We start from the raw sequence: 283,294 nt of genomic DNA, 5'->3' as shown, positions 1-283,294 counted from the left end.
GATGATAATCTTGAGGAAAGGATGTTGGTGGAGGCTTGAGTCGATGGCATTAAAGAATCCTCCCTGCCGGGGAAATTGGAAAACAAGGTTTTGCAAGGGTCAATGGTGAAAAATTATCCTTGCATATGTTTTTAAAATAAAAAGCACTAAGAAAAAAAATAACCTTCCCTGCCAACTTCTTTGGAATAAGCCTAAAACCCTGGGGGAAAGCTGTAGTCTTGTTCTGGTACCCAAGAATCATAAGGGAAAGTGGGAGTTTGGCTAAGTATCCTCAAACCTTATATGGGACTGTCCCAGCTCAGTTTTTGCCTCCTGAATTTTTCTACCATGAGAAGGCCAGTGTCTTAACCTCGAACTTCTATCCATGCTAGAACCTCCTCATTCTGGAATATTTTGTCCCTATAACCTTTAAATGTTAGAACATTCTTCTGCTATACCAGTTCTATCTCCCACTAATTAATTCTCCCCAAGACCTCAGTTTTGGATGACCCAGCCTGTTCCACCTTCATTCCTCCCCAGCTCTGTGTCTTACTTTCTTTTCTTTTTCTTTTTCTTTTGCTTTTCCTTTTTTTTTTTTCCAAGGCAATTGGGGTTAAGTGACTTGCCTGGGGTAACTCAGGTAGGTGTTGTGTCTGAGATCAGATCTGAACTCAGCTCTCCCTGTGTGTCTTACTTTCCAGACTTAACATCACCCTCCTTCTGGGTACCCCCAAAGTCCCTGGCTATTTACTTGTATTCGTAGCTTCATCACTTAAATCAGTGTTTGGAAAATAATAGGAATATTTATGTTCCTCTGGGCATAAGAACATATAAATATAAAATGAAGACAAAGTAATTTTGGGAGGGAGAGCACAAAGAGTTGGGGGTCAGGAAGAGTTTCATGTAAAAGGTAACATTTGAGCAGAGTTTTGAAGGAAACTAAGGATTCTGAGAGGCAGAGGAGAGGAGGAAATGCATTTCAGGCTTGAGAAACAGCCTGAGCAAAATCACAGAAGTGGAAGATGGAGCTTCTTGTGGAAAGATAGCAAGTCATCCAGCAAGGCTACATTGGAGAGTCCATGGAGGTGAATAACAGCTAATACTGTGCCAGAATCTATCTCCGTTTTTGAAAATTGAAGTGGACAGAGTTTGTGAACTAGAGGCAAGTGAGTCTGATTTGGTTCCTGGGAGCATTCTAAAATGGATCATTACAAAAATGGTACTGGGCATGTAATATGTCTTCGATGCGTGTTTGTTCATTGGTTTATGCATATCAAACAAAGGGGACAGTGTTCAGTCGATAAACATTTATTAAGCACCTACTATATGCCAACCACTGTGCTAGATACAAACACACTGGAAGTTTTTTAATAAAGAACAGATGATGTTTCTGTTGTAGAGAGGAATTGGAGCAAGCATTGTTGGCCTCCCATAGTCCTCGAACTCCTGGGATTCTTTAACCCGTTTAGTTTCCCATCCATGAGTGGTTTAGAGAATGGAGAAACATTTTCATGCTATGATAGTTTTTCAATGTGAATGGCTATTTTATAGAGACCAAGGCAAGAAAACTCCCTCCACGCCTTGTCTCTTCTGATCTACTTTCTCCTAAGCTGGAACTGAAGTCTGAGTTGATCTGCATTTCTCCTGATGAGCTTTGTCATGTGAGCTTAGTGATGGGGGGAATGGAGATGATCTCAAAAAAATAATAATAATTTCTTTGGGACTGAGGGATTTGTAAGCAAATCACCATTGTGTTGCAGTGGTAAAATCACTTAGTGTAGGACCCCAGGACATTTGCCCTGGAAGTACACCCAGAGACCATGAGTCCAACTCTTTCACTTTACAGATGAGCAAATTTAGGCAAGAGAGTCTACAACTAGCTCACATCCACTGACTCCATTAACATCAGGAGCAGATGATACTTATTTGAGACCTAGAGCAAGGACATCTGTTCTTTCTCTCAGCTTCAGTTTCTTTATATATAAAATGAGAATGATAATAGTATTTAGTCAACAAACATTTATTAAACACCTACTATGTACCAGACATTGTGCTAGATGATGGAAATACGAAGAGAGGCAAAAGACAGACCTTGGCCCCTCTGCCAACCCCAGGAGTTTACAATCTAATGAGGGAAAACAGTATACAAATGTAAGCTGAAAATCAGGAGCGGGATGGGGAAAAGGTCCAATGCAGGGACATGGCAGTGTCCAGTCCAAGAAATGCAAGCTCCTAAAAAAAGAAGGGATGACTAGTCTGAGAATCCTCCAAATGGAGGCTTACCCCTCAATCTGCCAATTAGAGGGCTCAAAGGGTACTTAAGCTAGCATAATCTTCCCAGTATGAGGAGTTTTCCGGGGAAATGGTGCAGTATGGTCCAAGTAATGCAAACTGGTGGGGAATTAAAGCTCATCCAGAAGCCTTCTTTAAATACCTGCTCTGCTGATCTCATGGGACCCTTTTGTAGAATGGCAAGAGTAATGGTAGCAGCAGGAAGAAGGTGGGGAGGGGGAGGATGATTAGGGTTAGGAGAAAGAGAAGTTGCAAATCCTGTAGTTGTCTTCATCCATGTAACACTCCATAACTGTGAAGCTCCCCCCTAAGACTCAGACTTGGCTCCTCTTCTAATTTCTCTCTAGACTCTTTCGCTTGGTGGCCTCAACAGCTTCCATGCATTCAATTATCCTCTCTAATGCTCCTAGATTTAAGGATCCAGGTTCAATCTCTCTCCTGAGTTCTAGTCCCCCATCCCCAATTACCATTCAGGCATTTCCAGCTGAATGGCCTGCAGATTTCTCAACTGCACATGTTATCTAGTTTTCTTTTCCACCAATCTTCCATACACATCAGTGAATAAATCTCATTATGTCTGCTTCTACAATATCTCTCATATACCTTTCCTACTCTTCACCTACACTCCCTAGTTAAATTTACTATAATAGCCCCCTACTGTCTCTCCCTTCTTGGAGTCTTTCTCTTCTTCAGTCTACCTTCTGGTACATCATACATGGTACCTCTGAACATGTTAACACTGGTCGATTTTTTAAAACCTCTTCTTGGAGTCCAGTCAGCTGATCACTTGAGAATCCATTTAAGTGCATCATTTTCTATTCTACATCTCTCCATCTTTTCCACAAGGATAGTGGAAGATACTTTATCCAAACCTTTGCTACAGTCTAAATAACAGTATCCACACCAGCTCCCTCATCTGTTCATTTAATGATTCTGTCACAAAAGGAAATGACAGTCTGGCAGGATCTGTTCTTGAACTCATTGTCTTGAAGTCTTTCTTCTTGGGCTCTCCCCTGACCAATGGATCAAACAGCACACATTTATTTAACTTTGGACTATGGGACAAATGATTTGTTCCAGAATTATACCAGCCGATAATTGGCAGACTCTGGTCTCTTTCCTTTTTTGAAAATCAGGACATTTTCCATTCTAAGATTTTATGGTGTCTTCCCTAATTTCCATAATCTTTCAAATATCATTCACAGAGACTTAGTTATCAAATCTGCTACTACTTTCTCTTTTTTAATTTTATTTATAGCTTTTTATTTACAAGACATAGGCATGGGTAATTTTTAAGCATTGACACTGTTCCAACTTTTCCCCTCTTTCCCTCCACCCCCTCCCCTAGATATGTGCCACTACTTTCAAGTCAGAATGTAGTTCATCTGATGGGGGATCTATATTCATCCAGATTAAATTAGATAAGACATTTATTAAGCATTTACTAAATGCCAAGCACTGTGTTAAGCACTGGGATTATAAAGGGTTTATATATCTAATGGGGGAGTTGGATTCATGCTGCTTAGATTATCGAAAGCACTTATCAAGTGCCAGGAAACTGTGTTAAGCACTGGGATTATAAAGACTTTATATTCTAAAGGGGGAAAGTAAAATCTAAGAGTTGAAAGTGAGGAAGTACAAAATAACCCAGTGAGTAAGGAGGGAGTCAGTAGGTAAGAGATAAATATGATTTCTGAGGTTACCTCTTCAAATGGAGATTCTAACGAGGAACTCACCAAATGGAAGGTGTGATAGCAGTAGAGATGTTTCCACTAGGATGGAGATAAAAATGTAGTCTGGAGAATCAGGAGCTAAGCTAGATCAAAGAATTAAGAAAACTAGATGCTCTCTTAATATCAGCTTAACTATATTGGGGAGCAGCTCCCTGTTAAGTGTTTTTTGTTGTGTAATTCTCAGTGCAAAGGTCCTCCTCCTTGGCACAGAAACAGAAGCGATAGAAACCAAGCAGCCTTTCCGTCTTACTGAAGTCAGTTATCCTTATCTTATCCACCACAAGCAAAGATTATATCCCTTCTTTTACTGTTTTTGACCCAATATAACGCTCACCAAAGGGAAAAAATCCCACTATCTCTGCTCTCCTAAGTATCAGGCTCTGAGCTTTACAATTTCTGGGGTTTTGTGGGTTTGTTTACCACTTTCCAATTCAATTCCAAGCTTTTCAGTCCATCCTGTTAACCTGGATTTCCTATCATTTTCTAAGTATTTCTTTTGTAGTCACGAGTTTCTTGTGCATCCTTGTAAGTCATCTTCAGGCAAATTGCATTTTTTTCTCCTCATACTTCACTCCACAGAAAATGCAAAAGATGGAAAAAATTCACAGAAGCCTATGAACAGATGATAAAAAAAAAGTGAGTACTTAAATTCTCTCATCAGCTTCCCCAGAAGGGAATGAAAAGAATTAAGAGCAAGTTTTTTTTTTGACATTCCATTCAGTCAATCAACAAACATCATTGCTCACTACGTACCAGGGACTATGCTAAGTGCTAGAGATACATAGAAAACTAAAAGTGTCCATTGCTCTCAAAGGGCTCACATGCAAAAGGAAGAGACAACATGCTAAAGACTGTGCACAAACAAGATATATACAGTGTAATGGAGGGTAATCTCAGAGGAAGTTTCAATAATGTTAAGAGGAGGGGTGGGGTAGAGGGAGGGGTAGAGAATACAGGAAAGTTGTTCTGTGGATGGTGGGATTTGAGTTGTCTTGAAGAAAGATAAAGAAAGCAGCAAGCAGAGATGGAAAAGAGCAGAGCTGGAGATAGATAATAAATATAGCAAATAAATAAAAATAAATAAAATTTTAAAAAATAAATAAATAAATAGTAAATAAATCTGTATTATTTTTCCAAGAACTCTTGAGATCAGAGTCCTGTCTCCATTAGAGTCTGAAGGGAGATGGTGGTTTGAACTTGCCTATACATTTCTATCTCTGTCTCTCTGTCTCTTTCTCTTTCTCTCTCTCTCTGTTTCTCTCTCTCTCTGTCTGTCTCTGTCTGTTGCTCTCTTTCTCTCTCTCTCTCTCTCTCTCTCTCTCTCTCTCTCTCTCTCTCTCTGTCTCTCTCTCTCTCTCTCTGTCTCTCTCTCTCTCTGTCTCTCTCTGTTTCTCTCTCTCTCTCTGTTTCTCTGTCTCTCTGTCTCTGTCTCTCTCTCTGTCTCTCTCTCTCTCTCTCTCTCTCTCTCTCTCTCTCTCTCTCTCTTTCTCTCTCTCTTTATTTATCTCTTTTTTTCTCTCTCCCCCACCCTCAGAGTGCTCTGCTGCTGCTTTAGCTAGGCTGGCTTGATTTCTCTACATGTTGGCAGTTGGTAGGGATAGCAGGCTCCTTCTCCCCCCTCCCCTGAATGACAGCTGCAAGGATTAGGCTGAAAGTAGGACAAGTGGTCCAAAGGGGGCGGTGCCAGTCTCAGGGCCCCCTGTGTTTATCTGTCTTCTGGTGACATTCAGTATTTGTTGCTGGTTGTGGGGGGTAAGATAAGAGGGGGCTTCTACCCAATGATTTCTTTCCTCAGTGATGACTGTGAGATCTGGACTGGAAACACTTCTAACCTCTCAAGAGCATTTCTGACCCTTCCCAGAGAATTCATCTATCAGACCATCTTATTTAGGTGGAATTCTTAGCTCCTCATTGGTCATTGGTCAATGACTGGGCAGAGGTGAATTCCTTTTGAACAGATTGCTACAGGAATGGTCTGTCTTGAGGTGACTCTCTTTGTCCAAAAGTAACATAATCAGAATCATATACTCAGTCCCTAATTAGAATAGATCCACCTCTCTTTTTAACATTCATTTCGTCATAAATGTTAAGCAATCAGAGTTGATATCTGCCTATTGGGAATACCCACTCTCCAAGGATCCTTAAACATTCAGCAGTCTCCAAGGGGCATCTTTGGTTTATAACAGAAAGCCATCAACCTCAATCTAGTAATTATTTGCTAACCATAATTAATAATTTGATTATTAATTATCCATAAGTTATGTCTTAGACTTTTCATTCATCATACAATTAAGCCTGGGTTAGTGCTTTCCCCATCTTCCTCACCTGATAGTGGTCTATCATAGACATCACACTATTGTTTTTTATTTTGTTATCTAAATGGTTCCAGTAAATGGACTTTGAACCAAAAAGAGGCAATGAGTAACTGGAGATAGATATCGATGTAATATTAAACAGAAAGCCCAACCATGAATAAATAAATACCAGGGATCTTTCCTAAATGGAGGTTCAGAGTTAGAACTTTTCACTTCAAATAAAGTCCCTATTATTGAAGAAGAAAAAGAAATTAAGTGGGTCTTGGGGCCAATATAAAGGGAAATAGAAATTGAAAATACCAATATAAGAGAAATAGAAAGGGAATCTAGAAGAGAGTCGGTGTGCCAATAGGCAATGAAGAAGAGTGATCCCTCCAAATCCGATCCATCCCCTTCAGAGTCCCGAACAACAGCTCTCTCAGCAAGGCATCAGGGGAATCAGGAAGGCAATCAGAGGAACTCATCAAATTGATCAGGGACTTCCTCAATGAACCCTTTGGACTCTTTGATTGAGTAATTAAAACCTTCTACCATCAAATCTCCTTTTCGGACATTTCTTATCACTCTCCTTCACCCTCCATGATCTAGCCAAGCTAATTGGATTCAACGTGCCATTTCTTATTTCTGGGCATTTCCTCAGGCCTGATGCCAGAAACAAGTTTCCTCCTCTTAACTTAAAGTCCAGGGATCTTTGAAATGCCTTAAAAAACTCCTGTGCAATTGCAGACATTTGACTCCATTCCATCAGTCCTTTTCTTCCTTTTGTGTTGGAAAGAGACTGGTCAAATAAGATGATGTTGTTAAAAAAAAAAAAAAACTCACATTAAAAAACTCCTTACTTAAAGAAGGTAAAGATGAAGACTTGATCAAGAGAGAAGGCCATGGTTAAGTTCCTTCTGCTCTAATGTACTCCTGAGACCCAAGAAGAGCTTCACTCAAAGCTTTCTCAACAGGTTAGACCTTGGCTTGGCTACATTATCAGGAAGCTGCCATTCTCATCACATCCAGTCTGTGCAAATTTGTCCAGAGGATAAGTTAGCAAAGACGGGTCACTGGGACCATAGAAAGAGCCCAACACACATAATATACAAATTCAGCAGATTCTCATCGCTCAGCCAGAAGCAAGAGCTGCTCTCTCTGGGAAGGGGCCAAGTAGCCATCTGCCAGGGTTTTGCAGATAAGACCATATGGAAAAGCAGATGTCTGAGTTTACATGTAACAAGCCTTTGTCCAGACATGCTTATGACACATTGTTCAACAAGGCTCCCTGGAACTGAAGAATGGCTAGAGAAAAAAAATTTAATGTATTTCTCCATCTATTGCTCATGCGTCTATATCTCATAGCTGTGGATATAGTTTTTCATTGACATCAGAGCATGAAAGATCACTGGTTTTTCTTGCCTAGTGAATCCTCCCATTAGAATATGAGCTCATTGATCTGAAAGGAGGGGAAAATGTTTGTGGCAGCCCTTTTTGTAGTGGCAGGGAGGTGGAAACTAAGTGGCTGCCCATCAGTTGGAGAATGGCTGAACAAGTTATGGTATATGAACGTTATGGAATATTATTGTTCTATAAGAAATGATCAGCAGGATTATTTCAGAGAGGCCTGGAGAGACTGACATGAACTGGTGCTGAGGGAAATGAGCAGAACCAGGGGATCATTGTACACAGCAACAGCATGACTATACAAAGATCAATTCTGAGGGCCGTGGCTCTTCTCAACAATGAGATGATTCAAACAAGTTCCACTTGTTCAGTGATGAAGAATCATCTACACCCAGAGAGAAAACCATGGGACCTGAATGTGGATCACAACATAGCATTTTCTCTCTTTTTGTTGTTGCTTGCTTGCATTTTGTTTTTCTTCTTTTTTTACTGGTTTGATTGGATTCTTATTGCACAGCAAAATAATTGCATAAATATATATGCATACATTAGATTTAACATATTTCTACCATGTTTCACATATATTGGACTACTTGCCATCTAGGGAAAAGCATGGGGGAAGGGAGGGGAAATTGGAACACAAGGTTTTACAAGGGCTGATGTTAAAGAATTGTCCACACGTATATTTTGAAAAATAAAAACCTTTAATTAAAAAAAAAGAATATGAGCTCATTCAGAGCAAGAACTGTGTTTTTTGCCTTTTTTCAGTATCTTCAGAATTTAGCACAGTGCCTAGCATGTGGTAAATGCTTCAGAAGTGTTTGTTAACATTCCCGGTGTTGAAATTCCCTCCACCAATGTAGATCCCAATTTCTCTACAAATAAGCAAAAAAGACCTGGGAACTTGAGACATGGAGACAGTCATACAGCTAGCATCAGCCCCGGTGTTCTGGATCCCGGTTCTACTCAGAAAAAGGAAGTCAATAAACAATTTCTATAGCACCTACTTTATTCTAGGCACTGTGTAAGTACTTTTTACAAATATTATCTTCTTTACTCTGCTCACTGTGGTATCTTTCTTCCCATCGGGGTTAATAAAAGTCAATTAAACAAAAATGATAAGATCTGGCAGAGGCAGGGAAGATCAGCTTAAGATTCTAGACCAAAAAATCTGTAGTGGATCCAATCAGCAGAGTTTTCTGACTTGTCTCCAGCTTCATTCAGAGGCACAAGAGTAGCAGTAGATGGAGCAGGACTGAGACTTTGCAGGGAAAAATCAGTGACCAGATTAAAGAGCAAGGGACTTTAAAGAATAGTATGGAGTAGAAATGATTCACCAAAGGGTAAAGACAGGAAAAGGAGAACAATGTATCCGGTTCAAAGGGAAGAAAAATGAAAAATGAGGGATGAAAGGATTTGGGTCATGAAGTGAATGAAGAATAAGATTAGGGAAATAAGAAATAAGTAAAGATTATTATCAGATAAAGAAATGTGTAATTTTCTGAATATCCAAATAGTCTTTGTGGGTGCTGGCAAGACAAATGATATGACCAATTCTGTGTGTGTGATTGAGATAAAATGGAGAAGTGGGTCATGAGAAATGAGTCAATTGAGATACATGAAAGGTAGGGGAGTTTAAGAAAGTATGAATTTGTTGAAGTCTCCCAGGTTGAGAGAAAAAGATGAAGAAGAGAGGAGGTGAGCCAGGTACTAACTCATTACATTCTGGGATTCAGTAAATACAAGTTCTCAGATAAATAAGTGATAAATAGGAATTGAAAAGAGGAAGGTTCGTGAGTATTGTTGGTCAGAGGAGAGCCTGGAAATGGAGATGGACAATAAGGAGTGCTCTGACCCTCACATTAGCCAAGGAGTCAGAGGGATGAATGAAAGAGCAACCAGGGCTGGGAAGCTGTGGCCATCCATCAGGAGGGCCCGGATCTCAGGGAGTACAAGAAACGGCTGCACAAAGGCCAGAAGTCACAAAGTCAACGCTTCCTAAGCTTGTGGCCTGGATTCATTTACTTCCTGCCATACAGCTCAATAATATACTCGTCTGCCCATCTGCTGATCTCATGAGTTATTGTTACAATCAAATAAGAGAACGATGTGAAGGGACAAAGTCAGCGATTATTGCCCGAATGGGTCCTATTCACACCAATTTCATGACATCACAGAGTTTCAGAGCTGGAGGACACCCTGGACATCTGGGCTGGGCTGTTGGAGTCGGGTTCAAATCCTGCTTGAGTCACTTACCAACTGTGTGGTTCAAGGCACCCTTCTGTGTTTCAGTTTCCTCATCTGTAAAAATATGAATCTGATGTGACCACCTTTAGGTCGCTCCCGGCTCATACTCTGTGATCCTCCATACCTCCCAAGAGGGCACCATCCTTTGCTTGAAGGTCTCTATGAGGAGGAAACTACTGTCTCTGGAACCAACTCATTCCGCTTTGGGACCACATTCTTCAGCAAATCTTCCATATGTCAGGCTTAAGTTTGAGCATCCATCTAGTCCTCCTGTTTCTGCCCATTTGCTCAGAATAAACAGGTCTACTCTTTCCTCTCCATGGAAGTCCTTCAGATACTTGAAGATCTCGATTGTTCCCTTGCAGTCTCCTCTTGTCGGAGACAAATAGACCTCATTCCCCCTTTTGTCCTGCAGATCGTCTTCCCCCATTACTCAGTAAGTTCCTTGAAAATAGGGATTGGGGGCAGCTAAGTGGCTCATGGATAGAGCACCAACCCTGAAATCAGGAGGACCTGAGTTCAAATCTGGCCTCAGACACTTAACACTTTCTAGCTGTGGGACCCTGGGCAAGTAATTAATCCTCAGCAAAAATAATAATAATAATAATAATAAAGCTTAGGGAAAAAAGAAAGAAAATAGGGATTGAATGTTTTGCCCTTTTCTTGTATCTCCAATGCTTAGCACGGCACCTCCCTTCCCCCAGTCGGTGATTAATGAATGCTTATTGAAATGCCGTAGACTCAAAGCCCTTCACTACTCTGGCTCCCCTCCTCTGTTCCAGCTTAAACACTCCAGATGATAAATGCCCTCCTTAAATGCTGGGGCCCAGAACTGAACCTACTGAGCCAGCTGAGGTCTGATGAGAGCAGAGGACGGTGGGACTCTCCCCTCGTGCTTCCTAACAGCTCTGCCGGTCACGAGGCAATCCAAGGTCACAGAACTGGGAGTGTCACAGCTCACTGTTGACTCCTGTGACCTTTACACTCCACTAAATCTCAGACTCTTCTCACCCAAACTGTTCTGGATTCCTGCTCCCTGCTCCTGGACCTGTGAGGGTGTTTGGGGTTAATCCCAAAGTCAGATTTTCTCTATGTTCAGCTTACACTGTTTGACCTATTTTCCACCTTGTGCAAGTCCTTTTTTTCCCCTCAATCTTGACTGCTAGGGCTAGACCCCCCATTCCTGCGTTGTGTCACTTGAACTTTAATAAGTCAATCGCATCAACTATGGAAATCTGTGTCAAAGAATTGCCCGTGTTTAATCTATTGGATTATTTGCCATCTAGGAGAGGGGGAGGGAGAAGGGAGGGAGAAAACATTTTGGAACGCAAGGTTTTGCGAGGGTGAATGTTGAAAATTATTTATGTGTATTTTTTGCAAATAAGTTTTTAAAAAGTAAGTCTGGGATATCGCATATATCAACAAGAACACTGAGTTCCCCATTTACATAGTGTGCCAGTGGACAGATTGCTCTGCATAGATGAACTCGTTTCAGCCCTTCCCACCACCCTGTGAGAAGGTGATCGTGTTCTCACAATTTTACAGATGAGGAAACTGAGGCAAGAGCAGTTCGGAGCCCAGCCCTTGATTTGCTGCACCAGCCAGATCCCCAGTGTCTGGGGTGCCGGGGTAGCGCGGACTGTCCATATTCCAGATGTTAGCCCTTGTTTTTGTTTTTCCAGGCAGACACACTCAGGGCAATCAACGCCTCTTAGGGCACTTGCCAACCTCCAACTGTTTATACCAACCCTGGTGACCATGAAAGAGATATTTTTAATAGAGAAAAGAGATAAGGTGGCCCGCGAGGGTACGGCCCCCACGTGCCACGAGCAATTGGAGAAGGGGAGGTTGGGGCTGAGGGCTGTTAGGGAAGACTTCAGGAAGGGGCTGGTCTCCAGTTGTACACCGCAGTCTGGGGAGCGGAGAGAAGGGCGGTCGTCTGTCTGCGGCTGTGATTGAATCCTGACGCCGAGAACGCTGGGGCTGGCAGGGAGTCCCTTCTCAGCCCCCTCATCTCCCGTAACATGAATCACGGCACGAAGCTCCATCAGTGGGGTTGCTCTCCCCCCCTCCTGCCCGACGCTGAGTCTGCAGTTTCTGGAACGGAGCACTTTTTTGGAATTTTCTTGAATGGCGATTTTCTTGAGGGCACAAGATCTGCTCCCAAAATGCACGACTTGAGCCACCGTGTCTCCAGACCAGTCAGTCCGACCCCTCACGTTAGAGGCAAGGAAACGGGAGTCAGGCAGGTAATGGGACTTGTCCACAGCCAACAGCGGCTTAATGAGCATAGACATCGGTGGGGTCCCCCCGCTGTACTGTGCAAAATCGGCACTTTCCTCTTTATCCTTATTTTCCCCTGGAGTGTCAGCTCCACAGGGAGCGACAGGGACGGCATCTTCCTTGTGAGCCAGTGAACAGAACCCTGGACCTATCGTCAGAAAAGCCTGAAATCAAATCCTGCCTTGGACACGGTGTCAGCTTGGGCAAGTCACATAACCACTGCCTGCATCTGTTTCCTCCTCTGTAAAAGAGGGATAATAATAGCACCTCCCTCCAGGGTTATTCTGAAGATCAATGAGATAATATTTGTAAAGCACTTTGTCCACTGCCTGGCATACAGTCGGTGCCATATAAATGCTTCTTCCCTTCTGCTCCTCTCTCTCCAAGGTGTCTTCCCCAGTGCTGAGCTTTCCATATTCATTCCAGCACCCGGCCCCACCCCCCTACCACTCCCTAAACAAAACCCAGTTGTGTTTACAGATGTCACAAGGTCCCTGCTCTCCCGGTTCCAGAAGAAGGCGGGCTTTCTCCTTGGCAAGAGCTGAGGAAAAGTCTAAAAAGGCTGGCACAGACTACCACTCCCCGCACCATTACTCATCCTTTTGCTCGTTTCAAGACCAGACCGTGAAAGGGGAACAGGTGAGATCTTGAGAGAGGCAAAGGCTATTTTTATCAATAATATCCACAAGATGTCAGTGGTTTTCATCCAGCCCCATATTCAGTGCTGAGCTGGGTCTTTTTAAATGTATTAAAAAATCCTTGAGAAAATTCCCCCATCCTCATTTTTTCTTGTGCAAGTCACTTCTGCTATCTGGTGAACAATAATGGTATCAATGTTAAACACAGAACAATGCACCTGTTAGGGATCCAAAAGACGCGCAGAGAACGTCAGTGTTGAGTGGGAATAAGGAATAAAACACATCAGGGCTGGAAGAAGTCAGGACATAAATGGCAGAATGGGAAGGCCCCACCCCTCCTCATTTGTTAGGGGAAGAAACTGAGGGCCTGAGAAGGGAACTGGGGTGAAGGATCCTGACTGGCTCCTTCATGAGGGAGATTGTTTCTGATCACCACATGTCCAAGAATTTTCCCCTCCTTGAAATCATTTCAGCTTCATTTTGCATTCAGCAAACTAAGTTGTACCCATCTAGTTAAATGAAAACTAGCTGATATCGGGGGCCATTTCATTTTTTGTATCACCAGTGCCTAGCACAGGACCTGGCACAGAATTGGCGCCCGCTAAAAGCCAGCAGATTGGCTCAAGGTCAGACCGCCAGTCAGACCAGATTTCCCTGTCTCTCAACCCAGGGTTACCCCTCCACACCTCTCTGCGGCCATGATCCAATGACCCGTCAACTCCAAGACTTCCTAGAGGATTAGGTCTGTCGTTAAAAACACGGCCTTTGCTCGGTTGAAATGTGATTTTCCATCCTCCCCACCATTGAAGCAAACAGAAATCCTGCCAACTCAGCTCATCCCACCATGGGGCTCATTGTCCTTGCTCACTATCACACCGGCTTCTCCCTCGCCGACTGAACGGTCCCAAATGGCTCCATTCGAACATCCCCGGTTCTGCTGCCTTTGGGCCGTGATCTCAAAACTCCCGCACTCAGAGCACGTAAAACAGCCTCTACCAACATGTGAGGTGGATTCTTGGCACTGGTACTGTGACATTTATGTGCTCAGCCAGATTTTTTCAGGCGAACAGATGTGGAACGACAGTCATTTGCTTCAAGGCGGGGATGGCAATCTGAAGAGCGATGGAGAAGCGTACTCCCAAATCCCTCCATCGAAAAGCGACAAGGCGTCTCGGAAAGAGGCCTCCAATCGAAAAGTAATTAAAATAGAAAATCAGAGCCTTGCCTCATGAAGTTCCCGGCCTCAGAGAGTCCCAACCTGCCCGTGTACAACCTTTCGCAGCAGGGAGTGGAGGGGGCTGGCTCCCACGGAGTACATTTTGAACCTGACATTTTCCATGACACGCCAGGTGCCCGGCAAAGCCATGGGCAGCCCAAGCTTTCGGTGACAGTACTCAGAAGGTATTCAAAAAGTGCTTGTGCTGCTGCCACAAACGGCTGCAGATTTAGGAAACGAGGCTTGTTGGAAGCATCAGCCTAAACCCAGGGAGTTACCTCACATCGAGGCTGGGCAACATGCTGTGGGGGAGAAGAACGAAGGAGAGATGTTCCTAACAAATGAGTATACCAAAAAGAAGCAGAGAATATCAGCTTTGTGAGGAACCCTAAGACATAGAATGTCATACCTGGGAGGAATTTGAGATCACAGGATATTGAGTGACAGGGCAGGAAAAGACCCTGAATAGAGAAAGTCAGACCCCAACAGAAAGCATAGAATATAAGAGATCTAACTCTATATTCTAAGTCCCAAGATTTCATAAAGCTCCTCTCTTAGAACAAGGAAAATGGCTGAGGAGGAAGGGAACTAACTTAGAGATCATTTAACCTATTCTCCTTGTTTTTAAAAAGAAGAAACCAATCCAAAAAGACCTGACAAATCCATGAGTTAATAGAAGAACTTGGCAGACCACATAACATTGCTCTCCCGGCCCAAATGGGTTATTTTTCTGTTTTCCCAAACAACAGCCCTCACATACATCTCATTACAAGGTCCATATATTATGATAAATTACCAGATCCTCTGGTGTTTATGTACAACTGTAAAGTTCTCTATTACTTGAAGATTTAGACCCACATTAGTTCATTTGATCTTCCCCCAAATCTTCTTACTTTACAAGAAAATCAAGAACATAGTGTACTTTCCTTGTCCTACGATTTTCATTTCAGAACTTCTTGGTGTCATCCTTGACTCCAACATCCTTTCTCCTGCTCTGACAAAAATATGGCCCTTCAGCCCTTCTTTCACCTAAGGAGTTGACCCTAGTCTTCCTATCATCTGCAGAAGACTTTAAGCACAATCATTTCCCTCTACCCAATCTTTAACATCTGTCTAGTTACTAGTCCTTTTTGGACTATCTTTAAGCACTTCCCCATCTTAAAAAAATCTTTCACTGAACCCTATCATCTACTGTCTCAGTAGATCTTTTTTCCTTTCAAGCCACACTCTTGTGCTGCTTATACCTCATGCCTCAACTTCCTTTCCTCTCAGTCTTTTTTAATTCTCTGGAGTCAGGCTTCCAATCTCCCACATGATTGAAACAGCCTTTTCCACAATTACCATGAATCAAGTTGTCACATGTGAGAGTCTTTGCTCAGCCCCCATCCTTCTTGAACCCTGAGCTGCGTTGATCACTATCCTCCTCTCAATAGCCTTCGTTCTGCCACATCCTGGTTGTCCTCTTATTTTATCCCTCATCCTTATTACTAACTTATCATCCACATCATATAGCTCACCATGGACAGCTCCCAAGGTTCTCTCCTGAGCCCACTTCTCCCTCTATAGCTTTGTCAGGGACTTCCTTAACTCTATTGGAATTATCATCTTTATGATGATGATTCATGGATAAATACTCAAACCTATAAATGCATATGTGCATGTATTTGTGTTTAAATGGTCCATAAGATTCCTTCCTCCTTTGATATGTCTCTTCCTTTTTCTAAGACAGGAATTTTAAGAGGTCTTAGAATTTAACATATAATGCACACATGCACGCACATAGCCAGGCCCACTCTGCTCTCTGAGTTAGTGCTCCATCACCAAAGACCTATTGGCCATTCCAAACTGGAGGTGCCAGGAACATCTCCATCTAACTCAACAAGTCTAAGATTTCACTCATTATTTTCCCACCAACCCCACCTTCTTCCCTATTTCCCTGCTTCAGTTGGAGTTGCCATCACCCTTCCTATCTTCCACATTCATCATGATACCTCCCAAACCCCTGACCTCCCCTCTCCTCTAGAATATTTCTGAAAATAGTCAAATCCACTCCAGCAGCTGTCAGTTTTCTGAGGTGCAGATGGCAGAGCCAGAGTGCAGCATGGACATTTTCATACACATACCGTGGACTTTATGACCATGACCCAATTAATTGTGTATCACTTCTTAAAAGAAGAAGATTAGTGTTGAGTCATTTCAAACTCTCCATGATTCCATTTGCCATTTCTTGGCAAAAATACTGGAGTGGTTTGCCACTTCCTTCTCTGGCTCATTTTACAGATGAGGAAACTGAGGCAAACAGGATGAATTTTCTTATCCAGGATCACAGAGCTAGTAAACAACTAAGGGTGGATTTGAACTTTGGTGGTCCTGATTCCAAAGCTGGCAATCTATTTACTATACCATCTAGCTGCCCCTGAAAGGAGAATGCATGTTCTGATTTATTGGGATGGGCAACATAACAGATTTGGATGATTCAGGATGTCAATTCATAAATTAGTTCCCAAAGAAATGAACCTATTGGCTCAGCTCTTCACCCCATCCCACCCCACATTTCATTTTGCAAACATGTTCTATGTCTTTGTTTCCTATCTGGCTTTTCATCAGTGCCCTGGAGGTTCCTAGAAACTCTAGGTAAACTTCAACCTGCTTTATATCTCCAGAGTTCCTATCTCAAAACAACTGGCCAAAGTCACAGATGAGGAAGCTCGGCAGAGTTCAAGATCACTGTCCACTCTGGATCTGGGCCCCTCTTCAGGGTGGCCAACACACTACTCTTAGTGCAAATAGATAGAGTTAAAAGGGTCATTATAGACAAAGCCCAATTCCCTGTTCTGAGAGAAAGAGAGACAGAAAAAGACAAAAAGAGAGACAAAGAAAGAGAGAAACAGAGTATGTAAAAGGGAAGGAAAAGGTAGAGAGACAGAGGCAGAGAGAGAAATAGAGAGAAGGAAAGAGGAAGGGAGAGAATAAATGTTGTGGAGAGACAGGGAGGAAAATAAACAGTAAGAGTGGGAGAGATAGGGAGGGAGGATGGGAAGGAGGAAGAGTATTTGAGAGAAAAAGAGAGAGACAGAACCAAAGAAAGAGACAGGACAGAAGGAACAGAATAAAATGTGTCTAAGAGAGACACAGTCAGAAAGACAGAGAGACAAAAACAAAGAGACTGAGACTAACAGAGACAAAGGAGAGAGAGAAGGGAAGATATGGAGGGGGAGAAGGGGGAGGATAAGTATATGAGGGAGATATAGAAATAGAAAAATAGAAACAGATCAAGAGACAGAGACAGAGAGAAAGAGACAGATTCAGAGAGACAAAGGGAGACAGAGACAGAGACATAATGCGCACCATTCAAAGAATCAAGGAATACAATGGTAGAATATGAAGGGCATTTAGAGGACATCCAACCCAGCTGTTCCCCCCCACTACAAACTGAGATCACTGACAGTCCCACTGGCTTGTTCCTGCTCTGTTCACACCAAAGTCCATCTTGCATTTCTGTCTCATGCTCACCCCAGACTGCACAGCTCCATCTCCTCACCTCTAGCTTCCTCCAGATTCTCTCAGGAACATAGCCTTGCCTGATCTTCCTGCTTTTGAGCTCCCTTGGTATGTATTTTGTATTTCCTTGCTTACATGCTGTTCCACCCCCTCCCCTTGCAGTGCAAGCTCCTTGGGAGCAGGAATTGCTTTGTGTTTGTCTGTGTAGCCTGAGCAGAGTATGTGGCATGTAGCAGGTGCATCATAAACATGGTTGGATTGAATTTAGGTAAAATACAGAAACGTTCCCAAGATCACAAGTCAGGAATCCAATGAAGGCATCTTGGCTCTAGTTCTACCACCCAACATTGCCTTAGGAAGATAGATTCTCCAATCATGGCATCGAAAATGGTGACATTTGGGTAATTTGAATTGAATTGGCTTGGGGACTTCTCTGGGTGATGTGGAGATGTGATAGACTTGAGCCATAGGGATGTCTTTTCTAATTTTTACCTTATTGAATATCTATAGAATGGATGCCAAAATGCATTATGGGATATTAAACTATCCAGGACTGGATAATGCCATTGCAGGAGATCCTTCAGAGCTTCCTGAAAGTGGGAGAAAGGGGAAGGGTTGAGATATGACCAAAAAATACTTTCGCAATACTGGAAGATGTGCAGTCATCAAACAAGCATTTATTAAGCCTTTACTGTGTTTCAGACACTGTGCTAAGTGATCACTATGGAATAGGGGATAGAACATGTGCACATATGAGGACAGGCAAAGCACTTAGAAAATGAATATTTAGTGGTTGGGGGGGGGAGGTATGACAAGGTAGCCACAGTCACTAGGAAAAGCTTCATGAATGGAATGCTTAAGCCTAATCTTGAAAAAGACCATGAATCCTGAAAAGTGGAGATGAACAGAGAGTATATACCAATCATGGAATTCAACCAATACACAGGCATGGAGCTTCATGTTTGAGGAACCCTAAGCAAATCAGGATGGCTGGACCACAGAGTACACGGAGCTGTGTAATATGAAAACAGACAAGGAAGAAGGAGCTAGATCATTTAAATGTTCAACAGAGATATTCAATGTTCAAGATAACAAGTAGGGAAGTGATATAATCTGACAGGTATTACAGAAAGAATCACTTTGGTAGCTGTGTTAAGGGTGATTTAGAGCAGGAAGAAAGTTGGGAAAGTAACACCAGTTGGAAGGCCATTGCATTAGCTGTACCAGATAACAAACTGTATTATAAATTGGTAATCATGAAATCAATCTGATGTTGGATAAGAAATAGAGTGGTGAATATTGTATTTAATTTATAATTTAACATATTTAACACCTATTGGTCAACCTGCCATCTGGGGGAGAGGGTGAGGGAAAGGAGGGGAAAAATTGGAACAAAAGGTTTGGCAATTGTCAATGCTGTAAAATTACCCATGCATATAACTTGTAAATAAAAAGCAATAATAATAATAATAATAATAAAGGAAATAGAGTGGTGTATCAGTGGAATAAATTAGGTACATAAATGCATTGTAGTAAGTTACCACAGTCATTTAGTATTTGTTAAACCCAAAGAACCAAGCTTTTGGAACAAAAATTCATTATTTGACAAAAACTACTAGGAAAACTGGAAAAAGCATGAGATAGAAACTAAATCTAGATCAATGTCTTACACCACATACCAAGATAAGATCAAAATGGATATATAATTTAGGCATAAAAGCTGACACTGTAAACAAATTAGGAGAGCATAAAATAGTTTACCTGTGGATAAGAAAAGAATTTGTAACTAAACAAGAGGTAGTGAGCATTATAAAATATAAAATGAAGAATTTTGATTCTACAAAAAATTTTTAAGTTTTTGCACAAACAAAAGCAATGCAACCAAAATTAAAAGGAAAGCAAAAACTGGAGAAAATATTTACAGCAATGAAAAAGGCTTCATTTCTCAAATATAGAGAGAATTGAGTCCAATTGGTAAGAGTGTAAGTCATTCTCCAATTGATAAATGGTCAAAGAATATAAACAGGTTGTTCTCAAACAAAGAAATTAAAGTTATCTGTAGTCATATGAAAAAATTATCAATGGTCAAAGGATATGAACAGACAATTTTCAGAGGATGAAATTGAAACTATTACCACTCATATGAAAGAGTGTTCCAAATCATTATTGATCAGAGAAATGCAAATTAAGACAACTCTGAGATATCACTGCATACCTGTCAGATTGGCTAAGATGACAGGAAAAATAATGATGAATGTTGGAGGGGATGCGGGAAAACTGGGACACTGATGCATTGTTGGTGGAGTTGTGAATGAACCCAACCATTCTGGAGAACAATCTGGAATTATGCCCAAAAACTTATCAAAATGTGCATACCCTTTGATCCAGAAGTGTTTCTATTGGGCTCATACCCCAAAGAGATACTAAAAAAGGGAAAGGGACCTGTATGTGCCAAAATGTTTGTAGCAGCCCTGTTTGTAATGGCTAGAAACTGGAAAATGAATGGATGCCCATCAATTGGAGAATGGCTGGGTAAATTGTGGTATATGAATATTATGGAATATTATTGCTCTGTAAGGAATGACCAGCAGGATGAATACAGAGAGGCTTGGAGAGACCTACATGGACTGATGCTAAGTGAGATGAGCAAAACCAGGAGATCATTATACACTTCGACAACGATATTGTATGAGGATGTATTCTGATGGAAGTGGATTTCTATGACAAAGAGACCTGAGTTTCAATGGATAAATGATGGACAGAAACAGCTACACCCAAAGAAGGAACACTGGGAAATGAATGTGAACTATTTGCATTTTTTATTTTCTTCCTGAGTTATTTTTACCTTCTAAATCCAATTCTCCCTGTGCAACAGGAAAACTGTTCGGTTCTGCAAATATGTATTGTATCTAGGATATACTGCAACATATCTAACATATATAGGACTGCTTGCCATCTTGGGGAGGGGGTGGAGGGAGGGAGGGGAAAAATCGAAACATAAGCGAGTGCAAGGGATAATGTTGTAAAAAATTACCCTGGCATGGACTCTGTCAATATAAAGTTATTATTAAATAAAATAAAATTTAAATTAAAAAAAAAAGAAAAAATTATCTAAGTTGTTATTGATTAAAGAAATGCAAATTAAAACAACCCTGAGCTATCACCTCACATCTATCAGGGTGGTTAATATGATAAGAAAGAGAAATTATAAATATTGGAGGGGATGTTAGAAAACTAAGATATTTATATACTGTTAGTAGAGTTGTGAACTGATCCAACCCATTTTGGAGAGCAATTTAGAATTATTCCCAAAGGGTTATCAAACTGTGCAAGCCCATGTCCAGAAATACCATTGTTGGGCCTGCTTCCCAAAGAAATCACAAACAATAGGGGCAAGAAGGAAAACCTATTTGTACAAGAAATATTTCTAGCAGCTCTTCTTTCAGTGATTAAGAATTAGAAATTGAAGGGATGCCTTCTCTTGAGAAATGGCTGAACAAGTTGAAGTGTATGACTGTAATGGAATATTACTGTACCATAACAAATGACAAGCAGAATAATTTCAGAAAAACTTGGAAATACTTACATTAATTGATACAGAGTGAAGTGCAAGAACCAGAACATCATAACCAGTAACACCAATGTTGTACAATGAGCAACTTTGAATAGCTTAGCTATTCTCAGCAATACAGTAATCTAAAACAATCTTTAAAAACTCATGATGATGGCAATCCTCGTTGTAGTGGCCAGAAACTGGAAACTGAGTGGATGCCCATCAATTGGAGAATGACTGAATAAATTGTGGTATATGAATATTATGGAATATTATTGTTCAGTAAGAAATGACCAACAGGATGATTTCAGAAAGAGAGACTTAGAGGAACTTATGCTGAGTGAAATGAGCAGGACGAGGAGATCATTATACATTTCAACAACAATACTATATGATGATCAATTCTGATGGACGTGGCTCTCTTCAGCAATGAGATGAACCAAATCAGTTCCAATGGAGCAGTAATGAATTGAACAGCTACACCCAGCGAAAGAACTCTGGGAGATGACTATGAACCACTACATAGAATTCCCAATTCCTCTATTTTTGTCTGCCTGCATTTTTTATTTCCTTCACAGTCTAATTGTACACTATTTCAAAGTCTGATTCTTTCTGTACAGCAAAATAACTGTTTGGACATGTATACTTATATTGTATTTAATTTATACTTTAACATATTTAACATGTATTAGTCAACCTGCCATCTGAGAGGGAGGATGGGGGGAAGGAGGGGGAAAAATGGAACAAAAGGTTTGGCAATTGTCAATGTTGTAAAATTACCCATGCATATAACTTGTAAATAAAAAAGCTATAATTTAAAAAAAAGAACTCATGATGAAAAATGCTACCTTCATCTAAAGAAAGAGCTCATGGCATATGAATACAGATCAAAGTATACTTTTTTTTTTACTTTCTTCCTTTTTTGTTTTATTTGAGTTTCCTCACCACAAAATAATTAATATGGAAATAACGTACATGATTGTAACTGCATAACCTATATCAGATTGATTGCCAGCTTAGAAAAGGGGAAGAGAAAGAAAAGAGGGATAAAATGTGAAATTCAAAACTTTACAATGAATAAAATTGGATAAAAAGATTCTTTTTTAAAAAGAATTTCAGGCAATAAGAAGGAATGAAAAAAGAAATCTGTTATTTCAGTAGTCCAGAAACCTTAGAACATAGAATTTCAGAAAGGGGAAGGTGATTAGAATATAGAATCTTAAAACTGAGAGGCCCTGAACTAAGGGTACCAAATAGAATAAAGTTAATCTCCCTTCCTAGGCAACTAGGTATCACAGTAATAGCTGAGTTCAAATCATCCTTCTGACACTACCAGTTATGTGACCCTGGGCAAGTCACTTCACCCTTTTTGCCTGTTTTCTCATCTGTATAATGAACTGGTGGAGGAGAGGGCAAACCATTCTGGTATCTCTGCCATGAAAACCCCAAATGAGGTCAGGAAGAATCAGAGTCAGACATGACTGAACAACTAAAGAACAATCCATCTTACACATAACCTTCCAAATACTTAAATGATGCATCTGAGACTCAAGTCCTGTCTTCTCCATGTTGATCATATACAATCCCTTCGGCAAATCTTCATATGATCATATGAAGAAAATGTAGAATTCCCAAGCTTTTACCTAGGGGTAAGCCAATGACAACCATTTCATGCTGGTGCATGTAAATGAGGACTGAGGCAGAATAATAAAAACCTTTCTGAAGACTCCTTTAGTGGTTCACACTGAGGAATCCATACTGCTTTATAAATATAACTTCTAAATAAATATTATAAATATATTATATACATACATAATATATATTATATAAATAATATAAATAAATATAGCTATAGCAATGGTGCTTCTAAAATTGACTATTTGACTGGACCTGTCTTTAGGGCCAGTTCAACCACTGATGGTAACAAAAGTGACCATTTGGGGAGTGCTTTCCTCCCCCATATCTTTATTATTGAAGAGTGTTTTCTTTGCCATCTGGCCCATAATGAGAAAGCGTAATCTTCTTTATTACACTATCATAAAAGACAGTCACAAACAACCCCCACCCCCAAAAAATATGATTCTCCTCGTCACAATGCTGTTCATTATGGAAGTTGTAAAGACCTTCCCAGAGAGAGCAATCCACTTTAATTAAGCCTTGTCGAAGGAATGCATTTCCAAACCATCAAAAACAGATCTTGAAGAAGAGTGAACTTGCCGTCCCAGAAAAAAATCCACTGCAGGGATTAAGTCTGGGGCCAAATCAATTTTCCTATTAAGAGCCTCCACAGCTCAGGGAATTCGTAATGGAATTGAGAGGTGCTCACTTTAAATTTTGGCCCAAGCTCTCCTTGCCAAAGAGCTGTTGATGCCTAATAAATAGTGACTGATAGGTCAGCATGGGTTCAGCTTGCCCCTCAATTCCCCCCCAGCTGGTAGAAGCAAATTTGTTCTGGGATTCCTGAAAGCTCAAGTAAGTTCCCACAAAGCTCATTTCCAGGGTGAACCTGGGCCAGAAGAGAGGAGAGAGGGTCACCTATTCCCTTCCCTCCCAAAATAGTTGGCACTGGCAAATTCCTTGGTATCAGAAACAGATATAATTGGTGGGCATGCCAGTAGAAAAGATGCATCATTAAGTGACATGGGCAGAACTAGAACCAGTTGTACATGGCAACAACAAGATTATACAATAATCAATTCTTATGGACGTGGTTCTCTCCAACATTGAGATAATTTATGCCAGTTCCAATGATCTTATGATAGAGAGAGCCACCTATACCCAAGGGGAGGGCTATGGGGACTGAGTGTGGATCACAACACAACATTGTCACTCTTTTTGTTGTTGTTCACTTGCATTGTATTTTCTTTCTCATTTTTTTTCCTTTTTGATCTTATTTTCTTGTGTGACATGATAATTGTATAAATAAGTATGCACATATTGCATTTAACATATATTTTAACGTGTTTAACATATATTGGATTACTTGTCATCCAGGGGAGGGAGTGGGAAGAAGGGAGGAAATTGGAACACAAGGTTTTGAAAGAGTCAATGCTGTAAAATTATCTGTGCATATGTTTTGAAAATAAAAAGCTTTAATTAAAAAAAAAGAAAGACAAGATTCATCACCATGTACTTTGCTGCTGCACCACACACAGTGAGATTCCTCTGTCTACCCTCAATTGGAGCTTCTAACATGTGACTTTTCCTCCTGGAAAAATGGGAGCTCCTTGAGAACAGGGGCACTCGTGCTTGTCTATTTGTGTCCTCAGTTTATCTCCAGAATTTGTTGTGTTTTTCACACAAGAAGAGCCTAATAAGTGCTTTTGTATTTATTCTCTTTTCCAAACCCTACAGTCTTGGCCTTGAAAGTCCCTTCCTAGACCCAACAACTGGGAAACAGTGACAAAGGCAAATGAAGTTGGTTGGCAGAGGGAGCTGCCTTTTGGACTGATGTACTACCAGGACTTCCATGGCTTCCCTGTTGGCTCTCTCATTGCCAACCCCCAGGGACCCTTCTCTCTGTTCCCCTGTCACACTGGGCCAAGAGAAGGGAGAGCCATGTGTGTTGCTCCTGAAAGGATCTCCTTCTGTCCCCATCTTTCAGAACCCCTTCCTCTTTTGAGGACTTTCAGACATCTAAAATCTGGGACTATTATCTACCAATCTCGCATCCCTCTCTCTCCTTTCTCCTGGAGTCTAGCATCAAGTTCTCAGTCTTCTTCTCCAGCCTAACCCCTTTCCTCATATACAAAAACTTCAGTTAGAAGACACTGTGGCCTCCAAGCTCATTGATCTCCCCACCCAAGATGGCCTCTACCTCAGCCACATACAGGTCTTCAGCCTCCCTTCTCCAAAACCCTAAAAAGCCTCTCTTGAACCATAATTTAAAATGCTTCTCTTTATCCCTCTATCTCACTCCTCCTAAACTTAGAATTCATCTTCTTCCCAACCTGATCTCGCATCAACCTCCTCCTCCCTTTCCAGACTCTTTCCTCCACTTAAAAGCCATTCTAGTGACTTAGTTCAGCTCCCTCCTGCTTTCTCTCCTTGTAGTTCTTGCTCCTTGATCCTCTCAGCAGCCGTCCCTTGCCTAATCCAACCCTGGGTACCTCTGCCATCTGCTTTCTCTCCTACTCCCGTTCAGCTAATAATCATTGGAGAAAGTAATGAGGTCTCACTAATTGAATCTACTACATATGGGTGCTATGTACTCTCATCTGCTGCAGAGCAGCCCCTTTCTCTGTCTATCACATCCCCCCACAAGATCCATTAAGAGAGAAGTATTTTTGAAACACCTCCCATTTGCCAAGCATGTGCTAAGCACTTTACAAATATATCTCATCTGTTCACTACAATAATGTGAAGAGGTAGGTACCATTATCCCCATTTTACAGTTGAAAAAACTGAAGCAAAGAGAGGTTTGCCCAATAGTTTGCCCAGGATCACACAGCCACAAAATGGAAGTCTGGATTTGAACTCGGGTCTTCTGGATGGCAGGACCCACTGCTCACTGCCTCAGGAGACAAATGCCTTGATTTAGACAAACTTTCTTCCCCTCTCTCTAACTGTCCTGTCTATGGAAGTCCTGATATTCCACCTTAACAAGAAAGTGAATAAATGAATGCATGAAGCATTTATTAAGCACTCACTGTGTGTGAAGTTCTGGAGGTACAAATGGAAAGATAAAAAAGTCCCTGTTTTCAAAATTCTCACATTCTAGTAGGGGAGACAACATAATACAGGAGCCATCTTTTATGAGTTCCATTTCTTCCTAATTCAATCCTTCAAATGCCCTTAATAGCATCCCCTGATTCTCTGCTCCTCTGTTTCGCCCTCTGAAGAAGAGTTGTCCTCAGGTGAAATCAAATCCTCTCCATGTTCCCTTGATCTCATCCCTCCCATCTCCAACTGAGGAGCTCATTTCAGGGATCTTTCAGTTCAATTCAATGCATCTTACATATGTCAGGTTATCTACCATTTTCTAAGCACTGTCCTAGGTGCTGGAGAAAGACAAATCTGAAGTAGTCCCTGCCTTCGGGGGATTTACATTTTATGGAGAAAAATAACAAGTACATGGATTCAAAAATAAACATGAAAATTCTAAATTAATATTTGGGGAAAAGTCTGTTATCCACCAGAAAGGAACAAAAAAATCTTCACAAAGAAGGTAGCCCTAAAAACAAGCCTGGATGGGACCTAGGGGATGATTTATTTTTGTAATTCTAGCACCAGGTGTGGAGATGTTTCATAAATGCTTCCTGGATTGAACCGCAGAAGAGACAAGTGAGGTCTGAGTCCATCCTCCTTCATCTGCACATTTTTCTCTCTGTGACTGGAAAATATTTTTCTTTCTCCTTCAGTCCTTCTTCTCTGCCCCTTTTATGTTTGCCTGGCTCCAGTAGAGCAGTAAAAAATATTTGAAAATCAGAAGATAAAAGCAGTCAGATTGTATTTATGCTCACTAGCCATGATGGGAACACTGACTCTCCTTCCAGGTAACATCCTCATTGGCAACAGTCCCAATGGGAGAAATCTCTGGCCTGATGGTCCACAGAATGGACCTTCTCTTCTTAAATAAATTAGGGATAATTCCTCTGCTCTAAGGACTTCATTGAGCTACAGAATGAGAACCTTTTAGGAAACTGCAGAGCCCTTATGAATGAGGGGTGAGGGTTCCATTTGTCGGAGCCTCTGGAAGCCATCACTATCAAGAACTGTATAACCAAAAGGTTCGAGGAAACATGGCTGACACTGATGGTGGCTGGTCAAAGCTCCAACGGTTGTCATCCTAACAAAAACCACTATGGATGAGAAGTTCAGCACTCTGTATTTCAGGCATAAATCATCCAGAAATGAATTAATTAATGAACATATTCCAAACCTAAGTTTTTCTGCTCAGAGTGAAAATCCAAAGGTACAGAAATATACTTTCATTGTCTTTGAAACTTTCCCTATGCAATTTGTAAGGTTCTAAAACTAAATATTAATTTAATAAAAAATATAATATATTTATAATATATAATAAATAACTATTAAATATAAATACCATAATCAAAAACTGAACAGGGGAGGGGAGGGAATCTAAGCAGCAGCTTTGATTCATCAATAAAACAACAGTCATTTATATAGTCTTTTTATATACCTTGGAACTTCATTGCTCTCAAACCACCCAATTCTTCTTCATGCACTCAATAAACAAACATTCATTAGACACTTGTATGGTAAGCACTGTCCTAAGTGCTGGAGATACAAAGAAAAACAAAAACATGGTCTCCATCCCCAAGGAGCTCACCTTCTAATGAAGGAGATAAACCTGCAAACTAAAAATCCTCCTTTCCTCTTCAAAGGTCAAAGATGAATTTGAGATACTTTTTTGATCGAATAAATTAAAGACTTCTTCCTCTGAGTCTGATTCTTACTGGATGCTTTTTAGCTTATCATCAGTGTTCTTCCTAAAATTGACTGGGGAACTCCAGATGAAGTCTAAGCAGGGCATAGAAGAGGGGCAGTAATTCCTTGTTCCTGGAAGTAGCCTCTCTCTCTTAGTCTCCTTAGCCTTGTCAGATGCCAGTGTCAGTGTCTCCCTGGCATAGGAATGCCCAGCATGGCATCTCATTGGAGAAGGTGCCATGCTCTGAGAGTGAAGCAGAATTGAATTAGCCCAAAAGAAACGCGAGATATGCAATGTTAGAGAGCCCAGTTCAAACATTCACGCGGATTATCTGCGTCTGACATGTGGCAGAGCATCCTGTTAGAATTCTATAAGGTTCTAAGTCAGTGGAATTGATAGAGACAATGGTTGTTCAGCAGGGTGCTTAACAGTTCTCTAGATGCACTTAGTACTTATTAGAGTGCACACCTTTAAGAGAGCATACATAAACTAGGAGCCTCAACCAGAATGGACTCTGGGAGATTGAAAGACAGGATTCAATTGGGCAAAATGAAGGAAGACAGAGAAGTGGTGGCAGAACACTGTCCTGTGGAGAACACTGAAAGCAAGATCCGGAAGGCCTCCAAAAAACTAATCAAGCCCCAAGGAAGGACAAGACTTGGAAGGGGACAATAAAGGATTTGGACTTTAATCCCTGGCTGCATTTGAGGTGATTATTATTCTGAACGGAAACTAAGGCTACCTTCAGAAGCCCCCAAGAAACCTGCTCCCAGAGAACATTATATTTCAGAGAAGAGAATATTACATCATCCCAAGCTCATATCAGTCTGATCGTCCCAATCGGCCACAACAGAACTCGACACTAACATAGTGAGGTCATTTTGCTCCTCTTCGACAACAGCTTTATGGGATACCATAATTTCCACCATTGGCTCTTCTGGATCGATCTTGTAGTTGTCAGCTTGGGGAAACAAAGATATTCAGAGGAACACAGACTGTCGGGTTCTAGATGATCCTTAGGATGTAGAACATATGATATCAGAGCCAGACAGAAGCTTGAGAAAGAACATAAAATTCACAGCTGGGTGGTGCTTTAGGTCAAGGAATCTACATGGATCATCGGAAAGCCAGAGCATCCCATACTACAGAAATGTCACCCTCAGGAAACAGGAAAGTGCTGCTCTTTGCTACACCATCGCTGGAGCTCCCCACCCAGAGAAATCCTGCCCAGATCTCTCCTGTGCCCCAATTCTGCCACGCTACTCCCACCACACTATTTTTTCAGTTCCTCCTTCTCTGGCTGTAATCTGATAAGAAGCTTCTAGGTACTTTTCAAAAGTAAATCAGTTGATAAGTGAAATATTAAAATCACTAGAGATTTAGACTCAAGCCCAAAGCCACACACTTCAGACTGCAGATCAATAGCCAGGCCCTGAGTTAGCAGAAACTCTACAAGCCCTGCAGAGATGGCCTAGCTCTGGGCCCCGCAAGAGAATCCCACACAAGCTGAGAAGAGGAGAAGGCCAGAGGGCTCCCCGATCTCGCTGACAAGTAAACATCCCTTGGATGTTCCAGCTGCCTTATTGTAAAAACAGAGCTCGGGCAAGACTTTAAAATCAGATTCCATGGCCTTTTGTGATAGGGATTCTTTGGGCAGTTAGTGAAAAGCATGGACCCCTTTTCAGGATATTTTATAGAATTAAGAAAATGGTCATTTTCAGGTAACGGTTATTAGAAATAAAGATGTCATTTTTTTTTTTGCAGATCACCAATGCCCGTCAAATTTCCACAGATGGGGTCCCCAGGGCCAGGTTAAAAACTTCTGCCTTAAAACCTCAAAAATCAGACTTTGAAAGATCCTTTGAATAAGGAGAAGATGTCAGCAATGGGAGAAATCTTAGAATACAGAGCACTGAATGCCAGGATAGGAAGAACCTTAAAAATTACCTCACTCCTAATCTTGTACCCTAATTTTACAGATCAAAAAAGAGGGGACCACCTAGAAACAAAACAGAAGACTGGAAAAGCACCAGATTTGGAGTACAAGGACTTGACCTTGAGTACGTCTAAACTTCTATGCACTAAATTCAATTGATAAGCATTTATTTTATGCCTACTGTGTGCCAGGCACTGCATTATGCACTGAAAATACAAAGAAAGGGATTGACTTTGAAGAGAGTTCACAGTCTAATAAAGGAGACAACATGCAATCAAATATGTCTGTACAAGTCCCGTGCAGAAGAAATAAGAAACAATCACCAGAGCAAAGGCACTGGAATGGAGAGGGCTGGGGAAAGGCTTCCTTAGAAGGTGGAGTTGGGCTGAAACTTAGGAAATTGAGGCAGGGGTTGGGATGGAGAAGATTCCAGGATTGGAGGCAGCCAAAACAAATGCTGGGAATCCAGAGAGTGAGGGTCTTGTCCAAGAGCAACAAGGAGATTTGTGTCACTAAATCTCAGTTTATTTGGGGAGTGGGAGGGAGAAAGTTAAGGCCCTGAACACCAAAAAGAGAACTTAACATTTGATCCTAAAGCTGTCATGGAGCCCCTGGTGGGTACTGAGTAGAGGGCTGATGCTTTAGGAAGAGCAATCTGAAGGCTGAGGACAGAAGGGACTAGAATGGAGAGAAGCAGACAACAGCAAGCTGTTGCATCAGGGCAGATGGCATCAGAGGAGAGGAGAGGGCACACGGGAGGGGCGTTCGGAAGCAGAATCAGCAGAACTTGGCACCAGGTTGGCTATAGAGATGGGGGGAAACAGTGAAGAGTCCAAAGTTCCTCTAGGCTCTGACCCATCTGTTCAGGGTTCTAAGCCTTCCTCCAGCTCTGCTAGCTCATATTCTAAAGCAGTTTTGGCTTCTTCTCTCCAGATGTTCTAAGATCTCCCCTACCTACACTATCCCCCATTCTAAGGTATCTCTGACCCCTCTATCTGGGTGTTCTAAGCCCTCCCCTACCTCTGCTAAACCCCATTTTAAGGTAGCTCTGGGCTCCTCTGGTTGTTCTAAGGGCCCTCCTGCTCCTTTGTTCTCTGTCCTTGGTCCTGAAAGACGGACCTCATTCTCTGAGCTCTGTTACTGCCTCAGGGAGATTCATCTACATCTTTTGACCCAAAGCACTTTCTGGTGGGAGGTGGGAAACTTGTGAGGAGGCCCCCCCCCAGAGCATCCTCGGCCACAGACTTCCCCCCCCCCAGAGGGCATTCTCGGCCACAGACTCCCCACACACACACCCAGAGGGGCATCCTCTTCCACAGAAGCCCTCCCTGGGCCTGGAGTCCCAAGGCAGCTGGGCAGCAAGGAGTTGGGCCAGCCCGGCTGGCATCCCACCAAGCGGCCCACAAGCCAGCAGTTTCCCATGTGCCCGCGGCATTGTGCACCGCCAGCCCTGTTTACCCAGCGCAGGTAGAGCTCATTTTCAACCGCATTGAGTTCATAGTTCCCCGATCAATAATTGATTACCCACCGTCTGTCGGCTGTGAATGCAGCCAGTGCATAATATGAGGGAGACACAGCACATGCGCGCTCAGCCAGCAGCAGAGGAAATGTCTGGGAGCTCTTGGACCCGGTCCAGGCACATGCTCCCCGGCCCTGAATCAGCTCAAACCCCAACAAATGGCCCTGCAAGCAGGATGGAGTGCTTCTGCCTGGTGGGGAAAATGGGGATGGGGATGATGGGGATGGGAGGGATGGGGAAGAGGCAAAAACAGACCCTCTGGGGTTCAGGAGGGAAACCTGAGTAGATTCTGCAGGGAGAAGCTGGACCAAGTGAAGAGTCTGTCATTGCCAGAGAACCCCCAGGTATCTGGGAACATTAAAAATTCATTGTCAGCTTGTGCCTCCATTTCTTTCCTCTATGAGATACATGTGCTCCTATGAATTTGGGTTCTGCTAGGGGACAAGTGCTCCACCAGGGAGAACACACCCCACTCTATCCCACCCCCAAATTCTACTGAATTATCGGGTATAACTCCAAAGGCAACCATTGCCATAGAAATGACCTAGAACCAAAAGGTTCTCATCTTGGGCCACTTTCCATGTATCTCACTCATGTATTAACTGGCTGTGTGGCTCTGTGCCTCAGTTTACCCTTTAGCTGTGTAAGAGCCATATGCCAAGTGACCTCCAGGCTAGCTACTGTCTGTCTTGTTCTATGTTCTAAGGCTCCTTCATTCATTCTTTCTTTCAATAAGCATTTATTTAGAGCTTACTATGGCCCAAACCATTGGGGATCACATTAAACTCAGGGGTCAGCAAGAAGAATCAGGGTACCTTGCCCTAAAGGGAGTTATATTCTATGGGAGTGGGAGCAGGGATCACACATGCAATAGGAAATACAAAGTCATTGCAAAGGAACCTCACGGGAGATGCTCTAGGCAGGGAGGGTCAAGACAGGCTTCCTGTGGGAAGTGGTATTTGAGGGAAGTGGGCAACCTCTGGAGGGAGATAAGAGAAAGTGAATCCCAGGCAGGAGGATGGTCTGCTTGGGGTTAGACAGTCTAGGGGATGAGGTACTGTAAGGTACCACCCATGAGGGATCTGTGAGGGAGGCAGGGAAGCCAGCCGGGGAAGGGGTCCTCTGAAGCTCTGCTCCTGCTCCCCCCCAGTTTGGGGTCTGACAGAGAGGGGCCCGCTTGCCTCTCCTGCTTCTAAGGAACACAAAAGGATGAGAGAGCACCAAAGCATGAAAGGTCCCATGGCACAGGGTCCCCAAGTCAGCTGGCAGGGCATGAGGGTTGACATAACTGAGGGGGGACACGAGATCAGGGCTCCATCTCTTGACTGAGGGAGAACATGTTTTATTGATGAGAGAAAAGAAACAATTTGTTTGCCCTAGTAAGTCATTGGGTCCTCTTTTTATCTATCTATCTCCCTCTCTCTTCCTCCTTCTCCCTTATTCCCTTTCTCTCTCTCCCTGTCTCCTTCTCTCTCCCTCTCTCCTTTTTTCCTTCCTCTGATTCTCAATCTTTCTCTACTTTTCTCCCTCCCTCTTTCTCCTTTTCTCCCTCCATCTCCCTCTCCATCCTTTTTTCCCCTCATTCTTGCTCTTCCTCCCTTTTTCTCTTCCTCCTTCTTTCCCTCCATCTCTCCCTTTGTCCTTCCTCTCCTCCTTCTCTCCTACTCTCTCTCTCTCCTTTCCTCCCTCCCTGTTCCTTTTTTCCTCCTTTTCCTTCTTCCTCTCTCTTCCTTTCCCCCCTCTTCCTCTCCCTTTCTCTCTCCCTTTTTTCCTCCTCACTCTCATTCTCTCTCCCTTTTTTCTTCCTTTCTCTCTCTTCTCTCCCCTCCCTCTTTCTCTCCCTCCTTCTCCCTCCCTATCACTCTCCTTTTTTCTCCCTCTTCATCTCCCTCTCCCATTCCCTTTCCTTCTCCCTCTCTTTCCCTTTTCCCCCTCCTTCCCTCTCTCTTCATGCCAATTTCAACTGTCAGCAAACAGCAGAATTAAGCTTTACTGAGGGAAGCTTATGAGGGATTAGACGCTATTGATCGCCTCGCCTTCCCCTTCTCTGTCCAGAGGCTGTCACTGATCAGGTGGTTGATGATCAGCTGCCATTCATGAAAGTTTGCTGAGATAATTCATGGGGAAAGTCCTGTTAAAGCTTCTTCTTCAAGATCAGGAGGTAATGGGGCAAGCAGGGCCACCTGAGCACCTTTTTTCTACGTAGGAAGAAAGAAGGAAATCAAGCTGCTCCCAAAATCACAGAACTTCTGCCCAGGAAGGTGATAGGGAACTCCTGGAATTACCTTCTTGGGTGACTTCCCCATCCAGGACATGTTTTGCTCAGTCCCTCTAGATCTACCCTCATCGCGCCTAACACCTCCAACATGTCCTTTAGATAACTGAAGACACTGTCATGTCTTCTGAAGCCTTCTTCAATATCAAACTTATTAATGGATCCTCATATAGCTTGAATCCAAGACTCCTCATTTTGTTGCTGGCCTCCCCTGAACACTCTACAAATGATTCACGGCTTCACTAAGACATGACCCACTGAACGCATTAGATATTATCTAGTGAGGGCAGACTACAGAAACTTTAGGTGACTGAGGAGGCGTGTCTCATATATGACTTTTCCCAAGTCATTGATAACAGAGCCAAACACAAGGCCAAATATAGATCCTTGAGGTCTTCCTTAAAGCTTTCCTTCCATATTGACATACCATCCCCTGCCTAGCAAAAGAAAAAGAGCTTGGTCTCCCATAAACTATTGCTGAAGTTTTTTGTGGTCACTACTTCCTTGTCTAGATGTTCATTATCTATCCCTTTAATAATAGATTTTTAAAATTGGACAAATCAAACTCACTGATCAACAGTTTTCAAATTCTGATCTCTCTTTTTCAAAAATCAAAACAAATTTTGCCTTTCCCCAAAGTCATAACTATTACAGGGTAATGGGGCCAGAGTGCTAAAATGACTCCATGACCCCATTTCCAGGATCCCACTGTTGTATCCTCCTCCCTTAGATTCCCTTTCTCCCCTAATCTCCACATGGAATAAGGAATAGACTCTCCATCTATGTATAAGGCACTATCCTATACAATTAGTATATAGAGACAAAAGTGAGATAGCAACTGCCCTGGTGAGCTTGTGCTCTGATAAGGAAGATAGAATGGGGATCTATAGGTAGATAGAAGAATTTCTAGTTCTAGATCTGCCCTTCTACTATCCTATGGCCCTCGCACATCTTCTTCAGCATTCAGAGATATTGACGGTGTCATAGCCATCACATCTGCCCTCCCTCCCACTTCTTCCTCTTAGAATTCCCAGTTTCCTGCACGGCTCAGCTTAAGCATTGCTACTCACATGCTGCCTTCCTACATGTCCCTAATTCTTTGTGTTTGCTTTGGAATTTTTTTATTTTTATATTTATTTTTTTATTCCTACATTTGCATCAGAGGACTCACAATGTGGAAGAAAGTTCCCCTTGGAACCTAGAAAACCTAGAATATACTGGCCATATAATCAAGTCATCAATCAAGTCACTTCTTGTGACAGGGTCCACATATGGCTCCACATATGGCTTCTAAGGTACAAAGAAGGTTCTAACTCGCATTGTAGAAAGAATGGTCTTGTCCAGGAGTTACCTCCTGGATATTAGTAAAATCAGAAGTCCAGTGGCTATGCCCTTTAATGGGCTCCTGTTTCCTCCTGCAAGCTGCTGAAGGGCAGAGACTATCATTTTTCTTGTTTTATCCCTAGCACCATGGACAGCGTCTATGGCATAGTGGTCAGCATTGTTGAATGAAATTGAATAAATGTAAAGTGCTGCACTTGGCCTCCAAAAAATCAGTTACTCTTGTCCTGGATGAGGAAGATTGACTTCACAGCAATTTATGTGAGAAAGTGAGAAAGTACTGTAGGTTCAATCTCCTAGAAAGTCAAGAGTATGATATATTAGCCAAAAAAAGCAAGCCTCATGCTGGATTTCACACATAGAAGTCCAGTATGCAGAGTAAGAAGACCCAGAGCTGCTCCTCCCCTTGGTTAGACCACGTCTGAAGTATTTTGTCCAGGCTTGGGTATTCCATTTTATGAGAGACAATGGCAAGCCACAGGCTTAGCCAGTGATACATCAGACCTGGCAGTTCCTACAACTCCTGCAAGGCTCTGGTTGTAACCTTGGTGATGAGCCATTTGTCAGTTGTAATAAGCTCATTGCAGCAGCTCCTCACCAGAAGCTTACCCTCATGCGAGTCCTCATGAATTCTGAGGACTATTAATAGTAACTAATAGCATTTTATAGACCTTTAAAGTTTGGAAAGATCTTTTATTTCACTTTATTCCTGCAATAAAACTATGAAACAAGTTCTATTACTATTCCCATTTTTAAAGTGAGGAAACTGAGGCAGGTAGCAGTTAAGTACCTTGCTCAGGATCGCATAGTAAGTGCCTGAGATGAGATTTGGACTCGGGTTTTCCTGAGCATCCAGCACTCTATTGCTGAGCTACTTAAATGTCTATACCATAAAAGACATCAAGATCTGCATCAGGCTCAGGAAACACATACTGACAATGTCAAAAATCCCTAGAAATGCTTAACATTAGGAAGAGAGAGAGAGAGAGAGAGAGAGAGAGAGAGAGAGAGAGAGAGAGAGAGGGAGGGAGGGAGGGAGGGAGGGAGAGAGAGAGAGAGAGAGAGAGAGAGAGAGAGAGAACACACGAACTTTAGGGCTAAGAGGAAGCTCCAAATAGAGAGAGAGAAGCTCCACACCAGTACAGATGAAGCAAGGAACAGCTCTGTGCTCCTGGATAAGTCATGCTATAGCTAGGCTTGAAGTTAGGGAGATCTGGAGTCGAATCTTGGCACTTACTAGCCATGTAACCATGGACAAATCATATGACTTCTATCATCAGCTTCCTGATGATATATATAGAGATAGATAGACACACACACATAGACATATATATAATATAATAATATTATATTATATTATATATAGAATATATATAATATATAATATATATGTGCATATAATATATATATGAATAATTATATAATATAATAATCTCCCCTGCTTCATAAGCTTGTTGGGAGGATTTTTATAAAAAAAAAAAAAAAAAAAAAAGAATCTGAAGGCAAATCAAGAAGCATTTATTAAGTACTTCCTGATTGCCAAGCCCTGTGTTAAGTGATAAGGACTTTTTTTAAGTTAATCTGGCCTTTATCCTCAAGGAGTTTCCATTTTAATGGATCAGAGGTTGTAAACACCAGAGCAGGGATAGAAGCCCCCGGCTTCCCGGGCCACAGTCCCACACCATCATTTCAAACAGGAAAGGGCCTTCCTCCAGACAGGGGGCGCCTATTGACAGCTGACTTTGTGCTGATGCATCAAACTCTGAACACCAGCCGACTTCCTTAAAGAGACTGACCCAACACCTCACAGAGGAAAGAAATCAATGGCTAGGGAGAAGTGAGCAGGCCAGAGCGCATTAGCTAAATGCTTAGTGATTTCAAAGACCCCAGGATGCCCCCCAACAAAAAAATCCATCTTTGTGAAGGTGAGGGTCTCCCGGAGGCGAGCTTTGGTGTCAAACCCCGGACAGCCGTAGCCTGTGAAGGCCAGAGACCTGAAGGCAACATGGGGATCCGGGCTGAGGACAAAAGGACTCCAGCAATGATGGACACAGAGTGACCACAAAGACCAGGAGACTGATCAGAAAAAGAGGCAGGTAGCCCGGTAGGAAGAGTAAGAAATAACATATGGACAGCTTGACGGTGCCCTGGATACTTCATCCAGCAAGCACCTCAGGCAGATGCTCTTTGCTGGCTTGAAAGGATGGAAGGGCTGAGACAGGAATGAAGTGCAATCTGCACTGGTGAACGAATGTCAGCATGACGACATCATGAAACCGCTGCTGCATTAAGATATGACCTAACACTCATGGTAGCCGATCTTTTCAGAGAGCTTTGAGATTTGCAATCTGCTTTCCATATATTCTCTCATTTTGTTCCATTGGAGCATTTTCTCTTACTGTCCCCCAAGTCTAGAATGCTCAGCCTCCTCATCCCTACTTCCAGGCTTCCCTAAAGTATCAGCTACTATCTCCAGACTGTTGTTAATTGTGTCTGACTCTTCGTGACCCCATTGGGGATTTTCTCAATAAAGATAAGGGAATGGTTTGCCATTTCCATCTTCAGCTCATTTTATAGAGAGGGAAACTGAGGCAATAGAGTTAACTGACTTGTCCACGGTCACACAGCGGGTAAGTGTCTGAGGCCACATTTGAACTCAGGTTTTCCTGACTTCAGGTTTGATCCACTGCACCAAAACAGCTCTGAAGGACAAAGGGAGACCGGCAACTTTTTACTTGTCTGTCTCAGCATCACCTCCCTGATTTCTCTTCAGGAACAAAAGACAATAGCTTAAACCCCACCTTCTATGGGGAGCCTGTCCCGATCCCTCTTCATTCTAGGGCCTTCCCTCTGCCGATTATTCCCAATGATCCTGTCTGGAGCTCGTTCCTACTCGGTCATTTGCACTTTGTCTCCTCATTAGAATGGGAACTTCTGGAGGGCAGGAAATGGCTTCTGCCTTTCTTTGTACCCCCAGTGCTAAGGATGGTGGTCAGCACACACAGGGCACTTAATAGATGTTACTTCATCTTTAAATGACCCTGGGAGAGGATGCGCTCTTCTTATGCCCACTTTAAAGCAGAATTCAGAAAGGGCAAACAGTCCATAAAGATGAAAAGCAAGAAACCCCCATCTGGTCCCTCAAAGTCAGATGGAAACTTCTGCTTTACAAAGTCCACCCCCTAGGTCCCTGCTGCCACTGACCCATTTTATACATGGGAACACTGTGGCTGAAGTCAAACCTACTCCCTCAGACTCCAAATCCCAGATCTCACTACTAATTCAAGTTTTCTCTGGCTTTTATACAGGAGATGTCTAAACAACCCCAATTTTCCATCCACTACTACATGCGTAATTATCCCCACTTTGCAGATGATAATCTTGAGAATCTTGTTAGTTAAGCATTGCATAAAACAGTAAGATATCCCCAATTGTGCTTGGGATCAGAGGGAAGAGAAAAGCAGGGGAGGAAGGTTTGGTGGAAAGACAAGGCAGATAAGACTCTCAGCCAGCCTCTTGTCCCTCCCACAAGTACCTTGTTGCCTTTTCCCAGATGTCAGGTGTCTGGGTGACGGAACGTTCTCTCTCCCGGTGACCATTTTATCCCCATGATGCTTTTGCTCTCTTCAATGGCCAATTCGCCGCTTCCTTTCTCCTCTCCTATTCTTCAGTTTTGTGGTCATCTATTTTTTGTCCGGTCAATAACTTTGTTCAATATCCAATTTATCTTTGGGCTTGATATTCTGCCAAATGGGAGGGGGAAACAATTACTTGCCAATTTGAAGCCGGTCCATCCGTCTTCCCGAGTGAGAGTCAGGTTTTCCTTGCTGGCAAGCTTTATAAAAATAAAGTGGAATTAAATTCCAGCCTGGTTTGACATCTTAAAAAATAAGCACAATAAACCCATTCATCCCAGGGCGCTGTTTAGACAAAATACAGAACAACACCTCTGACACTGCAAGTCCAGGTTATAATGTCTCGGATAGCGCGGCAGGCGGCTTTAGTGGTTCTACCTGGCGATCTGGATCCAAGATGGCCAGAAATCCAGAGGTGGAAGGAACAAGCCCCAGATAATAACTTACAAAGTAGGAAGGAGGGAAGGGTCTGAAATAAAAGTGACTGTGCCAAAATCACAAAGCTAACAGGCCGCAGACTGAGGATTCAAATGCAGGTCTTCCCGATATCAAGTCCAACACTCTGCAATCTAGCAAATAACACATAACCTAGCACATAATTATTAACCTCATTTTACAAGTTAGAAAATTGAGCTTCACAGAAATTAAGGAACTTGCCTAGTGTTAGTGGTGGGATTTGAATCCAGAACCTCCTGGCTTAAACCTCAGCATGTAATTGCTAGAGGAGATAGTCTCAACTTTTTTTTTAGTAAAATATGAGGCAAAATTAGGTACACAACACACAGTAATAAATAACCACATAATCTAATATTTGATAAATTCAAAGATCTCAGCTATTGGGGCAAGAACTCCCTATTCCTTGTTTTTTTTCCTTTTAATATAGTATTTTCTTTTTTATTTATTGCATATATAGACAATATTTTACATTGTTAAAATAAAAAAATTGAGTTTCATATTATCTCTCCCCTTCCTCCATCCCCACACCTTCTCTAAGAAAGTAAGCAATTTGATATAGGCTGTGGATGTGCAATCGTGTGGAACATATTTCCATTTTAGTCATGAAGAACTCAAAAGTTGTTGGGAAAGCTGACAAGTTGCCTGAGTTCTTGTGATGTGGTTCTCTCCCAGTCTTCTTCGTACCTTCTAATCTCTCTTTCTTAATCTACTTTGCTGGCCTTCATCCAGATAGCTCCTGCTGCCCATGGTATCCCTGGGGACTCCATCCTCGGCCACCTTGTCTTTCCCCACTATATGAGCTTGTTTGCTGATCTCATCAGCTTCCACAGATTCAATTATCATCTCTCTGTAAGGAGAGTCTAGCCCCAACTTCTCCCTTGTCTTATGTGTCCAGCTACCCAGTGGACATCATAAACTCAACATTTCCCAAATTGAATTCATTATTTCCCCCAAACCCTTCCTTTTTCCAAACTCACTTATTTCTATGGATAATTCCACCATCCTCCCAATCAACCTGCCTGGAAACCTAGGTGTCCTCAACTCCTCACTCCCACTTCCCAACTCCAATCACTTGCCAAGTCGTCTAGATTATACCTTTGCTAAATCTCCTACATCATTCCTTCTGCCCCTGACATTGCTGCCATATTTGTATAGGTCCTCATTCCTCAATCTTAAACTATTGGACTATTCATTTACCTCCCTTTTAAAGGCTCTCCCTGCCTCTGAGCATCCTTTGTTGTGTTACAGGAGCCACTTGCCAGTGGCTGCTGGAGGTCTAACTTACTCCTGTAGAATGGAGCTCTTCCCGTGAGAGGATAACGATGATACAAGGCGACCGAGAGGCAGTTGCTGTTCTCTGACCTCCCTCCTCTTCCCTCTGCCTCTAATTTATTTCATTCCCAGTCCACAAGCAACACCTGCGTCAGTAAAGGCTGCCCCGAAACTCCCTCAAGTGTCACGATCCACAGCTGTGGAGGCTCTCTGAGAACTGACCTGCCCTTTCACCCAGGCACGGTCCTTAACAATCCTTCACTCAGCTAACAAACTGATCTTGCAAAGCTCCCACCATCCCGCTATTCAATAAACTCCAGTGACTCCCTAATGCTCCCAGTAATAAATACTCAGTTTTTGGTTTGCCCATTGAGGTCCTCAATAACCTAGTACATTCTTCCCCTTCATTTTCCTCCCCCAAATCTGCCATCCAGTCATACTGGCCTCCGTACTAGCTCTTACATGTGGCACTTCTTACATCCTCACTTACCGTCCCCTTGTCTGACATTTCCACATTTTCTCATCCACATTTCCTGGCTTCTGTAACTTCCTTCAGGTTAGGAAGTATTCCTGCTAGAAGTATTCCCTGGTCCCCTTTAATGTTAGTACCTTTCCGCTGAGCAGTTTAGAAGATATTAAGCATGGACCAATATCTCACACTTTATACCAAGATAAGGTCGAATGGATAAATGATTTAGACATAAAGGGTGATATCCTAAAAAACTAAGGGAGAACGGAAAAATTACCTGTCCGATCTTTGGATAAGAGGAGAATTTATGGCTAAACAAGAGATAGTGAGGACCATGGGAAGTAAAATGAATTAATTTTGATTACATTAAATTATTTTAAAATGTGAATAAACAAAACAATTGCAGCCAAAATTAAAAGGATAATATGAAATTGGGGATGAAGGTTATTTACAGCAATTTTCTCTGATAAAGGCCTCATTTCTCAAATACATAAGATACTGAGCCAAATTTATTTTAAAATGCCAGTTCCTAATTGATAAATGGTCAAAGGGTGTGAACAGGTAATTTTCTGAAGAAGAAATCAAAACTATTAATAGTCTCATGAGAAAATCCTCTAAATCACTATTAGAGAAACGCAAATTTAAAAAAAGTTCTGAGATAACACCTCATATCTGTCAAGTTGGCTAATGTAACAGAAAACAAAATGACAAATGGAGAAAAATTGGGACACTAATGCATTGTTGGTGGAGTTGTGAACTAGTCCAATTATTCTGTAGAACCATTTGGAACTAGATCCAAAGGGCTATGAAATTGTGTATAGATCTTGACCCAGCAAGACCGCTACTAGGTCTCTATCCAAAAGAGATCAAAGAAAAGGAAAAAGGACCTATTTGTACAAAATTATTTATAGCATCTCTTTTGCTGGTGGCAAGCAACTGGAAACTGAAGATGTACCCATCAATTGTGTAATGGCCAAACAAGTAGTGGCACAATCGTAATATATTGTAATATTCTAATATATATATATATATACATATATATATGTATATATATATACATATACATATAATATACACACACACACATATATATATACATATATACACATAATTTTTTCTTTCACTAAGGTAATTGGGATTAAATGACTTGCCTAGAGTCACACAGCTAGGAGGTATCAAGTGTCTGAGACCAGATTTGAACTCAGGTCCTCCTGACTTCAGGGCTGGTGCTTTATCCACTGTGCCACCTAGCTGCCCCTATCTTTTGTCTATTTGAGTTTGACATGATAGACCTGGTAGATAATAGCTCCCAGAATCTTGACTGGGTGACAAATAGAGATTGTGGAAAGCTCAAGAGAGGAAAGGCTACTGAGTGATAGAGGGGAAGAATTTGGAAATGGCCACAGTAAGTAGGCTGTCCCAGCTCCCCCACCAAGAGCAAGTCAAGGATATGAGGGAAAGCACATCGAGGGCTGGAAAAGGTAACCAGAGAGGCTGCCCTCTATGGGACAAGCCAGATTGTGGTGAAAATGGAGAGAGTGACAAAGGAAAGGATGAAAGCCAAGATTTTACTCTGGAGCAGCATTGCTGAGAGTGGGAGGACTGGGTCAAGTTGGAGGGGGGGCCTGGGGGACAAGGACCAATGACAGCCAAGCATGAAGAATTTCTGGGATGGAGACAATACGGCTGAGGAAGCATATCTTGTAAAGCTCAACACAAATATGGGGCTGACCTGCCATTTTCCCCTCTCAGGGTCTCAGAATGAGATGGAAGGGACAGACTTGATCATCTCTAAGGCCCCTAGAAAATCATAGAAGAGTCTTGGACCATTTGGGTTGGTAGCAACCTGTCCCCCACCCCAGACTCCCAAAGCATTTATCTTCAACCCAATCCATGCCAAAAAGCACTTATTAAGCACCTCCCCTATGCAAAACACTGTGCTGGGCAGTGGGGCTATGGAGAAGAAACAAAAGCTGTCCCTTTTCTCAAGGGGACTGCAGATGGGGAAGGGAGGAGGTGTTACACTGATTAATAATAGCTATTGTTCACTTTACATATATGATTCCATTTGATCCTCACAACATCCCCGGGGAGAGAAGTTATTATTACTCTCATTTTAAAAGTCTGAGAACTGAGGCAATCAGAGGCTAAGTGACTCTCCAGGGTCACACGGCTGGGACTGAGTTTGAACTCAAGTCTTTGGGACTCTACTAAGGCCAGCAGTCTAGCCACCAGTTGCCCGGAATATCCATGTGACCAATTAAAAAGTGAAAGCAATGATGACTAGCAATCAAACACCTGGGTCATGTAATGTGTGCAAGCCCTTCCGCGTCTGTGTCTCCCTCCCCCCACGCCGAGAGCTCCATGAGAAAGGTGCCAGGTGTGGACCCAAACCTTGGATCTTCCCCAGTGCAGGGCTCGCCCATCAGGCACTTTTGTTTGTGGACTAAAAGAAGCAACGAATGAATGAATGTTCTTGAATGAACAAACGAATGCTCGGTGGCCGCCACCTGAAAGCCCTGGCTAAACGTGCTGGGGACCGTGATTATTTCTCACTGCCTAGGATTGTTGGGAGGATCCAAGGAGATAATAAGCCTGAACCTGCAGGCGCTGTCCAAACAGGAGCTATTTAGGGGACATCAATTATTGAATGAAGTTGACATAAAGCTCTGTGCTCGGGGACGCTAAAATCCGATGGAGACTCATCCCCTTTGTCCCATTGTTAAAAGCATATATTTGGTGCTTCCTTCAGAACCTCCCCAGCTTCCCTCCCGATTGCTTTCCTAATATCTCTCCTCCCCAACTTAGCTGGGGAAGAAGCAGGTGCTAATGGCTTCACTGTGGCCTGCCAAATGATCTCTCCCCAGCCCCGCCTGCCACTTTCATCTCGTCTTTTCTCCCCGGTGTCACAGCTTCACAGTTAATGGCCAACAATAAATCCGAAGACCAGAAAGCGGCGAGCTGGGCCCAGGCAGCCGACCTCCTTTGTGTCTGCGGGGTAAGAGCTCCGGCGCTCCAGACTCACAAATACTCCCCGATATTAAGGTTCCTCTTCCTAGAGGACACTAATGGCCACCTACTCCATCGTCCATCGCCAAGGGATGTCTATTTTCCCTCTAATCACCAGCATGAATCCTTTCATCTCGCTACAGTTTGGCTCCAATGAGAGGGAGTCCATGGCTAGCCCAAGACAACTCCAACTGGTGGGAAGTCTTTTCTTCTCCGGGATAAACAAACAGGGCTCCTTTCCTTCAACTGATCTTCCTAGGACTCCAAGCCCTTCCCCGTCACAATTGTCTCTTCTAGACACTCTCCAGCCTCTATATTTCTATATATGTAAACAAGTCACTTTCTGGCTTCAAATTTTTGACCTTACGATTGTTGAGCCCACATTTTTGTATCTTTTCTCCAAGTAATGGCATGAGACACTGGACAAAGCACACTGGATTCAAGGCAAGTTGTGGATCCGTGAGAGGAAAAGCTCCCTGACCATGGCAGCCGGGCCAAAGGTGGCAGCAGGTAGGAGAGGGGACAAGCATCCCCTCCACTGGAAGTCTTGGGGGAAAACCGAATGTCCACTGATCGGAAATGTCTCCTTCTAGTAGAGAGTGGGCTGGATGTCTCTGAAGCCCATCTGGAGTTCTCATGGTCTTTGACTTCCTGACTTTGTGAGGCTGATCTTTCTACCTTCCCCTTCTTGTCTTCTCCAGACATGGGGCCTGGGGAGCTGAAACAGGAACTTTCAAATCTTTTTTAACTTGTGTTTCTCTTTCCACCTCTCTGGGGAGGCTTAATTAGTGAAACTTCAATTAATCTCTGTGTGGGGCTTGCTTGGAGAGTCTGGCTAATGATTTTCTTGGGATGGCCAGGTTACAGATAGACTGGCTGGGTTTATTGATCACCCAGCTTCCCCGTTGCTCCCCGGGGGTGCTGCCAGCTGGGACAGCTCAGGCAGCATCTTCTAAAAGAGATCTAGTGGGGTCTTGTGCCCACTGACTTGGCTTGGAATTGTGCAGTTCCTCACAGCCCGCCAGGTTACAGATGAAGGAGAGAAGCTAGAATCCGGGGCTTGCTTCTTATGACAGGAAAACTGCAGAGGGGAGGGAGAAACCATGAGGAAGGAGGGAGGGGAGGCATTTCAATGGGCAGAAGTTTAAGATAGCAATCATCTGATGCAATCCCACCATCCTCCCAATCACCCAGGCCCCAAAATTCAGCCATTCTGAATAATAGTGACTAGTACTTATTACCACCTGCTACGTGTCAGACACTATGCTAAATGCTCTAAAAGCATTACCTTATTTGATCCTTAAAAACACCCTGGGATGTAGATGGCATTATATCATCCTTATCTTGCAAATAGGGAAACTGAGGCAGAGGTGAAGGTGACCCTCCAAGATCACACAAAAAGTGCCTGAGACCAGATTTGAACTGAGATCTCCCCAGGGTTCTATCCACTGCACCATCTAGTTAATTGACTTAATTTCTCTCTTGTCTCTTGTTGTTGAGTCTGCTGCTCTTCAAATCTCTGAAGCCAGGATCTCCTAAACATGACATCCAGATAGGAAAAAGCACCTGTTGATTTTAATATTATTGGTTTCCTTTGTAATATTAAGCACTTTCTTTTGTACATTTAAAATCATTCATCTGAGGAAGGCTCCCTAGCCTTCACCAGTCTGCTGAACAGGACAGCTGTACAAAAATGATTAAGACATCTCAGTCTAAACACTGGCCACTAGAGTGCTGGAAAGCTGAACTTTATAAAATAAAGATTGTATTCCTTAGAAGAAAGATATCTAATGAAGAAAATAATTCCCAGAGACTGTAGGAAAAAATTGTGACAACATTGATGAATATTGAAGCCCAGGATTTGTTGAGAGAGCCAGCATAGGGTCTACTAGGAGAAATTTCTGAGTCAGTTCAGACAGAGAGACATCTAATTAGAATGATTCTTGTGTAATGAAAATGAAATGCTTAGCAATGATGCTAAAAGCCGAACCATTACTTAAGAAAGGAGGATGGCAATGGAGGATGGTTCGGTTGCTGTCCTAGGTCCTGATTTGCTGCCTTGGCAAAAAGCCACCTTTTTGTCAGGGGACCTTTTTGAACAGGTGATCTTCTCTTCACAGAGAGGGGAAATGTGAGAAATCCTAAGATAGGGAACACAGATCAGAGGGTGTAAGAATCATAGCTTTTGAATTAGAAGGTGCTTCAAGAGCCATCAAGTCACCCATGGGAGAAAAAGGACTTCTGGTCACTTCTCTGCTTGCTAGAATAAGAGGCTTATAATCTTCCTCCCCAAGTTAAGGGAGACGGGAGAAAGGTCAAAAAGGGCTCTGCACTCTTAACCAACATAAAACAAAGGAGAACAAAGGAAACAACAAGACTCCAGAGCACCACCTATTACTTCTGTCTGTCTGCTCACAGACTCTTGATCCGAGTTTTCCGATCAGGATGGATCAGCATGGAATTCATAGGGAGGGAAGGTCTTCTCTCTGATGTACTGAGCTCTGAAGCTCAATGGAGGTCCTGGCCCTTCTCCGAGGCTTGAAGGGATTTTGAATCCAGGAGGCTGTGGGGCATTTGTGAACAAAGGGCTTCCTGTTTGAGACCAGAACTGTAAGTCAGGGAGGGAGGGGATTACCTGCTAACAAAGAGAAGTCCCCTCAATCTGTGACCCCTCAGAAGTCACTCCATCCTGAGAACAACTGCACTGACTAGAACACGGTTCAATGTCAGTCATTACCCAGGATGGTACTGCAGTACTGGTTGAGAGAGAGACAAGCTATGAAATTCACCCCACCCCCTTCCCTCCTCCCTCGAATCAGTGATCAAATCCTGTTAATTCTGTATAAAAAGTCTCTTTCTCTCCCCTCTCCCAGCCACCATTCCAGTTCATCCATCTTGGTCCACTCACACAATTTCCTCCTTCCAGGATTGCCCCTTCCTCATCTAAGCTTCTTCAGTTTCTCCCCAGCCCAACACAACCTCATATTATCCTTATTTGTGCTGCTCTTTTTTTAATGGATTTTTATTTTTTATATCTGATACCTTCGGTTTTTATGTTATCATCACTTTTAATTATCTCCTGCCAGTTCTTCCCAAGCTGTCCCTCTCCCCCTTCTCATGGAAGCTTCCTTTGCTGGGAGGAAGCAGAGGGAGAAACAATTGAAGTTCATGAACACATCAGCTACATCTGACAGAATATTATATTTTATGTTGTACCCACAGTCTTCCATCTTAACAAGGAAAAGGGGAAGTGCTACCAGGAGATTCTTGTAAATGTTTAACAATCAGCTCTCCAAGGGGGGGCTACATGAGATGTAAACTATCTCCCTGATCTTTGTAGGGAAGGGTTGGAAAGGCCCTGAATCGATTCAATCCTTCCCCACCAAAGATCAGGAGGACAGTTTACATCATATATATAATATGACACACTTAAAGTTTCATCTTCATTATTAATATTTTATTCATCACTTTCTTTGGTTTACACAAAAAATTAATTCAGACTGGTTTTGTAGCTCCCTGAAAATTTACTGAAAATTTAACAGTTGGTTCTTCTAGGGTTCAAATAGGCTCCAGGACACTCATGGTTCAAGTGCATTTCATCATCTCTCTCCCAGGACTAAGACTAGTTATCTAATTCACTTATCAATAATCATTAAGTGCTCTAATGATGTGTATTACTAATATCTCTCTCCATGACGACTTATCCAAACTTTTTTGCTTCTCCTGTAATCCAGCATAGAGTCTGAACACAACTGGGCTTTGATGTTGGTTGAATTGAACTCCCCTCAGTAAATCTCTCAGGGCGGAACCCAGGGCTCCTTTTCCTGTCCCTCTTCCCATCATACTCTGATCTACTCTGAACCTCAGTCTCGGTAAAATGGCAACAGCCGCATTTGGACTGGTGACAACCTAAGACTGTTTGAGAATTAGCTTACATTACAGGACGAGGCACACTCCCAATCTGCACAATTATCGCGGCAGGTCCTTATTCTGTATCCAAGCACCCCCAGCTCTGGGGTCCCAAGCCACCTTGGCACCTGGAGTCTTTGAGAACCAGAGATGGCTGCGAATCCATTTCGGGGGCCCTCGTTCCATCATTTCTATCACATCCTTCTCTGAGCTGCTTTTGTCTGTTTCTGAAAATGGGCCCAAATAATAGACTTAAGAAAGCATGAAAAGTGATAATGAGGGTAATTAAGACACATTTGGGAGCTCCCTGGGGAACAAAGGGAGCCAGTAAAAAATTCACCTTCTCTTACAAAAGAAGAAAGAAAGAAAAGGTAAAAAACTCTTTGTTTGTCTGGCTTTTCTTCCTGTGTCAAACTCATTTGTCACATCAGAATTTTTCTGCTGAGATTTTTTTGTTTGGTTGGTTTTATTCTTTAGGGCGAAATAGCATTCCTGTTTAATCTCTCCATCATGGAGCTGAGAACAGTTCAGGATGAAGTGGGAGACAAAGAGAGCCCCGATGGGGAGGTGGCTCTCATCCAAGCCCTCCCAGAGGAGGATCTAAGAACAACGGGATGGTGTGTGTTTACCCGGCATCTCACAGGCATAAGCTCACTTGATTCTTATAATGACCCTTCAAAGTAGAGGCAGGAATTAGCCTACTCTGCAGATGAGGAAACTGAGGCTGAGAGAGTTGAGGTGACTTTTTCAGCATCATACAGTTACTGAGCAAAGGAAGGAAGGAAGGAAGGAAGGAAGGAAGGAAGGAAGGAAGGAAGGAAGGAAGGAAGGAAGGAAGGAAGGAAGGAAGGAAGGAAGGAGGAAAGAGTGAAAAAATAGGGTGAGAGGGAAATAACAAGAATTTATGAAACACCTACTATGTGCCAGGTACTGTGGTAATCTCTTTCCTAATACTATCTCACTTGATCCTTACAAGAACCCTGTGATGTAGGCACTTTGGATATCATCCCTATTAAAGACATAATATTGCAAGGCTGAGCAAGGTTAATGGAGTTGTTCTGACAGTAACATAAGTCTTCACCATCATTAAAACCCACAAGGAAAAAGAACCCAAGGTGCCCGAGCTCACTGATTTAGATACAGAAGAGCTCCCAGGGTCATTTAATCAACCTTTGCATTTCTCAGATGAGGAGACTGAGGTGCAAAGGGTGAGCAGACTTTCCTGAAGGTGGGTTTGAAGCCTGGGGCCGCAACTCCAATTACAGGACTTCCCCCCCACCCCGCCCTGTCTGTGCTGCCTCCAAAACTGGACAGTGTTAGTCGTGTTCTGTTTTCTGCCCCGACCCCCACTTTGCTGGGTCCCCTCCTCTTTTCTACCTCCCTTTTTGCCACCAGTTTCACCAGCATCACATGCCTTCAGACAGAGATATAGTAAAAACAAACAGGATTTGCAGTGGGAGGGGGAAGGCTTGTGGTCACCATCCCTGAAGCTCTTGGCTAGTCAGTTGTCCCCTCTGGCCTGGATTTCTTCTTCTACCCAATGGGAAGTCATACTCATTGTGCCACAACATCTAAGTATGCTTCAGAAGGGAAACTGAGGCCATCGGAAGATTTCAGAGTGAGAAGGACTTATCTTCTGTTGCCTTCTCCAATCTCCCATCCATCCCAAACAGAAATATGCTCATGAGTATTATTGACAAGGGATCATCCACTCTAACCATACTTTAGTACTTCCATTAATGGGAATATGCTACTTAATACTACTAATACAACATCACACAGTTACTGAGGAAAGGAGTGAGGGAGGAAGCAAGGAGGAAGGAAGGAAAGAAGGAAGGAAGGAAAGAAGGAAGGAAGGAAGGAAGGAAGGAAGGAAGGAAGGAAGGAAGGAAGGAAGGAAGAAGGAAGGAAGGAAGGAAGGAAGGAAGAAGAAGGAAGGAAGGAAGGAAGGAATAGAGGGAGGGAGGAAGAGAGGGAGGGAGGAAGGAAGGGGGGAGGAAGGAAGGGGGGAGGAAGGGAGAGAGGGAGGGAGAGAGGGAAAGAGGAAGGAAGGGAAGGAGGGAAGGAAGGAGGGAAGGAAAAAGGGAGGGAAGGAAATCACACTCATCATTTGTTAAGTGTTTGAACCTAACCTCATATAACTAGAGATTTTTTGAACCGAGAACGTTGTCCTGAGTTCAGTAACTCTCCAGCAATATTAGAGATGACTACAAGGAATTTTAGACTCTCCCAGATCTCCCGGGATCTGCCCCAAATATTCTTATTTGGGGTCTCCACATTCAGGCCTTCTTCGGGGTCCTTTCAAGCTTGTGTTGGGAGTCGCCCTTGTGTTTTAATCTTAAAATTTTATTGAATGTTTCCACTTGCTGGCCTCCATCTCAATCTATTCGGCTTTCACGTCACCCTGCTGACAAAATTGCTTCAGCGTGTGTGTGGCTGGTGTGCAAGTGCCCTCGTCTAGGTCACATATGAGGCTTCCAAAGCCTGGAGAAGAGCAGCCACACGTTTCCCGTTTGTTCTCTTCTCCCAAGTGACCGAATGCATTTCTTTCACATTTTGGGGGGTTTGTTCTCGCCGAGACCAGTCCCTGCCAAGGCAGCCCATTCATAGCTTGTGTTTACCAAATGAGCCACTGAATTCAGAGTAGACATTAGAAACTAAAGATGCTTTCAGTGGGAATATTCCCCAGACTAAACTTAACTAGGAAAGCCTAAAATCCACCAGGAAGTGGCAAATTAATAATAGCACAAATGAGAAGTTTATATCTTAAAATTAAAGCATTTAGTTTAATCTAAACATAATTAGTAAAGGATGATTGAGTTAGGGTTAAGGAAGGGGGCAAGAAAAACCTGGGAAACAATCCCAGGAAGACTCATGCTATGCTTTAAGGAAAGAAATTCTTGAATGGGGCCAGACTTAGATGAGCCTCATAAAAACTCAGCCTCTCGGCTTGCCTGGACCGGACGGATGGGGTGTTTCTAGGCTGCCTCAGGAGAATGCTGGGGATTTCCGGGGATCCCTCTAGACACGGCTCCCCTTCTTCCTGCATCTTTCTGCAACAAGCAGAGCCAAGTCTCATGAGACGGTTGTTCTATGTCGCCAAGACACATTCTCCTGGGAAATGAAGTCATGGAAAAGTGTCCCAAAGAGCGAGTGCTCACGGACCCAGGCTTCAGGGGAAATGTAGCAGGACAAACAGCGCCCAGCTCCACAGGGACAGCTCTAATCATTAGGAAATACTGCCTCTTATTGAACCAAAATCTAATCTCCAAAACGTCTACTCATTGATTCTGGTTTTACCTGATAAATTATCTCGAGATTGTGCTGCCCCTGAGTTCATAAAAAACTTGATAGAATCATAGACTCTCACCAGCGAAAGGTTAAAGCTTTCATCTAAAAGATTGTCCTGTTTAAAACAATCCCAGCAAGTGATCGTCCTACCCTCATTCGATAACCTCGAGTGATGGGGAGCTCACTTTCGACCAAAATTGTCCATTTTATCTTGGGATTGTTTCTGATTACTGGGAAGCTCCACATTTGCCATTCTGCTTGTCTGGAGCTGAGGACCGGGTTTTTAAATGGCTGCTGAGCCAGGACTGAGGTCATTCAGACAAACTCAGGCTCTTTCTTTGCTGGTGGAAATGGGGAAGAAAAGCCGCCGTAAGCCTTGGGTGGGAGAGAAGTAGCTGCTTCGGCACTCCCTCCCCCCCCCCAGACTGTCGTGTACCTGTGACACGGGGCCTCCCGTTTCCTCGGGCTCCACTGTATTTAGTCTTCCCTGATGGTGCAGGAAAGAGCATCAGGGCAGAACAGATTTAAGGTTTTAAGAAACTACCCCAGAAAACACAGGAAGTCCATGACACAGTCCATCCAGCTACCATAGCTGAGGAGAGACCTAGGGGACCCCGCTCAGGAGGGGATCAACCTGGAAACCAGATCACCACGTTCTGCAAGCAAGGGAGTGATTCAGTCACCCTCTATGCTGCCTTTGGAAGTGAACTTGGTCAATGTTGGAAAATTATCCATTTGCTTCCCTTCTAGGGGAGGGGACAAGGGAAGGAGGGGAACATCTGAAACACAAAGCCATAGTTAAGGGTCAAGGTTGCAAAATTATCTGTGCATATGTTTTGAAAATAAAAAGCTTTAATAAAAAAAGGTAGATGAGAGCTATGAAATACATTTTTGCCAAGTTCATATTTACGTTAAAGAACCAAGGGACAGATTTACAATTCATTGTTGGAAGAAAAAGTAAAACTTAAAAAAAAAAAAAAAAAAAGGAAGTGGGGGCAGTTCAGTGGGTGCAGTGGATAGAGCGCCAGCCCTGAAGTCAGGAGGACCTGAGTTCAAATTTGACCTCAGACACTTAACACTTCCTAGCTGTGTGATCCTGGGCAAGTCACTTAACCCCAATTACCTCAGCAAAAAAAAAAAAAAAAAAAGGAAGTGAACTTTGTGAACGAATGTTTAGTATAACAATCACTTGAAGCCTAAGCATTCATCTCTAGGTACAAGGTCAGAGAGAGGAGAACATATCCCAGTTCAAGGGGAATGTGTTTGTACTTCTGTCCTTACTCTATCTTCTCATCAATATCCCCCTCCATAAAAATTAATTGATATTACTTATTCATTAACAATTAAAGGATATTGGAGAGATGCTGAGTGACCCTGGCCAATACATTGGGGCACTAATGACTGACAATGACAGTGAAGGAAACACACTGGATGGGGTCCAGAGTTATAGTACTAGAAGAAGAAGCATTCACTATTTCAAAGTCTGATTCTTTTTGTACACCAAAATAACTGTTAGGACATGTATGCTTAGATTGTATTTAATTTATACTTTAACATTTAACATGTATTGGTCAACTTGCCATCGAAAATTGGAACAAAAGGTCTGGCAATTGTCAATGCTGTAAAATTACCCATGCATATAACTTGTAAATGAAAAGCTAAAATAGAAGAAGAAGAACAAGAAGAAGAAGAAGAAGAAGAAGAAGAAGAAGAAGAAGAAGAAGAAGAAGAAGAGAAGAAGAAGAAGAAGAAGAAGAAGAAGAAAAGAAGAAGAAGAAGAAGAAGAAGAAGAAGAAGAAGAAGAAGAAGAAGAAGAAGAAGAAGAGAAGAAGAAGAAGAAAAAGAAGAAGAAGAAGAGGAAGAAGAGGAAGAAGTAGTAGTATTGGAAGAAACCCTTAGTGTTAGATAGGAAGGTGTAGACAATCTGGGAGCCTGATCCTCTAGTACCTAATGAAGGTAGAAGGCAGGAGGGATGAGAGAATAATTTCAGAATCTATAGAGGTTACATTGAAATGCAGTAAAGAGATTATAAAAAAGGGAAAGGGACCCACCTGTGCAAAAATGTTTGTGGCAGCCCTTTCTGTGGAGGCAAGGAGCTGGAAACGGAGTGGCTGCCCATCAGTGGGAGAATGGCTGAATTAGTTATGGTATATGAATCTCATGGAATATTATTGTTCTGTAAGAAACGACCAGTAGGATGATTTCAGAGAGGCCTGGAGAGACTGACAGGAACTGATGCTGAGGGAAGGGAGCAGGACCAGGAGATCATTGCACGGCAACAAAATTATATGATGATCAGTTCTGATGGACGGAACTCTTGTCGACTGTGAGTTGATTCAGGTTTGTGATGGAGAGAGCATCTGCACCCAGAGAGAGACCTGCGGGGACTGGAGGTGAATCACCACATAGTATTTTCACTTTGTTGTTGTTGTTCGCTTGCTTTTTGTTTTCTTTCTCATTTTTTTGATCTGATTTTTCTGGTGCAACATGACAATTATAGAAAGATGTAAAAGAATTGCACATGTTTAACATATATTGGATGACTTGTTGCCTAGGGGAGGGGGAAGGGGAAAGGAGGGAGAAAAAAATTGGAACACAAGGTTTTGCAAGGGTGAATGTTGAAAACTACATATGCATTTTGAAAATAAAAGCTTAAAGAAACATCAAGATGCAGAGCTCAGTGCTAGGCACTCTTTGTCATCCATATTTTTCAGGAGAGAACGAAGGGTGGGAGAAATAAATTGATTTTCTGTGTTCACCTTTAGCTAACAGTCCTTCCAAGTCAAGAATACCCCCATCATCTCACAATATCCAGTCTCCCTGAAAGAAAGCAGCTTTGGGGGAGTTAAACCTCCTTCCTCCAGGAACTTTTCCACTGAAAGAGAATCTGAACTCAGCACTCCATGGAGCGGGTCACTGGGCTTGGGACTGGTCCTGTTCTCCCCTCTAGCACCTCCCTGGAGCCAGCTGTGACAGGACCACGTCGCCTTTCCTTAGCTAACCAGAGTGGCGTGTTGCTCTGGTATATAGTAAGAGCTTAATAATTGTCTGTTGATTGACCGACTGACTACCCTTGAGTGTTTGAAGCTCTTGGTGATTTCTCAGTTCCAGATGGCCCCATTTGAGCCTCTCTGGGAGGATTGACCTGTCACTTCTCTGACCTTCAGCTACCTCATAGGAAAAATGGTGTGGGCGGGGAGGAAGGAGTCCTTTAGCTCTCCCCCAGCTCCGCTCCTCTCTCTGCTGAGGAAAGACTTTGCAACGTGATTTTTTTTTAAGAGCTGGGCTCGTTTTAATCCAGAAAGAACGCGCGTCATATGCACAGGTAAGCACTGAGCAGCTACAAGGTAAGCAGATTTGTCCAAGAGGAAACCGTTCTCTTTGTCAGGAACAGAAGCGAAAATAGAACCCGAGACCGGAGCTCATTGTTAACGGGCGGTTGGCTGGGCGGGCGACGAGCTGAACTGGCATTTAAAGTGATTTATGACGAAGGCTAAGTAAGCCCTGTTTGCTTTATTAAGTCCGGGTCCGGGGCTGTTTCGGTTGTTGTTCGGCCTGAAATTCTGCGTTTCCCATCAACTCTGAAGTCCCAGGTATATTTACAAACAGTGTGGGCCGGTGACATTTACAATCACTAAATTCATGTCCGAGATAAATCCCGGCTCACCTCCCATTGCGGAGACAGAGCGCCGCTCCATCACGGCCCACGTGCCGCGGACCACATGCCTCAGAATGAGCCCGCTCCGAAGCTGCGGAGACGGACGTGGCCGAGACGAGGGCCATGGGCGTGCCGGCCCCTCAGGGCTCCTCCGTGGCACTCGCGGAGCCCAGCTCGTCCGCTCAGCCACACCCCGGGGGCAGGCTTGGCGGGAGGTTCTGCGGGGCCCTCCGAGCCAGGGCTCAGCGGAGGCGGGTGGGCCCGGGGGCGGCCGGGGGAGGTGGCGACTTGCTACGGCCCCCGAAGGAGCCTGCTGGTCACCAGTGACAATAGTTTAAGATCTGGACACCATCATCCGGCCCAGGCCGCGGCTGCGGATTCCATTCATCGCCTCATCGGCCGCCTCCCGCAGCGTAGAGGCGTCCGCCAACACTACCACCCCGGCTGGCCCGTGTCTCCGCCACGCTGCCCGCTCTGGGCGCCGGCTGCTGGACGGTCCTTCGCCTCATCACACAGAGAGAGGCCTGGGCTCGGGGTCCTGGCGGCGAACGCTTCCTGACTCCCCTCTCTCCCTCTTCAGGGGGCCGAGCAATAAACGGGGACAGATTATCCAGGAGGGATAAACACATAAATCCCCGTCCTGTCTTTGCCGCTTGTCCACGGTGTGTTCCAGGTTCCTGTCAGACTGGGGAGTTCCTGCTTTCTCAGAAAGGCAGCGCAGGCCAGTGGGAAGAGCTCTGACTTGGGGGGAGGCCTGGGTTAGAATCTGCGCTGCAGCCGTAGGATCCTTGGCTTTCTCCTCTGTCCCAGTGAGGATCCGGCCCTGCGCTCTCTGCTTAGCTCTGGTTGTGAGGAACGTGTTTGGTAAAGTCCCGAGGAAGAAGGAAGGACTTCAAAGGCTGAGTCACCATGGCCAGAAATCTTTGGGACATGGTGGGTTCTAAGGCTTCCAACAGCTCGTAATAGCCTAGTGCATATGGCCGGCCCTGCAATGGACTCAGACACGCAAGGAAAGTCTCTTGGGTCACTGGCCCACCCTCACCTACCACAAAGAAGACTCCCCCATTCTTTGCTCTCCCTCCAGCAGCCCCGAAGGACATAGTCCCCTCCCCAAAGCTGGGCTGACTCGGTTTCCTTAAGCAGTTTCCCATCCATCCTTTTATTCACTCCTCATAACATTTCCATGACGGAAACAACTTATATGCAGAAAAACAAAAACTACTAAATAAATGTGTGTATATACACTCATATCTACATCAGGTCTAGACAGTGTGAGTTTCAGGGGTGGGGTGGGGAGCCACTGACTGGGAAAGTCAAGGTGGACTTCCTGGAAGAAGGAGCATTTGGGCTGGACTTAGAAGGAAGCTAGAGGGCCCATGAGGCAGAAGGGAGGAGAGAGCATATTCCAAGATGGGGAACAGAGTGGGGGAGTGGGAACAATCTGTGGCCAGTCAGGATGGGAAACAGACTGTCATGAATAAGGAAGAGAATGGATAGATTTTGCTAGACCGCAGGATGAAGAAAGGATCGTAATGTGAAGTGGGCTCAGGATTGATTGTAAATGGTTTTAAAATTCAAGTGGGAGGGTGGGTTTTATCCTGGGGCCGCAAGAAGTCACTGAAAGGGGGAGGGGGAGAAATAGGATAGGGAGGGGTGAGTTGTGAGCAGTGAGGGGAAGAGAAGAAAATGGAGGAGGAGGGAGAGGAAAGGGGAGAGAGGGAGAAAACCAGTATCTATTGAGCACTTACTAGAAACTTGACATTGTGCTAAACTATGGGAATACAAACCCCTAAAGCAAGACCAAGCCTGCCCTTCAATAGGATATAATGCTGCGGGAACCCCCCCCCCATAGGAGGTTTGAAGGAGAAGCTGCAGAACCACCGGGGCCATTTTGGAGCATCCTCCAGCTCAGCCATTCTCTACGAGACAGTGGACGAGTCACTTCCTTCTCCGCCTTCTCCCACTCCGGGGATGGAGGATGCGTCGGTGCCTGCGATCCCTTCTTGCTCAAAGCCTGTGCTCCCACTCCCCAGGTAGCAGCAGCTGGCGCCTCCCGGTGACACTCAAGGACCTCAGAGGTTCTGGGCCCGGCCGGGCGCCTCCTGCCATTGCAGAAGTCAAGAACAGAAACGGCTGCTCGCGGAGCATTCCTGCAGGGCTCGCGTCCGGGGCAGATGGTCTCTGCAAACGCCATCCCCCTCCCGCTTCTCTTTGCCAAGTCAGACAGAGGGCTTTGTCTCAATGTGAAAGGTAAGCGTCTGGTCTGGCGGCCCGGGGGGCGATCGGAACCTTCTTTCTTCCCGGTCCGTCTCACAAGAGGTGGGCTGGACTCAGAGAATCTCACTCCACACGTGGCAGGCTGGAAGGAAGGGGCATTTCTGGGCAGAAGATGCTGCTTTTGTGTGAATAATGACCAAGCTCCTGAGGACCACAGACCCCCCCCACTGGGACTAAAACCCAAGGAAGGGGGATACGAGGATGTAAACAAAGGGGGCAGCCCTTTGTTTCTATGGTTTGCTGCCCACAGACCAGGCTCGGTCATCACTGTGTGGCTGTTCTTCCCAGCTCGGTGCCCCCTGCACACTGATTGCGACCCCTGGGCCTTTATTCAAATTCCTAATAAAAAGGTGAAGCATCACAAAACCAAACACAGTTCCATGGGCTTTGTCACTTCCCTTCCACGTCAGAGGGAACCATTAAAAGGGGAGGCAGGTGGCTCGGCCCATAGTGTCAGATTGGGAGCCTGGCGTCCCCGAGCTGAAACCTTGCCTCAGAGACTAATCATTAGTGTGATCCTGGGCAAGGCATTTCCTCCCAGTTTACTCATCTATAAAATGGGGATAAATAAAAGCACCTGCTCCATGTGAGCTCTTATTATCGCTCCTTCAAGTGGAGAGGACACAGTGTGAGAAGATAAGATGGAATCATCAATCCTGGCGAGTGATTGGATATTTAGGGTGAATCAGAGGGAAGAGTTGGGGGCGATCCTTGGATTGTGAACTGCAGTGATGAAAAGGGTCGGGGTGTCCCAAGTCAGAAACAGGGAAATTGGGAAAGGGGAAGGAAAAAGTAAGCAAGGGTTCAGACCTTGGCGGCAATGAACTTGTTTTTTAAAAGCACTTTGGTAAGTGTATTTCCATGTAATTCATTCTCTCTGTGATCCTAAGCATTTTCCTTTACACATGTTGAAGCACTACTGGAGGGCGTCATGGGCTCCATCAGGCGGGGAGCAATCCCCATACTCCTGAGGAGGAATGGCTGCCTTAGGGGTAAAGTTACCCCTAAATTTTGGGGGGGAAGCCCTAACCCAGCCCGGCCTGAGGAAGGGCCACGTTTCAGCTCTGACCTTGCTCTCTTCCCCAGCCTTTGGGGTGTCTGAGCAGCTCCCCCTGAGCCCTCACTCCAGCAGCACAGTCATTCTGCTCCCAGCCTCCCCTCGACTGCCAAGCTCAGGGTTGCCTTTCCCTTGGGGCTGAGCTGGGAGAGCTTGGAGAAGCAAGGGGGAAAGGGTCTGAGGGGGCAGCTCCCGAACCAGGGGAGAGGACAAGTTCTGGACTCCAGCCACTGGGGCTCCGTGCCCACAGGAAGCTGGGCTGCCTCTCTGAAAACCTTCCCCAAGCATCAGAGCAGAACTGGAGAGAGCCCTGGGACTCAGCCACTTACTGGAACCCTGGGCAGGTCACTCAAGGTCCATTCAGCCTCCATTTCCCCTTCCGTGTATTGTACATAATAATGGCACCACCCCCTAAGTTCCTTGGGAGGGTCATCACCTGCTAAACTTAAACTGGAAGTGAAGGAGGGGAGGCACTGGAGGAAAAGCAGAAAAACCCAGGCCCTGCGGTGCTGCTGCCTCAGTACCTGGCCTTGGGTTCTAATCCCACCTTTGATGTGGACCACCTGGGAGTCTCTAGACTCCTAGTCTCTCATCCATGAGCCGGGGCTCAGACTAAGTCTTCTGCCTGAGAGACTGAGGTCTGCTGCCTCCCTCTGGGAAGGGCATTTTGGGGTGTCTGGATGTGAGAGTCTCCCCCTAAGCTGCACAGCCCGAGCCAAGGCCTTGGCTTAAATAACCGAGCTGCCCGGTAGTCCCCGGCGCTCAGACTCCCTCCCAGGTAGCCTGGCAAGTTACCTGCCGCCCAGAGCGGAGCACACCTCCGCCAACAGACAGTGAGCCGCTAATGAGGCTGGGAAACAGAACAGATGGGGGCTGCAGGATCCAGTTTCTATGGAAACCACTGCAGGTGTGCTGTCCAAGGAATAGCACCACCAAGATTTCCACGCCGGCCTTCCTGATGAGGATGAAAAGAAAAAGGGAGCCCAGAGAAGGGAAAACTGGGCACACGAGACTTTTCCAAATGGGGATCAGGCAGCCTCCCAAAAGTCTGACTCCAGTCCGAACGAAGGGACACAGTGCCAGACCCATTTCTGAGCGTAAGGAGCCCCAGACAGAGGAACGGTCCGAGGCTGGCTCCGGGGAGCACCAGGGCCTCACTCACCGAGGCGCGGAAACCACCAGCACAGGGATGGGAAGGCGGCAAGGACAGAGAAAAAAGCCCCAGCCGGAGGGAAAAGCTCAGAAACCAAAGTTAAAACAGCTCTGAGACTCCACCTCCTCCCGGTCTGATCTGCAAAGATGGCGCAAGGAGAAAGTAGCAGGTGTTGGAAGGGCCGCCAGAAAACGGGCGCCCCGATGCATTGTTGGGGGAATGTGAACGGTCCAGAAAAGGAATCTGGAGCTGAACCCCCAAACACTAACCTGTAGATATACTTTAACTTCCATTCCAAAGAGAAAGGCCCCACACAAACCAAAATGCTTATTGATCGTCGTAGCAAAGACCTGAAAACAAAATGGATACCATCGATTAACAAGCATTTATTAAGCACCTGCTAAGTGTCAGATATTGCTGGGTGCCGGGGACACAAGTAAAGTGAATAAAATGGTTCTTATTTATAGGAAGAGTGGCTGAATAAGTTGTGGTACACAAAGGTAATGGAATATTTGGGTGCCATAGTAAAGGACAAATATGATGCGTTCGGAGAAATCTGGGAAGATTTGTGTGGATTGATATGGGATGAAATAAGCAAAATGGAAAGAACAATTAAAATTTAAATATATTTGCATATATGTATATATAAAGCTTATATATGTGTGTGTATATATATATATAAAGTTAATTTTTTTCCTTCTGAAATGGTTGCTGTATCATTTTTCAGTTCTGTCCAATTCTCCATGACCCCATTTGGGATTTTCTTAGTAAAGATCCTGGAATGATTTGTCATTTTCTTCTCTACCTTATTCTACAACTGAGAAAACTGAGACAAATAGGGTTAAGTGACTTGCCCAATATCATACAGACAGTAAGTGTCTGAAATCAGATTTGAATGCCAGTCCTCCTACCTCCAGGGCTGGTGCTCTATCCACTGCACCACCTTACTGCCCCATTTTTATGGATTTTTAAATGTGCCCAAATCACTTTCTTCTTCATTATTTTCCACTTATTTTGGCCATACTATTGACATTCCCTCTCCTTCAATGGAAATTTTAAAAGGAGGGGTCACCCTTGTAGGGAACATAAGCCAGCAAAAGAAATCCCTAAGTTGATGTCTCCTTCTGCCCTTTGAGTCCATTCCTTCTCTCTCTTGAGGTGGGCAGCATGGTTTCTCCTAGGATCTCTCAAGATGTGATTGGTCATTGCACTAACAGATTTCTCAAGTTTTTTAATTATTTGTCTTTACAATGTTATTATATAAATTATAATTATTTATGCATATATATATATAAATCCTCTGGTTCTGATCACTTTATTCTGCATCAGTTCACACAAATCATTCCTGGTGTTTATAAAACTTTCTTTTGTCTTTTTTTAACCGCACAAAAGTCTTCCATTATATTTACATCAGAATCTGTTGACTCTCTCTAAATGAACATAAGCTCCAATGCTGTCCAGCTGAAGGAGACTCCCCTGGTCTCTAATGCTTAGCTATAATAAAAAGAATTGCTATAAATATTTTGATACATGTGGATTCTTTCTCTCTATCTTTGATCTCTTTAAGGTATAGACGAATACAGATCTCTTGGTTAAAGATTATGCACAATTTACAGAACTGTTGAGTATAATTCCAAATTACTTTCCAAAAAGATTGAACCAATTGACAGCTCAACCAATGATAAATCCCTCCACCCTTCTAACATTTGTTATTTTCATTTCTATTCTCTTTGTGAATCTGATGTAAGGTGTAATCACAGAATGTTTTAAGCTGCATTTCTTGAATTATTAGTTATTTGGAGTATTATTGTTTGTTGATCATTTAAATTTCTTCCTTTGAAAATTCCCTGTTTATATCACCTAATTATCTACTGGGGGCAATGATTCTTTTTTTATGTATTTGAATCAATTTCTATGTATTTTGGATATCAGTCTTTACTAGAGAAACTTATTGTACATTTTGCCCCCAATTTCTTCATTCTAATATTAACTGCATTGATTTTACTTGCACAAAATCCTCAATCTTATATAATCAAAATTGTCCATTTTAATTTTTGTGACGTCTATCTCCTTTTTAGGTCTTGAGTTCTTTTTTAACCCATAGTTTAAAAAATGTATATTTACTTCCCTATTCATCTTAATTTGTTTATGATGTGACCTTTTGTAATTGTCGTATTTCCATTTAGAGCTTACCTTATTTTAGGATATGACATGATAGTTTTTGCCAAACTGTTTTTCAGTTTTCCCAGTAGTTTTTGTGGAATAGTAAGCTGTTCCACTGCAGCTCAGTCTTGGGGTTTATTAAGCACCATACTATGATCCTCGTTTTCTTCTGTATGTTGTGCACAAATTTGTTACACTGATCCACCGATCACTGATCCATCGATCTATGTTTTTAAATAATTACCATATGGCTTTGATGATGAGTGCTCTGTAGGATAGTCTGAGATCTGGAACTAGTCGTTGTTGTTGCTGCTAATGCTATTGTCATTATCATTATTCTTATTCACCATTAAATTCTTGACTTCTTATTTCTCCGGATAAATTTTGTTTCCTCCAGCTCTATAATCTTTTAGTAGTTTGTTATGACACTATATAAGTAAATTAATTTTGGTAGTACTGTTGTTTTCATTCCATCGGCACAGCCTAACGATAAGGAACAAATATTTCTCCAGTCATTCAGGATTGTCTTTATTTCTGTAAAGTGTCATGCAGGAAGGGCAGCTAGATGGCGCAGTGGATCCACACCAATGACCATGGAGTCAGAGAACCCAAGTTCAAATGTAGCCCCAGACATTCAATACTAGCTGTGTGAGCCTGGACAAGTCACTTAACCCCAGTTGTCTCACCAAAAACAAACAAAAAACAATTGTCTTAATGCAGTTGTATTCACATAGTTCCTGTATGTGTCAGTAAACGTCCCAATTTGTTTGTTTGCCTTTTTTTTACATTCTATAGTGCTTCTGAATGGATTTTCTCTATCGCATGTTGCTAGGAGGGTGGGGCAGTTGTTGGGGTTTTTTTTTTTTTAATGCAGAAAAACTGACGATTTTTGTAAATTTATTTCACATCCTGCTATTTTGATGAAGTTACATTGATTTTTAGTTGAATCTTTGGGATTCTTGAAATAGATTGTGATATCTATAAAAAGTGATAGTTTTGTTTTATTTTTACCTATGCTTAATCTTTCAGTTTCCTTCTTTCTTCCTTTCTCTCTTTTCAATTTCTTTCTTTTTTTAATCTTATGTGTTCTTATTGGAAAGCATCTAGCCTTTCTCTATTTCATATAATATTCACCCTTGGTTTTAGGTAGATACCATTTACCATATTAAAGAAAGTTCCCTTATGCCTATGGTTTTTTTAGGATTTTAAACAGAAATGGATGCTGAATGTCATCAAAAGCCTTTTCAGTATCTAGTACCATGATGCAACTTTAAAATGTCTTCTTTATTGCTATTACTATTATCTATTTTGTTTATATCTCTCCTTATATTGAACCAATCCTGAATTCCTAGCATAAGATGATCATAGTATATAATATTTGTAATATATTGTGATAATCTCTCCATTAATATTGTATTTAACATGTTTTGTATCAATGTTCAGGAGGAACACTGGTTCACGGTTTATTTTATTTCTCCAAAATTTGAATATCAAGAACATATTTCTCTCATAGTAGAAGGAATTAGACGTCATATTTTGGCAGATAAAGTATGTAACATTGGATTCAGTTTCTCTTCAAATATTTGATGGAGTTCAGTTGTAAAAATCCTAGGCTTTTTTCCTTTGAGAATTCATTCGTAGTTCACTTGGTTTCTTTTTCTGAAATTAGATTATTTAAATTCGGTTTCTTTTTCTATTATTCTGGGAAATTTAATTTTTGTAAGCATCCATCCATTTCACCTAAGCTATTCATTTCTTGGATAATTAAGTAGGAACAATAATTTCTGATAATTTCCTTTCATCTTCATTTGTTATGAATTCTCTTTCATGTTTAATACTGGCAATTTCCTTTTTCTCTCTATGTAAGAAATCTGATTAGCTAATTGTACTATTAGTTTTTAAAAAGAGGATCTAGTTTTTATCAATTCAATGCTATATTGATTTTTTTCATTTTTGTTTTATTGTTTAGTCAGGGTTTTTTAAGGTTATCTTTTTAGTTTATTTGTGTGTTTTTTTCAGTTGAACATCCCTATCTTTCATCTTTTGTTTAGGAAGATGCTGAGCAACATAAATTTCCCCCTAAAGATTGCTTTGTCCACATCCCAAAGTTTTGGGTGTGTTTTCATTGTCGTTTTCTTTGAAGAAATTTTATATTGTTTCTAACATTCCTTCTTTTTACCCACCAACTCTTTAGGACTAAATTATTTAGTCTCAAATTAATTTTTCATACATTCTTCAAAGGTCTTTTGTTGAATCGAATTTTTATTGTGCTGTAGGCAGTAAAGAATTCATTAAACATGTCTGGCTTTCTTCGTTCGTTTGTGAAATTTTTATGCTCTAATACATTGCCATTTGGTGGAAAGGTACTGGCATAGCTGAGGAATATGTATAGTCCTTTCCCTTCCAATTCAGTAATTACTAGAAATCTATCATGTTTTATTATTTGTCCTCATAAATGGATTTCCTTTAAGTCTTTAATTCTGCCATTCAATGATGTGTATGTGCATGTGTGTGGAGGTTGGGGGGGGGGGGGAAGAGTGGAGGGAGTGTATGTGTGTGCATGAAGTACTGAAATTAATGCATGTCTTTACACATAATATAGTTTCTTCATGTAGGGCTGCATGGGGTGTTACAGAAAAACTAACACCTCTAGAGTGAGGGCTGCTGAACTCTTTTCTGGGATGCTCATCCACCTCTGGTATCCAATCAGTCACCCAGCACTCACCTATGACTCCAAGAAGCTGTAGCATGCAAAGTGGTGACCCCCTGGTAAAACCATCTCAACAGACAGGCTAAATCAAATTGAGGGTAACCAATGGGCTACAAACCTGTGGATGGGACACTAAGATCATCTTCTGCATCTCAAGTCATTGCCAGTTATCATGAATTTTGTCTTCAGTTGGATTTGGATGACTCTGAAAAAGAGCGGAAAGCTGATGAATTTGGGCAACTCTGCCTCACTTAAATCCAATTTATACACAAATCAAGACAATTCCTGGTGATGTCACAGGTTCTCTTTGAAAAAGATTGAACAAGTTTCTCCATTTATTTCTTTAATCCATGTCTATTTTTGCCATCACTAGGATAAGATCATGATTCCAATCCCTGCTTTTTGGAGTTCATCTTAAGTCTAATAAGTTATATTCTGGTGCATTATTTAATTCCCTGATAACTATTTTTCAAACAATATACTTTTATATTCTATTTTTAACCCATTCTGATATCTTATTCTGTTTCATAGGTGAGTATATACCATTTATGTTCATGGTTATGTGTCTGTCCATTGTGTATTTCATTTCATCCTGTGTTTTTATGCTTTTTCCTATCTTTACCCATCACATCCCTCTTTACAAAGAACACTGCCTTTCTCTTCTGTTAACCTAGACCTCAATTACAGATTTTTACTCCTCACTCTCTTTGTGATCCATTTTCCAAAGATGGGGTTTCTTTTGCTAGTAAATATTGAACAACCAGCTGTCCAGGGGGAAAAAAGTATGGATGTAGAATAAACTTTTAAATTTAATTTGAATCATTAACATTTTCGCCATCACATTCTTGTCTAATTACCCAAATGAATCAAGCCTGATTTGTAACACAGCATCTGGTGATTACTGAGGTATAAATGTTAATACCAAAAATATAACCATCAAATTGTGCAGCATTTTGAATCATTGGCTCCAGCACATCCCTGCTTGTAACTAACCCCAATAATTCTATTGCCTTCCCTTCTCCATTTCTGCATCTTTTTCCCTGTTGAGTTCAATATTTTTCAATACCAAACTCTTAGTGCATATTTTAGCCTGTGATCAGCCCTTCTTTATCCTATGCAACTGAAAATATGGTTCATATGGTGCCGGCTTCCTGTCTTTCCTCCATGGTTATTTCTCATGCACCTTGATTATATGAAATAACAAGCTCCACTCCTCCCTCCCTCTTTTATTCCTAATATTTTTCCCACTCCCTTTTATTTCTTTGCTTAAGTTCATCAAACCTCTGAAGCCCACTGTTTGCTTACTTATTTCAATAATCCTTGAAGATGTTAGTATTCTGAAGGGACCCTTTTTTTTCCTCTGGGAATGTAAACATTTTTCCCTCCAATGTATTTATCTTTCCAGGTTTCTGTTGACTCGTGTTTTCATGTCAAAGATTCTATTCAGCTCTAGTCTTTTCATTAGAAATGACTGGAAATGTTGTATTTCATTACTGGAGAGTAAAGGCTTTCTTTTGCTTCTTTTTGCATCCCTAGCACTCAGCAGAGTCAGTACCTGACACAAAGGAAGTGCTTAATAAATGCTTATCAATTTATAGGACACTTTCCCCCCTCATATTTAGGGTCAGCTTTGTGAGGCAATTCTTCTTGTAAATCTTGATCTTTTGCCCTCAGGAACATCCTGTTACGGTTTTACCCCAAGTCTGGTGTGATCCTGACTGTGGTTCCTTGGTGATTGAATTCTTCCTCTTACTGGATTTAACCTTGTGCCCAATTAACTTGTGCCAACTTAGAATTGAGACTTAAACATTCTCTCCTATAAGATCTCTCCAAACTCCGGCATTCTCGGTTCTAAGGTCCTTGAACTTGAACATTCTCTGTCTCGGGGGATTCCACTGGCCTGAACTCTAGAATTGCATCTAACTCAAGGGGAAAGGGTGAGTTTATGGACCGCCTCACATTCTAGCCCACAGATCCAAGTAATTCAGCTCCGCGTCTCTTCCCATAGCGGGGATGATTCAAGCATCCTGTTCTGCCCAACTAGTTCTATTTCCCCATTTTATCGCCTTCATTCACTATCTTTCATGCAACATTAAATTTGTAGTTGGTGGAAAGGAGACCAGTGCACATGTCCTAAGATGCAGACATGGAATCATTAGTCTTTCTCCTCCTTTGGACACACACACACACACACAACACACACACACACACACACACAACACACACACACACCCCTGCCTTTTCACTTATCAGCACAGCAACAACTGTGGCAGACTCCTGCCAGCAAAGAACAGAGGCTTCCCGTAGCTTCTCAAGCAATGGTCTTTAACAAGAAGGGATCATTATGGAGCTACCTTACCATGGAAGGACAAAGAACGCTGATGGGAGGCCACGTGAAAACATGAGGGCTTTTGGTTTTCTTCAAGGAATCTTTTTCAAAGCATTGAGCTGTTACAAGTGCCCGGAAAGCATGCGAGGAGCACCTGGGAATCACAGCTGACTAGGGAACGTTTCTTAAGACCAGTTTCTGGCTGAAAGCTCAGAATTTTCATCATCAAGTCATGGATCCAGTTTTTACATTTACAAGTCATAGATCCATGTTTTACAAACAATATTCTGCTATGGACAAGGTCTTCTATAATCCCAGGCTATTCTTAGAAAGGCAGAGAGTTCATAAGGTCAAAGGCTAAACGTCTTCTGTCCCCATCAAGCCATATCTGGGGTTCTGTTCATCAACTTGGTGCCACGTTTCGAGAAGGACATTGACAAATTGGGGCACGGAAGGTGCCTCCATCAAGAGGAAGATGAGCAAGATGGTGGATTCCCAACCAAAGGTGGGTCCACTGAGAGGTTTGGGGATGAAAAGCCTGGAGGGGAGAAAACTGAGTAGAGGGAAGGGAGAGAAGGGACATGGCAGCCATCTCCAAGCATTTAAAGGGCCATCAGCTAGAGGAGAGATTCCAGGCAGTTTAGGAGCCCCTGATTTGGGAAATTATCTATAAAGTTTTCTACTAAGGGTTTCAAGTGTAGCCTAAGCCCCATTTTTTAAAACTATGGTTCACAACCCCATAGGGGGTCTTCTAACTGGATGAAATTATGATTTATTATCTGTATATGTTCATGTATGTTTATTTCTCTATTCCTCCAGAACTTAGCACAGTGTTTGGCAAAAATTAGGCACTTAATAAATGTTGATTGACTCGCCTTGACTGTGGGACTGGAGAGAGGGGGAATGGGGCAGGACATTCAGTGAAAGTAGAGTGACATATATTTCTACCATGTTTAACACATATTGGACTACTTGCCATCTAGGGGAGAGCGTGGGGGAAGGAGGAAAAATTGGAACACAAGGTTTTGCAAAGGTGAATATTGAAGAATTGTCCACGTATATGTTTTGAAAAATAAAAAGCTTAAATAAAAAAAGAAAGTAGAGTTGACAAGACAACAATTAATTGGGCATAGAGAATGAGGAAGAGGGAAGAAAAATCAGGCAAGACTGAGGTTACCATCATGGGGAACTGAAATGATGGCGGTCACCTCAATAGAGAGAGAGCTTTAGTAATGGCTGAGGTTTGGGAGCGATAGAGATTTTTTGGATGTCTTGAGTTTGGAATACCTATGGGACAGACATCCAGAGGAAGAAGTTCAGCAGGCAGATGGCAAATGAGGACCGGCGTTCAGCAGTGAGCTAAAGGCTGGAAACAGAGATGGGTGGTCATCTTCACAGAAATAATCAGACCCACAGGAGCTGATTATTAGACTTTTCCGGTCGGCCTCAGAGGGGAGAATTGGGGGCAATAGAAAAAGCTGCAGATACAAAAACATTTTTTTTCAATAAGAGAAAACATATTAGCAACGAGAACTGTCCCCACCTGGCATTGGCTAGCTTTGATTGGGAGCAGATTGTCTGGAATGGCCCCAAACCAGACCGTTCATATCCCATCCCATCCCAACAAGATCACTCTTGCCATCGACTCTGCTGCTGTCCCTGCCCTTCACACCGATTACAGACTCCTTGGACCAAACCATGAGAGCTGCCCCTGATCCTTGAGCAAGTTAATCAGCTCCACTTTGTAACGAGATTAGTGAGTGAGGGCAGAGTAACCCAGCCCACTCTAGCTAGCTGGCCCCAGACCAAACCATGCTTCCAATACCTTTATTTTTCCTTTGCCCTCCCTTGTCTTCTTCCCTCATCCTTTGCTTCCCCATCCTCCCATCCCTTCTGCCTTATTTCTCTATAAGTTTTGGAGGGTGCTCTGCCCTTCATGGTACACATGCAGTGTTGCCTATTTAACCTATTCCCGATGTAAGTTTTCAGAATTATGAGTCCTCCATGCCCCTGTGTGTCTATTCTTCCTCTGCACTTCATTACAGTATGATGACTATTTTTACCTTAACTCTGCCCTAATCTTTCTTTTGTACTGCCCTTTTGTGATGTTGATCTTAAATATATGGAATCCATTCCCCAGGTAGAAATTTCTTCTTTCTTACAAAATTTTCTCTTTGATCTGGGGGTTTCCCAATTTGGCAATAATATTTCTAGGTGTTTTCCACAAAGGATCTCTTCGGGGTGATGATCGGTGGATTATTTCCTATTTCTACTTTTCCCTCATAGTCTATCAATCCAGGACAATTTTCTGGAGAGGGGAAAGTCTCTGTGGTTGCTGCTGAGGCTTCAGCCAACTTCAGGCAGCCTCAGGACTCCCCACTTGCTGTTTCTTCAGAGCTAGCCCGGAGCTGTTTGCACTTCACACAGGTTAATCCCCTGCCCAAGGTCTTTCTTCAGATCTTCTTGGGTTCAACCAATAAAACCCCTGTTCTGCCCCAAGTCTTCTTGATTTTTCAACAGTCTAAGTTCACCCTGAAGTTCAAATTTGTTCTATTTGTGGGCAAATGTAGAGAGCTTGAAATTTACCGACCTACTCTGCTATCTTCCCAGAATCCTCTCCAAAACCCTTCCTGCCAAGAAATGGGAACCCCTATCACCTGTTTCTCCCCCAACTCCACAAGCTCCCCCTCCCAGGACACGGGTGTTCCTTGACTGGTCCACACTGCTGGGTATTCACCATTCCTCACCTCCTGCTCTCTGGCTAAGTCCATAAACTGGCTGCTCTGAGGGCAGATTTGAATGCAGTTCTCCAGGCCCAGGACTCTCCACTGCCCAGCCTGAAATTGAGGGCTTCAGCCTATCAGGGTACCAGTGGTACTGTAGATAGCGCCAACCAGATGACACCATTTCTCTGGGTTCATGGCTTCCACATTGGCTGTCCTTGGAGCCTAGAACCAACCTAGCTTGCCTCTACCCATGGGAACATTTCTTCTTTTTTGTCAAGGCTCGGGCCCCCTTCCATATCCCAAGGCTTCTTCCCACTCTGAATTCATGATTCTGCCATGATCCTGCCCTGAATCCATGATCCTGCCCTGAATCCATGATCCTGCCCTGAATCCATGATCCTGCCCTGAATCCATGATTCTGCCCTGAATCCATGATCCTGCTCTGAATCCATGATCCTGCCCTGAATCCATGATCCTGCCCTGAATCCATGATTCTGCCCTGAATCCATGATCCTGCCCTGAATCCATGATCCTGCCCTGAATCCATGATTCTGCCCTGAATCCATGATCCTGCCCTGAATACATGATCCTGCCCTGAATCCATGACCCTGCCCTGAATCCATGATCCTGCTCTGAATCCATGATCCCTCGGTAATCTATGATCCCACCATGCTCTGGCAGACAGTGACCACTCCCTCCCTCCCTCCCTCCCCACCCCACCCCATCCCGTTCCGCTTGGCTCCCCGGGTAGATTAGAAGGGCTCTAGAGAGGAGGCGCTCAGCCTCAGGGGGCAGAATGAGTCACTCTACATCTTAAGACACTTAATCGTCTTAATTAATTAAGATGCTTCATCAGCGTGGTTGGTTGGTCGGTTTTAATGCTCTTGAGCCGAGAGGAGGAGCCGCGCGCTCGCGTCCTCTCAGTCCCGAGTCGTCCAGAGCAGAGTTCCCGGGAGTCGCCGCGCGTGGGACCGACGCCCGCTGGGCCTTGCCGAGAGCCCTTCCCCGTTCGGCGCCCCGGGCGGCCCCGCAACAAAAGCTTGCGAGTGGGCAGCTTCCGCGCCCCCAAAGCCCTCGAGTGGGCAGCTTCCGCCCCCAAAGCCCTCGAGTTGGCAGCTTCCGCCCCCAAAGCCCTCGAGTTGGCAGCTTCCGCGCCCCCAAAGCCCTCGAGTGGGCAGCTTCCGCCCCCAAAGCCCTCGAGTGGGCAGCTTCCGCCCCCAAAGCCCTCGAGTTGGCAGCTTCCGCGCCCCCAAAGCCCTCGAGTTGGCAGCTTCCGCCCCCAAAGCCCTCGAGTTGGCAGCTTCCGCCCCCAAAGCCCTCGAGTGGGCAGCTTCCGCGCCCCCAAAGCCCTCGAGTGGGCAGCTTCCGCCCCCAAAGCCCGAGGCTCATTAGACGCTCACACTCGGGGGCTTTGGGGCAGGAAAGAAATTGCTCGAAAAAGAAGCTCCCCCCGCCCCTCCCTCCAGCTCCCGAGCTCCCCCTTTGTCCGTCTTCTTGTTCGGAGCCCGGCTCAGCGAGGGATGGGCCCGGAGTCATTACCCTGCGCTGTCGGGAGGGAGGGAGGGAGGAGGCCGGCGCTCCCCGAGAACGGCTCTTCTTCCCTTCTCCTCAGAGCCTGTCTTCCTTTTCCAAAAGATAAGACGCGCCTTTTGTTTGCCGCTTCTCCACCTTTTGTTTCCTGCTCTTCTCTTCCCCGAGGTAGCTTTAGCTCCCCACAGCCGCCGACCCCCGGAGCTGCTCCAAGGCGCCGTTCGGGGCCCTGGGCCGACGCCGAATTCAGCTCCCGACAATAAGGAAGAAAGGCCTTTCTTCTTCCCTCTAAGTCGGCTGCTCTGGCTTGGTTCAGCCGGTGCGGACTGCCCACAATGGGGGGTTGGGGAAGGGGGGGGCAGGAAAACCCACGGGCCGCGACTGGACGGGAGGTCTGCCAGGCTAGGGCTCATCTCCTGGGGTCCCCCGGGCCGGCCTCGGGGCGGGAGGCGGGAAAGGGGAGGGATGGGCTCAGAAGGGGCCGGAGGAGGCATTGGGCAGGACACTGTGCTCAGAGCTGGGGACAGAACCCAGGAAGGACGGCCCTGGCCCCCAGGGGCTCGCATGGCAACGGGCAGACAGCCTGTCAATCAGAGAGAACCATCACAGAGGAATGGGCCCGAAGCTGGGGACTCTGCCCGAACATCCCCCTCCATTCCCCTCCCCTCCGGCTGTCACACGCTGGCTGTCGGGTCTGTTTCCCCACCACATTTTAGCCTGCCCATGACGTATATATCGTCTGTAACTATAATACTTAATGTACAACTATGTGTTCCCAGATTCCGGGGGGGGGGGGGGAGATGGAAGGGGGGCTCAGCCAGGGAGAACGGGTGGGATGGGAGCGGAGCTTCAGGCGGCCAGAGCGGGAGAGCAGGCCCAGGGCAGGCAGGGCAAGGATGCAAGGGGGAGTCACCTGTGAGAGACTCCCAGCAGGCCAGTGATTGGGAGCAGGGGAACAAAGAGTGAAAAGCATGGGAAAGCAGGAAGAGAGCAGGCTGGGAGAGGCAGGAGAGACCATGGGGGATCATGGCCGGGCCCCTCAGGATGCCCATGGAAGCTCAGAGGAAAGGGAGATGGCCGGGGAGGCCTGTCTGGGGCTGCTCCCTGCTGGGGTTCCCCTAACCTTCTCTGGGGTCTTGTCAGCCCAGAGCCCTGCAGGCCCCCATCCCCTGCCTCCAGACTCTGCTCCGGGTTTGGTGCTCCCCCAGGATGGGACCCTGGCTCCTGGGACCCCGACTGCTTCTCCAATGACGCCTGCCCTGCAATGTAAGGAGAGCCTCAGGATCTAGTCCATCACTGGACATTTATGGCACAGCCCCTACTATGTGCCCACCTCTGTGCTGGGCACTGTGAAGTGCATGGTGCTGGCTCTGCCCCCAAGGAGGCTCCATTCAGCCAGGGGAGAAATCTTTTTAAATCTGGCCCAGAATTCAAACAGGAGGAGCTGGGCTGGTCTAGGGTTAACCAGCTGTGAGCTACAGCCCATCAGTCGGAACCCAACTTCCTCCCCACAATGCTCCGGGGTTGTAGTCCTTGGGACACTGGCAGAGCCAAGGAACTAATCACAGAGAACCCAAGGGTTCTAGTCCTGGCCCGATGGTGTCAGGAACAAGGTCAAGGAAATCTTTAGCTGGAAAGGGTCACAGGAGCCAGGAGGAATCTCAAGGCTCACCCATTCCTCTCTAACCATCTCACAGAGGAAGAAAAATGAGACCCGTCCACAGTTAGGTGGCCTGTCCAGGCTTTGGACAGTCTGGAACTCTCCCATGGCCTCCTGGGATCAGTCAAATATCCTAAATGAGGGGTTAGACAGAGACAGCCCAGAAGCAAAGGCACCTCCTGGGCATTGGTAAGTACCATGGACAGATCTCCCACAGAGAGGTACAAAGGGGCCTGGGGTGGGTGTCCTAGAAGGAAGAAAGAGGGAGGAACTCATGGATGAGCCAAAGGCAGGGGTCCTCAAACTTTTTAAATAGGGGCCAGTTCACTGTCCCTCAGACTGTTGGAGGGCCGGACTAGAGTAAAAACAAAAACTTTGTTTCTTTAAATAAACTTCATAGCCCTGGGTGAGGGGGATAATCATCCTCAGCTGCCGCAATTGGCCCGCGGGCCGTTGTTTGAGGACCCCTGGTCTAAGGGTTGTCCATACAAAGACATCCCCCACAGCTGCATCATCCACGAAATCACTGGCTGACGGCAGAAACCCGGAGAGGGAAAGACGGCAGGGACTCCACCTGGGCGCCTCTTCCCTAGAACAGAAGCTCCTCAAGGGCAGAACTGGTTCAGTTTGGGCTTTCTAACTTAAGCACCAAGCAGAGGACTGGGCACAGAGCAGGTGCACAATAAGTGCTTGCTGCCCAATGCCTCTCAAATGTCCCAGACTCACCAGGGCTTCCCCTCGCCTCACTGGTCACCCCAGAAGCAAGATCCCCCAGTCCCAGAGCATCTATGCCCCAATTCCCTGTGCTGACGGCCTCGGAGGTGCTGGAGACCTGAGACAAAGCCCTGAGGCAGAAAAGCCAGCCCAGCACCATGGACAGCGCCCTGCCTCCGAGGAGCCTGGGCCACCTGGGGACTTTGGGCTGATCCGGATCTTGTTCCTACCTCTAAAACGCGGCTGCTGCCATCTGGCCGACAGCATCAGGGAGTGGGGAGAGTTCTGTCTGACCAGTCCTGCTGAACCGAGTTCAAATCCCACCCCAGACACTGGACAGTGGTGTGACCATGGCTAAGCCCTTCACTTTTCTCACCTTCAGCTTGTTCATCTGTGAAAAATAACAACTGCAATGAGAGAAGATGTAACTCAAAATAACTACAACCTGCACGAACTCTCTGGGCCCCAATCTATAGAGAGTCCCAGACAGTGGGGGAAAGTATAAGACCCTTCAGCCCAGAGGGAACCTGCTGACATTGTCTGGTTCGGCTCTCATCTCCCTTTGGGGCATCTCAGCCTACCTGAGAAGTCAGGGGGCACAACCACCTGTGTTCTACTCGAAGCAGAGATACATACAGTAAAAGAGGAAATTACATAATAACAGCAGGGTGCTAGTTGGCACATGCCCAGTGTGCTGTGGAGATGTAATCATACTCGAGGTAACACATGCTCAGTGTGCTGTGGAGATATAATGGCACTAAGGTATTTAAGGCTGAGGGAATTGGAAATAAATGGACTCTATCTTTGACCATTCTCTGAGTCTCCTGACTCCTTCACTCCTAAGACCAAGGTCTCAGGCTAGTCCCGAGGTCCCCCAGAGAGCTAATCCAGACGGTATATTTTGGCACTCCAGCATGGGGACTCTAGAAAGTATAGACCATCAACTTTTCTCTCCCTCATTAAGAATATATATGTGTATGTGTGTGTGTGTATACATAAATATTTATATATATACAAATATACACACATACATACATATACACATATTATTCACATACATAAATAATCACAAAATTATAACATGCCCTTTAGAGGAGTAAAGACCACGTAAATGCCTAGAGGGGAAAATATAGTACTCATGGACGGGCCTTACCAAAATAATGAGTGACAGAATTTAATTTACAGATACAGTACTACATCACTCAAACTATCAAGAGAATATTTTGTGTAAAGGGGTAGATAAAACAATAGCAAACCTTATTTGGAGAAACAAAACCTTCTAAACTGTCAAGACGAACAATGGCGGGGAAGAAATGGCGATGGAAAAGCTTCTGCAAATGGCAAAGTATTCCATAAGACAGCCAACACCGGGACTGTCCGGGGCGGGTGAAAAAGTAGAGCAGATCAATTCAAGGCACTGGACAAGAACCAGAAGTAACTGAACTCAATGAATCCCAAAATGTAAATTACTTGGGAAGATGCAGAGGGCCGGAACTCTGGAGAAGTTTACTTGAAACAAGGTGTTAACTCAGTGGAAATGATGAGATGATGCTTCTTCAGTTCCCATATATACTTAGCACTGAGCAGGGTGATGTCATGGTTCTCTAGTTCACACATACTCAGTGTGCTTTAATGATGCGATTACAAGAAGGTATATAAGGGCTAAGAAGGAGTGGAAGAGAGGCATTCTATCTTTGACCATCCTGGTGGCTCTCCTGCCTCCTGCACTAAGACCAAGGACTCAGGCTGGTCCCGAGATCCTCGGACATTACAGGGAGACCTAACAATTTGAGAAGAATTGCTGGCAAAGCACCAATATTGGAGTTAGGGCAGCATCTCATACCATCCTCCACAATATATCCAAATAGAAATACAAAATATTAAAAGTTAGACACTGGAAAAGAGGGAGTCGTATAAGGTACTTTCCAGAGATAGGGCTGGAGGAATCTTCACCAAAGAGCAAGAGAAGCAATTGCAAATAACTAGCTAAATAAATTAATAAATACACTTAGCATTTTGACTCCACAAAATTGAAAAGCTTTTGTGGGGAGTTAGAATAGGAGGAAATCTTCGCATATAATCGGTCTGATGTGCTATTAATATATACAGGCAATAAAAAGAACAATAAAAGCAAACATGGAACTAAGAGTCCCACTGGCCGGCAGATGAATGAGCCCAGCACGGTCAGTGCTGTGGGCTGTGGAGAGGCAGGAACAGTAAGTCATGCAGGAGAAGGTCCGGCCCTCCTGCACAGGACGAGGAAGGACGCGCTACGTTCCAGGAGAGAAAGAAATGGGCACTGGTGACCATCCCAGCTCACTGGGGACATCCAGCTTTATTTGCAGGGCTTGGGGAGGGCAGGGACGGGGCAAGGAAAAGGACTGCACAGTTTCTGGCCGCAGGGTTTGTCTCGCAGAGAATTGCTCCATTGGCCACGGGCGGGCAGAGGCCCGAGGGAAAGCTTCATACCCAGTCCTGGGCAGCGCCGAGGGCGGCGCTGAAGGTGCGAAGGGCGCTGTAGACCCCCCGCGAGGCCAGCAGCAGCGAGCCAGCCTCCACGCTGTGGCCCGCCTCCCGCAGCTGACGCGCCGTCTCGTCCACGGACCAGGAACCGTCTCTCTGGTGGGCCAAGAGGTGGTCGACGAGGGGCCGAAAAAAGGGAGTGGAAATGCATCTCACCGCCAACTTGGCGTCCAGGAGCAGGGAGAGGAGCTCGGGGTCACAGCTGGAGTCATCCACCTTCAAGAAAAGAGAGACAGGTAAGGGTGGCTCTGAGGCAGCTGGAGACTCAGGACATTCCCTTCCAAACGACTTTAAAGTAAGCTCAAGTCAAGCTCCGGAGCAGCGGGGTGAGGCACTTTTCCAAGCCTAAGCAAGCTCAGCCCAAGGCTGAAGTCTGAAGGCCGGAGCTCGTGGCCACAAAAGCAGAGACAGTGAGGGGCCAGACAGTCACAGGGGGCCCGTGGCTGACACCGGATGCCCTGACTGGCAGCTCTGGGGGTAGTCCCAGGGTCACAAGAAGTAGGGGCCTGGGGTGCAGTTCCTAAGCAAAGTCCAGACAGAGGTTCTCCCCGAAAAACAAAGCACAGACCAAGAGGACCTCCCCTCTCTGGATCACCCCCTTAAAAGCCCCCAAACCCCACCCTAACTTAGAGAACAGCAGCCTGAAAAGTGCATCCCTGCTCTCAGATGAGCAGAACCTAACTTTAATATAAAACGCAAAGCCAAGAAACAGGTTGGGGAAATGAGGAAACAGCAAAAACAAAACAGACAAATAACAACAAAACACCTGACAGCAAAAAAACTACTATGGTAACTTTGAGAAGAAAGGCCAAAACATAAACTCCTAAGAATATAACAATGTGAAAATAGTAATAAGCAAAGCCTCAAAAAAAAATGCTAAGTAGACCTAAGTCCCAAGAATCCCAAGAAGAGTTAAAAAAGAAATAAAAGTAGCAGAGGAAAAAAAAGGAATGAAATTGATACAATACAATTATGAAAAGAGAATTAACAACTTGGTAAAAGAGGCATAGAAAATAACAGCTTAAAAATGAAATTGGCCAAATGGAAAAGAGGTATGCAAATTTACTGATGAAAATAATTCTTTAAAAAGCAGACTTGACCATGTGGAAAAAGAAATAAGAAAGCTCACTGAAGAAAATGATCCCTTAAAAATTAGATCTGGGCAAGTGGAAGCTAATGTCTCCATGAGACATCAAGAAACAACAAAACAAAATCAAAAAGGACTCAATAGAGTTTAATTTTTACATTTCTATAAACACGTAACTCCTAGGAAATTTATCATTATTAGAGGAGCTGAATAGAGTTTACATGGACAGAGGACATGTACCAAAAGAAGGGGAAAGGGAGAAGTACAAAGGGGGAAATGTTCTCATATAATAGAGGCACATAAGGAAGAGCTTTTACGGCAGAGGGGGCAATGTTCATCATTTATTCAGAATTGGGAAGAATAGCTGATTCAGAAAGGGAAGAATACACACACACACACACACACACACACACACACACACACGGAGCTGTATCTTAAAAAGAGGAGAGGTTGAACTGAGGGAAGGTAGTGGTTAGAAACAAAATAGTTTTTAGAGAAAAACAAAAGAAAATAGGATAGAGGGAAATGCAAATGTAAAGGGATTAATTTCCCCTTAAAAACAAAAGTAGATTAGAAACCAGAATCCAACAATATGGTGTTTACAAGAGACATACGAAACACAATGACACACAGAATTAAAATAAAGGGCTGGAGCAGAAACTAATATGCTTCAAAGTGAAAAAGGCAGGAGTAGCAATCAGGATGTCAGACAAAGCAGAGGCAAAAACCAGACCTAACTGAAAGAGAGAATCAGGGAACTGCATTATGTTAAAAGGTACCATGAACAACAAAGTAATAGCAAAAAATTTTACAGCACATTTCTCCAATAATGGACCCATTTTTCAAATATATAACAAGTGAAATTTATAAAAATAAGAACTATTCCCCAATTTATAAATGATCAAAGAACACAAACAGGCAGTTTTTAGAAGATATCAAAGCTATCTAGAGTCATAAAAAAAAATGTTCTAACTCACCAGTAATTGAAGAAATTCAAATTAAAAAGAGTACTATCTCACACCGATCAGAAATGACAAATGCTAGAAGAGATGAAGGGAATGGATACACTAATAAACTGTTGGTAGAATTGTGAACTACTCTATACTGGAGAATAATTTGGAACTTTTCCCACGGCCTATCAAACTGGGTTACCGCCAGTATCCCAAAAGGAAAAGGAGCTCTACCTAAAAATGTTTGTAGGAGCTCATTTTGTGGGGGCAAAGAATTGGAAATTGAGGGGACATCCATTAACTGGGAAATGACTGAACAAGACGGGCTATATGACTGTGATGAGTATTATTGTGTACAAGAAAAGACGAGGGTGCTTTCAGAAAAACACGACACGGCCCACAGGAACGGCCGAGAAGAGAGGGGAGGAGAGTCGGGAGGCGTTGGGCGCAGTGACGGCGGCGCCGTGACGATGATCGGATGTGAAAGGAATGCGCCCCACACCAGGAGACTCCGTCACTCCCCACTTCTTAGTGTCCCCGAGTCCTACGGGACCCCCGGCAGCTCGTGCTTTCCCTCTGGGCAGCTCTGGACTCTTTAGTAGTCGGCCCTCAGTCCCATGAGAACTGCAGCTCCCTGAGGGCGAGGACTTCTTGTTGTGTATCTTCAGTGTTAATAAGCTTGGCATACACTAAGTGCTCAATAAATGCTTGATTGACCATAATAAGAAATGCAGTGGACAGAGTGTTAAACTTGAAGTGAGAGAGACTTGAGTTCAAATCCAGCCTCAGACACTTGGCAAGTCACTTTTGCCTCCGTTTTCTCATCTCCACCATGAGGATCATAAGCGCACCTGCCTCCCAAGGCTGTTGTGAGGGCTGGATGATACCAGCTGTTCAAAGGCACTTGGCACAGCGCCTGGCATGCAGTAGGCACAACATTAATGCTCATTCCCTTTCCTTCTCTTTCTTTCCCTTTATTATTCAGAGGCAGAAGGAACACCCTGAAGAGCTTCATCCAAAGCTGAGGAAAAATGGGCCACATACCCCACGAGGCCTCTGGCTCCGGGATGGCCCAAGCTCCTTCCATGGAGCCCCTGGGGTCTCCCGTCCTAGAGGCTGGGATGGGCCATCTCGTTTTCTGGAGGGCGGAAGGATGGGGGGGTCACCTTCCCTACGGAGGCAGGGCCCAGGCCCAAGGTGCACCCGGCAGCCTCCTCTTTTGCCTCCCTCTACCCACCAGGTCCGGAAAGTCTGTGACCTGGCGCCAAGGAAGGCCCGAGAGGAGCGTCTCTTGCCATCCTCCTTCAGGATGGGGAAATACAGGCCCAGGAGTCATTCCTGACAGACTGATGGGGTCTGACCGAGCCGGGAACCTCCCCCAGGTCCATGTGTTTGCTGGTCTCCATTCATCAGCCCTTTCCCAACAGAACAGCGGACATTTACTTCAAGGCTTCAGCTACAGCCGACAAAAGTCCCCAGAGACAGAGGCCGGCCTGGTGAGCAGAGCCTGGTGGGCAGAACCTGGTGGGCAGAGCCTGGTGAGCAGAGCCTGGTGAGCAGAGCCTGGTGGGCAGAGCCTGGTGGGCAGAACCTGGTGAGCAGAGCCTGGTGAGCAGAACCTGGTGGGCAGAGCCTGGTGGGCAGAACCTGGTGAGCAGAGCCTGGTGGGCAGAACCTGGTGAGCAGAGCCTGGTGGGCAGAGCCTGGTGAGCAGAGCCTGGTGGGCAGAACCTGGTGGGCAGAACCTGGTAGGCAGAGCCTGGTGGGCAGAGCCTGGTGAGCAGAGCCTGGTGGGCAGAACCTGGTGGGCAGAGCCTGGTGGGCAGAACCTGGTGGGCAGAACCTGGTGAGCAGAGCCTGGTGGGCAGAGCCTGGTGAGCAGAGCCTGGTGGGCAGAACCTGGTGGGCAGAACCTGGTAGGCAGAGCCTGGTGGGCAGAGCCTGGTGAGCAGAGCCTGGTGGGCAGAACCTGGTGGGCAGAGCCTGGTGGGCAGAACCTGGTGGGCAGAGCCTGGTGGGCAGAGCCTGGTGAGCAGAGCCTGGTGGGCAGAACCTGGTGGGCAGAACCTGGTGAGCAGAGCCTGGTAGGCAGAACCTGGTGGGCAGAACCTGGTGGGCAGAGCCTGGTGGGCAGAGCCTGGTGGGCAGAGCCTGGTGAGCAGAGCCTGGTGGGCAGAACCTGGTGGGCAGAGCCTGGTGAGCAGAGCCTGGTGGGCAAAGCCTGGTGAGCAGAGCCTGGTGGGCAGAGCCTGGTGGCAGAGCCTGGTGAGCAGACTCACTGCCCTTTCTCCTTCCAAAGCCATTTCTCCACCTTCAATTACTAGGAAAACGAGACGGAGCAGAGCAGATGACACAGTGGCCATGGCTCCAATCACGTAAGCTGCCATGCTCCTAAGCCTGGCTTCTCTGTCCCTCTCTATTGTCCCCAAATTTCTCTATGGCTCCAGAAAGGCACCAGGGTGCCACAGGTAACAAGAGAGTGCCAGGGTGCCGTGGGCTCTGGGAGGGTGCCAGGGTGCCACTGGTTCCAGAAGAGGGCCGGCGTGCCATGGGCTCCAGAAGGGCATCGTGGGCTCCAGAAGGGTGCCAGGGTGCCACAGGTTCCGAGAGGGCACTGGGGTGCCGTGGGCTCCGGGGCACCGTGAGCTCCGGGAGGGTGCTGGAACACAGCAGGCTCCGGGAGGGCGCCGGGGCTGACAAGCCGAGGCACAGGAGCCAGATGTTCTAATTACCTGAGGCTGGGAGGTTCAGAAATCTCTCCAGGGAAGCTCTGTGACGGCCAAAGGGTCACCAGGAGAGACGGGGGCCCCCAGTACCTACCTGGGCCACGGCTGCGATCTGCTCCAGGGCCAGGGCTTGCAGGTCTGCGTCCCGGCTTTCCAGCAGCAGCTTCAGGGCTGGGAGCAGGAGGCTCTGGTTGAGCAGCAGCAAAGCCAGCTCCTTCACACACTGAAACCAGAAGCAGAAAGCCTGCCGTGAGACTCGGGGGCATCGGAGGAAACAGGCGCCAGGTCAGACCCCAATCTAAGGCCACGACCCTCCCCATAGTATCCACTGTAAGATGGCGAGGGAGAGTGGAGGCGACTCCTTCCCCCGCATTGAGGCGAGCATTAACCAGCTAACACACTTCACCTGGAACCAAAGGCAAACGGTCCCCACGGTATCTGCAGAAATCACTGCGTTTGCCTGAAACAGACTCTGAACACCTGGGCACAGGCCCCGCGCTCCCACCGTGGCTCCCAGCGCCCGCGCCAAGCCAACGGCGGCCCAAGGTGAGACACCCAGTGACCCCTCAATGTCGGGCAAATCTCAGGTCCCCCGGCACCTTATGCCCAGGGCGCACTCCCCACTACCAGATCCGCTCTGGGGTTAGCGGGCAAACCGCAGGGTTTGGACAATTTGGTGGTGACGAGCTGCCCGGCAAAGCAGGCCGGGGGAGGCTGGGCGTGGAATGACCTCAGCCAGGCGATTCCCACTCAGGCCCACTCCCCGGGGAGAGGGGGCAGGATCCGGCTCCGCACGGGCCTGTACAAGTCGCCTTCCCTGACTGAGCCTCAGTGTCCTGCTCTGGAAATACGGGATTTACACGATCGGGCTCACAAGACAAGTGGGAGAAAAACCCATAATGACGGGCATCTTGGCGTCGACCGTACCGAGCAAAGCACCTAGCACATAGTCAGTCAACAAGCATTTATTAAGCACTTATTAAGCCTTCGCTGCCCTCAGAAAGCTCACGTCCCACGGGGGAGACGCTCTGACAACAACTTGGTACAAGAGGGAAGCAGGAGACACCAGATCTCCACAGAAGGGGAGACGAAGCCGGAGAGGCTCCGGAGGACAGGCTGAGATCGCCCTGAGATAGTCCCTCCGGGAGGGTACGGCCCTAACTGGAGTCCGAAGTCAGGAAGCAGCTGCAACGATGCGCAAATCAGAGAATCCCACCAAGCCAGCGGAACATTACTGTGGCAACAGCAACCCTTGAGTCACAAAACGTCCACACACAAAGCCTCAATAACATAGCCTGGCGGAAGTTCCACTAGAATTCCTGATGAGAAGAAGCTGGAGAATTAAATTTTTAACAAAGCTAAAAATTTATTTAAAAAAATCAAATAAGAGAAGCAGCTCAGTGGCGCAGCGGATAGAGCACTAGCCCTGAAGTCAGGAGGACCTGAGTTCCAATCTGAACTCAAGACACTTAATGCTTCCTGGCTGTGTGACCCTGGGCAAGTCACTTAACTCCAATTGCCTCAGCATAAAATAATAACAATAATAAATAAATAAAAACCAAAAAGCCAAATAAGCACTGAAAGGAAAAAAAAAATGAGTGAGATTACAGCTATACAAAAAAAATGTAAAGACAATTAACAGAGTTTCATGAGTGGTACAAAATTTTACCCAAGAAAGTAACTCCCCAAAAATCAGAGTGGATCAAAGAGACGCTGGGGATCCCACCAGTCAAGAAATGTTTTTAAAAAGTCAAAAGACTGAAACCTGTGAGTAAAACGTAAGGTTATCTCATATCAAAAACCGCTGGCAGAGAATAGACCGACAAAGGTGAGTTAAGAATCACCGGGAAAGTGAAAGCCACGATGAAATAAAGGGCTAAGACTTCAAGAAGTCAGAAGCTTCCCAGTGATCAAAGCAGGTGCCGGCTTCTTCCCGAAAGAAAACCCCGCGAGAAAACCAAAGTCGATGCAAGTTCAAGTCAGAATCCAAAGCTTCCAAGTCAAAGAAAAGACCCTGCAGCCGGCCAGAAAGGAAGCCCCCGTCGGAATCACTCAGGATTTGGCAGCCAGTGCCAGAAAGGAGCGGGGAGCTTGGAAGAGGGCGTTTCAGAGCTGCCCGGCAGAGCCCAAACTGACAGGGAAATGGGCATTTAAGGAAGTAAAGGCCTTCGGGGCCGCCCCTGAACAATCAGAGGACTGCCAGAAAACCCAGAAGGCGAGAGATCAGAACAATTTATTCAACAGCAGCACCGCAGACAAGCAACTCGTGCAGCTCGGGAACTCTGATGGGCGTAAGGCCGGCTCCGAGGGCTCCAGAGGAAGCCCTGCCCCCTGAGAGAGAGGGGAGGCTCAGACGGCTGAGGCGGTTTTATAACATGACCCGTGTGGGGATTTGTTTTGCACCAGCGTAGAGCTTTTTAACTGGAGGAGATTTTGTTTGTTTCTCAAGTAGGGATCAAAAGGCGTAAGGCAGAATTTTGCTGACAAAAAACCAAAATTTTATTTTAAAAAATCCCCATCCATGGCAGAAGCCCCCTTTCCTCTCTACTTCCCGCCCCTCGGGCGCCAGGGGCTTTGTCCAGTGCTAAGATTGACCCCCCGCTGTCAGACCCGCTTGCTGCCATCTTCCTGAAGCTCCTTTCTAGCACTGATGACCACCCTGACGGACGCAAACGCTCTGGATACAAAGAACAGAGCCGACCCTTCAAACACGGACACTGGTTGTTAAGGAGAGATGGAATTCAAGAGCACAAACATCTGAACTTCCTTCCGCTCTCTTCTGAGTATTCTACGGTTTCCTTCTTTCTTTTAATTGCTTTCATTTCCTTCCTTCCTTCCTGCTTTTTCTCCTCCCTCCTTCCCTCCCTCTAAAAGAAGCAGGGAGTGATGGGATAGCTTGGACTCAGGGCACACAGCAGGGGCTTCCTCTCAGGCAAAGATGGAGCGGCTCCAGCCCCCGTTGGCAGCCTGAATCATGTCAGAGTAATTGCTATAAATCCCGTTCCTGGGGATTTGGGGGTGCTCGGTGAGCAGCCCATGGAGCCTCCTGCCATAAGCCTGGTTCTGAGGCCCCCGATCTCGCCGGTGCTGAGCGGCCGCAGAGGGTCAGGGATCCGAGGAGCCCCCGACGGCCATCAGCTGCTCTGCCGAAACGTGTGCCACGTGCCCGGGCACCTCGTGGCAGGGCCGGGCCGCCCGCTCCGTCCCCCCGAGAGGAGCTTTCCTCCGACGGCCGGCACCAAACGCTGCGAGGCCGACTGCTTCGCGCTAGGGTCTGAGGCCGGGGCCGGGCGGCCTCCTCCGGCCCCTTTTTTGAGGCCGGACCTTCTCTGCTCCTCCAGTCGTGCTGCCATCATCACGATATTTCACAAAGCGGTGATTTGTTGCTTAGGGGCATGAAACCTGCCAGTGAATTAAGGGCACTCCTCTTCTGGGGGAACACGGCCACCAGGGTGATGGAGACCCCCCCCCCGTCTGCCCCGGCTTCCACAAAGGCTTCCGGTGGTCTCGGTCCCGATTCCCACGTCTCGGCGCAGGAGCCGTTTCTCGTTCAGCCCAAGTTTGCGATGACCCGAGCTCGGTCTTCTCGGCTCTGAGCCTTGCGGGGCCTCCTCGAGGCCTAACGAGCCCGATGGACGGCATTACGCTGGGGGCACGAGGGAGGCCCCGCCCTCCTCCATTCCCTCTTCCAAAGCCGGGGACGGTCCTGGGCTCCTTCCTCTCTCCGTGCTGCCCCCGGTGGGGGCTCCCCCTGAGTCTGTCTATGACCGGTCCCCGGCCACAAGTACCCCTCGCCCTCGAAGGCCAGACGGACCCCCCCCCCCGAGAAGTCCCAGGGCCTCGTGCCCGGCGCAGGGAAGGCCGGCGCTCGCCCGCTGGCTCCTCTGCCTTCGGCTCCTGCCCCTTTCAGGCCTCCGTGCCCGGGAGCCGCGCCTCATGCTCGTTTGTATCTCTGCCTCCCGACCAGTCACAGGAGCCCCAGAAGCTGCCGCGCCCCAACCCCCCCTTCAGGGCCCCTGAGCGGGGGCTCCTGGGCTTCCCAAGGGGCTGCAGGCCTTTGCTGGGGTCTCAGAGACCTCTCTTGGGGGGGGGGGGCGAGGGCCTCCTTTCCCTGCTCTGAGGCACCGGGGAGCTGACGTCCCGGGCCTTGGACAGCCCCTACCCCAGCTTCCCTGCCCCATCCTCAGTCCCACCAGCCCCTCGTGCCCACGGCCCCATGAGCACCCTTGCACGGTAACGAGGAGGGCGCAGAAAGGGCAGTGAAGGGCGGGCCCCGGCGTTCTCTGAGCCGTGTCCCAGGGCTGTGGGTTCTGGAGTTCAGGCTCCTCCAAGAGCAGGTGCTGGTGGGGGGGGGGGGGGGGGGCGATCGTGGGCGACGCTGAGCCGGGCCCAGGGGGTCTCCGGGGGGCTCATGGGCACTCACCTCCGGCGGGAGCATCTGCGGGGTACGGTATAGAGAGCGGCAGAGCGCCAGCACGTCCTGGCCCAGCGCCTCCTTGTTCTCCGCCGTGCACCGGGACAGCATCACGGCCGCCAGCTCCACCCATGGGCCGCGGTCCTGGCCGCTCCTGGGCAGGGGGAAAGGCGGGCAGGGCGTGGGCAGGGGGTGGGGCCTGGGGGTGGGTGCCTCCCCCCTCATAGCAGGCACCCCGGGCCCCGCCCCCACTTCCTGCGGAGGGGCCCCCGTCATGGGGCCTCCAGCTCTCCAAGCATCGCCCAGGACCCGCCTCCCACCTGGCAAGGGCGAGCCTGCCCAAACAGCTCCGAGGGAGGGCGGGAGGGCAGCAGGGCAGGCTGTAAGGGGCCAGGTCCCAGAGCCTCAGCCCTGGGCGGGATCTCCGAGAGCACGCGGCCCCCGCGCCCATCCTGGAAGCCCCTGGGTCCCCCACGAGCCACCAGCCTCTGCTGGACAAGCAGCTCTCGCCAGGGGGAGCCCCATCCTGTGATCCCGGCCCCCCGAGAAGGAGCCCCTCTCCTGGGCCAGGGGTTCCAGAGCCCAGCCCCTGCCTACTCCCCTTCAGAGGGGGCTTCAGGGCCCTCCTTCTGCACCCCCGCCGCACAGTCAGCTCTTTATCCTGGGCAGAGGGAGGAGGGCACAAGACCTGGGGGCCCCTTCCTGAGCCTCAGTTTCCCTCACAGTTAAAGGAGTGGCCCCCATACTCACGGGCTCAGGCTCTTCATGGGAGGCCAGGCCTGCAGGAGCAGCGCCAGGTGCTGAAACTCCACGCGCTCGTGACTGGCCTCCAGGAGGCCCAAGAAGAGGGCGGAACGTCCCTGCTCGCTCTCAATGTCGGCGACGGAGACCTGCGAGGGAGAGGGCCGTGAGTGCGGGGGGTGGGGGGCCTGTGGCGGGGAGGGGGTCTGGTTGGGGGTGGCTGGCACAGGGAGCCAACCCCTCCAGGCTCAGCTGTGGGCCCTCCCTCCGCACCCGCCCCCAGTCCCCATGTTCATGCCCCCCACTGACAAGCTCCCTGCGGGCCGAGGGTACTGCCCTGCCCAGAGCCCCCTGAACCCTTGCAAAGCCGCCGCTTTGTGCCCGCGTTCCTCTGGGAAAAGCCCCTCACGTCGCCCACATGTGGCGACCCCGGCCGGGACGCCAGAACTGGAGAAGGGGGCGAGAAGGGCCCCTCCCCCTCCCTGCTTCTCCCGGGGGCCCCCAGGACTTCGCCATCTTGTTGGGCGTTTGTGAGACCCGAGCGTCTGCTCTGGCTCAGGGAGCTCCTCCCCAAGCCCGGCGGGCGCCGCGGGCCGTGTCCATGCGACTGAGGGTCAGCGAGAAGGGCCCCGGATCTGGGAGTGTCAGACGCAGGAGAGACCTCGGGACACAGGGGGAGGGGGCCGGACAGTGCCCAGTCTGCGCCCCTCCCGCCGCGACCCAGAGACAGAGTGGCTGACGCTCGGCCGAGCCCCCGGGGGCTTCTGCGAGGAGCCGAGGGCGTCGGCCACGGCCCGGATGCAGATAAAATCGGGCCACGAGGGGAGAGGGCGAAGCCCCGGCGTCCTCCGCGCGGCCACGCAGAAGGAAAGCGCTCGCCGCGTCCGAGCCCAGCAATTTTTGAGAGGAAACAGCCGGATTCTGACCCCATTCTTCACGCACCAGTTAAGCAGAAAATTACAAAACCTGAGCCCCTGAGATAAGCCCCCGCAGGGATTAGCGCCGCCCGAACCCCCCCCGGCCCCCGAGGCCCGGCTCACATTTTAACGAGGGAGCCCCTGCAGGAGCCGCTGTCACGCTGGCTGCCGGGGAGGTGGGCAGTGCCCGCCTGGGCCCAGGAGGACCCACTGCCCACGGCCCTGTCCCCACACGGGCTCTCCTTGCAGCCCCCCGAGAGTGTCATTAAAGAGGAAGTACCTCTGATATATGCAAAGTCGGGCTGAGAGGATTTCCTGGCCCACCGGGGCGGTGACCCCCGTTCTCGGGTCCCTGGGCTTAGCCACGTCATCCCCCCCGCTTTATCTGGGCTCGTTATGAAGCCGCCTTCAGCCTCCGCATTGCCCAGACCAGGAAGGCAGAGAAGGGGGGACGGCTCAGAGAAGGAGGGGGCAGTGCCCCGGCCCGGGGGGCGCTCTCCTGGAATACAGGGCCGGGCCGGGGAGCCGCCCTGGAGGGCCGGCCTCCAACCCAGCCCAGACCTGCCCCGGGAGCCCCCCATGGGGGGGGTAAAACACGCGTCCTGCCCAATGATGCTTCGGCCCCATCGGAGTCACCTCCCACCTGCCCCGCCTCACGGTGCTCACGCCCTGGAGCTTCAGACCTACCTACCACCCCCTCAACAATGCTACACTCAACAAGTGCTTATTACACACCTGCTACACCCCTCAATAAGCACTTATTAAACACCTGCTACACCCCTCAATGAGCATTTATTACACACCTGCTATGCCCCTCAATGAGCATTTATTAAACACCTGCTATACCCCTCAATGAGCATTTATTACGCACCTGCCACCTGCAAGAACAGGACTAAGAGAATCAAGAACAAAGGAAAACAGTCCCTGCCTTTAAGGAGCTTGCACCCACTGGAAGAAATCCCACATGTCCGTCTGTATACGCACAACGTGTGTGGAAGGAACATCACTGGGTTTGGGGAGGTATGAATGGCAGAGGGAGGGAGGGAGGCTCAGAGGGCTTCAGGTAAGAGGTGGTCCCTGAGCGGAGCTTTGGACAAAGTTGGGGGGAGGGGAGAGAGACAGTGCAATGGGGGGGAGGGGGGATGCAGAAGGAGACGGGAAGGGGGAGGGGAGGAAAGCTGCTCACCTGTGTCTGGGGCCAGGTGGCCTTGAGAATGGCCTCTGTGCGGAAGAAGACCAGGAGCTTTCTGTCCTCGTCAGAGAGACGGAAGGAGCGCTCCATGCTCTGCAAGACCTGGACCCGCGGCTTGACGGGCAAGGTGTCGTCGGCGCAGAAGGGCCGGAACCACTCCAGCAGGTCATCGGACGAGAGGAGGTTTTCCCTGCATGGCAAGAGCAACAACCGTTCACTCACGGCCTTTAACACCCACGGAGCTACAGGGAGCCATGGCTGACCCTCGTGCCCCTTCCTGGGACCCCTGCCCCATCCCACAGGGCAGCCCAAGCGCTCCTGGACCTGCCTGTGAAAGCCCCGGGCCGAAGACCCACTGGAAGGGAGCCGCGGGGCCGGCCAGGGAGGTGACCGCAAGGGGAGGATTTGGCCCCGGCCAAAGGGCAAGCCCAGTGCCCAGGGTGGAGTCACGGTCCAGTCAGGAAGCTGCTGTTACTCCGTCATACATGACTTTCCATGTTCCCGGTTGGGGTTTCCTGGCTAGAGATACTGGAGGACTGACCGTGTCCCCCATTCTACAGATGAGGAAACTGAGGCAAGCAGAGGAAGTGGTTACCCAGGGTCACTCGGCTGCCCATCATTTGGCAGGGCACTAAACTTCTAGATTCTATTAATGCAATCCAGAAATACACCCCATGCTGTGCGAGCGATCCTTTACTTCTATTAAGTTTCACAAGTGCTGCCTGCCTTGGCTCGTTCTCCGAACTGGCGGGAGCTTACTTCGTGTTCGGCTGTTTTACCGAAGTTATTGGCTTCCATTATTTTAGTTGAAACCCTAAAAGTCTCTAAGAAAACAATCATGTCGTCTGCAAAAGGCACATTTAGTTTCTTCTTCGCCTCTTATTTCCTCAGTCACTTTTTCCTCAACTCCTGCTTTAGCTAAATTCCCAGAACCGCTACAGACGACGGCGGCGGCACAACGGGCATCCTTGCTTTATCCTTCACCTTACTAAAAAGGCTTCTTGCATTTTTAATCCACTTTCATCCATTTAATCCACTTTAATCCTGCTAACTCTTGCTTTCAGACTGATTACCATATTAAGGACAGGCTCATTTATTATTTTCCATTTAGAATTTTTAACAGAAAAGGGTTACATTTTGTCCAAAGCCCTTCTTAGGTTCCTATTGACATAATCACACGATTTTTATTATTTTTGTTTTCAATATCAAGTATTAGAATGTTTATTGCTGTCTTCGTATTAAACCGATCCCACCGTGTTTTTAATCCAACGCGATCATTAATGTTTAGTTTTTTAAATCTATTATTATCATCATTTCGCTCCTCACAGATTCTCCAAGTAGATCGTTTTTCTAGGTTCTCTTGGCGGCCGTGTCTACGTTTCGAGGTTTCTATTCGGCCCCGGCCTTTCCTCCGAGAATATTTGACTGTCCTGATGCGTTAAAGGCTGACGCCTCGCCCTTCAACCTCCTGCATGATCAGGTGCAATTATTCTGGGCTCCAAGCTTTGGATCATACCAAGATTTTCTCTGCTTTGTGGCCGTTGCCTCATAGTCTTGCAAAGTGCACGATCCTTTCCTACTTTGAGGAGTCCGTTATTATGTAAGGATTTCCCACTTCCTGTTCCGAACGACTCAGTCCGTGTCCAGTCTTTTCCTTGAGAACTCGGATTTCCCGTAGAAGCCGACTCTGTCTCCTGCTTCCCTTCTGGTCGCAAGTCCCCGTAGCCGGCCCTTCTTCTCCGTATTTGCCCCAGTTCCTCTCTCCTGGGTCTCTCGCAGGCTTCCCTTCCCCTTTGGATCGCCTTCGCTTGTTGCCTCCAGCCCCAAGTCTCTCGTTCATCACGAGTGGGGGCTCCGTGCTAGGACGACACAGGGGGCCACAGGCTCCCAACCACAGGCTCCTGGCCCGAGGGTTTCTGGCCACAGGCTCCCGGCCCGAGGGCTCCCGGCTGTCTGTCTGTGGGGATTTTTTCACTCCTCTTTCTTCTGGAGCATTTCTAGAGCTTGGCTAGAGTATTTGTGGGAGCTCTGGTCTCCTCGAGGACCTTCCACATAAGTGATCCTAGTTTCACCTCCAGGGGTGAGGGCACAAGCAGACACACCCCATATAATGCCATACTGTCGATGGGCCGGTACCTCGGTGGGCAGCGGATGGCCTTACAAGTGCTAGGCTGTGGGACGCTTGCCCAGGACCTCACCACAGCTTGTCCTGATTCCCAGACTGCCCCCCCCACTAAAACTCCCTGCCTCCCAAGGGGAGAAATTACTGGAGTGGCCCTGAGCTGCTGGGGGGGGAGGGGGCTTCCAAGCTGGAGGAGGGGCTTCGAGGCTGGAGGCTCTCCATATTGCTGAAATCACAGGTACACACACACTCACACACTCACTCATACAGACTGATAACAATTTGGGAAAAGCCCAAATGGGAGGGCAAAGGTGATCCAGCTAGTCCTGATTTTTTTGCAAAGTGAAAATTTAAGAAGTGACTTGAGAAAAATGAGCCCCACAGAAATCTGCATAAAGCGGGAGCCTTGCGGGGAAGCTGGCTGGCTGCAGCTCCCCTCATTCCTCATTCTCAGTCCCTAACGGGCTGCCCAGCGCCAGCCGGGGCATAGCGTGCCCGGCGTGGTCGTCCCAGTTTGGATTCCCAGGCCGGAGGCCTCCCGGGCACTCTCCCGGGTCCTGAGCCCACGAGCTTTGGGGCGGCCCCCGCTGGGCGGGCATCCCACTTACCCCTTCTCCACACTTGCGTGCACCGAAGAAATGATGCTCTCCAGGACCTGCAGCGGGTCGCCGGGCACTGGCGGGTCACTGGGCACTGGCGGGTCAGGGCTTCCGCCACTGTCCGAGAAAGAAAAGGAGAAAGGAGCTCACTGCGGTGGCTGTGAGCGGCTGTGATCAGAGTGATAAAGACTCGTCGCTCCCGGCTCCGCGGCAGGAAGGCTCCGGCCTCTCACCAAAGCTTCTCAGGAGCGGCAGAGAATCACAGAGCGCTCCGGAGGAGGAGAAGCTGGCGCTGTGAACCTCCTGGCCCCGTTATGGCAGCAAAGGAGGCCCTCGAGCTCGCACCCCGCTTCTCCTCAGATGGTTGCACCAACACCTCAAAGAGCAGCCTCCCTTTGGACGGCGAGCAGATGACGGCCCGTCCTCCCATGGAGGCCCACGGCTCCCTCCCCCAGACCCGAGCTCACCCACACCGGGCTTCTTCCTGAGTCTGGCCCCGGCCGGCCTACTCGGGACCCCCCACAGCACCAAAGAACGTCCCTCGGGCACTGCCCTCGCCCCCGTGGCTTCCATACATAAATCCCAGGGGACGGAGCCCACGGAAGCGGAGGAAAGGGGAGGCTGCTTCATGCCCCAGCTCCGCCTGGCGGACCATCCCACATGGACTGGGGTTACCCAAGCTCCAGCCCCTCAGGCCCTCCCCTCTCTGGCCTCCCCACACGTGGTGCTCAGGAGCCCTCTGGGAAAGCAGCCAGTCTGACTCACCCCCCACGGTGCTCCCCGGGAAGCTTCCTTCCTCCCAGGCCAGGGCCCTCTCTGAGCAGCCTCCAAGTGGCCTTGCAGAGGGACTGCCCAGCCCAAGGCCGGGCTCCTCTCCCACCGGACCCACCCAGCCCGAGGCCGGGCTCCTCTCCCACCGGACCCACCCAGCCCGAGGCCGGGCTCCTCTCCCACCGCACCCACCCAGCCCGAGGCCAGGTCTCCATTCCAACCAAAATGAGCTGGTCCAAGGCCGGGCCTCCTCTCCTATCAGGATCCACTGTCACGGGGCACTGGAGCAGCCCCCCCCCATTAGTCTGAGTGTTCCCGGAGCTGTCCGTGGTCAGGGACCCCACAGGGAGGGGCTGGGAACCCGGCTCTGAGGGCTCCGCAGTGGGATAGTGGAGGGGCCTGACCTATCCCGGGCTCCCCAGCAGGTGGGCCCGCCTCTGCACCCGGCAGGACCTTCCGAAAGGCCGCAGAGGACTCCCGCTGAGCCTCCTTCCTGCCGGTTTGGGGCGCGTCACCCACACACGAGGCGGCCCCGGGACGACCGTCGTGAAGCCCGAGGCCGCAGCCGGGGGCTGTCGTTCCCAGAGGCCGGGACACCCCAGGAACCGAGGCAGCCTCCAGTCCCACAGACACGGAGCGAGTCCTGCTCCAACACGGGACCAGGCCCTGCCCCCAAGGTCTCGCAGCAGCGCAGGGACAGCTCAGGGTCCCAGACCACGGCCCCACGTGGGCCCCGGCCCTCGCCCGCCATGTCTCCGGCTCCGCCCCCGACTCACCTCAGCAGGGACAGCACGCGCCCGACTGCGCCGCGGACGACCATCTTGGCGGTGAGGTCCAAGGGGCCGACGGCCACCTCCAGCAGCTGCTGCACCATGGCTAGCGGCTGCCCGTCCAGACACATGGCGACGGCCTGCTCCTCGACCTTGGCCCTCTCGGACCGGGAGAGGTCGTAGCGGTCGGCGTAGCGCTGCAGCGCGTCCTGCGGGGACAGACAGAGGGGACGTGAGCAGCCCCCACCCGGGGACAGCGCTCGGGCTCCAGGGGAGGAGCGAAGGCCGCAGGGCAGGCCGGGCCCCTGATGAGCGCGGTGGGCACTGACTGGCACCCGGGGGGCCACAGAGCCGGGGGGCATCAGTCCCCTGATGCTCACACAGAGTGAGGGCCAGCCCCACTTAGAGGCTCCCTCCGTCCATCTGTCCGTGTTCACACGCACTCACCGGCCCCCACTTACACACATTCCCTCAGACCCCGCAGACTGGACACTGCCCGTGTGAGAGGGGCCTCCCTGCCTCCCCCCGCACTCCCACATAAAGAGCGACATTTATATGGGGGGGAGGGCAGAACAGCGCCCCCGTGCTCAGGACGGAAGCTGGGCAGCGCCCTCCGAGTCCTGGGCCTGGGCGCTCCTGCCTCAGTGTCCCCATCTGTAAGATGGGCTAACACAACCGGGTCCCAGGAGGTCCCAGTAAGGGCACGGGGACATCCCCACAGATCACAGGCCTTGAGCCCGTCAGGAGGTAAGCACGGGGACCCAGCCCTGAGCTCCTCCATCTCCCCGACCCCTCGAGAGCCCAAGGGCCCGGCCGCCTGTCTCGGGCCGAGCCCCCTTAGCCGATTCCCAGTCTGACGTCTCTGAGGTCCCCACTCCCCCGTTCCAGGCCGGCCCCTTTACAGCCTCCATCCCGACCCATCCCCGGGGGCTAACGGCCAAGGCAGCGGGAATCCTCTGTCCTCGGGACTCGGGAGCAGGCGCCCCGGCTGGGGGGGTCACTCTCGGGGGAGGAGGGGGCAGTCATTGGGGCTCAGCCTGGGGGCACCCGAGCAGGCGGAGAGTTCGGGCCAAGGGCAGCGGCCTCCTCATGCCGGGGGCCCGGACCCGAGCCGGGGCGTCCTGGGGGCGGGGGCCGGGCCGAGGGCTCTCACCTGCTCGCTGCTCCTCAGGGAGGCGACGAAGCTGTGGTGCAGCGTCTGCAGGTGAGCCAGGGACTGCTCCAGGTGTCTCAGGGCGTCCTCGTAGGGGCCGGCGCAGGCCGTGGGGTCCTCGGAATCGCGCTCCGGGTGCTTCTTCCTGCGCTTCTCGATGAAATGCTTGACCGTGCCGATGGCCCTCCTGGTCATCTCCGTGCGGGAATCCACGGTCAGCTGGGGGGACAAAAGGGGGGAGTCAGGGGCCCCCGGGGGGGCCTGCTCTCATCTGTTCCTCGGCGCCTCCCCCCCACCAGAAGGAGCCCCCCGTCCTTGCCCTCCTTAACATCAGGACTGAAGCCCATGTTTCCCCCACCCCCACTGCCCCTGGTCCCTCAGGCCTCGCGTCTCTGCTTCCGTACCGTGAGCCCCTCGCCTGGGCCCTGGGGGCTTCACCCCCGGACAACTGCCGGGGTCTCCCTGCCCAGCTGACAGAGGGATCTCCCCAGAGCCAGAGCCACTCACGTCAGCGTGTACTTGCTCCCGCCTTCAGGATCGAGGAGAAAACCCTCCCCTCGGTCTTCAAAGCCCTCCCTGGTCCGGCCCCTTTCCTTCTTCAGTCTTGTTCCACCTTCCACCCCCCGGGCGTCCTGGCTGCTGCCCCCTTCCCCTCCCCCTCCGGGTGAAGCCCCCCCGCCCTAACACCAGCACAAGGCCGCCGGAGCCCCCCGGGGCCGGCCCGGGCCTGACTGTTACCTCGGTCAGCGCCTTCGGAGAAAACGTCATGGCGTCCAGCACGGCGAGGAGGTCGCCCGGGTGGAGGCGGTCGAAGTACTTGGCGCAGGCGTCGTAGGCGTGGAGCCAGTCGGCCGCGGACCTGGGGGCTTCCCTGCAGAGCTGAGGGTCTCCCTTCCAGAAGAGCTTCTGCAACCAGACGGTGTAGAGGGAGCTGGGGGAGAGCGCGGAGCCGTCGGGCTCGGGGATCCGCGGAGCCAGCTTGGAGATGGAGAGGACGTTGTGGCTGGTGAGCACGGGCTCCAGCGCCTCCAGGGGCGGGGCCGTCCCGTCCGTCAGCTTCTTGTAATTCAGACCTGGGAGGAGGGAGCGGCGGCGAGTGACTCCGACTGACCAGGACCGGCTCCGACTGACCTGGCCCGGCGCCAACTGACCGGGCCCGGCTCTGTCCAGAGCACGCACCCCTGGGCCCAGACAGGCGGCCACGGGCGGCCTCCCTGCACAGGGCGGGGCCCCCGGGAGCTGCCGCTCAGCCGCAGGAGGTCCCTCCTGAGGGGAAAGGGGAGGGAAGCCGGCCGGGCAATCAGGGAGGGGCCGCCGTGGGACAGGAGGGTGGGAGCACAGAGCCCCCCCCCAGGCCCAGAATAAGGCACGGAGGGGGTAACTGGCTCCCGGGTTCTTTCTGTTTTTGAATTGTTCCTTCTAAGGGTTTCCCGGAGGAGGGGAAATGCGGAGGCCACAGGACCGACCCGTGACTGACCCGCGCCTCCGGCCCCAGCCCCCCCCCCCCCGCCCAGCGGCCCCAGCCCCCCCCGCGCCTCCGGCCCGGCCCCCCCCCCCCCGCCCAGCGGCCCCAGCCCCCCCGGCCCTCACCTGCCGCCACCACCTTCAGCTTCTTCAGCAGCCGCACGTGGGTGTCGGGCGGGATGGGCGGCCTCCCGAAGGCCGGGCAGCCGCAGGCGGCCAGCAGGCTGAAGAAGTAGAGCAGCCGCTCGTGGTCGGTGCCCCCGATGCCCGGGTACACGTACTTGGCCATGCGCTCGTGGAAGAGCTCGGGCTCGGCCTTCAGGGTCTCGAAGAGGCCGAGGTCCTGGGCCCGGCCCTCGATCTCTGCCGTGGACAAGCTGCGACACAAAGACAGAGACAGAGGCCGGGCTGGGGGAGGCCGGGCCCGGGATGTGCCTCCGAGCCCTGGGCAGGGAAAGCCGGCCACGACGGAGGGGGCCCTGCCTATACAAGCCACGACACAAAGGGGGCGCTGCTCCTGAGGCCCACCCGGGAAGCAACGCTGGGGGCCCGAGGTCGCCGGGTGGGGACGGGGGAGGGAGCGAGGACAGCCCCGCCCGGGGTCAGAGACACGACACGACGTCACCTGACGGACCCCGTATGGGCAGACGGCGAGCCTCTGGGGCCCCTCCGAGGCGATGGAGGACGCCCGTCTGCGCCCCGAGTGAGCCTGGGGACACGAGGACAAACCCTCGGCCGCCCCAAAGTCCGGTCCCTGCCCCCCTGACCCGCGGACACCCCCAGGAGCCGGCCCCGCGCTGCCCAGGACGCAAGCTTAGGGGACAAGTCCCAGTCAGGAAGCCAGCCCTGTCCCGCTGGGGCCACGCGGTCCCCAGGACGGAGCCCGGACCCAACCACAGCAGAACCGTGAGAGCCGGGGCCTGGGGAAGAGCGGCCGGAGCCACTGGGGAAGCCGGGGACTCTGGCGGAGATTCCCAGGCGGGACGGGCCCAGGGGCCTCCCTCAGACTCACGCCCGGCGGTAGCAAAGCTCCGTGGCAGGACATGGAACCTGCTCAAAACTGACCATGTTCTAGGGCAGAAAACCCGCAAAATCCCCCAGAGAGCAGCAGAAAGAGGAGATGCGTCCTGTTCAGATCACGGTGCACCGAAAATGACACGTGATAAAAGGCCGGGAAAAACAGACAAAAAATAATTGGAAACTAAGTAATCTGATCCTACAGAATGAGGGGGTGAAACAACCAACCGTATAAACCCTCGGTCATCTCATCCAAGAGAATGACAATCATGAGACGTCCCAGCAAAATGTGTGGGATGCAGCCAAAGCGGAAAGAAGGGGAAATGTTATCTCTTAGAGGCTCACTTGCATAAAACAGAGAAAGAAAAGATCAATCAATCAGGCTTGCAACTAAAAAAGCTAGAAAATGAAAAATTAAAACCCCCAATCAAATACTAAACTTGAAATTCTAAAAATTAAGTTAAAAGTAAGGAAACTATTGAATAAATAAACAAAACTAAGAGCTGGTTTTATGAAAATAAAAACAAAACTAGATAACACTTCGGTGAATTTGATTAGAAAAAGGAAAGGGGAAAATCAAATTGTTAGCCTTAAAAATGAAAAGGGAGAATTTTCCACCAATGAAATTAGAACAATAATTAGGAGTTAATTTTGCCCAATATAATAAAAATGACAATTCTACTTAAAATAATACAAATCAAACTGCCAAAAATTGACTTTACAGAGCTAGAAAAAATAATAACAAAATTCACCTGGAAGAACAAAAGGTCAAGAATATCAAAAGAAATAATGAAAAAAAAAAAAAAAAAAAAAAACAAATGAAGGCAGCCTAGCTGTACCAGATCTAAAAGCATATTATAAAGCAGCGGTCATCAAAACCACGTGGTATTGCCTAAGAAATAGATTAGCTGACCAATGGAATAGGTTAAAATCACAGGACAAAATAGTCAATGACTATAACCATCTAGTATTTGACAAACCCCAAGATCCCAGCTTCTGGGATAAGAATTTGACAAAAACTACTGGGAAAATTGGAAACTAGTATGGCAGAAACTAGGCACTGACCCACACTTATACCAAAGTAAGGTCAAAATGGGTTCATGACATGAAGAACAAAAAAGCAGATTAGAAGAACAAAGGAGACTCTATCGATCTCTCAGATATGTGAAGAAGGAAGAAATTTATGGCCAAAGAAGAACTAGAGAACATTATGAGATTCTGCAAAATAGATCATTTTGATTATACTAAATTCAAAAGGTTTTGTACAAATAAAACCAATGCAGCCAAGATTAGAAAGGAAACAGAAAACTGGGGGGAAAATGTTTACATCCAAGGGCTCTAATAAAGGACTCATTTAGAAAAATATATAAAGAATTGACTCAAATTCGGAAGGACACGACCATTCTCTAACTGATAAATGGCCAATTTTCAGACAAAGAAATTAAAGCCATTTCTAGTCATATGAAAAAATGCTCTAAATCACTATTGATTAGAGTCTTTCTTACAGAACAATCATATTCCATAATATTCATCTACCACAATTTATTCAGCCATTCTCCAATTGATGTTCTATAAGAAATGACCAGCAGCAGAGAGACTGACAGGAACTGATGCTGAGTGAAACGAGCAGGACCAGGGGATCATTGTACACGGCAACAAGAAGACTACATGATGATCAATTCTGACGGACGGGGCTCTCTTCATCAGTGATGTGATTCGGACCAGTTCCGATGATCTTGTGACGGAGAGTCATCGGCACGGAGAGAAAGGACTGCGGGGACTGAGTGTGGAGCACAACAGAGCGTTCTCATTTCTTTGTTGTTGTTGTTGCGTTTTGTTTTCTTTTTCACTTTTTTCCTTTTTGATCTGATTTTTTTAATGCCGCAAGAGAAGTGTGGAAATGTGTTTAAAAGAATGGTTCAGGTTTAACCTGCATTGTTGAATTACTTGTTTTCTAGGGGAAGGAGTGGGAAGAAGGCAGGGATAAAAGGTGGAACACAAGGTTTTGCAAGGGTGAATGCTGAAAATGATCTTTGCATATATTTTGAAAATAAAAAGCTATTATTTTAAAAATTAAACTTATATCCTTCTCAAAAAGAAAAAAAGCATTGTGGGAAGAGAGTGTGAATGGACAAGTTCTCAGCTGACTGAGCAGCTGGCTCAAAGGGACAGGAGGTCTGCAGTGGAGTGCACAGTGATCTGTGCTGGGTTACAGCTGGACAAGCCGAAGATTCGGACCAAGGCAGACATGGCTGGCTCATCAGAGCTTAGCGCACACCTTCTCCCAGGCGATTCTAAAGTGTTGGAGGAGCCGGAACGCCTCTAGGAAGGTCTCTCTGCAGAGACCCCATAGAGTGTACGTGGGGGAAGGGAAGATACAACAAATCCACAAAAAACGCAATCTAAGCAAGAGTGGCACGGGGAGGAAGAGGGCCCGAGTTAGGATTCTTTAAGGAAGTCTGTGGCAGGACAGGATGTTTTCAGGGAACCGGAAAGGCTTGTGGAGGAGCCGGGAAGCATCATCATAAAAACTCACTTCGTTCCCAACCAACCCCATCGGCAGATTTGGTGGGATTCGTACCAAAAGCAGATCAACCGACATCCTCGGAACACTTCAGATGGGTCAGAGGCTGGGGAGACCCGTTCTGGACAAGGAGACGTCACTCAGGGAGATCAGAAGCGGGCGCAAGGGGCCGGATCTGCTGGGTGCGACCCAAGATGGCGCCGATGGGAGGCTGGGATCCAGGAGTGGACCCCGGAGGCCTCCGAGCCCCGAGTCATGGGGCCCCACTCACGGAACGAAGAGGTCCCCGGAGGTGCTCAGAACCACGTCCTGAAGACAGGAAGTCATCCTTTCCCAGCCCGGGCTCAGGGAGCAAAGCCAAGAGCCAGGAAACAGTGGAAACCATATAACAAATCCCACTGCGCCGGCAGCCAGAATCACCATCTAAAGCTTCCGCCTCCTGACAGGGGACAAAGGTCCAAACATCCTTAGGAACATCACAAACCAAAGGGCGGGCACTGGAAGGCAGAACCCACAGTCACAAGACGGAGCAATGACTGATAAAACCTTGGGGATGTTTTCATCAGGGTCACCAAATTCTCGCCATGTCCAGACTCGTCCGAGCTGCCGGGGCCTCGAGGGCAAACCAGAGAGCGGGTGCAGGCGGGCACTGTGCCCATCCCTGCCCCCGATGGCGTGGCCCCAGCCCACGTCACCACAGTGGGAGATGGCTCAGTCGGTCACCCTGTGCCATGAGACAGAGAACGGGAGGCTGGCTCCCTGTCACAGGCCTCAGAGATGAGGAGCAGGGACTAACCAGGACTCTCTCATGAACCCAAGGACCGCGCAGCTGCGGCCTGTCTCTGCAAAAGCCCCCCTGACAGGGCGGGGTGCCAGGCCTGCAGCGCTGGCCCGTCTGACTGATGGGAAACGGAGATGAAGCGGCTTGGCCACGGTCATGTGGATGCCTGGCGGCTGCCCGGCCGCTCTGAGCCAAGGGCAGGAGTCCTGGCTTCCGTGTAGGAAACCCCGAGAATGCCCCACGAGCCTCCTCCTGCAGCCCACTGCCCCCGGGGCCCGCTGGGCACATGACCCCCATCAGTCGGAGCATCTGAGAGCCATGGTCGCAGTCCAAATGGTCGTGGAGCAAGATTCACCACCATCTTCTTCTCCTTAAGACATCCGGTGAGGGGAGCCACAGTCCCCTCAGGCAGCCATAGTCCCCTCGGGCAGCTCCCGCTTCTTGTGGCCCCCTCGGGCAGTTGTGGCTCCCTAAGGCAGCTCCCCTTCTTGTGGACCCTCCATCCGGTCACAGCCATAACGTGACTCTTGCATGTCCATTGCCCCCGGCCCCCAAGCCCCACCTCTCCTGGATGACATCCTCAGGTCTTTGGCAAATGCAGATGGAAAGACTGCCCACAAGGGCTACAAAGGCAAAGCCGAACGTCCAGACTGGCATCGGGAATTAACCCGAAATAGTTCTGTTCCCAAAGTCACTAGAAAACACTTCAAATTAAGTCTAAAACGGCCCGGGTGGAGGAGATGTCAGACCTGCCCCTGCCCCAAAGGGAACTGGGCCCATCCTTAACCCTGACGCTCCGTGAGCTACAGCACGAGTGGGTCTGCTACACAACCCAACTCCTCCAGCTGGAGAGTGATCTCAACCTCAGAAAAAAGTGCAAAACTGCCCCCCGTGACCCTTCCCTAGGTTTTAATGAACCCACAATTTAGTCTGTGTCATTAGCGATCTCGGGCCCCTGTTCCAGGGTGGAACCTTTCCTGACCCACCATGAATCCAGACCCCTCCTTCGCCGGCGGCTCTCACGGACACCCAGGATCAATGGCCACCCAACGGCCTCCCTGAGCAGAAGCTGCTCCCCCCCCTCTGGAGCACGGGCCACAGTCTTAGAAAAGCGTCCCACGGATCCACGCATGGGGCGCGGCGGGTGCCGGGCGGTCACGGCCGGCTTTCCGTCAGCCAGAGAAATGATGGCCCCCGCAAGAGCTGAGGGCCTCGCTCCCCGCCAAGCTCCGCCATAAAGCGGCTTACACAAACAGGGAATATTTGACTATCAAAGATTAACTATCGGCATAAACTGGCTTTTAGCAGCACACAATGCACAGGGCATGAATTATTAATCCTGAGCCCGTGATTAAGGGCCCGGTAATGGCTTCCAGCTGTCAATCACGCCAGGAAGGAGCCGGATTCACGAGAAGCGTGGGGGGAAGGGCGCACTGCAATTACAGGACAAATAATTTATTTAAATGTATTTAGTCTTGCTGCAATCTGCAGTGAATACTAACTCGGCAGCGTGGGGAAGGAGCGACGGGCAGGGAGCGCCAGGCAGGGGGCGCCGGGCAGGGAGCGCCGGGCAGGGAGCGCCGGGCAGGGAGCGCCGGGCAGGGAGCGCCCGCTGCCCTCGCTTCCCCAGCATCAGCAATCCCGGCCATCAGTGACTTGTCAGCGGCCTCTCGTAGGGCCCGGAACCCCAAGGCAGAGGAAGGCCAGATGGACGGCTTGCAATGTCTGGCAGTGACGCCCGCTGGGCTGCGCGGGACTAAGCTGCTCCGAGGCCCGGAGAGCACGGCGCCGACCCCCATGAAGCCCCCCAAAGGGGTCCTGAGGGCGGCCCATGGCCATTGGCCAAAACCGGCCCCCAGGAGCTCCGAGAGCGCCCAGCAGAAGCTGCCCCGTGGGCCACGGCTTCTCCAACCCCGGGGTTCTGAGCTGGGGCCAGCCCACCTTGTCCAGGGAGGGGGGTGGGAAAGCAGGGGAGGATGAGGCTGCATAGACTTTGGGGGGGAGAGAGAGGGAGACAGACAGACAGAGACACAGAGACAGAGACCAGAGACAGAGAGAGTTAGCGAGCCTCAATTAGAGTGAGCAAAGGTTTGGGCTCCACACTCATGATAAGCCAAATCATTCCCTGTATCCAGCCTCAGTTTCCCCGTCTGCAGCCCAAGGGCTGTCGGGAGGACCTCAAGAAGCTCCATCAGTAAAAGTCTGCTCTTGTCCCCATCCCGGAGGGCGCTGACTCGGCCTGCTGTCGGCACAGGCAGTGAGCGGGGCCTCCAGGTAAGGAGCGAAGCCTGGAGTGGACAGAGGGCCGAAGGTCTCTTTCTTGGCAGACCCCGGTTAAAACAGAGGCTCGTGAAGAAGCCTTTCAGCGGACCATGGACACAGCAATTTGAGAGCGCCCTCCACGGACGCCTGTCTGTCCATCCGTACCACATCCTCCCCACAGGAGGGGCTAGAGACCCCCTCGCCTCCCAAGCCAGGGCTGGTCTCACCTGTGCACTCAGCGGCCATTTCTGCTTCCTCTCTAAGCCCCTGGGGGTGGGGTGTAGGACCCAGGACATGTCCGTGTATCGAGGAGGGGCCCCTGTTCTACAGCTGAAGAAGCCGTGGGTCAGGCCCATTTCTGCATTTCCCATTTGTAGTCAGGGCCAAATGGGGTTTCTCCTTGCAAGCCTTCGGGCTAGTTTTTGCACAAACAAAACTAATGCAGCCACAACCAGACGGGGAGCAGAAGGCTGGGAGAGTGTTTCTGACAAAGGCCTCATTTCTAAAATACAGAGAGAACTATCTCACATTCCCCAACTGATAAATGATCAAAGGAATCAGACAATTTTCAGATGAAGAAATTAAAGCGACTTCTAATCATATTAAAAAATGCTCGAAATCACTATTGATTCAAGATTAAGAACATTCTGAGGTACCACTACACACCACTCAGACTGGCCAAGATGACAGGGAAAAGACAATGACGAATGTTGGAGGGGATGTGGGAAAATTAGGACACTGATACATTATTGGTGGGATTGTGAACACATCCAGCCATTCTGGAGAGCAATCTGGAACTAGGCTCAAAGTTATCACACTGTGCAAACCCTTTGACCCAGCAGTGTTTCTACTGGGCTTATACCCCAAAGAGACACTAAAGAAGGGAAAGGGAACCACACATGCAAGATTGTTTGTGGCAGTCCTTTTGATAGTGGCCAGAAACTGGAAACTGAGAGGACACCCATCAGTTGGGGAAGGACTGAATAAGTTACGGAATATTATTGTTCTGTAAGAAATGACCGGCAGGAGGATTTCAGAGAGGCCTGGAGAGACTGACAAGAGCTGATGCTGAGGGAAAGGAGCAGAACCAGGAGATCATTGTACATGACAACAAGACTATACAACGATCAATTCTGATGGACGGGGCTCTTTTCAGCAGTACTGAAGTGACGATTCCAATAGATTTCGGATGGAAATGCCGTCCACAGCCAGAGAAAGAACTAGGGAGACTGAATGTGGATCAAGGCATAGGATTTTCACTTTTTTCTTTCTTTTGTAGTTTTTTTTTTTTTAAATCTTTTTGGTCTGATTTTTCTAGCATGACACGACAAATATGGAAATGTGGCTAAAAGCCTGCACTTAATTTAGCCTTTGGCAGATCGCTTGCTGTCTTGGAGAGGGGGAGGGAAGGGAGAAACATTTTAGAACACCAAGTTTTACAAAAATGAATGCTGAAAACTGTCTCTGCACGTGTTGGGAAAAATAAAATACTATTTTAAAAACAGAAAGAAAGCAAGGCAGCGCTCGGCTGTCCCGGAACAGGCTGGTCCTCCCCAGCCTCCCTCGGCTTTCCCAGAGGCACGTCGTCCCCTGGGCACCCTCACAGACACTTCTCTTCCGGGCCGGCGCTGGCCTTGGCGGCTGCAGCTCACGTCCAGTGTTTGCTGACAGAGGCCTTCTGGGTTCCTTTGAGCTCCGTGTTTTGGTGATTAATTCCCACCAGTTTAACTTCTAAATGAAACCACGGAGACGCTCAGGCAACCCTTGGTACTTTAAAAAAGAAGCTTTACAACCATCAACATAAGGAAATTTCCGAGAACATTTTTAGGGACCAAAGGAAAGTCAGAGAGCCCAGAGTTGGAAAGCATGGCAGGGGCATCGAGCCCTCACCGGTGGTTAGCAAGGCTAAGAGGAGCACCTCTGGGCCCACAGCAGGACTCTGCCTCAGGACGGCTGCAAACTGACTGCGGGGGCCCTGCCCGGCTCCACGTCACGGGCCCAGAGCAGCCGGAGGGAGGAGTGCTCCTGCTCACCGATGCTCCCAGGCAGGGGCACCAGGGGCAGAGCAGCCCCTCAGTCCCAGCCTCCAGCCCCGGCTTTGGGAGGCAGGCCGGGAATCTCAAGCCAAAGGGGAGGCTGCACTTGTACTCCACGGACCCCCACAGCTTTTGAAGTGCCCCCAGGGCCTGGGTCAGCGCCCTGGCAGGCAGTCCCAGATCAGGCCCCTCTGGGAAAAATGGAAGCTCGAGGTCCCCAACCTGTCCCCGAGATGCAGAGCAACTCGCAAGCTCAAGAGATAAGCAACAGGACCGGCCTCCACGAGGGCCAGGGCACCCATACGTAATGTCAGCCCACGGGCCGGAGGAATGAGGAGACAGAAGAGCCCGTCATCCTGAACTACTCCGGCCACAGGAGACTCAAGACCCAAACTCAGAGAAAGTCTCAGAGGAAAACTCGGCTGGGACACGGTCAGCCCTGATTCCAGAAGCCAGCAAGGAAATGTGGGGGCTTGAGGGAAAAGTCAAAAAGAAATGAGAGCTGTGTAAGAAAAACTGCAGGGAGAATGGATAGTTTAGACTCCAGGGCACCAAACATGGCCAAGCCAAGAAATCCCTGAAACTCAAGACGGCTCAAACGGAAGGTGGGATTCCCTAAGAGGTCACAGGACATGAGAAAATGATGCCAAAGACTGAAAAAAGAGAGGAAAATGACATCAAAGACTGAAAAAAGAGAGGAAAGTTACGTCACTGACTGAAAAGAGAGGAAAGTGACGCCAACGACTGAAAAAAGAGGGGAAAGTGACGTCAACGACTGAAAAGAGAGGGAAAGTGACGTCAAAGACTGAAAAAAGAGAGGAAAGTGACGTCAACGACTGAAAAGAGAGGAAAGTGATGCCAACGACTGAAAAAAGAGGGGAAAGGAATGTCAACGACTGAAAAAAGAGGGGAAAGGGACGTCAAAGCCTGAAAAAAGAGGCAAGTGACGTCAAGACTGAAAAAAGAGAGGAAAGTGACATCAATGACTGAAAAAAGAGAGGAAAGTGACGTCAATGACTGAAAAAAGAGAGGAAAGTGACGTCAAAGCCTGAAAAAAGAGAGGAAAGTGGTGTCAATGATGGAAAAAAGAGAGGGAAGTGACACCAAAGACTGAAAAAAGAGAGAAAAGTGACATCAATGACTGAAAAATGAGAGGAAAGTGACGTCAATGACTGAAAAAAGAGAGGAAAGTTGTTGGAATCCTTACTAACTGCTAACTAATTAGAGTTGATCTAATCTTACAAGAAGATGTTTTGGGCAGAACCTGAAATGAGGTACTAAGTAGAACTAATTAATACAAGGTTTGTGTTCACACCTTTACTCATTGGAGTTCAGTGAGTTCACACCTCCCTTGAAGCTCGTTGGGCCAGAGAGCACTATGGGAGAAAACCCATAATCCCATTCTCTCAGAAGAGTCAGATAAAAGGCCAGCGATGAGGGATCTATGGCAGAATACATTATTTCCTCTTGGCTGGCTGGTCGCAGAAGAAAGTTCAGCTGGACTAGAGAGGAGCGACTCTGGTGGCAGACGAAGAGTTTTCAGAGGATAAAGCTACGAGTGGAGAGTTCAGTGGACAACCAGATTCATCTTCATCTCACACCACTGTAGTTGGTGGCTGGGCTCCCCAGAAGGAGTCAAGAGAGACATTCCATCTCTGTGTTGGTTGGAGGCAGAAGAAAGCAGAGGCAGAGGCTGAAGGACAGAACCTTTGGATTTGGAGACATCCGAAGGGCTCTAAGCCTCTAAATCGGCTGTGCTTTGAGAAGAACAAGAACTCCAACATTTGAACTCTAACAGAAAGTGACACCAAAGACTGAAAAAAAGAGAGAAAAGTGACACCAAAGACTGAAAAAAGAGGGGAAAGTGATGTCAAAGACTGAAAAAAGAAAGGAAAATGCTGTCAAAGACTGAAAAAAGAGAGGAAAGTGACGCCAATGACTTAAAAAAGAGAGGAAAGCGATGTCAATGACTGAAAAAAGAGAGGAAAGTGACGTCAACGACTGAAAAAAGAGGGGAAAGTGACGTCAAAGACTGAAAAAAGAGAGGAAAATGCCGTCAAAGACTGAAAAAAGAGAGGAAAGTGATGTCAAAGACTGAAAAAAGAGGAAAATGATGTTAAAGGCTGAAAAAAGAGGGGAAAGTTACGTCAATGACTGAAAAGAGAGGAAAGTGACGTCAAAGACTGAAAAAAGAGGGGAAAGTGACGCCAACAACTGAAAAAAGAGAGGAAAGTGACACCAAAGACTGAAAAAAGAGAGGAAAGTGACACCAAAGACTGAAAAAAGAGAGGAAAGTGACGCCAACAACTGAAAAAAGAGAGGAAAGTGACACCAAAGACTGAAAAAAGAGAGGAAAGTGGCGTCAATGACTGAAAAAAGAGAGGAAAGTGACATCAAAGACTGAAAAAAGAGGGGAAAATGGCGTCAATGACTGAAAAAAGAGAGGAAAGTGACACCAAAGACTGAAAAAAGAGAGGAAAGTGGCGTCAATGATTGAAAAAAGAGAGGAAAGTGACGTCAATGACTGAAAAAAGAGAGGAAAGTGGCGTCAAAGACTGAAAAAAGAGAGGAAAAGTCTCTCAGGGCAAAAGCCGCTGCCCTAGAAACCCGATCAGGGAGAGAAAACGCCAGGATTGCCAGACTGCCTAGACAGCAGCACAAAAAGGCAGTTCCCACGTTCTGTTTTGAGAAATCTTAAAATAAACCTGCCGCGATCTCTTGGAGAAGTGGAAGAAGAAAGAGTCCCCCAGTTACCTCCTGAAAGAAACCCCAAAATGAAAGCTCTAAAAGGCGAAGTTCAGAGCTTCCAGAACACAGAGAAAGGCCCGCGAGCAGACACAAGAACGGCCTCGGGATCGGGGAGCTCGCCGCGGTCAAGCTCACACAAGACTTATCGGCTGCCACCAGGAAGGGGCAAAAAGCCCGATATACAACGGCCGAGAACAGCTGACAGACCGAGCGAACCGTCCCGGGGGGAAGGGCTCCCGGCGCTCCCGAGCACGGGCGCAGAAGAACCCTCCGGTCCAAGCCCAGGAGCGAGGGGAAGCAAAGGGGGAGGCGGGAGGAGAGAGTAGGATCGTGCTCCAACATGGAGACACGACCCTTGGGTCTGCTCCGGCTCTGCTTATGAGACAAGGCCCGGAGTCGCCACGGCCTGAGGACCTTGAGAGAAGGACGGACACACTGAAAACCAAGCTCAGGGGCCGGAGCCGCCAAAGTCCTGGGGACGGGACCGGTGCTGAACGCTCAGGCCGCAGAGCCAAGGTCGCCCTGCTGTTGGGCAGGGGCAGCGCAGTCTGGGGTAGAGGGGCCCACCCCTCCCCCTCCCCACAGTCTGTGCTTGCTGCTCCTGCATGGGAAGCCCTGACTAAGGGAAATGTAAACCTCGACCCGGGGCAGCAGCCAACGGGGAGGGCAGAGCGTGTGTCTGGCTGGCGCTGCCCCTCCTTCCAGGTACCCTGGTTTCAGCCCCTGGGACACTCGCTCCTCCGGCTCTCCTGCTCGCCCCTGACACCCGCAGCCCGTCTGCTCTCACTCCTGTGATCAGAGACCCCTGCCCCCCAATGGTCAGCCAGGGGAGCCCCCGGTGCTTCCAGGCTGCTTTGGGGCTCGATGCAGTCACCGAGTGCAGCGGACAGATCTGCCCGCCCTAGAGTCAGAGGATACTTGTGACTTGGTGACCCCCCCCCATCTTTCTCACCTTCCTCCTCTGGAAAATGGGTTTCATGACACCAGCTGCCTCCTGGGGAGGCTACCCCTGTACAGAAGGTGCCGGGCGCACAGTAGGTGCTCCACCATCCCAATTATGACCCTCCTAAGAGCCCGTGATAGGATCCTCCCTGGATCCCTCGGGCCTGGACTCCAGCCCCCCAGGGGTCAGATAAGCACTGTTTTAGGATGGCAGCTGGGTGGCTCAGTGGAGAGAGCCCTGGCATCAGGAAGCCCTGGGTTCAAATCCAGCCTCAGACACTCCCTGGCAAGGGGGCTCTGGGCCAGTCTGCCTCGGTTTCTTCATCTGTAAAATGGCCGACCTCTGAGGTATCCCGGCCAAGAAGACCCAGTGAATAAATGGCATCCTGGGGTCCACAGACCTCTGACCAGCAAGACCGAAGGGAAGGAGGAGACAGCAAACAGGTTTGAAAGATGGGGGACGCCGAAGGCGGCTGTTGCTGTGACCTGGGCGATGGCAATCAGGGTGTGATGGGGGAGGTAGCGCGCGGTCGAACGAGCCGAGGGAAGGGACCAGACCCATGTGGGGGTGGGGCCGCGGGTTCCCGATGGCTTTGGAAGCACCGCCCTCTTCATTTCCCCACGTCCCCGCCTCCATGGACCAGAACCTGCTGCGGGTTACCCACTGACCCCGGCAGGGAGGCCCACGAGGGGGGACCCGGCTGCCCCCATGCCGCTCCCCTCAAATGCTGAGCCAGGATGGGGGGTCTCGTGGGGAGAGGCCAGATCACGGGCCGCGGCCCAGGCTGAGCCCAGGGGGAGGGGAGCAGGAGCCCCTCCATGAGTCCTGAGCCCCCCGAGCCCCTGTACGACTCCCAGAAGTCTAACCACAGACCGGCAACGACCCAGTCCCGGAGGAGCCGGAAGCCGCTTACCTGCTGTCGGTGAAGAGGAACTCCAGGTGGGTCATGTAAAGCTCCCAGCGCGGCACGTTGTAGCGCTGGGCCAGCGAGAGGGCCACGTTGTAGACGTTGCTCTCCAGGGTCCTGGGCGGGGCCCGAGGGAGGAAGGACAAACCCGTGAGTGCCAGTGAGACCCCCGCCCTCGCCCGATGTCGCTCCCTCTTGGGAGAGCCCAGAGCTGGCGCCACAGACAGAGCCGGCAGGTCCTGCTCGGGGGCCTCGGCCTCCTTCGGGGTCTCACAAAAGTGCTCAGCCCAGCTCCCAGATCCTGGAGACATCGGGGGCTACTGCCGGCCCCCTTCCCCGTTCTCCCCTCCGTCCTCCACGACCCCGCAGAGCCCGACACCTGCCCACCCTCCCCATGGTCCCCACTGGCCGCCCCCCCCCCGAGCCCCCAAAAGGCCGCGAGCCCGGGGGAGGGGACGCACTTACTCGGCCAGGCCCAGGATGGTCTCCCTCTTGTACTGGTCGTCGGCGGCGAAGCGGGCCACGTCCACGCCCTTGCGCAGGCCCTGGAGCAGCTGGGCCTGGGTGAGGTCCAGCAGCCGCCCGTGGTAGAAGGCCAGCTGCCGCACCAGCCCCGCCAGCTCCTCGGGCCAGGCCCGGCCGTCCAGGCCGGACACGTACTCGGTGACCGTGCGGATGAGCTCGCTGGGGTCGGCCTGCGGCGCCGGAGACAAGGGGGCGGTCAGTGGGGGCCGCGGGCTCGGGGACCCCCGCCCTGCCTGGGGGCCACACGGATGGTCAGGCCCGCTCTGGAGGCCGGGAAGGGAGAGCGGGCTTGGGCGGGGCAGCAACGGCGGCCTGAGTGTCCGGGGCCCTCCCTCACCGCGGCCTGAGCGGACACAGGGCCCTCCCTCTGGGCCTCAGGTCCTCATCCGCCAAGAGAAGGCGCTGGAGCCCATGGCATCGGGAGGTCCCTCCGGGCTCAAGGGGCAAGAGCGGGAGGAGCCCGAGGTCTCACCTCCCCATCCCAGGGCCCGGAGCCTTCGCTCCCCCCTGTCCCTCAGGAGCTTTACCCGGCCGGGCGCTCTCCTTACTCAGGCCTGGTGGGGGCCCCTGGGCACCGGGGGGGGGGGAAGGCAGGAATCCTATCCCAGACTCCCTTCCAAACCCCGCCCAGACCCTCCCCCCCAGCAGCTGCAGAGGGCGCTCCCACCTGGGCAATGGGGACAGTCACAGCCTTTGGGGAGGGAGGGAGAGAAGGGGGGGGGAAGGGAGGGAGGGACCGGACGGCCGTAAGCGCTGGGCAGCCGTCACTGGCTCGGTCCTGATCCGGATTTCCGCTGCGGGTCCCTCAGTCCCTAGGACGGGCAGAGCCAGGACGGCCCAGGACGGACTTGGGCGGGGGACTAAGGAGCCAAGCTCCTTCTCGGACGCTCGTCAATTATTTTCTTTTCAGTCCCGGACTCGTGAAAGACGGGAACTAAAGAAGAGCTAGAGGGAGGTGGGGGCCCGACGGCTGCTCTGTGCATGCAGGGAAGCGTCCCCTGCGGAAGGGCCCGGCGAGAGGAGGACCCGCCCCCGGGGAGCGCTGTGCCCGGCTTCCCTTGCCGCCGAGGAGAGCGGGCCCCACCTCGCCTCGGCCCGGGCGCCCTGGGGCACCAGCAGGGGGCGCGGCCCCACCTCGCCTCGGCCCAGCCGCCCTGGGGCACCAGCAGGGGGCGCAGCCCCACCTCGCCTTGGCCCGGGCGCCCTGGGGCACCAGCAGGGGGCGCAGCCCCACCTCGCCTCGGCCCGGGCGCCCTGGGGCACCAGCAGGGGGCGCGGGCCCGGGACTCACCCTGTAGAGCGGGTGGCAGCTGCCCCGGAAGCAGGGGAGCAGCAGGGAGTAGACGTGCAGGCTGTAGTAGAGGGCGGCCAGCTGCAGGCACAGGGCCGAGGGCGCCTGCTTCTCGAAGCACTTGTTGGCGTCCGCCTCCTGTGGGGGAGAGGCAGCCACTGACGGCCGGAGTCCGAGCCCGCGGCGCCCGGGGGCCGCCCGCTGTCAGAACCGCCCCGCGGGGGCCCGGGAGAGACGTCGGCCCGGTCAGAGGCACCTCGGGGGCTCTCCTGGAGGCTGCGGGCTCTCCCTGCCCCCCCCTTCCTGCTCAGGCCGGCCCCCAGTCAGAGCCCCGGGGGGGGAGGGGAGGGAGCACTCACCTGCGGCAGCGCGAGCAGATAGGCCAGGGCCAGGGTCATGTCGTGGGGGAAAGCGTCGCTGGCCAGCCGGAGGAGGACTGGGGAGAGAAGCGGCGCGGGGTGACCAACGGCCCGGCAGCGCGGGACCCGTACTCAGGAGCCTTGGTCGGGGCCACCCCGGGAGGGCGGGGCTTGGGGACGCCCAGCGAGGGCCCGGTGTGGGGGAGACCGCGTGGGGGCTGTGTCCTACAGCGGCCTGGGGGCCACGGCCGGGGGGCCCCTCACAGGGGACCGGCCCCCCCGTATTACACTCGGAGCCCCCCTGGCCCCCCCTGGTCCAGAGTCATCTCCAGACACTCTCACTGACTTCTGGGCGGGCGCCCCTCCCACCTCTGGGGGGGAGAACCTCAGTGCCCAGGGGGAGGGGCAGGGGGGGCCTCAGTGCGGGGGGGGCGGGGGGGCCTCAGTGCGGGGGGCTGGGGGGGAGGGGGCCTCGGTGCCCGGCAGGGGGGGCCTCAGTGCCTGGGGGGGAGGTCTCCATGCCCGGGGCAGGCACTGCCCAGGCCCCAGGGCTCAGACGCCCGCATGGCGGGTCTCACAGGAACCGGGGGAGCCGGGAGCAGGCCTTCCCTCCGACCCTCTCACCTTCGGTGGTCGGGAAGCCGCCGTCGCCCTCGCTCCTGGTCTCCGCGAGCTTGCCCGTCCGCAGCAGGACCTCGGCGAAGCTCTCGGCGCCCGCGTGCTGGTACGCGGTGTAGGTGACTTCGGCCTGGGGGGACGAGGAGCCCGGGTTAGGGGTTTTCCTGGGGGCACTGACTTCACTTCGGGGGCCGCGCTCTCTGCATTTCGGGGCCGTTTGGCCGACAGCCTCGTTTCCAAAAACAGATTATTTGGGGGACACGTGACACCCCCCGGAGCGACCCCCAAACCTGGCAGTGGGGGGCGAGACCCTCCCTCAGCGGGGCCACCTTCAGGAAGCCCTGGCGCCCCCAGGAGGGCAGAACAAGCGCTCGGGGCCCTCACTCACCTCGGAGACAAAGGGGTTGGCCAGCAGGGACTCGTAGAAGGGATGGCAGCCCTGCTTCTCCAGGTCCGCGTTGGCGCCCGCGCCCCGGCCATAAACGTCGCAGAAGTCTTGGCTCTGAGTGGGTCAAAGCAGAAGAGGAAGCGTCGGAGGCTCCGTCCAGGGGATCGGGGGGACCCAGACACAGGAGGCGTCCCCGGCCATGACCCAAGAGAGAGAACGGGGGGACACGGGGATGGGCCTGACCGAGGGCAGCTCGGGCCCAGGGGCATCAAGCAGCTGGTGTGTATGCAGGAGCCAGGGCACCCACACAGAGGGCACATGGGCACTCATGCAGCAGGCACAAGCCCAGGAGCAGGGGCACCCACACAGAGGGCACATACCCAGGAGCCAGGGCGCCCACGCAGCAGACACATGCCCAGGAGCCAGGGCACCCACGCAGCAGGCACGAGCCCAGGAGCAGGGGCACCCACACAGCAGGCACATGAGCACTCATGCAGCAGGCACATGCCCAGAAGCGGGGGCACCCACACAGCGGGCACATGGCCGGGAGCCAGGGCACCCACACATTGGGCACGTGCCCAGGAGCGGGAGCACCTACACAGCAGGCACATGTCCGGGGCATCCCATGGGTGTAGCTGGGCTGGGCAGTCGGGGGCACGGCAGCCAGGGAGAGCTCGGGCCCCTGCCGCACCTCAGGCGCTCACGAAGCTGCTGGAAAGCTCATGTCCCAGGCTCCAAGGTCACCCACGGGAGCACGGCCCCGACAGCCCACCCAGGGGAAGAGAAATGGCTCCGGAAGATGAGCCCACGGCAGGAGCCCGGGCCAGGGCAGAGGGCGGCTGGGCTGGGGGAGAACTCGGGGCCCGGGACCCCCAGGGACGGGGGAGGGAGGGGGAGCCTCCGCGGGCAGCCCCTTACATGCAAGGGCCGCAGGTACGCCAGGGACTTCTTCCACCACTGCCCGTCGCTGACGGCGTGCAGCACGGCCCTGGTGGTCGTGCCCGTGTTGGAGAGGACCTTCCTGGTGGTGGCCGTGGTCCAGTGCAGCAGGTCCCCCGAGTGGCTGCTGGGGGGCCCGGCCTCCTCCTGCCCAGGGGAGAGGGAAGCTTGAGACCGCAGAGCCCGGGCCGGGGTCAGCGCCGGACGCCAAGCCTCGGTGGGGGAAGGGCTCCGGGCGGCCCCTCCTCGTGGGACTGACAGCAGCCCCCCCAGGGCAGTCGCCAAGCCCAGCCTCTTACTCAAGTCCAGAAGGATCAAGAGGGAAGCGCTTTACATGACTGCGCGTGGAGACCCTGCTGTCTCAGGGCAGGGGATGGGCGAGGGGGGGTGGGGGGTGTAGAATCTGGAGCTCACGACATTTTTAATTATTTAAAAACTTTGAACATGTAACTGAGGGGAAAATTAGATTCATACCGATTTCTAAAAAGACTGAGATGGAAAACGAAACAAGACAAAATACAGAAATAATTAGTTAATTTGATTTTTTTTAAGGAAAAAATGAATAAAGTACTAGTATCAAAAAAGCAAAAAGGACTCGTCTGCAATGAATGGAACAGGAAAAAAAGGTACTAAAAACTATTATACACAATCACGCGCCAACAAAACAAATTATTTTAAATTGAGGGTTCACAAAAACATAAAATGAAGAGAAACAAAAAGAAAACAAGTCCTAGAAAGAAAAATTAAACAAGACCCAAATGAACTACTGAAAAGTACACTGAGATAAGATGAATTTATGTGGTAATTAAACATTTAAACGATAATTCCTGTGCTACAGAGAGAGAGAGAGACAGAGACAAAAAGAATCAGAGAGAGAGAGAAGAGAGAAGAGAGAGAGAAAGAAGGAAGGGAGAGGGAGAAAGGAAGAGAAGAGGGAGAGAGAAAGAGACAGAGAGACAGAGAAAGAGAGAGACAAAGACAGAGACAGAGAGAATGAGAGGCAGAAGAAAGGGAAAGACAGAGAGACAGACAGAGAGACAAAGGGAGAAAGAGAAGAGAGAGAGAGACAGAGGAAAGGGGGGGGAGAGAAAGGAGGGGAAGGGAGCTCATGAAACTAGAAAAAGAAGGCACCTTGCCAAACTCAGGTCCAGCCAGTTCTAAATCTATGATTCTATTTCTCTATCAGAATCCTGATTCCCTAAGCAAGGGAAGGATACCAAGAAAATTTTGACTAATATCACTGATATAAAATTAATATGTCTATATATAGAAATAAAGTAATATGTTCAAAAAAGTATTTTTCTATGAAATTCGCAGGGTTTACAGTAGGCCCAAATGGGTGGTTCAATATTAGGAAACCTATAACGGCAATAAGACAATCCTAAATTATATAACAATAGTCACAAAAAGTCTTCAATAAAATGAAGAATTCGTTCATTTTACTTCTTAAAATGGCAAAAAGAATAAAAAGATCTTTCTCGAAAATGATCAAAAGCAGCGATCTAAAACCAAAAGCGAGCATTATCTATAACATAAAAAGACTAGAAGCCGTCTCCGTAGACTAAAGCGTAAAATAAGGTTAGCCATTACTTTATCATTTATCTAAAAAGAATAGCAAACGTGAGGCAAAATGATCTGTGTATTCAGAGGATATTTTGGCTCATTGAAAAAATTCAAAATGCAATAAAAACTTTCAAGGAAGTGATAGTCTCGACAAAGTCGAGGGACAGAAAACAAATCCAAAGGAACTATATTTTGCTAGCAAAAGCCAAAAGAGAAAGAATTAAGATTAGTGCAAAGTACCCAAAATATTTGGGTTTTAATGTACCAAAGCACATATAAAACTTATTTAAAAAATTTTAAAGAAATGAAGAAAGGTTTAAACCACTGAAAAGACACTCTTATTTGTAACTGAAATGACAATGACAATATTAGCTAAATAATACACAAACTCAGCGCTCTACAAATCAAACCATCAGGGGATGGCCATGTAGAACTGGGCAAAATACTAACAAAATTCATTCGAAGGAGCAAAGGCCCAGGAGAGTCAGGAATCAAACAGCAGGGAGTCAGAAGGCAGGATGGGAGCAGAAACGCCTCTTAATTAGGCCCCGCCTCCGAGCCTCTCTTCTCCCATCTGGCCCCAAAGCCTAAGACTGAAGCTGCTTCTACCCTGCTCAGGAGCATCCGCTGGCTCCCAGCTACTTCTCCTAATTCATTTCCGGCCTTCCGCCTCTGGGCTCCCAGTGACTTCCCCAAGCTCCTGGTCCACCACTTGGCTCTGTGCCGTATCTCTGGGAGGGACCTCAGCAGCCACCATTTTGTCCAACCCGTCCGTGAGCGCACGTGACCAGTGTCAAGTCGGCACGCGGCTGAGCCAAACCAACCTCCTGGCCCCCGGCCCCCGACCCCCGGCCTCTGAGCCGACCGCTCTGGCTCACCCTCAGCACCCACAGGGTCTTTCCAAGCTCAGCTCCAAGGTCTGGCCACGGCGACTCTCAAAGCCATACAAGGTCTTGCCCACGTGCACGTACGTCCTTGTGCACAAGCGGCTGTTCCCCCTTCAGAGACTGGCATGGAAGAAGCACTGAAAGTGCTTGTGGCTGACGGCCCAGACCCAGAAAGGGGGTGACCCCCAGACCGAAAAGAAAGCAGCGTGGTTAGGGGGTCAGCAGCCCAAGCCAAGGAAAGAGGGCCTGTGCTAGGAGGGGCCAGGGAACCGCGGCTTCCTAAGCAGGGGAGCAGCACGGCCCCACTACGCCTGGAAATAGACCGAGACAAGAGGGGGCCAGCTGGGGGGCCAGGACTGAGAGGAGGCCCCCCATAAACCCAGACATTCCTAGAGCACCCCAAAGAACGGCTGTGAACAAATGTGCAGAAGCAGCCCGCCATGACCTGAGGCAGAGAAGGAAGCAGGACCAAGGACAGCTCCCAGAGTCCCATCTGAGTCAGCAGACCCCTTCCCTCTTCTCTCCCTTTCCTTCTCTACCTTTCTTTATCCTTTCTCTTTCCCTCTCTTCTCCCTTTCTTTCTCCTCTCTCTCTTCTCTCCCTTTCCTTCTCCTCTCCTCTCCCTTTCCTTCTTCACTCCCTTTCTTCTCCTTTCTCTCCCCTCTCCCTTTCCTTCTCCTCTCCCTTTCTCCTCTCCTCTCCCTTTCTTTCTCTTCTCTCAAGATCCCCTCTCCCTTTCCTTCTTCTCTCTTTCTCCCTTTCCTTCTCCTGTCCCTTCCTTTCTTCTCCTCCATCCATCCCCTTCCTCTCTCTCTCTCACCCCTTAACTTCACTTCCCAATATCACAGGGTGACACTTAACACAGTGTGAAGAGGGCAGCGGGCCTGGTTTAAGGGACAGACTAACAGTTGGACATCCATGTTTTCTGGAATGGCCCATGCTAGCAGCTGCATCGCCCGGGGCCCCGAGGAGGCAGCTACAAGACAGCCATGAAATCCTAGTAAAAACAAGCCGAGGAAGCCGCTTGGCACCAGAGCCAAGAGACTTGCTTCTGAGCCGCGCAGACGCGTTTACTGCACGAATCCCCCAGCTGGGGCCGGGACTTCCTACACCTCGCATCAAGGGAACGTCCCAGGGCAGAAGCAGAGGGGCCACATGCTGCTCCTGGGGGGGATCCAAGGATCGGGGAAGAACAGAGTGCGGAGGACCCAGATCGGCCCAGAGAAGGGGACCCGGGCAGCCGTAGGGCCGGGATGGACACATTCTGGACACTTGGACAGTGGATCCGGCCACAGTTCAGTCCGAGAGAGCCTAAGAGGGGGAGGATCCCGTCTAGTTCTTCTGGGAGAGGAAGATGCATAGAGGAGCTGCAGCAGGAGGACTCCCTCACCTACAGATGAGGCTGCACAGGGAGGAACCCAGACATTTAGGAGGATTGGGAGAGAAGCCATAGCAGGAGAAAGAGATAGACTGAAGGAAAAAGGTCTGGGGAGCAAAAGGCCCTGAGGAAGGAGGAAGAGGAGAGGGGGAGGGAGGAAGAGAGGAGGAGGAGAGGAGGAAGAGAAGGAAGAAGAAAGGGGAAAGGAGGAAGAGGGAGCAGGGGAGGAAGTAGAGAAGAAGGGAAGGAAAGGAGTAGGGAAGGAGACAGGAGGAAGAAAAGAGGGAAAGGGGAGAGGAAAAAGAAAGAAGAGGGGGAAGAGGAAATGGAGAAGGGAAAGGAGGAGTCTTTATTTCACTCATCTGAGATCTGGGAAATGCAGGGATTTTCCATTTTATGTCTGTTTTTCTCAAAGCAACTGTTAAACACACGTGCTGCCATCTCGCCTAGACCCAAGCCCACCCTGGTCACTGGGTCAATCCTCCCAGACCTCAGGGGGACAGAGGGAGACAGAGGAGAGGAACCAGCGTTCTGGAGGAAGGTTGCACCGCTATGCCAGGGAGAGGGTCCGATGCTCGGACCCTTGGAGAAGCTGCCACAACCTTTATCATATAGAAGCTTCCTGTGGGTGCCCACCTCCCCCATAACTGAATCTCCTTCTCCAGGCTAGAGTTGTCTCCATGTGGTCAACTCACTGAGACCCAACCAGCCAAGGTGGGGATGAGTTTCCATGGAAGAACTGAAGGAGACATTTACATTTACATTTACAAGCATTTTGTCCAGTGCTTGGCACACAGTAAGCACTTAATAAGGCAGTTAGGTGGTGCAATGGGTAGAGTACTGCATTTAGAATCAGGAACTCATCTTCCTGAATTCAAATCCAGCCTCAGACACTTCCTAGCTGCGTGATCCTGGACAAGTCACTTAACCCTATTTGCCTCAGTCTCCTCACTATCAAACGAGCTAGAGAAGGAAATGCTGAGAAAACCCCGAATGGTGTCACAGAACTCCATAATAAGTAAAACGATCGAACAACAAAAGTGCTTAAAAAATGCTCGTTCCCTCCCTTTCCCTTACCCCTTTCAGCCTGGGGTTCACCACTTACCTCCAGAGGCCCCTTGTTAAGACACTGTGCCGGCAATATGGGATTTTCTCCTCCTTCCGATGGACACATCTGGAAATTCACCCTCTGATAAAGAATCTGAAAGGAGACCAGATGACGGGCTGTGTTGGCATGAAAGGAAGCTCGAGAAATCCAGCCTCTCCTCTCAGTTTACAGTCACCACATTTTGATTTTAATAAGCAGAACGAATCTCAGCTCTGGGGGAAAACAGCAGCTCTCTCGTGAGAGCTGTCCTCAGCTTCCTCCCATGTTTCCTTCCCCGTGTTTTCTAGACATGTGGAGTTCTCTTTATGGACTAACAGGAACACAGCTTATGAAAGACAATGAGAACTGAACCAAGAGGTCTTTAGTCACTGGGTCAAGTTACTGAATTTCCTAACAATTTTCCCATAGAAGATATAAAATGAGCAAGGGACCATTTTGTCCTTCTCTTTGAACCCACATAGGCCAACACATGTCCCACAGGAAGTGCTGGACGAAAGCCGATTAATTGGTGGGCCTTTCTTGATCTTCTATATTTCTAGACATCTACCAGAAAACAGTTCAGACTATCAAAAGTCTGTGCGCATACCCCTCTTCCTCTCCTGGATCTCTTGTTCCCTATTTTTTAATAAGGGACACTATCTCATCAACAAACAGAAATGATGCCTCTTCTCCTGCACACTCTCAGGACACACCCATCCCAACCTCTCATGGTTCTCCTCCTCCTTTTCTGACTGCTCCTTCTCGGTCTCAAACTTTTTTTTTCCTTTTTTCTTTTTCGAGGTGAGTAGCATGAGGTAATTGGATTAAATGATTTGCCCAGGCTCACACAAGTATTAGAGGTCAGATTTGAACTCAAGTTCTCCTGACTTGAGGGCTTGTGCTCTATTCACTTCACCATCTAGCTGACCTCTTTCTTAATCTCTTCTGATGAATCCTCTTCCTGATCATGCCCTCTAACCATGCTGTTCCTCAGGCTTTGTCCTGAACCCTCTTCTCTGCCTCTAGACTACTTCATTGAGTAATCTCATCAGCTCCCGTGGATTTAATTCCCATCTGAATGCTGATGATTCTCAGATCTACCAATTCCTCAGCTGACTTCCAGGCTCAAATCTCTAACTGCCTACTGGATGTCTCAAACAGGATGTCCAATAGACACCTGGAACTCAAAATGTCCAAAATTGAACTCATCATCTTTTCCTCCAAATCCTCCTCTCTTCCTATCTTCCCTACTACTGTCAAGGGAAACACCTTCTTCCTATACCCTCAGACACCCAACTTAAGAACCATGGACTCCTCCCTTTCTCTCATCCCTCACATTCAATATGGTGGCAAGGTCTGTCAATTTCATCTCTGCAGCATCTCTGATCCATTTCAGCTCTGTAGCATCTCTGGTCCATTTCACCTCTGAAGCATCTCTGGTCTATTTCACCTCTGTAGCATCTCTGATCTGTTTCACCTCTGTAGCATCTCTGGTGCATTTCACCTCTTCACCATCTCTAATCCATTTCATCTCTGCAGCATCTCTGGTCTATTTCACCTCTTCACCATCTCTGGTCCATGTCACCTCTGCAACATTTCTAGTCTATTTCATCTCTGTAGCATCTCTGGTCTATTTCACCTCTTCACCATCTCTGGTCCGTTTTACTTTTCTGTAGCATCTCTGGTCTGTTTCACCTCTGCAACATCTCTGGTCCGTTTCACCTCTGTAGCATCTCTGGTCCATTTCACCTCTGAAGCATCTCTGGTCCATTTCACTTCTGTAGCATCTCTGGTCCGTTTCACCTCTGCAGCATCTCTGGTCTGTTTCACCTCTGTACCATCTCTGGTCCATTTCACTTCTGCAGCATCTCTGGTCCATTTCACCTCTGCAGCATCTCTGGTCCGTTTCACCTCTGCAGCATCTCTGGTCGGTTTCACCTCTGCAGCATCTCTGGTCTATTTCACCTCTGTAGCATTTCTGGTCCCTAAACCCTACCTTCAACAGAAAGCCTTTAATTCAAGCACCTTCTCTCTGAGATTATTCCCAATTATTATTTATAGTTTTATTTATAGTCATATTTAATCATAATTTGTACATATTTGCTTGTTGTCTCCCTACTAGATTGAAAGCTCCTTCAGGGTAGGGACTGTCTTTTGCCTCTTTTTGTGTCCCCAATGCTGAACACAGTGCCAAGGTGCTTAATACATGTTTACTAACTGACAAGAGATGACCATATATGTTGAGTACCTAATATTTAGTGACTGTGGGATTTAATCCCACTAAGAGCATCTAACAAATGTCTGATAAAATGAATTTATGACACAATTAAACCTAACCTTTTCTGAGACTTACTTCTGTCTGGAGAGAATTGCTTGCTGCCAGAAGACATTCGATAGAACTGGGAGGACAATGTGTCAGGGCAAAAGCCATGAGCTCCTGGCGAGCGGCCAAGTCCTGGAAGCTTTCACACTGTCCCAGCTGACTACAGACGTCCCAGCTTGGAGAGTAGCCTGCAAAGGGAAGGAGCACAAGAAAAGATTCTGGGACCTCTCCGGCCCAACCAGAGGAGAGGAGCAACTCACTCCCAGGGCAAACCTGAGTAACTTTATGAAGCAGAAAGGCCTGTCTGACCAAGCTACCACATCTCTAATGAAAGTGACCAATCATCGACTCAGCTCAAAGCTGACCCAATAAGAAGCGGAACAAGACAAAAAAGATTAGCTGGTTCCCAGATGATGATGATGATGATGATCACCATTATCATCATCATCAATGCTGGTATAATAATTGTTGTGATCATCATTATTATTGTCATTGTTACAGTTATAGTTGTGATTGTCATTATTATTGCTCTTATAATTATTGTTGTGACTGTCATTATTATTATCAATTTACTACTATTATTATCATTATTACTTATAAACATTACTGTTACTATTATCATTATTAATTATAAGACATTGAGGATGCCCTCTTCCAGCTCCAAGTCTAGGGGCAGCACCTGCATCCCCCTGCCCTATTTCCATCAAAAAGTCCAATCAATACAAGAGAGAGTTGGGGAAATCTAAAGAATAATAGGATAATTTGGACACCTAAAACCAAAGCTTCTGCCAGAATAATTTTCCCCAAAACTATATAAATAAATAAACCACTCAAACAGGAAAGATAATTTCTATCCAGTGGAAAATAAAGCATTATGGCCCAAAACCAACAGCCCTTTCCCCCAGAAAGCAAGAATTGTCTGGGACTCAGTGTCCCAGAATCTGGGAGGAAATGGTCCACGGGGTGGCTGATTAAAAGGGGCCTTCCAACGGGATGCCTCTCAAATAGGAGACAGGACACAGCCCAGGAAGCCTGGCCAGCAATTTTGCAGCAAGCCCAGATTCTTTAGAGGTGCTTAGCCTCCAAGCAAGGGGCCAGCTCCCCTTCTGGAAGCTAAATTACAATGTTGCTTGATCAATCTAGGTAATGGCCATTCATCTACCCCAGGGCAGAAGCCATGGCCCCAGAAAGATGCTTTGCCTGTCTCCACAGAGACTGCATTTTCTGGTTCAATTTGGAAATGTCAAATATTTGGAAAGTATATACTCTGAATTGACTTTCTGATAGAAAAAAATTAATGAAAAGGACAGGAAAGTTCAGTAGATGTTTACATGATGGGGGATTTAATCATTTTATAACAAAGCCATCAAAGAAGGATAAACAATTCACTATAAAATGACTCTTGAAACAATTTTAACATGGCACAGAAAAAACCAACTCGACCCCCACCTAGTGAAGCCCAGCATGAACCAGAGACCACCTTGGCTGACCAAGCGGCCCTGGCCGGGGAGGAGGGTAACATATAAGGTGTCTCCTAAGCTCCAAACACAGTAGGGGACTGACTGCGGGAGGCCAGACTTTTCCCATCACTCCCAGTGGGGCTGGCCCAGGGTGTGTCTACATTACCTGCCGCCATCAGCTCCTGACAGTGCATGCTCGCAGCTTTGTAATCCTGGAAATGAAGAGCTTGTTGGACCAAAAGCACCAAAACCTGTCCCTTCCTTTCTTCATGGTCCTCCCCTGGAAGCAGGAGAAGTCGTGGTGATTAGCATGAAGTCAATTCAGTCACATCATCTTTCAGAGTAACTGGAAATCAATCATGTGCTGGGGAGGGTATCAGCTGAGGAGAGCAGTGGGCCCGAGGCCTGCGGCTGGACTCACGGAGCTCCGGCCCCAAGGAAAGACATTCAGGACCATGGTCCAGTCTCAGCTCAGGTCACGGGGAACAAGGAGGGCTTAAGTTAAGTCGGGCACTGAAGGCGTATATGTGGGCGGATAACCCAGTTAATGGAATGGAGTCGGCCCAGGGGGTCGGTGATCTCTCCTGGCCAGAGGGGCTGGACTGAGTCGGTGACTCTCGAAAGAGATTTTTAAGCAGCTATAAAATATATTTCATACAGTAATTCTTTGAAGCATAATCATAAGAACATTGCAGAATACAACATAATGCAATTATCAAAATAAATCTTTAATGGTTTCTTGCAGGAGGCTAATTACAGGGGAAAGGGCTCGGCAATATACAACGGATGATACGTCTTTTATAATAAATATGTTCTTGCAAATTAGCAGTCATTAATCGTGGGCAGCACAAATAGAGACCTTCTGTATTTGGGGAGTTTCCATTTTTTCTCCCATCGCGGATTAACAAAACTATTTCTATAGCGATACGATCAACAACGTAGAAGGCAAAGTCATTACGGCTTCACATGTAAAGGCAAATGCAATTAACGTGTCTTTACTGGCTTTTACCCAGGAAAAAAAAATGCAAATCGTTCTTAAGTCACGTTTTCTGGCTCCCGGGACTAAGACGATTTCATTTTTGTGCTTATTATATCAACGTGAAGAGATTTTTCACAGGGTCCCCAGCTCTCTGACGTGGGGGTCCTGCAGAGAAAGTCTCAGACAGACAGGAGATTGGACCCCTCCTGCCCTCCGCTCCGGAAGTTTCTGACCATCCAGCCTTTGCTCACAGATTCCCAGCGAGAGACACGGCTAAAGCTTCCCAAGCTTCTGCTTCTGGACGGCTCCTCATTATAAGGAAGGTCTCTGGATGGTCCAGGATGGTGAGAGTCCCGATGGGTAATGGGCCTTTTCCACAGGAATACCCCTGCGGCCTCCCAACAACTTCTGCATGAGCTCCTGCCTTTGTCTATCCTGTGTCCCAACTACTGGGCTCCATTATTCTGGGACGGGAGCAAATTCTTTTTTGCTCTCTCCTGGGCGAGAAGTCAAGTCAGCAAGCATTTATCGAGCTCTTACTGTGTACACAGCAAGGCTGGCAAACAGGACAGAGGTTAACTCCCAGTGACCTCTTGGGCCATCACCAAATCTACCTAGTCCTGAGCAATGGAAATCCCAAAGTGCTCGGAGAGTCAGGCATCAGGCCCCGTTCTCACGGCCAGGCCGCTCTGGTGCCCCCAGACGAGGACCCCCACCTGCTTTTCCTCTGGCCATTAATCTGAGTGTCCTAAAGCTCAGCTTGGACCCCGCAATATTCCTGTTCACATGCAACCCCAAAGGTCCCTGCTCCACACACACACACACACACACACACACACACACACAGAGACAAGCTAAAGGCCCTTGCAGGTGCCTAAAATCAGCCCCTTCTTAAAGGAAAACCTTCAACATGTCCACACTAAAAGGCCTTGGAGGGGTGTCTACACCAGCCCCGAGCTTCAGCCATCCCTGTTCTGAAAAACCTCCCCCCGAAAAGCAATACCGAATCACTGGCTCCTCCAGAAATTTCTATTATTAGATCAATTTACACTCCCTTTTTTTTGGTCACAACAAGTATCTGGCACAAATGGAGCCAGCTTTTCTCAACAATTTGATCCCCCCGAGAGAAAACCCATTTCCAAGGGAATGGCTGTGGAAGGCCTGCCCCGGCCGGCTTTCCATCCACCTGGAGCAGGGGCGTCAGGACCAAGGCTTCGGCACCTAAGAAGGAGAGGCCGGCTTCGACTGCCCTGGTTTCACTAGATTTCAAAACTCATAATAAAAAACACATAAACGCCAAATTCGTGTGACTTTTCTGAGAAGGCAAAATTCTAGAGAGATCCCAGGAGCAATATTGTGGAAAACACGGGGAAACTGCACTTTCACCAGGACGAGGAAATGAAGGAGCAGTCCCGAAAATTCCTTACAGACGCGACCTGAGCAATCGAATTCCTTCTTGGAGGGACGGGAGGACGGCCCAGCTCTCGGGGCTAGAAGTGTGTGAACGGGGAAGCAAAAGGAGCTTCTGTCTAGTTATTAGTTTGCTCACCAGAGCCTCAGAGTAGAGGTCACAGCAAAGGCCACGCAACTGGGGGAGTGCAGGGAGCCTCCACTCAGCCCCAGGGTCACTCATGGCTGGCTCTGTGCTCCTGCTCACCCTGAGGTCACACGTGGCCGGCTCTGGGAGGTCACTCGTGGCCGGCTCTGAGCTCCTGCTCACACTAGGGTCACTCGTGGCCAGCTCTGGGAGGTCACTTGGGGCCGGCTCTGTGGAGGTCATCCATGACCAGCTCTGAGCCCCTGCTGACACCAGGGTCACTCGTGGCCGGCTCTGGGCCTCCGTCACTCCCAAAGTCGTCCACGGCTGCTTTTTTCCTCACACTTGGAAATAGCAGTTGTTCAGGACAGTGGAAACTGAATTTCTTCCATCTGGGCTGTCTCAGGAAGAGCCTGAAGACCTCCCGGCAGGACAAGGGACCCCCTGAGGTCTTTTCCCAAATTAAGCACCAAGCTTCCCAGTTCTCCTGCGGAGAGCGCACTGGACCGGCCACATTGTTCAACTGTCCAATGGACGCTTGCCAAAAACGACTATTTTATGGAGAATTCACACAGGGCGAGCACTCATGGTGCCAGAAAAAGCCACACAAGGACACTCTCGAGGTCCCTTAAGAGCTTTAGAATGGATTGTGAGAGACCCTGGCCCCCGGCCCCTGTCCCCACCCCCGACCCCCATGAGGCGCCAGGGCCCGGCCCAAAGACTCACCTGCCACCTGGAGCAGGGCGGCCAGTCCCAGGAGCTTGGCGGACTGCCGGTAGCAGGTCGGGGCCTGGGCGATGCACTCCCTGATGAGGCCGAGGCGGTCTGGGCACAGGCGCACTGCGAGACAAGCAGGGGAGAGCAGGGTCACATCGGGACAGCAGGGGGCACCGGGGGCTGGGGGGGGAGCTCTCCTGGGGGCCTCCTTCCACCAGAGCGCTCGAGGGCGTCCAGCCTGGACAAGAGGGGGCGGGCCTGGTGGGCACCGGGGGCCGCGGAGGCCGCTGCCAGGGCAGGGCAACGTCATGGGTCAGGGAGCAAGAGCCGGACCACGTCTGGTGGAAAAAGCCATCTCCCAGTGAGGGCCTATGGCAGTCATCCTCCTGCTTCCCTTCTCCCTTCTCCCGAGACAGGAGAACACAGGACCAGGCGACACTGGCATCGGGACCCTGGTCTCTGGGCTGCTCCCCCTCGGCCGCCATGTGCCGCCCGGCCAGTGCCCTGCCAGGAGGGAGCGTCCGCTTCCCGCCCCCTTTCCTCGCGGGGCTTCATGCCCGGGCAGGGGGCCTTCCCCTGGGGGGCACAGAGGCAGGGATACGGTTCTAGGCAGAGCACCCATGGCTCCCTGGGAGCCCAACAGTGCACGCTGACGGGCTGGTCAGTGATAAGCCAGGACCCGCCCACCTGTCTGCCCCACCAGCTGCCCACCCACGGCCCCACTGACCTCCCAGCGGGCACAGGACTGGGACAGGGCCTGGCCGGCGATGTGCCCGGTATGGGGCAAATGACACTGCCCAGGCCCAGGCGGCCAGAGGGCACCGGCCCTCCCCATCACCAAGGCCATGCTGCCTCGGACACAGAAACCTGTATCAGCTTTTGGAGCATCGCACACGACGCAGTCACCAAAGCTCCCGGAGACTCTCCATTTGTCTCTTTTAGAGGCCCTCCGTGAGGGGTGCTGGGGGCACGGCCAGGCCCGAGGGCAAATCCGGCCTCAGACCCTCCCGAGCTGGGCGACCCCGGCACATCACTTCCCCTGTGTGCCTCAGTTTCCTCATCTGTAAACAAACCTCAGCAGGACACGGGAAATGCGCGCCCAGGATCTTTGCCAAGAAAGCCCCAAACCGGGCTTGGGGCCCATCAGAACACGCTCCCAGGAGGCCCCAAGAGGCGTCTCACCTTGCAAGGGAAGGCTCTTCACCCCAAACTCTTCGAGGTACCCAAGGGCGCGAATGAGATCCAGCTCCTCCTGAACGGCCGGCGGACAATCGGTGATCAGCTGCAAGCAGGCCCTGGGAAAGGAGGCATGTGCACACTCAAGAAACAGAGCCAGAGCCTGTGGTTGGCACTCGGAGCTCATCGGCCCCTTCTGGAGGCCTTTTCTCCCCCTGGGTCCTTTGGAACGCTCTCGGATCACTGGGTCGGTCAGGGCGGCCGGGTCCTAAGCCACTGCATGGCGAGTGTCCACTTACTCTCACTTTACTTAGCGTCTGTTTACAAAGGTCTTGCTGTAGTCGTCTGAAACAAGGCATTTCTCATGGCCCAGTAGCGCACCATCACAATCACATAACTGCTTGTTAAGACATCCCTCGATTGCCAAATATCCCTAGTTTCCAATTCTGTAAAAAAACTGCTGCTAAACGGCTCTTTCTGGGGTGGCAAAGATCAGAAATCGAGGGGATGCCCGGCAGTTGGGGGATACAACTGTAACGTTATTGTGCTTTAAGACATGATGAGCAGGATCATTTCAGAAAAACCTGGAAAGACTTAAATGAGCTGAGGCAGAGTGAAGTAAACAGAAGCAGGAGCTCGCTGTCTACGGTAACAGCGGCATCGTCCCAAGAAAAACTCTCAACGACGCAGCTATTCTCCGCGATACAACGATCCGAGACCATCCCGAAGGACTCGTGTGGCCTTCAGAGAAAGCACTGACATTGTCTCAATACAGGCTGACCCATGCTATTTTCCACTTTCATGTTTTTTCTCAAGTTTTCTTGTATAAAATGACTAATAGGGAAATGTTTTACATAATTGCACATGTATAACCGATATCGGATTCTTTACCATGGCAGGGGGGGTGGCACGAGGAAGTGATATCATTTGGGAACTCAAAATTATAATAAAAATATTAAAGCAAAAAAAAAAGAGGTGCTATAATTTTTTTTTTATAAATAGATACTTTTCCTTTGATATTTTTGAGATACAGACCTAGCTGTGCTTTGGCTGGGTCAAAGGGGCCTCTCCATTTGACAACCCTTTGGGCAGAGTTCCTAACTGTTCTCCAGAACGATTGGACCAGTTCGCTACTCAACCCACAATTCATTAAGTGCCCCTATTTTCCCTCATTTCCTTCAGCATTGGTTATTTCTGATAGATGTGAGGTGGTTCCTTAGATTTCTTTTCATTAGCAATTGTCTAATCAATAGTGAAGTAGAGCATTTCTTCACATGAATAAAGATGTCTTGGATTTCTCAGTCTGAAAACCGCCTTTTTATATTATCTATTAATCAATTGAGGGACAGTTCTTATTTTTATAAATTTAACTCAATTATACACGTATAAAAATTTGGGCCTTTTTCAAAGAAACTGGTAATAAGTTTTGGATGAGAATTTGGGCCTTTGTCAGAGAAACTTGTAAAAAGTTTTATATGAGAATTTGGGTCCTTATCAGGTATATAAAGTTTTATATTCATTGTCACTTTTAGGAAACAGTGTCACTGATTAGCTCTTTTAATTAGGGGTTTTGTTTTTTGGTTTTTGTTTTTTTGCTTTTGCTCTGACGTCAAGCTTGCTATCCCTGCCCTTTTTTTACTTCATCTGAAGCATAAGAGATTCTGCGTCAGGCCTTTATTTAACTCTGTGTCTCTTTTTTTCAAGTGTGTCACTCATGAACATTGTTGAACTTTGACCCATTCTCCCACTTCTGTTCATGGGTGAGTTCCTTCAATTCATATTCACAGCTATGACTATGGTATTTCCCTGCATCCCATTTTCCTATTTATGCTTTTCTCTCTTTCCTTTTACCGTGACCCAGAACTGCATGTGAGCCCCAGAACCACCAACCTGGGTCAGCGGGTCCCAGTGCTAGCAGTGCCCTGTAATCTCACCCTGACCATCCGAGCGGTCACTTCTCTGGCTGGGTGCCCCCCAAACTGCTGCCGCTCCTACAGCTGCTCTTACCCCCGGCATGTGTATTCCAGCCTGTTCTCTAACTCAGTGGTTATTCTCTCAGGCCTGACCTTGTGTGGGCTCTCCCACTCCAAAATGTGAGGGGAGGCGTTCTGCAGCTCCGGCTGCGTTATCGCCTCTAACCCTCCCTCTGCCTTTACTTTGCATCCACTTGGTGTGTGGTGGCTGGCTGACTGGCAGCCTGCTGAGGAGGAGCCTGCCCGTGCTTGAGAGCACAGGCTTTCTCCTTCTTTGCCCCACTCCCTCTAAGCCGGGGCCTCACAGGTAAGGGCCCACCTGGGGTAGCAGGGGCTCTTGGACTTCGGATGGGCCAAGACCCTGCCTCGGAGACCAGGGACGCTCAGGGGGCTGACCCCAGGCTCCTCGCCCTGACCCTGCCACTCGTGCATCTCCTGTCTGTGCAATGAGACCAAGCTGCCACACAAGGAAGGGCAGACCCAGCTTTGGAACAAGGGGGCTGCCCCCCTGCCACAGCCACCTCATAGGGGAGAAGACAGCCTCAAGCAAATGATCTGACCAGCCAAGGAGATCCAGGGGCAAAGGGCAGGGCCCAGAGCCAAGCCCGGGGCTCCATCCCTCTCGGCTGGCACACTCCAGGGGATTCTGGGACTTTCTGACAAGCCTGCAGGCGTCTGCATGCCCCGGTTTCCACAAATGGGAAGCAGAGGAAAGGGCCGGGTGGCCAGCAGGGCAGCACACAGAAAAACCAGATGGACAGTGCACAAGCAGCTGGGAACGGTACTGCCAGAAGGAAAACCCAGAGGGAACTGGGATCTTCCAGCTCAGGGCGCTTCCTGCCGGTGGGGGCCGAGCTCCTGGGAAGCCCTCCCTACCCTGCTGCTGGGGCCCGGGGCTGTCCACGGGTGGCCTTCTCCCCGGGTGACGGAACACAGAGCTGCTGCTTCTAAAGAAGCTCTGCCTCTGGCGCAGGCTGGGGGCTGGGAGCAGCCCAGACCGAGGCGGAGGCGGGGGCCGGGAGGAGACTCGAGAGCCTCCTGCCAAAAATCATTAGAGCAAACCAAAACCTGGCTCTCAAAGGTGATCGCAGTGGAGGCTTTCTTCATATGGAGGAAAAAATACGATCCCTTAAGGGAGGAAGGAAAATACATTAAGTACTTTAAACAATTTTGTCAAGTTTAATAACACAGTTGGAGGAAAGATGATTATCTCCCAGAGAAGGTATCAATCCGAGAAAATAAAGTTTCTCTAAAACCTTCCTCGGAAAAAGCAAAAGGCATCGTCTCCTGCCGTCTCGGGCCCAGGAAGAGCCGCCGGCCCCAGAAATGAACCGAGCTTTGCAACAGAGTAAATCGGCCGCGGTGACCCAAGCCCTGGCCACACAACACACGTAGTCCCTACTTAGGGGAAATGGCAATGCGCTATGATGTGCGACGGGTTCTTTCCAAAAGGGCAAGGATGTCAAAGTGGGGGAGGGAGACCCTTAAGGGATTGCCTCCCATCCCCTTCATCTTATAGATGATCCCTTCTTGGCCTATGCAAAGTAATATGACTTCCAAAATCTTCAGAGAAATGAAGGGTTGGGAAGCCTCCACAGGAGTGCTCCGGGGATCCAGCCAATCTCATCTTTCCATTTAAGAAAAGGACTGTTTAATTACGTCATTCCCACTCTACAAATGGGAAAACCGAGGCCCAGAGAGAAGCAATAAAACAGCTGCCTTATGGAAATCGTACTGAGAGGGGAACCCCAAATCCAGGGAGGGAGGGAGCCACCCTCGGTCGGGTCCCTGATCCTGCAGCTCTAGGATCGATGCCCGTCCCAGCCTCTTCCTCTCACTGAGCGGTCACTAAGCACTGCCCAAGCACCTCCTCTGAGGCCGGCAGCACCAGGGCTGGCGCTCCAGGGGCCACTCACAGAAGGAGGAGCTTCGCCTGGCACCCCACTGAGCAGCAGGCGCTGACCGGGCCTGAAAGGGCCACGGAGACCTTTAGTTTTATCTGGAGACCCTGAGGGAGCTGACAATCACCTGAAAGGAAAACTCTCTGTGTGGCTGTGGGCTATTGGTTTAAACTTGGGGCGGTTTCCAAATTGTAATTCTAGTTCTAGATGATGAGAAAATCTTCTGGAGAAAAACAGATCAACACCAGACCACTATTGAAGCAAGTACAGCAATCTGGGGGGAGACCTGTGGCCAGGCCCTCTCTGGGACTGCAGAGCGAGTCCTCCCTACAGAGTGCATCCTCCCTACAGAGCGAGTCTTCCTCGCAGAGCGAGTCCTCCCTGCAGAGCGAGTCCTCCCTACAGAATGCATTCTCCCTACAGAGCGAGTCCTCTCTGCAGAGCGAGTCCTCCCTGCAGAGCAAGTCCTCCCTACAGAGCGAGTCCTCCCTACAGAACGAGTCCTCCCTGCAGAGCGAGTCCTCCCTACAGAGCGCATCCTCCCTACAGAGCGAGTCTTCCCCGTAGAGCGAGTCCTCCCCACAGAGCAAGTCCTCCCTATAGAGTATGTCCTCCCTGCAGAACAAGTCCTCCCTGCAGAGTGACTCCTCCCTGCAGAGCGAGTCCTCCCTACAGAGTGCGTCCTCCCCACAGAGTGAGTCCTCTCTACAGAGCGAGTCCTCCCTACAGAGTGCATCCTCCCTGCAGAGCGAGTCCTCCCCACAGAGTGCGTCCTCCCCACAGAGTGCGTCCTCCCCACAGAGTGTGTCCTCCCCACAGAGCGAGTCCTCTCTACAGAGTGAGTCCTCCCTACAGAGCGAGCTCCAGGGATGGGCTTCAGCTGCTGACCACAGCGAGACTCTGGTCCGGTCACCAGACAAGACCGGGACAATGAGAGTGGCCGAGCGTGCAGAAAGCGGCTCCTCCTGCGCCTCAGCGGCTCAGTGTCAGCCAAGTGGCCCCCACGCTTATAAGACCAAGAAAACCAGTGACGGAGCTTAAATGCTTGACTGACTGACTGCAGCCCAGGTGCGCCCCGTGGCTTGGACATGGGGAGGTCCCAGCCTCTTGAGGAGCTCCCCCATCTCTAGGCCTGGGGAGCCTGACCGCTCCTCCCCGAGGGCTGAGCTAATATTAGCCTCCTTGTTTGCACAAAGGGTAAACGAGGAGCCGTCCAAGGGTGTCCGGTGTAAACAGGGGGCCCCGATCTGCCCCCGCCCTCTCTGGGGCTCGGGGCTCCTCCCCGACACTGGGAAATGTCCAGGAAAGGGGATCCCACAGCCTCCCTCCATGAGCTGTCCCCGGGGCGGCCCGTGATAAGACTTGGGGGCCGTGGGGTTTCTGGGGAGCGGGTGGGGTGGGGGGTCCCGGGGCCCCCTGGAGGCCCCCCATCCGAGGCACCCACTTTCTCCCACGCCATCACAAACCCCACCCAGAGCCCGGGCCCCGCCCCTACCTGGCCAAGTCCATGCAGCTGTCGGCGAGGTTGGTGGAGGAGTTGAAGTACTCCCGGCTGGCGGCCAGCACCAGGGCCACGCTCTTCTCGTAGCCGACCCTGAAGGGCGCCTTCGCCTTGGGGGGGCCGCTGCCCGGGCCCCCGCCGGCGCTGCACTGCATCAGCTGGCCCGCCAAGTGCAACGTGTCCAGGCGACTGGAGCACAGGAGGCTCTCTGTGAAGATCTGAGCAGAAGGGAGCCGAATCAGGCGGAGGAACGGCAAAGGAAACCTCCAAACCCGGACGGCGGCTCCCTGACTGCCGGCTTGGAGGGAGGGGGGGACCCGGCCCCCATCCCAGCACCCGACCCCCGGCTCTGAGTGCGGAGGGTCCCGAGCGGCGGGAAGCCGCCGGCTCTCCGGATTATCTCCCGCTGGGGGACGAGCCCGGCCTGCCCGCCCGAGGCCCCCTCATCCAGCGCCCAGGCCGAGGTCTGCCCGCTTGAGCGGCTGCCAAAAAGCGTCTGGAGAAAACACAGGTCCCTGAAGGAAGGGGGATTTCACGTGAGAATGACCGTGTTCTCTCAACGCCAATTAACGGGAAATTAATACGCAGCAACCAGCCCGCCAGGCTGCCGCCTTCCCCGAACCGAGAGGGGGCCCTGCTGTGGGCCTGCGGCACGTGCCGGAGCCAGAGGGGCCCGAGGAGCGCTCGTGGTTACCGTGAGCCCCCTTCTCCCCACGCAGCCCCCGGATCGTCCGGCCTCTGGGGGGATTAAATGGCAGCCTGCCCTGGGACGAGAGGCGGCAGCCCTGCCCTTCTGGTCCCTCAGCTGGGGCACCTCTCGGTCCCTGTCCCCGCCCGGGCCCTCGTGCGTCCCGATCTCCCCACGGCGGCAGGACGGGAATCCCCAGCCCGGAGCTGCCGCCCACTCTGGCTCCTTTACGTCACAGCCAAGGAGCCTGAGACCCAGGGGGTTAACGACGCACCTCCAGGTAAGTTTTAGAGCAGGATCTGAACCCAGAACCCAAGGCTTTCTCCGGTGCCGCCCACCACCCACCCTCCCCCGTATCCTGAGCTCTGAGGGGCCCCCGCCACACGCACAACCGCCTCCGTCTGCGTCCCCGCCTCCCTCAGGAAAATGAAGGCGGGGACCCGAAGGAAGGAAGCCGCGGCAGAACGTGGCTCACTTTTCCCAGAATCCCGCTCTGGGCGAGGGGGGGCCACCGGCGCTTCAAGCCCTAACTGCATCTCCCGGGGGCCACTTTAACAGCTTTTCCAAAATTCTTTTAATACGCTTTCAAATGCCTTCCCAGGAGAAGGAGATTGACAGCCTTGAGCAATTAAGCCCGGAAGCCGCAATAAAGAGTTTAAGATGATATTAAACTTTTAAAGAGCAGAGGTTCTGAGGTGGGGGTGGGGAAGGAACTTCCTCCGGGCCCACACCCCGGGCAGATCGGCAGAGAGAGGCCGGCGGCTGCTCCCGCTCACAGCGTCTCAGAATCACTGACTGCTCTGTGCTAGGCCCGGGGCGCGGCCCCTGCTCCCAGACGGGGTTTCTAGTCTCCCTGTCAGCACAAACAGAGCATCCGGGGCCTGCGAGTGCTGGAAACGGGGTCAGTCAGGCTGGGGAAGCGTCGGCTTTCAGCGGGAGGCGGCCGTCAGCCGCGTGGGTGCGGGCCGGAGCAACGTCCCCTGGACTGAGGGACAGCCGATGGCCTCAGAGCGAGCGGGGTCACCGGGGCAAGGGCCCCCAACCCGGCTCTGGCTGGCATCCGCCCACTGGGAGCGATTGCACACAAGACTTTGTGGCTGGATCCTCTGCCACAGAAACAGCTTCTGACCCAATGCCAGGAGGCCCGTTCCCCAGCGGGGGCCTGAGGGCTTGGGGGGAGGGGGGCGATTCCCTCTGAGGACTAAGAGAGGCCCCGGTTTGACGGCCAGCGAGCCCCCACCTCCCAGAGAACCTTCCTGGCCACAGACGAACGGGATGGGGGGGGCCGGGGAGGCTCAATTAAGGGAGAAGAACATAATGACCTCATAGCAAGTCTCTGGCTCCAAGCACGTGTAGACCGTCCGCTGCATGGCCAGCATGTCCTGCAGCAACATCTTCCAATGGGACTCACTGACCGGGGGCTGCCTGCAAGGGAAGACACGGGGCGTTTCTCACTGGCGGCCGATGGGCGCCGGGCCCCCCCTCCCCGGGCGGAGAAGAGGACCCGGAACAAAGGGACACTAAAAGAGGATTCGCTTTTCCAGAGGGAACCGGATTTTCAGGTGAGAAAAAACCAATCAGGGAAGGTCTGAAAGCCGGCCAGCGCCCCCCCTCATCTCCCCCCCTCCGCTCCCGGTACGGCCGCCCCCGCCCTCGGGTCTCCTTTCAGGCCTTCAGAGCCGAGCACAGAGAAGCAGCAGCCGCCAAAGGCACCCCCGGGGATGCCCCAGCACGTGTTTCCCATGGGGCCAGAGGGGGAGCCCTGACAGCGGCTGCAGAAGGCGAGGCCTTCAGAAGAGAAGGGGATTCTGGGAGACCGAGCTCCTCTGAGCCAACAAATGCCCTTTGTTTAAGCCGGTTCCACCCCTGGGAGGGAGAAGGGCCAACCTGGGACCCCCAAAGGCCTCGGCCAAGAACGGGGCCGTGGAGGCCCGTGGAGGCCCGAGGGAGGGGCCCGGGGAGACCCGAGGGCGGGACCAGGGGAGGCCCGAGGGCGGGGCCCTGGGAGACCTGAGGGTGGGACCAGGGGAGGCCCGAGGGCGAGGCCCGAGGGCGGGGCCCGGGGAGGCCCGAGGAGGCCCGAGGAGGCCCGAGGGCGGGACCAGGGGAGGCCCGAGGAGGCCCGAGGGCGGGGCCCGGGGAGGCCCGAGGAGGCCCGAGGGCGGGGCCCGGGGAGGCCCGAGGAGGCCCGAGGGCGGGGCCCGGGGAGGCCCGAGGGCGGGGCCCGGGGAGGCCCGAGGGCGGGGCCCGGGGAGGCCCGAGGGCGGGGCCCGGGGAGGTCGGGCTCACTCACTTGCGCCCCGTGTGCCTGGTCAGCCGGACCATCAGGTTGCGCGCCTCCTCCGCGTGCGCCTGGGTGTTTTTCACAAAGGACACGGGCTTCTGCAGGCCGTGCTTCTCCAGGAGCTCGGACACGCTGCGGACGACACGACGACAGAAGGGTCAGGGGGGCTGGGGCCGGGGCGCCCGCATCCAGGCAGCTGCCAGAGACAAGGCCCCGCAGGCCGCCATCATCCTGACAGAGCCACGTCGCTCTGGGCTCCGCCACAGAACAGAAAGCTTTAGGTTTGGGTCCGGGGGACCCAGGACCTTCCCTGCCCCCCAGCCCCTGAGGGGGCAGCCCGTCTCCCGCTCCGGGAGCCAGAGCCCTGCTCCGGACGAGGCACGGACCCAAGGGAAGCACACCCCCCTCCCCCACTAAGCCACCCCCCACCCAGGGGAGCTTTAAGGGGCCTCCTGCATCAAACTGGCCCACGGGCCGCGCTCCCGAGTTACACCGTGGAGAGAACAGGGACCCCAAACCCACCCCCCAGTGTGGAAAAGACGTGAACAGAACTAACACTCAGCCCTCCCTAGGCAGGACGTGGCAAAAAGGAAGGGCAGGGGGTGGGGGCAGAGGTCACGGGGAGGGAGGGAAGGAGGGAGGGGTGACTCTGGCTGAGCAAAGGGTCTGGAGGGAGAGCCTCAAGGGCAGGCCCTGCCAGCGCTCGGGAACAGCCTGGCTCAGGAGTCCGGCTGCCTCTTCTACGTGAACAGATTATATAAAAATATGAGGAAGAGACCCCCAAGGCCGTCTGCCAAGGCCCGGCGACCACGTCAGCCACAGGTTCCCCTGAGACCCGCTGCCTCCGGGGGCCAGGCCAGAGGGATGGAGGCGGAGGCAAACAAGTGGTAAAAGGGAGACATTAAGGGCGGCAGCGGCCGGCTCGCTCCTGCCACAAAAGCGCTGACGTTCGCGGCGGGGACAGGGTTTACGGAGGGCGAGGGATGGACGCCCGGGCACTCTGGCCCTCAGAGCTCAAAGGCGGAAGCTTCCCTTACCTGAGGATCCGCTCCAGCTGGTCCACCTTGTCATGCAGAGCGGCCGTCACCGGGCTTTTAGGTCTGCAAGAGGCCGGGGAGGGATGAGAAGGAAGTCCCTCCGCCTTTGCCAGGACTCAGGAGAGGCTTTCCGCTGTCCTTGGTGCTGATCCCCGGGCTGGCGGAGACCGCTCCCCTTTGTGCCCGGCTGCCCCCAGTCCCCTAAACTTCGTCTGGCTCTGCCTGAGCCCCCCCCTCCATGAGCACTTCCTGATTTCTCCCAGCTGCAAGCCCCCCTCCCACTGCCCCGTAGTCATTCTGTATACAGTCTCTGTGTATCTGTACATACACAGGCCCACACGTGGCTCTAAGCTCCATCTTGTACACACACGTGTTACACACTCTTACACACATGCACACACACACACGTACACGCACACATGCACACGCACATGCACACGCCAGAGCCTGGAAAATGGAAGCTCCCTGAAGCTAGAAATGGCTCCACTTTTCCCTGGTTTCCCCAGCCCTTTGCATGGCTCCTACAGCAGTAGAACACTCAAGAAATCCTTGTCAATTTGGGGAAAATCTCGAGGGAAGCAGACACGCGCCCAGAGGCCCCTTAAGAAGATCCCACCCCGGGCCTCCATAATCGTCCATGAATGACAGAAGATCTCGAATGCGTTCCTGCGGCCCAAGGACTCTGGGATCCTGTGGATCTCAAGGAGGTTTCAAGGTCAGTTCCCTGAATGACTTTTCTTGGCCAAAACGTCCCCATTCATTGAGCCTCCCCCGGATGTGGGGGCTGACTCCAGGATGCCAAGGAGAAGGGGGCAAGAGGCTGGCACTGCGTGGGAGCCGCCACCTGGGGCTCATCCTGGCGGATCCAATAAAATGGCAGAGGGGAGGGCGAGAGGGAGCTCGGAGACGGCAGAGTTGGAACAGATCTCACAAGTTGTGTGAGGGGGAAACCGAGACCTGCTGGGCTTACTCCAGGCCCTCGGAGGCGCATTCCGGGCCCTCTCCGCTCTGCCTCTAGCCAAGCAGCCCGTGGGGGCCTCCTTACCAAAATCACCCGCGTGACTCAGGAGGCCGACGCCGGCCCGAGCCCGGGGGTTCCAGCTTTCATCACGACAATCCAGCCGGGGAGCACTCGCGTCCGGCCTTAGTGCCCGGCTGACCCCACCCACACGCCCCTGCCCGACAAGCCACGAGCGGAAGGGCCGGCGCCCCCCGCGGACCCTCACCCGTATCCTCTCTGAGGAAGGCATTCCAAAATGTCATAGCAACAAGAGAGCTGGTCGTCGCGCTCGCAATGATAGATGCAGTCCAGGGCGATCTCCATCAGCTGGTCCTGGTCCGGGATGATTTTCTGCTGAAGCTGGAAAACAAGGCGCGCCGGACTCAACCCCAGAGCATCCGTCGATAGATTTACCGTCGGCTCGCCACCGGGGAAGAGCCCCGTCCGGAGACTCCGAACGAGTGCCATTCGTCAGCCGTAAAAACCAATCTGTTGATTTTTTTTTTTTTTTTTTGCTTATAGACTTTTGAGGTCTTTAATAATTCTAAATGAAATCTTGTTTTAATTACCGAACCAGTCAGAGAAGCTAATTTCTAACCTCTAAGCTTTGCATCTGCAGAAAACAGACTCTCCAATTTATGACCCACTGAGGATGAATTGGCTCAGGATAAGCAAAAGGCATTAAAATGGCAATTCATTAAAAGCAACGCTTCCAACCCTAAAGCCATCTTTTATGTGATTAAATTAGAAATGTATATATATAGCCTATAATTTCTGAAATTGCAGCAGCATATATTATAAACCTGTTGTTTTTTCAATTATTATTTATAAATCATTCATTTAAATACACAGCCCGGGATGGAAGAATTCAATCTGAAAAGGACTCTGGAACACGGCTCAAAATGGAACTAAAAGGGGCCCTGCCCAGAGCCGTGTAGGCACCGAGACCACCCCAGAGGCCGAGAAAAACGGCCGCTTTAGGCCGCTCTCTGTGAAGATGCAAAAGCATCACGGCGGAATCGTGAATCTCGAAGACGTTTCTGACAACGGTTAAATTAAAAAAGCCATAAATAAAGCAGCTCTCGGGGTAGATTTACTGTCCGGAGCACCGCAGGGGAGCTCCAGAACCGTTTTTCTAAAACCTTTGGCCTAAAGGAGGGGCCGGGAAGCATAGCGGCCCCTCCCAATTCTCCTGGTGCTCTCTGGTCCTAGTTCTCAGGAAAAGAAACAACCACAAAAAGGGCGGAGAGGACAAAAGAGATGGCCCTGGTTAAAAACAGAACGCAATGGAGAAGAGAAGGGCAAGTTGCCGGGGAAGCCCAACATGGTTCTGTCAGGGCCTGCCAGGAGAGAGCGCCACGGCGAGGGACGCCCACGGGGAGGAGATCCGGGGCCCAGGAAAGCAGATCGGGAGCATCACCCGTAAGCCCCTCGCAGCACGTGGGGTCGGAGGAAAGAGGCCCCAGAAAACCCCGACTCTCCCTCCCCGGCTCGGGCAATGACTGAGCTGAGGCCCCAGGAGGTCACATGGCCCGGCCCCAGGCCCCCACTGGGAAGAGGCAGCAGCAGGTCTCAACCCTCAGCCTCTGGCCCAGCTCTGAGGGTGGTGGGGGAAGAGAACTGGAGGAGGGGAGGAGGAGGGCTGAGAGGAGGGACGGAGGACTGGGAGAAGGGGGAGGAGGGGGATTGGGAGGAGGAGAAGGGAGAAGCAGGAGAACGGGGAGAAGCGAGATCAGGAGGAGCGGGGGAAGAGGAACAAGAGGAGGGGAAGGAGGAATAAGACGAGGCAGAGGAGGAAGACTGGGCTAGTCGGGGAGGGGGAGGCAGGAAGGTCAGGGAGCTCTCTGCCCCCCCGGAGGAACTGCCTCCCCAAGAGCCCGGCCCGGCTGCCCCCTAGGACACTCTGTCCCACTAGGACACAGGTGGCCTGCACGTGCCCGCACTGCCAGTGCTTAGCACACAGTAAGGGCTTAATAATCGCGCCTTCCTTCTGCCGGCACAGACTGTACGGAGCTCGGATGGGATCAGGGAGGCTGCAAAGCTGCGGAGGCTGCCAGCGCCTGCTCCGGGGCCCTGAGGGCTCTGGCCTGGCTCGGGAGGGGACAGGAGAATTACCAGGAAGCCGCTGCCGGCCAGGGGAGAGACGCGCAGCCCGTGAGGGCCCAGCTGTGGGGCAAGGCCCACGTTCCGGACGAAGAGCTGGGGACGCGCCACCCCTGCCCGTGGCCCGGGGACACCTGGGAGGGGTTTCCCTGGAAAAAAGGGCTCTGACGCCCCGGGAGGGCCCCTCCCCAGGAGCCGGCTACTCACGTCCGGTTTGGAATGCTGGAATATCTTCAGGGCCGGCCGGAGGTCCCCCTGGGCCACGGCCACCAAATAGTCCTTGAGCAGCTGGCCCGCCGCGCCCGGGGACCGCTTCTCGAACCGATGCAGGAGGGGGACCATCCACTGGTAGGCGTTGGTCACGTACTTCTCCTCCGAAGACTGCGAGCACAAGGGGATGCTGATGAGGGCGGCCGCCCATCGGACTGCCAGCCGGCCCCTCCCCTGGGACCCCCCCAGTGCGCAGCCACGGCTCCGGCCTCCCACGACCCAGGGGGCTGCCACGGAAACCGAGGAGGGGACTGCCCCAGCCCGGCGGGAGCTGCAGAGGGAGGGAGAGGGGGCTCGGGGACACGGGGGAGGGGGACCTACGCTGTCCATCAAGAGCCGCAGCTGGTCAATGGCCTTCATCTGCTGGAGGTCCCTCAAGGTCAAGGTGAGGTCGCAGCCCGCCTCGTACACCAGGGTCTCCAGGGTCACCAGGTCGTCGCAGAGCCGCAGGAGACCAGGAACGTTCCTCTCCATCCCGAGGCGGATGAGGGACAGGGCGCAGTCCACCTGAGAACGGAGAGGGAGGAGTCAGCGCGGGGGCCGGGCCCTCCCCACCAAGCCCGTCTGCTCCCCGCCTGCCGACAGGTTACCAAAGGGGCCGATCAGGGCAAACCCACCGGGGAGCCCCCCCAGGCCCGAGCAAACTTGGGGCACCCAAGGGAGTGACCCGATTGGGCACCCCCCCCCCCTGGCTCCACCCGGGCTAACCCTGCGCTTCCTGGCCCGAGACACTGAGGGAAGAGACGTCCCTGGGGAGGGAAGCGAGCTTCGGCCCAGCTACAGCCTCCAGGGGCGGGGAGAAAACCCCATCCTGGAGCAAGAGCCCCCGAGGCCGGGGAGGACTCCCGGACGCCCGCCAGACCCGAGTGCGCTTGGGGGCCCCCACAGACGGGCTCCCGGCCTGCCCCACAGATCATGCAGCACGCTCGGACCGAGCCAGCGCCTCCCCCCGGCCAAGGCCGCCCCCTCCGGGCTGAGCCCTGAAGGCGGAGCAGGTGCTTCCGGGCAGCGTTTTACTCGAGCCCCCCAGCCCCCGTAGGAGCGTCTGTTACAGGAGGCCCCGGAGGCGCTTGGGAAGCCCCCGAGGCAGGAGGGGCCGACAAGGAGCCCAGCCACACTCGGCCACAGGGAAGCCGCCTGGGGGCACTCACCTGGCGGGCATAGAGCTCGATCTCCTGGCCCCGGGCGCAGTACCAGTCGGTGACCAGCTCTATGGAGGGGCGGGCGGTGCGGTACCTCAGCAGCTCGGGCTGCGCCTCGTACAGGAAGCCCCCCTCGTCGGGGGGGCTCGGCTCCACCACCATCCTGGAAAGCAAGAGGGTGTGTGGGAGGCAGAGGCCAGCCGCAAAGCGACGTGGTGGCCTCCATGGGCCTCGGCCTCCCCGTCTCTACAATGGGCCCGTGCTGCCTCCGTGGGCCTCGGCCTCCCCGTCTCTACAATGGGCCCGTGCTGCCTCTGTGGGCCTTGCAGAGCTGGACAGAGAAAGGCGGGAGAAGCCCGAGGGGGGGGTCCCTGCAGCCTGCGGAGGGCCGGGCCCAGGTCGGGGCCACAATCGAGGTCAGGGCGAGCGCCGAAGCGATGCTCACTTTAACCCCGACAGCTTCCTGACATGGAGCGGCTCCAGGCCCTGCCCCCACCGCACAGCTGGGCACGGAGGCTCGGAGCCAGAGCCTTGCCCAGGGGTGCAGGAGCACTTGGGGGGGCTTGGACTGAGTTCGGCTCTGGTCAGCTCCCCTCCTCCCCACTCCCTCTCCCCCAGCCACGGACCTACCTGCACTGCGGCTCCTCGCACCAATCCTTCTCCCGGTGTTTCTGCTCATGCCACGGGACGATGGCCAAGGAACCGGCAACGACGCTTCAGGATAAACGTCGAGAGAGAAGAAATTAGGGTCTGAGAAGCGTTTCAGCGCCTGGTTTTGGGGGCCACGGGAGGAGACTAACGGTCGTAATGACATAAAATCCCCGACAACCCCAAGATCTGCAGGGCCCCGACACGCATCCACCCACTCTATTCTCCCAAGAGCCCGGGGGGGTGAGGGCGAGCCTGACGGGGGAGGAAACACGGCGCAGGGTGGCCCAGCCGGCCCAGGATTCCGGCCCAGTCTGCCGGACTCGGAGCCCCGGGGTTAGCAGAGAGAGAGTGAGAGGAGACGGTCCTGGGGGAGCCCAAAGCGGGAGCACAGCGGGCTCCAAGGGGGATGAGTCACCTTGAAGAAGGCCTGGGAGACTGAGTGGGTCTGGGGGCAGCCAAAGGGCACAGAACACAGGCCAGGGGGCTACAAACACCGGACAAGCAGGAAGGCACCGGTGGGAGTGGGCTTCCCGCCCCTAACGCCCGTCTGAAGGTGCCCTGGGGTGCTAGGGAGCCAATGGGGGCAGAGGAGGGATGCTGAAAGGCCGGGGAAGGACGAAGGCCTCAGCAGACAGGAGCGCCTTGGGAAGATCCGCAGCCGAGACCCCCGACAGCCCTCCCACCCCCATCAGGCACCCGAGTCCCGCCCGAGGGCCAACAGCCCGGTCCCTCTCCTCAGCCCCTGCCTGTCACTCCATCGCCCTCTTCCCCAGGGCCTCCCTTCTCCCGAGTCTCTCGGGCTGCTTCTCTTCCTGGCGACCACGTCTCCCCTTCCCTGGGGCTCTCCAAGGCCACGCGTCCAGTCCCTTCCCTGCGGCCGTGGGGGCCCGGCAGGCCCGTGATCCGGGCCCCACCTTCCCCAGGCGCCGTCCCGGCCAGCGGCCCCCCCCTCTCCTGCGCAGCATCTCTGGGGCACTTCTCTCCCGCCTCAGTTCCGCCCCGGGCTCGGCTCCGGACCCTCCCCACCCCCTCTCCAGCCGTCCCCGCCCTCTCAGCAGAGGCTCCGTCCCCCACGGCCAGACTCTGCTTGGCACCCGATGCCCTTCGGGGCCGGCTCCCGCCCCTTGCCAGGCTTCTCATGGTCTCTCCCAGACTCCTTCCCTGTCAACTGAAGGCGTCGGAGAAAAGTCTCAGGGTCACTCCCCAAGCTCTGGGATCCCAAGATTCCTTCCAAAGGGAAATGTGGAAGATCAGACGCGATGGCCGCGAGAAAAGCTGCTCCCAAAGGGCGCCATCGCTCCAGCACCAGCCTCTTTCCCTCGTCTGCGTAGCCCCCGCTCGGACGCCCGGTCTGGGCTCAGACAAGCCCCACCGATGTTAGAGAAGCCGCGAGGGCTTCAGAGGCGTCACGTGACCCGCCAGGAGCCATCCCGCCATTCACGGCCTCCGCCCAAGGAAGCTGTTACCGCCGATGAGGGGAGAGCGACGGCCGGGCTTCTGGTCGGCGCGGGCTGGGCCTCAGGGAGGGAAGTGGGCCTTGGAGGAGCGGGCGCCCCACAGCGCGGCTGCCGGCCCCTCCGTGACCCCTCTGTGACCCCTCCATGACCGCACCGGCCGCTCAGGGTCCAGTCGGAGGTCAGCGACAGCGACTCACAGAGCCCCGTGAGCGCAGGGAGAGGCTCCAGGCGGCGTCAGTGGCCACAGATTGAGGCATGACCCGGAAGGCGCCCGCAGGATGGCGACGGTCACGGGCGCTGCCCGGCAGCTTCTCCGGGGCCGCGAGGGCTCCGGGAGACCCAGTCAGGGCCAGGGGGCCATCACAGCCCGACTCCGCAGGATGCTGGGCTGCTCCATCTGAGTGTTTGGTCAACCCAGTTATTGAGAGGAGCATTAAGGTCAAAGTGGGCGATCCTGTGGCCAGGAGGAGTGCCCAGTGGGCTGGAGGAGCGCCCAGCGGGCAGGAGGAGCGCCCAGCGGGCAGGAGGAGCGCCCAGTGGGCATGAGGAACGCCCAGCGGGCATGAGGAATGCCCAGTGGGCAGGAGCGCCCAGTGGGCAGAAGGAACGCCCAGCAGCCAGGAGGAACGCCCAGCGGGCAGAAGGAACGTTCAGCGGGCAGGAGAAGCGCCCAGCGGGCAGGAGGAACGCCCAGCGGGCAGGAGGAGCGCCCAGCGGCCAGGAGGAGCGCCCAGCGGCCAGGAGGAGCTCCGAGAGCAAAGCGCGTCCTCCCCCCGGGGTGCTCCGTCTGCGGCAGACGCCCCCCTGAGGTTCCAGGCTGTAATCACAGAGTGATACGAACATGGGGTGCTTTGTTTTCTTTCTTCTTTTTCCCCGTTACCCCAAAAAGGGTCATTGAATTCATGCCGTATTTAATGTCAGCATAAAAAACTACGTGGGAAAACGGATCCTTGGTAACTAACGAGAGTTTCTCCTGCTTAATGGGAGCCTCCTTCCCGCCAGGGCCGCCTCAGGACGTTTCCTCCCTCACATCTCCCGACGTCAGGAACAGGGACAGGAGGCAGAAAAGCCAGCTGGGCCCGGGCGGCACCTCTGGAGCCCCCGAAAACAAAGAGGAGACGCACAGGGCCGGCCGGAAGCCCCGGAACTCGGCCAGGGTGCCCCCGGTCAGAGAAGTAAATCGCGGGTTCTACGACCCCCGGCAGTGAAACGCTCCAAGAAAGGCCCAGGCTCCCCAAGCTCGGGACACAGTCTCCTCTCACCCAGAGACACAAAGATAACGTGCTCAGGCAGCCCGAGAGCTCACCGGCAACCTGACAGGAAATGAAGTCGGCCAGCGTGGGGAAAGGAAGCCGGGGGTCTCAGGGCTCCCATCAAACAAAACAACAGCCGAGATTGGGGGGGGGGGGCCGCAGAAGGCCAGAAGGCGACCGCGCAGCCTCAGCCTGAGGAGAAGGGTCGGGAGCCATGGTGGCCCCAAGCCTGGGGAAGCGAGGAGGCCCCTCTTCTGTCCAGAGGTTGGGGAAAGGCCCAGAACTCTCCTCGGGAGGCCAGTGGAGGACGGTCAGAATGGGCTCATCCACACCCACTGACACTAAGACTTGGCCCCCCCTCTGCAGAATGAGTTTCAACAAGAAAGGCCGGCAGCCCGCGGCGAGCCCTTTTCTGGGACGGCGCTGAGGGAGGCGCTGAGCGAGACCCGCCGATGGGACCCCAAGCCCAGCCAGGGAGCGCACATGTGAATCCCGGGGGTTTCCCGCCCCGCGCTGCCGCTGAGGAGCGGCTCTCGGCCCCTCCCCGGAGCGGACGGTGACGAGGCCCTTGTCTGACATTATTCTGTGGCTGCCGGACCTTGACAAATCCCCCTTAGCCCACCAATTAAACACGGCAAGCCCCTCCCGGCCCACGTGGGGGCAGGATCCTTGACGTGTGGATCCAGCAGCAAGCAGGGCACAAACTCCCGGCAGCCGCTTTGGCTAAAGCAGACACAGCTAACCACGGAACAGACAATCCTATTAACGGACAGGACGCTGACCCGAGTCGGGAGTTCAAGCCCTGCCCACGACACTCACTCTCCCTGGAAACCTCAGCTGCCACGTGTCTAACATGGGAAAAATAACCTCTGCGACACGTTCCCAAGGGCTGCTGGGAGGCCTAAGAGAGCAGATCCAGGGCCCAGGAAGCGCTTTAAAATTCATGACGTCAGAATAAGGCATTGAAGGAGGGAGGCTCAGGCAGCCGGACCCGGAGGGCAGAAGGGACCCCGGGGGCATCTGCGCCCACCAGTGGTTCCTTCCCCTGGCCTGAAGAGGCCGAAGTGGCCCCTCCCAGAGCCCGGCCCCTCACAGAGCCCCGCCCCTCACAGAGCCCGGCCCCTCCCAGAGCCCCGCCCCTTCACATAGCCCCGCCCCTCCCAGAGTGGCCCCTCCCAGAGCCGGCTCCCCAAAGTGACGCAGCCGCCACCACCAGAGACCAAACACACCAGGGTCCTGCAGCAAACTGAGCCCAGGGTGGGGAGCAGCGCCTCCCCCCTTTTCCCCCTGGATCGTCTCCTGCCTCAGGGCAGCCCTCTCGGGAGGCCGCTCTCAGAAGGGCCGCAGCTGGGAGACCCGGCCCAGAACCAAGCCTGAGGCTGCCAAAAGCACACAGCGGGCGCCCCCGCGAGCCTCGGGCCCCAAAGCCCGTTCTCCTGCTCCCTGGCCCAGCCCCAGCCGGAGCTACCCCGAGGCTGCGCCTGCAGGACAGGGAGGGGCTTTCGCCCTAACACGGGCTTCGTTACAGCAACAGCGTGGAAAGCCGTCTGTCTGTATCCACGAGGGGGGAGGGGGGGGGGGGTGGCGCGGCCCGAGCCGCTCCGGATGTTAATTGAATACAGTGAGCCAGGGATTCCCGGTATTGCCGAGGAGCATTTCCAAAGTCATGAAGCCTTGGCTGCAAAGAGAGAGCCAAGAAATCCCGGGGAAAATGTCCCAGAGGCCGCTCAGCCCCGGAGGGCCCTTGCAGCCGGCTCAGAGCGAATGCTCCCAACGTGCTGCCCCCAACCTCACATCGGAACCGACGGGCTGGGCCCGCTGGGGGGCGCACGAGGGGGGCAGGGGGGCCCGGGGCCGAGAACACAGCAGAAAGCTCGGCGTGGAGCCTGGCCGGCAGCTCCCTCAGTGACTGTCCCAATGCTGGGCCCAGTCAGACCAAGTCAGAGGGAGCGACTCTGGCCCGGGGCTTCTGGGAGCTCACAGGGTCTCTCCTGGCCGGGCTGGCTCTGCCCGCAGGCTCTCACGCGCCCCTCGGGCCCAGAATCCCCCATCATCCCAGTCCTGACCTGTGCCCGGCTCCCATCCTACGCCGGACGGACGGCTCAGCCACCGCAGGGGTCGCCAACCCGACGCCACTCTGACCTACGACCTCACCATGGAGGGGCTCCCTGTGGGACAGGGCTCTGCGTCTGTGCAGATCGGCATCCACCCCACACACCCCAGGCCGGCAGCGAGCAGGAGAGCGGCCTCCAACCCCGGCCCGCCCCTCTGACTCTCCTGGCTCCGCCGCGTCCCTGATTCATGCGGTCACTGCGCAGGGGTATGCGGCGAGCGCCCCCCACCGACCCAGGGCAGGCTCTCAGGATGGCGCACCACTAAAAAGCCCCCCCAAAGCCCCGCCCCACGCCGCTCCCAAGCCCCGCCCCATGCCCCCAAGCCGCGCCCCACGCCGCCCCCAAGCCCCGCCCCATGCCCCCAAAGCCCCGCCCCACGCCTCCCCCAAGCCCCGCCCCATGCCCCCAAAGCCCCGCCCCACGCCTCCCAAAAGCCCCGCCCCACGCCTCCCAAAAGCCCCGCCCCACGCCTCCCAAAAGCCCCGCCCCATGCCCCCAAAGCCCCGCCCCACGCCTCCCCAAGCCCCGCCCCATGCCCCCAAGCCCCGCCCCACGCCTCCCCAAAAGCCCCGCCCCATGCCCCCCAAAGCCCCGCCCCACACTTCCCCGCAAAAGCCCTAGAGCCAAGGTCCTCACCGGGCTTCGGGGAGCAGGGCCGCGTACTCGTGCGGAGAGGTGGTCTCTGGGAAGTTGGAGAGCACGGCCAGGCGGTGCGCCAGCAGCTCGGCCCCGTGGTAGGTGAAGAGGATGCCCAGCGCCGGGACGTTGCTCTCCTGTGGCGAGAGTCAGGGTCAAGCACCAGCGGGGTGGAGGGAGGGAGGGAAGATAAGGAGGGAGGAGGGAGGGAGCGGGCGGGCCGAGGGGAGAGAAGGTACCATGGCAGGCCCTCATTAGGAGCCCCTCCTTGAGCTGCCCCCCCCCCTCCCCGAGTCCTCGAGCCACGTGTCTCAGGGAGGACCATGCTGGGGGAGGGGCGCCCCCTCCCTCATCTGGAGCCGGGAGCACGGAGGCCCGGCCCGTTCTCCTGCCCCGGACAGCCGGGCCCATGCAGTGATCCCCCCCAGGGGTCCGGAGCATGAGCGTCTGTCCCCCTCCCCCCGGCCCCCCAGGCGCCACGTCCCCATAAGCCCCCCACGAGCCCCAGAACACGGTACCCGGGCGTAGGTTCTCGCGGAGAGGACGATGTTCTGGTTTCTGAACCTCTTGAAGAACTCGGGGTCGTAGCTGGGCTCGGCCACCTGGGGCACGGCCAGGATTTCCTGGGGAACGGTGGCTCATGAGACGAGAAGGGCAATGGCCGTGACCCAGGTCAGCGGCCGCCGGGGGGCGGGGCCCCAGTGACCGGGGGGCAGGAGCCGCCCGACGCCCCGCCCTCCTCGTCACGGCGGCGAGGCCGGCAGGGACTCAGGGGCTCCCGAGTCCCAGAGTAACGGGCGGCTGCTCTCCAGGCCCGGAGACTGGACCCCTGAGGGCTGCCAGGAGACCGGCCGGACCGGAGGTCGGGGGGAACAAGCTGCCCCGGACTGGCAGAGCCCAGAGCCCGCAGACCCCCAGGCAGCCCCCGGTGACAGCCCCATCAGCTCCTCCTGAGGCCGGGGCCGGGCCAACCCAGAACCGTGACGCCAGGAGGCGGCCGCAGAGGCCACCAGCTCCCCCCCTCCCGTTCTACAGATGAGGAAACTGAGTCCCCCAGAATCACCGGGCAGGTCTGCGGGCGGCCGGGGTGACCAAGAAGGGACCGACCGCACGAGGGCGGGACCGGAGCAGGAGAGCGGGCTCCCAGAGCCCCCCGCGGCCCTGCCGGGCCCCTCACCGCGGCTCTCACCTCGTACGTGGCCAACCGGTCCAGGTAGGTCAGCAGCTTCAGGCGGCAGCGGCAGAGCTCCTTCTGCTCCAGCGTCAGCCTGCGCCGAGGGACCCGCGTCAGGCTGGGGGAGGGGTGGGGGAGGGGCCCAGGCGCGGGTCTTCCCTTAACAGGGGCAGAGCCCGGCAGGAACAAGCCTCGGGAGGGAACCATCTCCTTCCCCGGGGGTGACAAGGAATCGCTGGGGGGGGGGGGGGGGGGGGAGGGTGACACATGCCTCCGGACTCCGGCCCCCCACTGAGCCCCGGTGTCCCCCCGCCATGGAACAGCCCCCCCCCACTTTGGAGAAGCTTCCGGCCGCCCTCAGCGGGCTCCTGGACTCGGCTCAGCAGGGCCCGAGGGACCGGCCGGCCCGACCCCGGCTCAGAACGGAGGGAAAGGGGACTCCAGGTCCCCCCACAGGTTTCCACGGTCACCCAATGACTGGACAACGCCAGACCCTCAGTCTGGGCCACGTGGGGGGGGAGGGGCACCGGGAACCGACCCCCACAGTGAGAGACAAGTGGGACGGAGCCCCAGGGGCCGAGGTGGGAGGGGCCCAGGGCCCGGCATGAGCGCATGTGACTTACTGCCCGAAGTTCACCAGCCGGAGGAGATCCGGGCGCCCGGGCGCGCTGCCCTCCGCGCTTTCAGCCTCTCCCGCGGGCGACAGCAGGTCCGCATAAGGCACCTCGGCCACGTCGGCCTCCCCAGGCAGGATAAACCTAGAGGGAGGAGGGACCTCACAGCGGGGCTGACCCCCGAGATCCCCCCCTCCGGACCCACTGACTCCGCCTCCCGGACCAGCCCTGCTCTGGCAGTGCCCTGGGGTCCCACGGGGTCTCCCCCCTCTCCCTGATGGCCCTGACCCTCTTGTATGTAAAGTGGGGAAAGGGGACCTTGAAGGCCCGTCCCCGGGGCCACAGGCACAGCCACACAGACGGGGAAAGGCGGGCGCCACATCGTCAGCTGCTGCAGACCCCGGGGAGCCCGGCTGCGGGGGAAGCCCCCACCAAGGTGCCCGAGGAGCCCGGGGAGCCCGGCCGCGGGAGAAGCCCCCACCAAGATGCCCAAGGACCTCAAGGTGCCCAAAGACCCCGGGGAACCCGGCTGCGGGGGAAGCCCCCACCAAGGTGCCCGAGGAGCCCGGGGAGCCCGGCTGAGGGGGAAGCCCCGGCCCCCACCTGCCGTCGTCCTCGCCCCTGCCAATGGCCAGAAGAGCCTCGAGGTCGGTGCCCTTCAGGCCGTACTGCAGCAGCTCCTTGGCGGCCTCCACGTTCTCGGGGACTCTCTCCAGGCACTCGTGGAGAACCCAGGCGCGCTTCTTGATCTTGCTCTGGGAGCCAAGCGGAGACGCGGGTGACAAGAGGCCCCCGGGAGCGGCCCCTCCCTCTGCCGGCCGGGGGCCTCGGACACGCGTCCTCCTGGACAGGTCAGTGATGGGCCCAAAGCCGGGCCTGAGCCCAAAGGGGCAAGCGCCGGGACGGAGTGCGCTGCTTCCTCCCCCGCTGGTGGGGGCAGAAGAGGGCGGCTCCTCGGCCTGCAGGCACGTGAGCAAACACACCCACGGGCACATGCCCGCGGGCACACGCCCTCCCTGCCCCCAGTAACCGCCCCCAACCCCGCCCCCTCACCAGGTAGTTCTGAATCGAGGCCACGTTGACGCTGGACTTCCGCCATTGCCGCTGGTAGACCAGGTCCGTGTCCAGCCCGTAGGCCTGCGCCAGAGACAAGGCCTCCGCGTACTCCTCGTTCTCGATCTTAGACGAGAAGCGCCCGCGTCAGTAACCCGCGCCCGCGCCCCCGCGCCCCCTGCAGCGTGGCATTCGGCGCCCCCCGGCCGCAGCGGGAGGCGGGCAGATGCAGCCGGACAAAGACCCCCCCGGCCATGTGCCCCCCCCCGCCGTGCCCGAGCACCCCCCCTGGCCTTGGAGGGCACCTAGAGCTCCCTCTGTGCCCACCTTGCGCTGGTAGAGCTCCTCGGGCGTGGTGGACCGCAGGCTGACCAGACGGTAGCTCTTGGTGAGGGCGCGCGGGCGCTTCCGCGGGGGGGCGAAGCGCTCCATCTCCGTCACGAAGTAGAGGCCCTGCTGCAGGTAGCTGAAGTAGCGGGCCCTGGCGGACGTCTCGTCCTCCGAGTCCGAGTCCCCGTCGGCCTCCTCGCCCTCCCCCGGCCGGGCCTCCATGCGGGGCCTCTTGGCGGCCAGCCGGACCTCACACTGCGGGAAGGAGCGGGCGCGGGCCGTGGGAACCCGAGCTCCCCAGGGAGGGGCAGAGCCCGCGAGGAGACGGGCACCTCCCAGCAGGCGTGAGGGAGCCTCAGCCTCCGGGCCGGTGCCAGGAGGCACCCCTGACGCCTCCCCCAAAGCCCCGGGACTTCAGCTCCGGGCGTGGCTGCCCCCAAAGGCTCTGTGGCTCGGACCCGTCACAGTTCCCGGGCCCCCTGCGGAGGGGTCCGAGCCTCCAGGACAGCACGAGGCTGCTGGGCATTCACGGGCCTTCCTGAGCCACCCCGTGCCCGTCCCCCCCCCCAAGCCTCCTCCTGGCTGCCCTGGGCACTTCTCTGCTTGCGCCCTAAACCTCCCTTCTCCCCTCTGAGCTGCCCCCGGCCTCCTTCCTGACTCGCCTCCCTGAGCTCGGGGCCTCCCTCTGAGGATGCTGCCCCTTCTCCCCGGATGCCCGGCTCACACAGTGCTCACCCTTCCCTCCTGACCAGCTGGCAGCACCTCGTGAGCAAGGGCCAGATTTAGCCGTTCCTTACATTCCCAGAGGCTGGCACAGAGCCTGGCATAGAGCCTGGCCCACAGTGTGGGCTAATTAAGTGCCGCCTGACAGACTCCTCAAGGGGCAAGTGACCAGACCCCCCGCCTGCCTCCAGCTGCTCTCCTGGGAGGCGCAGAATTACCTCCAGGCTCAAGAAGCCACCGTCGTGGGCCGCGGTCACCTGGGGGGAGGGCTCGAACCACTCGCACGATTTCCCCAGCAAGTTCTTCAGGGTCTTCACCGAGGACACGGTCAGGGCGCCCGAGCAGCGCGCCAGGGTCACGGCGTTGCCCGCCCACCAGCTGACGTCGATCAGCGGGTAATAGGACTCCTTATCTACGACAGGGGAGACCAACCGAGGCGAAATCACGCTGCTCGATCCTATTCTATTCCAAGCACACGCTACGACTCACTCTCTCACCCCCCAACTGAGGAGCATCCCTTCGATTTCCATTATTTTTTTGCCACCACAAAAAGTTACTATAAACACTTTGGTACAAAGTGGTCTTTTTCCTTTTTCTTTCATCTCTTTTGGCTACAGAGCTAATGGGGGTATTGCTGGGTCAAAGGGAACACACACGGCCGTCTGTCCTCTGGGCAGAGTTCCAAATTATTCTCCAGAACGGCTGGCCCAGCTTACGACTCCACCAACAGCTCATTAATGAACCCATCTTCCTACAGCTCCGCCAGCATTCGTCATTTCTGACAGGAGGTGATACCTCAGGGGTTAAAGTTTTAATCTGCATTTCTCTAATCAAAAGTAGTTTAGAACATTTTTCTCATGATTACAGATAATTTTGCTATTTAAAAAAAAAAACGTTTGTTCCTATTTCTTGATGATTTATCAATTGGGGAATGGCTCTCATTTTTATAAATTTGAGTTCCTTATGTATTTGAGGGGGAAAAAAGGACTTTTTCAGAGAAATTTGCCATAAAAAAAATAATTTTACTTCATTATCTATAGAACTTTTAGCAAAAAGTAGTTTTTTTGATGATCAATTCATGATTGTCTGCCTGTCTTTTTACTTCAGCTAACGCATAATAGACTCTGCTACAGCCCTTTATTTTAACTCTGTGTGTGTCCCCATTTCAAGCTGTATCTTGTAAATGTGACTCTGGATTTTCGTTTCCAATCCATTCTGTTAACTGCTTGTTTCATGGGTGAATTTGACCCATTCACATTCACAGTGAGGATCACTAACTTTATTTTCCTCCATCTCATTTTCTTCTGCTTATCATTTTCTTTTTATTCTGTCCCTTCTCAAAGTTCTATTTTGCTTCTGACTGCTCCCTCCCTTAATCTGTCCTCCTTTCTGTCAGCCATGCAGACTATTCCCGATCACTTGTTTTTCCAATGAAATATTCCAATTTGTTTCTAATTTTTTAGTCTTTTTACTTCGTTTTATGGTTTCTTGCTATCCCATGGAGCTGCCCAATTCTAATTTTTAATGAATTGTTTTCTTCAGTGAATTTTGGAAGCACTTTTTCCACTTGACCTGTTCTGCTTTTTAAGGATTTCTTCTTTTCAGTGGATTTCTGTATCTTTTTTTTTTTATCATTTGATCAATTCTGTTTATTAAGTTGTTATTTTTTTAAATTTTTTTGCCTCTTATCTCAAGCTGTTAATTCTCTTTTCATACTTTTCTTGCAAAACTTTCAGGACAAGTAGAGAAGCGTGATTGTAAAACAAAGCCAGGTGAAAGCTGGGGAGGAGAGGTCCAGTAAAGAGGCTGTGAGAGGTAGGAGGCGGGGCAGAGCCAGAATGACAAAGTACAGGCCAGGATCCACCGATTCCTCCCAACATTTTTCTCCAGACAATTTTAAAGTAACTTCCTGCTTCATCAGACTGTGAGCCATTCATGGGCGCGCTAGGGCTCCAGCTCTCTGTGAGTCTGGGCCATACAGGAGGTAAAGGCCTGTTAAAATGTCTGAACAATTCCACATGAGTCTTGATGAATCTCAGACCAAGGACAAAGGCGACAAGTCTACGTCTCCGAGAGGCTGAGAAGTCCCCGGAGGCCAGCAGCCCGAGCTGGGCCCTTGGACATCTTGGGCGTGATCCACCTCGGACAGTGGCTTCGGGGTCGGGACTGTGGGGCCGGAGGGAGCACGGAGGCCCTGAGGCGCTGGTACCATTCCCCTTCTCTCCCCTGCTGTCAGCCCTGCAAACTCACCTTTAATTTTCTTCCTTTTCTCAGTGGAGAATCTCCAGTTGGGGTTGATTGCATCATAGCCCGGCTGAAAAGAAAAATCACAGTCAGCGCAGGCTGCAGCTGGACGAGCTCCCTACAGGCCATCAACACCTCGGGCCTGGGGGAAGGGGGTCCGGCTGCCTCCCCACTCCAGAGCATCCCCCGCTCCGCTTTCCAGTCAAGCTGATTGTATCTCTCACACACTCACACAAACTCACACCCCCAATACTCTATTTTCCACCTGTCCCCCATGTCTAGAACACCCGTTTTCCTGCCCATGGGGGTCCCAATCCCCTCCTCCCCACCCCCACCCCCCCACAGGACAGCCTTCCTTTCCAGATGTGGAGGCCGAGGGCAGGCCCTTCTCTGACTCCCTAAACCTCCCTCCGATATCCTCAGAGCCCAAACCAGGCCCGACACCCTTGGACAGGACAGGCCCGGGTTCACCATCTCAGCTGAGAACCCAGAATCCCTCGGTGCTGGGCATGAATGGCAGAGTCCCGCAGGACCCCACACGGACCCTCCCTCCCGCTGGGCCCGGGAGCCGAACCAGGAGCGTTACCTGCTCTTCCTGGCGCCATTCCCTGAGCTGTCGGAGAGATGGGATGGCCCAGAAGCTCAGCTTTCCGGAGAAGTGGATGGCGGCCAGAATCGTCCCGTCGGGAGAGAGGCTCATCTTGTAGATCCCGTCCTGGCCAGGAGCAGGAGGGACAAGGGCTGGGTCAAGGAGAGTCCTGGGCAAGCCACCATACTATTTTCTAGCCATCCCTATCTACTTAACGGGGGCCCGAGGGGCTTCTCAGGCCGGCCTGGGGAACACGGAAGACTGCGGGTTTGTGTCCTCCAGACGGCATAACCGAGGTCAGCAAAAGTGAGAAAAACCAGGCCCGAGGTCCCAGAGCCACGGAAATCGCTTGTTCATTCTAGGGCGGTGCCATGATGGGACGTCTGGATTCGTCTCCATTCACTGAGCGAGCCCCCGACGCTGGGCCTGTACACTCCCCCCGTGGAGCCGCTCTCTGCCCTCCCCAGGTACAGCTCATGTCTCTCGGGGCCTGAAGGCTCCCCAAGTGGCCCCTCGGCCCCACGAGTGGGTCAGAGTAATACTAGCAAGTCCTCCACCCAGGAAGCTACAGAGAAAACCCCATTTCCAGTTCTCTCTTCAAAGTCAGGGGCAGTAACTAAGAAGTCATGGAGCTCCGGCTCCGGAGGCCCCAGCCCTGAATAAGGGACCCTGGCCCGCCGTCCCAGGCCCTGGATTCCCCCTTGGCCATCATCTCATTTATTAATCAAACTTGAGGCTGTCGCGTCCCGAGACCTGAACCTTGTTGGGTCTTTTTGGAGATGTCTCTAGAGAGCACAACTCTGTGATGGCGCATGTTAAGAACCTGCTCGGCAAGAACCGGCAGCCGGGGGAGCAGCCGGCTCCATCCCCTTCCTAATAACCAGCACAGTGCTCTGAGCTTCAGTTCTGCCCCTCAGCACCCACCAGCCTGGCACGAGGGACAAGAGTGGAGCATCCCAGGGGAACATGGCACCCCACTCTGGGCAGTGCCCTGAGCCTAGGGGAACATGGCACCTCACTCTGGGCAATGCCCCCAGAACAGGGGAACATGGCACCCCACTCTGGGCAGCGCCCCAAGCCCAGGGGAACATGGCACCTCATTCTGGGCAGCGCCCCCGAGCCCAGGGGAACATGGCACCCCGCTCTGGGCAGCGCCCCCAGAACAGGGGAACATGGCACCCCACTCTGGGCAGCTCCCGGGGGCACTGGGCAGCGCCTCCAGCCCAGAGGCCGAGCAGAGCCGGGGCCTGGCAGAGCCCCCTGGGGCCTGATGTGATCCCTCACGTGCCGGGGCCTCACCTGCTCTTGTCCCTGTCGGCTGTAAAGCTTCACATTGAAGATCCTCAGCAGCCCCAGTCTCTTCGGTACCTTGAAAACAGAAGAAGAAATCAGAGAAGGCAGGGACGGCCGAGAGGCTGATGGCCGGGAGAGCCCGCGGAGCCCCACGGTCACCTCCCAGGACACGCCACGGGCCTGGCACAGGCTTCCCAGAAGGCCCCGGGGGAGGCTGCCCCAGCATGGGGTTCATAGGGAGCATCTGCCCAGTGACATGAACCAACTCCCAAGGCGAGATTCCCCATTTGTCCGGCTCGATGTGCCCAAGGCATTGGTCGAATGAGAGCGAGCGCCTCTGTTGTCTCAGACCCTGCCCAGTCCCCCCGGCACAGAGCTGGCACACAGACAGCGCCTAATACACGCAGATTAACTAAAGGACAGAAACTCAGTGTGGCCGTGGAGCACTTCCTCTTCTGGGGGCTCCCCTGCCTCCCCAGTGCCCACAAGCCTGCAGCCCAGGCGGTGGGATCCAGGGGCCCCTGGCACACGGCCCTCGCCCTCCGTTCCACTAGCTCAGCTTCTCTCACTAAAGCTGGGGGGGGGGGGGGGGGTTCATCCCAAGCCCCCGGGACCAAGCTGCCGACAGTCACCCATAATAGGGAGCGAGTGATCAGCCCCCCAAGCCCTTGGGACCTTTGCTTCTCCTCCTTTCTGCAGCCAAACACCGGAGCCTTGGATCGGCCCAACACGTGACAAAACCAGGGGGTTTGCTGAGCCTCCCACGCTCCCCCCTTGGCTCCCCCTGCAGGGCTCTCGGGGGGTCGGCAGAGCCCCCCAGGACAGCGAGCCCGGCCGTCATTACTCACCACGGCAAGGCCGTCCCCGCTGCAGCTCACCGGCTTGTAATAGGGCGAACCGGACAAGACTCTCCAAGCGGAGAGGCCGCAGCCACGGGCTTCCGAGGGGCCCGCCTCCTCGGTCTCACAGCCGCCCACCAGCAGCAGCCTGCATGGAGAGGAGAAAGTCTCTTCTACGATTCATTCTACACCTCGGCTCCAAGGCAGGCGTGGAGGCTCAGGGGGTCCGTCTGCTCCGGCCCACGAGCCCAGCAGGCGTCAAAGCAGCCCAACGGAGGGGCAGCGCAGGCCAGACGGCCCCTGCAAGATGGCAAAACACTGGCCAATATTCCCACAGTCACACGGGGCTCCCCCTTCAGCAGAACGGGGCTCCCTCAACATCAGACCGCCAGACCGAGGAGGAAGGACAGGACCTCCTGGAATGGTCACTCGTCCCTGACCTGAAGCCACACGGAGATGGACCTGTCCGGACTGGAACGCAGAACACGGCCCCCAAAGCTCCTGACATCGGTGGGATCCTGGGTCTGCCCTCCCTGAGCCATCAGAGTAACTACATCCCAGCTACGCTGCCAGAATGCTCCCTTTTTGTTCACGTAAATTAAAATGATGAAAAATGGGAGCACCCGATGAGGATCTGGGGCGCCCGGGGACGGGCCGACATGTCCACGGACCGCGGGCTTCGATCTCACTGCTATCCCGCCCCAGCGGCCACGAGGAGGCTTCCCAGATTCCCAGGAACACGCCGGCGGCTCCTAGAAACGGAGAACCTGAAGAAGAGGCGATGAAAGCTCCCAACCAGAAAACAGGCAATCGAGGAGCAGGAGGACTCTGGGAAAAACCCAGTTCTCCAAGGGCAGCTCTTCATGGACTTTCAAACTGAACATTCCTGCAAACAGGAAGAAAAGTGCACAGGGATCGCGTGAGAAAGGATGGGCTGGAGAGCTCCGGGGAAGAGGGGGACGGAGAGACAGAGGACCATGTCGCAAGCAGATGGGGTGCAAGATGGAGGAAGGCACAGAAGCCTGGGAGGGGGAGGGAGAAACACGAGACGGACCTTGGGCGATCTGACGGGTCAGAGCATGGGACACGGCGTGGGAACTGTCAGCAATCCTGGCTAAAAAGCAGAATGCTGATCGATGGAAAGAAATTGAGGGAGGGGGAGAGGCAGAGACACAGAGACACAGAGACACAGAGAGACAGAGAGAAACACACTAGAGACAGAGACAGACAAAGAGACACAGAGAGAAACAGAGACAGAGACACAGAGAAACACACCAGAGACAGAGACAGACAAAGAGACACAGAGAGAAACAAAGGCAGAGACAGAGAGAAACACACCAGAAAAAGAACAGAGACATAGAGATAGAAAGACAGAGATAGAGAGGGAGAACATAGAGACAGGGAAAGAGACAGAGATAGACAGCAAGACAGAGAGACACGGAGAGAAGGACAGGGACAGAGACAGACAGCAAAACAGAGACAAAGACAAAGAGACACAGAGGGAGAGAAATAAGAAGAGAGAGACAGAAACGAAGACAGGCATAGAGACACAGACACACAGAGAGACCAACAGAGAGAGAGAGAGAGATGAAAAAACAAGTGAAAAAAGCATCAGTCACTGAGGGGATTGCTCCCAATGGAACATAAGCTGCTGAAGAAACCTGTTAAGGATCGGTGGAAACGAGGTCCTTCCCCGGCATCCTGGGCCATCTATGAGAAGCAGCTCCACTGAACGGAAAGACAACCCAGAGGCAAAAGTTGCCATCATTAAAAAAAATCAGAGGAGAAAGAAGAGACCTTTCACAATTGTGACCAGGAGGAGGCGTCTTCCTCCTCCAAGGGATGGAGGTGATCATGGAGCCCACGGACTGCATAAATCCTACAGTTTTTACACTAAAATAAGTGCTAAATAAGTGCAGGCGGCCACAGAGGAGGGGCAGAGTGCTCCGACCTAAGAGGGCCCCAGAATCCATCGGGCTCTCACCAAACTGTCCCCTTTTGTTGGCAGAAGGCGCCACCTGGTGGGGCTGGGGAAGCGGGGTCCCCACCAGCCAAAGGGGTGAATGAATATTGAGTCGCCCACCATGGCCCCTGCAGAGGGAGGCAGAGATGGGGGGCCCTGCAGCAGGAAGCCCCTCAGGACTGCTGGGACGGCGCTCGATTAGGCACTAAATGGGGGAGCAGAGGTTCTCCTTCCTGCAGAAGCCAAAGAAGGATAAAAACAGTGAGAGTACGATCCGGAACCTTTCAGTCCTTGGGTTCGTATCCCTGAGGAACAAAATGAGCAGGGACGGATCCGTTCTGGGCATGAGGACCCAGGCAGGAAAGCCGGAGCCTATCCCAGAACTGTCGGCCAGCCCAGGGCCGGGCACTGGGCGGGAGCAGGGGGGCCAGAGGCAGGCCTCCGCCCGACGGCACAGACGCGTTAGCCCGGCTCTGACTCCTCCCGGGGCTCCGAGGCCCCAAAGGCCTTGCCAAGAGCAGAGCATCACAAAAGTCGGGATTATTGCCCCTCTCAGAGGTGGCTCCCTCTCTGGAAGACTCAGAGAAAGCCACGGGGGCTCAGAAAGCACTAAGGGCTCAGCCCTGCCTCAGGAGGGGCCCCCACAGCCACCGCCAGCCTGGGGTCCCTGAGCTAACAGGCTTCTCGTCCCGGCTCTGCCCAAAACAAGCGCTCCATTCTCCTTCTCGGAGCCTCCGTTTTTTATCCATCCATCAGATAAAGCGTTTGCAAGGTCGGTCTATGGAACATCCTGACTGGGATCCCAAGGGGCGGCCTTCCCCCCAAAGTCCCAAAGAAACCGAGAAGACAATTGTCGGTGCTATTGGATCTGCTGGGGGGCGGCGAGGGGAGCTGTTTGGAGGGGAGATGGGGGAAGGGAGGGAGAAAAAGTCTGGAGCGCTGGGTTTTGCAAGGGTGGATGTTGAGAGCTATTGATGCACTTTTTTAATTTTAAAATTAAAAAAAAAAGGGGTGACATTCTAAAGAGCCTCAAATGCTCCCCCTGTTTCACACTGTGTCTCCTGAGCCCCAAACGGCAGCCGGCTGCCCTCCACATGCTGCACTCCCCACTTCAACAGAGGGCTTTTTAAACTCGTGGTTCCATTCTTTCAGCTTAATCAAGAGAGAATGAACCCCGATCTGGGTCGGTTTAAAACCTCCATCCTCACGTGTTCCAACAGACCTCAGCTACGGGGGAGAAAGTCTTCTTTTACACATTAAGAGAAAGGATTTTTATCAACACTCGAGGGGTTTTGTTTCCCAACCTTTCCTGAATCGCACGGTTTTTGTCTTTTCCATTTATCAAAAACTCGAAAAGTCCTTTTTGGGAATTAAACCATACACCCCGACACGGTGGGAAAAAGGCAACGGGTTCGGGGACCGTCTGACGCTGTCAGCAGGTTCCTCTGTGACCCCAGAGGACTCTTTTTCCTCACTAGACTTCAGCTTTCTCATCTACAACATGGGAAAATGATCTCTAAGGTCGCTGCTAGCCAGGATCCAATGACAGAACTCAACGAGCTACACTCCAACAGAGAGGACTCGGCCCCGGAGAAGCAAAAATACAAAAAGCCAATTGCAGGAGGCTTCGCCACAAAAGCAGCAACAGCAGAAACCCAGCCTGGCCCAAACAACCTCTGAAAAATTGCATCACGATAAATCTTTTCTCAACACATCCAAAGGAAGTCCATTTATAATTGAAAAGATTTTTTTTTTTTAGGACAAATGATACTGAGTGACAGATGAAATGAAGCTACTGCCTCAAGTTAAACAACAATAAAAAAGAAATCTTTTCTCAGAGAGGGAAAAATAAATCACAAATAAAACATAATTGGAAATGCCAAAAGATCTTCAGTAAGTCAGCCCAAGGCAGCTGCAACACATCCTAGTTGAGGGAGCCAATCACTACTCCAAAAGGCTATTGGGATGAAGGACCACTTCTAAGCGATGTTCTAGCAAATCGTAGCACACAATGTTCGATGAAGTCAAAAGAAAGGGGAAGGAATCATACTTTTCTCACACTTGACAGGAAGCTGGAAGCTGCTACTAAGATCTCATGAGCCAGGTATATTTAGATATCTACAGAAGGCTCAAACTCAAGACCTTCCAGTCAAGTGTCAGCCTAGCTCACAGAATGCACGAGCTAATTCTTACCTTCCACTTGGAACCAACAGGAGTGGATCTAAAAGCAATTTTCTCTAAAATACAGAATCGTGTGGCTCTGAAGACCCCAGGGCCCTTTATAATCACATCCAAAGAACATCAGACAAAAGGCTGCTCTCCCTTGAGAACAATGTTGGCTCTGAGCTCTAAGGAGGAACGATGCCATCAGATGTCAAAAACTGAAAAACTGAAAAGCAAAAAGAAATCTCCACTCCGCTCGGGGTCAACTCTATTACTGGCACGCCAGCTCTCCAAGCATGCTGTCGCACGCTAAGCTCTCCGCTGCCGATAATTCCTCCATTACCAATGACAGCCATCACCCTCCATGATGGGAGTAAATGGCAATGCCGTGATTCTTACCTTCAAGCCCAGCTAAAAGCATTAAGAGTCTTCCCAGAACAGCTCACCATGAAACAATAAACTTGGTCTAGTTGAGTATCTGTGAAAAATTTACTAACACAGTTTTCTATCTAGCTGTTCTTTTAGTGACTAATACAAGGAACTCTAAAAACATCCATTTCCCCCGCTGCAAGAAGAAGGTAAGTGATGGCTAGAAATTGCCTATGGGCTACCAAATCATCCTGGAACCATTTAAAAAGCCCAAAAGTCATTCCCTAGTTTTCATAATCCAATAATAATAGCCCTTTAAGTTTGCCGAGCACTTTATATGTCAGTGAGTCAAGAAGCATTTATTAAACACCTACTTAATGTTCCAGGCACTGTATTAAATTCTGGGTTTACAAAAAGAGGCAAAAAATGGTCCCCACCTTGGAGGAGATCACAATCTAATGTGGAAGAAAACAAGCAAACAATATACAAATAAGCAGAAAATAATTCAAAGAGAAAAGACACTGGAATGAAGAGAGCTTGGGGAGGACTTCCTGTAGAAGGCAGGATTTTAGTTAGGAATGAAAGGAAGCCAAGGAGATTGACAGGAAGAAATAAAGGAGAGTATTCCAGGAATGGGAAACAGTCAATGAAAGTGCCTGGAGTCCATAGCCAAGAGTCAGGAGATGGAGCATCTTGTTTAAGGAACAGAAAAGGCCGACATCACTGGATTACAGAGGACACAGCCAACAGGAAGCAGTAAGAAAAGTGGAAAGGGAAAGGGGGAGGAGGCTAGGTCTGGAATACCAAACAGAGCGTTTTATTTTGGCTACTGCAAGTGTGGGGAGCATTAGGAGTCTGTTGAGCAAGGAGTGTGATCTGGTCAGATCTGCACATTAGGAAGATCCCTTTTGGTGGATGGATAGAGAAAGGATGGGAGCGAGGAGACAGACCTGGGGCAGGCAAACCCCCAGCAGCCCCTGCCATAGTCCATGCATGAGAGGACAAGGGTCTGTACCAGGCTTGGGACAGCTAACAGCAAAGAAGGGAGATCCTGCAGGCAGAGGTGAAACCAACAAGAGATATTGAACCTGACCAGAGATGCTATAGGCAGAGGGGAAACCAAGAGATATTGAACCTGACCAGAGATGCTACAACCAACAAGAGATGTTGAACCTGACCGGAGATGCTACAACCAAGAAGAGATGTTGAACCTGACCAGAGATGCTACAGGCAGACGTGAAACCAACAAGAGATATTAAACCTGACCAGAGATGCTACAGGCAGAGGTGAAACCAACAAGAAATATTAAACCTGACCAGAGATGCTACAGGCAGAGGTGAAACCAACAAGAAATATTAAACCTGACCAGAGATGCTACAGGCAGTGGTGAAACCAAGAGATATTGAACCTAACCAGAGATGCTACAGGCAGAGGTGAAACCAACAAGAGATATTAAACCTGACCAGAGATGCTACAGGCAGAGATGAAACCAACAAGAGATGTTGAACCTGACCAGAGATGCTACAGGCAGAGGTGAAACCAACAAGAGATATTAAACCTGACCAGAGATGCTACAGGCAGAGATGAAACCAACAAGAGATGTTGAATCTGACCAGAGATGCTACAGGCAGAGGTGAAACCAACAAGAGATATTAAACCTGACCAGAGATGCTACAGGCAGGGGTGAAACAACAAGAGATATTAAACCTGACCAGAGATGCTACAGGCAGAGATGAAACCAACAAGAGATGTTGAACCTGACCAGAGATGCTACAGGCAGAGGTGAAACCAACAAGAGATATTAAACCTGACCAGAGATGCTACAGGCAGGGGTGAAACCAACAAGAAATATTAAACCTGACCAGAGATGCTACAGGCAGAGGTGAAACCAACAAGAAATATTAAACCTGACCAGAGATGCTACAGGCAGTGGTGAAACCAAGAGATATTGAACCTAACCAGAGATGCTACAGGCAGAGGTGAAACCAACAAGAGATATTAAACCTGACCAGAGATGCTACAGGCAGGGGTGAAACCAACAAGAGATGTTGAACCTGACCAGAGATGCTACAGGCAGAGGTGAAACCAACAAGAGATATTAAACCTGACCAGAGATGCTACAGGCAGGGGTGAAACCAACAAGAGATGTTGAACCTGACCAGAGATGCTACAGGCAGAGGTGAAACCAACAAGAGATATTAAACCTGACCAGAGATGCTACAGGCAGAGATGAAACCAACAAGAGATGTTGAACCTGACCAGAGATGCTACAGGCAGAGGTGAAACCAACAAGAGATATTAAACCTGACCAGAGATGCTACAGGCAGAGGTGAAACCAACAAGAGATATTAAACCTGACCAGAGATGCTACAGGCAGAGATGAAACCAACAAGAGATGTTGAACCTGACCAGAGATGCTACAGGCAGAGGTGAAACCAACAAGAGATATTAAACCTGACCAGAGATGCTACAGGCAGGGGTGAAACCAACAAGAGATATTAAACCTGACCAGAGATGCTACAAGCAGAGGTGAAACCAACAAGAGATATTAAACCTGACCAGAGATGCTACAGGCAGAGATGAAACCAACAAGAGATGTTGAACCTGACCAGAGATGCTACAGGCAGAGGTGAAACCAACAAGAGATATTAAACCTGACCAGAGATGCTACAGGCAGTGGTGAAACCAACAAAAGATGTTGAACCTGACAGAGATGCTACAGGCAGAGATGAAACCAACAAGAGATGTTGAACCTGACCAGAGATGCTACAGGCAGAGGTGAAACCAACAAGAGATATTAAACCTGACCAGAGATGCTACAGGCAGAGATGAAACCAACAAGAGATGTTGAACCTGACCAGAGATGCTACAGGCAGAGGTGAAACCAACAAGAGATATTAAACCTGACCAGAGATGCTACAGGCAGGGGTGAAACCAACAAGAGATATTAAACCTGACCAGAGATGCTACAGGCAGGGGTGAAACAACAAGAGATGTTGAACCTGACCAGAGATGCTACAGGCAGAGGTGAAACCAACAAGAGATGTTGAACCTGACAGAGATGCTACAGGCAGTGGTGAAACCAACAAAAGATGTTGAACCTGACCAGAGATGCTACAACCAACAAGAGATATTGAACCTGACCAGAGATGCTACAACCAACAAGAGATGTTGAACCTGACCAGAGATGCTACAACCAAGAAGAGATGTTGAACCTGACCAGAGATGCTACAGGCAGAGGGGAAACCAAGAGATATTGAACCTGACCAGAGATGCTACAGGCAGAGGTGAAACCAACAAGAGATGTTGAACCTGATCAGAGATGCAACAGGCAGAGGTGAAACCAACAAGAGATGTTGAACCTGATCAGAGATGCAACAGGCAGAGGTGAAACCAACAAGAGATGTTGAACCTGATCAGAGATGCAACAGGCAGAGGTGAAACCAACAAGAGATATTGAACCTGACCAGAGATGCTACAGGCAGAGGTGAAACCAACAAGAGATGTTGAACCTGACCAGAGATGCTACAGGCAATGGTGAAACCAACAAAAGATGTTGAACCTGACCAGAGATGCTACAACCAACAAGAGATATTGAACCTGACCAGAGATGCTACAACCAACAAGAGATGTTGAACTTGACCAGAGATACTACAGGCAGAGGTGAAACCAACAAGAGATATTGAACCTAACCAGAGATACTGTAGAGGTGAAATCCACAGGCCTAGTGGATATAGGGAGGAAATGGGGTGGGGGGGTAGGGTATTGCTCTTGATGGTCACAGGGTAGGTAGGAGAAGGCCATGTTTAGGGACATGTGTTTCAGATGCTCCTGAAGGTCCAGTTGTAGATGTCTGCAAGGCAGTTGGAGACAGGAGATCAGAGGTCAGCAGAGTGATTGATGGGTAGCACAGAAATGATCATTAAGTCCATAGAAGCTTATGAGGTCACTAAGGGAAGCAGTCTAGAGGGAGAAGAAAAGAGGGTCCAGGAGAGAGCCATGAGGGCCTCTGTGGTTTCTGAGGGCACGAACTAGAGGAGGATCCAGCAAAGGAGACAGAAAAGGAGCAGTCAGAGAGGGAGGAAGAATATCCCAAAAACCTAGAGAGAGGAGGATATGAAGCAGAAGAGTGACCAGAGAATGAGGGCTGGGGGGCCACTGGATTTTGTAAGAGCTCACCGGTCACTTTGGAGAGTACAGTTGTAGAATGAGGAGGTCAGAAGACAAACTGTAAGGAGTGACTGAGAGTGGGAGGAGCATGGAGGCACCCACTGGAGAATCTTTTGAGTTTAGCGACAAAACAAAGTTTAGCTCTCAAAGAGAGGGGAGATCCTAATTTGCAAGGATGGAAGGACCAGGGAGGGTTTTTGAGGATGAGGTAAATTTGGGGATGTCGACAGCCAGGAGGGAAGGAGCCAGCAGAGAGGGAGAAACTGAAAACAAATTGGGGAGGGGAAGGTGGTAATGATGGGGGGAAGGGGAAAAAGACTGCTGGAGCAAATGGGCTGGAAGGGGATCATCTTAGCAGTGAGAGGGATCGGCTTTGGTCAGGAGCGAGACCACTTCATCATGTGAAACAGGGAGATGGAGGACAGAGAGGCAGGGGGTGCCTGAGGAAGAGGGAGAAGACGGTGCTCAAGGCCAGTTGAGCCTCAGTTTCTTCTGTAAAATATGAGTCAGGATGTGAGGTGAGACAGGAGGAGCCATAGGAGGCCTGAAGATGGCTGAGAAGAGGCCAAAGAGCTGCTGTGGAGGCTGGGAGGGTGAGGTGATGAGTGGGATTGCTGGGAGGCAGTGAGGGTCCAGGGGGAGCTTGTATAATATCAACCTGTAATGGGCCTGGTCAAAGCAGCTGTGTGGTGGTCTCCACAGCAGCAGGTGTAGGAGTGAAGGCAACAAATGAGAAGTAAGATGCTTACATCCCCTGGTCCTCACCCCCCCCTTCTCTGAAGGGCCAGCCTCCACCGCCTCTGAGATGCCCTCCACCTCAAGATCTGTGATCCAGACACAGAAGCTGCAGCCCTGGACAAGGCCAGATTCTCTAGGGTGCAAGGGGCAAGGCCGGTACTTGTGAGGGGGGCCTCCTGTCATCGGGACGGAGGCTGCCCAAGGCTCCACAGCTCCACGGAGGAGCCAGGATTCAGGGGCCCTGGTGAGTGAGACAAACCCGTCTCACTAAGAGAACCCACGACCACCGTCACCTAACGCCACGCCCAGTGGAAGGGTCACAACGGACACAAGCTGAACAAGCGCCGAGAATGAAAGAGCTCGGGAGACGGGCTCCTAAGGAACTAACGGCAAACCCAAGGAGGCCCAGCCGAGCGGCATCGGCCACCCCGGGCCGGCTCTGCCCGGGCCCTTGGTCCCCGTCATCCCGGACAGCCGAGCTTGCAGAGCAAAGCGAGACAAGGCTGGCTCCGGCCCAAAAATTCAAATGCGAGAATTAAAGGGAAGTCATGCATGAAAAATCCAAGGTGTGCAATGTTAAGACTGACGTTCCAGGGCCGCCCTCTTTGTCAGAAGCCGGCCGTGCTCTGAAAAGGAGCCCCGTGGGGCTTTCCCGTCCGAAGAAAATGGGGTGATTCTATTATCAAAAGAAATCATTTTGGTTCAAGGAAAAGCCTGTGAATCACTTTCTAGCACACACAATAACAGGATTCAAATTTATGAAAAGACTTCCATCTTAGCAAAGGCCTCTTGTTCTCGCCCCCAAATAAAGCCCGACGCCCCCCAACTTATGCCGACTCTTTCTCTGTCACATGACCCTGGCGGGTAACTTCTCCCTCCCGCCTCCTGCCAAAGCCACCGTGAGCTCCCGAGGAAAACGAGGGACGCTTGGAGAACAAAATCCCCCGTGACCTGGGGCTGGACGGTGGCGCCCGCTCCCCCCACACACACACACACACACACCACCAGGCCACCGTGCTCTCAAAGCTGGCAGACAGCAGGATCACAGGCCCTCCCAAGGTTTCAGGACCGGCTTCGCTCACCACAACACCCCAGGGTCTGCACGCAGCGCCCCCCTCACCTGTGGCCTGGGTGGTAAATGGCGGTGTTGACTCCGTGGGGGTAGTGGCCACTGAAGCTGAAACTGTGGCTCTCCTGGTAGCTCTGGTTGGTGCCCACGCTGCGTTGGAGAGAAGAGGAGCCGGGTTAGAGCAGGGCCCGTCCAGGGGGGGCGCGGCCGGGCCCCAGAGTCCGCCCTCACCTCACGAGGTAACTTCTCAGCTCTCCCCGGTAGTTGATGACCAGGAGCTCCGCGGACCACTGGGCACTTGCCTTGTACTCTAAAAAGATCAGCCCAGCAACGGCGTAGCTGAGATCTCTCGGAGAACCGGGCGCCTGCAGAAGGGAAGAGAGCTGCTCCTGAAGGGGATGACCGGTCGCCCCTGACGACAGCCCCAGAGGAACCAGGGACGACCAGACCCTATCTGGCACCTCCAGGCAGACCCGTTCCCTCGGGTTAATGGGGGCGCCCTGGGGCTAAAGCAGCAAGGCCCCCTGGGAAAGAAAGGGCCAGGCTGACCGCCGCCTTCTGGACCACGCCCTCCCCTCAGACCCCGATGGGCAGCACGCGGTCACCCCGTGCCCTCCGACTCCGTCAGGATCAAGCACAACAGCGGCCCAGGGGTCGCCAGGCCCGCGAGGTGCCCACGACACACAGAGGAGCGCCAGCCGCACGACCTGCAGACTCTGGGACCCAAAGGCTGACATCACTCCGCGCTGCCAAAGGGCAAGGGCCCAGCCGCCTCCTGGCAGTGCCCCCTCTGTGCCCGGGCTGCCCCCTTCAGGCAGTCCCCTGTGCTTCCTCCCTGCCCAGAGCCACATCCATCACCACGGACCCTCCCCCACGTAGCTGAGGGGGAAGAGAGGCGCCCAGCGCCAGCCCAAGCCCGCTCCAGGGAGACTCCCCGAGCCCTCCTCACACCCGCCACCCAGGCTGGGCCGGGCCCCCGCAGAGGTTCAGGCCATACCGGAGGGATGAAGAAGAGCTCGCTGCCCATGAGGTCAAACACCCTCACGGTGCCCGTGCTCTCGGCGTACGCCAGCAGGGTGCAGTCGTAGCTCCAGGCCACGCGCCTCCACTGGGGGCTGGGGTCCTTGGGAACTGCCGAGAAAGAAGAGGACCCTCAGCTCCGGTACCAAAGCCGAGCTGGGCCCAGCCTCTCCCTTCCCCCGGCTTCCCAGCGGTCCAACCGGTCAGCAGCAGCAGGGGCCGCCCCCCCCACACCCACCCACCTGCCACGTCCGAGCCCCTGCGCGGTGCCCTGAGCCTCTGGTGCAAACAGGCCTCATGCTCCCATAAGAGGCACATGAGGCGCAGCCTGGGGACCCCGAGAACATCTCCCACACCCAGGCCCGGACTCCCAGGAGAAGGCCAGGCCCTGCCACGGGCACCGAGAAGGGAGCGGGAGAAGGACCCTCCCCACATGAAGAGCCCGGGGGCGGCACGTCGGCCCAGGAGGTGAGGAGCCCGCCCAGTGCCCTGGGCCCAAAGCACGTGGCTGGGAGCCCCGGGCCGCACGCAGCCAGGCCAGAAAGGGCAGGAGCCGGCCCTCGCCCGCTAGTCATGGAGGCGCAGGAGGCCCCGCTCAGAGCGCAGCCCACCCAGAATTCCCTGGGGAAGGAAGAAGGGGCGCCCTGAGCCTGAGCTCCAGGGGGAGGGACATCAGTGCCCAGAGGGGTCCCCAGGGAGTGGGGGGAGGGGATTGGAAATGGAAGAGAGAAGAGATGCTCTGTCCTGCTAAGCCACAGACGGGCCCGAGGGACCCCCTCCCACGTGTGGGCCCGACTCCTCACCAAGAGCACTCAGGGAGGGGGGGCCTCGAGCTGCACTTCCATGGAAGGAACATTTGTATCAAAAGATGCACAATGAGAGAAGGGGGGGCAAGGACGAGCAGGAGCCCCTGGGGGGGCAGATGGGAGCGCGCACCCCAGGGGAGCCACACACAGAGAGAAGGGGGGCGGCCATCAGCCAGGAGGGATGGGGGGGGGGCCATCAGCTAGGAGGGATGGGGGGGGCCATCAGCTAGGAGAGATGGGGGAGGGGCCATCAGCCAGGAGGGATGGGGAGCCCTAGACTAGCACAGAAGCTCTCATTGATCACCAGAAATCTCCACACCTTTGGGCACAAGAAGAGACAGCCATAGTTTCCCTCAGGACATGGGAGTCAGGGAAACTCTAGCTTCAGACCAAGAGTGCCTCCTCCCCACCCCCAGCTGAAGTGACAAGGGGATTCCCCCCCCTAAAACCTGGCCGGCCATTGCCATGAGCCAACAGAGAACTGCAGGCGTTGGGAGAGGGGCGGCGGCCCCCTCGGGGGCACAAACCCTAAGCCAATGCCAGGGAGAAAAATTTATACAGATTTTTTTCTGTATGAAACCATGTCCATCAGTCAGGTCAAGGTGACAGGGAAGCCATCATGGGGGGGGGGACCCCAGATTGGGATTTCAAGGCCCGGCTTCCTCTGCAAACCTGTGAGGGGCTGGGGCCTTGTCAGGGAGCCCCTCCTGGCTCAGCTGGGAACGACAGAACAGCCAGAAAGGTCCTTGATACAATAATACAAGAAAGAATTCAGGAAAATCGCCCTGAAGTGTTAGAACAAGAGGGGGAAGTAGAAATGGGAAAAACCCCACCCACCACCACCTGAAAGGGATCCTGGGGGGAAATCCCACGGGAACTCTCCTGCTAAGTTCTGAACCCCAGATCAAGGAGAAAATATCACAAGCAGGAAAATGCCCAATCCAAATACGGCAGAGATACAATTGGAACCATCCAAGACCAGGCGGTGGCTACAGGAGAAGACCAAAGGTCTCCGAACACGACACGTAAGAAGAAAAGAATTAGGTTTATGGCCAAAAAAATCATACCCAGCAAAGCAAAATCCTGAACCAAAAAAAAAAAAAAAAAAAAGGGGGGGGGGGGGAGGGGGAATGTTCAATGACTCTTCATACTTTCAGATTTCACTGCGGAAAAACCTGAACTTAATAGAAAATCTGACATAAAAGAGAAATATCAGGGAACCATCAAAGATTAATTTCAAGCAGCCCAATAAAGACAAATTGTTTATGTTTTATACATGGAAATAGAAACCATATGTCTAAGTAAGTGGGTAGCTTGAGAGAAAGATTGAGATCGAAGTGAGTATAGGATCCGATAACGGATGTGAGTCTAAAAAGCAAAGCCACAGAGGGAAGGATTTTTGAGCCATAATTAGATTATAGCAATGCTGGGTAAGAATGAGAACTGACACGGGGGAATTAGATGGGGAGGGGGGGCTGGTAGTTCGGGAATCCTTCGCATATCAAGAATGGGTTGAAGAGGGAACGATACAGATATATGTGGGATGGCAAAGCCTTCGAAACTACTTGGGCTGGAAAACGCCAGCCTCATCCAGAAAGAAAACAGAAGAGAGTGAGAAGGAATCGGAGCAGAGTATTTTCACCTTCTTTTTTCTTTTTCTTTTTTATGATTTTTTTTTCCCTTTTGGTCTGATTTTTCTTTATATACTTACATATATACATAGATATATGTGTGTTTATGTGTGGTTTTATATATACATGTGTGTATGTATATATATATATATATAGGTGTGTACATATATATATTTATAAATATACGTGTGCATGTTTATATATATATACTATATATACACATATATATACACACACACAGACACACACACACACGTGTGTTTATTTCCCCCCCCAGTTACATGGAGAAAATGGTTTACGTTTGTTTTTAAAACTTTGAGTTGTAGATTCTCTCCCTTCCTTCTTCCATTAAGACCAAGTGAAGTCACGCAAAACATTTCCATAAGAGTCATATGGTAAAAGAAAACAGATCTCAGCCCCTCCCACCAAAAAAAAAATTGTAGAAAAAAATAAAGTTTAAAAAAAGTATGTTTCCATACATTCAGCCCCAATGGGAGTATGGCAGCCTTTTTCCTAAGTCCTTCTGAACAGCCACGGATCATCGTATTGCTGAGAATAGCAAAGTCATCCTCAGCGGATCATCCCGCAACATTGTCATTACTTTGTACACGGTACATTTCCCTTGGCTCGAGTTCCGGGAGACAGACCGTAATTTATTCGGCCATTTCCCCAAGGGATGGGCATCCCGTCGATTTCCAACTGTTTACACTGAAAAGAGCTGCTAGAAATCTTTTCGTATACAGAGATCCTTTTCCTTTTCCTTTTCCTTTTTCTTTTTTTTTTTTTTTAAATCTCTTTTGAGATTCAAGTCTAGCAGGGGTATTGTTAGGTCAAAGGGTACGCGTGATTTTATAGCCTTATGGGCATGTCATATTTTTTGATCATTTATCGATTGTGGAATGGCTCTTAATTTGGTCCGATTTTTCATGGCAAATGTGGAAATACGTTCAATCGGATTGTACGGGTATAACCTAGACTGCTTGATGTCCCGAGGGCGAGAACAAAATTGGAACACGAGATCTTACAACGTCTGTTAAAGCATGTTTTTGTCTTTTATATTTCTGCTAATTTTTTATGTATCTTAGATCTCAAATCCGTATTAAAGATAGGATACAGTCAAAAAAAATAATGTATGGTGAAAAGATCTTTACATGTATTTGGAAAATTAAAATACTATCAAGAAAAACAAAACCAAAGTCTTCGAAATTTATTGAGAAATATGAGAGAGGGAATAGGAAGGGGGAGTAGAGAAGGAAGAGGAAACTAATGGGAATGGGACAAAGAGGAAGGGAAAAGGAGGAGGGAGAGAATAAGGGAGGGGTCCTTGGACTGGGGGAGGGGGGATAGGTTAAATAATAACAAGGCAAAGTAATAAATACAAGTGGAATCGAGGATCAGCAAGGGGAGAAATCAAGAGATACACACAAACATAAGAACGAGCAGGAGGAGAATTTATTAGGAAAAAAGCAGGGGTCGTAATCATAAATGTCAAAGTTCAAGATAAAATAGAATCAACCAAACACCAGGGAAACTAGACTCAACATCAGTGAACCGATGTTATTTTAGATTATTTAAAGCAACGAAGAGTGTGAGGAATGTTTCTGTGGCACGTGGATGAGCTCGTAGAGTCAGAAAACTCCGGAAAGACTTGGAGCGCAAAAGAAAAAGGTCGTTCACGCTCGGGGAAACAGAGGCAGCGCCCCCAGGTGTCTGGGAACGGGGTCAGTACCCATGGACCGTATGTGTGTGTGCAGGTGTGCATGTGTGTGCTGAGGAAGGGGGGAGGGGGTGCCCTTTACCAGGCCAGCCGAGGCTGAAGGACCTTCTTTTTTAAAAGAAAACAGTTCCCGCTTAAAACTCAGTTTCACACCAGAGAGCTCCTACCTTGGCACTTCCCAATGATGGAGGTAAAGTCGTCCTTGGCAGACCTGCAACACAACCCACAGAGACCCCCTTAGTGCCGCCCCCACCCCCCTCGGCCTCCAGAGCAGCTGTGGGGCCCGACTTTATTCCCAGAAGCGACTGCTGAGACCCCAGAGCCTTAGCCTGGAGTCCGTGGCCCCCAAAAGTCCCAAGGAAAGACCCCTCGAAGACGAGGTCTCTTCCTTCCCTGACCCATCATGGCCTTTCCTCCTGCTCCTCCCAGTTCCGAGAGGCCAGAGGCTCCCCCAGGCTGCCCGGGGACTCCCAGCCTCCCCGAGAGCTCGGGGCCTTTGCTTTCATCACAAACCTGCCCCACTTCAGGCACTTCCACCACTCAGGGCTGGCCCTGCCCCAGAGGCAACAGGGAGGACTCTTTCTTCCCCAGAGCCGCCTCTTCCCGCCCCCTTCCCTGCCGCCAGCAAGGACGTCCCTCCTCCTTTGTGGTCCTCCTCCCTCCTGCCCCATCTCCCCCCCTCCTCTCCCGGCTGCCCTATCCCCCCCCCCCCGCGGGCTCTCCTGCTCCCTCTCCGACTGACCCTTCTCCGTCTCCCTGCCGGACCCTCATCTCAGTCCTGTCCAGCCCATGAGTCCCCAGGGATCTGGCCCAGCCCCTTCTCTCCCCCAGCTCACTGGACAGACGCCTTCCGATTTACCCCCTCACCCCCTCACAGCCCAGGCCGGCAGCCCCAGCGAGCCCCCCAGACACCCCAAAGCCAGCTCTGACCTTCCCTCTCTGACAGAGCTCCACCCCGCCCCAAGGCATCACGGCCCCAGGAGAGGAGGTCCGGCCTCAAGAGCTCCTCGAGACCCTGCAGGTCCCCAGAGAGCCTGTGGTTCCCGAGGGACCAGGAAAGGGGGGGGGGGAGGGTGTCACCAGATCCTCTAAGACCCCCCACGTCTCCCAATCTGGCACAGGCACGTGGGGCAATGCCCTCCCCACCCCCAACCCCCGCAGATGCCCCAGGGCCGCCGCCAGGATTACCTGATCTCCACACACTGGTCCTGAACAGCGGCCAGCAGCTTGCCATTGCTGTGGTAGGAGAACGCATGTGAGGGGCTGCCCCAGCCCCCGCCTCCAAGGAGAAGCGCTCGCGGCCAGACCCCCACCCCTCGCCCCCCGCTCTCAGCCACTGCTGCCCGTCGGGACACGGCCATGAACGCGGGCACCGCGGGCAGGGAGGCCCCGAACCTTGAGCTGCAGCCTCCTGGGCCCCCCTCGAGCCCCCCAGGGCTGGCATAGAGCCATAGAGCGTGAACGGGAGGAGCAGAGGCCCCTCCGCCGAGTCTTAGATGGGCATAAATGCAGATTTATCCCTGGGCACGGGCGGCAGGCTCAGACAGTGGGGGAAGGGAGGACAGCAGCGTGGCCCAGAGGGGGCCCTGTGGGAGGCCCCGATTTCCCCAGGGGGTGAATCCGCCCTAATGAGGGACGCGAGACAACCGCAGACACAGTCAGTGAGGAGTGAAGCCAGAGGGAGCGACCGACGCCAGGGGCAGCCCGAACCAGGCCCGGCGCCCACGGGACGGAGCCACGGCGAGAGCCCACGGCGGGGGGCGAGAACAGAAGAGGGGCCGGGGTCGCCGCCCCTGCAGAAACCGCCGAGACCCGCAGCTCCTCTTCCCACAGATCCGTGTCTGGGGCCCGGGGCCCGTCGCCCTCCCCGCCGCCACGTCCTGCCTTTGCCCACACGCTCCCCCGGCTCCAGACTGCGCCAGGAGGCGCCCACCCAGAGGGCCCGCGGGCATCCCAGAGCTCACCTGGCGAGCACCAGGTGCCAGCTTATCTGCTTGTTGACCAAGCGCACCAGTCCGTCGGGGAGCAGAAACGTGGTAGGGCTGAAACAGCAGAGTCAGAGAGTCAGGGGGCAAAGGGCACAAGGGCCGCCGGCCGCCCCCGAGCCCCCTCCACAACCCCCCCCCCCCCCCCACATACACACACACCCCTCTGCAGGGGGCGCCACTGGCCGCCCGGTTTGCTGACATGCTTTTGCTTGCCCCTCCCCCCATTTTAGATCATGGCTACAAAGCAGAACCTCCCCTCCCCCCCAGACCCCCCTGCCCCCAGGGCCGTGATGATGTGAAGGCCAAGGCCGAGGTCAGGAGCTCCCAGCACCCAGTGTGGGGGAGGGGAGGGCCCCCCATTAAAGGGCCCTGCTGAGCACAGGGTCTGGGAAGCTTCTGCCGCCGCGGGCCCGGCCAGGGCTGCGCTGGGTCAGAGTTCAGCAGGCGCGCCCTCTCCCCCCCAGCACCGGGCCGTGGGTAACCCTGGGGAATGGCGGGCTCACCTGCACCAGATGTACTGCCGCAGGAAGTGCAGGGGCCCTGTGGGGAAAGAGGGTCCGGTGGGCCTCCGGCCGAGGCCGCAGAGCCCACCCCCATAGCACCCCCTTCACACCCAGAGGCCGCGCTGCCCACGAGGGGGCCCGGGGCTAAGGCAGGCCGGCCTCCTGCCCCCAAACCCCGTCCACTCGGTGCCAGAGGGGCCCAGAAAGCTCCCCCGGAGCCACCGGGAGCGGGCTAGCCCAGAGGGCCGCGGGGTTACCTGTGATGGCTCTGGTGATGATAAAGGATGCTCCGTGTCTCCTGGGGCCTCTGGGCTGGAATGACAAGGACACAAAACGTACTCGGAGGCCTCTGGAATGAGCCCGCTCCAGTGTGAGGGAGCCCGACTGTCCCTGCCCGGACGGGCCCCAGAACCTGGGGCTGGGAGGGCCCCTAGAACCTAGAACCTGGGTGCTAAGCTGGGAGGCCCTTAGAACTTAGAACCTGGGTACAGGGCTGGGAGGCCCTTAGAACTTAGAACCTGGGTACCGGGCTCGGAGGGCCCCTAGAACCTAGAACCTGGGTGCTAAGCTGGCAGGGCCCTTAGAACCTAGAACCTGGGTACCAGGCTGGGAGGCCCTTAGAACCTAGAACCTGGGTGCTAAGCTGGGAGGCCCTTAGAACTTAGAACCTGGGTACCGGGCTGGGAGGCCCTTAGAACCTAGAACCTGGGTGCTAAGCTGGGAGGCCCTTAGAACTTAGAACCTGGATACTGGGCTGGGAGGCCCTTAGAACCTAGAACCTGGGTACCGGGCTGGGAGGGCCCCTAGAACCTAGAACCTGGGTGCTGAGCTGGGAGGCCCTTAGAACTTAGAACCTGGATACTGGGCTGGGAGGCCCTTAGAACTTAGAACCTGGATACCGGGCTGGGAGGCCCTTAGAACCTAGAACCTGGATGTTAGGAGGGGAGGAGCAGAGGGGGTTGCACCTCAGAACCTGACTGTCCTTAGAACTTAGGCTATCCTTTGGAAGGCGGTTCCTTGAAACCTACAACATAGAAGAGACCCCTGGATCCAAACCCTAAGAGAGTGGTAAACTGAGGCCCGGGCACGTGGCAGGGCCGTGGGGGAGGGGGGCACGCAGGAGCAATGTGTGGTCGCCATGGCAATACCAGACGCTTCCCGGGTGGGGGGAAGGAACAAGAATGGTTGCCATGAGACGCCGGCCCCGCCCCCGCCCCCCGCCAGCAGCTTCTCCCGCGGGACGGATGACGTGGCTCCGCGGTGCCGACAGCCCGTGACCCCTGCCCCCTGCCCCCTGCCCCCCGGCCCCGCCCCGCCCGCCTCACCTGCACCTCCGTCTCCGGCGGCCACTCGGTGTTGACCAGCAGGTCATAGAGGATGTTCTCGTCTTCGTTCTCAGAAGCCGACCCCAAGGGCGGCCTCGGCTCGGCGGCTTCCATGTTTGCCGGCTGGGGCAGAAACTGGCTACGGCAGCCCGGGAGGGACACCGCTCCGGAGGCGGGGCCTGGTGACGTCACCGGTCAGGCCCGCCCCCTGTCGGCCGGAGCTCTGGGGGCGCCTCTCCCGGCTGCCCGCCTCCCTCTCAGAGCGCTCCTGCCCCGGCTCCTCTGCGGGATCCTGACCCCGGGCGGGGGCCGGCCCCTCTGCCCCTCCCCGCTCTGGGGGATTTAATGCTCCCCCGCCCGCCGCTGGCCGCCGGGGCTGGGAGTCCCCTAGACGTGGTCAGCTCGCCAGGTCCACAACGGGACAAAGGGCCTCTTGAAAACAGACGCCCCCGTTACTGTCGAGTCCCTCGGGCTCCCAACCCAGGGGTCCCTGCCAGGCCCCGCCCATCTGACCGGCCCCCAGTTCTCCCCTCCGCCCCTTCTCTGGCAGCCAGTGCGGCAGCCCGCGGGGATGGGGGGGGGGGAAGTGGGGGCGGGGTCCGCCAGCCCCCGGGGGTCCGCCCCCGCAGCCTTCCCTAAAGGGGAGCCTCTGCCGCCCCCACTGCACAAAGCCCGCGGCTCTGGGCGCCCGCAGAAGGCCCTCTGGGCCCCGCACCCGGCACTGGCCACCCGGCAGAGCGGCTCTCCGACGCGGGCATCCGGGACTGCTCCCGGCGGGTTTTCTTCACAGCTTCTGCCTCTCTGCGGAGGGAGCGAGGCAGGTCTCCCCAGGCCGCCCTGGGACTTGGTTTCTCCTGACTCCGGACCCGGCGCTCCTCCTCTCCCTGAAGGGGAGCTGGCCCTTAGTCAGCGCTGACTGGGCGCCTGCGCAGAGGCCGCTCTCCCGGTGCCCGAGGATGTGCCCTGTGACCCCCCCCCAAATGCCGGAGCCGAGCGGGCCGTGACCTCGTTCATGGGACAGTGAGCGATGGTCGGAAAATGAACAAGCATTTACTGAGTGATTGCTGTGAACGCCTGAAACGGGAATAACCAGAACGGAGCACGTGCCCGAGGTCACCAAGTGGGAGTCCGAGGCAGCCTCCGCACTGGGGTCTTCCCCAGCAAGCAGCCCCGCCCCTCCCACTCCCCTGCGGGCTTCCATTCTCTGCCGCAGACTCCAGAGGGCTCCAGGAGTCATCCCCCACTCTGGGAGGTGGCCTGTGAGCCCATCGACTCCCTTGTGGCCACTCCCATTAATAAGACCGGAGACCCCGAGGGCAGGGGCAGGCCTGGTACAGGAGACGTGCATGGCCCCGCCCAAATGAGCCCCGCCCCCGGCATGTTTCCCCATGTCCTCGGATTCACCCAACTTTTAATTCCTCAGAGACTCCGCCAGCCATGTGGCGTCTGCCGGGAAAGACCCTCAGAAAGGGGGGGGGGGGGGGAGGTTCCCTGGCCTGGGCCCGGCGGGGAGGGGGCCACACCCACCTTGCTTATGGCCGGAGGAAGGGCATAGCTGGGAAGCCTGGCTCCATCACCCCCCTCACAATAAGTGGGGAGCCAGGAAGGCCCCAGACCCCTCAGGACAGAAAGTCATCCCGGGGCCTGGGGCCCTTGGGGAGGGCGAGGCTCAGAGGAGCCGCTCCCGGTGTGAATGAGGCCAGTCCCTTAATGGCTTTCATCACATCAGCCTGGGAGCTGCACCACATGTTCCCCCGGGAACAGCTAGTGGAGGAGGAAGCAAGGAACGGGAGAGTCCGGGAGCCCAGACGCCATCGTTCCACCAGCTCAAATCTTACCGCCAACCCTCGGAGCAGCCCTGGGCCTCAATCTCCCCATCCATAAAATGGGGACCAGAATGCGGAGAAGATGCTCCGCTAACCAGGTGCTGATAATGGCCAAGCTCAGGTTCCGACTTCAAGTCCCAACCCTGCTCTTCACTGCCAGTTAAGACCAAATTGTCTGATTTCAAAGGCAGGGGGAGCAGCGGTGTTCTGAGGGGTGTGGGGGTGGGAGTCATGTAGCCTCCTAAAGGAGGGGGACCGGAGCGTGGCCTGGAAGGACTGAGAAGCAAAGGTGGGGAAGGACCGCCTCCTGAGACATAATGACCCCAAAGAGAATTGAAGATGGGAAAATGTGTTCATATTGACAGCAGCCGCCTTTATAGTGGTCAAAACTGTAAAACTGCCCGTTGGGGATGGCTTAACACATCATCCGGGACTGTAATCATCAATTATGCCAGTAGAAATAACGAATGGAGAGGTTCAGAAGATGGATCCTACAAGCGTTTCCAAGCGGCCCGGCAGGGCCTTGGTTAGTGTCTGCCTGGGGGATGCTGTGGCCCACTTGGCCAGGTGTAGGAAGTTTGGGTCCTGCCGAGTGGGGCCGGGTCGGGGCTCCAGCAGAAGTGTATTAGTTCCACCCAATGATTGGAGGTGACCTCCCTGGGGAGGAGACAACCCTTGTCCTATAAATATCAGGCAAGCCCCTCGGACCAAAGGCTCTCTGATGCTACCCGGTTGTTTTTATAATAAAGCCCAATTTTTAGAGAAGTGAGTCTGGGCCTCTTGGCAATCTTTACCTATTAAAAATGCTTTCCTACTGCAATATCAATATACAGGAAAAACAATCTTGAAAGATTTTAGAATCAATGCTGGATTCATGCAGCGATAACCAGGGGGGCAGAAGACAAAAAATGACTCCTGACACTCACCTCCTGCCTGAGAGACGATGGACTTTTAAAACCCAGAATGAGACGGGCTCGCGTGTTTGGATGTGGCCGATGTGGTTTTTGGTTGGCGACTGTCTTTTTATCATAAAGGTTTGTTTTTGGTTTTGATTCTCTTTATCGGGGCGGGGGCAACGGGAGGGAGAGAGAGAATAAACTTGTTAAAATAGTAATAGATAGTAAAATAAATAGAAATAAAAACAGAATGAGAAGTTTGGCTTTTTTTGTTTTGTTTTAAAGAATGTTCTCTAGGCAACGAATTCAATGTGCAAAGGATCAGAGGCAGGAGATATCACATCATGTGTTGGCAAAAGTCCGTTGGCGGTTTGGTTGAACAAAGTGCGCCAAGAGGAACTTCTAGGGCTCTAGGGGTGCTTTCAGCTTGCGCTCTGGGGGTCTGCCCCAAATCTGTGGGACTCTGAGCCACCTACTTATTCTCCCTGAAACTCAAGACAAATGAGATGAGTAGATCTTCTCTAAGGTTTCCCCCCTCTAACTCCTCTAATCTTAGGCCCAGAATATTTGTCCCAGGAGTCTTGGAGAGTGCTTAATAACTGGCAAACTCCTTTTCTAGCAGACCCGCTAGATCCAACTTCCTTAAGAAATCCTGGGCTAATGGCAAGAGCTATAGGAACTGATGCGAAGTGAAATGAAGAACCAGGGGATGATTACCGTGCTAAGAGCAATGTTATAATGATGATCACCTGTGAAAAATTTGACTGTTCTGATTATTACAATAATCAGACAATTCCAAAGGACTCATGGAAAAATACTGTCCACCTTCAGAGCGAGAACTCTGAATGAAATCTGAACTATAATTTTCTCACTTAATTTTTCTTGCTTTTTTTTTGCAATATGGCTAATATGGAAGTGCTTTGCATGATTTCACATGTATAATTGATATATTGCTTATGTTCTCAGTGAGTGGAGGAAGGGTGGGAGGGAGAGAAAGAATTTAGAACTCAACATTTTACAAGAACATGTTTAAATAATTAAGAAGGAAAAAAGAATCCCTGTGCTCGTGATCGCAAGAAAACCTGGAGTGAATTTGACCAATAGTCACACAAGTATTTCTTAAGGCTGGATCTGTGCTAAGTACTAGAGATCCAAACACAAGATGCTCTGGAGACACTCTGGAGTTTCTATTCCGGACCTAAAAAGGAACTGAGGCAAGGAGGGGAAGGAGTGTGAGGGGAAAGGGCCAGGCTCCTGCCTCTAGAGAAAGTCCCATACAGGTGAGTCAGCAGAGCATCCCTGAGAAGGGTGAAGGCAGAAATGGATTTACAATGAAGCAGATGGGAGCAAGAAAGATCATCTCAGGCTCTCCCATTAGGGCAGAGGGAGAATCGGGAGCTCACCCCGTGCTGGATGTTGGCAAGACGCTCCTTTGGTTTCCAAGGGCCAGAAGTGACTCCTCGGGCCCTGAGGGCTTGGCCTAAGAGCAGGATTTTAGCAGGAGTCCTGTGTTCTGCCTGCCCCTTTCTTCAGCTTCACTCAGGGAGGTCAGGAGCGCTGGAGATGTTGGGCTTAATAACCCAGAGAGACATGGATGCTTCGGGCCAGTCAGTTACTCAGCCAGAAACTGCCTTTGGCCCAGCTTGCTTCTAATTAGAGCGACAGAGCCGGGCGCTTTCCTCCTGACGCTCCAGAAGTTCATCCCAGCAGCCCTTTGTCTCGCTGGATTTTTCAGGGACGCAGGATTGTCTATTGGCCGAGCCTCCTGTGATCCCTGCCCCCTGCAGCAGCAGGTGAATCCTGGGGCAGCAGTCCCACGAGGCAGCAGACCGATGGGGCAGCAGACCGACGGGGCAGCAGAGCGACGGGGCAGCAGAGCGACGGGGCAGCAGTCCGATGGGGCAGCAGTGTGATGGGGCTGGCCTGGTGGTTAGCAGATGACCTGTGGGATTCTCAGACAGCCGTCCACTCCCAGAGGAACGTCTGAACCTTTGAGGAGAGAAGAGGGAAAAGGTTTAAGAGGCGCACGCCCCCACAGCAGGAGAATCGGGGATGGGAGAGTGGCCCATCCGACATGACAAATTCTATCTGAGGAGAACACCGCCATCTCTAAAGCATGTGAATATCTGCATAAGAACCCTATGAGGAAGGGAGGACCAGCCATTGCCTCCATTCTACAGAGAGGGAAACAGGCTCAGTGGGTGGGTGTCAGAGCCCGCGGGAGGAGTCAGGCGGGAGTGAGCCAGTGCCCTCCTGCCTGGAATTTTCACTGTGAGCATTGAACCTGCGGAAACTGCAAACTCCACGGTAGGGCTTGAGCTATTGTTTTGTTGATAATCTGGATTTGAGAAAGCACCAGGATTCTTATAGGGTTCTTATGCAGATATTCACATGCTTAGAGTATACACTTCAACAATACTATATGAGGATCAATTCTGATGGACATGGCCCTTTTCAAAAATGAGATGAACCAAATCAGCTCCAATAGAGCAGTAAGGAACTGAACCAGCTACACCCAGGGAAAGAACTCTGGGAGATGACTATGAACCATTACATAGAATTCCCAATCCCTCTACCCTTGTCCGCCTGCATTTTTGAGTTCCTTCACAAACTAATTGTACACTATTTCAAGGTCCGATTCTTTTTGTACAGCAAAATAACTGTATGGACATGTATACATATATTTTATTTAATTTATACTTTAACATGTTTTGGTCAACCTGCCATCTGGGGGAGGGGGTGGGGGGAAGGAGGGGAAAAGTTGGAACAAAAGGTCTTGCAATTATCAATGCTGAAAAAATACCTAAGCATATATCTTGTAAATAAAAAGCTTAATTTAAAAAAGGAAAAAAAAGATTTCTTTGGGATATAATCCCTTTAGAAAGACTGCTGGATCAAAGAGTATGCACAGTTTGATAGCCCTATGGATATAGTTCTAGATTGCTCTCCAGAATGGTTGGATAAGTTCAAAACTCCACCAACAATGTTATCAGTGTCACCATTTTCCCACATCCCCTCCAACACTCATCAGTATCTTTTCCTGTCACCTTAGCCAATCTGAAAAGTATGTAGTGGTATCTCAAAGTTATCTTATTTTGCATTTTTTTTGATTAATAGTAATTTAGAGCACCTTTTCATGACTAGAAATGGTCTTGATTTCTTCATCTGAAAATTGTCTCTTCATAGCCTTTGGCCATTTATTAATTGGAGATTGGCTTGATTTCTTATAGAGTCAATTCTCTATATATTTTAGAAATGAGGCCTTTATCAGAACCCTTGAATGTAAAAAGGTTTTCCCAGTTTATTGCTCTTCTAATCTTGTCTGCATTGGTTTTGCAAAGGTGAATTTTTTTCAACAACCCAAAACATGGCTTAACATATAGACACCACCAGGTGGTCAATAGTGAAATCAAATTATATACTTTGCAGTCAATGGTGGAGAAGATCTATCTAGTCAGTTAAAACAAGCCCTGGAACTGTCTAGTGACTGAGATCATGAGCTTCTTACTGCAAAATTCAGACTTAAATTTTAAGAAAGCAGGAAAAACCATCAGCTCATATAGGTATGACCTACATAATATCCCTTATAAATATAAAATGAAGTTTATAGATTTAAGGATTAGATCTGGTAGACAGATGCTTGATGAACTATGGGCAGAGGCAGCAACAAAAAACATTCCAAAGAAGAGCAAGAAAGTAAAATGATGAGGCTCTTTTAATAGCTGAGGAAAGAAGGGAAAAGGGAAAGGAGAAAGGGAAAGATATACCCAATTGAAGGCAGAATGAGCAAAGCAAGGAAACAGAGAAAATTAGAAATATCTAGGGAAAGTATAATGCAAAAATAGGCATGATAAGAGACAAAAATAGTAGGGATTTAACAGAAACAAAAGGGATTAAGAAGAGGTGGCAAGAATATATAAAAGAACTAACTATAAGTTAAGGATTTATTTATTTAAGGATTATTGACATCTGCTATGGTGTGGTTACTGCTCTAGAGCCAGACATCCTGGAGAATGAAGTTGACTTCATTCACTTCTCCAGTAAAGTGGGCCTGAGAAACATTGCTAATAAGGCTAATAGAGGTAAGAAATTCTAGCTGAGCTATTTAAAATAGTAAAAGATGATGCTGTTACACTGCTGTACACAACACATCAGCAAATTTGGAAGACCCAAGAGTAGTCACTGGATTGGAAAAGATCAATTTACATCTCAATTCAATGCTTATGGCAGTTCTTTTAATAGTGGCAAGGAATTAGAAACTGAGTGGGCGTCCCTCAGTTGGAGAATGACTGAATAAGTTATGGCACATAAATATAAGAAAATATTATTGTTCTATAAGAAATGATGAGCAGGCTGACCTCAAAAAAAGGAAAGACTGACATGAACTGATGCTGAGTGAAGTGAGCAGAACCAGTTCATTGTACAAAATCAAGGCAAGAGTATGTGATGATCGACTGTGATGGACTTGGCTCTTCTCAGCAAAGTGATGATTCAGGACAATTCCAATAGACTTGGGAGAGAAGATGCCCTCTACATCCAGAGAAAAAACTATGGAGAGTGAATGTGGATTGAAGCAGATTTTTTGTTTGCTTTTTTTTCTTGTGGTTTTTTACATTTTGTGGTATTTTTACCTTGTTTTAACTGACTGGATAGATCTTGCACAACATGACAAATATGGAAATGCTTAAAAGGATTGCACATATTTCACCTATTATTAGATTGCTTGCTATCTTGGGGAGGAGGGAGATAAGGGAGGGAAAGAGAGAAAAAAATTTGGAACACATGTTGAAAACTATCTTTCCATGTGTTTGAAAAATAAAATACTTTTAAGAAAAAAGATTTAAAATGTACATCTCAGTTCTAAAAAGAGGGGTATGCCAAGGAATGTTCAAATTATGAACGACGATGCTCATTTCCCATTCCAGGAAGGTTATGCTTAAGATTCTCTAAGCTAGGTTACCACAATATGTGAAGTAACACTTTCCAGAAAAGCAGGCTGGTTTTTAAAGAGGCAAAGGAAGTAGAGACTAAACTGCCAACATTTGCTGGATGTGGAGAAAGTAAGGGAGCTCCAGAAAAACATCTACTTTTGCTTCATTGATTTCGCTAAAGCCTTTGACTGTGTGGATCACAACAAAATATGGCATGTCCTCAAAGAGATGGGTTTTCTTGTCACCTGAGAAACCATAGAACAGAGAAGGGATTGGTTTGAGATTGGGAAATGAACAAGGCAAGGCTGTACGTTGTCACCTCATTTAACTTATATGCAGAATACATCGTGTGAAATGCCAGGCTAGATGAATCAAAAGCAGGAATTAAAATTGCCCGAAACAAAATGAACAATCTCAGATAAGGACAACCAAAGTACTCTGATAGCAGAAAGTGAACAAGAATTAAGAAGCCTCTTGAGAATATAAAAGTTGGCCTCACGCTAAACATCAAACAAAAAATATAGCAACTGATCTCATCCTTTCCTAGCAAACAGAAGGAAAAGAAACGGAAACTACTGATGATTTTGTAAGCTTGGGCTCAAAAATCACTGTAGAGTAACAACAGCCATAAAATTAAAAGATACTTGCTTTTTGAAAGGAAAGCTGTGGCAAATCTGGACAGCATACTAAAAAGCAGAAACTTCACCCTGCTGACAAACATCTGTCTATTCAAGAGCTATGGGGTTTTCCATATATATTCCAGCTATGAGAGCTGGACTATCAGTAAAGTTGAACAAGGTAAAACCGATCTTTCCAATTGTGGTGCTGGGGAAGACTTCCGAGAGTCTCTTGGATGATAAAAAGGCCAACTCAGCCAATACTTATAGAAATTAATTCCGGCTACTCATTGGAAAGCCAGGTACTGAACCTAAAGTTTAAATACTTTTATCATATGATGAGAAGATGGGCTCACTGGAAAAGCCTCTGATGTTGGGAAAGATTGAAGGCAAAAGAAAAGGGAGAGGGCAGAGAATGTGATGGATAGTGTCATAGGAAGAATGAACATGAACTTGGAACAGATAAAGACTTTGGGAGTTATTTGCATAAAGAATGATAACTGAAGTTATGGGATTTGTCAAGATCACCGAGGGAAAAGAGTTTAGACAAAGAATAAAAGAAAACCTGGATTATTTTGTGAAGGAATAAGAATAATCCAGCAAAAGAAATTGAAAAGGAGTAAGAAATGAAGGTGGACACTCAAGAGAAATGACTGTCATGGGAAGTAAAGGGACATATCCAAGAGGAAGAGGTAGGCTAAAGGGTCAAAAGCTGCAGAAGTTGAGAAAATGTTGAGAAAAGGCTAGTAGACTGAGTTGTTACGAAATCAATAAATTTATTCAGTGCCTTTTATGTGTCCGACTCCTTACAAAGCACTGGGGATTAGTTGATGGTTGTTCATTCTCAAAGAGGACCAAGATGACATCAGTGTGGTAGAGTCCAGTTACAGTATCTCCAACTGTGGTTGATCAGACCAGTATGTCTCAGAATGCTCTGTCATAGGTCAGTTCCTGTGAACATTTAGGGTGACTTCTCTAACTCTGTGCATCTTGCAAAATCTTCTGAGCTAATTCAATTCAGTTTTGCTCATAGAAGGCAGCACCTTCTCTGATGAGGGCATGGCATACTGGGGGGTCCTGGGCCAGTGTCTCCCGTATCATACAATCACTTCTAAAGTTCTTAAGACCTTGAGAGCATCCTTGTGTCACTTTTTCAGGCCACTTTGTGAGTTCTTAGTTTTTTTTGACAAGCATGCATTTGACGATCAAACGTGGCCACCCCAAAGGAGCTGAGCTCTGCAGCTGAGTGCGTTCGAGAAAGGAACTCGGCGTCTGGTCTCTTCTCCCACCAGGTGACTTCAGACTCTTCCTAAGACAATTCAGATGGAGGCGATTCCGTTTCCTGGGAGGGGGCTGGTGGACAGGCTCCCTAGACCTTCAGTTTGCTCACCAATCTAATACTCCCTCTCCCCTCCCACTCTCTCCTTTGGAGCCAGCCAAACTCTGACTTAGCTCTGGCTACATGTGGGTAATCTCTTTATCCACCTGGACATTCCTGGAAAATATCCTGCCAGAGTGAACTTAGCCGCAGCATTCAGAACTCCTCCACTCGCTGTAACTGACGGTTCCACGCTGCTGGAGCACAAATAAAGCCGAAGAAGCGTTGGGCACCATCTTCTGTTTGCAGGTGATTGTGCAGCCTCCCGACGAGATACAAAGCCTGGGGACAACGTCTGTGCTCGAGCTTACAATCCCAATGGAGGACACAGCATACAGATATACACAAAACAAGCTAAATATGGGATAAATGGGAAATTACTAGCAGGTATTAGAGTAAGAGAATTTGGGGAAAGTTTCCTCTAGAGGGTGGGGTCACAGTTGAGATTTGAGAGGTTAAGAACAAGGATTGAGAAAAGGTCATTGGACTTGACATTAGCTAAGTTTAGCTGAGTTTGGGGTGGAATGATAAGGTTGGAAGCCAGATTGTAAGAGGTTAAGAAGAGATATTAGAGGGAAAGTGGAGACCCCTAGTGTAGCCAGCCTTTTCTGAGAATTTAGCTACAAAGAGATGTAGATGGACGGTGAGCAGGAATGGGAGGGTCGTCAGGGTTTTCTGAGGAGGGGGGACACACGAGCATATTTACAGGCAGTAGTTACTGAGCCAGGGGAATGAGTAGAAACTCAAACTACTGAAGACCCGTTGAGATGGGATCGCTCCGACAGGTAGAGCTATTACCTTGATCAAGTTCAAGACTGTCTCTTCATCTAAGACAGGAGGGAGGGACAAGAGAGGGGAGAAAGCTCCTGAGTAACAGATGAGCAGGAGGGGAGAAGAGGGTCCATGGGAACTTTTTCCTGTAAAACATGAAGGCTTGGGTTCTTACTCGAGAGGGATGAGGGGAAGCCATGGGAGGTTTGGGAAGGGCTGGGAGTTGATGAAGGAGACGGGGCAGGATTGCCTGGCGGCAGTGAGGGCCCAGGGGAGGTCGTGTTACATTGAGAGAACAGTTTTAATTGAATGTTGGGGGTCGAAAGCAGATTGCAAGTAATTGAGAAGTGAATTAAAGGTGAGCAAATGCAGGCCGCAAAGGCAGACGGCGGGGAAGGAGAAAAAAGGGAGAAAATGGATGATGGGGCCAAGTGAAGGCCTTTCCTTAGGTGTGGGAGAAGCCAGTGATTTAAAAGGTGCTTCAAGCTTCGGAAGCATTTACAAGCTCCTCGGGACCACCTGGGAGACGGGGGCTGGCCTGATGCCGGTTTACGGATGGAGAAACTGGGGTTCGGCGTCAGTGAGTCGTCTGGGTCAGGGAAAGCCGTCAGAGGCAGGATTTAAATTCGCTTCCTGACGCCAGGCCCAGGTCTCTAACCACTGGGAAAGCCAGCTTCCTCCCCAAACCAAGAGGCAGAAGGTGAAAGGTCAATGACGCCAGCCGGTGAGGGCAGGGCCCGAGCTCCAGGGTGGGGCTGGTGCTTCGGGGTGTGGTCCCTGAGCCGCGGCTGCTCCTACTGGGGAAAGCGGCGGGAATCGCCCTGGGGGAGGGGATGCCGTATCCGGGCACTTGCCCCGGCCCCCTCCTCCCCCCTCCAGGAATCAGCACGTGATTACTAATTAATTACCACCCGTTGGCATCAAGCTAAGATCTGGGACCGGCCTCCTGACCCTGAGGTCCGCCCCGTCCCGCTTCCCGGAGCTTCCTTCTCCGGGTCACCCCGGGCCCCCATTAAAGCGTCCCGATGGGAGAGAAGCTTCCCCAGAGCTGGGACGGTTTCTCCACTGCCGGTGGCTCCAGCCTACAAGCATTTATTAGGCGCTTACTACACACCAGTTGTACAAGGCAAACATCCTTCCCCAGGTGTTTATATTCCTAAAAACTCTGGGGGGGGGAGGGGAGGGAGCGCTACCCGCTCAGGACCCTCGCTCCGAAGCACAGGGAAGACAGGCTGCCACTCTGGACCTCAGTTTTTCGTTCTGTAAAATGGGATAAGAGCTGTCGCCCGGTGTTCGGGCCAAGTCGCGCGGTCAGAGGTAAAAGGAAAATCCGCTACCGGACTCGAACCCGCCCCTCGTGGGCCTCCAGCCACGTGGACGCAGCGCCCCGCCCTCTCCGAGAGCTGCGCAAGCGCATTGAGCCCGCCGGCCGTGGCCCGGGCTGCGCAAAAGACGCGGACGGCCCGCCCCGCGGCGCGCAGGCGCACTAAATTCGGCCGAAGGCTCCCAGAGGGAAGACAGCGCTAAGATGGCGGCCTTCTCAGGTGCGTACGTGGGGGCCGAGGGAGCGGCCGTTGGGATGGAAGGGGAGTAGGCTGGCCGTCGGGAGGTGGCGGGTACGTCAGGGAGGTCGAGCCGCTCGGGATTCGGGTCCGGCTTCGGCCTGCGCCGGGCCTTTCCCTCATCCTCCTCTCTGTCTCTCGGTCTCTCAGCCCGAGTGTCCCCCGGCTCCCCGTCACCGTCCCTTCCCCCCACCGGCTTGTCTCCCGGCCGCTCTGCGCAGGCGCCCGCCGCTTCTTCTGCGCCGGCGTCCCTCTCCTCCGCCCCCTCGGAGAGGTCATAGGCCCAGACCCAGCCTATCCTCGCAGCTGGCGGGTGGGGGCGGGGCCTCGGCCAGCGTGCCGTTACTACCGTTCCATTCGGTCTCTGGGATGCGGTCCCTACCCCCGACACCGCCCCAGCCCCCATCCATTGGCCCGTTTTCTTTCAGAGCGTTTCGCGCTTCCTCTCGTTCCTGCCCCCCGACCTCAGTTTCCCAGAATGTTAAAAGGGCCCCCCGCCCCCACCTGCGGCCATCAGCCTCGGCCCCAGAGGAAGCGGCCCTTTTAATTTCCCCTTGGGCCCTGATCTGGCGCTGACCATTGGGCACGTGGCCGCGCCCCGAGAGATAGGAAGACAATGGGGGGTCTCCCTCCCCCCCTTTTCAGTCTCTGGTGGAACAGATTTAACAAAAGCGTTCCGCAGAGCCCCGGCCTAGCCGAGGGCATGGAGTCAAAGGCAGCGAAGGCGGGGCCGCCCAGGCTCCAGCCGGTCAGGCTCAGCCCCGCAGGGACCTTGCCACGGGTGCCCCCGCTGTGCTCACTTCCCCGGGCCTCCCCTCGTTTCTGGATGGGCTTTTGTTTGCCGAGCCCGAACGGCCGCCCCGGGGGTCTCTGCTTGCTCTCTGACCGACCACCCCCCATTGGATGGCAAGGTGTCCGCTGTCCTCCCTCACTGAGTTAGGGGGCGGAGGCCGGGAGTGCGGGCAGAAAACCCGAACGGACTGCTCGGAGTTCATAAGGAAGGGGCGGGGAGGGACATGGGCAGCTGGGGGGGGGGGGGCTTCCTAATGTGGGAGACCCCATCTCTGGACTCTGGCGGTCTCTGGATAAATCCCCGCAAGTCCCTCTCCAAGCCTGTTTGTCGTGGGAAAGGGAATGTCTCCGGCTGAGGGAATCGCTTTGTAAATTCTAAAGTGCTTCCGAATGTGTTATTGTGGCTGCCCTGGATCGCAGGGTCTTCGGTAGCTTCCGCCTTATCCCAGTTAACAGCTTTTTGAACAAGGCATATTGTCTTATGAATGAACGGCCTATAGGCCCATTTACTGTCGATCTTCGACACCCTCTGGGCCCATTGCTCTGATTTATAAATGGGGAAACTGAGATTTTGAGAGGTGAGGGATTTGCCTAAGGCTTGAACTCTTAAGCTGGAGCTTTTAAAAAATAACTTAGCGGGGGCAGCAAAGCGGTTAGAACACAGCCCGGAAGTCAGGAGGACCTGAGTTCAAATCTGGCCTCAGACACTTAACACTTCCTAGCTATGTGACCCTGGGCAAGTCAGTTAACCCAACTGCCTCAGCAAAAAAACTACAATAATAATAATAATAATAAATGATAATAATGTAGCATCGGGAATTTCCTGATAATTGTTTCCCTTTCTAACCCTATATATTTTGTGCATTTAAAAATATTCCTAAAGGGGCTTTATCTGACCACCCAAGGGGGCTGGGACACACCAAAGTTGAGGTCTAGGTGACTGCCCAAGTCCCTGCTCCCAGATCCCACTGCTTCCAGGGGAATCTCCCAGTTCCTTGTTCCCTAAATCTAAAGCTACTTATTACTATCTCTTCTAAAATGTAAACCCCGAGATAAAAGGCTTATTCACAAAATAAAGTAAATACAGACAGTACAAATGACTCCTATATTTGCGGTTCTGCTGGTTTGGGGCTGAGCTGGCTTTTGAACAAGATGTTTGGGCTCCAGCTCTTTCTCTTGCCCCTCTACTCGCTTTCCTCATCTCTAGGTTTTTTTGGTAATAAAACAAGGGTGAAATGGAGACCGTGAGGGTGGAGATTCTCCTTGCTCAGGAAGCCCTTGCTCTTCCTTCTGACCAAAGAAGGGAGTGTCAGGAGCAGCCAGATGCTCTTCCCCATGCTGGGAGATGGGACATGTGGAAGAGAAATCTTAGTGAACAGCAAAGCAGGAGCATCTCCTACAAGGGAGGCTCCTACGGGGAGAGAATAGAGAAGGGGCATTTGAAGGACAGAGCCGTGGAGCCTGTGGTGTTGGCTGCCGGGGCCACTTTTAGAGCTAATGCTAGGAAACGGCGTTCCAGCATTTTGGCCAGTGTTGGAAGGGGAATAGATGGGCCCGAAGCAGATTTATCCCGAGACCACGATGCTCCCAAAGAAACTGCAAAGGTCACCTGATGTTACCAAGTTGTAGGAGCCATTTGTAATGTCTGTATTTACTTTGTGAATGAGCCTTTTATCTCGGGGTTTACATTTTAGAAGAGAAGTAATAAGTAGTTTTAGATTTAGGGAACAAGGAACTGGGAGATTCCTGCTGGAAGCAGTGGGATCTGGGAGCAGGGACTTGGGCAGACCCCGAGAGCAGAACTGGCTTTGAGCCTTGGCCCTTTGGCCCTTCTCACTGTTACCAGTCTGAGAGTTCTCTGAGTGTTGGGAAAGCAATGCAGCAGCGCCGCCTTTTCCTCAGCCACAAATTTACCTTAAGCCAGGGTTTTGTCGATACCGTTTGCTTTCCCATCGCTCTCTGGCTGGTCGCTCCCTCCCTTCTCGGCCCCAGTGTCCGACAGCTCGTGCGGGCATTCCACCCTTTTCTTCCACTCTGCTAGAATGTCAGTGGCCGGATTCGTGCTTCCGTTCTTATTCCCGGAGGGCAAAATGGGCATCTCCAGGACCTCGCTTAGAGTAGATAAAATTTTAAGGCGGATGAATTTATTTTCCTTTTCTTGATTACTTTCTAAACTATTCTTTTCTTTTTACAGAAATGGGGGTTATGCCTGAGATTGCTCAAGCTGTGGAGGAGATGGATTGGCTGTGAGTATATATTTACCTTCAAAATCCATGTGAGGGACAGTAGGGGGCGCAGTGATAGAGCACCAGCCCTGAAGTCAGGAGGGCCTGAGTGCGAATCTGGCCTCAGACATTTAACACTTCCTGGCTGGGGACCCTGGGCAAGAGACTTAACCCCAACTGCCTCAGCAAAAACAAAACAAAAATCAGTGTGAGGGCAGTTCTGTCCTCGGCTCCAAGGGGTCTGTCAGTGACTTTATAGTCTGCTTTGTTATCTGTTGCCCAAGTGAAGCCTTTCTATGATTTCTTAAACCAGTGACCATTTGTTCCTGAAGGTTTTAGAGTTTTATATAACTTTGTGTTTACAGATCAATAGTTTGAATAATCTTTCCTGCTGTGTTTAATACAGCTTAAGTTAATGTAAGTTAAATTATTCCTAGGAATACTTTTTCAAGTCTGTTTCACACTAATATTCTTAATGTCTTCTTTGTAGCCTCCCAACTGATATCCAGGCTGAGTCCATCCCACTGATTCTCGGAGGAGGTGACGTGCTTATGGTATGTTGAACGTGGCGCTCTTGTAAAGTCGCCCCGCCCCATCAGTGTGTTTGTGCGCAGTCGCCCTCCCAGACACTTGCAGCCTCCCACAAAGGCTCCGTGACTGGTTCCCTCTCGAGGCTGTGCCTTTCTGGGAGCTCCCCGGCCCCCTGACACCTCTGAGTAGCCCCTGCCCTACCTCTGTGGCTCTCCCGGGCAGTCCCTTCCTAGGGTCTGGTCTGCTCTGATTTCCTGGCCCACCTTCTCAGGGCCAGCTCTCGAGTGTCCAGGAGTGAGAGCTCCGAGCCATTGTGCGACTCTGCTAGGGCCTTCTTTGCAGCAGCCCTGCCTGACGTCTGGGCCACCCCCGCCCCCCAGAAGGGCTTCTCCCCAGTTTGTTTCCAGTCTGGTGAAGCCACGAGAAGTGCTGCTGTGAATAAAGGGGGTTTATCGGGGCTGGGCCCAGGGGTAGGGGTGGGGGGCACTTTTCTCACCATTTGGAGTGCTCTGCTGCACCGGCCCCCTGGGGGGAGCTCTCCTCTGCTCTGAGAGGGCCTGCAGACCCCCAGATTTCCTCTCGGCCTCATGGGCTCTTCTCTCTGAACCGCTCTCGGTCGGCAGCCTCGCGGGGGCCTGAGAGTTCTTGGCAGTTGTTTTCTGGGCTCCCATGAGGTGCGTCGTCTGTCCCCATCTAAGTCACCAGGAGTGGCCGGAGGGAAGGGGCTGCCCCCAGGCAGATGACTCCCCTCTTTTTGGTCTGGTCCTTCAGCCCGGCTTTTCCCTCCATTGGAGCCTTTCTTGTCTTCTTCTGGCCTTGGTGGACATCTTTCTTCCACCCTCCATGGCTGCCTGTGCAGCTGAGGGTTCGGGAGCCCCCCCAGGGTCCGTCCTTCCCTTTATTCGCTCTGAGAGCGGTTGAGTTGTGAGACACGCTCCTCCTCTCCTCCTCCTATCGAATGGAGGCCGGCTCACCTGGGAGGCCGACGCTGGCCCAGCCTTGTGGGGGCAGGAAGCCCCCAAAAGCCGCCTCTGTCCCTGCTGTGGGCTGGCATGGAAGCCCCCGCCCAGTCCTTTGTCCACAGCCTTCGTGGCTCAGCCTCTGGCTCCCGGCCAGGGCTCACCCTGTTTCTTGGGTGTCCAGCCACACTTTTAACTGGAGTCCAGATTTCTGGTCCTGCCTTTTCTATGCAGAGAATCTCAGCCTTGGGGGGACCTCGGTGGTCGTTCACCTCATTTAAGCCCGTCGCTGCAAACGAGAATCCGATATACCCGCCCAGGGACCCCCACTGCGAGGGAGCCGGGCCCTGCTGAGGCGGGGCTTCTGCTGGGGAGCGCCCCCGATGTCTCCCCTGAATCTGCCGCCGCGGCTGCTCAGCCTCCGGGGCCCGGCAGGACGAGCCCAGGCTCTCTCGTCCATCTCTGCCGGGGCAGGGGCTGTCCTGTCTTCCACGTGTCTTCTCTCGGCTTCAAGACTCTTCCTATACGTGGCCTGACTGGACTTTCAGAGACCGTCCTTGAGAGGAGCCAGGCCACTGACCTCCGAACTCCAGGAAGCAGCCTCTGCCATCCTCCTTCCCGGCCCTCTCCTCCGGCCCCTGCACTTGGGCTCTGGAGACCTGAGCTCAAAGCCCCGCCCCCACGGGCCTGGCGAGCACTTCCCAGACCGAGGCCCCGGCCCCTTCGGGGATTAGGGAGCCCAGAGGGGAAGGACTTCAGAGTGAACGTGCCGGCAGCCCGGCCGATGCGGGGAAGCGGGGCTGTCATAAACTTACTGAAGGCCGCTGGTGGCTGCTCTGAGCTCTGAACGCTTTCTCTCCCTTGCAGGCTGCAGAAACAGGAAGTGGGAAGACTGGCGTAAGTAATAAAACGAGCTGTGGGGCAACGCGGCCTAACTGGATTCTGAAGGGATTGTCGGGGGTGGCCCCTCGCCCTTGGCGCACCTGAAGTCCTTAGTTCTCGAACGAGGGCGGGGACGTCACTTTGTAGCCAAGGGCTGGAGGCGGCTTCTTGCCCAAGGGACTAAGTGGAAGCTGAGCCCTGGGTGGGAGGGAGAAGCCGCAGGGTTAGGGCTTTGCTTTGAGGGGAACGTGCCTACGGGACACTCGGATTTGCCCCTTTGGGCTCCTCGGGATTTGACACTAATAAAGTTTTATGAGTAGAAATCACTCATTGCCTTCAATTCGTCAGTAAACGTTTGCTGAGCATCACTGGGTGCCCGGCGCTGTGCGGGGGTACAAAGAAAGGGAAGGACGGTCCCTGCCCTGAAGGAGCCCCGAGTCTGGGGGGGACGGCAGGCAGACTCTGGTCCAGACGAGATGCAGGCAGAACAAAGGGGAAATCACTTCCTGGGGCAGGCCCCAGAATTAAGAAAGTTAGGGAGGGCTTCCGGAGAAGACGATTCTCGGGGCCTAGCTGACCCAGGTGAAGGGGGGAGGGTTCTGGGCACGGGCACGGCCAGCAGGCGCATGCTTATATTTGAGGAATGGCCAGGGGGACGTCACTGGAAGTCAAGGGGGGTCAGAGAGGAGGCTGGTAAAGCATAGAGAGAATGCAAAGCTGGGGGGGGGGGCAGGGGCGCCCACTGAGATTTTTGAGTAAGGTGGGTCAGAGGTCCACAGGCCGTCCAGTTGGAGGCGGCATAGAGACCGCAGGGCAGGAGGGGCAGCAGAGCTGGTCATTAAATCTGGGGCAGCCAGTGAGATGCCCAGGGACGCAGATGGTGGGAGCAGAGAAGGGGCTTTGGTTACAGGGCCGAGGGAAGGCCATTGGAGTGGCTGCTAAGGGACCCCTGGTCCCTTGGAGACAATGAGGGGGTCAGAAGCCAGATTGTAAGGGGGCAAGAGGAGAGAAAGTGCAGGCCCCGGGGTAGACGGGCTTTTTCAGAAGATGGAAGATGAGAAAGGAGAGACTGAAGACAAATGGGGGGGGGGGGCATGAACAGCATGGCCTGGGCGGAGAGGAGATGAGTGGGGCAGAAGAGGGAGCGCGTGATCTGCCTTCAGTGTCAGGCAGGACTCACCCAAGAGGGGCTCAGGGCGTATGGGAGGGGCTGAGCTGCTGGTCCGGAGGCCTAGGGAGCAGGCCCACCAGCAGCGGGGGCCGGGCAGCCCCCCTCAGTCCAGCAGCGCATGTGCAGGAGGGATCCCCTCCCAAGGCTAAAGCTTGGCCAGAGCCAGCACAGGGCAGGCTGGCTGGGGGGGGGGGGGAGTCAATGGGGGAAAAGGGGCCTTGGAGGGAAGGCAGAGCTGAGGGCCTGGGGCTGGCGGAGCTCCGGGCCCAGGTCTCAGAGCAGGGACATGGGGCATCTTGGTGTGGGACTAGGGAGGGGGGCGGCTTGCGGAGAGGCCGCGTCTGGGGCCTCGGTTTGCCCACCTGTCTCCTGCAGGCCGCCCTCACCCCTCCATCCGGGGATGCTTTGGCCGCGGGCTATGGGTTGGCAGGGATCCCCCTGCCCGGGCTCGGGGCGCCGCCCCCTCCTCCCCCCGCTCTGTCACAGCCGTGACACGGCTCGGTCTTGGTAAGCGCCGTCTCTTCCCTCTCCAGGCTTTCAGTATCCCGGTCATCCAGATAGTCTATGAGACCCTGAAAGACCAGCAGGAGGGCAAGAAAGGGAAGACCACCGTGAAGACCGGGGGCGCAGGTAACTTGCAGCCGGGAGCATCTGTCCTCCACAGCGAGCTCGTGGGCGGGCGTCGGGCTTGTTTTTAAGTCCCTGTATGATCGTCCAGCGGGGACAGGGCAGCGCGGGAAGGGCGTGAGGAGAGAGTCGCCTTGTGTGGGCCGGGGAGGAGCAGCCGGGCTGGCTTCGGGTTCATCGGGCCCGGTCTCGCGGCAGCCGCTTTGTGTGAGCCGGTGCCGGGCGCGGGCGGGGGCGGTGCCGCCTTTGGCGCCGCCCTCTGGGTCACCCGGAGTGGGAGACCTCGGATTCCGGCTTGGGAGACCGGCCAAGCCCTGGCACCTCTCCCCGTTCCTGGCCCCGTTTGCTAAAGGGGGGGCACGTTAAGATCTCCCAAGGCCGCGGCCTTCTATGATCTTTAGAACGTGACTCAGAGTCAGGCTCCGGATGCTCTCGCGCGATATAACCTGACGTCATAGAAAGCAGAGAGTGCGCTCGCAGGGAGATGTCAGTGCGTCCGCGTCGGGAATAACTGAGACGCCGGGAAGGGGCCCAAGCCACGAGGTCTCTGAGGGGACGGGAGCCTTTGCCCGCCGGCTCGTCCCACTGGGGATGGTTCAGTGAGCCGGCGGCTGCCCAATGGGCAGGGCCAGAGGAGGGGCAGCCCGCGGGTGCAGGGAAGGGAGGGAGGGGGGTTATCCCAGGATGTGAAGGGCTTTGCTAGGGAAGAGAGTGGAGACCACCTCGTCTGTCTGCAGGAATCGCACCTGCCTGTGTCCGGTTTTAGGGGCTAATTTCGGTTTAGTATAAAGCAGAGCTCTCTAATCCCTGGAGTTGTTCGGTAGTAAAACAGGCTGCTTAAAAAAACAAAACAAAACATTATTTTGATGAACAGCCTCCATCTTTCTCTTCCTCCCACTTCCATCTCTCTACTGGGAGAAAAGGAACGAATGATAAGCTTGTCGCTTCATAGAGCAGTAAATGGCTCGTTGCCTAAAGTTGCCAGGATGGGGACCTTCCTTTCCTGCTCCGGACCGAAAAAGGCCGTTGAGGAGCGGGGGGCTCACTCACTGCCCTCTAGGCAGTTCTGCAAAAGGCGCTGCTGGTGAATGAGCCTTTCACCTGCTCGGCCGCCTGCCCGGCAGCGGGACCTCGGGCCCCGGGCGCTCGGAAATGCTGTTCTGTAACAGATAGCCATCTCCAGCATTTCTTCTGCCCAGACGGCCGTTCCTCACAGCAGAGGAAGAAAGGAGAGCCGGACTGGCAGGGCGCGGGGGGCCGTGCCCGCCTCTGGGAGGGAGGAGGGGGCCAGGGACACTTGGCTGCTTGTCATCTGGACCGAGCTCAGGTCCTTGGAATGCCCAGGCTCCCTTCCACGCCCGCAGGTGTCCCAACCTCCCCCTGCCTCCTTCCCCTTCGCCCGGGGCAGCGACTCTGGCACACAGTTTGTGGGGCTCCGGCTGGAAAAAACCCTTGTGGTTTGTGTGAGCCTCCTCCGAGGTCACACCCCTCTCAAGGCCCAGAGGGGGGACGCTCGAGTCACTCGGCTGAGCCCCTTCCCGGCCGGCTCCCAGCCGCTCCCCCCGTAGCTGTGTCTGACCTTGCCAGTTGGGGGGGGTTGCATTCACCCTGATCTGGCCCGTTCCGCATCTGGCTGCTCCTCCTGCAGAGCTGCTCACAGTCCTTTGGCCTCCCGCCCGCCAGCGCGGCTCTGGGGAGTGATGGGGTCTGCCAGGCTGTGGACACCAGCCCCCCCCATTGCAGCCAGAGGTTTGGCGGGGGAGCCCCCCTTTCCCTTGTCTGCTCTCCCAGGATCACTCCCGGAACTGCTCAGGCCCCACTTAATCCATTAAAACATTAAGGAAGCAGCTTCTTTGGCATCAGGAAGGGCTCGTAGCTTGGGACAGGAGAACTGGGCTCTGAGCTGGGAGGGAGCCGCCGGCCTCGGAGGGGGGTTTTATGGGATAAATAAGCCCAGACCTGGCCGAAGGCTGGTGGTGATCGTGTGACCCGGAGGGGCTGCCCTCCCTCCCTGGGGAAGAAAAGCTGCTTCCTTCCGTCCGGTGGCATCTTACGGGTCTGAGGGAGGCAGCGGCCGGTCATGGGCTGAGGGGGGACGTGGCTCTTGTCCTGGCTCTGCTCTGAATCCCCCCGGGCCTCCCCCTAACCAACCCGGGGTCTGGGCTGCCCGGAGAATGATGGCCCCCAGAACCCCCGTTGTCTGTCGTGCGATCTCAGCTGGGCCCCTTCTCTCCTTCCCTCAGTGCTGAACAAGTGGCAGATGAACCCGTATGACAGAGGATCGGCTTTCGGTGAGTGGCTCTCGCCACGGGGGGTCTGGGATCGAGGGGCGGCTCCTCCCGGCCCGGCTGAAGGGGACCCTCTCCCGAGGGGGCAAAGGGCGACACGTGGGAGCCATCTGAGGCAGAGTCGTGCCGAGGTCGGGGTTCTTTCTCGAACGGCGTATCCTGCTCGAGCCTCAGATGTTCCTTTGGGGCGTCAGGGGGCGCTCGCCAAGGCCGGTGGGTGGCGGCCCCCGGGGCATCGCTAACTCACTGAAGGGGCTCTAAAACCGAGCACGTGGGGGCCGCAGGTGCACATGGCACCCGGCCGAATGACTCCTGACAACAGCCGGCGCTTACTAAATGTCTCTGACCTTCGGAGAGAAAAAGTTTGATCATCAGCCAATGATTATTAAGCCCCTACTGTGTACCAGACTCTGGGATTACACATAAGAAAAGGAAGGATTGTCCCCGGCCTCAGGGAGCTTATAATCCGATGGGGGGAAGCTGAAAGGGGAGGGGGGTGCCAGGGGTACCGAGGGTGTGAGCGTGGTGGCTGGGGAGTGACACCGAGCGGCTGGGATTGGAGGGGGCCCGGGAGCCCCTCTGGGGGGAGGCCCCCGTGCTCGGGTAGGGAGGCTCCTGCACGGCGGGCCTCTGCCCTGTGTGCCCCATCTCGGGCAGCCTCGACCCATCCCTTCTCCTCCCTTTAGCGATCGGGTCGGACGGTCTTTGTTGCCAGAGCCGAGAAGTGAAGGAATGGCACGGGTGTCGGTCCACGAAGGGAGTCATGAAAGGTAGCTGGGCCGGGCAGAGGGGAGGGGTTGGTGCCCGCGTAGAACAGGAGGGGCTCCTTCACTCAGCGGGCGCCAACTGCCGGGCTCGATGCCCACGGTGGGAGACAGAGATGGGGAGGACAGCTAGGGGACAAGTGGTGCCCGAGAAGGGACTGCAGAACCGCTGGGCAAGGGGAGGTCCGGGGAGGGGTCCCTGTCACTGGAGGCGGCCCACGCAGGCCTCGTCTCCACCTTGTTCCTCCCCATCGGAACTTTGCAGTAGAGCGTGCCTTCGGACTCGCCCTTTTGGGCCTGGGCGAGATCAGAGCCACCTTCCCTGACATCTCTGTATTTCTAGGAAAACACTACTACGAAGTGTCCTGTCACGACCAGGGCCTGTGCAGGGTTGGATGGTCGGCCTCCCAGGCTTCCCTGGACTTGGGTGCGTTGGCCCCGGATGGTGCAGGGGGGAGGGCGTGGGGGGGCCAAGTGTCGGGTTCCTGGCAGTGGGAAAGACCTCCCCCCTCCATCCCAGCCATTCCACGGGTCTGCCCAGAAAGGCTCTGTCCTGGCGACCTCGCCGCGGCCTTCGTGTGCTTGAGCACTTTGTCCCGTTGGTTTTTAAGGAGTGAGAGCTTTGGGGCTGGAGGGGTGAGAGGCCGGAATCGAGCAGATGGACACACTGGCCTCTGAACTGGGACTTTGGGTTCAATCCCAAGGCTCTCCTGCCGTAGAGGAGCTGCTGGGAAAGACCTGGCTCCTCCTCCTCCTTCCCGGGGAGCCCGCGCAGGTCCTGGGGCTCTGGGGGGGTCCCCTCCGAGTATCAAACCGACCCGTGATTATTCAGGCCGACCAAGCTCCTGGAACCCAGACTCCCTGGGCCGGCGATGGCCTTGCGGCATTTCTGACCGATGGGACCTCTGTTCAGAGAGGGGGAAATCCTCCCGGCAGAACCTTCAAGCCGCCCTTAATAGTGCAGCATTTCGGAAAAGGCGGCTGCCCCCCCTGCTGCTCCCCCACCTTAGGAGGGCAGAGAGAAGATGGAGCAAAGTCAATTCAATGGCAGCTCGGCTGTGGGAGAGGAACTCGAATAGTGCAAAGTGAACGCGGCTGAATTGGGGCCTTCACTGTGGGGGGACCTTAGGTACAGAGCGGGCGCACGTCTCGCCCTCTTCCCGGTCAGTAAAGAGCGTTTCCTCCCCCAGGTACCGACAAGTTTGGCTTTGGCTTTGGCGGGACTGGGAAGAAGTCTCACAATAAGCAGTTTGACAATTACGGAGAGGTAAGCGGCTCCCTGGAGAGACGTGTCGGGCGCTCGGGGAAATAACGTGCGACTGCGAGTTTTAAGGAAGACTTATTTTTACCATCTTTCCAGGAGACATTAGTTAAACATGGCAAGATTGTAAAACAAACAAACAAAGCGCTATAGGGGGTCGTTTGTCCGTGGGTTTACTAATTTTACCATAAAAACGTGTCACCTTGTCTGCCATTTTTTTGATTTAATGTTTCCCACATTAGGATCTGCTGTGTAGGATTGGGCTGATCTAATAATGGTGTTTTTATGGCGCGGTCCCCTCGAAAACCTAACAGATTTAGCTGGGACACTGAGTTGATACATGTTAAAAAGACGTATATTAGAAATTTCCAAAAGGGGCTGGGAGACGATGTCCCCGAAGCTCTTTCGATGGAGAATTTGCTGTTGGGGCCATTTCCGCTTTTTCATTTCTGCCATTTTAGGAGTTCACGATGCACGATACGATTGGATGTTACCTGGATATTGACAAAGGGCAGGTCAAGTTTTCCAAAAATGGTGAGCTCCGTAAGGTCCGGAGAGCGAGATTTCAGAGGCTTCGTTTTCACTAAATTGGGCCATTTTCTCACCCGCTCCCTGTTTTTCTTTAAAGGAAAAGACCTTGGCCTAGCTTTTGAAATACCGGCCCACCTGAAGAACCAACCGTTCTTCGCGGCTTGTGTCTTAAAGGTGAACATTTGTGTTCTGATCAGAATTGGCTGGAGTCTTGTTTCCATGAGCATTTGTGTGCCCCGGGGATGCCCTTTGCCCACTTCTGGCTTTCTCCTTTCCTCCGCTTAGAACGCTGAACTGAAATTTAACTTTGGGGAAGAAGAATTTAAGTTCCCCCCCAAAGATGGATTTGTTGGGCTCTGCAAGGCTGCTGATGGCCATGTTGTGAAATCTCAGCACACAGGTATCACGGGGGGTCTTAAAGAGGGCGGGATGAGGGAGGGGCAGCGGTCCTGGGGAACCGTGGGTGAGACGGATTCCCAGGGGCCTCGGCGTCCCGAGTCAGGAGCTGCGCTGCTGGCTGGCGGGCGGTTTTGGTGTCGGGAGCCTGGGGCTTCTTTGGGGCGGTTGGGGCGCTGGACAAAAGGCCGCTCCGTTGGGGGGGCTCCACCGTGGGCGCTGGGCCCCGGCCTCTGCCCCTCCCCCGGCGGTCCAGACGATGTGGCCCCGTTCAGGGGAGACGGGGGAGAGCCCGGCCAGACGCAGGCCGTGCTGAGGGACTCGGCTTCTGCCATTGGGCATTTGCCGTCAGAAAGTGGAGGGGCTTTGGGGCATTTGTTTTTTAATCGTGGGATTGTCCCCAGGCCCCTCGTGTTCTCTTAATGAGAGTTACTGGGAAACGGCGCTGATGAGAGCAGCATTCGCGCGGGGCGAGGTTAGCTAGAACTCCTCGGGGACAGACCAGGGGCTCCTCCCAAATGCTGCTTTTAGGAATTCTTTCCCAGACGAGGAGCTTTCTGAACTTTAAAGCTTGGGTTATTCTGGGCCTGGGTAAATGCTCACAAACGCGCGGACGGCCTCCAGGCGGTGGCGCCGAGGGCAGCTGAGCTGGCGCTGCTGGGGGTCCCCAGCTGCTGCCCCCTCTCAGTCAGGGGCCCGTGTCGTTCCTCCCCCTCGCAGGGAGCGCGCAGGTGGCGCAGACCAAGTTTCTTCCCAACGCTCCCAAAGCCCTCATCGTGGAGCCGTCGCGGGAGCTGGCCGAGCAGACCCTGAATAACGTCAAGCAGTTTAAAAAATACGTGGATAACCCGAAGCTGAGGTGGGGACCTTGTGGAAGCTTCCCGGGGATTCTTTGGGGGCCCTTAGATCCGGGGGGGGGGGGACCTCCCCAGAGCCAGTGGGCGGGCTTTTTCTTCTGGCCCTTCCTTGTGCCGGACTGTTCGGGCCTTCCGGAACGTGGGCCCTGACCGGCCTGGGTGCCTCCCTGGCGGTGCTCCCTGTCCCTTCAGAGGAGGCTCGGGGCCTGCCCCCATCCCCCAGGCTTTCTTCCTTCGGCCTCTGGCGATGTCAGGTCAGGGAGGGAGCCCCTACAGGAGGCGGACGGGGGGCTTCGGCCCTTCCCAGCACTCCTTAGCCTGAGGGCCCGCGGCAGCCTCGTGGGCACCTGCTGCCTGAGGGGAGCCAGGCGAACTCTCTGGGGACAATGGGAATGGGCTTTAGCCGGGGGCTGGGATGGGGACATGTGCGGGACGGCCTGGCCGGCTCGGACCCTGGGCCAGAGCAGAGTGCGTGGTCCTCCCTAATGACCCCATGAGGCTTGGGGGCCTCCCAACTTCTGAGGGGCAGGAAGGAGCAGGAGCGAGGGGCCAGGGTGGTCAGCAAGGACTCCGATGTGCTCCCTCCTGGGGGTCGGGGTGCACGACCCGGGTGGTGGGGGCCCAGCAGGGCGGCATGGGCGCGCCTGGGAGGAGCACGGGGCCCTCAGGGTCGGCGCAGGCCTCCCCGGGGTCGTGGGCTTGGGCCGGGCCGTACTCTTGTTCTCCGGTGCCTTGGAAAGCCCTTGGGTTTCTCTCCCCCAGAGAGCTCCTGATCATCGGAGGGGTGGCAGCCCGGGACCAGCTCTCCGTGCTGGAGCAGGGGGTGAGTTCTCTGGCTGGGGCCTGGGGGGCAGGGGGGGGATGTGTCCTGGGGCTGCTGGACAGGTGGGGGAGGAGGAAGAGGGGAGGAGGGGGAGGGAGAGGGGAGGAGGGGGAGGGAGAGGGAGGAGGAGTTTTCCTCATCCCATCCTTTGGCTGACCGCAGGCACCTGGCAGTGACCTTTCCTCAGGTTTAAGTTGTGGGGCCTGGTCATTGGTCACCCAGGGCAGTTCTCCCATTCTATAGATAAGAAAACTAAGGCCCAGAGAGTATGGGGCTCGGGCAGAGTTTAAGTAGCCCACCAGGCTTGTCCTTTGGAGGAAGTGCACGTGGCTGGGCAGAGCCATCCAGCCCGGGGTCACAGGCGGGCTTTCTCTGGCCCCGCTCTGCCCGGACTCGGGGCTGGCAGCGGCCCCGTTCCATGGGGAGGGGCCTCCCTGCTCCGTCCTGAATGCCCTGGAGGGCCCCGAGTCCCGCCCAAGCAGGGGAGCTGGCGCCGCGTCGGGCCCTGTCTGACCTCCGGGCGCCCCTCACGGGGTCACTCTGCTCTCCTCCCGGGGCCCTCAGGTGGACATAGTGGTCGGCACCCCGGGGAGACTGGACGACTTGGTGTCCACTGGGAAGCTCAACTTGTCCCAGATCCGATTCTTGGTTCTGGACGAAGCCGTGAGTGTTCTGGGGGGGGGGGGGGGGGGGGGGTGTTTAGCAAATGCTTGGAGAAAGAATGGCCCCGCCCACTCTGAGCAGGCTGTTATCCTGACTCCGGCTAGTTTTAAAATGCCCCGGGGGCTAAACGCGGCCATCCCAGGCCGGGCTTTGGGGGACCCGCTTCTGCTCTTTGGTTGGGGGTGATGGGAGGGGCCGGTTTGAGCTGGGGGGGGACCTGAGCTCCTGTCCCTGACTTCCTCGGGTCTCAGGAATCCGCTGGTTTTGAAAACAAAACTCGCAGAGCTGTTTCTGAGCCCCCCGAGTCACCCCGGGGGTGCTGGGGGTGCTGGGGGCGCGGGGAGGGGGCTGCTCACGGAGGGGCTGCGGCCCTCTCTCCCTGCAGGATGGGCTCCTTTCCCAGGGCTACTCGGACTTCATCAATAGGATTCACAGTCAGATCCCCCAGATCACCTCGGATGGAAAAAGGCTTCAGGTACGGAAGCTCTCCGGGGCTCGGGCTCCGAGAAGGCCTTGGGCACGGTCCCCCCCTGGGGCCGCCCCCCAGCTTTAGGCGCCCTCCACGTCTCAGCGTTTCTGTGGGCCCGGGACGCCCCCTGACTCTGCGGGGGAGGGTCGGGGGGCCGCTGGTGAGGGGCAGCGTCGCCCGGCTTGTGCTTCCAGGTCATCGTCTGCTCGGCCACGCTCCATTCTTTCGACGTGAAGAAGCTCTCGGAGAAGATCATGCACTTCCCGACCTGGGTCGATTTGAAGGGCGAGGACTCGGTCCCCGAGACCGTGCACCACGTGGTGGTGCCCGTGAACCCCAAGACGGACAAGCTCTGGGAGAGGCTGGGCAAGAACCACATCCGGGTAGGTGCCCGGGGGGGGGGGGGGGGGAGCCTCGGAGCCTGGGCCTGCGAGGAAGGGGAGAAGAGGGAGCCCGGAGAGGTGGGAGGGGGGGCCTGAACCCGAGGCTCCGCCCTGAGGGCCCCCACTGTCTCCTGGAGCGGCCCCGGCCTCTGAGGTCAAACTGAGCTCCCGCCCGGGCCCTGCTGACACACGGAGAGGGACAGAGCCGCCCCTGCGCGGAGCGCGCCCGTCCCCCTCCCCGTCCTCGGGGGCCTCCCCGGCCTCCCAGGCTTGGGGTCTCTCCCCCTCGGCTTCTTCAGCCCCCCTCTGTCCCCAGAGTGTGACGGGCTCCCCTGTTGGGGGGGGCTTTCCTGGCTCGTTAAAAGCGCCCGTTTTAAATCCGGTTTCTGTTTGTCTTTGGCCAGACTGATGAGGTCCATGCGAAGGATAACACCCGGCCTGGGGCCAACAGCCCTGGTGAGTGAGGGGGCTTTGGGGTACGTGGGGGGCTCCCGGGGGGCCGGTCACCGGAGTTGGAATCTGCTCTGCACCTTGTCCGGGCCGGCCCCCGGCCAGCGGGGTCCTCCCCCTCAGCTGGGCCCCGCCTGTGGGCTCTCGGCTTCCTGTAGGCTAGGATGGGGGGCACTGCGCCAGGCCCTCGGGCTAGAGAGGCCCAGAAAAGGTCCCCGCTCTCAGGCGCCCCCTGGGGCAACTCTGTAGGGAAGCGGGTGCAAGATGGGGCTACACAGATGCATTTATTAAGCACCATCTGTGTCCCTGTCCTCCCCGAGCTCATAACCCCATAGAGGGGTAAAGTGGAGATAACCCGGGGGAGAGGGAGACGCGGCTGAGAGCCGCGGGGGGGCTGTGTGTGGGCAGGGGGCAGCTGAGAAGGTGGCGCAGGGACTGATTGGTGAAGAGATGAGGGGACGGACCCAAGCAGGGGAGGTAGGAGGGGGAGGGGAGGGGAGGCACCCCCCCAGATGGGCCCCTGGATGGAGCAGCTCAGGCCTGGCCTCAGACACTCCCCCGCTTCCCAGGCAAGTCACTGAACTTGCCTCAGTTTCCTTATCTGTAAGATGGCCCGGAAAGGGCGTGGCCGGCCGCCCAGTATGTCTGCCAAGGAAACCCCAGAAGGGGCCACAGTCAGAGGCAGGCAGTGGAGAAACATGGCCCCAGGGCAGCAGCGCCCCTGCCCACGTGGGACTCCCCTCTGAGGGAGGAGGTGGCGCTGTTCCATGCCAGCCGGGTGCCCGAGGGCGAGGCCTGACCCGTGCCAGCCGGGTGCCCAAGGGCGAGGCCTGACCCGTGCCAGCCGGGTGCCCGAGGGTGGGCAGCACTAAGACTGTAAACTATGAAGGAGCCGCTGACGCTCTTCATTGATGGAGGGAGCCTCTGTCCCAGGAGGTCCCAGGGAGGGGAGTCCTGCGTCCGGTCTCCCCCAGAAGCTGCAACTGCTCCCAGTGACCTCGCCTTGCACCGGGCGCTGCCAAGGGCAGAAGGCTCCCCGGTCGCTCTTCAGAAACACCCAACAAACTTGGCCGTCCTAGAGTGGGGTGCAGGGGGCCCTTCCTGGGGCATCTGCAAAGAGACTGGTGGGACTTTGGGCTACCGGCTCGGGGGTCTCTTGGCGGGGACACTGGGGTGGCCGGCCGTTCCCTTTCCAGCCCATTTTTACGGATGAGGAGACTGAGGCAGATGAGGGAAGGACTTGACCCTGGGTCTCCCAGCTGCTCCCTGGAAGCCCCAGGCCCGGGATCTGCCGGGATGAGGTGGCCCGAGGCTCTGGCGCCCAGTGTGCCCAAGTGGGGTGGCCCGGGCAGAGCTCTGGGTGCCCGCCCCGTGCCGGCTGGGCTGTTCCCACATGGCATCCCGTTCCTTGTGATCCGCAGAGATGTGGTCGGAGGCCATCAAGATCCTGAAGGGGGAGTACACGGTGCGGGCCATCAAGGAGCACAAGATGGACCAGGCCATCATCTTCTGCAGGACCAAGATCGACTGCGACAACTTGGAGCAGTACTTCATGCAGCAGGGCGGAGGCGAGTCTCCCGGGCCGGGGTCTGCCCCGTGGGGGGCTCCAGACAAGGGGTCCCTCCTCATTCCCGGTGTGCCCGGGAGCCCCAGCAGGGAGGGGTCAGGAAGCTCTTGTGGCCACTTCGTGTCGGGTCTCCCCTCTCGCCCGGTGACCTGGGCCGGCCTCAGCCCCGCTCCTTCTCGCGCACCGGGTCCCACTGGCCGTGGCCCAGGAGCCGGCAGCCAGGGGCGCGCTGCAGGGGGAGGTGCACCGGCCTTTGCCTCCGGACCCTCTCGGGAGCTCACCTTGGGGGCTCCACCCGGCCTTGGGCTCAGCGTGGTTCGCGGTGATTGGGGGCCCCGAGCCCCTTCTCCGGGCTCAGTGCGCACCGTGCTGTCGTTTAGGTCCGGACAAGAAAGGGCACCAGTTCTCCTGCGTCTGCCTGCACGGTGACAGGAAGCCCCATGAGAGGAAGCAGAACCTGGAGAGATTTAAGGTACTGCCCTGGGGCCCGGGCTCCCCCAGCCCCTCGGGGGCGCCCAGAGGGAGTCTGGGAGCGGACCCGGTGCCAGCCCCTTTCCCTGCCCCGGCCAGGGCATCGGCCTTTGGGCGCCTCCGGCACCGCTCTGCGCCCTGCGGCCCCTGGGTCTGGGGACGAGACAGACTAGGTGATGGCATGTTGGTCCGGGAGGGTCTGTCAGGGTTTGTGTGCCCCTGGGCAGTGCCCACAGGCAGGGCACGGCCCCTGCTCCGGCCCCAGCAGCCCCTCGGCCTCTCTCGGCCCCGGGTGGTTGTGACAGCAGCCGGTCAGTGCGGAGAGCGGGATCTGGCTGGAAGCCGGCCGAGCACCCTGAGCAAAGGGGTGGGGGTAGGGGAGGGGAAGACCCTCCCCCTCCGGCTGGAAAGGCTTTGCCAGGGCTTCGTGCCCGTGGCAGACACGGGGTTCTCCACTTCCTGTGCCAGGGTTTTGGGTGCCCGCCTTGTGTTGAGCTGCCATGACACCATCCTTTCCTCTTCCTCCTCTCCTCCCTCCCCCCTGCAGAAAGGAGACGTCCGCTTCCTGATTTGCACGGACGTGGCTGCCAGAGGGATCGACATCCACGGGGTCCCTTATGGTAAGTGGCGGCTCTGGCTCTCAGGGCTCAAACTCGGCTTCCGGGCGGGCCCGAACCCTAAAGGGCCGCGCGGGGGCGCTGCTGAAAGCGTTAAAAACGCGCTTCCGGATGGGGAGGAGGCGGGGGCCGGGGGCCTGGGGGCCGTGGCTGACGCTCGTTTGCACTTGCAGTCATAAACGTCACCCTGCCCGACGAGAAGCAGAACTACGTGCACCGGATCGGCCGCGTGGGCCGCGCAGAGAGGTACCGGCGCCCTTGGGGGCGGGGCGGGGGGGACGGGGCCCGAGGGGCTTCGGCCAGCTCTGACCCGGACCTTTGGATGATTTCAGGATGGGTCTGGCCGTGTCCCTGGTGGCGACCGAAAAGGAGAAGGTAATCCTCGAGGGGGCCGGCCGCGGCTCGTCCCTTCTGAGTCCTGGGGGGCGGTTTGAGGGGCTTTTGCATCAAACTGAATTCTGCATCGAAGCATCTCAGAATAAGGAAGGTTCCTCTGGGTTCTCGGGCAAAAAGAGGGAACCTTTGGAACCAAAAAGACGCGGCGCCAGATTCTCCCCGGAGCGTTAATGTGCCGCTAACCCTCGCAAAGTGTTAATGGCCTCAGACAGAACATGGCATGAGATGCCCCCCTCCCCCGCCCTGCCCCCCAGCCGAGGGTTGGACACCAAGTGCCTGATACCGACGGAGACGCTTCTGGTCGGGTCTCGGAGACGTCCCGTGGGTCGGGCCCAGAGGTTTCTGGCCTTGGGGACACAGGGGATCCTTCTGCAAACTGGGGGGCAGGGGGGGAGGGGCCTGGCGGAGCCCGCGCTCCCTGCGCTCCGACCTCCATCCCGCCCCGTCCGCCCCAGGTTTGGTACCACGTGTGCAGCAGCCGCGGCAAGGGCTGCTACAACACGCGGCTGAAGGAGGACGGCGGCTGCACCATCTGGTACAACGAGATGCAGGTAGGCAGGCTCACCTCTGTGGGGGGAGGGGGCGGGGGGCCTCGGGGCCAGGGCCAGGAGCTGCTGGGGGGGGGGGGGGGAGCTGCTCCTTCAGCGCGCCCCCTTCTGGCCCGGCCTGTAGCTGCTCTCCGAGATCGAGGAGCACCTGAACTGCACCATCTCTCAAGTGGAGCCGGACATCAAGGTCCCCGTGGATGAATTTGATGGGAAGGTGACCTACGGGCAGAAGAGAGCCGCCGGGGGTGAGCTGGCGCCGGCCCGCAGAGGAGAGCTGGGGAGGGCACCCCCCACTGCCTGCTGGTTGAGGGCTGGGGCTTAGACCGTGAGGGCCTCCGGGGGACGCCCGGGGCTGCGTGGGAGGGGGTCCTTCGAAGCAGCTTCAGAAATCATCGGATTCTGGGCCAGCGCCCAGACCCCGTCGCCTCTGTGCACCCCCCATCCCGGTCTGAGCCCCCCGGGACGGGGACTATGGGGCAGAGGAGGCGGGAGGCCGAGAGGGAGGAAGTGGCCGCCCCTTGCCCGGATGGGGGCCTCCCACGGGGCAGAATTCAGACCTTGTCTGAGCCCCCTCCCAGGAGGGTCCATAGTCCATAGTAGCTTCCCCCCCACAAGCTCCCCATCCCCCCACAAACCAGGGCACTCTCCCTTTGCGGGAGCCGGCTCACCCAGTGTCCGTGCAGGGTCGGGTTAATGCCCGGCCGGGCCCTCAAGCTCCTGTTACTGAGCGGCTGCTGAGGGCCCCCGCAGCCCTCTCCCTCTGGAGCCTTGTGCCCCTGAGGAAGGACGGGAGGGAGATCTGGGGCCTGGGGCCGCGCCCCTCTCCCCACATCTCCGGGAACCCCGAGAGCAGAAGCACCACAGCGCGGGGCCCCTCTGTGCCTGGGGACGGGGGGCAGGGCGGGGGGCGGGGGCAGCCCGCTGACGGGTCCTCGTGTGCGCGTGTTTGCACAGGGGGGACCTACAAAGGCCACGTGGACATCCTGGCGCCCACGGTGCAAGAACTGGCCGCCCTGGAGAAGGAGGCCCAGACCTCGTTCCTGCACCTCGGCTACCTGCCCAACCAGCTTTTCAGGACCTTCTGAGGGGTTGGCGCCCGCCGCAGGCTCGGGCCCCCTCCCCGCCTTGGCGCTCGTGGCAGTCGTGCCAGCTCCTGCATGTCGAGGAGCTCGAGCCTCATAATTCTCCTTAGCTATTGTCCAGAATAAAAAGGCCAGCTCAGTGGCGCCATCACGTGCCCTTCTCTCATTGTGTCAGCCGTCCGAGTGGGGAGCCAAGTGCCGTCCGCCGGGGCAGATGGGCAGCGAGGGGCCCGGAGGTGGAGGCTGAGGCTGCAGGAAGAAAGGAGGGGAGGGACCTCCCACTGCCCGGGACACGGTTTCTTTTTGCCCAGGAGCTCTCTTGGGAAGGGATGGCTGTGGGGCCTGGGGATGGCTGCTCCGCTTGAGGGCCCCCTCAAAAGGGTCCGGCTGTCTTGGAAAGAATGCCCCCAGACCCACAGTCCCTGACAGAGCTGGCACTGGCCCCCGGTTGGTGGGCACTGCCCGCGGCAGGTCGCCTCCTTCCTGCTGGCTCTCAGAAATGATGTTGGAAGCTTTGGGCTCTGTCAGGAGACTCGGGGCACGGGCAGTGGTAGGCAGAGGCAGCACCAGGAGCTGGGTCACTGGGAGCCGGGCAGTTCCAGGTGCCCCCCACGGGGGAGGGAGGAAGACGACGACCATGTGTCCTTGAGCATCCCACCCCAGGCCGGGCTGCCCCTCATTCAGCCTCCAGCCCCCACAGGAATCCTGCCTAGGTGGAGGGTGGGGGGTCCCACTGCCTCCGGGGGAGCCCACCCTCAGGTCACCTCCCTGGGCTCCGCGGGGCTCCCCGTCAGTCTCCTGCCTCTGGGTCTCCAGGGGAGCTTCTGGGCCATCTTGGGGTTGATGGGCAGGTGCCTGCTCTCCTGGGGACCGCTGGACACTGGCCAGTGACTTCGCCCCCCCTCCCCCCAGAAGACAGAACAAAGCACAGGGAGGGGCCTTCCTCGGGGGCACAAGGACCAGGCCCCGGCCCGGGAGAGGCCTGAGGTTGGGGATACTCGGCCCCTTGGGGCCTCCTTGGCCAGCTGCTGGTGGGGAAGGTCCATGATGGCCCCTGGCCAATGACTTCCCTGGAGCCGGCCCAACAACGCACTGGACACGGCCACGCCTGGGGACCTTCCCTTTGTTTCTCCCTCCCTTCCTCTCTCCCTCCCTCCCTCCCTGCCTTTCTATCCTCCGCTCATTGGAGACCAAGCTGGCGTTGCGGAGCCTGGGCAGCGGCCCCCACGCTCATGCCGCCGTGGGCTGCGCCACCTTTGCTGAGTTTCCATGACTGACATTTGCTCCTCATGAGCTTGATTCTCCGGGGAGCGCCTTCCAGAATATTCCCCGGCCCCCCCAGGCTCCAGGTCTGGCCCCCAGCCTGCCACGCCGAGAGTGGAGCCGCGACTCTGTCCTGCTGGGATTAGTGCAGGTGGAGCGCGGTGCCCGCAGCTGTGACACCGCTGCCCAACCTGTTGGTGGCGCCTGTGGCTGCCGTCGGGGCAGCTGGCGTTTGCACCCAGACTTGGTCTGCGAAGCCTGCAGTGAACTTCAGGATGTCCGGACTAAGTTCATTTGGGGAGTAAGCAATCACCCAGCACTTATTAAGCACTTGCTGGGTACTTGGGCGGTGGAGCCCCCCGAGGGGGGAGAGCCCCCGAGGGGTCAGGGGCCATTATTAACATAGTGGCCCCGGGGAGGCAGAGGCCAAGTAGAGGCTGGGCCGGTCTCTGATGAGTGGGATGAGGGCCTGACCTCAGGTTCTGGGCAGACCCCAAAGGCCGGGTTTTGGTGGCTGAGGAACTGACCAAGGTCCCAGGGGCTGATTGGGGGGGAGGGGCTGGAAGTGGCCAAGAGGGGCCAGGGACGGGGGACTCGTGGGGGACCTTAGGCGGGTACCAAAGGGCCTGGGGGCGGGGAGGGTTAGGCTCTTGCTGTAGAGAACCCAGAGCTAGGAGAGTGGAGGCCGCGGAGGAGGAAAGGAAGGACCCGGAGCTCCTTAGGACAGAACCCGAACGGACACCCATGTGGGGTGGAGGCGCTTGTCTGTGGTGGTGGGGTTTCTGGGAAAAGCGGCAGCAGGTGGAGGAGCCCAGCCTCGGCGGGGACAAGGAGGCTGTAACTGCAGTCCCGGTGGGCGGCCGGCGGAGGCTCCCACAGACAGGTATGGGGAGGGTCAGACCCAGAGGGGTGAAGCCGGAGCCGCAGGGTGAGGGCGGAGTGGCGAGACCCAGCTGGGGGACAGGTGTGGAACGGTCTGGAAACCAAAGAACTTCCACCCAGACACCCCCACGGGAAATCATATGGCAGAGGGACGCCGTGTGTGGGGGGGGGGGGGGGGGGGAGGAGGAGGGGAAGAAGAGCCCGCTGGGTCCCGACAAGATGCTCAACTTGAGGGAGACTCGAGATGATCCCTGCGCTCCAGCGGGGTGTGCGCTGGGACACACGGGAGAAGGCGAGGCCCGGGACCCAGGGGGCTTCCAAGAACGGCAACAGCCAGCTGGTGATTGGCTCTGGAGAGCTCGGGCCAGGGCCGAGGCTCGGGGCGCGGCCGGCCAGGAGCGGGACCTGGGGGTCCGAGTGTGGGACAGCGGGGTGCCGGCCCCATCCCCCTCCGGGCCAGAGCTGCTAGGGTGGAGGCGCTTGTCTTGGTGATGGGGGGAGGGGCTTCTGGGACAAACAGATCAGGGGAGCACCGAGAGGGTGCGGCGAGATAGCCTCGGAGTCGGGAGCACGAAAGGGGCGTGGCGAGGTAGCCTCGGAGTCGGGAGCACGGAGGGGGCGCAGAGAGATAGTCTCGGAGTCGGGAGCACCGAGGGGGCGGCAGCGAGATAGCCTCGGAGTCGGGAGCACGGAAGGGGCGTGGCGAGATAGCCTCGGAGTCGGGAGCACCGAGGGGGCAGCAGTGAGGTAGCCTCGGAGTAGGGAGCACGGAGGGGGCGCAGAGAGATGGCCTCGGAGTCGGGAGCACGGAAGGGGCGTGGCGAGGTAGCCTCGGAGTCGGGAGCACGGAGGGGGCGCAGAGAGATAGTCTCGGAGTCGGGAGCACGGAGGGGGCAGCAGTGAGGTAGCCTCGGAGTCGGGAGCACGGAGGGGGCGCAGAGAGATAGTCTTGGAGTCGGGAGCACGGAGGGGGCGCGGAGAGATAGCCTCGGCTCCCAAGCAGAGGGCGCGCTCCCGCGTTAGCGGGCGTGGCTTGTGCGAACAGGCCTGCCCGCCCCCGCATCCGTTCCCGCACGGGGGCGCTCTGAGCCCGCTCCGAAGGGCCCTGCCCGAGCACGCGCACCACCGCGCTGTGGCCACTGGGGGGCAGCAGAGCCTCGCCCAAAGGCCCGGGAGGCGCCAGGGACAAAGTTCCGTGATTCTGGCCCGAGTCGTCCCCATTCTCTCAGGCCCAGAAGGGCCGAGCCGGCGCCGCCGGGACAGAGGGATGAGGGAGACCCGATTTTGGAAGCCCAAGGGATGGATTTTCAGGGCGGCTCAAAAGCGGGGGGAGGGGGGAGGGGTGTTACTGCTTTTTAATCAACCACTAGGAAAGCGGCAGGAGCCGCCCGCGGCCGCCCCCCCCCTCACCCCCCCCGGGCACCAAAGCTTCCGAGACTGATGGGAGCGGCCGCGACGAGAGCCGGCGATTCTAGAATGTTCTGAGGTCTGCGGAACACTCCGGGTCCCCCAGAGCCCTGGGCGGGACAGGGCCCCGACGCACTTTCCTTGTCCCCCCTTTTACAGACGGGACCACTGAGGAGGGCGCGGGCAAGGGCTCGGGCCGCCCGGGCACCACAGCGCGGGCTGGTGAAACCCTGACGGGCAGGAACCGTGGGGTCCAGGGTTCTCTAGCCCAGCTCCTTGTGGTTCCGCTTCATTTGGGTCACACGCATCTCAGGGATTTCTGCCGCGGAGCCATTTCCAGCCGCGGAGCCATTTCCAGCCGCGTGCAGCTGCTCCAACATGGCGGCGCCCCGAGGTTCCGGCTGGCCCTGCTGGCAGCCGGGCTTCTCCTGCGTTGTCCGAAGCTACGGCTACAAACCGTCCTCGGAGAGTCTTTGGCTCCTCTTCCTCCCCCTGGCATCTGGAGCACACGAGGAAGCAGCTCCCGCGGCTCCCGCAGCTCCCGCAGCCCCCGCTCCCTTCCCTTAGCAGGAGGCCCGGAGCGCCCTCTCCCTTGGCTCCTCCCCCACGGGCATGGAAGCTCCTCGAAGCCAGGAACTCTTGCTTTGGTCTTCCCCGCACTTTGCGCTGTGCCTGGCGCGTGGTGATCAATCCAGGTTCTAGCTCTCTGTCTAATCCAGCCATCACTGTCTGGCTCTCAACCATCTTGGCTTCCATAGGTTTTCACAAAAGTTGCGTGATATAATTACTCGTTGACACTATCTATCTATCCATCTAATCATTTAAAATCCATCCATCCGTCTGTCTATCCTTCCTTCCTTCCATCCATCCTTCCGTCCATCTGTCTGTCCTTCCCTGTATCAGTCCATCTGTCTATCCTTTCATCCATCTATACATCTATCTTTTATCCTTCCTCCCATCCATCCATCCATCTATCCATCCATCTGTCCGTCCATCCATCCAACCATCTATCTGTTTTTCTGTCTGTCTATCCTTCCATCCATCTATCCATCCATCCATCCATCTGTACTTCTATCCTCCATCCATCTATCCATCTTTTTATCTATCCTTCCTTCCACCCATCCATCCATCCATCTATCCATCCATCCATCCATCCGTCTGTCCTATTCTCCATCCATCTATCCGTCTGTTTATCTATCCTTCCTTCCACCCATCCACCCATCCATCCATCCATCTGTCCATCTGTCTATCCTTCCTTCCATCCATCCGTCTGTCTATCCTTCCATCCATCCTTCCATCCATCTATCCATCCATCCATCCATCTGTACTTCTATCCTCCATCCATCTATCCATCTTTTTATCTATCCTTCCTTCCACCCACCCATCCATCCATCCATCCATCTGTCCATCTGTCTATCCTTCCTTCCACCCCTCCATCTGTCTATCCTTCCTTCCACCCCTCCATCTGTCTATCCTTCCTTCCTTCCATCCATCCATCCACCTATCCATCCATTTATCTATCCAGCCAATCCCCCATCCATGTCAAAGGAATCCTACAACAAGAAGGGAGTTATCGTTACCAGGTCTTCCTTCCTGCCGTGGTGGATGTCCAACACGTGTCTGGCTGGGAGAGGGATTCTGCGTACGTGGAGATATCTCCCAGGTGCTCCTGTTTGGGGATGATGTGCTTAGCGCACCGAGTCTGCTGGTGCCAGGCTCTGCCCCCTCTGTCTGTTTTGGGGATTGGGCCATCAGGGGGACCAGGGTGCAGTGGAATCACTCTCCCCACCCCCAAGCCCAGCGGCCGCCTCCCATAGGCCAGCTCCGGGCCCCGGGAAGAGTCGTGCCGCTCCTGCTAGATGGGGCCCAGCTGGGGTCCTGGGCCAGACCGGAGGGAGCCGCCGAGGCGAGAGGGCCCGGGGAGGGCGCCTGCGATTCCCGGGCCAGCGGCTGCGCTGGGTCACGCTTCATGCCGCATCAAGGTTTCTCAGACATTTTATAAGGGGTGAAATCGGAAGAATGTTGATTTTAATTAACCCGAGTGCACAGATCTGGCCCGAAAGACACGGGAAGGAGATCAGTTTGCCGGCCTGGGGGATCCCCCGTACATTACACGCCTGAGTGCTACCATATGTTTGGGTCGGAGGGACGTGGCCACCTGCGGGGGGAGCTGAAACCACTGGCTCTCTTCGGTGCCCTGGTCAGGCCCCAGCTTGGGGAAATCCATCTGCGGCCGCTCCCTCAGGGAACCCAGGAGAGACAAGGTTCCCACAGAGTGGGAACCACTCAAGTGTGTCGATGAAGCCAGTGGCTCTTCTTTCCATCCGATACCTGCATTTCCCGTCACCATACCTTTGCCCAGGCTGTGCCTCATCCTCTTCCCTCCTGGCTTTCCTTTGAGATTAAACTCAGATCCCGCCTTGTACAGGAGGCTCCCCGGTCTCTTCCCCAGGAGGGCTGCCCTCGGGGGTGACCTTCTCCCCAGTCGTAGCCGTCTGGCACTTTGTTGTCTCCCCCTAGAGGCTTGGCGTTGGTGCCTGGTCTCAGTGGGTGCTTCCATCTTATCTGTCTGTCTGGGTGTCTTTGTCCCTGAAGGCCTGGAGCAGAGTATGTGTCATCCAGAGTCCATTACCGGTGTCCCTGATGAAGTGGCTGTAACACTTTTGTATTTATTCCTCTATGTCTCCAACATTTCCCCAAGGAGGGCAAGAGCCCTCAAAAATAGGAACCTTTGCCTTTAACATAATGTCTGGCACATAGTAGGCCTGGTGAATGAATGAGTGTGCTCAGCATGTGCTACCTGCTGATAAAACAAAAGTGAACTTGTCTGTTTTCCAAGAACTTAGATTCATCCATTCAATCAGTCAATAATCATTGATCAAGCACGTTCTGTTTGCCTGGCATTGGGTCAGGCACTGGGCCTGGAGTGAGGAAACCTTCCTGAATTCAAATCTGGCCTGAGACACTAGCTGTGTGACCCTGGGCGAGTCACTGTATGCCATTTGCCTCAATTTCCTCATCTGTAAAGCTGGAGAAGGACACGACAACATTCCCCCAGTATCTGCCAAGAAAACCCCAGTGGGTCACGGGGAGTTGGACGTGGCTGAAAAGATCAAGCAACAACAGGAGGATTTTGTGCAGGTTTTGTGCAGCCTGGTTCCTTGCAGGGTGTCTGCCCCCAGAAGCCTGTGCTTGCCTTCCTCGGGTAGTCGGCAGAGCGCCTGGCGCTAGGGAGGGCTCGGCGCCACTTATGCCCTGCTCTGGCCACGCTCTGTCTGGGGGAGATGCCTGCCCCACTCGGGTCCATCCCAGGCTGGGGTCCCCATCCCAGGGGCCAGAGAGTGCTGGGGACCAGGTTCCTCTCTCTGCCTCAATTTCTCTATTTGTAAAATAAGGGGATGAAATTAGATCATCTCTAAGTTTTCCTGGAGCCCTCTGAGTCAGGAACTCTTTCCTTTCGGATAGGTCTGGGATTGTGGAGAAGGTCAAAACCCACACAAGCTACTCAGGCTCTAAATCCCCGAGGGGAAACGGAGGTCCCGGGCAGGCTGATGACCTGGGCAACCTCAGGAAGTGATCCCTGGTGTTGCAAGGGCAGCTGGGCTCGGCCATTTGGCCCCTGGCCACTCCTGCTTCCTGAGGATGGAGACCCAGGCGAGCAGGCCCGGCGCAGGTCTCCACAAGGGAGGACAGGGCAGGACACCAATGGAACACGGTCTATATGACACCGGATGCACAATGACAACTAAAACGGCAAAAGATCCCCGAGGGAGAAAGGAGTGAGAGTCCTAGAGAAGAGAATGAAACGCCTGCGGCAGACGTGGAGGGCTGCCGGGGAGAGTGGGGTATCCTCCCTAAACATGAGGCACCTACTGTGTGCAGGCACTGGGTTACATGCGGGGGGTGCACAGAGGTCCCTGCCCTCCGGGAGCTTACATCTAATGGGAGAGACACAAGTGAGAACTGCGTACAAATGAGCTATTGCAGGAAAATAGGGAAGAATCTTTGGAGAGGTGCTGGACACGGAGAAAGGCATCCTGGGAGACTTGGTGGGAGTCAGAGAGGCAGATGAGGAGGTGAGCTCCCAGTGTGGGGCCCAGAGAGAGAAACGCCCCATGGGGAGGGTGTGTCGGCTCCCTGACAGCAGTCGCCACGGACCAGCGGGCATGGGGCCAGAGCAGGAGCTGCCTTTCCTCCCAAGGCAGCGCTGTTCCAGCCCTGCCCCATCCTTGCCACCTTGGTGCTTAGTTGGAGTTGGCTTCTTGACAGCCCCCACATGTGATCCAGGGGACACGCCATCCTCTCCCAAGACCTTTGCTCCTCAGACCCTGAGAGACTTGGGAGGGGGCTCTCCATCTCCCAGACGGGACGTGCTTGGGAGGCACAGTGTGGGTCTGAGACCTCCCTCGCTGAACATGGCAGCTTCTCTCCCCAAGCCCACACCATCACCCAGATTGCCCTCCCATTTCTCTTCTCCTCCCCCTCCTTGGAAGGTCCAGCTCAAAGATGGCCACTTCCAGTATTCCCGACCCCACTCCCACCTCCTCCCAAAGATCATGTAGATTCTTCGTTTGTTTTTGTTCCCCTGAGGCAACTAGGGTTAAGTGACTTGCCCAGGGTCACACAGGCAGGACATATTAAGTGTCTGATGTCACATTTGACCTCAGGTCCTCCTGACTTCAGGGCTGGTGCTCTACCCACTGGACCACCTAGCTGCCCCCACACAGGTTCTTAAAACCAGAACGGTCATTTCCACTGCACTCAGCCTGCCCAGCACTTTAGAGACAGCGGCTCCTTTGATTCTCACAATTACCTGGAGAAGTCTGAGGCGCCGTTATGGTCCCGTTTTACATCTGAGAAATTTGTGCTGAGAAAAAAAATGAAGGGAATTACCCAGAAGGCCACGCTGCTTAGAAGAGGTCCTCCTTCCAGGGGGTCCAGAGCGCAGCACCATACCTACCAGTTGCCCATTCATTTACTTTATCTCCTCCAGTGGCAAAATAATAAACCTGGCACTGAAATAACACCTACTGTGCGCCAGATATTGGGAGAGGTAGGTGGTACAATGGATAGAGCACTGGATCCCGAGTCAGGGAGACCTGAATTCAAATCCTGTCTCAGATGTGTCCCAGCTGTGTGACTCTAGGCAAGTCCCTTAACCCCATCGTTGGATCAGTTCCTCCTCAGAGAAGAAAAAGGCAAACCATTCCCCAGGATCTTTGCCAAGAGAATGCCATGACACAGTTCTCTGGGCATCTCTGTGGGCTCCCCCCCCATCAGGATGGAAGCTCCCGGAGGGAAGTGCTGCTCCCTGTCCTTCTGGTCTCTCCAGGCCCTAATGCACCACGTGCCCACGGACCCCTATTCATTGGGGCGCCCCCCTCTGTCTCTTTAGAGTGGAAGTCCCTTGAAGGCAGAGTCCGGCTTTGCCTTTCTCTGTATCCGCAGCCCCCGGAACCTGGTGACTACCCAGAAGGACTTGTGTCCGAGGGTCAGCTAGAGGGCCCGGGGCTCTGTGTTCTAGCCCCCTCGGTTGTTCCGGTCTCCATCCATTCTCTCGGGTCTGCTCGTCACAGATGGCGAGTGAGGGCCGGGGGAGCTGGGGGTCCACAAGCAGGTTAGGTAGCAGCACACGGGGACGGCAGAGCGGCCGGTCGAGCCCGGGGGCCCAGAAGAGCGGCGTCAGGGCAGATGGCAAGGCCTCCCGGCCCTCCGTGCCCCCGGAAGGAGCAGAGCTGGTGGCTGCCATGTCCCCCCAGTGGCAAGCACTGCTGAGATGAGGAGGGACCTGGGGCGGGGCTCGGGCTCCTTTCCCAATCTGAAAGTCTAGGATGCGACCCCTGAGTTAGCGTTGGCCACTCATCGAGTACCTTAAAGGCTTCCCTTAGACGTCGCCGTTCACACAGCAGGGAAACCACTTCACAGTTTGCTGATGGTCTCGCACGCGCACACACAAGGATGTAGAAACAGCTCATTCAACTGAGAAATGGGAGAGAAAAGGGGGAGATAATGAGACAAAGGGGGGAAGAATTAGTCCTGAGCTTCTCCTGACCTGTCGGTGTAGTTCCCTTGCCCAGGACTGACCTGGAAAGCAGGGGCGGCTCATCCCCCATCCCCTGGTGAGAGCCGCTGATCCCTCCTGTTCCTAGAGTGGTTTAAAAGCTCTCCTCACATGGACTCCCTCCAAGGCTGCCTCTAGGCAGAAACTAGAGACATGGAGACCCCGCTTGGTGCCCCCCAAGCTCATCCCTGGACCGTGGTGCAGACTGGGAGGAGGAAGGGGGAGAGACTCCCGCCAGGCGTCAGGGTGACAGAAAGTATGTGCCAGGTGGGCGGCTGTTCTTGAGGGTCCCTGTCACCTAAAGGGGCTCCTGGGCCTTGTGCGTGGGCTGCCTGAGGGCTTGGACACAGAACACTTCTGAGGGGTTGCCGTGTCACTCCTGTGAGGGTTTTGGAAAGGTGAGCTCACATTGTGTGAAGGTGATGTCATATCTTAAGATGGTGATGTCATATTGTATAAGGATGGTGTCACATTGTGTGAGAGTGATGTCGTATTATGTGAAGGCGATGTCACATCGTGTGAAGGTGGTGTCACAGCTTGAGATGGTGATGTCATGTGTGAGGATGATGTCACATTTTGAGACAGTGATGTCACATTGTGTAAAGATGACATCATGTTTTGTGAGGATGGTGTCACATTGTGGAGGATGATGTCACACCGTGTGAGGGAGATGATGGTGACGTCACACATTCTGTCATGGCCGCCACAAGAATGGCAGGATGGCTTCTGAGCACAGTCCTCGGCTGTCTCGGGGCATCTCCCTTAGCTGATCCTCCCGGCTCCTCCTGGGTAACATTGTTTATGGGAGAATGAACCAACAACCACCAGCCTCTTCTGTCTATTTTCCCGGCCCTATTTTTGCTGCTCCCATCCCCACTCCCCATCCCCCATGTGCCCGTGGTGGGGAGGCCAGAAAGGAGTGAGGGTTCTTTAGCAATTGAAGTAGATTGGACAGAAAGGACAGAGACAAATTCTATTACTGGATGAAATCCATCTTGTCACTGATTTTTCAGCTAAATTCTCTTTTTTAAATTAAATTAGATTTTTTTAACCAATAAAAATCCTTCTTTTCCCCATCTTCCTTCCCCTCAATTTAGAAAGAAAAATGACAAATGTTTATAGTCAAGTAAAATTAATCTCCCAATGGCCGTGTCCTTAAAAAATAGGCCTCAGTCTACCTCCTGAGCCCTTCTCCTTCCCATCAGGACGGGGAGGGGAAGCACATTGCATCCTGAGTCCTTCGGAATGGCCGTTGGTCATTCGGCTAATCAGAGTTCCCAGGTCCGTGTTTGTCTTGGCCATGACTCCACCACGTATAAGCCATTTTCCGTTCTCGCCTCACTTCGTCTCAGTTGATAGAAGTCTTCCCAGAATTCTTTGCGACCCTAAATGCCTCCACCTTTTCTTAGGGCGCCCGGTGCTCTGTGGCTTTCGGACTCCAGACCCTGTTCAGCTACTCCCCGGCTGACGGGCGCCCCTCAGTTTCCAATCCTTTGCCTTCAGCTGCTAGAAGTGTTTTTAGGCTTCCTTGTTTCTCTCAGGACGAATTCTTTGTCTCCCTCCTTCTCTTTTCCTTTCCCCTCTCTTCCTCATTTCTCAGTTGAATGAGCCTGTTTCTATAATCTGTGCATGAGTGTGTGTGAGTATATGTGAGTGTGAGTGTGCACAGGGCATTCCTCCCTCCTATAAGCTGTCCAGATGTCACACTCAGCTTTGTGGGATGGCTCACTCCTGGCTAAAAGCAGATATTCTTCATCTTCTGGAATATCATGTGACCAGTTTGGCCCTCTCTGGATGGGGGCTGCTGAATCTGCTGGGACCTGGTGGTGGCTCCTCTGCGCTTCGGCTGCTTGCGGGATTTTTCCCTTTAACCCGGAAGTTCTGGATGTGGGCTCTCCTGCGCCTGGGAGTTTCCTTTGGGGATCCCCTTCAGAGACCACAGCCACTTTGCCCTTTACTCCTAAGTCATCCAAGTCTCCTTGGGTTTGGCAAATGCAAAAGAAGCATCAATTAATGGAAAGAGGGTCGGCTCTGGGGTCAGAGTGTTCAAATCTCAAATCAGAGGTTCCTCCTCTGAAAGATGAAGGAGTCACACTCGAGGTTCTTTCCAAGCTCAGTACTGAGGGTCCTGGGATTCTGAGGCTGTCCCCAGCCTGGACATGGCATTCTAGGTCTCTGGTCCAAGGTCCTTCCCGGTGCTGACATTCTGCAATCCTACAGGTCCAAGAAAACCCTGGCTAAGTAGCATGCCTCAGCTGGCTCAGGCCCTGGCACTGGCCCCGGCGTCGGCCCCGGCATCGGCTCTGCCCCGTGCTCAGCTCTCTACCAGGGAAGGGCCGCGCTGTTCCGGAGCTCCACCTGGCTCCAGAGGGAATCGGCTGTGGGTTTTCTCCCACACAGTCAACCAGGGGAAGCCGATGGCTTCTGCTGCCTCTGCTGCTTCTTTTTTTTTTAAAGTCCAACAATAGTGCAAAATAATTGCTCATTCTTTCTTTTTAATAAGAGAGGAAATTTTTTCGGAAGGCAAGGTCTTCAAAAGGCCATTTGGCCAAGTAGAACTACACTTGAAAGCCAGCGGTCTCGAGCCCCAGGGGCCAGGCTTCATCTGGTCCTGATTAAGCTCGGTGACCCCCGCCCTGGAACCCTTTGTAGATGTGCCTTTTCCCGAGACAACTGCCTGACTGGCCTGGGATCTGACGGGCTTCACAGTACATAAATTTATACCTAATAAACGGCTTCAGATCCAGGCCCTTCGTTCCGGGATTGGGGAAGCCATCCCTTTCCAGCCACCGTCAAGTAAACAATTAAGAAATGGAAGGCGGCGTGTTGGGGGCTGGAGTTTTCTCTCTGACCCTTGGGCCCCTCCTTCCCACCCCACCGGACCCCATCCCAAACCACTGGATTCAAGTTGAAGAAAGGACCCCAAAGGCCGGATGCTTCACCCCTCGCCTGAGAAAGGAACGATCCCAACAATATCACTAACATCTCTGTTTGAGGGCCGGGAGGGACCCTCGCACACAGCAAAAGGAAGGCCAGAGCTGGGAGGGACTTTAGAAACAATCTGGTTCGTGGCTCATTTTGTAGATGAGCAAATTAAGGGCTAGAAAAAAAGGCTGTGTCTCACCCGAGGCCGTAGAGAGACCCCCATTGGGAGAGCCAAAACAAGAAGCCGGGACTTTTCAAAAAACGCTTTTAGTTAGTGTTTTACCCCAATTATATGTAAAAACAATTTTAAACATTCGTTTTTAACACTTTGGGTTTGAGATTTCTTTCACTTCCTCCCCCTTCATTCCCCATGTATAGATAGATGGTACACGTCTAGTCAGGTAAAACTTTTCCATAATAATCATATTATAAAAAAAAAAAAAGGCCAGGAAAAAAACTTTAAGAAAAATAAAATTAAAAAAATACTGCTTCAATCCGTATTCAGATACCATCAGTTCTTTCTCTGGAGATGGATAGATAGCATTTCCCCCCCAAGTCTTGGATCATCGTGTTGCTGAGAATAGTTATGTTATTCACAGCTGATCATCTTACGATATTCTTTGGACCCGGTTGTCAGCTCATGGAAGACTTTCCCAGGGTTTTCTGGGAGCATCCTGCTCATCATTTCTTATAGCCCAATAGTATTTTATCATAACATCATTATCATAATTTTATCCTAATAAATCACAATTCATTTAGCCATTCGCCATTTGATGGGTATCCTCTCAATTTCCAATTCTCTGCCTCAGAAAAGAGTCTTAGAAATAAAGGGAAAAGTCCCTTTTTTGTTTTTTTGTTTTTTATCTCTTTTGGGATCCAGGGCCAGTAGTAGGATTTCTGGGCCAAAGGGCATGCACACAGCCTTTGGACATGGTTTCAAATTGTTCTACGGAATGATTGGATCAGGAGAATCCAGAACTCTCAAGTTCTGCTTTAGGGCAGTTCGCCTCTAATATTAGTTTATGGTCCTCAGTTTCCTTATTCGTAACATAATGGTCATATTTTACTTAATGTGACTGAGAAATTTTGAACCGTGATGGAAGAACAAATAGGTGCCAAGGCAGGTGCTACCTGGTCCTGGGACATCTGAGGGAGCCCCAGGGAAGCTGTGAGCTTCAGGGTGTAAATTCTATTCTATCCATTGGACCTGCTCTGGACCACGTGGCCATTCATAGAGGGTTGCCTAGATCTAGAGCCGTGAAGAACCTTGGCAATCTTGTGGTCCGATGCCGTTCTTTTTATAGGGAAGAAAACTGAGATGGGCTAGTATCTCTTACTCGTCATAAAGCCTGAGTTTCTATTCTCCTTTTTGGGGTCACGGTCCACACTTCCCATGTGTGTCCTCAGAGACTACTGGGGGACCTTGCTCAGGCCCCAGCTCTCCCCGAGTTTCACTTTTCTCCCCTGTCAGATGGACATAACACCACCTGTCCTACCTACCTGGGGCGCCTTGGGGAGGACCCCTGCTTTGAGTCTCAAAGGATCTGACTTGCCTCTCACCACTGGGGCCCTGGGCTTTGGGGACCTTTTTGTTGAATGACTCAGGGACACTTTCTGCTGAACGCAACCAACTCCATGGGAACATGTGTAAGGTGCTGACCTCTGCAGCCATTTAAGAGGGAAGGATTTTGTTTCAGAAATAACCATAAAATACCCTCAGATCGAGCAGCTCGGAGTCCGGGGCGGGGGCGGGAGAAGGGGGGCGGGGAGGGGTGTTTGGCTGCTCAGTGCGACCTTTCGTGGAGTAGATACTTACTATGGGACCATTGGTCCAATGAGTACTTAGAAAATGTGGGGGGTGTGGATTTAAAGAAATAGGTTCGAATTCATCATGAATTAAAATCCAAATCCTTGCCGCTTTGCTCTTTTTCTTTTGCCCTGTCATGTTTGATCTGTCTCCCAAAGGTAATTCACCATTTGCACACAAAAAAAAAAAACAGAACCTTGGACTTGGAATGAAATGTGAAACCACACGTGCAACGTTCCACAAACTTTAAAGTGATCAATAGATAAGTACTAGCTATTATTGTTATTAAAAATAATTATCAGAAAGTACTCTATGAGTACAAGTCACAGCTATTATGGATAATCATCAGGATGCCCGTGTTTGAATTTCAGCTCCAACACCAGCCACGTCTCTTCTTCCCTCTCCAAGATATTTTCATGAGCTGAGAAAATATTCCTCCTAAAGCACAGAAATGATTCTTCTGTTCCAGAACCCTCAGGGCCTCGCCATTTCCTCTTCAGAGAAAGCATCCATTCCTCTACTTGGCTCTGAAAGCCATGCACAACATGGCTCCAGTCTACCTTTCCTTCTCCATCTCAGTCAAACTGAGAGGCTTGCTATTTCGTCTCCTGCTTCCATTGCACCTTTATTCATGCTCCTTAAGTTATTCTCTCCTCGATCTTCTTTGAATTCTGATTTTCTCCTGGGATTCATCACAGATGCTCCATGCCATGCAGGCCTTTCCTGATCCCCTTGGCTGTTAGCACCATTTCTCTTAGTACTTTTTATTGTGTTTTCTTCTAGGGAGAATGAGAGTTAGGGTTAGAGATCTACATTAGTTCCCAGGAGAATATAAACTCATGGAGGATATAAGGCTTCACTTGCGTTTTTTTTCTCAGTGTTTAGTCCAAAGATGGAGCTTAATAATTGCTTACTAAATGAAATTAAACTGAATAAAGCCAGTATCTGAACAAGAGTTCCCAAAGATGGGGAACCTCTCAAGGAAATTTATTCAACAATGGGACTAATTGTCACAGAGATTTTTCCTTCACAACCCTATATGCTTTTTCACCACCACCATCCCAATCTCCATAGTTCCTGCTTAAGCAATCTGGAGCCAAGAAAAACAAATCTAAATCCTCTGCCACACAACAATCTTTTAAATACCTAAAGGCAGCCACCCATGTTTCTCCAAGGCTTCTGTTCTGGGCGCTAACCGCTGCTAGGTGTTTCGAGTGACTCTTATAGGATGGGGACTTAAGACCCTTCCCTATCCTGGTTGCTCTCTTTTGGATCTATGTTGGCTTGTAAATGATCTTCCTAAAATGTGACTCCCTATATAACACATGCTCTCTTGAGGTTTTTATCAGCCTGGATTCCTCACTATAAAGTTTTGTGCCATGGAATTCAGTGCCTGGAAAAATGCTTTGTTCAAGTTTAAAAGGCAGTATGTATTGTGGGTAGGATATTAGACATAGACTAAGAAAGACCTGATTCAAACCCCATCTTATTTACCAGTCTCATCTGTAAAATGAAAGGTCTGAATGGGCAGGTCCATCCTACTTCTGATATTCTGTGCTATATAACACTGGATGCTCTACAATCATCAATATCAAACTGAAAGAGACCTTGAAGACCAGAACCTAGTTAAGCATCTCCAATTTATAGAAACTAAGGCTGAGAGATATTAAGTGTCCAGGAGGACACAGATAGTATAAATGGCAGAGACAGGATTTGAACCCAGGTCCTCAGGATCAAAATCTATATTTTCCCACACTCTGTCTCTAAGGCTTTTCTTCTTCTTTTCCCCTTGCCCACCAACTCTGACTTTCTTAAGTTCTAACTAGTTCCTTTTCTACTGAATTTTCGAATTCCTTTTACTAAGCAATCTATTTCCAAAACCTGATGATTCACCTCTGCAGCATTTCTTGTTGATTTCACCTCTGCAGCATTTCTTGTTGATTTCACCTCTGCAGCATTTCTTGTTGATTTCACCTCTGCAGCATTTCTTGTTGATTTCACCTCTGCAGCATTTCTTGTTGATTTCACCTCTTCAGTATTTCTTGTTGATTTCATCTCTGCAACATTTCTTATTAATTTCACCTCGGCAGCATTTCTTGTTGATTTCACCTCTGCAGAATTTCTTGTTGATTTCACCTCTGCAGCTTTTCTTGTTGATTTCACCTCTGCAACATTTCTTATTAATTTCACCTCTGCAGCATTTCTTGTTGATTGCACCTCTGCAGCTTGTCTTGTTGATTTTACCTCTGCAACATTTTTTGTTGATTTCACCTCTGCAGCATTTCTTGTTGATTTCACTTCTGCAGTGTAGCTCCCTCCTCTCCTCTGACCTTGCCTCCATCCTGGTGCAGACCCTTATCGCCTCACACCTGAACAATTGCTAGGGGGTCTGACTGCCTCAAGTCTCTCCCCACTACAATCCGTCCCAATTCAGCCACCAAATGACTTATCTAGAATGCAGGTCTGATCATGTCGATGGCCCTTCTACAATAAACTCCAATGGCTTATTTTCTGTTACCTCCTGGGCCAAATATAAATTCTCTGCTCAGATTTTAAAGACTTTTACTACCTGCTCTCCCAACCCCACCAGTCTTCTTACACTTCTCTCTTCCCTATCCCAAATATTCCAGGGTCCAGAAACACTGGGGTCCTGGTTGTTCCATGTACAAGACCCTCCATGCTTCTTTGGGCATTCATTCATGTCTGTTATGCTCTCTAAACTAATTTCTGCTTCCTGGCTTCCCTCAAGTCCCAGTGAAAATCTTGAAATTTTCTTCAGGAAGCTTTTCCTAAGCCTTTTTGCCTTTTTAAATTAAATTAATTTATTTTTAATACACATTGCTTTATGAATCATATTGGAAAAGAAAAATCAGAGCAAAAGGGAAAACCATGAAAGATTAAAAAAAAAACAGAAAAAAAGAAGTAAATGTAGCATGTGCTAATTTATATCCAATCTCCATATTTCTCTCTCTGGATGCATTTGCCATTTTCTACCCAAAGTCTATTTTGATTGCTTTGGATCACCGAACCACTGAGAAGAACCAAATCTTTCATAGTTGATCATCACACATTCTTGCCGTTAATTGTGTGCAATCTCTTCCTGGTTCTCCTTGTTTCGCTCAGCATCAATACATGTAAATCTTTCCAGGCCTTTCTAAAAAACAGCTTGTCCATCATTTTTTATAGAACAAGAATATTTCATTACTTTCATATACTACAACTAGTTCAGCCATTCCCCAATGGATGAACATCTATTCATTTTCCAATTTTTTGCCACCACAAAAAAGGCTGCTACAAATCTTTTTGCACATATAGGGTTCTTTTCTGTCCTTTATGATTTCCTTGGGATACAGAACCAATAATGGCAGTGCTTTCTTCCTGTGGGTTATTTCCTATTTCCTCCAAATACACAGCTTATTAGCCCCCTATTGTTTTCATGTTATATCCCCGTTAGATTGTGACCTCCTTGAGGGCAGGGACTGTCTTTTGTATCCTGGGCACTTAGCACAGTGCCTGATACATAACAGGCACTTAATAAACATTTATTGACTGGCTAAAGTTCTTTCTAACCCTGATATTTGCAGTTTTATGTTCTAAAGCTCCTCCTAGCTCTGACATCCTATCATTTTATGATCTTAAGACATCTATAAACTCACATTTCAGGTCAACTCTAAAAAGCCATTAGATGTTTTATGAAAATTCAATTTTGGCTAGAACAAACGTTTCTCAAAACTTTTTGTCTCAGAATCCCTCTATGCTTTCAAAAATTATTGAGGAGCCCAAAGAGATTTGGTTCATGTGGATTATAGCTATTGATATTTGCCTTAACTAAAATGTCTTAACATTATTATAAAAATAGTTTTAATGTTATAGACCCCCCAGGAGTCACTGGACCACACTTTGAGAACCACAGAGCTAGAGGAATCTTAGATACACAGATGTCTCTTGTTAATCCGTCCTCCCATCTGCCCCTAATCCTGACCCTCCCAGACAAATGAGATCCTCTCCTCCTTTTCTAGAGCTCTGTGGATGAACTTCCCCTTTCCCTCTGCCTGCTTCAGGAGGATTGTTCTCAGTCCTTAATCAAGACCCAGTGGGGAGCTCTCAGAAATGTCTGGCTTATCAAGACAGGATTTATTTACTGTCCAAATTCTTCACAGTTCTCCAATGCCTGCTGGTCATTTAGTCAGCGGGTTGGGAGACCAGAGCTGATGGATCACCCCCTTGCTTACTCAAGCAACTATAAACAAGGCTCACAGAGGGGAGTTAGGACAATGTGATAGGAAAATGGGATAATCTGCCCAGTCCCAAAGCTCCCAACCCAGCAGTTATCCTGAGCTCTTCACTGTTCCGAGTCCCCCCCATCCAAGCTGTGACCAAGACCTGTCAATCTCATTTCTGTAACATCGCTAATCAATTTGAGCTTTGCAGCATCTTCTGTCGATTTTACTAGTCAATTTCAGCTTTGCAGCATCTAGTGTTGATTTCGCTAGTCAATTTGAGCTCTGCAGCATCTAGTGTTGATTTCGCTAGTCTATTTGAGCTTTGCAGCATCTTCTGATGATTTCACTAGTCAATTTCAGCTTTGCAGCATCTTCTGATGATTTCACTAGTCAATTTCTGCTTTGTAGCATCTTCTGTTGATTTCACTAGTCAATTTCAGCTTTGCAGCATCTTCTGTTGATTTCACCTTTGCAGCATTTCTCCTCCGCCCCCCTTCTCTCCTCTGACATGACTCCTACCCCATTACAGATGCTCCTCACCTCACTCCCAGATTCTTGCATGGCTGTTGTGGGGGTCTGCCAGCTAGGTCCATCCTCCATTCAGACACAAAGTGGGTTTCCTAACCGTGTCACCGTCCCTGCTCCCATTTGTAGGAGCAAATACAAAATACTCTGTTTTGCCTTCAAAGCCCTTTATGATCCAGCCCCCTTGAACCTTTCTGATATTCTCATGTTTTATTCCCCAGTATGCCCTCTTTGGTTACCACCTGACTCATGGCTGTTCCTCTGTCAAGACCCTCCCTCTCCTAGCATTCTCTCTGAACATTTTCTTCAGCTGTCTCCCCCCCCCCCATGTTTTCCCTCCCCTGCTCCGACTTAGATTGACCTCCCTGGCTTCCTTCAAGCCCAACTACAATCCCACCTTCCCCAGGGAGCCTTCCTCAGCCTTTCTTAATCCCAGTGCCTGCCTTTTGTTCCTTGTTTCCTATTTCTCCCGTATAGAACTTGCATTTGTTTACATATTATCTTCACCATTAGATTGGAAGCTTTTTGAGGGCAGGGACCATCTTTTGCCTCTGTTTGTATCCTCAGTGCTTAACATAGTGCCAAGCAGGAATTTAATAAATGTTTATTAACTAAATGCTGTTGGGGAGGGATAAGGGTTTCAGTGGACTTGAATTCAAATCTTGTCTGTGATGAGCACCGCCTATGTGACTCAGCTAAATCACTTAATCTCTGGGCCTCAGTTTCCACCCCTGTAAAATGAGGGGGAGGCGCTCCAAGGCCTTTCCAGGTCCAGAGCTGTGTTCCCTGCTTTAGGAGCAGCTCTTCTCAGGCTGACTGGCCAGAGCCCACCGGCCTTATATCTTTACTGTGAAGTTGGCCAGGTTGGGGAAGGGGGGTTTCTGTCTCAGCCCTCCCCCCACCCAGCCTGTCCTGGACATGGGGAATGAAGCTATGGCCGACTGGCCCAGTGCGGGCTCCGGACATTCATCTGTTCATGGAGTAATATTAGAAAATCCCTTAGTGTCACAACTCAAAGCGCCAGTAATGAAGGGTGAGCTTAGGGATTGATTTAGCCCCGAAAGGACCCTGCAGACTTTCCAGGGGACCTCAGGGACCCTCTTCTCCAAGCCCCCCATTGTACACTGAAGAAACCGAGGCTCAGAGAAGGAACGGACCTGCCTCAAGTCCCAGACAGACCATCTGGCTCCTCTTCATTTGTTCAACGTGCACTTATTAAATGCCTCCTATATACCAGACACTCTGCTAGGGGTTAAAGATGTAAAGACAAAACTGAGACAGCCCCTTCCCTCAAGGGGAGAGTATTTTACTGGGGACCATTCCTGCTCCTCTGAGGCAGTGCAGAGTCAGTGTGTGTGTGTGTGTGTGTGTGTGTGTGTGTGTGTGTGTGTGACTATGTGATTGTGTATGTGTGTGCTTACTCACTGTGAGTCTGGATCCATGTCCCCACCAGCCCCCAAGCTCGCTTGCTGAGGGGGGGGGGTCTGCACTCAGTGGACCCTCACCCAGCCTTTCTGTGGCCCAGGCACCCACGGCCGCTTGTTTCCAGGAGGCCTCCTGAGGCAGCAGAGGCCGGGGAGGGAGGGAAGCCGGAGTAGCTTCCCGGAGCCAGCTCCTGACAAGTGAAAGATGTCTGACTCCCGGTCCCGAGCCGGGCTTTTAAAAACACTCGGAGTATTTATTTAAGCCAGTAAATAGGTTTATTAGCGGGCCCTCCCCTTTGTAGTCTCCGTAATGGATCCTCCATCTGTTTGGGCTTTAGGAGCCGGCTGAGCCGCCTGACACCTAACTCTCCTCCCGCCGCAGAGGTTAAGACCTTGGAGCGCTGCCATGCTCCGTGTGGCCCCTCTCCCGGGATAATTACAGGCGTTCCCAGGGAGAAGGAAATCGCCGGCTCTGCCCCTCACCGGCCCCAGCGCCCGCTCCCCCGAAAGCCCCTCCGCGAGGGGAAGAGAGGGCTCGTAAAGGGGCCCGTTATTAACTTCTTCCTTTTTAAAAGGAGCCGGAGTCGGGCCGCTGGACCACATTAAAGGGCCTCCCGTGAGACCCGCGAGGGGCTAATGAGCCACCGCGGCCCCTCGGCCACATGCGCGGCCGCCGCCCCTGCCCCTCTGAACGCGGCCTTGATGTGGTGCCGGAACGTGGGGAGCCCACGGGCTGCTGGGGGAGGGGGCGGCCTCCGGGACGCGGGCATCTGAGGCTCGGAGCCGGCCCAGGACGGATGTGGATCTGCTGCTGACCCGGAGCGGGGACGGAGCTTCCTAAGGCAGGAGCCCCCAATCTCCCCCGGCCCGGGGTTCCAGGCTGGCCGGAAGGCCCATGTGCAGGGCCGGGGTGGGCGCCCAGAGGGCCCGGGTGTGGATTCTCCTCCGGTGACCCCGGGAGGCGTGTCACACCTTTGGGACCCACGTTCCCTCCTCGGTGACCTTCAAGGTTCCTCAGACCTGCTCTCCTGAACTCCTGGCCTCCCAATCCTCTTCTTTTTCCCAACCACATTAAGGCCCAAAGCCCCGGAGCTTCCACCCACTGTCTCTGGACACAGGGAGCGCTCCCTCCTGCCTGGGCGAGCCCTGCGGGCACCGGGGCCAGCCGCCGCCCCACCCTTCGTCCCTTCTCCCCCCTCCCTCCATCTCCCCGAGGCCCCTCCCCCATCTCCCCGAGGCCCCTCCCCATCTCCCCGAGGCCCCTCCCCTGGGTCACAGACTCCAGGCCCTTCCCTGACCGCTTGGCCCCCTTGGTCTCTTCCTCCTCAGTCTGTGAGGCGTCCCAGGAAGGCCTTTCGCCCCCGGTGCCCACAGGCTGTCCCTCCTTCGCCGTCTGTCCCTCTGTCCCTGTGACTGCGGCCGGATTGTCTCCCAGGAGGCTGGAGCTTCCCTTTCCTGGCTATTCTAGGCCCAGGTCACGGCGCCCTCAGGCTTGGCGGGGAGTCACGGAGCCCCGCAGGCCCCGAGCCCCGATCCTCCTCTCAGATCGCTCCGGGCTCATCCCTCTGTTCCCCTGGGGAACAGAACCCGGGCACCCTGGAGAACGCCCCCCGTGACCCCCCCCACCCGCCCCCACCGGATCATCCCCAGTGACTCCAGCCACAACCTGAGGCCCCTCGGTGCCGGGGGAGCCTCCCCAGCTCTGGCTGCTTTATCAATGAGCAACGGGAGGAGGAAGGTGGAGGGAGCCCAAAGCTGGAGGTAGCCCTTGTGGCTGGGGGGGGGCTTAATAATGGGGGGCAGCTGGGAGCTCTCTCCCCTCCGGCAGCTGTTCCCTCCCCAGAGGCTTTCTTCAGCCCTCTGCCCTCCCTTCCCCCGCCTTCTTTCCTTTTCCCTTGATTCTCCCTGGACGTAGAACATAAGCATGAACGGACCCTCAGAGAGGAATGATCACGGATTTCTAGCCCCCCCCCAACCCCTGCTCCGCTTGGCTCAGGGCTCCCGACATCTCACACACGCCCAGTTTCTTCACCTTCCATGTTGAAATCCCCCTCCCCAGCCCATCCCCCACCCCACCCCCCACCCTCCCCCTGCCATCTGCGGCTGATGGAAAGAACTGAGGGCTTTAGGCTGGAGGAGAGAAGACTTGGGGGACTTAGACCTCCCCTCGAAGCAGCAGAAGGTCTCTCTGGACTCCAGTTCGCCCTCGGCTCCGGCAGAGCCAGGAACGATGTGGGAAGTTATTAAGAGGAAATGGGGGATGGCAGGAAGTGCCGCCCCAGGGAAAGGAGAGGGGTGGGGGCTCCCCCGGCTTGGGGGTCTTCCCGCTCAGGCTTCCTGCTGGGCTGCAGAGGGGCCCGACCAGCCCCGCCCTCGGCATCCACTCGAGTGCCAGCTGCAGGCCCGGGGGCCGCCCACCCGGTCCCTCCCGCCCGGTCCCTCCAGCAGTTCCTGGCTCTTCCCTTGGGACCCGGTAGAACCATTTCCTTCCCCATCCCCTCGCTGCCCGACACACGCGGCGTCGGCTCTATGACATCGCGGGAGCCTCCTCACGGCTCCATCACAAAGCACTGTGGTCGGTCGGTCAGCGCTGGGCCCAGGACCGGAGAAGGCCGGTGCTGAACGGGGGGTGTCGAGAGCTGTCGGAGCCGGGAAGGGCCGAGGTCACCGACCTGCAGTGACTTGGGGGGGGATCCTGCTGGTCCCAGAGAGAGGCTTTGGGAGCCCCCTGGGTGTGACCAAGTATGTGGAGGGTGCAGGACCCGCGGGGGGCTAGAAGTTTAGGGGGCAGCCTGGGGGGTCCCCTGGAGAGTGAGGGCCCTGCTCTGGGTCTTCGGGCAGAGGCGGGATGGACGCTTGCCTGTGGGACGGGCTGCCCGGGTCCCTCACAGATCCCCTACTCTCCAGGGAGTCACACAGCAGCCATGGCCCGGCCATGTCTGGGAGCGTATGCGCCATTCTGCGCCCAGAGGCCCCCCTGCCGGGAGACCTGCTGCAGCCCGAGTTCTTCAGTCCCCGCCGGCCCTTCCTGGCTTTCGGCATCACCTGGGCCTCGGTGCCGGGCTGCGGGCCCTGTTCCAGCCGGGGCTCTTGCCAAGCTGTCCCTCCCCTTCTCCTTGGCCGGAGGGAGAGGAAGGGCCGGCGGGGATCCAGGACCAGGGAGAGCGTCTGTGGGGGGTCCGTGCCATGAATGCAATGGGCATCTCTGTGCCATGGCTGCTGTGGGCACCTCCATGCCAGGCCACCTTGAGAATGGGCACCAAAGGGCTTATTTCCTGAGAAGACGCAGCCAGGGCTGAGGTCTGAACCACTCGCCTCCACCCTGGGGCACGGCCGTGGACGGGGCGGCCCCAGCTGTGGGAGGGGGGCTCCGAGAGGGGCCCCACGAGGCGTCCCCCCCAGGGAGTTCACGTCCGACCCGGGGGTGGGTCACAGACGGCCCCCCCTCCTGGCCAGGCAGAGGTGCCCCCGCCCACTCTCCCACCTCTGCTCACAACCTGCAGGGAGGAGGCCGTGTTCGGTGGGGGGAAGGTCATGCTTGGTGGTGGGGGGGGGGGAGGCCGCGCTCTGTGGGGGGAAGGGAGGGGGAGGAGGCCGCGCTCTGTGGGGGGAGGCCGTGCTCTGTGGGGGGAAAGTCATGCTTGGTGGGGGGGGGAGGCCGCGCTCTGTGGGGGGAGGCCGCGCTCGGGAAGGAAGGCCGCACTCCACGGGGCGTCCCCCCGGCCTGGCGGCCCTGCAGTTTGCCCTTGTCCCAGCTGCTCCTGACTCTGCCCCTTGGGGCCGGTCACAAACAATCCAACCCCCTCTCCCTGCCAGGGGAAGCCCTTCATGTCATTAAATATAGCCCTGCCCCCCCCCCGGGATAAATGTCCCCTTCCCCAGTGATGGGCCCTTCGTGGCCACGATCTCCGACCAGAACAAAGGAGCAGGTGCCGCTGGGGACCCGCTCCGACCCCAGGGTGCCCGTGGCTCTCTCCGAGTGCCCGTCACTCCCCGCTGCTGTCACACCGGGGGCCTTTTGGGGGACGTGGGGGGTCGGGACATCCCCGAGCTCTCCTGACTCCAGGGCTGGGGCTCCACCCACTGCGCCCCCGAGCTGCCCTGCGACTGATTCTTTTAACCCAAGCCCCAAGTCCCCAGTGCTCGTCCCTCCTGGACCCCGCTGTGCCCACTTCTGGCTGCCCCGAGCACGTCCGAAGGACAATGACCGGGAAGTTCAAGGCCCGGAGTCCCCGCCGCAGGGAAGGGCTGGGACCTGCCTGGAGGAGCCGGGCCTGGGGACGTCCCCCTCACCTTAGGGCCGCCCTCTGGGCTCCTCTCCCTCCTGCGGCGCCTCTCTGCCCTTCGCCCCTTCTCTCCACCGAGACCATGGCTCCTGCAGGCAGGGACGGCGCTGAGTGGGAGCTTTATTCCAACGCCTGCTGACTCTCTGGTTAAAGAACGCTCCATCCTGTAGCCCACGGCGGCTGTCTGTGAGCCCTTGGGCACCGAGAGCTGGACTCCAGGCCCGGAGGTCAGTGACTGGCTGCCCGCCCCTCCTCCTGCAGCCCAAGCTCCCATTGGCTGCTCATCAGCAGAAGGCCGGCTTCATGCTTTGCCCTCTCCCAGGGATGGTTTGTTGGGTCCATCTTTTGGAAGGTGGGAGAATGAGCCATTGGGGGGCACTAAACGTACCCCAAAACCGACTGTGGGAGCTGGGAAACCCTCAGACCAGACTCCGGAGGAGGAGAGAGCGCGAGGTTCCTGAAGCAGGGGCCGGGCTGGGCCGGGCCCAGCCGAGCTCACCTGCGTGGGGCTGCCGGCCGCCCACCTGCTCCCGGCCCAATTTAACTAACCCCCCATGAACTAATCCCCGGGCTGAGAGAGCCAAGACAGAAATGGAACGTTTCTCCAAACACGTGACCTTCCCAGATCATGATTTACCCTTTTCTGCAATAAAATGATGATGTCCCAGGAGAAAGGCCCACTGAGCCCTGGGGGAGGGGAGCCGGGCTCCGGGGCTGGCGTCCGGCCGACCCTGGGGTGCTTGGGAGTCAGCTCTCTTCTCTGGGCCGAATGAAGGGCTCGGAAAGGAGGCTCTCGTGTCCTTTCTAGTTCTGGATTCAAGGCACCAGTCAGGCAGGGGGTGGCGTCTGCTCTCGGGATGCTCGGGACACTGAGGTCACTCCCTGCCCCACGTGAGGCCAGATCCGGGGTCAGAAAGCCCAAGCTGGGGGCTGAGCCCTCTCGGAGGAGCGTCCTCCCCTGTCTGGGCCTGGCAGGTGATCAGGGTAAATTACTTCCATCTACATCGAGGCTCCGGGCTCGGCCGCCCTGGGCTCCGGGCTGCTGCTGCTGCCGCCGTTGGGGTTGTGTATGGACATGGACTACAATCTCTCCCAACACAGGGAAACTCCCTGAGAGCACCGTGGCCAGCGCTTAGTAGGCGCCTCATCACCCTGCTAGGTCCCAGCCCGGCCCTGCACCCTGGCTCCCTCTGGTCCCCCGAGCCTGGCCGGGACCTTCCCCCGCAGCGATCTGTGAGCCTTCATGCCCTACGTAGACCCAGCCCCCCTCCAGCATCGCCCCCTCCCCTTCGGCTTCCCTTTGGGGGGATCAGGGAAGCTCTTCTTCATTTGTGTTATAGCCTCACCCCGGCACAAGGCAGGTGCGTAATAAACTCTCGCTCTGGCTTTCCATCCATTTCCATCTGTCCCATCCGTCCATCGGAAGATTGAGCTCTGACTGGGATCTAGCCCCGCCCCTTTCTGGTTCTGTCTTTCTGCTTGCCGAGCTGGCTTTGGCCATTTGTCTGTTTGCTTAGCCATCTGTCTCTCTCTGTCTCTGTCTCTGTCTCTTTGCCTCTGTCTCTGTTTCTCTCTGTCTCTGTCTCTCTGTGTGTATCTGTCTTTCTCTTTTTCTCTTTCTCTGTCTCACTTCCTTCCGGGGACCCCCCCCTCCCAACCAGGAGCTCCCTGACCTGTCCTGATATATGTCACGGAGCCTCCTGAAGTGTGACTCAACAAGCTTTCCCCGTAAGGAGGGGCCGGGTTTGCATCATCCCCCGGGGAATGGTTCGCAGCTGCCCCGGGACCACCAGGGCCGGACAGTTTGGGCGAGGGGAGCTGCCGGCCCGGGGATCTCCACACGCCTAAAAGAGAACCAGTTTTATTTCTCCTGCCCCCCCCCCTGCCTTCCAGGGTCCTTGTTCCTGTTAAAGGAATAGCCCCCAGGCTTGACAGCTTGGTGTGGGGCTGACTCCAGACTCACAACTCTCTCTAGCTGACCATGGTCCGACATTGTCCTTTTCCCACAATGTGGGAGGGTCAAAGGAGGAAGAGGGCAGGGGTCAGGTGGACGGGGATGATGGGGGATGCTCATGGTGGTGGAAGTCTGGACTTCGCTGCTTTGGGTCTTCCAAGGGAAAGTCTTTGCTTGAGAAAAGTAGAGAAAAGAGGAATGTACATAAGGGGTCAAAAGGGAGTATTTCAGACGGTGTGGCCCGGTGGATAGGGCCGGAAAGCTTCGGGCCCGGCTGGCGAGGGGCCACTGACCATCGCCTCACTTCTCAGTTCTCTCGGGTCCAGACAGTTCTGTCGGCTGCAGAGAAGGCGTGGACCATACTGTAGATGGGAGCCCCCTTATCCATGAGCTTCCAGGCCCATCCCTCTCTTCTATGTGTACAAGGTTTGCAACATCACACGGCCGTGCTCCAAGGAGATGGGATGCTCGTCACCAGCCCCTGGTCCTGAGTCAGTGAATCCCCGACCACGGAAAACCGCAAGTGGCGGGAGGAGAGCCACGGCCACTTCCGTGCCCGAGGTTCCCAGGGGGACTCCCGGGAGAACGGGATCGCTGAGCGGGGGGCGAAGGGACCACGGCAGCAGGGAGAGCCAAAAGGGGAAAGGGAGGAGAGCTGGGGTTCGATTCCTGGAGAATTTCCGAAGCATGCTATTAAAGGGATGGATGACGCTCATTTAGAAAGGGAAGCGGCGATCGTTAAAAGCCAGCATGGGACCGTCCAAATTGGACCAGGCCAGGCTAACCTTACTTCCTTTCAGGGGCGGGGGGAACTTATTAGAGGAACATGGGGAGGTCAGCAGGGCGTACAGCCATAGGAAAATTCGATTTCTAGGAGACGCTGACGACGACAGTCTCTCCCGCTCCGCTTGCAGAGAAGATGGTGACATGGGGCCCATGTGGGCACAGGACAGTAAGAAGTACAGTCTAAATGTATTTCCTGAGTAGTCACGGTGTGAAAGAAGAACTAAAACAAAAGGGGAAAACCACACTTATTTTTGTAAGACTGTGATTTAAATTCCTCTCCCTCTTTCCCTTCCCTCGACAGCAAGCAATCGGATCCAGGTTAGACACGTGCAATCCTGGGAAACACATTTCCAGATTTGTCACGTTGTGCAAGAAAAATCAGACCAAAAGGGAAAAAACAACAAGAAAAAGCAAATCAAGAAACAAGCAAAAAGGGGGGAAATGCTAGGGGTCCAGCTGCCTTCAGCCTCCATGGTTCTTTCTCCTACGCAGAGGGCGTTTTCCTTCCCCAGTCCATTGGACTTGCCTTGAATCACCTCATTGTTGAAAAGAACCACGCCCACCATAGTTGATCATGGCAGAATCTTGTCATTGTATGCCGTGATCTCCTGTTCTGCTCCCTTCCCTCGGCATCAGATCCTGTAAATCTCTGAAAGCCTCCTGCTGCTCATTTCTTAGAAAATAAAATTTGATTCCACTCCTATCTCAGAACTGATTCATTCCCCATTCTGACGGGCGTCCACCCAGTTTCCAGTTCCTCGCCACTACAAAGAGGGCCGCCACAAACATGTTTGCACACGTGGGTCCCTTTCTCTCCTTTAAGATCTCTTTGGGATGCAGGCCCAGTAGAAGCACTGCTGGTTCAGAGGGTGCGCACAATTTAATAACCCTTTGGGCAGAGTTCCAAGTTGCTCTCCAGAATGGTTGGATGTAGTCACAATTCCACCAACAATGCATCAGTGCCCCAGTTTCCCCACACCCCCTCCAATAGGCATCATTAACTTTTCCTGTCATCTTTATTCTTCTTACTGATGGAAATGCCGTATTCTGACCCGAGCACCACATTTCAGGAAGGATAGCCACCATCAAATCCTGTAAGATCTGCCAGTTTGTGCCACATTTGATCTCCTTGGATTCTCAGAATTGACCCTGTGAGTTGGGTGCTATTATTTATCCCCATTCCACAGATGGGAAAACTTCTGAATCCCAGAGATAGTGAAGCGAATGGCTCAGAATCATACAGCTAGTAAGCGTCTGAGACGGCATTCGAACACAGCCCCTGGCTGCACACCTAGTACCGCCTCCGAGAACCGGGACCGTGCTATATGATGGCAATTTGGAAGACCATGTGTCCTGGAGAAGAAAAGACTTTGGGAAAGAGGGACCTCCCTTCCCTTCTCCTGGGCCCACCACGTTCAAGGATTTGTTCTACTGGGTCCCCCAGGGCAGGACCAGAAGTAACAGGAGCAAGTGGCTGATGGGGAAATTCAGGTTGACATCTGAGAGAAATTTCCTAGGTCTTACAACTGCCTAAGCCGGGAGTCAGTCCTGGAAAGATACAGGGAGAAGGGATGGGAAGGGAGCCCACATTTATTAACTGCCTACTGTATGCGAAGCCCTGCACATAGTGCTTTACAGAGATTCTCATTTGACCCTCACAACAATGCTAGGGGATATTATTATCCCTATTTTATAGATAAAGAACCGAGGCAGGTAGAGATGAAGTGATTTGTCCGGTGTTACACAGCTAGGAAGTACCTGAGGCAAGGTTCGAACTCACATCCTCTGGACTCCCTATGCTTGGCACTCCGGCCCCTGCGCTGCCAAGCTGCTCCATGGTGGTCTACAAGGCCAGCCTGGATGACCGCTTGCCCAGACTGTTACAGGGACGGGTTTCGGGGCCTCTGGGGCCATCTCTCCTTGGAGGTTGTGGGTCTCTGGTAGCATCTGCCCAAGACTGGTGCAGGTGGACACTCTGGGGGCCAAGGCCGGTCTGGTGAGCGCTCGGGTCCCGGCCGGGGGGGACGAGGCCGACCCGGTGAGCGCTCGGGTCCCAGCTGGGGGGGACGAGGCCGGCCCGGTGAGCGCTCGGGTCCCAGCTGGGGGGGACGAGGCCGGCCCGGTGAGTGCTCGGGTCCCGGCTGGGGGATGACGCCAGCCTGGTGACCGCTCGGGTCCTGCTGGCCGAGCTAATCCTAAGGTTGGGAGCCTGGAAACTTCCTGGACACGGATGCCCCGGGAGCCCCAGACTCGCATCCCCACTCCCGGGCTTCTTTTCCTTTTTCCTCCCTTCAAACAAAGTCTCTGTTCAACAGCGGCCTCCTGACGGACTCACTTAATATTCAGCAAGAGCCCTGCTTGGCGGAGCAGCCAGAGGGCCCCTATTTCCCTCCCTGATGGGCCGGCCCTGTTCTTTCAAAGCCAGGCCTGTCAGAGGCCTCCTTGTGGCTCTCAATGAAGCTCCCTCCTTTCCCAGTGAGAGCAGTCTTCTCCCGAAGCTTGTGCTCGCCTCCTGCCGCTCTTGTGGGAGGCAGGACGGCTCAGTGGCCAAGGAGGTGCCGTCAGCCCGCTTATCTGTTATAGAAGCAGACCTCATGGGTTCCTTAGGGAGGAGAACTCCTGACGGTCCCTTAACTGGGCCATGGCGGGCAGTGTGGTGTAGTGGCTAGGGCCCTGGATGCGGGGTCAGCAGGGGCCTGAGGGTGACCTCTCATTCATAAAATGGGGCTGCTGACCCCTAAAAGGTCATCACTGTGAGGGAAGCATTTCACATTGCTAAAGCTCCAAGATGCTATAGTTGAACTCCCTCCATCTTTCTTGGTTTGTCCTGTTTGTGTCTGTGTTTGTGCCCCCCAGGGGGGGACCCCCAGGGACTAGGATGGCACAGAAGGTTGCTCTGGCCCCAACCTCCCCTGTCCATTCTGTCCCTCCCACAGCCTCCCTTTTCCTTCCACCTCAGTCCTTGGAGTCTCCGCGCTAGGAAGGATGTCAGAGGCTGGGGGCCGGCCCACAGCTGAGCCCACATCCTTCCTGGGATAGTGTCCCTTAGCCACATGCTGGCCGTGTGACCCTGGACAGGTGAGTTCCCCTCTGCCTCGGTTTCCTCAGCTCCCATGAGGATAGTAACAGCTCCTACCCTGTGGTGAGGATAAAGGGGGATCGTATTTGTGAAAAGTCCCCAGCAGAGCCGGGTGCCAGGAGGCGCCGCCCCGGGGCTTCTGCCCTCCCCTTCCCAGATCCGTCACTTGTGTCCCTGCTCTGACTCGGGCACCAGGGGCGGCGAGACCACCTCGGGGCCCTTGTTCACCCCGCAGGTCTGCGGCCCCTCCTGTGGACTCTGCCAGGGTGAGCCGGACACGGCTGGGGCTGGGTGGCTCTGAGGGCTTGTCCGGCTGAGAGGGCACCTGTGCCAAACACAGCCCAGCCCGTAGTCCCTGTGCCCGCCCCTGCCCCAGCCTATCCAGGGATCCGGGACCAGGCCTCAGTCTGCTCATCGGCAAAATAGGAATAACAGTACCCAGCTGTTACAGGAGTAACAGCAGTATCCAGCTGTCATGGGAGAAACAAACAACAGTATCTAGCTGTTATGAGAGTAACAACAGTGTCCAGCTGTCATGGGAGTAACAACAGTATCCAGCTGTTATGGGAATAACAACAGTATCCAGCCGTTATAGAAGTAACAATGGTATCCAGTTGTTATAGGAGTAACAACAGTATCCAGCTTTTATAGGAGTAACAGTATCCAGCTGTTATAGAAGTAACAATGGTATCCAGCTGTCAGAGGAGTAACAACAGTATCCAGCTGTTATGGGAATAACAACAGTATCCAGCTGTTATAGAAGTAACAATGGTATCCAGTTGTTATAGGAGTAACAGTATCCAGCTTTTATAGGAGTAACAGTATCCAGCTGTTATGGAAGTAACAATGGTATTCAGCTGTTATGAGAGTAACAGTATCCAGCTATCATAAGAGTAACAACAGTATCAAGCTATCATAGGAGTAACAATAGTATCCAGCTGTTATCAGAGTAATAATAGTATCCAGCTGTTATCAGAGTAATAATAGTATCCAGCTGTTACAGGAGTAACAACAGTATCCAGCTGTCAGAGCTCTTACAAAGATCAGATGAGATTGTAACTGTACGGCAGCTGGTCCCGCCCGGCGCACAGTAGGTGCTAGATGGAAGCTGGCAGTTGTTACTCCAGGTACTCTGTGCTCTCTCGTGGACCGGAGTTGCCAGTAGCTGTTCCTGATGTTGTTGGCTGGTATCCTCACAAGTGGCCTGAGTGCGAGGGGCTCCGCAAACACCCTCCCCTCCTCAGGACTGGCACGCCCACCACCCACTATCTGGGGAAGGGAGTGGAGTAATTCTGATTATACAGATGAGAGACCCAGAGATCCAACAGGGTCCTGGAGATCCTGACAGGGGCCTGGAGATCTGACAGGGGCCGGGGGATCTGACAGGGGCCTGGGGGATCTGACAGGGGCCCGGGGATCCCGACAGGGGCCTGGAGATCTGACAGAGGCCCAGAGATCTGACAGGGGCCCAGAGATCTGACAGGGGCCCAGAGATCTGACAGGGGTCTGGGGATCTGACAGGGGCCCGGGGATCCCAAACAAGGGCCCAGAGATCTGACAGGGTCCTGGAGATCCCAACAGGGGCCGGGGGAGCTGACAGGGTCCCAGAGCTCCCAGGAGCCGGGCCGGGCTCTCGCTCCCTCCAGATGTGGGGGGTGCCGGGGCCTCCCTGATGCTAATGGATTACTGCCCAGCCAGTAGCCACATCTGGAGAAAAGCAGAACAAGTGCGCTGGCCGGGAAAGAGGCCTAACCCAGACCAGACGCCCCCCCCCCGGGGGCCGGCCTGTGGCAACATCAATGGACTTCCTCACGCGGGAGCCTCCATTTTTCATGGACAACAAAGCCACTTGTCACTGCGCAGGCCTGTCAGGGCTCGGGGTGCGAACCGATACTTCCACACGGGGCCCTCTTCCTAGGGGGCGAGGGCCGGATACAGGATATGACAGATTTCCAAAGGAAATTAATTAATTCAAACCATTTACAGCCCGTGGAGGTTGGGAGGCTTACAAGGCCGGCTCTGCTTGCCCCAGTGACTGGGGATGCTGGGAGGGAAGGGGGGCCACCCTGGGAGGTGGGAGTGACCCCGGTCACTGGGTCCTTCTGGAAATTCCAGAAACGTGCAGCCAGCAGGCTGGGGGCCGGCGCTGGGAGAGCCGGGACTTCATCCCTTCTCCCCACAGTGACAATGAGAGGAAGTGAGCTCACGGAGGGGCCGGGGGCCGAGCCCCTCCTCTTCTGGAGGGCCACTGGGTCCTCTGAGGGGCCAAACTGAGTCCTGCCTAGATGTTTGGACTGCAGATGCCCCCCGCCCCGCCCCGGGACTGTTTTCACTTCCAGAGTTATTCAGACCCACCCCAGCCTCCACAGCGGAGGCAGCTGCATCCCAGAGAGGGAAAGGACTTGTTCAGGATGTGCAGATAGGAGAGGGCAGAGGCCGGATTTGAATCCAGGTCCTCAAACTCCAAATTAAGGGGCTTTTTTTTTTTTTTTTTTTTTTTTTACAAAATGCTTTATTGCTGCCGGGAGATGGCTAAAGAAGCCCAGTCACGTGGTGGTGCCAGCCCTGTCATTGGCTAAGGTGCAAAGCCAGCTGAACTTGCTTGGGTCCCATCAACCAGCACTTCCCTCAGGTCAAGCCGGGGAGTCTGGGAGGCCAGGCCCTGCTGTTAGTCCTGGGGAGCCACGAGGAAGCTGAGGGGAGTCGGGGGGCGGGCCAGCCTTGCCCTGGGTGCCTCTGGGAAGCAGAACCCGAGGCGGTGGGTGGCGGGTGCCAGGGGCCGGCGAGCCAGCTCTCAGTCAGCAGCGGCTCCATCCAGACGCAGAGGCTGGGGGACCACTTGCTTCACCGGGCCGGACGATTTGGGGGATATTCGGGACACAAAGGTATCCTGGGAGATTCCTTCTGGGACTTATCTGGGGATTCAGGCCTGGCTCTTAGTGGACCTCGGTCCCGGCCTCGGCCCTCCCCATCAAGGACTCTTTTCTCTGTTCCCCCCAATTCTGGCTGAATCCTGGGGAGCCTCTGCTGCCTTCAGGCCTTTCCTATTCTGCTTTCTGCAGATACGGCCTAAACCTCTCCAGGTGATGTGGCCGCCAGCCTCCAGCCTCCAGCCTCTCCCACACAATCACCTCGAGTAAGCTGCAGAAATGGTTTGTTCTCCTCCCACGTGCCCTTTTACGTTCTTTCTTCCAAGTAAGGTAGGGTGGCCCACGGTGCCGCTGAAGCCGGCGGCAGGCCCCGGCCGCTAAGGTCTGAACTCTGGCCAGAGGGTCCCCTGCGTCTGGTAAAGATGTTGGCTCCAGCCATCCGTGGCCCCTGACCTCTGGCTTACAGGCTGATTAGGACCAGGCCTCCTGGTCTATGCTGAGGAGCATGGGGTCCTGGGCGAGGGCTTGGGGCCAGGAACTTCCAGTGTTAAAGGGTGGGGTGAGAGTTCACCAATTCTTCGAGGAGATTTGAATTGAACATGGAATGGCCGACTCCAAGGGGCCTCAGGACACAGGAAGGAGAAAGACAAGAGTGCAAGGAGGGGGGTCCTGGAACCCCATGGGGGCAGATTTTAGAAGGAAGGATGTGGACGGTCAGATCTGGGAAGGGTCAGAGAGCAAAGGACACAGAGTGTCAGAGGTCAGAGGCCCAAGAACAATCTGGCTAAATCTTTACATGGAAAGATCCCAGAATGAACGAGAAGAGGCCTCATGAGCAATCAAATGCGACCTCGGTGTCAGGAGAGGGAAGCCACGTGGCCCTCGCCACCAGACCTTCTGGTTAGCCGCAGATAGTCAAGTCTGCAAGTGAATTTCCAGTCCACGGCTTTTCTAGACAGAGACACTGGACTCTCAGCTCCATGATTATCAGCTGATGTCCGTTAGTTAGCTGGCCTTAATTAGCTGCTTAGAAAGGGGGGGTTTATTAGACTGGGCGGGAAGGACTGTGGAAACGAACAGTCCCCCCAAAAGCCTGGGAGCTGATCCGCCAGCAGAAGATGCAGCATTCCAGGGGAGGCGGGCTCCCCTTGCAGACATGGCCGAGGAGTAACCCCGACCTTTGGGGTGGGGGGCGTCCTGCCTTCCCTCAGTGGGACACTCACCGGGCTCTGTTGGCTCATCCAGCAGAACCAGGAGGTCATTGTACACGGCAATATATGCCGAGCAATTCTGACGGCCGTGGCTCTCTTCAACAATGAGAGGATTCAGATCAGTTCCACTTGCTCAGTGATGACGAGAGCCGTCTACCCCCAGAGAGAGAATTGTGGCCAGAGGCATCCCGGACAAGTGGGAGGCACTGACTGATCCCTGACCAAACCGGCCGCCATCTTTACATGTAAAAGGCCCGAATGCTTGCTTGGGGATGACCGTGGAGAGGAAGGAAATAGCCAACCTTCCCAGAACCTCTGCCAAAGCATTCCCGAGTAGGATCCCAGAGAGTCACATGACCGAATAACCCAACCACCACCGGCCGCCATGAGACTGAGGCAGGGCGCGGTGCAGGTGGCGGGGTTCCAATTTATCCTGGAAGTGAGAAGGTGCCAATAAAAATTGTCCAGCAGGAGAATGACATTCAATTAATTCAATTCAACAAATGTCCTCCCTCTTCTCCCCCTTTGGGATTCCTTTATCCCCAGGAAGAGAAATCTACCTAGATAACCCCACTGGTGTTTAATTGGTCTTGCCAAAAGATCCACTGATTCCATTCTCCATCATCCAAAACCATCCATTTCCACTCATGTTCCTCCTTCCTTCTCCTTCCTGCAGGGATGCCCTTGTAACAAAGGATACCAAAATAAAGAGAGAAAAGGCGGTTCAGCTAACCCAGCCCAAGGACCGCCAGCTGAGGCTGAAAGCGTATGCAATAGTCCACACCTGTAGCCCCTCACCTCTGCAGACAAGAGGGAGGATCACTTTTCCTGATCTTGTGCAGACTCGGTCTTGGGCGTTTTCCCTGTGACGTTCAATTTCTTTATTTTTTTCCCCCACAGATACTGTTGGACTGTGGCCCCTTTTACTTCATTCTTCATCACTTTATAAGTCTGCTCACACTAAGTTCAGAGACAGATGTTTCTTCCTTTACCTTTTTTGGATTTTTGTTGAGATCTCTTGTTTTTTTAATAACCCCAATCCCGCCCAAACAAGAGGGTCGTTCATTCCTTATGACAAAAAAAGGTTTAAAAAGAAGAGGGAAAAATCCTAACAGAGTAGTAGTATTATTCCCATTTTCCAGATGAAGAAACTGAGGCTTGGAACTCATGTCCCTTTCCAAGGGCTCTTCCCACTATACAAAAGTTGAATATCTTTGAAAAGATATTTTTTTATTTTAATTTTCTAAGTAACAAAAGAAAAGAAATTGGACACAGATCTGGACAGATGGGACTTGTTGGGAAATATCAATATATTGGATTTTTTTTAATTTTTTAAATTTTAAATTTTATTTTTTATTATAATTTTTTATATATAAAACATACTCATGGGTAATTTTTCAACATTGACCCTTGCAAAACTTTGTTCCCACTTTTCCCTCCTTCCCCCCACTCCCTCCCCTAGATGGCAGGTAGTCCCATACACGTTAAATATGTTAAAGTATATGTTAAGTACAATATATGTATACATATTTATACAGTAGTCCCACAAGAAAAATCAAATTGAGAAAGAAGGTAACAATAACCTGAGAAGAAAAAAACAAAAAAGCAAGCCAACAATAACAGAAAGAGTGGGAATGCTATGTTGTGGTCCACACTCATTTCCCAGAGTTCTTTCGCTGGGTGTAACTGGTTCTGTTCATTATTGAACAAATGGAACTGATTTGGTTCATCTCATTGTTGAAGAGAGCCATGTCCATCAGAAATGATTATTGTACAGTATTGTTGAAATGTATAATGATCTCTTGATTCTGCTCACTTCACTCAGCATCAGTTTATAATCCATTGGATTCGTAGGGACGCCACGTGCACAGACAGTGGTGGGATGCTGGGCTTTTTTGCCCGTGGGAGTTTCGCTGGTCTATTCATTTCCCTTGGTCTGGAGGGGCTGCCAGGTGGGGGGTGACCTCACCCAGGGAGAGGCAAGCCTATTCCTTCAGTGGGGGAATTACTCTGAGGCCAGGTGTAGATGGGGAGATGAGATGCTTTATCCGGATGGGGATCATGTCAAACCTCCCTTCCGGACCCCAAGGAGACGGAGGAAGAAGGAGAATGGAGAACTCTCTTCCTTTGGTAGAGGGGCTTTACGACACAGGCAGGACGCTGCTGGCTATTCTGTAGGGCTCTATGGGACCAAGGCTGTGGCCCAGGAATAACTGGTCTCTGAGGCTCCCCCCATGATAGGGTGCTTTCAACATAGCTTTGATGAGAAGCGGAACCCCACTCCAGGTGGAAGGAGAAAATGTGCCGGAGGCTCCTGGGTGGGAGTTTCAGCTCTAGCTTAGGGTCTGATTATGTGACCCTCGGGGAGCACTTTGCTTCAGGGATCTACCTCATCCATAAAATGGAGAACAAGTCTAGCCTGTATCCTCAGAAAGGATATTATGAGGAACGTGTCTATGAAAGGGCTTATTAACGGGAGAGCCCTATGCAGTTATTCATTCAGTCATACATTCATTCAATAAACATGTATTCCAATCCAAGCCAACCCAACAAGTAGTATAAAGCAGCTACTATATGCCAGGTACCGTGTAGGTGCCAGCTGTCGATGTAGGACATTGATGTAAGTGCCAGAGAGATACAGAGTTTGGAGAAAGAATTTCTGCCCTCATGGAGGCTCAGTCCTATTTATTGATTTAATTAAAACAAACAAACCAGGATTCTTAAAAAAAAAAAAAAAAAGAAAAACAGAAAAGGAAGACAATACAAAACAAAGCAGGACAAAAAAGAACATTGTCATGTGCCCAGCAGAACATCGGGAAGAATTCAAGATATATAACAATGAATTAATGGTTCAAGTTATAATAGTAGAAGAAATTATATTCATGAATGTCCATCTTCTCTTTATTTTCTTGTAGGTTGTTCTTTTGTTTTCTGCTGTATTTTTTAAAATTGTATTTTGTTTCTCCCCTTTCATCCCCCCACCTCCCCAAATAGGTCATAGTTAAGTAAAGATATATTTATGTATACATGCATCTATACACACACACACATACCACTATTCCCCTCACACACACACACAGATATCTTTCCTGTCCCTACTAATTCTTTGCTTTAATTCTGCTCCTTAACATGCCTTGCTATTACTCAACTCTTTCCACCCATGGATCCCTCCCTTGTCTTCTTCCCTGACCTTTTGCTTCCCCCTCTGCCCACTCTTCCTCATTTCTTTATAGATGATGGAGATTCATGGTACATTTGTAATGTGTCTATTTAAGCCATTCCTGATGTGAGGTTTTGAGCCCTCCTGCCCCCTCTAATACCTGTGTCTATTCTTTCTCTGCACTTCATTTGTATAAATCTTTTTTTTGAGCCACCCAGTTGCTGATGTCAGTCTTAAACATATGGTATACATTTTCATGTAAAAAATAATCTGTCCATGTTAAGTTCCTTGAAATTGATATTTGATATTGGCTCTCGTATGTTAAAATTTCTATTGAGTTTGGATTTGGTTGAAAGTCCTGAAAATCAGCAAGTTCATTGAAAGTCCATTTTTAAAATTCAACATTATGGATAATTTTTCTGGCTATGCTATTTTTGGTTGCAAGCCTAGTTCTTTGGATTGTTGGTAAATATGATTCCAGGACCTGCGGTCTTTTATTGTGGCTGTTGAGAAATCCTGTACAATTCTAATTGTAGCACCAATCTATTTGAATTGTTTTTTTCTTGTTTCTTCCAAGATTTTCTCTTGGATCTGGGGATTTCAAAATTTGGCAATGATATTCCTATGTGTTTTCCACAACGGATCTCTTTGAGGTTGTGTTCAGTGGATTTTTTCTATTTCTACCTTCCCCTTACATTCTTATCACTCCAGGACAATTTTCTTGGATTATTCCTTGCATTATTGTGTCAAGGTTCTTCTTTTGGTTACAGCTTTCAGGTAATCCAATTATTCTTATACTTTTTCTTCTTGATTTGTTCTCTAGATCTGTTTTTCTTGTAAGATATTTCACATTCTGTTCTATTTTTTCATTCTTTTATTTCTTGGTCTTATAGCTTCACAGGCTTCTCCTTGCCTACTTTTTTTTTTCCAATTCTGATTTTCAAAGAATTACTTTCATTTTAAGATTCTGAATCTCCTTTTCTAGTTGGTTAACATTTTTAAAAAATAATCTTTTCTTGGATGGTTTTTATTTTAATTTTTTCTCAGTGTCTCTTGTTTGATTTTTAAATTCTTTTGTGAGTTCTATAAATTCTCTTTGGGCAGGGAGCTATTTAATGTTAATCTTTAAGGTAGATTTTTTTTTTTTTTACTTCAGTGTCCTCTGGAGTGCTTCCCTGGTTGGGTTCTTCTTTGCCCTCTTTTATTTTTAATGAGAAGTATCAGTGTGGGGTGGGGAGATGGTGCCTCAAGTTTTACCTCAGCTCTCCCCACTGACCTCGAACCCCAAACCAAGAGCTGCCCCCTGCTTCAAGCGCCCATAGCATGGCCAGTGACACCCCTGCCCCCTGCCTCTGCACTCCCTGTGTGCTCATTGTTTCTGCAGCGCAGCTGGGCCTGGTGCTCCTAATCAAGTTCCCTCAGCTTGCCAGGACTCAGATCCTGACTCCTCACTGTTGAGAGAGTGAAAGTCTCTGTGGTTACTCTGGTGGCTCCAGCCACACCCAATTCAACCCAGGGACCCTACTTGGTGGTTCTGAGGAGCTAGCCTGGAGATATCTGCACTTCACACAGCCCCAACCCCAGGGCTTTTTTTTTTTTCAGATCATCTTGGGTTGTCCCAGGAAAACCCCAGCTCTAACTTGTCTTTTTTGTGTTTCACCAGTCTGTTTGTCCTGAGGCACAATTTTGTTCTGTTTGTGGAGGAAATCTGCAGAGTTTGAAATTCACTGATCTACTCTGCCATCTTCTCAGAATCCTCCCGAACATATTGCTTATAAGAGAGTTCTACACAGCCCTGATGCACACCATGAATCATTCACATCCATCTAACCCACAGGAAGCAGCCTAGTTTAGCAGATGGCGAGCCAGCCTCAAGAGTCAGCAGCCCTGGGTTCAAGTCTGGACCAATGCCCTGGGCAACTAATAACAGGAGATACAGAGGTCGTCCTGCCTGCATGGAGAAAAGGGACTTTCCTCATCTGAGAATCCTCCAGACTAATGTAATCACAGGTCTATTCCCTAGGCTCTATTCATCCATCTACCATCCATCCGTCTGTCTGTCTGTCCATCCATCCATTTCCCTATCTATCCATCCATCTGTGTCTTCCCTTTCTCCTCTCTATCTATCCATCTTCTTTGTCTCAGGTGCTGCCATCCCCCAGTTCCCTTGCTTTGTACCTTTAGTATCAGCCCTGACATCTGTCTTTGTCTCTGTCTTTCTTTGTCTCTGTCTTCCTGTCTCTCTCAGAACCTTATATCCAGAGCAGGGATCCTCAGCTCTAGCGCCACCTTTCAGGGCTCGAGGCCATTAGCTCGATTTGGAGAGCTCCGTGGGGCTCCCCTTGCACTCCTCGCCCCTGAAAGCCCAGAACGTCCCCCTGGGATGCTCATTTCCAGACCATCTGGGTCAAAGTCAAGGTGAGTGCGCATCCTTCCCACAGCTGGACCACGATGGGGAGGGGTCCGGCAGCAGCTCCTGCTTTCCCTGGCGGGGGGAGGCTCCGAAAGGGCAGGGCCGGTTCTCAGGACTGGCCCCAAATCCCCCTCTGCTTTCCAGGACTGGAATATTTGAGAACACAGCCCAGGAGTCTGGGAGAGGCCTGAGGAAGGTTGGGGGCCAGTCCCAGCCTCTCATCGGGTCGGGATTGGGCCTGGAGGAAGTACCTGGAGGAGGCTGTAGCAAGTGGAGGCTCTCCCGCCTCAGTCTGGTTGGAGGAAGTTCTGGCTTGGCGTCCTGGCTGAGGGGGTGACCCTGGGGGTCGTTTCCCCCCGTTACTTCTCCACTAAAAGGGAGACTCCCGTGCCCTGCCGCCTTCGGGGCTGTAGGGAGGAGCCCACACGGAGTCTGCTCGGACTCGGAGGACAGAGCTCTGCAAACACTTGGTAATGGGGGCTCAGGACCCCTGGGGCAGCAGGCAAGCCTTCCCTTCCCCTCCCCTCTGCAGTCCTCTGGCTTTAATATAGAAGCTCCAGAACTGTGTTTGCGAAATGACCATGACTGGCCGTCCCTTGGAAAGGAATTAAACCGTCCCAAGCTCAGGTTTACAGGAAGGAGAAGTGTTTGCCTCTGTTGTCCCCCCTTCTCTCTCCGTGTTCCCCTCTTCCTTCCGTCTCCCTCTTCCCTGTGCCTTCCCCCCATATCTCTCACCTCCATCCTTTTCTTTTCCCTGTCCTCCCTTCTCCCCCATTCTCTCCCTTTCCCTCTGTCCCTGTCCCTGTCCTTTTCTCTCCCTCATTTCCCTTTCTCTCCATCTATCCCGACCCCCTGTCTCCCTATCCCTGTCCCTTTCTCTTTTCTGTCTCTTCCTCCTTTCCTTCCTCTCTCCCTCCCTCCATTCTTTCCTTTTCCCTCTTCTTCCCCTCCTTCTGTCCTTCCTTTTCTCTCCTTCCCTCTTCTCTTTTCCCTTTCTCCCATCCCCTTTCCTTTTTTCTCTCCCTTCCTTCCCCCATTCTCTTCCTCTCCCTCTATCCCTCTCTCCCCTGTCCTTTTCTCTCCTCTCCCTTCCCCTTCCTTTTGTCTCTTTGTCTCTGTCCCCCTCTATCCTTTTATTTTCCCTTCTCTTCCTCCCCCCTTTTCCATTATTTCCCTCTTCCTCTCCATCCCTTTCCCTCCCATTCTCCCTCCCTCATTTCCTCTTTTCTCTCGTTCCCACCCCTTGTCCCCTTTTCCCTCTCTCCTCCCCTCCCCTTTCTCCATCTCTCTCTCCCCCCCCCTCCTCATTTTCTCTCTCCCCTCTTCTTTCTCCCTCTGTCCCTCTCCCCTTTTCCCTTAATGACTTCTTCTTCCTGGGGCTCACTGAGGCATGTTTGGGCCATGGCCTTCCCAGGAGGGAGGGCCTTGCCCCTCTAAGCCCTTGGGCTGCCTCAGCCTCCAGTCCCAAGCCTTCTGAGTGAGGCGGGGCAGCTGAAGCTCACAGACTGGCCCACCTGGAAGAAGTGAGTCTGGAGCCCGGGACCAGGCTGGCTTCAATACCTGGCAGGGGGCCTGGCCCACAGTAGGCGCTTAATAAGTGCTGGCTAGGCAGGTTTTGAATTTGCCAGGAGGAAGGGATGGTCTGGAAAGTCCCAGGGAACAGAGCCTGAGTGGAAGCAGAAACCTGTTTATTTCTCTTCCCTGGAGCCCTCTGCCCGGCTCCCACACCCCCCACACCCCATCCCCCTCGGAGGCAGCCCCACCTCTGTTTCCCTGCACCAACATCCCTGTTTAGGGAAGGACATCCTGGCAATTTTTTTGGAAATGAAATTCAAAAACAGCTGAGAAGGGTTTCCTCCTCCCCCTTCCCCGAGGGGTGACCCAGGCCCCCTGGCCCGGCTCCCAAAGGCATCCTCTGGAGGCCGGCCTTCCTGCCCAGGCTCCGGCCCGCCTCTGAAGGCCTCCCTTGCACGTTCAGTCATTTCCCCCAGTGATTCACCGTCCACTCAGCGAGTGGCGGGGGCCCAGGAGAGATGGGGGCTTGGAGCAGGGGGTGTGGGGGAGGAAATCAGGAAGCTGGCCAGAGGATCCTCCCGGGGGAGCTGGCCCGGCCTCTGCTAGGGAAGGGTTTCCTCCTGCTTGAGGTGCTGGACCTCCAGGGCTCAGCTCAGGGCCAGCCCCTGCCTGCCGTGGGCCTCCTGCACTCAAAGCCTCTGGAAGGCCTGACTGAGCCTGACTTCAGTCCCTCAGCAAAGGCAGGTAGAGGTCCTGATATTCAGCATCCGAGGCATTCTGGGGGTTGGGGCTCCCGTCTCGAATCGAGACACGATCTCTGCGCTGGTGGAGCTGACGGTTCTGGGCATTCTGGGAGACGGGGTTCCTGCCTCGATTCGAGAGGCGATCTCTGCGCTGGTGGAGCTGACGGTCCGGGGCATCCTGGGGGTCGGGGTTCCCGCCTCGAACCGAGGAGCCATCTCCGCACTCATGGAGCTGATGGTCCGGGGCATCCTGGGGGTCGGGGTCCCCGCCTCGAACCGAGGAGCCATCTCTGTACTCGTGTTGTTGATGGCCCTGGGCATTCTGGGCGCCGGGGCTCCCGCCTCGAACCGAGGTGTGCTCTCTGCACTTGAGCTGACGGCCCTGGGCATCCTGGGGGTCGGGGTTCCCACCTCTAACCGAGATGCCATCTCTGCACTCGTGAAGCTGACAGTTCGGGGCATCCTAGGGGTCGGGGTCCCCGCCTCGAACCGAGGCGCGCTATCCGCACTCATGGAGCTGAAGGTCCGGGGCATCCTGGGGGTCGGGGTCCCCGCCTCGAACCGAGGCGCGCTATCCGCACTCATGGAACTGAAGGTCCGGGGCATCCTGGGGGTCGGGGTTTCAGCCTGGAATTGGGGTGAGAGCTCGGCCTCCATGGAGCTGATGGTCTTCGGGGACACAACCGTGGCCAGCCTCACGCACCAGGATGCATCAGAGGTCTGCTCGGTGGCAGGCAGGTAGTGGTAGCTGGGGACACAGACACAGAGCAGCTCGTTGGGGAGGATGATGTCTCGACAGATAAATATATGGCATTTATACCGGGAAAACTCGAGGTCATTCAGGGAAGGAGAAGGAAGGGACCGGAGGAGCGAGAATCAGGACAAGAGGAGGTTCATAGGCTGAGCTCCAAGTCCAGGGCCATGGAATGGGCACACCCTGGGCCAGAGGCAGGAGCAGGAGTTACATGGAGGAGGATGAGCAGGTAGTATAGGGGGCCTGGCCTGTAGCACAGAGCACAAGCATTATAAATGCTTTGGGACCAACAGAAGACTGTCAAGTGAGTTGGAAAAGAGATTGGACAGAGGGACTTGTATTTTATTCTAGAGCTAATAGGGAGCCCCTGGAAATTCTTGAGCCTAGGTATGAGGCCCATTTCCAGAGCAGAGCTGGGTCTAGGATGCACAGAGCCCACTGACCACTCTGCTGACTTCTGACAAGGCCATCCCCATAGGAGTGGAGCCCCAAGGAGCCCGGAGCTGCCTCCTGAGACATTACCTCCTGTCTGTATCCAAGGCCTTGGATCCCATGGGACAGACTCAGCAGGAAGCCTGAGACCGAGGCAGAACCTCAGAGGCTTTCCAGCTCCCTTATGTTACCGATAAAGGAGCAGACCACTGGAGCCTTGTCTGAGGTTACATAGGTAGCAAGCGGCAGTGGTTGGTTTGGAGTGGAGGGACGGCAAGGAGGAAGATTGGGCTGAAATGCGGAGCGTGTGAAGGAGAATGAGAGTCTGCAAAGGAGGCTGCTGCCAGATTCGGAAGACCTGGAGGGCAAACGCAGAGCTCTAAGGCCAAAATCACCTCCTCCAAGAAGCATTCTGCATTTCCCCAGTAGGAATCACCAAATCACAGATTTGGGAGTTGGACTTGACCTCCTAGACCATGTAGGTGCTAAGGCTATTGATCCTAGGTCCTCCCCAAAGCATCTCCCCAACATGCAAATGGCCTTCCGGTCTTTTTGGAGACATCCCACTGAAGGAGAGCTCACTACCTCTCAAGGCAACCCATTCCAACTTTGGTTCGCTCCAATAACTAGGAAGTTTGATCACAGAGCCATTGATTCATAGTAAGGAGGAACCTTAGTGGCCATTCCCCTCATTCTACTGATGAAGAAAAGAGCCCCAGGAAGTGAAATGTCTTGTCCAAGAACACGAGCAAGAAAGAGGCAGAGACTACTGGATTTGAATCTAGGTCCCTTACCACAGCCCTGACCTTTTCTCGCTCCTTCTCAAACATGTTCCCTACCTTCTTACTCATTCGAAATAACTATAAAATGCATTAAGTATCTGAGTATCAACCTTCCAAAGCACCCCAAAAATATCCACGGTGGCAATTCAATTACAGAATATTCCTTAAAGAAATAAATAACAACTTACATAAGTGAAAGACTACTCAGTGGTCATGGACAGGCAGGGCCAACACAATTAAAATGACAAAACTATCCAAATTAATTTATACTTACAATGCTATGCTGATCAGATGACTAAAGGTAGAGCACCAGGCCTGGAGCCATGATGACTCATCTTCCTGAGTTCAAACCAGGCTTCTGATACTATCTATGTGATCCTGAACAAGTCATTTAATCCTGTTTGCCTTATTTTCCTCATCTGTAAAATGGGCTGGAAAAGGAAATGGCAAGTCCCTCCAGGATTTTTCCTAAGAAAATCCCAAACAGGGTCATAAAAAGTGTGAGAGGACTGAACATTACTAAACAACAATAGCAAACACTTTACATAACTGGATAGAATAATAATGGAATTTATTTCACAAAAAAAAAAAATAGAGTATCAATGGAAAGGATAAAAAGAAGCTGAGGATGAAGAGAGAATAACACTTCCAGACCTCAAACTACATTCTAAAGCACCAATCATCAAAACCATCTGGTCCTGGTTAAATAACAGAGAGACAGATTGATGAAACAGGCTAGACAAGAAAGATGAAAAAACAATAGAACTCAATTATCTTATATTTGGTAAAGTGAAAACCACGAATTATCTATGGAAAAATTTCCTACTTCTGGGAAAACTGCAAAGCAGTTTGGCAAAAATTAGGTTTAGAACGATACCTTATACCACACTTCACAATATATCCTAAATGCATATGTGATCTTAATATTAAAGATCATAGCATAAGAAAATAGAACAAAAACAGATCATACACATTTGTCACAGTTGTGGATAAAGGAATTATTTTTTAGCCAAATAAGTGGCTGAAGTAATTATAAAAAATAAATCCTAATTTTGATTACCTGAAACCGAAAAGACTAATAGCCATTTCTCAACCTGAATAAGACTAATAGCCATTTCTCAAAAGAAAAACTACAAAGCATTCCCAATAATGTGAAAAAAAGTTCCAAAAACCAAGATAAGAGAAATGCAAATCAAAACAAGTTTCACCTAATACCCTGCAATTTGGCCAAAACTACCAAAAAAGGTGACAATTTAGAGAGCTTGTGGAAAGGTAGGTCTTGCTAATATACTCTTAGTGGAATTGTAAACTGGTAGAATCATTTTGGAAAGTAATTTGTATGTAGACAACTAAAGTGACCTAAATTGTCTGTACCTTTTGCCCCAGAGACTCCATTACTTGGTTTATGAATCCATTACTAAGCATTTATTAAATTCCTACTGTATGCCAGGCACTGTGATAAAAAGAAACCATCAATAAGAAAAAAAGTTTCCATATACTGCAAAATATTTACAGTATCACCTTTTGTGATAGCTAAGAATTGGAAACAAAGTTGATCTCCATCTATTGAGGAATGGCCAAATTATGATACACAAATGCAAGAGAATATTTCTATGCTATAAGAAATGATATGTGGGATGAATACAGAGAAGCCTGGGAAGATCTAGATGAACAGATGCAGAGAAAAGTCAGTAGATCCAAGATACATAGTAACTGCCACAATGTAAATGGATTGAACAATGATATGTCCAAAAAACAAAATTAATAGACATATTTAACCTATATCAGATTGATTGCTTTCTTGAGGAAGAAAAGAAAGGGAGGGAGAAAAATTTGGAACATAAAGAGTTACAAAAAGACTTACAAAAAGAACAAAAACATGTTGAAAATCATCTTTACATTTGTAAAAAAAATACTATTGCAAATTTAAAATAAATAATCAAAATGAAGTGTGGTGATTACTGAACTGAAACGAAGGCTGCCCGTAACAATTAAGTATAACACAAAGTATAAAATCAAACAGTATTTGAATGAAGAGGTAAAAGAAAACTTACCTAACCAAGGCTTTCATGGGGACGGAAGGTTGATAAGCTTGGATGGAAGGTTTCAAATTGCACAGGATTTGGATTTTTTTTTCAATGTATCGATTTGATGTTTTGATTTTTTTCTTCCTTTCCCCAAAATATTATTTGTCTTATGGGATGACTCTTGGGGGTAAAGTGATGGCAGAGAGGGGTGTATGCGTGAAATAGTTTGGTGCTATAAGAAACAGAAAGCACAGAGACAAATTCACGTTAAAGATAAGAAAAATACCTCATTGTCCACTAACCCATCCATCTGGTCATGCAAAGGACCCCCTAAGAATCTGGGTAAAACCACTTGAAAAGCTGTGGAAGCCTTCGAAAGGCAGACAAACTCCCTTTTATTTACACGAAGACAGAAATCCCCATTTCCCACCAGGTTCCCACAATTTATCCCCTTCAAGGGCTGGATTGCAACACAAACTTTTCTAAATAGAAAGAGGAAGGCAATCCCCAGTCAGAACTTGTTTAAAGAAATTATTTTCAGTCCCAGGGAAGAAAAATATACACACGAGCTGGCAAATGTGAGGGCCAGCTGAGCCGCTGCCCCGAGAACCGAGCGGTGGCTGCTGCGGAAATGTCAGCACGTACTTACTGGGATGAAGGATGACTTTTTTGGTCCTGCTTAACTGTGGGTGGTGACAGGCCAGGCTGGAGAGCCTGGGAAGGGCTGTGGCTGCCAGCAGGCCAAAGGTCAAGTGCCCCGAAGTCACAAAGGCAGGGAGGGGCCGGCAGGTACCATGGAGCAAGGCTGGGGAGATCTCGTAGGGAAAGGGACCCAGGCAGGGGCACTGGCCCCACTTTGATGGATGCTCCTCAGGGGCAGAGGGTGAGCAGCCCCCACTTTCCCGTTCCATGTGGTTCTGGTCCATATCTTTGTGTAAATCATAGAAGTGAGTTTATGTCTCAGTCTGGATTACTGGAGTAGGGGGAGAATTAGGGCTTTGACTCCTGGTTTCTCCATCAGCCCCTCACTTTGTTTTTTATTTAAAGGCACTCACTGTGGCAAGGTTTCCCGAAGCACACAGTTCTCGATTGTCTGCTCTGCAGATTGGAATAACAGCCAAGGCTGACCAACTGCTTCCCTCACGGGTCGGGGACCGGAGGGCCACAGATGTTCTCGGTCTGCCAGTACTCCGCTGTAGCGGACAGGCCGCGGCCCGCCGTTCTCGCTTTACAGATGAGATCACCTGTGGTCAGAGCGGCAACCCGGGTCACTGAACAGAGTTTCAGGCTACAAAAGAAATCCTCCCCACCCCAGCAAAATTTCAGTCAGTTTCAGAGCCCAAGTACTCTCCGGGGTTCTAGAATGGACAGAGTACCGGACCCAGAGTCCGGCTAACCCAGATTTGAATCCCAACCCTCACTGGGTGACCGTGGGAAATAAGCTTAATCCCTCTGCGCCTCCGATTCCTCATCTGTAAAACAGGAGGGAGATGCCTGGGATGATAACTTGGGGCTGTTCTGAGATGAGGGTTAACATCTGCAGGCAAATCTTAGATATTTCAAACCAGACTTTACATAGACCCCTGAACCTCAATGTGTTGTCTTTCTCCCAAATCCTTCTCAAAAGCGACCATCCTTCCACCTCCTAAGTTTGTCCTCCATGACTGCCCCTCTTCTCTTCATCCATCCTGTTGCCAACCCTGCTCTTTCTATCCCTCCAGTGTCGCTTTCCTGGGACCCCTTTTCTCTCCCCACTCAGCGGACGAGATGTCTCAGTGCAGCCCCTCTTCACACCATGGCTCGAATTCTGGTCCCCTTAGGATGTACTCCTCAGCTACCTCCTCCACTCAGCTGCCAAAGCACAGACTGACCACGTCTCCCCATCCTTCCCCACTCGGGAAACTCCAGAGACTCCCTGGGACCAAAAGCAGCTCCTCTGGCTTTTAAACCCTTCGCAACCCAGCCCAACTCAGAACACCGTTTCCCCTTCCATGCCCAGTGGCCACCTTCTCCCCCCTCCCACTTAGCACTCTTGTCTCCAGTCTCCAAAGAGACCTTGGAATTCGGTGCTGAATTACCCTCCCTCCCCACCTTTGCTTCATAGAACCATTTCTCTTCCTTTGAGACACTGCTCGAGCCCTGCATTTGGCATTGGAAGCTCCTCCATTTTCCCATCTTTTTAGGTTTTTCTCTGTGATCCATGATCCTCCTTGTTTCTCAAACGATTAGATGGTAAAACCAGTTCCAATTGTCCAGTGACATCTACACCCAGAGAGAGGACTATGAGAACCGAGTGTGCACCACCACATAGCGTTTCCACTCTTTCTGTTGTTGTTTGCCTGCATTTTTGTTTTCCTTTTCAGTTTTTTTTCTTTCCTTCTAGATCTGATTTTTCTTGCGCAGCAAGATAACTGTATAAATATATATACAATATATTGGATTTAACATACACTTTAACATGTTTAACATGTATTGGTCAACCTGCCATCTAGGGGAGGAGGTGGAAGGAAGGAGGGGAAAAGTTGGAGCAGAAGCGTTTGCAAGGGTCAATGTTGAAAAATTATCCATGCATTTATCTTGTAAATAAAAATAGCAATAATAAAAAATAAAAATATAAAAAATCTAATTAGATTGTAAGCTCCTGGAGGGCAGGAACTGCCCCTTGCCTCCTTTTGTGTACCCATTGCTTATCATAGGGCTTGCTGTATAATGGAGGTTTAATAAAATTTTTTTTATCTTCAATTTATTCTGTTTATAACTCATTATAATCTATTATAGAACCTTCTAAGAGGTAGAAATAAGGATCCATCGATGGTCCATAGTGCTTGTTGCTAGATTGATGGTTGGTTAAAAAAATCTGCCTGTTTTCAGCAAGAGTGGGGTCCATGAGAGCCACCCAGAGAGGGCTGCGGGGGGGTTCCCCCTCCCTGGATCCTCCCAGAAGGTGTCCTGGTAACCACTGTCCTGTCTGGGAGACTTTTCTGCTAAGGGTGGAGCTGGATGGACCCTAAGGTTTCTTCTAACTCAGAGATTCTGTGAGTCCGTGTGTCTCAGTGGACATCGAGAATATCATATGAAATCATGGCTCAAAGTCTTTTTACAAGGGAGAGGTTCCTGCTCTCTCTGAAGTGATCACTGATGAGATTGGCCCTTCCTTCATCCCACCCTGCATCTGTATGTGTCCCTAGGAGCTGTCGTGGCCCAAAGCCCTTTTGCTGCCCGCCTACCCCCGGGGCTATATCTTTGCTGAACCGGGCCAGTTCTTGGAGAAGAGACTCACTTATTTTCTGGCCCTGGGCAAAGGCTTTCCAGGCTGGCAGAATCCACTCGATCCTATGCTCCCTGCCCCCTCCCTGACCTCAGCAGTATCCAGGGATGAGGCACATGATGGCAGGAATATTTGGGGCACCACATGGAGAGAGCTCCACCCCAAAGAAGGCCCCGACTCCCACTCACCATTCCAGACTTGGTCCACATTGCCCCTTTTCCATCCGTGTTCCTGCCAAATTTGCCCCCTGACTGGCTATTTTCCAGATAGTCTCTTAGGGCTGGAAGGTGTCCCCTCCTTACCTCTACCTCTTAGAAGACTTGGGTTCCTTAAAGGTTTAGCTCAGATGCCACGTTGGAAGGTGGGAGCACAATGATTAGAACACCGGTTCTGGAGTTGGAAGAACTGAGTTCAAATTAGGCCTTAGATAAGGTCAGATAGCATTTAATCTCTTTCAGTCTCAATTTTCCCTCTTTATAAAATGGGAATAACATAACAAAACCCTCCTAGGGTTTTGTGAAGATCTCATTTGTAAAGAGCTTTGGGAAATCTAAAGTACCGTATAAGTGCCAGTTATTATTGTTATTGATAATGGTGATGATGATATCCTACAGAAGGCTCTTCTGATACTCCTTACCCACCCCCCACCCCTCCACCCCCCGGTATTAATTCTCTCCTCTTACTCAATTTATCTTCTGTTTGCTTGTCTGAGAATGCTGGGAGCCACGAGCGTTCCTGCCTACCTTGGAACGGCCAGTGGTGTCTCAACACTGAAGGACTCGAGAGCTCTGAGGTGATGAAAAAATCTCTTTATTGGCCACTCAGCAGAAGAGCTGCTGACTCGGTCTCCTAAGGGAATGACTGTCCCCCTAAAATGCTCATCATGTGACAACGCTGAGTCGAACCCTGTGGCCGTGAGAGCTGCGTTTCCTCTGCTCCAGAAGCAAAGGAATCCAATGGGGAGCTACCTGGACTTGAACGGGGGGGTTCAGGTTGCCTCTTCTCTTTGGGCTTCCCTGCACGATTGTAAGTGAACAAATTGTGCTGGAAAGACGCACCATCTAGTGTGAATGTGAGCACCTCGCTTGCAGTAAGGGGCTTTTCTACACTGGAGATGACCAATGACCAGAGAAAGAGCCCACGCCTTGCCCCAGCTTGCCAGAGAGCATACACTTGGGGGGAACTGTGTGCACAGAGTGGAGCTGAAACGTATTGTAAACTATGTAGTCAGCAGTTCTAGCACCGAATTCCTGTCTTAAGTCTCCACTTCCTGGGAGGACACAACCCCTCCTCTCCCCTCCTCCCCCCCCACCCCAACCCTACTGCTGCTTTGGAGAGTCTTTTATGGTAAGGATTTCTTTTGTGCGCAGGAAATAAATAGTTGCCCCATCCCGCAACCCTAGCCTGATACCGAATGACTTGACTGTCTCCTTCCCTCTGGGGGAGAGACCCTGGACATGAGTCAAACCTAATTTTAGGTCATTTCCCCCCGGGGTGTCAGGATCCGGGTGTAGTGAGCCAGAGGACGAGAAAGGAGTCTGAGCCTTCTCTTAGGTGGGCAGCCTTGCCCAGGACCGAACCACATCCGGGCAGGTTTGAAAGGGATCTTTTAGAGAGAGGGAGAAAGTGGAAGACCCATTGTTTTGGGCTCGAGGCCGGGATTTTTGGTTGATTTCAATAAATCTTAGTGATATCTTTTGTTTTAAAATCGCCTCAATTTTTCATCATATTCTTCTGCGTCCCTCCGGGCTTTGCTTCTGACTTTCAGATTTCATACCTCACTGCCTCTGTTTCTGGACCTTCTTCACTCTAATCTACCCCCAGATCCCTGCAACTCTCCCTTGCCATATTGTGCTCTTTTCCTATTGCTAAATTCTTCCCAGAGGCCTCCATTTTGAGGAAGTTCTCAGGTGAGCCATCTAGTTTCCTTTGGTGTATAATATCCCCTTAGAGAGTGTAAGTTCCTGGAGTAGGGACTCCCCCCCCCCTTTTTTTTCCTTTACCCATTAGTATCTGCAGCATTTAACTCAGAATCTGGTCTAGTTTAGGGCTTAATAAATGCTTGTGGTCCTGCCTGGCCCTCTGCCAGAAATTAATCCTTTCCAATAAAGGAGGAAAAACCAACATTTTCAAACCGATCTGCTATTTAATTCAGGTGTAACGCCGGAGAAACTGAGGCAGGATAGACATTAGAGAGTATTGAATATTTTATTTGAAAGGGAGAGATTTACTGGGACCAAAAGGATGCATGGTTTGGTCCCAGGGCTGAAGGAGACTGTCATCTCCAAGAATCCAGGCCACAATGCTCATTGTCAATGACATATATACATGTGGCTCAGACACAGGGAGTAGACCGAGGCAGGGGCAGAGTCAGGGCGCTGAGAGCGGGAAGGGGCTATCAATCTGGTTCTGACAGGATGTGAGGGGAGGGCATCTTGATAATCAGAATCTGATATTCTGATAGCTTGGGATGGGGAGAGGCATTCTGATGTTCTAAAATAGAAGCTCTTTTATCCTTACCAAATATTCTGATTAAGAGGGAGGGGTGGTTTTGCAGGGTTGAGCAGAACAATCGAGGCAGAACAATTCAGGGAAACCAAGGCAGGACGATTTAGGGAAACCGAGTCAGGATAATTAGGGAAACTGAGTCAGATGATAAAAGAGAACTGTGGCACCACACAGGGACCATCCCCAAGACCCTCCAAAGAACTGGTGGAGGGAAGGGAGAGCATACCTTCCCAGATCTCTTTTTTTAGGTCATTGTTCTGTTTATTCTTTGACATTGTGGTTGTCTTGGTGGGTTCTAATTGCCCTGTAGGGCCCTGAAAAAAAAACCCATCCCTTACCCCCTTCCTCCCCACTCCCCCCAGGAAAGGATCGGCTGCTTGTGAACAGGGAACGTTCCCTCATATTCCCAGTCCCTCCTTAGGCCATGGCACAGAGGAAAACCGAGTTGAGCACTTCAGGTGGAATAAGCACAACCCCTTCTTTTCCCTGTTGGACACTAGCACTGGTCTCAGGAAGATCCCTTCGGGGAGGGAGAGCTCACTGACTGTCCCCGGGGACCCTGGACAGCTCCAGGTAAAGCCCCTCCTCGATGCTGCTCGGACCCCCTCCCGCACTCTCTCCGGCACCAACTTTCGCAGGCAGATGGTCCCGGGAACATCCCCCTCTCGTGGGTCTGTTTTGTCTCGATATTGTTCCCAAATACGCCAAGTTTAGCTCCTGCTGTCATGTGCTTTGAAGTGAGCTGGGAGCAGCTCAAGCCTGGAACCCAGGCCTGAAACGTTCAGCTGGTGACAGAAGGTGTGAAGAGGAGCAATTATATTCCTGTTTTCAGATTTCTCTGATTCTCTCCCTGCCTTTTGGTATTGATTTTTGTTGGGCAGATTCATCCCGTCTATTCTGAGAGCCGGGTTCCTTTTCACATTTCAAAAAGGCGCTGATGTCCGTGACTGCTTGATGTACCCTCCCCCCCCCATTTTGGGGTGGATTTGTGTGCTTTTGTTCACCTTGGTTCCTTCCCTTACAAAGTCTCCTGCGCTCTGTCCTTTCCCTCCAGTCCCCTCCCTTCTAGTGAAGTCTATCTTAAAGAGCATCCCTTCTATAAGGGACTGGAAGAAAGGAACAGACACTTCACACACACACACACACACACACACACACACACACACACACACACCCCTGGTGTGGCAGGGACTGTGCTCAGCACTTCGGGAATATTATCCCATTTGGTCTTCACAGACACACCGGGAGGTCCGTGGGATTATTGACCCCATTTTATAGTGGAGAACACTGAGGCAGCTAGCCCTTAAGGGGCTTTTCCCGGGAGAGGGTAAAGCAAGCTTTGACCTGGTCTCCCGGACTCCAGACCCCTGGGGTCAGGCAGAGTCCCCGGCCCCTCCCTGGAAGCTCCTGTGGCCGCCGGCTGTCGGCCTCTCTCTAGAGACGCACTTTTGCGCGTGGTCCGGGATTTGGTCCGTGTGAAGCTCTGACAAGGCCACAGGGGAGGCCGGAGGGGAGGACGCAGCAGACAATCAGCCCCCACCCCTGGGCCAGACTATGCCCAGACCGTCTTTTGTACCTGCAGACACAGTGGCCGGCACACAGTGGGTCCTCAGCCAAGACTTTTTCACTCACTCATTCCGGATTGCACGTGACCGAAAGGTTCCCTTGCACGGATTGCGTGTGATGCTCCACAGTATGCACACTCCCTCCCCCCTCCGTCGTTATTTTGAGAATGTTCCTGACTCGGGCAGGGAAACGGTCCACAACAAGCCCTCAGCCTCCACCGCGAACCTCCCACCCCTGGAAACCATAGTCATCCCATAGTCCTCTGGGCTGGTGAGAAGAATGATTTACTGTCATCCCCCACCCCCATCGCGCCGAGTAAAGGGGCTGAGACGGCCCCCCTCACCCCAGGGGCTGCATGGGGGAGACCGGACCGGAGAGGGTCCAGAGCAGCCAGTGAGACGGCGAATCCCTCACGGAGAGACGTCTCTCAAGTTCCAGCAGTGGGACGGCCAGACAGAGGAAACGCGACCTGCCGGCAAGGAGCTAACGGGGAGCCGAGACCCGTGGAAACATAGATGGCGTAAATATAAAGTGAATAAATACAAGCACATGTAAGGCAGTGACATACAGGGTCCTGTGTACGAGGACCAAGTAAAGGAACTGACTTATCCCCCACTCACCCTTTCATTCGATCACATCTTACTAGGGCTTTGAGCTCTGAGTTACACAAAAGCCGTGCTCCGGCGGATGGGCCCTGCCTCAGTTTCCAATCTGGGACCTCTGCTCCTGGCTTTGACTTCCTTGGGGGGGGGGGGGACCATGAAGGGGGTATATCTAATCTTTTCTTCCTTGATTACAGATTGCAGTCCAGAACAATCAGTCCACAGTGTGGCTGCCCACCTTCCCCCAGCCCCGCCAATATACATGGGCCTTGCTCTTTTGTCATCCTTGTTAATTTGTGAATTGAGATTTCCGGATTGTTTTCCGTTTGCATTTCTATGTGATTTCCTGTTTGTCTCCAGGGGTTACTCATAGATTTCAGTTCTTTGGAAAACTATTCATCTCCTTTGACTAATAATTTGTTGGGAATGATCTTCAATCTTCGCGTCGATTTCCTGTATATCAGCTTTTTTTTATTTTTTTTGGGGGGGGAGTGGGGGCTGCAAATATTCTCTGTTTCTTCTCTCCTAATTCTATCTCCATCGATTTTATTCATGACAAAGCCTTTTAATTTTACATAGTCAACATTGTCTCTTTAATCTTGCATGATCTTCTCTGTCCCTGGTTCAGTGGAGAATCTTCCCCTAGCCCTTGTAGCCAAAGCCCCTGCTCTCTTGCTTTTCCAGGTCTTTTTATGATGGGCCCTTTTACATTTGTCTGCAAAGCATTTCTCCAAGATGCAGGACAGTGAAAGTGGTCAAGAGAAAGGAGAAAGGCTAACGTGTCTGACCTGGGGGAGCTGAGAGTGGGAGAGGGTAAAAAAGTAATCAAATAAACATGACAAAAGGCTGGAAGTGTAAGTGCACAAGGAAGCCCCAAAGGGCTCTGAATTCAGGAGTTGTTTCAGAATGGGAGGATCAGCCTTCCTGGAGGAGGCTGTATTAGAATTGAGTCTTGAGGAAGGGTTTGGACTTCTTTAGGAGTAGCTGTTTGGGTGGGATTGTCGCTTGTAGGGAAGGAGTTTTGGGTGTAGAGAGCATCCCAGGCCAAGATGTAAAAGGGCTGGGGAGTCATGGGATGTGAGTGTAGAGGGGAGAATTTACAATAAAACAAACAAATGAGCAGACAAAAAAACACAGTACAACTTTACTGGCACCGGGCTAGGTCCTGGAGATAGAAAGACAAAAACAAACAAACCCTTGCTCTGTAGAGGCTTATTTTATGCATGTAATTTATAGAAAAGTGTAAGATACTAGAGAGGGGATTATATTTTGAAGAACATTGAACTATTTTTAAAAATTAATAGCACTTTTTCCAATTATATGTAAAGATGGTTTTCAATTTCATTTTTCTAAGGTTTTGAATTTAAATTTTCCTTCTCCCTCGTTCCCTTACCTCCACCCTCCCCACATTAGCAAGCAATCTGATATAGGTTATATGTGTACATTCATTTTTAGCATATTTCCATATGATTCATGCTGGAAAAGAAAAAACAAAAAGGAAAACCATGAGAAAAACAAACAAAACAAAAGAAAAAAAAAAGATACAAACAGTATGCTTTGATCTTCTTTCAGTCTGTTCCTCTGGAGAAAAAAAAATTTTTTTGATAACTTCCCTCTTCCTCCTTCCTTCTTTTTTTCTTTTCTTCTCCCCAGTCTCCTCTCCCTCCCTCCTTTCCTTCCTTCCTCCTTCCTTCCTTCCTTCCTTCCTTCCTTCCTTCCTTCCTTCCTTCCTTCCTTCCTTCCTTCCTTCCTTCTTTCTTTCTTTCTTTCTTTCTTTCTTTCTTTCTTCCTTTCTTTCTTTTCTTCTTTCTTTCTTTCCTTCCTTCCTTCCTTCCTTCCCTCTTTCCTTCCTTCCTTCCTTCCTTCCTTCCTTCCTTTTTCCTTCCTTCCTTCCTTCCGTCTTTCCTTTCCTTTCCTTTCCTTTCCTTTCCTTTCCTTTCCTTCCTTCCTTCCTTTCTTTCCTTTCCTTTCCTTTCCTTTCCTTCCTTCCTTCCTTCCTTCCTTCCTTCCTTCCTCCTTCCTTCCTTCCTTCCTTCTTCCTTCCTTCTTTCCTTCCTTCCTTCCTTCCTTCCTTCCTTCCTTCCTTCCTTCCTTCTTCCTTCCTTCCTTTTCCTTCCTTCCTTCCTTCTTTCTTTCCTTCCTTCCTTTCCTTTCCTTCCTTCCTTCCTTCCTTCCTTCTTCCTTCCTTCCTTCCTTCCTTCCTTCCTTCCTTCCTTCCTTCCTTCCTTCCTTCCTTCCTTCCTTCTTTCATTCCTTCCTTCCTGCCTCCCTTCCTCCTTCCTTGCTTTCTCCCCCCTTGGCAGATAAGGTTTACACACTATTGCTTTAAAAGCAGCCCTAGCAGGAGTGACCAGGGACACCAAATTGGTTGTTGCCCTTTGCTGTGGAAGAGGCTCAGAATGACATCACTGTGTTAGAATTGGATTGCGGTGGATCGGACAGTGGCCGACCAGAGTGCTCTGCCACAGATGGACACAGAGTCCACACTTGGGACGGTTTTTCTAACCGCACATCCTGCACTTCTGGGTTGACTCAATCCTGCTTTGCTCCCAGAGCCCGGCCCTTTCTCCCATAAGGACGCACCACACTGGGCTGTCTTGTACCAGGGTCTCCCATGTCACACAATTGATTCTAAAGTTCTTAAGAGAGGCCCTGAGAGGGTCCTTGCGCCACTTTTTCTGACCCCCTTGTGAGCGCCTGCCCTATGTGGTTCTCTATAAAATAGTCTTTCTGGCAAGCGCACATTTGGCGCTTGAAGGCGTGGCCGCCCCACGGAGCTGTGCTCTCTGCGGTGGAGTCTGAATTCTCCGCAGTTTAGTTCCAGAAAGGAGCCCAGTGTCTGGTCCCTCCTGCCCATGATCTTCAGAATCTTCCTAAGACAATTCCATGGAAGTGACTCGGTTTCCCGGGATGGCGCTGGAAGACTGCGGATTTCACCGGCGTCCAATAGCACAACAGCTCTGTTTGGTAGTCAGTCCAATAGCTCTTCTCTCCAATATTTCCTCCTGAGCTTCCCAACACTGAGCATTCAATTCCATAAAAAGCAAAGTTCCATAGAAACTTAGAGAGATGCAGGATTCTCGGCTCAGCGAGAAGGCAGAGGGATTTCTGCCGGCAGTGACAATCCAGAGCGCTTTTATGATCACCTGAAGGCTCCCCCACTATGGCCCACCTTAGTTACTCGGGGCTGAGGGAGCCGCAGGGATGAGTGAGAATCCCAGGGAGATGGGCCGAACATTTCCCAGTCTTCTCACCAGACAACCATCAATCAGTGCCGAAGCCACTGGCCGTTTACCTGGGCTTGCAATGGTTCCTCCCCCACTGAAGAAGCAGCTTCGAGTGCTCTTGGGCTTCTCTCCTGTGGCCAAGCACCTGGGGCTGATTCTCTCCCAACTAAGATCGACAAGGTCGGGGGTCCACCGCTCCCACAAAAGCTGACCGACATTTTCCGGGTTTTGTAGCAAGAGGAGGTTTCGCCTCAGAAGTTCAAGGCCGCCTCCGTTGTCCATCTCTAAAGAGGTAAAGGGAATGGACGTTCTGTGACAATCCCAGGGGGCTCCCTCTCTTAGCCAAAGCTGGCGAGGTTCTTGCCCGAGTCCTCCTTAATAGGCTGATCCTCCCCTTGGAAGAAGGTCGGCCAGCCTGAGGGGACCATGACTCCATGACCGCACAGATTATTGGGGATCAGCCCCACCAGGCAAAGACCAATCAGGCGTGCTATGAATGGGGCACCTCTGCAAGCTCAGACCCCCCATATTAAACATTTGGGAATAACTTTCTTACTGAAAAAATTTCCAAATAAAGCGTTTCAGTGGGCTTTGAACTCATCCGTTAAAAATATCCAAATGCAACACCTTCTGATTCCTTTGCAAGAACAACTGATTGACACCAAGAAAGCAGAAGACTCACTAGCTGAATTTCTACAAACAACTTTGCTGGGTGGTGGGTGGGCTCGGAGAGCAAGTATCACAGTTGGATGAACAAAATCCTTCCTCCAGGGGGATCTCCATAGCTTGATGCCATTTTTTAAAAACCTGTGATGACCATTAAAATCAAACCCAGCTAGAATCGGAACTCAGAAGCAGGACGTCCAAAGGCCGTGTCAGAGAAGGGGGGGAGGAGGAGGGGAATCAAGATCCCCCAAGATGGCGTAACCCTTTCAGCCACGTTGCTGATGTTATTTCTTTCTATTGCTGATGATATTTCATCGAGAACAAAAACCTTTTCTATCGTTGCTTAATTAAATAAGGAGAAACAAAATGAATAATAAAATGAAAAGAATTCACATACGAGTTATCTTTTCTGGATTTCTTTTTTTTTTTTCTTTTAATAGTATTTGATTTTTCCAAAACAGGTAAAGATCATTTTCCAAACCTGTCTCCCTCCCTCCCTCCCTCCGTCTCTCCCCTTCCCAAGAGAGCAAGCAATCCGACATAGGTTAAACGGGCATGAATTTCTGTTTTTGTGCTTGATACTATATATCATATGACAGTACAATGTGTCTATAATGCATTTAAATATATGTGCCCGTCTGTATAATCACAGCCACACATTTGTGTGCACATGTACGGAAATACACAGATATGAGTGTCTGTTATATACTATGTATATGTACCCATAGATACATACATTTACCCTGTATGTGTGTGTGTACGTGGCAGATGATACAGAAATACCACCTACACACCTACAGACATGCACGTGTGGACACAGATCTACATGTTCCCGAACGTACCGGCCGAGGCGTCCCTACCACCCACGTCACAGTCACTGCACACGCCTGTGCTCTCTGCCCGTGCGCACACGTGTGCCCCCCCTGCCGGGACGTGAGCCATCGTGAGACGGGGCCACAGCGGAGGCGGCTGCTCGGGGACCTCGCTTGGCCACGGGGAGAAAAAGACCGGGCTGAAACATGGGGGCGTGACCTTGAGAGTGTCCTTGTCTCTCCCAGCGCGGACTCAAGGGGAAGAGCCCCCCGGAGTGGGGGAGGGGCGGCGGGGACAGGGACCCAAGAAGAGCTGGGACCCCGAGGGTCGCCCTGGGGGGGGGTTGTGGGACCCTCCGAGGCAAGACCCAAAGCTCTTCTTGCTTCCCCATCAGCCCGACAGGGCAGGACTCCAAGGGATGAGAGTGAGCCGAGCCCGAGGGAATCAGGGAAAGAGCCCGGCATCCCGGGCCCCCGGGACAGGAGGAGGCGTCGGCCACTTGGGTCCAGCCGAGCAGGAGACAGGCCTCCAGCCTGGAGCAAAAACCGGGGTTTGGGGGCAGCTGGGGGAGGGGCAGTGAGCAGAGCCCCGGCCCTGAAGCCAGGAGGGTCTGAGTTCAAATCGGCCTCATTCACTTAACTCTTCCCAGCTGTGTGCGCCTGGGGAAGTCACTTAACCCTGATTGCCTCATTTATAAAAAGGCGGGGAATTGAATTTGCCGGGGATGGAGCCTGACTTTGAGCCCCGGGAACCAAAGGAGGGGAGCCAGCGTTTCCCGGGAGCCAGCGGGGCCGAGCCGGGGACAGTTCTGGGCCGGGGCTACCGTGACCCTCTTTTTACAGAGGAGGAAACTGAGGCAGGCGGTGGGCAAGTGACTTCTCCTTTGGAGCACACTCAGCAAACGGTGAGTACCAGTGAAAACAAGCGCGGATTGTGCCCCTTTAGGTGCCAGGCGCTGGGCAGGCCCAGGCAGAGGCCGGAGTTCGCCCGCTTGGGGGCGCATCAGGCCCCCCAAAAGTAAAGGCCAGAGGAGCTCGGGGGCAGCCACGGCTCCACATCTGGGGCTCTGAGGCAGGAAGAAGACTCCCGGAAGTCAGGGGTCTGAGGAGAGCCACATGTAAGGGTGGGGGACAGAGGGAGAAGCCGGGCCAAGGCCCCCGAGCCCCGCCTCCTGAAGGACCCCCGTCTCCCGGAGCTCTGGGAGAATCTCCAGCTCCCGCGGGGAAGGAGAGCGGGGGTCAGTGAGCCCCTGTCTCCAGGGGAGCAGGCAGGGGCAGGCAGCGGCCCCCCAGAGGTCCCGGCCGTGCTCCCCACGCCCTGTGCCGGGCCCCCATTTCCTGGCTGAGGCCGGGAAGCCCTCCAGAACCTGAGCCGGCCATGCTGGGCCCGGGGCAGGTGGAGGGAGGGTCTTGAACCCAGCCTCTCACCCAGGAAACAAACAAAATCCTGTGGGTGCGAGGGGGGCCTCGACACCAGTGGGGGGGAGGGGAGGGCAAGCCAGGCTTCCTAAGGGGGGGGCTGGAAGCAGCTCCGCTGGAGGGGGAGGGGAGGCAGGGGGATGAACTCCATCTGGTGGCTTCCCAGTTTAATTATTCTCGCTAACGATGTGCTAAGCTCAGTTGTTTCTCCTCCCGGGGAGGAGTGAAAGGGCTGTCAAAATGTAAATAGAACCAATTTTCACCCGGCTCCATCTCCTATAATTATTTAAAATGCTCCGGCTCCCTAAATGTCAGCGCCTGGGAACAAAGGCTCGCCGGCACCACCCTAGTTGTGGGTTTCGGAGGCCTTGAAGGGGCCGGTCTTAGCTCAGGCAAGAGCCTACTGTGTGCGGGCACTGCCGGCAGCCCCGCCCTCAGGATGCTTCCCCTGTGACTGGGCGGCCTGGGAAGGGGGGAGGTCTCCAGGAGGAGGAGACTCGGCCCTTTATTGGGCTCCTTAAAGTTTGCAAAGCACTTTGTCTGTGTCGTTTCCTCTGATGTGTCCATTGCCCTGAAACAGGTGAAAAGGGGAAGAGGAAGCAGAGGGTCTTGTCCAGGGTCACACACATGGATCAGCCGCTCCTCTGCTCTAAAGCTGCTGTGGCTCCCTATTCCCGCAGGGAAAAGCCATTTTTAGCTTGGGAAGCTCTTCTCATCTGGCTCCACCTTCCTTTTAAAGGAATATTTCTTCCCTGGGCACTGGAGCCCCCCACCCCCCTAGCCTGTCTCTCCCGTCTCCGGCCCTTGCCCAAGCTGTGCCTCCTGCCTGGAAGGCTCTCCCCCTCCCCTCCCAGAACTCGCGCTCCCTTCAGCCCCTTCCTGCGGCCCCCTGCATCAGACCCTCAGCCCCGATGACCTGGCCCTTGTGGACGGCGCCCACCGGATGTCAGCTTCCCGAGGCTTCCTCCCGGGGTCTGCCGGGCTAAGGCCCTGGACGAAGCGCCGGGTCTGGGGGGGACGGAGCAGTCAGAGCCTGGCCTCGCGGGGCTCCCGGTTGCCGAAGGGGCAGGAACCAGCTCCCTTTCCTCTCACCCGGGGCTGACACACAGTGTTTCGCTGCCTCGTCTGTTTTAGTTAATTTTTGGTCAAGAACAAAGGATTATGGGAGCCTGAGGAAGAGATGCAGAGGGAATCGGGGGTCTCTCGGGGAGGCCCCCGTGGCACAAGGGAGGAAGCTGATGATAAGGAGGCAAACAGATAAGGAGGGCTCCTCTGGGAGCCCATGAATCGTCACCTGGAGAACAGGATGGTCAGCGGGGTCACTACTCACCCCGGAACCCCTCCTCCCCAGGGTTCAGCCCCTCCTCCCTCTGCAGCTCTGCCCCCAGAGTGGGCTCAGTCCATGGTGCTCCCTGACCCGCCTGGGTCCTCATCTGGAGGAGGGAGGCTTTCCTCCACTTTGCTTTTCTCACGTAGACCTTTCAGCTGATTCTTGGGACCCTTCGGCTTTCTCTGGGGAGCCAGTGCCGGCCTGGGACTAAGGGAGGACTTCACCTCGATAGGGGCAACCTCCCCCCCCTCGGATCGGGGCGACCTCCCCCCCCGGATCGGGGCGACCTCCCCCCCGGATCGGGGCGACCTCCCCCCCCCGGATCGGGGCAACCTGTTGGAATTCTGTCTGGGGCTCCCCCCTGGGCCCAGCCCCCTCCTGGGCCCTTGCTTGCTAGCAGCGGCCCTTGCACATAGTAGGCGGCTGATTTTGTTTGAATCCCTCCTAAATTTGTTTTCGATGTTTGTCGCAGTTGGGGCCGGGGTTAGGGCAGAGGTTCCCAGTCAGGACTGTCTCCAGGGGAAGGTTCAGGAGCCGCTGGGCTCCCCCGCACTGGGGGGCTCTGGGCAGAGCTGGGGGCCGAGGAGCCTCGGCCCCGGCTGGGAACGGACGGTCTCCAGCAGAGGCTCACAGGGACTTTGATTGTGGGGATCGGGGGGTTTCTGTGAGAGAACAAACGTCAGGAAGTCCTTCAGGCTTCAGTCTGGGGGCCCCCCCAAATGTCACCGCTCACGCCCATTTTGACGCAGGGCCCCTGAATTGGCCGTTCCACAGCGTCGTGGCTGCGTCAGAACGTTGGCCGGAGTCAAAAAGGAGCCATTGTGAGCCGGGCTGACCCCTGGCCTCCTCCGGGGTTTGTGGGACATGGGGAGTGAGGGGGAGCCGCCGCGGGCCCCCCGGGCCATCGCCTCCCACGTGCTGAGGCAAACTTCTTGGGGAGCTCGGTTTTATTTCTGCCCTTTGGATTGTGGGTAGGAAGAAATGCGTGGCTAAGGACTAAAGGTCAAAGGCAAAAATCCCGCCCAGTTTGGCGAAGTGACCCCTCGCTCTGGAAGGAGAAAATCCGAACAAAAACAAAGGGGGTCGTGGGCGGGCCTTCTGCCCCCGCTCTGGCTGGGCCCGGGACCCCACCGGGAGCCCCACAAGGCGGGGGCTTCCCCAGAGCGCTCCCGGTCTCCGGCACCTTCGGGGGCTCTGTCTCCTGAGCCGGGGCCTTGGTTCTGGGACAAGCCTGAGTTCACTTGGACCTCTCTGGACTTGGGGGGGCGGAGAACGTCAGCCTTGCTCTTTGGTGGCCCTGGGTCTCCCTCCTCCCCAGGAGGACTCTGGGACTCGATTTCTTTATCTGTAAAATGGGGACTTTGAGCAAGACCCCCAAGGTCCCCCAAACTCCGGATCTTCTGATTTAGACAGAGTCCTCTGACCTCACGGGGCTGCATTAATCTGGGGTCACAACAAGGTGCTTGATGCACAGCATAACTGACCCTGTTCGGAGCTGACAGAGGGAAGGCTGGAGGCGCCTCCCCAGGACGGACCCGTCACAAGCTCGGCGTGGAGGGGACGGGAGGGATTGGGGGTCGCCGAGGGTCCGGCCCCACCTTCCGCTCAGCATTTCCCAAAGCTGGGGGCGGCCGGGACGGGCCCGGAGCTCTCTGGTTTCTGCGCCGGTTCTGGGAGCTGGATCCCCCGCCGGGGGCCCTGTCCCTGTGTCCAGGAAGCTGGCGGGGCTCGCAGCCAGAGCCATCCCCGGAGGAGGGAGCTGCAGGGACGGGTCTGAGCCCGAACGCTGGATTTCCTGGGGAACAGAACCGGGCCCAGCCCCCGCTGCTTCCCCTTTTACCCCCCAACCTTTGCCCAGAATCTGGGCTCCCGGAGCCCCGGCCAGGGAACTCACATGGCTTTTTCTCCAGAAGGGCCCCTTGGTCATCCTGGGCACTGAAAACCTCGCTCCGGGAGGGAGGCCCAGAGTCTGGGCCAGCGGGGCCCAGGGAAGGACGAGCGGCCCCGGGAGGGAAGGCGGCTCATGGCTGGGGCACCAGGGGGGGGCTTCCTTCAGCGTCTCTGACCCCCCCGGCCAGCCCTCGGAGCCGGCCCCACTGGGAGACCCTGGTTTTCCTGGATCCCTCCTTCCCCCCCCCTTCCCCCGGGCCTGTCTGACCGGCCGGTTTGTCCAGCTGCCCGGGTGGGCCGGTGCCCGGGCCGGTGCTGGGAGGGGTGGGTCCCCAGGGCGGCCCCTCCCCACCCCGGACTCCAGGAGTGACGTGTACCCGCTGGGTCCCCCCCATTTCCCTGTTCTGGCTCCGAAGTCAGCGACCGGAGTCCTCGGCCCACAGAGTCGGCACCGGGCGGAGCTTCCTGCCGGGCCCTGCCCGCGGCCCTCGCTGCCTGAGGTTGGAGGCTCTCGCGGCCAGTCTGAGCGGGACCCGCGGGGGCTTAAGCCTGGAGAAGGGCCCCAGCGCGGAGGCCAGTCACCGAGCAGCCGTCTGTGTGGGGGCAGCCGCGGCCGAGCCTGTGCGTGTGTGCGGGCGTGTGTGTGCACATGTATGTGAGAGTGTGGGAGAGCATCGTGTGCATGTGTGTGCATGTATGTACACGTGTGGGAGAGCATTGTGTGTGTGTGTGTGTGTGCGTGTGTGCCTGGTGCATTGCAATAAGCACGTGCATGTTCATGTATGTTTCTAGTTGTAGCTGGCTTCTAAAATACAGATTCTCACAGTGAGAATTTAACAACCGGCTCTCATCTGAGCTGGCTCCAGCACTGCTTTCTGAAGTGTAAATGTCTATACTGAAATTTAACAACCGGCTCGGCAGCCAGTGTGAGCTGCCTCCAGCGGATCTCTGTCCGTCCTCATGCAGTAAGAGTCTTGCCTTTAAATCGACAAGAGATTTCTCCCCCGTTTGGGAGGAAGAACAGTCGTTTTTATTTTATTTTATTTAAAATATACATGGTTGGGGGGGGACAACACTGAACCTCAGCCTGCCTCCCCTGACCCAGTTCCATCTCATGGGGCCAAACAGAGCCCGGGGCTCCCCTCTCCCAGCCGCCCCACAATCCTGAGCCCTGCTCTCCTGGTCCCTTCGAGTCTCCTTCTCCCAGACTAACCCCCCAGGTCTTTCCCGTCGCCAGCCTCTCTCCTGGAAGTCCCCACCCCCGTGGTGCCCCGACACCCCCCCCTTGCCAGACCCCTGGCCTTGCCCCATCCCGTCGCACTTTCTGGCCAGAGGCTGCGCCCGGGCCCCTTTGCCCGAGGGCCGCCTCAGTGGACCCCGGGTTGACCAGCAGTCCGGCGTTTTCCTCCTTCGGTGTCACGGCCCCCACCCCCCGGGCTCCAGGGCCGGTACCGTGATGGAAGACCAGGCCGGGTTGTTCTGGCCCCGGGAAGGCCGAGGATGCTGCGAGAACGGCTCCCTCGGAGGGCTCGGAGCAGATCGTTAAACCCCTCAGATGTTGCCTTTATATAACAAGCCATCTGCTCTCACAACACATTGCCACTTTCTGAGAAGCTCCAGTTGGTTGCAAAGGGTCTCAGCTGGTGTCTGTGTTGGGGGACGTCTCCGAGGACAGCCACATGATCTAGCTGCTAGAAAATACCCCTCGGGGGTCAAAACATGTGGGGCCGCTCTCCCCTCGGTGCCGTCAGGCTGGCCAAGAACTTGACAAATCTTATCATGTGATCCTCACGATAACCCTGGAAGGAGGTGCTGTCATTTCCCTCATTTTACAGAGAAGGAAACTGAAGCCATCAGAGGTTGAGCCATTTGTCCAGGTCACATAACTATTAAGTGTCCGAGTTCACCTGCGAACTCAGAGTTCCAATGCGCAACCAATGGGGCCCCAGTGAATAGAGTTCAGGACTTGGAGTTGGGAACCTGACCTAGAATCTTGCCTTGGACACTTACTGACCATGTGACTCTCGGTGAGTCACTCAACCCAGCTGCACCTAAGTTTCCCCATCTATAAAATGGGAGTACTAATGGCACTCACTGGACAGGGTTATTTTAAGAATCAAATGCGTTTTTTAAAAAACCCTCTAAAATGCTATTTGTATTATTATTATTATTATTAATGACTTTGTTCACATTTCTCTGTACAGTCCCCTTCAATAGATGAAGCAGGAATTAAAATGACCCTTCAATGACACTTCTGTTACATATTTGATAAGAGATCCCCCAAATTTTGAAGGAGTTTCCCTTATGGGGGAGCCCAGCCCCTCCTGAGCTAAGCTATTCTATTTTTGGACAGCTCCAGTCATTTGCTGATCTTCTCTTATAGTGAGATAGCTCCCAGACTAAATTTCTTCTTCTGTACTGGGTGCTCCTGGACCCAGGACCGCTCTAACACGGGCCTATTTCCTTCCCACCCTTGGGATCTAAGTCACTTGGGAGCAGTGGCTAAGAGCTCTGATAGAGGCAGCAAATGCACCTCCTCTCTTTGGGACCCGGATCATTCCAGAAGACCAGGGGCTGGGCTGAGAATGGCTGGACCTCATAGTGTAGATGAGGGAGTCATTATATGCAATAACTGTGAAATGAATCCACTCCTAATAAGGAATAAGCTTTATTATATGGTCAAATCTGAGTTGTAGGCTGACTGTTGCTAGCCAAGTCATTTGATCTCTCTGAGTATAAGTTTTCTCATCTATAAGATGGGGATAATAATATCTATTTCCTTATGGGTTGACTTAAGTGGGAGATAACATTCTTGGTATTAGACAAAGTTTGTCTTTCTGGGCTCCGACATCCCTATTCTTTTCTCTGTCTTCTGTGCCTTTCCTACACTCACTCATTTATTCAACAAGTTATCAAATAATGATAATATTAAGTCATGTAAGCTATTTCAAGATCACCAATTGTTAGAGTTAAGACTTCAGGAGGACCAGGGATGGAAGGATTACTTTAGGAGCAAAATAATGACAATGACGGTGGTTTATGGTATTGAAGTATTGGCCCTGTCTCAGCACTTACAGCTTCACAATAGCATGGGTCCAGACTTTATCAGATCTACAAAGAGCTGTATGACTACAAACTCATTGCATGAGCCTTGGACCTATGTCGCCAATCTTAGGTGAAGGCTGGAGGACACCTCTTCTCTCTCTGGCTTGCAGAAACCTATCCCCTTATATACCAATATGTTTTTCATATTGAAATGTTTCTCTTCATTTTCTGTATCCCCTTGGATCCGGAAAAGAACCTCCACAAGGTCCCGACCAATAGACATTCTAACTCCATTTAAGAACACACCATTATTCCCCTGGTTTTCATCCTACCTGTATGGCCACGTCTTTCCTCCCAAACTCTGCTCCTACCTTCCCTATTACTGTAGAGAACACATTCATCTCCCAGGCTCACAATCTAAGGATCATCCTGGATTCCTCACACTCCCTCACCTCTACACCAAAGCCTGTCCATTTCACCTCTGCAGCATATCTAGTTGATTTCATCTCTGCAGCATCTCTAGTTGATTTCACCTCTGCAGCATCTCTCATAGATTGTAACTGACAGAATCTCTGGTCAATTTCACCTTTGCAGCAGCATCTATTGATTTCACTTTTGCAGTATTTCTTATTGGTTTCACCTCTGCAGCATCTCTCATAGATTTCACCTCTGCAGCATCTCTCGTAGATTTCACCTCTGCAGCATCTCTCGTAGATTTCACCTCTGCAGCATCTCTCGTAGATTTCACCTCTGCAGCATCTCTCGTAGATTTCACCTCTGCAGCATCTCTCATTGATTTCACCTCTGCAGCATCTCTCGTAGATTTCACCTCTGCAGCATCTCTCGTAGATTTCACCTCTGCAGCATCTCTCGTAGATTTCACCTCTGCAGCATCTCTCGTTGATTTCACCTCTGCAGCATCTCTCGTTGATTTCACCTCTGCAGCATCTCTCGTTGATTTCACCTCTGCAGCATCTCTCGTTGATTTCACCTCTGCAGCATCTCTCATAGATTGTAACTGACAGAATCTTTGGTCAATTTCACCTTTGCAGCAGCATCTGTTGATTTCACTTTTGCAGTATTTATTGGTTTCACTTCTGCAGCATCTCTGATTGATTTCACCTCTAAAGCATCTCTCCAATATCCCTCTCCTTTCTTCTGACACTATCTCTGCCCTAATGTAAGCCCTTATCTCTTCACATCTGGATAGTTACAGTAGCTGCTGATGGGTCTGCCTGCCTTGAGGCTCTCCTGACTGCAATGCATTTTCCACTCAGCTGTCAAATTAATCTGAAATCCAGGTTTAGATATATCACCCCCTCTACTCAGTAAACTCTAGTGGCTGTCTATCATCCCCAGGAGCAGACACAGAATCATGTTTGACATAACCTTCATAATCTAGCTCCTCCTGTCTTCTTATGTCTCACTCTCTGATGTGTGCTTTTCCACCATTGATGCTGATGTCCTAGTTGTGCCATGAACAAGACCCTTTATCTCCTGACTTTCTGCATTTTTTCTGCCTGTCTCTATGCCTGCAATGTTCTCCCTCCCCCACTTTCACTACTGATTTCTCTAGCTTCCTTTAAGTTCCAATTAAAACTTCACCTTCTATAGGAAACTTTCCTCAACCCCTCAATTCCAGCGCCTTCTCTCTACCGATGCTTCCAATTTGTGTTAAATGTATCTGGACGTACTTGTCTGCCTGTTGTCTTCTCCATTAGATTGCAAGTTCTTTGAGTGCTGGAACTATCTTTAATTTTTTTGTATTCTCCTTTCTTATCACAGTGTCTGATATGTGTATTGACTGACTCTTCTTTGTTGCCTACCATAGGTACCCTCCAATGATCTGTTTGGGGCCCTTTTTTCTTCTCCTCCATATTGTCTAGTCAGGAAATATCGTTAGTTCTTATGAGTCCGATTATTATCTCTTTGCATATGATTATCTACTTCTATCTAGGCCTAGTTTCTTTTCTGAACCCTTGTCTAGCATGACCAACTTCATTTTAGATATTCCAAATTTAATATATCTAAATCCAGACTCCTCTTTTGCCCCAAACCCTTTCCTCTTCCAGATTTTCTCATCATTATTGAGGGCACCATCAGTCTCCTAGTCATGTTGTCTTGTAACTTACTACATAGTAAAGGATGAATAAATGTTTATCGACTGGTGATACTCATACTTAGACAACTGGGTTATTGAGCAGAATATGGTATCAAAGGTTCCATGGTGGGAAAAGAATACAGCCATTGCATTTTTACAAATTAAGGCTTGTGGCAATCCTGTTTCTAGCATGTCTATGGTACCATTATTCCAGTGACAAGTAGGTGCTCACATCACGTCTCTGGGTCACATTTTCATAATCCTTGAAATATTCCAGACTTTCGCATTATTGTTCTATCTGTGATTAGTGATTTTTGATGTTATTGTAATTGATTTTGGGATGCCAGGAACTGTGCCATATAATACGATGAATTTAAATCCATAAATGGCGTGTTCTAACTGCTCCACTGACCCACTTTTCCCTCTCTTCCAGTCTCCCTGTTCCCTGAGACACAACAATATTGAAATTGGGCTGATGAATAATCTGCCCGTGGCCTTTAAGTGTTTAAGTGAAAGGAAGAGTCGATCAATATGGCAACTTTGTTGTCTTACTTTAAGAAATTGCCCAGGGGCCTCAGCCTTCAGCAACCACAATCCCGATCAATCAACAATCATCTACGTGGAGGCAAGACCCTCCACCAGCAAAAAGATGATGACTCCCTGAAGGTTCAGATGGGGGTTAACATTTTTTTTTGGGGGGGCAATAAAGTATTTTTAATTAAGGCCCGTGCATTTGTTCAGACAATGCTCTTGCACATTTAATAGGCTACAGTCTAATGTAAATATAACGTTTAGATGCAGTGGAGAATTAAAAGAGTATGTGACAGCTTTACTGCAATATTTGTTTTCTTGCAGTATCTAGAACTGAACCACAGCATCTGTGAGATGTGTCCGTACAGAATCTGCAGGGAAAAGACATGGATTCTAATCCTGCCTCGGTCCTTGTTAGCTGGGTGTCTTTGGTTGAGTGACAGTACAGTGAAGTTACCCACAGTCCTCCCTAGCTGGTGGCAGAGACCAATGAGTCTGGAGAAAACGGCAGGAAGGCAGGGCCAGGCTCTCTAGGGCGCCACTTGGCCATCGCCATACAGGTCAGAAAACCGAAAGGGCAAAGTCCACCTGGCCTGGCAGGCAGTGCGAATAGCAGCGCCCCCATTTTACAGATGAGGGAAGAAAGAGAGGGCCCGTGCCTAGTCAAAAGCCAAGGGAGAAATGAGCTGTGAGGTTTCGGGGACCTTAACCAGAGCTGCTGCTCGCCCCCCAGAGACCCCATTTCTCTGATATGGGACCGAGAGGCCCCACGCACTTCATGTCCTAGATTGGGAGGGGGCAGGGGGAAGGGAAGGGGGCTGTGAGACTTCTGCTGCCCATGGCTCCAGTTCCAAACCTTCCTTTTCTCTCTCTCTCTCTCTCTCTCTCTCTCTCTCTCTCTCTCTCTCTCTCTCTCTCTCTCTCTGTATCTCTCTCTCTCTGTATCTCTCTCTCTCTGTATCTCTCTCTCTGTATCTCTGTCTCTGCTACGTCCGTCTCTGCTGTATGTCTATTTCTGTCTCTCTTATCTGTTTCTGTTTGTCTCTGTCTCTCTCCATCTCTTTATCTCTGTCTCTATTGATCTATTTCCCCTATTTTCTCTGTATTCCTTTTTCACCCTCTTTTTGCTTTACTTTTGATTCTTTTCCCCCCATTTCCTTTATTAAAAAAAAATTTTTTTTTGATTTTCAAGCATCGCTTTCTCACTTCCACCTCCTCCCTCTCCCACAGAAAGAACAAACTACAAAAAACAAGCCCCCCACCCAAAGCCCGGTAACAAGCGTGCTCTATTACCCAGATGCCCTCCCGGCTGAGTCTGAACACAGGCAGGAGGGTCCATGGCTTTGGTGTCGGGGGAGGACAGTGTGCCTCATGGACCCCCACTTTTCCTTTCTGTATCTCTCTCTCTTTGTGTCTCTGTCTCCCTCTACCTCTCTCCTCTCTTGTCCTTCCCCTAACACTTTCCCCTGCCTCGACTCTCCTTCTCTCCCCTCTCCTCTTTTTGTTGCCTCCGCCTTTCTCCCTCACTCTGCTCCCCTCTCCGTCTCTCCCCGTCTCCTCTCCCCGCGTGCCTTCCTCCCCCAGCCCCCCCCCCCCACTGACCTGGCTCCTGGGGGCCACTGGGGAGGGAATAATTATGGCCCAGAAGGGAACCATTTTCCACATGGTTCCTATTTTAGCTCCCGGTGACCCTTGGGTCTTTGGCCAAAGAAGGGTCTCTTTGTGTGAGTTTTGGCTCCCACCGCCGCGGCCCCGGCTGGGGGCTGGGCCGGGGGGTGGGCTGTGACCTGGGCAGTCCTGGGAAGCCTCACGTTTGAGGGGAGGGAGGCCGGAGCAGCCTCGAGCGCCTCGGCTCTCTTGCCACAAATAGGTCTGTCAAAGGCACATCTTTCCAAGCATAACATTTATTCCCGGATGGACGCCGGCCCGTCTCAGAGCAGACACCCGTGCGCCCTGGACCGCTGCCCACAAGCAGAAGGCCCAGCCCCAGGCCCGCCTCCTCCAGGGAGCCTCCCCTGACCCTCAGGCTCCGAGAGCCGGCGCTGCCTTGGAATCTGTGGCCCTCAGCGCGGGCAGAGTCCCTTCTCCCCGGGCTCTGGTGCGAGATGCGGCGGCCGCAGCGATGGGGGGGAGGGAGCCCGGCCGGACTCCCGCGATCCCTGCAGTCTCTGGCCGTCCTGGTTTTCTCTCCCACGGGGTGATGGGCGAGAACCCACCAGGGCCCGTGTAAGGGCCTCGTCTCCGGCTCTGGGCTTTCAGCAGAGGAGGAACCGCTTCAGAGGGAAGCTGCTTTCTGGGCCCTGCCCTTGGCCCCGGGACCTCTGGCGGCAGCGGCTCTCCGCCCGTGTTCCTCCAAAGCCTCCGAGACATGAGGGAAAGGTCTTCCCGTGCCAGGGGGTGGGGGAGCAAGACCCAGCGGGGCCAGGAAAGAGCGGGCAGATGGAGACCTGGGGCGGGGGAGGGGAGAAACAGGCTCAGGTCTCTGCGGTGCCATGTGGCCCTATAGACGGTCCTGGACCTCAGTTTCCTCATCTGTGAAATGGCTGTAGGACGTTGCAGGTTTGACGTTCTCAGTCCTTGCCGGGTTTTTGGCCGAGGCCCGGCTCGGGCCGCGAGTCCGGCCGAGCTCCTGGAGGGCGGGAGCCCCAGGGCCCAGGAGATCACCGGCTCTCGTTATCCTTTACCCCTCCCGTGCCCCCCTGTCCGGCCCGGGACCCCGATGGGCTGCGGGACCTCTCCCCGCCCCCGCGGCCCGTCCTGGTGGGGCTTCCCCTCCCCCACCACCGAGGAGCAGGGCGGGGGGGGGGGGGGGGGTCTGTCCCAGCCGGCACGAAGCAAACGCGGCTCTGGCCCTTTCCTCACCCGCGCCTGCGTGATGGATGCGGGGGGCGGGGGGGAGAAGGGCCCTTGCTCTCCGGGAGGCCCGGCAGGAAGTCACCTCTGACTCCCTGTAACCCCCCGGCGAGCGGCCTCATTTTTCAGGCCGGGAAGCGGCGGGAGAAGGGAAGGGCCGGGCTGCGCTTCCCGGACCCGCCGAAGAAAGCCCATGTCTGTGGGGCGGGGGCGCCGGGCTTGTTCCCGCCGCGCGCCCGCGGGGGTTTGTGGCTGGTTCCCGGGCTCGGACCCCCGCCCCCCATTAAAAGCTCCGAGACTCCGCCGTTTCCGGCCCAAAGCTCCTCGTGTCCCGGGACAGGCTTTGGCCGGGGGATCTTGGGACAAGATGGCGGCGTTTGGGTTTCCGGGGGGCCAGTTCCACGGGCTTTTCCCGAAGTTGGGCGCGGGCTGGGGCTGCTGGGGGGCGTCGCCCCGGGCGGGCTTGCGGGGCCGGAAGCTCTTCCTCCGGGCACGAGGCTGAACCGGCGCTCTGAACGCCGGGAGCCGGCCCTCCTACCTCGGCTTTTAGGCCCCGCCGTGCATGTGGCGCCGTCTCGGCCGAGGGAGGGAGCGGGGCCCCGGGGACGGAGGGCGCGTCACTATCCTCGCTCAGGACAGTGCGTCCGGGGGGGGGGGGGGGGGGGGCACTGATGGATCATTGAATGAGGGATCCGGGAAGCTCCCACGCTATGCTCAGCTCAAAATAGTCCCGGGGATTTGGGATCTCCCCGATGGAGACGTCCCTCCAGCAATGCAGGTTGCAGCCCCTCCTTGTCTGCCTGTTCCGTGGGACTTCCCCCGCCTGTGTCCTCCCACAGGTTCCCCAGAGGATCCGGGTCCTCCGAGGTAGATGGCCTTCCTTTCCTCCTCTGGACAGCAAGGGGGCGCCGGGGAGCCTGCAGGCCGTCCCTTAGCCACTACATAACCGACCCCCCCCTTGCCACCGAGCCCCCCTCGGTTCTTGTCCTCGGTTCCAGGCCGTGGCCTCTCGCACACCCAGGCTGTGGCTCCGCAGTCCTCCCTGGATCTCCCCGGTCCTCCCTGGTCCTCCCTGGATCACCCCGGTCCTCCCTGGATCACCCTGGTCCTCCCTGGATCTCCCCGGTCTTCCCTGGTCCTCCCTGGATCTCCCCGGTCCTCCCTGGATCTCCCCGGTCTTCCCTGGTCCTCCCTGGATCTCCCCGGTCCTCCCTGGATCACCCCGGTCTTCCTTGGATCACCCCGGTCTTCCCTGGATCACCCCGGTCCTCCCTGGTCCTCCCTGGTCCTCCCTGGATCACTCCGGTCCTCCCTGGATCACCCCGGTCCTCCCTGGATCTCCCCGGTCCTCCCTGGATCACCCCGTTGGAGCCGCCACACCCAGAGGCCAGAATTTGGGTTTCTGAGACAAGTGGGGCCATCTCTGGAAGGGGATCCAGCCCTCGGGTGGGGGCAGGGCCTGGGGGGGGGGAAGCTTTCAATGCTCTGACAGGACTTTAGAACTTGAATCCTTGGGTGACCTCGGAGGTTCAGTCTGGGAGTCTGGGAGTGAGCTTGGAATTAATTATCTTCCCCTCGACCAGAGGCCCGGGAGGCACTTAGCACGGTCCTGGCACATAGTAGGCGCTTAATAAATGCTTACTGATTGGCATCAGCAGCCAACCCCAGCGGAGCCTTTGCCCAGACTCTCTGCTGGCTCCCTGGTACCGGGGCGGGGCTGGCCAGGCCCAGAGGTCTCTCTGTCTGTCTCTCTCTGTCTCTCTGTCTCTGTCTCTGTCTCTCACACACATACACACCGGACCCTAACTGACAATGATCTTCCCAGAGGCCTCCCCACCCCCACTATCCCGGGCAGGGCTTGCCCGTCTCCGATGCAGCCTCTGCAGCTCCGGGATTACCCTCCACCAGCCTGGGGACTCTGAGGAAGAGACAGGTTCTTGTCTTCTGCAAACAGCAGGCAATTAATAAATGCTTGTGGAAGATGGGCTGAAGGAGCGTTAGAAGGGGGCTCTGAGACTTCGGGCTCTCTCCATTGTACCCCCCTACCTTTTTCTGAGGGAAATGGGCTTGTCCGGACCCCGCTCTCACAGATAAGAGCTTCCAGAAGCTCTGGGGACGGGCTCCGGCCCGGGAGTGAGCCCCCCATGGTTTACAGTGTCCGCGGGAGGAGGGATGCTGGCCCGGCTCCGACTGGATGAGCTGAGCGCTCGTCCCCGCTCCGTCCATCTCTCAGGGAACGATGGGAGGCGAGAGGCTGGACCACCAGGCCCCTGCCCGCAACAGGTGGAAGAGATTAGCCCTCGGAGGGGCCTCTTCCCATTGGCAGGGGTCAGGCCCGGGGCCGTGACCTCCACATCAGGGAACAGTGGCCCATTCAGGAGCTGCTGGGAGAGAAACCACCGGGACTGCAGGGACACCCCTGGGGCCCTCAGCAAGGGGGTGGGGGAAGGGCCGGCCCGGGGCTCAGGGGCCCGAGAAAGGGAGAGCTGCCGGGAGCCCCCTCCCCTGAGCTCCGAGGAAACCGAGGCACCAAGAAGGGACTGGAGTCTCTTAGGTCCCTCACCTGGGACAGGACTCGCACCCAGGTCTTCCTGAAACCATAATGCCGGAGGGCCTAGAACCCAGGAGGGCATCCAGTGCAGAAGGGAAGGAGAGCCCGGCATGGAAGAGCTGGAGGGGCCTGGGGCCGGGCTTCGTAAGTGTCCTCAGAGCCAGAGCCCCGGCCTGGGGCGGGTCCTGGGAGAACAAGCCCAGAGGGGCGGGCTCAGGGGAGAGAGTGGGGCCCAGAGTGGGGCCCAGAGCCCGGGGAGGGGGCGGGGGCTGGGGAGAGAACCCGAGCCTAGAACGGCAGCTGGGGAGGGTCTTCGGAGAGCGCAGCGCTGGCTCATTAGCTCACAACATCAGGCTGAGGCTGCTCCTGGGAGAACCAGAGCCTAGAACGGCAGACTCGGGGTGTCCTCGGAACCCAGAGGGGGCGGGGCCGCTGCTGGACATCGTGGGGTCCTGGGGCGACTCGGGCCCAGCCCTTTGCTAGGAGCCAGGGATCACGGGGGGGGGGGGCAGGTTACCATGGGGACGGATCCCCGGGTTCTGATTGGCTTGGGATTCGCCCCTGGTGCCTGTGCACAGCCGGGCCGCGGGGAGAAGTCTCAGGGCCCAGAGAGCCTCCGAGATGGCTTCTAAGTAACAAGAATAAGCTGGGCTTTAAAGGCGGAAGACTCGGCTCTTGTCCCAAAGCACAAGGGGTTTTACGCGTGACAAACAAGGCTGAGGGACGCGGCAGCGTGCGTGTCAGAGGCTCCATCCCCGGCTCCTGTTTCCTGGCCGCGTCTCCCGTTAGAATGGGAGCTTGCCCAGGGCAGGGAGTCCCGGCAGCCTCTCGGGCGGTGGCCCCTGCAGCGCGGTCCCAGGCCCCTGAGAGAGGAAGCCCCGGAGCCCCCTCCCCCATCCCAGGCGAGCTTCCCTCCCTGCCCCCCCCCTCCTCTCCACCAAAGGTCCGTTTGAAGACCTATTTTATACTGTGTGAGAGAGAGACAGAGACAGAGACAGAGAGAGGAGAGACAGAGACAGAGAGAGAAGGAGAGACAGCGGGGGAAGAGCTCTTTGCCCCTGCCTTTTCTCCCCCTTCCCTCTGTGACTGCTCTCCTGAAGGGAAAAGCAGAAACCTTAAGGAGCTTACGGTCTGGGGAGACAGGACGCGCCCCCGCAGAGGGGAGCCCCTTCCCCAGTCCCCGCTAAGCGCCCGGGGAGTCCCCAGCAGTGAGCCCCCCACAGGGGCCACGGAGACGACGCCCTGGGAGCCTTCCGGCTAAAGTTGGCGCGGTCTGGGAGGTTCAGGACCAGTGAGGGGCCAGTTACACCCGGGGGACTTCCTGGAGGGGGTGGGAAGCCGGGTTCGCACAGCGCGTGGGGCGGGGGCTCTGGGGAGTGCTGGCTCCCCGGGGAGAATTAGCCTTGCAGATGGAGGGCAGGGCGGGCCCGCGAGCCCTGTGTGCATTCACGGGCCTGAATCCCCCCATTGTCCCGGCCCGGCAGTGTGGGGGGCGGGGGCCGGCCGCCGGGGGCGGAATGGCAGCCCAGCCATTTCCGGGGTGCCCGCGAGCCCTCCGTGGGGGCGGCGCCACCGCCCCTCCCCCTGATCCCGGGTGGGAGAGACGTCAGAAGGAGTCCCGGCCCGCAGTCCGCCTCGGAGCGGTGAATGGGAATGGGGGCGGGGCAGGAGGAAGCGCGGGCGGGGGCCCAGGAGGCGGGCCCTCCCCTCCCGGGCTCCATCCCCCCGAGAGGAGTAAGGGGGGGAGCAGGAGCCGCTCCCGGGACCCGCGGGATTGGCCTCGGACCCGGGCGTCCGTCTGCCGCAGAGGGGGGGAACCGCCCGCTCCCGGATGCCCCTTCTCAGAGCCCGGGACACAGCGTTTCAGTCAGTCACGGTGCACTTATTAAGCGCCTACTCTGTACCGGGCCCTAAGCGAGGCGCTGCGCTTTCCTGCAGCACGGAAGGCGGGCCGGCTTACCCGGGGACCTTCCCGGGACCTGTTTCCGTCAGTATTTCAGCCGCGGCCCGGACCTCGGGGAGATTCTCCCAGGGAAAGGCAACGGAACCGGGCGGGACAGAGCCAGGATCCCCGAAGGCCTGACAGGCCGGAGCCGGGCCCAAAGCCAACCGGAACTCTGTCTCTGGGTCTCTCCCTCTCTGTCTGTCTCTCTGTGTCTCTGCCTCTGTCTCTTTCTCCTTTTTTACTTTCTCTCTGTCTCGTTTTTGGGCCTGACCTTCGCTTTCCTGAGTGTGGGGAGTCCCATAGTGGAGAGGCCCTTCCCCAATGCAGATCAGCATTTTCTCTGTGATTTGCCCGGGGTCACATGGGAGCCTCCCCCCCCCCCCCCCCCCACAAAGCACGGACACCATGGACGGCGCTCACGATGGAGGCTCTTCCTGAGAGGCTTCTTCCCTTCCAGGCCTGAGCTGAGGCTTGAAGGAAGCCGAGGGCGGGAGGGACCCGGCCCGGGGAGGGGAGGGGGACGCAGGGGAGGAGGGGCGGGCCGGTGAGAGAGCCCGGGCTGGGGAGGCCAGAAGGCGCACCGGGAGAAGGGCTCGGACCGACTTTGCCGTCCAAAGGCTCGGGCGCGTGGTCAGGGGCGGGGCGGCCTGGTGCTCGGAGCTCCTGCGCCTTGCTCCGATGCTCTCCATCCCGACCTGGCCCTGGAGGAGTTTCCCGCGGGATGGGAGGAGTCTGGGATCCTCCCTCTGCCCATACCTGCAGGCCCCGGGGGAGAAAATTCTCCGGGTGTTTCCTCCGGCGCCGCCCCTTCCGGCCCCTCAGACTCCGGGGGCGCCGGAGCGGAGGTGCCAGGCCCGTGCCCGCGAGGGGCGGAGGCAGCCGGGGCGGG

General features: G+C 52.7%; 4 protein-coding genes across 4 annotated transcripts; 1 reads left to right on the top strand and 3 right to left on the bottom strand.

The window, feature by feature from the left end:
- Positions 1-74,926: 74,926 nt before the first annotated feature.
- On the bottom strand, positions 74,927-174,312 carry NBAS (NBAS subunit of NRZ tethering complex). Its single transcript, XM_051974119.1, has 52 exons — positions 172,829-174,312; positions 171,761-171,815; positions 171,504-171,540; positions 170,977-171,054; positions 170,201-170,248; positions 169,180-169,223; positions 164,836-164,969; positions 164,070-164,203; positions 163,890-163,988; positions 153,376-153,514; positions 152,534-152,602; positions 151,232-151,360; positions 150,652-150,715; positions 148,620-148,813; positions 147,676-147,933; positions 147,349-147,474; positions 146,899-147,050; positions 146,305-146,439; positions 145,697-145,775; positions 145,026-145,130; positions 144,508-144,644; positions 139,027-139,110; positions 138,406-138,559; positions 137,576-137,761; positions 137,192-137,365; positions 135,108-135,241; positions 133,882-133,944; positions 132,854-132,976; positions 131,883-131,985; positions 129,867-130,090; positions 124,504-124,616; positions 123,331-123,444; positions 120,255-120,368; positions 118,659-118,816; positions 116,324-116,419; positions 111,370-111,537; positions 110,452-110,565; positions 110,070-110,193; positions 109,446-109,522; positions 109,087-109,224; positions 107,736-107,965; positions 107,277-107,387; positions 94,179-94,429; positions 93,327-93,661; positions 92,589-92,807; positions 91,442-91,644; positions 89,904-90,011; positions 87,168-87,363; positions 85,074-85,213; positions 84,333-84,477; positions 80,004-80,132; positions 74,927-75,362 (listed from the first exon to the last, which is right to left on the bottom strand). The coding sequence occupies exons 1-52, from the start codon at positions 172,940-172,942 to the stop codon at positions 75,087-75,089; spliced, it is 7,134 nt and encodes a 2,377-aa protein (XP_051830079.1). The 5' UTR covers positions 172,943-174,312; the 3' UTR covers positions 74,927-75,086.
- A 2,814-nt stretch (positions 174,313-177,126) lies between these two features.
- On the bottom strand, positions 177,127-185,714 carry LOC127547308 (uncharacterized). Its single transcript, XM_051974121.1, has 2 exons — positions 184,800-185,714; positions 177,127-177,539 (listed from the first exon to the last, which is right to left on the bottom strand). Exons 1-2 carry the CDS (start codon positions 185,213-185,215, stop codon positions 177,200-177,202), a joined length of 756 nt encoding a protein of 251 aa, XP_051830081.1. The 5' UTR covers positions 185,216-185,714; the 3' UTR covers positions 177,127-177,199.
- Positions 184,705-205,713, top strand: DDX1 (DEAD-box helicase 1). The gene is made up of 26 exons (XM_051974120.1): positions 184,705-184,791; positions 187,796-187,847; positions 188,317-188,380; positions 190,184-190,213; positions 191,903-191,999; positions 194,240-194,287; positions 194,971-195,054; positions 195,392-195,475; positions 196,239-196,315; positions 196,771-196,843; positions 196,938-197,014; positions 197,126-197,240; positions 197,957-198,095; positions 198,856-198,916; positions 199,481-199,579; positions 199,965-200,054; positions 200,243-200,431; positions 200,836-200,887; positions 202,303-202,449; positions 202,829-202,920; positions 203,467-203,539; positions 203,710-203,782; positions 203,869-203,911; positions 204,388-204,483; positions 204,605-204,725; positions 205,435-205,713. The coding sequence occupies exons 1-26, from the start codon at positions 184,776-184,778 to the stop codon at positions 205,563-205,565; spliced, it is 2,223 nt and encodes a 740-aa protein (XP_051830080.1). The 5' UTR covers positions 184,705-184,775; the 3' UTR covers positions 205,566-205,713.
- Positions 205,714-247,583: 41,870 nt separating this feature from the next.
- On the bottom strand, positions 247,584-253,047 carry LOC127547305 (proteoglycan 4-like). The gene is made up of 3 exons (XM_051974118.1): positions 252,741-253,047; positions 252,119-252,323; positions 247,584-248,844 (listed from the first exon to the last, which is right to left on the bottom strand). The coding sequence occupies exons 2-3, from the start codon at positions 252,133-252,135 to the stop codon at positions 248,085-248,087; spliced, it is 777 nt and encodes a 258-aa protein (XP_051830078.1). The 5' UTR covers positions 252,136-252,323; positions 252,741-253,047; the 3' UTR covers positions 247,584-248,084.
- Between the last annotated feature and the right edge of the window lie 30,247 nt (positions 253,048-283,294).

The sequence above is a fragment of the Antechinus flavipes genome, chromosome 2, assembly GCF_016432865.1.
Source record: "Antechinus flavipes isolate AdamAnt ecotype Samford, QLD, Australia chromosome 2, AdamAnt_v2, whole genome shotgun sequence".
NCBI lineage: Eukaryota > Metazoa > Chordata > Mammalia > Dasyuromorphia > Dasyuridae > Antechinus > Antechinus flavipes.
The sequence above is the reverse complement of the archived record's forward strand: the minus strand, read 5'-3'. Positions and strand labels throughout refer to the sequence as shown.

What these genes read in the sequence shown, in the direction of transcription:
- NBAS (XM_051974119.1), bottom strand. Translation starts at nt 172,942, where the DNA reads ATGGAAGCCGCCGAGCCGAGGCCGCCCTTGGGGTCGGCTTCTGAGAAC. An exon ending in TTAACAAGGGGCCTCTGGAG is followed by an intron (nt 111,538 to 116,323) that starts GTAAGTGGTGAA and finishes TCCCCTGGGCAG; the next exon opens with GAGGAGGCCGGGCCCCCCAG. An exon ending in CTCCGAAGGCGCTGACCGAG is followed by an intron (nt 92,808 to 93,326) that starts GTAACAGTCAGG and finishes TTGTCCCCCCAG; the next exon opens with CTGACCGTGGATTCCCGCAC.
- DDX1 (XM_051974120.1), top strand. An exon ending in GTGGAGGAGATGGATTGGCT is followed by an intron (nt 187,848 to 188,316) that starts GTGAGTATATAT and finishes TCTTCTTTGTAG; the next exon opens with CCTCCCAACTGATATCCAGG. An exon ending in CACGAAGGGAGTCATGAAAG is followed by an intron (nt 195,055 to 195,391) that starts GTAGCTGGGCCG and finishes CTGTATTTCTAG; the next exon opens with GAAAACACTACTACGAAGTG.
- LOC127547308 (XM_051974121.1), bottom strand. Translation starts at nt 185,215, where the DNA reads ATGGGGGCTGGGGCGGTGTCGGGGGTAGGGACCGCATCCCAGAGACCG. An exon ending in GCCGCTCCCTCGGCCCCCAC is followed by an intron (nt 177,540 to 184,799) that starts GTACGCACCTGA and finishes CTCTCCTCAAAG; the next exon opens with GTTCAGACGTTCCTCTGGGA.